The 268816-nt window shown below is 40.1% G+C and overlaps 3 protein-coding genes and 1 pseudogene across 9 annotated transcripts; 1 reads left to right on the top strand and 3 right to left on the bottom strand.

Annotated features, from left to right (window-relative positions):
* Positions 1-25244: 25244 nt before the first annotated feature.
* ABHD17B (abhydrolase domain containing 17B, depalmitoylase) lies at positions 25245-73433 on the bottom strand. Of its 4 annotated transcripts, XM_037998485.2 has the most exons (7): positions 72828-73433; positions 46976-47130; positions 45047-45113; positions 44219-44288; positions 34439-34908; positions 29921-30100; positions 25245-27132 (listed from the first exon to the last, which is right to left on the bottom strand). In XM_037998485.2, exons 5-7 carry the CDS (start codon positions 34903-34905, stop codon positions 26913-26915), a joined length of 867 nt encoding a protein of 288 aa, XP_037854413.1. In that variant the 5' UTR covers positions 34906-34908; positions 44219-44288; positions 45047-45113; positions 46976-47130; positions 72828-73433; the 3' UTR covers positions 25245-26912. The 4 variants fall into 4 exon arrangements, with proteins under 4 accessions (XP_037854413.1, XP_037854414.1, XP_037854410.1 ...); XM_037998486.2 differs by lacking the exon at positions 44219-44288; XM_037998482.2 differs by lacking the exons at positions 44219-44288; positions 45047-45113; positions 46976-47130 and adding an exon at positions 36105-36272.
* A 131-nt stretch (positions 73434-73564) lies between these two features.
* C12H9orf85 (chromosome 12 C9orf85 homolog) lies at positions 73565-146788 on the top strand. Of its 4 annotated transcripts, none has more exons than XM_073021523.1 (4): positions 73565-74013; positions 108196-108302; positions 130182-130295; positions 138450-146788. In XM_073021523.1, the coding sequence occupies exons 1-4, from the start codon at positions 73912-73914 to the stop codon at positions 138742-138744; spliced, it is 618 nt and encodes a 205-aa protein (XP_072877624.1). In that variant the 5' UTR covers positions 73565-73911; the 3' UTR covers positions 138745-146788. The 4 variants fall into 4 exon arrangements, with proteins under 4 accessions (XP_072877624.1, XP_037854417.1, XP_037854416.1 ...); XM_037998488.2 differs by lacking the exon at positions 138450-146788 and adding an exon at positions 135058-135421 and having other exon boundaries at positions 73654-74013; XM_007969486.3 differs by lacking the exon at positions 138450-146788 and adding an exon at positions 131061-131345 and having other exon boundaries at positions 73656-74013.
* A 53864-nt stretch (positions 146789-200652) lies between these two features.
* Positions 200653-204821, bottom strand: C12H9orf57 (chromosome 12 C9orf57 homolog; the record flags this gene model as incomplete). The annotated part of the gene is made up of 2 exons (XM_007969491.3): positions 200653-200777; positions 204587-204821. Coding segments are annotated over 2 exons (360 nt in total), but the record flags the coding sequence as incomplete, so codon positions are not given.
* Positions 204822-242195: 37374 nt separating this feature from the next.
* LOC103219577 (transcription factor BTF3 pseudogene) lies at positions 242196-242681 on the bottom strand (annotated as a pseudogene).
* Positions 242682-268816: the final 26135 nt, after the last annotated feature.

Below are 268816 nucleotides of genomic sequence, written 5' to 3'. Positions count from 1 at the left end.
CTGAGCAAAAATATATCAATCCATTAACTTCCCTTCCCCCAAGAACAAAAAAAATCAGAACAGCATCCTTTCTATGTCTATGTTTATTCTTCTTTTTTCCTTATGTCTCAACACTCTTCCCTTATCCAAATAAGTTTTGCCACTTAGTATTTTCCTGGTGTTTTCCTCCCTGCCCCACTCCCACACCCCATTTGATTACAAGAATTTGAGAATAGTTTATAATTCTCAGGGTATGTGCAAAACACTTTCAGCATGGGTTCAGTTAGTTTTTTATCTTGTTCACAAGAGAAAATCTGGGAAAGCCTTTAGTCCCTTCCAAGACAGTGCGGCTTGAATCTGATATGGTTGTGGCAAACAGTTTGATTTGAATTTGATTTTATTTTTTTGGCATCTTCTTCAGAATCTCTTTGTTCTCTGAAGTTGTGTTTAACAATGCTATGCCTTAGGCATGGTCAGGTGTGTTTGAATTAAAAATATGATGTAATTCAATGTCACACTGACATGATAGTGAAAAGGTAATGCCCTTGCATGCTCTCTTACTTTATTCATCCACCAAATTGAAGTCTGGCAATAGAAAAAAAATGTCTTATCTTGCAATGTACCTAATACATGCTTCTTACAATATGTTTTCTGGGGTACTCCAAATTCCGTCAGTTAATTTAAATAAATAAAATCTGACTAGCCCCACCCTGTCCAACACAGCTGTGTTACAGCAAGTTGGACACTCTTTAACTTCTTGATGAATCCCAGTCAGTTATTTCTTGATAGATTTCACTTCTCAACATGTAATAGTAAGCATGACTTATTTAGCGATTGCTGTTTATTTTTATTTTCCAAGTTAGAATGATATAACAGCTTAGTAAAATTATCTATTGTTGACTTACTAGGGAAAAGTTTGAATGGGATTCACAAGGAGAGGGAAGAAGAGGAAGAATGAGAGAGATGAGGGGTAAAAGTGAGAGGTTAACGATGAAACACATGTTTTTTCATATGTGGAAAGCAGAGAAAACAGCTATAGAGACTAGTATAGAACATAAGCAAAAGCTTCCTAATACAAATTAAGTTCCTTCAGCAGCAAAAGTGTTTCCTTTTTTATTCTTATCAAAAAGCATCAGCCAGGCATGGTGGCTCACACCTGTAATCCCAGCTACTTGGGAGGCTGAGATGGGAGGATCACGTGAAGCTGGGAGTCCAAGACCAACATGGACAACATAGCAAGACCTTGTCTCTAAAAAAAAAAAAAAAAAAAAAAAAAAAAAAGACAAAAAACAATTTATAAAGCACCAATCCTTTCTTAACAGGCAATAGAATAGCTGGCTAATCCAAACACAAAATAGATCATTATGGTTGCACATGACATCAAGGTGAAAATATTTAAGAGCCTAACTGCAGAGGCTGGGTGCAATGGCTCACATCTGTAATCCCAGCACTGTAGGAGGCCAAGGTAGGAGGATCAGTTGAGCTCAGGAGTTCAAGACCAGCCTGAGCAACGTAACAAGACCCTGTCTCTAAAAAAAAGAAAAAAAGAAACAAGGTTTATCTGCAACATTTTTGTATAAATCCCATTCCTCCCCACATCCTGTGATATCATAATGTAAGCAAGGTTCTACAGTCTCTAAAATGGAGTGACTCAGGGCCAAAAAATTTTTTTCAGATCTGCATTTTCTTTTTAATTTTTTAATTTTTTTTTTTTTTTTTGAGACAGAGTCTTGCTCTCTTGCCCAGGCTGGAGTGCAGTGGCGTGATCTCAGCTCACTGCAAGCTCTGCCTCCCGGGTTCAAGTGATTCTTCCTGCCTAAGCCTCCCAAGTAGCTGGTATTACAGGCATGCGCTGCCATGCCCAGATAATTTTGTATTTTTAGTAGAGACAAAGTTTCACCATGTTGGCTAGGCTGGTCTTGAACTCCAGGTGATCCACCCACCTCGACCTCCCAAAGTGCTTGAATTACAGGCATGAGCCACCACGCCCAACCCAGATCTGCATTTTCTTGAATGATTTAGACTAGAGAGTTGACTGTTTTCTTGAGAATGCTTAGATTGAACCTTTTTGGAGAAATTCAATATTTTCTAGGTTACCTCAGTTTCTCTATAGATATTCCACAGCAAATGATGTATCAGACCATTTTTTCCTTCCTTCACGTGCTGTTAGATTGTATGTGCTCATGGTACACAATATCATACTTAAATGAAGTGGTAAGGTATATTGAAGTGGAAAGTAAATTGCTTGCCCAATTTATATCTTTACAGTTTAGATTGTCTTCTCATGTTATTTGTTTTCCCTTAAATTCTTGAACATGTTTATAACTGTTTTCTATCCCTTGCTACCTAATTTAATCATTTCTGTCATTTTTAGTTCTGTTCCTATGATTTTCTCCTGGATATGGGTTGCAATTTGCTGTTTTTTTGTATGTCCACTAATTTTTCACTGGGTGCTGGACATTATGTATGTGACACTGTTTTGTGTTGAGATTTTGTTGTCCTCTTTTAAAAATGTTGAAATTAGTTTTGGCAGGCAGTTGCTACTTTCAGATCACCTTGCTTCTTTTGAAGCCTCGTAAGTTTTATTATATTGAGTTTAGTGTTGCCTTTATCCTAGGACCAATATAGCTGTACCACTAAGGTATAAACTCTCTCAGATCCCCTCTGATGGCCATAAATATTCAGAAAAGTCTTTCTGCCCTGGGTGGACAGAATTCAAATGTCCCCAAGCCCTGTGTGAACTCTTCCTTTACATGCTGGCCTTGTGGAGTTTCACCCTATGCATACAGAGTGGCAGTATGCAGCCAAGAAATCAAGGAGGTCCTTGTGAGATTTTCTGAGTTCTTTCCCTGTGTAGTTTGCTCCCCTACAGTTTTCTGCACTGGAAATGTTACCTGCCTCAGCCTCACCAAACTAGAATTTCTATCTCCTCATCCTAATGAAATGATAGTCCATTTGAGTTTTCTCTCCCTGTGTCACAGTCCAAAAATTGCCTCCAGGTAGCAACGCCGGATTTAACAAAGAAGAATACAACATTGTATTGTGTACATACTCATATTAAAAATTATTCATTATAATCTGAAATGTGTTGTATATGTGAAATTTAACTAGATGTTCCTGTATTATGTCTCACAACCCCACCTCAAGACCGAAAGCCAGCTCAATTGTAGGGCTCATTTTAATTGTAACACTTCTCTCAGGAATCAAAATGTTGAACATACTGTGATTCCAATGTCTGAAAACAGTTGTTTCATGTATGTTTTACAGTCTTCTAGTTGTTTATAGTGGGAGGGTAATTCTGTACCAGTCATTCCTTCTTGCCTATAAATTGAAGTCCGTAGTACATCTTTAAATTTAAAGAAAGCAAGTAAACAAATAGGATAGCTGGAATTGTTCAGGGAATCATTGAAGAAAATAATAAATAAATGCGTCACTTCCACTCATCCTGGGGTATGCTACATAGAATTGCCTGTTTGAGAAAGAGCTAAATTATAATTCAGAGCATCTGCCTTTAATTCAATATTCTTATTTGAAATCACCATTTCTCTTCCGCCTTATGGTCTCATCAGGCTTTAAATGTACCTTAGTTTCAGCTGCTCTGAAGAATGTCAACCTCTCTGGGAAGCCACAATTTATGCCTGGTGAATTATGTGCAGGTCACAGATCCAACATTGTTAGAAAGTGCATCCCTGGCTGGGGCACTGTGGCTCACCCCTGTAATCCCAGCACTTTGGGAGGCCACGGAAGGTGAATCACCTGAGGTCAGGAGTTCAAGACCAGCCTGGTCAACATGGTGAAACCCTGTCTCTACTAAAAATACAAAAGTTATCTGGGCGTGATGGTGCACACCTGTAATCCCAGCTATCTGGGAGACTGAGGCAGGAGAATTGCTTGAACCCGAGAGGCGGAGGTTGCAGTGAGCTGAGATTGTGCTACTGCACTCCAACCTGGGCGACAGAGTAAGACTCGGTCTCGGAAAAAAAAAAAAAGGAAAGTGCATCACAAATATACCTTGAAAATCTGTGAAATGCAGGCATCTTCATATGGGAGACAGAGTTCATTTTATTTATATGAGTAAGTACAATTATGACTCTTATATCTTGAGAAATTCAAATAGTGTTCATCAAACAATAGTTACATAGCATGGCGGAAAGAACTCAGGCCTGATGAGGATGAGAAGGCAACTATTATTTATTGAGTATCTGCTATATGTCAAGTGTTACACAATCAGTGATGTGCTGAAGCTGGCCCGTGCTGGCTCATACAGGATTATGAGAGGCAGTGATCAGGAATTTCACCAGCTGGTTGCTAAACCACTGGTTGCTTGGAACTGGCCACTGGATGAATATTTACACCATAGAAATAACCAAATACTACAAATTAGGGCTTTTCCTTCAATCTCAAGAGTCTATTATTAAATATTTACCAGCCGGGCGCAGTGAATCCCAGCACTTTGGGAGGCCAAGGCATGCAGATCAACTGAGGTCGGGAGTTCGAGACCAGCCTGGCCAAAATAGCGAAACCCCATCTCTACTAAAAATACAAAAATTAGCTGGGCGTGGTGGCACACACCTGTAATCCCAGCTACTTGGGAGGTTGAGGCAGGAGAATCACTTGAACCAGGGAGGCGGAGGTTGCAGTGATCCAAGATCATACCACTGCACTCCAGCCTGCATGACAGAGGGAGACTCTGTCGCAAAAAAAAAAAAAAACTATATATAATATATATATATATTTACCAGCACACCACTGTCACCTTTTTCATTATTGTTTATTTTCCAAACAAGTCTACAAGATGCATAATAGAATGCAAAGTCTAAACATAGAAAAAAAACTCAGATTACATAAATAACAAGTCCACATTTACCCAGAGAACAAGTAATGAAACTAATTCTATGTATATCCTTGTCTTTTCTACTTACGTTCTTATACCTTTGACTTAAGCTAAGTTTTTGCCTTAATATTGTGTGGTCTTGGACCAAAACCTGACCATTCCCACCCTGGATTGTCCTTTCAGCTGTCAAGTTGGGAACATGAATTACTTAATCCCAAGGTCTCTTTTGGATATAATAATCTCTGCTGTCCACTACCTGGTGCTTAAAAGTATGATACCACCAAATTTGCTTTGTTCAAATCTCCACCATCAAGGAAATATAATAAAGAAAATGTGTGTAGTGGATTGACTTATTGGTTTTTTGACAGAGAACAGTAACTTACCGTAAAATTACCTGTTTTGTTTTTCTCAGCTTTAGACTTGCGAGTTACCACCACTCTTGTCCCAGAAGGGTAACCAAGTCTTTGTCTTATTGATGGTTTTATCCCTGAGGACTATGTAGATCTTTATTTTCAAGTGATTCATTATGGAGATTAAAAGTGGAAATAGTGAAGAATTACTTCAAAGGTGGCTTCAAAGGTAGAAGAGGGAAATATTCCCATTTTATTTTATTTTTTAAAATTTATTTAGAGATAGGATCTCACTCTGTTGCCCAGGCTGGAGTACAGTGGTGTGATAATGGCTCACTGCAGCTTTGACCTCCCAGGCTCAAGTGGTCCTCCCAGCTCAGCCTCCTGTAGCTGTAACTACGGGTGTACACCACCATGCCTAGCTAATTTTACATATATATGCTTTTTTTTAGAGATGGGGTTTTACTTTGGGTTTTTGTTGTCATTGTTGTTTGGGGTTTTTTGGTGGTTGTTTTGTTTTTGGGAAGATTCTCCCTATCACTCAGGCTGGAGTGCCATGGTGTGATCTTGGCTCAATGCAATCTTTGCCTCCCTTGTTCAAGCAATTCTCAGGCCTCGGCCTCCCAAGTAGCTGGCCATTTCAGGCGCACACCAGCATACCTGGCTAATTTTTGTATTTTTAGTAGAGACAAGGTTTCACCATGTTCGCCAGGCTGCTCTCAAACTCCTGACCTCAAGTGATCTGCCCGCCTCAGTCTCCCAAAATGCTGGGATTACAGGCAGGAGCCACCACCCCCGGCAATAGGGTCTCATTTGGTAATCCCATTTTAGAGGCTGAAAATATTTCTGAAATCTAGGAGAAAAGCCGTAGGCTTATAAGTTTAAGAGGACTGAATTTATGGGTTGTTTATGGGGAACACTGCAGGGATGTTACTGAGACCAGGTACTAAGTGTCTTGGCCTTCAGGGTTCAGCAAAGTTCCTCACAACGGGGCACCCGCAGAATAGAGCCACTAGTACAACCATGAGCCTTTGAGTGGACTGAGAAGTGATTTTTGAGTAACCACAGACTGAGGACTAAGACTTTCCTATTTTCTTTAAGGAGGAAAGAGGAGTGAGTTCTAAAGACTGTTACATTTGGTCCTACATATTCATGAGTTAGGCATCTATGGATTCATAGATAGACAATTCATAGATAGTCTGTATGGATTCATATGGATAGACAATACTCAGAAAAAATTCCAGAGTCAGAAAAAGTAAAATTTGAATATGTTGCAGACCAAGTACCATGTTGAATCGCATGAATGAAAGACACATGAATGAATATACAGGCATTGTAATAGGTATTATAAGTAATTTAGACATGATTTAAAGTATACAGGAGGATATGCATAGGTCATGTGCAATACTACCCTATTTTATATAAGGGACTTGAGCATCTGGGAATTTTGGTATCTGAAGGGGCTCCTGAAACCAATCCCCAGGGATACCAATGGATGAATGTATTTGACAATTGGGCTTCAGACAAAAATCTCGTTGTCATGGAGAAATGTATACCCATTATATACAAATAATACTTTCCAATATGATAAGTGAAGAGATTCTGTGATATACCTCTGTGGCAGGGTAGGGAAAAATAATTTTAGAAACTGGCATAGTTCTTAGGAAATGTTCTACATCTTGCCCTCTCCCCAGTAAATCTCTCTCCATGAAGCTAGATGAAATTGTATGTACAAGAGATTAACTGGGAGAGGGTAAGGTGTAAAAAGTAAACAGAGAGGGCAGAGTAGGGAAGAAAAGCCTTCAGATTGTGACGAAGGTATGACATCTCTGAAAGGAGAGCAGACCTAAATTTGTAGGACGGGCCTCCGACTGCAACACAGTTCTGAGAAAGTCTGACCGGGTCAATGGGGAGGCCCTGGGCAAATTCCCCCTGGGACTTCTGTAGAGAAGCTCCCTGTCAGGCAAGAATGGCTCCCTCGGCCGGGCGCGGTGGCTCAAGCCTGTAATCCCAGCACTTCGGGAGGCCGAGACGGGCAGATCACGAGGTCAGGAGATTGAGACCATCCTGGCTAACACGGTGAAACCCAGTCTCTACTAAAGATACAAAAAACTAGCCGGGCGAGGTGGCGGCGCCTGTAGTCCCAGCTACTCGGGAGGCTGAGGCAGGAGAATGGCGTGAACCCGGGAGGCGGAGCTTGCAGTGAGCTGAGATCCGGCCACTGCACTCCAGCCTGGGCCACAGAGCGAGACTCCGAGACTCCGTCTCAAAAAAAAAAAAAAAAAAAAAAGAATGGCTCCCTCTAGTAGCCTCACTATGTGTAGTTACTGGCTGGGAGCATCCCAGGGGAAGCACAATCTCAATGTGAGAGTCACAGCAGAAACAGAAGTTTGGCAGCTGGAAGCTGTCAGTCAGCTCTGCTCCTGAAGCAAGTGCCCTTCAAGGGACATCCGAGGGGTCCACCTCCATGTCTGCCATTTTTCAGGAAAGTATGTTTTTAGAAAAATACCATGAGGCATTGCTTTGGGGTACCAGGTGGAACCATGAGGCATGATCCCACAAGGGAAAAGGAAATTTAAAAAAAGTGTTCACATTTTCACCTTCATAGAATCAGAAATTTGAGAGCACAATTCAAGAACAAAGGAGACAGGCAAAAAACATGGCAGGAAATGGCCAACTGACTTTTTACAAACAGGGGTATCTAATATTCAGAGTTACATTTTTTTGTGTCCCAATAAAATCCTTTGTGTCATTGCAAGCCATCAGTAAAATCTTCTATGTGTACAAACACCTCATGGGAACATGTGTGTACATGTGTGTGTCTAAGTCAAGAAAAAAGGCTATGTTCTATTCATAGGTCAATAAGATACAAAGCCAGGTGCAGTGGCTCATGGCTATAATTCCAGCACTTCGGGAGAGGCCAAGGTGGGAAGATCATTTGAGGCAAAGACTTTGAGACCAGCCTGGGCAACACAGCGAGACTCTGTCTCTACAAGAAATTAAAACATTAGCCAGGTGCAGTGGCACATGCATGTAGTCCCAGCTACTTGGGAGGTTGAGGAAGGAGGATTATTTGAGTCTAGGCTGCAGTGAGCTAAGACGGTGCCATTGCACTCTAGCCTGGGCACACAGCAAGATCCTGTTTCAGAAAAAAAGATACTAAACAGGGACATTGTTGCAGGAAAAGAAAGACAATTCATAAATGAATTAATTCTGTAGAAACAGGAGTTCCGAGCCAGAGGTGGTCACTAGAGAGCACAGTTACCCAGAAATTCACAGAAACCTGGGGGAGGGCATTGGAAATTCCAGATTGTGCAATGAGGGCATTGGATCCGTTTTGTCTAGCTTTCCTGGGGTTCATGAAGATTGACTTCAACTACGAGGTCTTCATGCTTAACCACTGTCAACCCATAGAGTCATGTATGGAGATGTGAAACAGTGGTAAGAATAAAGAAGAGACGCCAAGAAATTACATCGCTTTCCAGGGTTTTCCTCTGTCTTCTATGCAATTTTTAGTGCAATTCTGCTAATATATCTTTTCTCCTTCTCTGTACCTCCTTTATAGGATATAATGGTTTCCATGGTCTATCACATAGAACGCCACTCTTCAGACTAGGCTGAGAAAGCATTATACATTATTTTTTCCCATTCTGCAAACAAATCCTTGGTTTTAAATCTAACTGATTAGCATGGCTCTCATAAACAACCACCTGTCTCAGACTTAGAATGCCTTCTCTCTTCACTTATTCCAATTTCAACTGGTGTCTTGCAGCTTTCTTCAATTAATAATAACAATAATAATCTTTGTATGAATATCTACCTAAATTCTTTCACATGTATGATCTTTAAAAAGACCCAGTAATGCAGGCAGGGCAAATATTAATATTGCAACCACTTATAGATGAGGACATTTAAGTTTTGAGTGGATGGTATAAAGTCATGCTGTAAATGGTATAGCCAGAATTTGAATGCAGATATTTAATGTTCAAAAGCCTCCCTTTTCCATTATACTGCTTTTCTAAGGTTCCTTCCATGTAGATCTAAATATTCCATGACTTGGTGACTTTGGGAGTCACAAATAGGTTTTAAGCAATGGCAGAATCTTTCTAGGGACCCTCCCTCAAGAAGTAGACCCTGAGACAAGGATTTGGATACAAATAAAGACATACCTTAGAGTTATTGCAGGTTCAGTCTCAGAGCATTGCAATAAAGCAAGTCACACAATTTTTTTCATTTTCCAGTACATATAAAAGTTATGTTTATACTATACCAAAAGCAATTGCAACAAAAGCCAAAATTGACAAATGGGATCTAATTAAACTAAAGAAGCTTCTGCACAGCAAAAGAAACTATCATTAGAGTGAACAGGCAACCTATGGAATGGAAGAAAATTTTTGCAATCTATCCATCTGATGAAGGTCTAATATGCAGAAACAAGGAACTTAAACAAATTCATAAGAAAAAAACCATCAAAAAATGGGCATAGGATATGACCAGACATTGCTCAAAAGAAGACATTTATACAGCCAACAAACATATGAAAAAAAGCTCATCATCACTGGTCATTAGAGAAATGCAAATAAAAAAAGCAGTGAGATACCATCTCATACCAGTTAGAATGGTAGTTATTAAAAAAGTCAGGAAACAACAGATGCTGTCAAGGCTGTGGAGAAACGGGAACTCTTTTACACTGTTGGTGGGAGTATAAACTAGTTCAATCATTGTGGAAGACAGCGTGGCAATTACTCAAGGATCTAGAACCAGAAATACCATTTGACCCAGCAATCCCATTAGTGGGTATATACCCAAAGGATTATAAATCATTCCACTATAAAGACACATGCATATGTATGTTTACTGCAGCACTACTTATGATAGCAAAGACTTGGAACCAACCCAAATGTCCATCAGTGATAGACTGGATAAAGAAAATGTGGCACATATACACCATGGAATACTATGCAGCCATTAAAAAGGATGAGTTTGTGTCCTTTGCAGGACATGAATGAATCTGCAAGCCACCATTCTCAGCAAACTAACACAGGAACAGAAAACCTAACACCACATGTTCTCACTCACAAGTGGGAGGTGAACAATGAGAACATATGGACACAGGAAGGAGAATATCACACACTGGGGCCTGTCAGGGAGTGGGGCGCAAGGGGAAGGAGAACATTAAGACAAATACCTAACGCACGTGGGGCTTAAAACCTGGATGACAGGTTGATAGTGCAGCAAACCACCATGGCACATGTGTGCCTATGTAACAAACCTGCACGTTCTGCGCATGTATCCCAGAACTTAAAGTAAAATAAAATTTAAAAAATAAATATATTTTTGTCCTCACAGCATGCAGTCTACCCTGAAGTACCTCTAGAATTTTTCTATCAGAAGGGATTAGGACAGCAATCTGGATGGAAATAGGGCTCAGGAAACTTAAGAGATATGTTAGGAGATATGTGTGTATAGAAAGCACATTAAAACAAACGAACAAACAAAAAAAGTTATGTTTATATTACACTGTATTATATTAAGTATGCAATACCACTATGCTTAAAAAAGCAATGTACATACCTTCATTTTAAAATATCTTGTTGCAAAAAAAAAAAAGTCTTGTTGCTAAAAAAGGCTACCAATCATCCAAACCTTCAGCAAGTTGTCATCTTTTTGTGGGTAGAAGGTCTTGCATCGGTGTTGATGGCTGCTAACCAGGATGGTGGCTGCTGAAGGTTGGAATGGCTGTGGCAATTTCTTAAAGTAATAGTGAGGTTTGTTGCATCAATTGACTCTTCCATTCAGGAAAGATTTCTCTGTAGCATAAGATGCTGTCTCACAGCATTTTATCCATAGAACTTCTTTCAAAATTAGAGTAAATGCTCTCAAACCCTGTTGTTGCTTTATTAACTAAGGTTATGTTATATTTAAATCCTTTGTTGTGTCATCTCAATAATGTTCACAGTATCCTCAACAGGAGGAGATTCCATCTCAAGAAATCACTTTCTTTGCTCATCCATAAGAAGCAACACCTGAACTGTTCAAGATTTTTGTTTGTTTGTTTGTTTTTGAGATAAGGTCTTGCTCTGTTGCCCAGGCTGGAGTGCAGTAGCATGATCATGACTCACTGCAGCCTTCATCTCCTGGGCTCAAGCAATCCTCCTGCCTCAGCCTTCCAAGTAGCTGGGACTACAAGCACGTACGATCATACCCAACTAATTTAAAAAAAATTATTTTAGTAGAGACGAGGTCTCACTATGTTGCCTAGGCATGTCTCAAACTCCTGAGCACAAGTGATCCTCCTGCCTCAGCCTCCCAAAGTGCTGAGATTACAGACATGATTACCAGGATTACAGGGCCACTTCACCTGGCCCTGTTCAAGTTTTATCATGAGGTTGCAGCAATTCAGTCACATTCAGGCTCCACTTCTAATTCTCCTGCTATTTCCACTACATCAGTAGTTATTGCCTCCACTGAAGTCTTAAACCCCTCAAAGTCATCCATGAGTGTTGAAATCAACTTCTTCCAAACTCCTGCTAATGTTGTTATTTTGACCTCCTCCCATGAATCACAAATGTTTTTTTTTGAGACAGAGTCTCACTCTGTTGGCCAGCCTGGAGTGCAGTGCGCGATCTCGGCTCACTGCAACCTCTGCCTCCCAGGTTCAAGTGATTCTCCTGCCTCAGCCTCCGGAGTAGCTGGGGTTACAGGTGCCTGCCACCATACCTGACGAATTTTTGTATTTTTAGTAGAGACGGGGTTTTGCCATGTTGGCCAGGCTGGTCTTGAACTCCTGACCTCAGGTGATCCACCCACCTCGGCCTCTCAAATGTTGGGATTACAGGCGTGAGCCACCGTGTCTAACCCACAAATGTTCTTAATGGCATCCAGAATGGTGACTCCTTTCCAGAAGGTTTTCAATTTACTTTGCCCAGATTCATCAGAAGATTTACTATCTATGGTAGCTATAGCCTTATAAAATGTATCTCTTAATAAGACCTGAAAGTCAAAATTATTCCTTGATCCATGGACTGCAGCATGGACGTTGTGTTAGCCACTATAAAAACACTAATCTCCTTGTACATCTCTACCAGAGCTCTTAGGGTGCATTGATAATATGCAGTAATATTTTGAAAGAAATCCTTTTTTCTGAGCAGCAGGTCTCAAAAAATGGACTTAAAATATCCAGTTACCAAGCTGTAAACAGATGATTATCCAGGCTTTGTTGTTCCATTGATAGAACATAGGCAGAGTAGATTTACATAGTTCTTTAAGTGCCCTAAGATTTCCAGAATGGTAAATGAATATTGGCTTCAACTGAAAGTAACAAGCTACATTAGCTTTTTTTTTTTTCCCCGAGACAGCATCATGTTCTGTCACCCAGGCTGGAGTACAGTTATATAACCATAGCTCACTGCAGCCTTGAAATCCTGGACTCACGTCATCCTCTGGCCTCAGCCTCCTGAGTAGCTGGGACTATGGGCACACGCCATCATCTTCAACTAATTTTTTCTTTTTCTTTTTTTTTTTTTTTTTTTGAGACAGAGTTTCACTCTGCTGCCCAGGCTGGAGGCAGTGGCGCGATGTCGGCTCACTGCAACCTCCACCTTTAGGTTCAAATGATTCTCCTGCCTCAGCCTCCCAAGTAGCTGGGATTATAGGCGTGTACCACCATGCCCAGCTAATTTTTATATTTTTGGCAGAGACAGGGTTTCACCACGTTGTCCAGGCTGATCTTGAACTCCTGACCTCAGGTGATCCGACCACCTCGGCCTCCCAAAGTGCTGGGATTACAGGCATGAGCCACCGCGCCTGGCTAATTTTTTCTATCTTTGGTAGAAATAGGGTCTCTAATGTGGATTAGGCTTTGGCCTAAGGGAATGTTGTGGCTGGTTTGATCTTTCCAGATCACTGAAACTTTCTTCCTATGACCAATATGGTTGTTTCACTTTCTTATCCATGTATTTGTTGGAGTATCACTTTCAATTATCTTCAAGAACTTTTGCCTTTCATTCTTAACTTGTTAACTGTTAGGTACAAGCCTAGTTTTTGACCTATCTTAGCCTTACACATACCTTCCTCGCTAAGCTTAATGATATCCAGCTTTTGATTTAACTTGAGAGACTAATGACTCGTCCTTTCACTTGAACAGTTAGAGGCCATTGCAGGAGTTTTTACACATATATATAATATATAATATAAATATATAATTATATATTTTATATATTATATATTTTATATATTATATGATATACTACATATCATATATATTATATAATATATAATAGTATATATAATATATAAAATATGTAATATATTATATAAAATATATATTAAATATATAAATATATGTTAAATATATAATTATATATTATATATGTTTTTATATATGTGTGTGTGCATATATATAGTTTTGGACAGGGTCTTGCTCTGTTGCCCAGGCTGAAGACAAGATCTTGATCTGTCGCCCAGGTTGGTCGTTGCCAACCTCTGCCTCCCAGGCTTAAGTGATCCTCTCACCTCAGCCTCCCAAGGAGCTGGGACTACAGGTGTGTGCCACCACACCTGGCTGATCTTTGGGTTTTGGGTAGAGACAGGGCTTTGCCACATCGCCCAGGCTGGTCTCAAACTCCCAAGCTCATGTGATTTGCCCGCCTCAGCCTCCCAAAGTGATGGGATTACAGGTGTGAGCCACAGCACCTGGTCATCGCAGTTATTAATTGGCCTAATTTCAATATTGTTATGATTCAGGAAATAGGGAGGCCTGAGGAGAGGGAGAGAGATGAGGGAATGGCTGGTTGGTGGAGCAGTCAGGACACACACATTTATCCATGAAGTTTGCCACCTTAGTCATATAAGCGTGGTTCATGGCACCCCCCTACAATTACCATAATAACATGAAAGATCACTGATTATAGATCACCATAACAGATATAGTAATCATAGAAAGTTTGACATATTGTGAGAATTACCAAGATGTGACACAGAGACACAAAGCGAGCACATGCTGTTAGAAAAAATGACACCGATAGACTTGCTTGACGCAGGGTTGCCACAAACCTTCAATTTGTAAAAAGCAAAAGCAGTATCTGCAAAGCAGAATAAAGCAAAGCAAAATAAAATAAGGTGTCTCATTATAGTTTATTTTAGGAGGTCTACAGTTTATTTTAAAAGGTGAAGAAGATCCAGGAGAATGGGGAAATGTCAAGGGGGGGAAATGTCAAGGGGGGGAAAGGCAACCAATAAAGTCTGAAATTAAGATAGCTAAGATTCTAAGGGACTGAAGCATAATCTTTGTAATCTCTCTGGGGAAACTCTGGGAGCCTGTGAAGGACACAAAGCTCAGTTATCCCACCTGGAAGGCGAGGGAGCTGGGGTGTGCCTAAACTCCAGCCAGTCTTTGGTTAAGGGCTGCTCCCAGTGAGTATAATTCTGCCAATACTTCCAGCAGACTGGACAGCAAACTGGCTCAGGTAGTGAGAGAAAGCCCTCAGGGAAGAAATACAAGTGCTGGCAGTTGGCAATTGGGCCCATGTGCACTGAAGTGGTACAGATTAGGGAATATGAGTGAGGCACCAAAGCATTTTCGTGGAAGTTTCAATGGAACAGCTTATACACAGACATCATGCTCATTTTTCTCTAATAATAAATACTTGGAATAGAATATAGCTTTACAATTTTAAGAGCCCTTTCACATATATTATAGGATTATTAAAAATCCTTTGATATAAGCAGCATCATGAATATGGAAAAATCAGGGATAAAAATAAATTGGTCACTTGCATTGAATGCTCTCTAGAAAGTACAAATTGTATCTCCTCCATGAGGATTATCATACATTTAAAAGTTCTTGTTTTCTTACACCAAATTAATTATTCTAAATTACAGTCTTATTTTGAGAATTTTCTGACCTTTTCTTTGGTGGAGCAAGCAACGGAGTAGGGAAACAGGAGCCGTGGGTGATGAAGACCATTTCTTTCTTTTTTTTTTCTGAGACAGAGGCTTGTTCTGTCGCCCAGGCTGGAGTGCAATGGCGCAATCTTGGCTCATTGCAACCTCCGCCTCTCAGGTTCAAGTGATTCTCATGCCTCAGCCTCCTGAGTAGCTGGGACTACAGGTGTGTGCCATCACACCCGGCTGATTTTTGTATTTTTAGTAGAGACGGGGTTTCCCCATGCTGGTCAGGCTGATCTCAAACTCCTGACCTCGTGATCCACCTGCCTCGGCCTCCCAAAGTGCTGGAATTACAGGTATGAGCCACTGCACCTGGCCTGATGAAGAGCATTTTAAAACCCCAATCTAAAACTCTTTTTCAGAACTATACAAGTTAGTATAGCACTTTATAACCTAATTTTTAAAAAAGACTAATTAACTGCTGGAATCATAAAACATAAACAATGTATGGATTAAGTCAAATCAATTCAAATCAGTAAGTCAATAGCTATTCAGTTGTTCACTTATAAATATTTTACATTACATTATACAGTAGAAGAAATATTTTCTTCATAAAGTAGTTTAAATCAAAGTGTTTTTCCTTCCCCTTCTCCAAGGTCTGGTGAGATGAACTTACTTCAACGCAGCCACCACTGAAAAGTAATGGAAAAGCTCCAGGAAAGTCATAAGTAGGAGATTTTCTGTTTATTAGCTTGTTTTTCAGGGCAGCTAAATGAATGGCAACTCCGGACAACCACTTTAAAGGGATTATCCCAAGTGGATTGGATTGTTTTAAAAAACCCTCCTATCTAAATCCATTGATTCCTGGTTAATGCAAAGGAGTGACTCTACTGCCACTACATTTGAATGAGAAAACAAATGACACAGATTATAAGAACTTAGTCAAGGTATAGAGTTTTCTGTACATCATATTTCTGTGTTATCATAAAGATAAATAAAATATTAAGAAGGCCAGGCGTGGTAGCTCACGAGGTCAGGAGTTTGAGATCAGCCTGGCCAGCATGGGGAAACCCCATCTCTACTAAAAATACAAAAATTAGCCAGGCATGGTGGCACAGGCCTGTAGTCCCAGCTACTTGGGAGGCTGAGGCAGGAGAATCACTTGAACCCACGAGGCAGAGGTTGCGGTGAGCCGAGATCGTGCCATTGCACTCCAGCCTGGGCAACAAGAGCGAAAGTCTGTCTTAAAAAAAAAAAAAGAAATTAAAAGTTTTACATTTAAAAATATTCTTTAAAAGACATTAAAACTTAGTAATGTGCTAGTTATTTATTTATTTTTATTTTTATTTTTTTTGAGACGGAGTTTTGCTCTTGTTGCCCAGACTGGAGTGCAATGGCATGATCTCGGCTTACTGCAACCCCTGCCTCCCAGGTTCAAGTGATTCTCCTGCCTCAGCCTCCCAAGTAGCTGGGATTACAGGCATGCACCACTAGGCTCGGCTAATTCTGTATTTTTGGTAGACATGGAGTTTCTCCATGTTGGTCAGGCTGGTCTTGAACTCCCGACCTCAGGTAATCTGCCCATCTCAACCTCCCAAAGAGCTGGGACTACAGGCGTGAGCCACTGTGCCCAGCCATGTGCTAGTAATTTATTGTTTCTTTTTTTTTTTTTTTTTTTTTGAGATGGAGTCACATGCTGATGCCAAGGCTGGAGTGCAGTGGCCCAATCTCGGCTCACTGCAACCTCCGCCTCCCAGGTTCAAGCAATTCTTGTACCTCAGCCTCCTGAGTAGCTGGGACTACAGGTGCGTGCCACCATGCCCAGCTAACTTTCTGTGTTTTTAGTCGAGACAGGGTTTCACCTAAAGTTAAACAGCAAACCTCTAACAAACTAAATTTGAATAATTAATTCTGATGTAAGTGGAGGAGCATTGTGATTAAAAAATGCAATCAGGTTTCTTTTTTTTTTTTTTTTTAAGGAAAACTGAGCACCAAGGATTTGCCACTACAGATGAAATCCTTGCTGAAACCATGGGATTTTCCTTTCAGCTGTTCCATTGTTGTTTGTCTTGCCTTCATCCTTTCTAGTTTAAACATCAAAATGAAAACACAAAGGCAGCATGTTTGGAGACAATAGAATACATTTGGACCCAAAGTGTCATGAGAATGAAGCGATATTGGACAGGACAAAAGGTGCACTTGCTCTCATTTGCTGTGGTTCACCAGCTGTGCCAGCTTCCTGGAGAACCATCACTTTAAGGTACTACAGGCCAAAGAAAGAAATGGGCCAACTTTAATCAGAGTTCCACAGACTCAAGTGTTCACTGCTAATTCACTTGTAAATTGGCACATTATCAAAAATAAAAACTCCTCAAAAATTATCTACAAGTCCCAGCTACTTGGGAGGCTAAGGCAGCAGGAAGATCACTTGAGTTCAATTCCAGGCTGGGCAACATAGCAAGACCGTGTCTCTAAAAAAGAGAGGAAATAAAAAAAAGTAATTCATGGCCTGACACTTCATTGCTAGGTGTAGATCCAGCTATAACATAAACAATTCCTTATTTTTATTTATTTTATTTTTTTTTTTTGGGATGGAGTCTTGCGCTGTCGCCCAGGCTGGAGTGCAGTGGCCGGATCTCAGCTCACTGCAAGCTCCGCCTCCCGGGTTTGCGCCGTTCTCCTGCCTCAGCCTCCCGAGTCGCAGGGACTACAGGCGCCCGCCACTTCGCCCGGCTATTTTTTGTATTTTTTAGTAGAGACGGGGTTTCACTGTGTTAGCCAGGATGGTCTCGATCTCCTGACCTCGTGATCCACCCGTCTCGGCCTCCCAAAGTGCTGGGATTACAGGCTTGAGCCACCGCGCCCGGCCTACAATTCCTTATTTTAAAAAAAAATTTCTTTAGGGCACTAAGTATTCCCACTTAGGATTATTATTTAATCTTCATAGTAAACCTCTAAGGTCAACAGAAAGGATAATTATCTACCTTTAACTGGTGATGAAACTGTGGCTCAGGGATTAATGTCTAACATTTCAAAAGCTACCCTTAATATCCCCCTTGTACTATTAATTTTACTAGTTTCTTCTCTAATGTAATAAAGATATTTGAGAAAAACATAAAGTCACAGCTTTGAATTATGAGGCTATCCTATTGACTTAAAGCTTTCAAATAAGGCAACAAAAAGGAAAAGTCTTATTTTTTTGGAACATGTTCTTTCTTCATATTTATTCAATTGTCGGGAAGCTTTCAGTTACCAAGGAAGGGAAGGGTGCAAAGATAAAAATGAAAGACATATTCTCTGCCCTTCAGAGATGCCCAATCTAACAGATAAGATAGCAGATAGCTTCTTGGAAGGCAGATCTATAATGCAAAGGGCCTTTGTTTCTGGGGATCTTCTTCCTTTACAACACTCTGCATGGCACTTTGTTGAGAGAACTACCTAGAACTGAGAGGATTAAAAGGGACAGTACACAGTAGTATCTCTCATGTCTCACTCCAAGTACTGGAGTGAGGCTTCGAGGGGAAACACTGGGAGAGATCCAAATGACTAGTGCAAACGGCTGTTGTCAGGCTTTCCTTACATTCTTTTATATTCTTTTAATCATTATTATTATGTGCCTTTTTCTCTCGGGCAGACCCTGGCTTCTCTAAGGCACAAGAGTGCTAAGTCCAAATGTGACCAAAATAAGGGCTTAAATAGTGCTAAAGACACCCTAGTCATACTCCCACCAATATAGCCTGTTTCCAGCATTTCAAACAACTGTTCCACACTATATATTCATATTCAAATTCAAATTAACAATTAACCCAGAATCTTTATTTTTATATCTACATTGCCTTTCTTCTAATTATGTATTTGTTTGGAAGGATTTATTAGACCTAAACTATTGCATGTTTCCTCCTATTCTGTTTCTGTTGATTAACCCATTCCTTCATTTTCAAAGTCACTCTAAGTTCTACGCTGTATTTCCCCAATGTTTGCAACTGCTCAACTTTTTGTCTTTGTTTTCAAAGGGAATGCTTCCATATTCATCATCTCAGTCAATGATGGTTATCAAACTACACTAAGCTCAAGGCTGACTGATGCATTCTACCACTTCATATATTACCCCTCAGTTTTTCACATTGCTGATGAGTCATTTAGAAACCATTGACTCAACACTGGCAAAACTTGGGGATGATATATTGCTCTAGTTCTTGAAAATTCATGACTTCTTAAAAAGAAATATAAAAGATAATAGCAGTAACATTCACAAGAAGAGCAGACCCCTAGCAAGCAGCCCTAGTATCCTTACCCACTGGACAGAACCAAATCAACTGGGCAGCTAGTAACTACTACTTATTCATTTATTTATTTATTTTTTTGAGATGGAGTCTCGCTCTGTCACCCTAGCTGGAGTGTAGTGACGCAATCTTGCCTCACTGCAATCTCCACCTCCCAGGTTCAAGCGATTCTCATACCTCAGCCTCCCAAACAGCTGGGATTACAGAGCCATGCCACCACACCTGATTAGTTTTTGTATTTTTAGTAGAGATGGGGTTTCACCATGTTAGCCAGGCTGGTCTCAAACTCCTGACCTCAAGTAATCCGCCTGTCTCAGCCTCCCAAAGTGCTAGGATTACAGGTGTGAGCCACCACACCTGGCATAACTACTTCTTATTCAGGGTAGGGGCGACTTTAGTCTTGACTATCTGGCTATTGCTCACAGCATAGCCTTTCAGAGATTTCAGCGGAGCTATTTTGCTCTTAATTTAGACATAATGTAATAAGTTTAATTATCTAGTTTCCTAGATCATCTGAGTGGAAATACACAAAAAGCAAGTTGGAACAAAAGAAACAAACTCACAGTAGCAAGTAGCAACAGCTGACAGTATGAAAGAACAACAGAGGAAAGCAGAGAATGTGAGAATCTAAAAAAGCAAAGCAGCCCAAGGTCCATTAACATAAGAGCAGCTGTAATCCTGTAGCCCTTGTGCTGAGTACCAGGAGAGAAAAAAAAATATTTGGGGAAATAATGGCAGAAAAGTTTCCAATTTTATTAGAAAGCAATAACTTATACATCCAAGAAGCTTAATGAATGCTCTGGAAAAAAAGCAAAGATGCCCACAAACAGATACTTTATAGTATAAATGCTGAAAGTCAAAGACAAGGAGAAGTTTTAATCAGCAAGAGAAAAACAATGCATCACTTACAAAGGTACTTCAATAAAATTTAAGATTAACACCTTACTTCTCATCAGAAACCACGGAAGCCAGAAGGCAATGGGAAAACATATTCCATATGCTCAAAGAAAAAAGTAGGCAACTAAGAATCTTATATAGACTAAAGCTATATTTCAAAAATGAAGATGAAATAAATCCTTTCCCAGATAAGCAAAACTGAGAGAAATTGTTAGCAGACTCATTTTACAATACTAAATGAAGTTCTTCAGGCTGAAATCAAATGACTCTACAGAAATATGAATCTACAGGAACAAACAACATTGATAATTATGTAATGATAAATGCATATTTTTCCTCCTTGATTTTAAAAAGCAATTTCAAATAATATGTATATAATGGATTGTTGGGCCTATAACATATAGAAATGTAATGTATTTTACTCCCTCTATATTTTTGCCAATAGCACATAGGAAGTAAGTAAAAACAAAGCTGTAATGGGCTAAGGAAATGACTACAGATGGTAAAGTAGTAACTATAACAATGCATTATAGAGTTTTTAATGTTAATATATTATGTAGGCATTGCCTAAAAAGTACTTTAGACCTGGCACTCAGTGAGGATTTCAGATATTATTATCCTATTCATTACACTCCCTGCCAAAACAAAACACAAAATTCAATATCGTTCACCCAAATAAAGGAATCCTCTCCTCCTCCAGCTACTTTTATTTGCTGCTCTGGTAGCCAGGCTGAAAACACATTTGAGAATTACTTCTCCTGTATCTGTTCTGGGGTCTTATGATTTTGGAAGTCCAGAAGCCAGTTTCTGACAGTGAAAACCAGGAGACAGTGAAGAAGTAGGTTTCCCCCCTTCTTATACAATGTTTCATTGTATTTATTTCCTTTGGCTTTTATTCCATAGACACTCACATTTTATTTTACAGAGGTGTAATCATTTATACTCTCTTTTTCATTTAGGATTACACTGAATACTTTAGCAAGTTTAATTATCATTTTTGACAGCACCAGATATATTTAGGGATATATAAACTATTTTCTTTTGTTTCCTTCCCTTCTGCCCATTCTATTTCCCAGGGATGGGCCTTGAAGGCTTGGAGCCCTAGACTTAAAAGAGCTCAAAAAGTAGCAAATTCTCACTTTGGTGAAGTTATATAGATGGCCTCTGACTTTACCAAAGTTATTAGGTGTTCAAATAGAAACACAAGTTTCATCTAAGATTCATGAGAATACTAATTATAAGTTTTGATTTATAGCCTATGAATTCACAATACATAGTGTACCTATATTCGTAAACCTACCTGCTACCCTCTCTACTTCTTTTCTTCTTCAAAAACCAGAAGACTGAATCTACTTTAATTCAATACACTGCCTTAAGTAGTTGTTTTAGAGGAAAAAGAAGTCCAAATTTTGAATTAATCAAGTAGTACAGTGGCTGAAACTTGCATTTTATTAGGAGATAAACAAAAATTATCTAAAAATAGCATTTCCCCATTTTTCTAATATAACAATGTCATTTTTAAAAACATACTATTAAAACTTTTTTCTAAAAGTGTCATAATTATAATATGCAAATTTAGTACATGGCCTACACAAGGAAATAGAGGGAGTAAAATAGTTTCATGTCCATCTGGCTTCATATGAAAAAGCCAGTTTAACAGCTTTCAGTTCACTGACATTTGCAAAGACCTTTGTACTTTCCCTAGAAAAAAGAAAGAAAGAAAAACACACAACTCTAATGTCAAGTGGGTCATTTCCAGCATAGAGGTGTTTGTTTCCTTCCTTAGCATTACTCATTCAACTATTCAGTCAGAGGCATAATCCATTTAGAGATACGATAGACAAATGTTTTTTCCATTCTGCAAGTTAAAACTGAAAGCCTTGTTCCAAGTATCGTAAGCATAAACTGTTTTTTTTGGTTACTGGGCGTTTGGGGTGCACATTATCAGAATGCAACATGCTATCATGTTTGAATAAATAGCCTATTTTAAAACAAAGCAACAAGATAAAAGTTAATTCGTAATAACTATATTGATACTTTTTTCAATGTAATTGCTTATTCTGCGTGTTACAATTTGTAGTAAATCAGCTCCTGAAGTAAATACTTGTTTATTCATGCGTCTGTGGCTACCATCCTCACTAGGTTTCAACATAACTAAATAACTGTAACTGTGCCTAGTAAAATGAATTGGTATTAAATTCCTTAAATAATCATTAACATGAGAATTAATTGGCACAATCTACCAATTTACTATTCAATGAATAACTAGTTGACAAGGAGGACTCTACCCATTAAAAAAAAATTGTGACTAACATTGGAGAGCAAATAAGTTTACGCCACATAATTTGAAAGGCTCATTGGTATATTAATCCAGATAAGTTTGGTAAAGAGAAGATAATGGAATACATAGTACCGTCATTGACAATTGTAGACCTTGAGAAAATCACTTCCCTTCTTTATGTTTCTGCACCTGTAAAATAAAGGGATTAGGCTATATCATCTCTGAAGTTTTTATAATCTATGAGTTTATGTGGCTTTCCATAACTTTATGAAAAATCACTCTTAAAGTTTTGTCATATGTCTAAATGCAAGAATACCACTATTTACATGACAATTGCTGTCAGTCTACAATTTCTAAACTTCATTTTATAATTATTTTTGCAGAGACAGGGTCTCATTCCATTGGTCAGGTTGGAGTGCAGTGGCACTATCAGTTCACTGCAGCCTTCTAGTCTTGGACTCAAGTGGTTCTCCCACCTCAACCTCTTAAGTAGCTGGGATTACAGGCTTGAGCTACCTCGCCCTACTTAAAATTCATTTTCACTTATGAAGCTCTCTTAAAATGAACACTACCTATATATTTATAGAAATCACAAAGAAAAAAAATCTATGATATATATTCATGTAGGATATAGAACTGGTAAATTTGTGTAAAGAAACCTGGAAAAGTGTGAAGATGATAAACTAGTTCATGAAAGTTCTTATCTACCATTATTTTTTGTACCTGGACGATATGGCAGGAGCTATGTACCAAGGATTTGTGTTATTATCCAAATTGCACTATGTTAGTATGCACAAAAGCCAAATATCAAAACAAGCTAACTGGCACCACTCTAGTTAAGGCTAAAAACTGATATGAGCCATTACGTGTGAGTAGGGCTGAAATTTTCATATTACATTAGAAATGTAAGGGATAATTACTATTCAATTAGTTCCATTTCTTTATTTCTAGTGAGAAAACTGAGGTCCAGAAGTAACTTGCCTAATGTTGCAGATCTAATCACTGTTAGCTGACAAGGGGCCCAGATCTGACTGCCAGTTTAATTGTTCTACATCATACTGTCTTCTCAAAACCATAAGGTAAGCTCTGAGAAGTAGGAGAAATCAAAATGGAATACAAAGTCTCAAACAACCTTACACACAGTACATCTAGTACAACTTTTCATTTAAATCTGGAATTTCTTCTGTGACACCTATGACAGACGTCATTCAGCTTCTGCTCTGTCTCTAGTGATAAGACACTCATTAATGCTTAGGAAGCAATCCCTTTCCTTTATGGACAAATAACCATAAAGTTATTTCTCATACTGAGTTCAAATCTGGTATTTTGTAATTTTCACCCAGTTGTGCTCTGAGAGCCAGATAGAATACATTGTACATGCCTCTCAAATATTTGAAGGCAGCTATTATGCCTTAGTCACATCTTTCAGCTGGTTTGGGAGTTTCAGTTTATGGTACCTTTTCCAACTTGGCAAATACCTCAGGATTTGCTCTAATTTGCAAATATCCTTTCACTGCATCCTGGAATAACATTAGTAATGCAAACGTGGTTTGAACAGCACTTTGTGTATCATTTTCCCATGATGTATTTTTCACCACTCTAAAATTAGATCAGTTTCTACAAAACTGACTTATATGTTATTTCCAGCAAGCAAAAATCTCCAGATTTTTTCATCTATACTCTTGACAAGTGCTGTTTCCTTTCTATCAATGGCTTCCTGTTTCTAAGATAAAGACTAGGTAGGGTTCACGACGCCATCTGTAATTGTGTTCCTAATTAGTAGCCTCATTCCTAGGCCAAACTTTTTTTTTTTTTGAGACGGAGTCTTGCTCTGTTGCCCAGGCTGGAGTGCAGTGGTGCGATCTCGGCTCACTGTAACCTCCACCTCCAGGGTTCAAGTGATTCTCTTGCCTCAGCCTCCCGAGTAGCTGGGACTATGGGCGCATGCCACCATGCCCAGCTAATTTTTTGTTTTTAGTAGAGACAGGGTTTCACCGTGTTAGCCAGAATGGTCTCGATTTCCTGACCTCGTGATCCACCTGCCTCAGTCTCCCAAAGTGCTGGGATTACAGGTGTGAGCTACCGAGCCCAGCCCAGTCCTCATATTTAACTGCACCTTCCTTCCTCTAGGCTTCCATATATTATTCATCCCCCTCAGCCAGGAATGCTTCTCCTGGGTCACCCAGGTCTACCCAATTCTTAGTTATCCGTCAAAACTTAGCTGAAATACCACTTCTCTGGGGGGACTCTTCCTTGTCCTGCTTCCCATGTTACCCTCCCAAAAGTACCTTTTACCTGTTACAATACCTTACAAATCTCCTTCAGTCCTTATTAAAATAGTAATATTTGGGCAATGAGGTGCCTATCTCCTTAGCTATACCATGAAATCTATGAGGACACAGTCTGTCTTTACCTAGCACAGGGTTTTGCATGATTTATACATTCAATAACTATCGTTGAATGAACGAACACTGAATAAATAGAATCAATATTTAGATTTCCCTAGGTAATCAAAGAAAACATTTAGCTAAGCCCTGGGTTGTATGCTGTACAAAGAAGAAACTGTATAGGTTACAAGACAATCTCGAGAAAGAAAGACCTCTCCAAAAGAAGTGATGATATAATTTTAAAAGTTTTCAAACTATGTCCTATAAAAACGAAGGGTAATTTTTTTCTTTTCATGCTTTCTAGTGTGGGCGTGGGGAGTATGGAAAAAGGCAAATAAGCACAGGTCAGTGGTATATTTGTTGTTTTACTGTTAATTTGACACATCTGAACCAAAGCATTCACAATACTTGATATACTTTGAAGAGAATCGTATACTATAGTCTTAGACATAACCACGGAACAAGCAGAACAATTAAAACTACATAAGGCCTTAAAATATATCCACAGTGTGTATTATTTCCATATTCATTCATTTACAAATTAGACTACATACCATTAATTTTTTATTTTTATTTTTATTTTTCTTTCATTGTTTTATTCAGGCAGGGTTCATTGAAGGAAAGGCAACTTAGTTTTTGTATGTGTGAGCTTTATTGTTTTACTATATTGGTTAATATAAAAGTTATGAATTAAAGGTATTCTTATCTCCTATACCCAGGAGTGAATCCATGAAATTCTTAGATAGTAATCCAAAACAACAGGTCCTATTTTTAAAAATAGCCAAAGTGGGCCAGGCGCGGTGGCTCATGCCTGTAATTCCAACACTTTGGGAGGCCGAGGAGGGCAGATCATGAGGTCAGGAGTTCGAGACCAGCCTGATCAACATGGCAAAACCCTGACTCTACTAAAAATACAAAAATTAGCCAGGCGTGGTGGCGGGCATCTGTAATCCCAGCTACTCGGGAGGCTGAGGCAGGAGAATCGCTTGAACCTGGGAGGCAGAGGTTGCAGTGAGCCAAGATTGCACCACTGCATTCCAGCCTCAGTGACAGAGCAAGACTCCGTCTCAAAAAATGAAAAAAAAAAAAAAAAAAAAAAAAAAAGCCAGTGAAAAGGGATCAGATAGCCAGTCTGTTTGTGGTCTTTAAGATCAACTCGTGGACTTTCAGGATTTCATACAATGAAGACTACTGCAATTCTATGAGACTATGAGATCAGTCAAAATTTAAAACATTGCATACAAAATCATTCTTGAAATCTCTAAATGCCTTTTAAATAACCAGCATGAAAATTTTAAGTAGTTGCCTCACAGTACCAAACTTAGAAGTCAAAACTAGTTAAAATTCAGTGCTATCATGACTTCTCATTTACAAGGTAACTCATTGGTAAATTAACAGATGGCATAAAAATTAAGATTTACATCTTTTTTAAAGGATAAATGTATGTAATCAGAGTATAGAGAAAATTCAATGTATTTTACAATAAAATATCTTTAAACCTCTATCCCTGTACAACAGGGTTTAGGTTAATTCTAGTGAACTTGCATGGTTTTAAATCTCTTTTACAGTTCATTCTATTATGAGTACTTAAATTGCTTTAGATACATAGCTTTCTTCAAAAGAATATTACAGTTGTATTCCAGGATAAGATTTAGTACATTGAGATGTTTTAAAAATATTTATAAATTTGTTTCTAGTATGCAAAAGCATTTGGCAATACTTTTACAGCATTTGATTTTATAGAATTAAAATCTCATACAGTACTCATCTTGATGTTAAAAAAAAATTCACAGAAAAAATATAAATTACACAGCCTGACTGCATGGTACTGTTATTTCCAGTTCTTAGTTCTGGTAATTAAAACCTTCATTAAGTCTGTTAACAAATCATTACCTGTACATTTATGAAGGCAACTGACATGATTTGCAAACAAAACCTTCAGGTTTTATGTTAGTTACCAAAGAGTGCAGTTCAGCAAGAAAGGAAAACCCAGTAGCAAATTTACAGAATATTTTACAAATTTACCAGTTCCTGTGACACAAACTGTTTCAACCTTTCAAGATACTGTCCATACAGTTCCACATCATTGTGACCTGCTCCTTCAACCCAGAGAGGCTCCACAGGTCTTTGGCAACGCTCAAACAACGCGAGGCCATGTGAAAAGTCAATGACTTCGTCTTCAGTCCCATGAATTATTAATACTGGAGAGGTTATCTTAGAGATTTTGTCAATGCTGCAGGGAAAAAGGAAGGGGGAAAAAATGCAACAAATTAACTATGTAAAGGAACATAAATATTCTTGTGCTGTATCAGACAGGTAATTCAAATATGAGAATTGTACGAATCAGTTCAGAAGCTAAGAACGTCTCTTGAACTTCCAGTAAAATTCAAAAACTGCCTTTTACATACTCCCTACCTTAAGATTATCTGAGGAAGTTATTTTCATGCACTTGTTTTGATGGTTTTGCTGGAATCACTCAATGCTCTCGTCACTCTACTGTACCTTTCTACAATGTTGACTTTTGGCACAGAGAAACTTAGGTGTCCAGAAGAGGAGAAAACTTAAGAACCATTTCAAGTATGCGCTAATTTCACTTTTTGCACTCACTATATTCTTTCTCCTAGTCTCCTACTAAAATGATAGCAAAATGTTTTATGTTTTTGTTCTTGTTTGAGGATAAAGATACAAAAACAAAGAGAATGTACTAAAAACAAAGATACAAAAACAAAGAGAATAAAATATTGGAGCTGGACAGATTAATGTGTGAAATAATTTATCAAAAGGAGAGAAGAAAACACAATTTTAGGCAGATAGACCATAAAGTGATGAACGAAACCAATTTATACCACAGAATACCCCAGAAAGTTAAGGAATTACCATGGTGATGAAGGGGGTGACTGAAATATACAGGATTTTTTCAAAGTCTGTGTAAGAAAGTTAGCCTCCCCTTCCCAGTTCCTTTTGCCTGTTCATATACCCGGAAACTGTCTGCCCCCAAGACTGGAATGTCTGTGGACTAGAAGACTCCCAGAGTTTAGAACAGAGGTATCATAGAGACAACGGACACATATACATTTACATACTGGCTACTATGAACCCATTTTCCCTATGTGGCTCCCAGAATGCTGGTAGTCAGGCCACTGTCCTCCAGGAGGGACTTTTAGAAAGAGCCTTCTTTGGAGATTATATCAGAGCAGCCCTTTAGTTGATCTGCTAAATCTTGATTACCGGCTTATATGTAAGAGTAAAAAGTTGATCAGTTCCTTTACTTACATATAAGCAGGCAACCAAAAGTTATCAGACATGAGAGGAGAACACTTCAAATAACACAGGAATCAAAACAAACACTTTTTTAAAAAAAAAAAACACTTGGCAACTTGGAGGAGACAGAAACTACACAGACAAACAATTCTTTTTAAGAATCCTTAGAGAAAGATATTATAAATAACGTAAAATGAAAATGGAATTTTGACAAGGAAAAAACCATCAATGAAATAATCTAAGGCTGCATTTGGTAAGAATAAATACTTGGGTTTACTATCTGCTGTCAGAAAGAGGTTCAGCGGTAGAGGAATTAAAACTTGAATAAAAAAAAGAAATATATTATCTTTTTCAAACAGTTTATTTTTATTTTTTGAGACAGGGTCTTGCTCTGTCACCCAGGTTGAAGTGCAGTGGCACCATCTTGGTTCACTGCCATCTCTGTCTCCCAGGTTCAAGGGATTCTCATGCCTCAGCCTCCCGAGTAGCTGGGATTACAGGCGTGCATCACCACGCCTGGCTAATTTTTGTAATTTTAGTGGAGACAGGGTTTCACCATGTTGGCCAGGCTGGTCTCGAACTCCTGGCCTCAAGTGATCCACCCACCACGGCCTCTGAAAGTGCTGGGATTACAGGCGTGAGCCACTGTGCCTGGCCAAACAGTTTATTTTTAGTGTTGCTCTCTGTTGGTGCACCAGAAATGAAAGAGGGAGCTAGACAGAGATATAAGTTGGCAACAACACTGATATAGGGATACTCAGATACATCCCTATCATTGTTACCATTCAGCTACACAGAGGCAGTGTAATGCCTATACCTACATTACCTGAAACAAAAACAAACCCAAAACAAAAACCCAAACACGCCCAGTTTGCCCTTGTGATAAGATCATGTGTTCACATACTTTCCCTACTAAAGTGATCCATTACTGGCTAGTGATGAAAATAATGTGTTTTTAAAATAATCTTTGCTATTCTTTATAAAGAACCATGTGATGACTTTGCCTTAGGCCCATCGGCCATTCACAAAAAAATCCTTTGTATTGCTGCCAACTGGAGAAAGGAAAGAAAACTAAAATTTGCCAGCTTATTTCTTGTCTTCTACTTCTTTGAGAAAAATAGTCCATTAATTTTTTCCAACTATGAAGAGTAGGTGGGAACTACCTCCTGTCTTGAAAAGCATGAAGGAAAAGTAGCTACTTTTCTTTCAAATACATCTAAGTATGTTGGCGGGTTTTGTGGCAGCAATACTTACTAATCTAGTTAATTTAAGATTCAACTTTTTTCAATTCACTTTTGTAAATTAGATATCATTAATCAGATATTTACTCATTTTAACCTCTACTTGTTCTTCTCTAACATCAAGTGTTTCACTGGATGGCACCATCCATTAGCACCTCAGGGCAGAAACATGGTAGTCATGTTCAAGATTTTCTCTTTAGCATCCTACGTCCAAGTCTGACACTCAGTTCTGTCAAATTTATCTTTCAAACTCATTCCCTTGTCTCCAATACTAGTGCCACTACCTGAGGTGTAAGGCCCTCAGCAATTTTCATCTGGATTACCACTCCTCAAACATTTCAGCCTTCTGACTGGTCACCAGCTAATACCCTCTTTATAAATTAATTTTTCATAATGTATATGTGCTAATATATGTAAAATAGAAACTTACGGTTGAGTGAACTATGTCATGAATACTTTAAATGATGAAAAAATTCCTAAGTTTCTTGGAATTGAACTATTTTGAATACTGCTACTTACTTTGGGAATGCATCAAAACAGTAGGTCTTCTTGGTGTCAGGAAAGGCAACTCGCATTCCCGAGGTCAGAGGAGAATGAAGAATAACAGCAGCACTCTCATATCGAGCAGCAAGATCCACAGACGGTACTGTCCCTATACTTTGGCCATATATAATCACATTTTCAGGGCGAATGCCATATCTACAAAGTTCAGGCGTTAAAAACAAAAAAGTTGGAGTGGTATGAAATGTTCCATCATTCCAAAGGATTTGATCTTAGAATAAGACAATGTCAACTAATCCATTTTTTAAACTTAAGTTTCTTGGCTATTACTGTTATTTTTAACATTACAATAAAGTTTGTATCATCAGTTTATTTCATGTGTTTCTATTTCATCTTTTGGAAAAATAATTGCTGAGGTATTTTAAGATTTCAATCTTAAGAAATAAATTTATTAAATAATTTATTACACTATAGTATTTCAACCTAGCATACTGTTGGCTGAGCTTGGGGCATATCACTAATATTTTAATGAACTGATGTTGAATGAATAGGTCATATTTATTTTCTGTTCAATGTAAGAAAAATTATTTATTTCTCCACACATCAGGAGCAGCTCATTTTAATTTCCAAAATTGGTCATATTGATGAACTGTTACATATAGTTACGGTATGAAATGAATAAACTATATGTATGGTTTTAGTCAAGGGCAAATTATGATTTTATGATTTTTCTTAAAGTTTGTCTTTCCTTAGTTGTAGAAATGGACTAATAGTTGAAAAGATAAAAAAGAATGCCAAATACCACATGGTCCAGTTATTTATGAACAGACTTTATGCTAAAATCTCAAGGTACTATTTTAATCCCTTTAAAACGGCTGCAGGTTTAAATAGATGAAAACTCATTGACTCAATAAATATTTATTGGGTACCTAGTATGTTCAAGGAACTGCTTGCTACTTGTCTACAGTATAATCATCCCAAAAGTAAACTACTGCAAGTCCAAGTGCAGTGCTACCTGAGCTAATGCATGTGGCGTTCAAGGTTACAGTGACATTAAATACAGCTTTCCACTTAGAAGGCAGACAGCAGTCACTCTGGCAGCTAAGACGACAACAGCTTCTTTTGGAAATCTTTTGCAAACGTAAAATATCTTTCTGAGAATCTGAATATTCACCAGGAAAGAGCGAGGCAAACTGTCCCTGTGTTCTCTTCCAGGGGCATAATACTATTTCAACTATACAGGTAGTAACACAGGTCTCCCCACATAGTTTCTTCAAGTTAGGACTACACAAGCATTTGGATAGGACACAGAAAGTGGGGCTCTGTCTACTCCAAATTGACTCTAAATATTAGCAAACTCAGAAAAGCTTTTTTCTTTACAACAGACCTAGTTGCACATATTTCAAATGAATGAAGAAATTAGGAGAATGAACATTTGCAGCATAACCATAATTCTTGAGGTTGCATTGTTGCTGTCAGCTGAATATCAGCATTGTTGGTGGCAATCATGAAATTTGGGCTACAGCTAGCAATGACAATGCTTGAGGATAGAGTTGCAGAGGGAGCTGACAATTAAGCATTAGGGGACTCACAAGAGTAACAACTGCCTAACAGTATGAGCTAGAAAGGAGTTTAGAGACCATTTAATATAGAGTCCAGCTGCCTAATGAGCAGACCTTCAAAGTCACCAGTAGGCGACAGCTCTATAATTAGAACTCAGGTATACTGACTACCAGGTTCAGTGTTTTTTACTTCTGAAGCCCACAGATGAGGAGCTCAAGGACTTTGTGGGAAAGGTGCACAGTGAATGCCAGGCCCTGAGTTTCTTTTGGTCCATCAGAAGGTCAGAAATTATTATGGATATCCAATTTTCCCAAAAAGGACATCATTAAACAAATTTAAGTTTAAGTTTATTTAAGTTCATTATTTATTTTCTCTCTCCTGGTTACTTAAGTCCTAACTTTTAATCAGGCAAATAAAATAAAAGGCATGTCTTCTAATCACACATATTTCATTAGATGACAGAATTCCAGAACTGGAAAAGATCTTGGGGATCATTTAATTCAATCTCTTCATTAAACAGATGAGGAAATACAGGCTCAGAGAAGTTACATTTCCTAAAGTACCTACACTTATGAAACTCTTACAACTATATTTTGGGTTCAACATGAAAGAAAATAGAAGTCTAAAATTCTAAAATGTAAGTGCTAAAATAGTATGTGGGATTATTGGTGAAATCTGCCCATTCCTCATTAACACTGGCTATCAAATATGTTAAAAAAATTAATCAAGACTGAAAATCATTTTTGAAAGTTTTCTTCAAATTGATAAATGCCAAGATTCAAAAAAAACCCAGTAAGTTGACCACTTAAAAAATGGGATTTTTTTCACAAAGACACAGAACACCGAACCCAATACTAACATGTTTTGTTTGAGTAAAGTGACCCTTTTTTTGTTACTAGGAAGCACTAATAATGAAGGCTATCAGTTTTAACGTAGCACCCTTTAAAACTTCATTTTTCCACTGAAGTTAAACTTTAAAAGTGTGAACTTTATCGTTCAATAAAGTTATTTTGTTTTAATTATAATACTTTCTTACAGTTATTATACGTTATTCAACTGGCTGGCTCTAAAAAGTGGGTACTCAGGTTTTGTTTGTTTGTTTTAAGGCCTGTTGTAACTCATATCAATATACCTAAAAATATTTTTATTTAAAGCAGTTTTTAAATTTATCAATTAAACAATAATTTTACCATCCCCCATCAACTCTACCTACTACTTGCCATCTTTTTTTCCTTATTCCCCATATTTATGTTTTTATATAATTCCAATTGATTTTAAGAATCCCTTTTATGTAGAACTTTGCTATGAGAGCATAACTTTACTACATTTCTTTGGAGGGAAAAATAGTTTTAAAGATTTTTTATATTTCTTTATTATTATTAACTACTTCATTATTATTAAAATTGAGGAAATTCTTCCTGACTAAATCAAATCTTTAATATTTAAACATTAAATTAGAAAGAGTAAGTTTTCTTTATATCCTATAGGTTCAGTCAAAAACATTCTGGAAGTCAGATGTTTTATTTTCATATAATATAAAGAACAGCCTATATTAAGGTTATCTGTTTATTGTACACTAACCTGACTAACAATACACTGAAGTCTACCAAATTGTGATTTTTCAAGAAAAACGTTTAGGTATCTTGGCAACTAGAAAAGATTAATGCAATTTCTAGTTCCCCAAAATATACGCTGCTATATAATCAAAGAATAACTGAACAGTAAGAAAATTTTATTAAACAATTTATCATAACATTAAAATTTTTTTTTTTTTTTTTTTTGAAACAGAGTCTCACTCTGTCACCTGGGCTGGAGTGCAGTGGTGTGATCTTGGCTCACTGCAACCTCCGCCTCCCGGGTTCAAGCGATTCTTCTGCCTCAGCTTCCCAAATAGCTGGGATTACAGGCACCTGTCACTGCGCCCAGCTAATTTTTGTATTTTTAGTAGAGACGGGGTTTCACCATCTTGGCCAGGCTAGTCTCGAACTCCTGACCTTGTGATCCACCTGCCTCGGCCTCCCAAAGTGCTGGGATTACAGGCATGAGCCGCTGAGCCCAGATATTTTTGTATTTTTAGTAGAGATGGGGTTTCACCATGTTGGCCAGGCTGGTCTCAAATTCCTGACCTTGTGATTTGCCTGCCTTGGCTTCCCAAAGTGCTGGGACTACAAGCGTGAGCCACCGCACCCAGCCTAAAAATTTTTTAAAACTTGATACCATCTCTCTCAATTTTAGCAATAAAGAATATAAAGTAAAATCTCATTTTTGTAGAATGAATACTTGAAAGATAGTTCCAATAAGGTATCTTTAAGTTGTACCTCTCAAGAAGTAATCACATAAAATAATGCAAATATTGGCTTAGGATTTTAATAGAAAGCGATCCAGCCTCATACTGTTGATGACAGATCAAGTGAATAATTAGCTAAGTCAGTATTTTCTCTCATTGCCTTGGAAGGCTGCAGCTTTGAATAAACATTTTTTTATATCACACTCCAATAAGAAAGCTTACAAAACAAAACATTTGTCACTGGATTTTTTTTTTTTTAACTTTTTAAGAGATGAGGTCTCACTCTGTCACTGAGGCTGGAGTGCAGTGGCACGATCATAGCTTACTGCAGCCTCAAACTCCTGGCCTCAAGTGATTCCCCTGCCTTAGCCTCTTAAGTAACAACGACTACAGGCATGCACCATGGACATTCAGCTAAGGATTTAAGTGAAAAAAAAAAAAAAAATCATACATACATACATGTATTAATGTAGACAAACCTGAAACTGTCTTTAAAAACTTTGTTTTGCTATTATGTGAAATTTAAAATTGCTGTCTAAAATATTAATTATTACAAGAATATGATAGTAAACATAACCTCTATATAGCAGTTATGTATAATAAAAACAGCTTTTACTCTATTCTTACACATGGTATTTTTAGCTAACCACCACGAGTATGAAAAATAATTTCCAACTACAATTTACCTTGTCCTAAGAGCAAGCCAAGCAGCTTCAATGTCTGCATAGAGGTTCTTCTCTGTGGGTTTCCCAGAACTTGCACCATATCCAGAATAATCATATGAGAATATATTACAATTAATCCGTGATCCTAGTCCTATGTAAAAGCTGCTCATTTGACCAAGATCAACAGCATTTCCATGTGAGAAGAGTAGAGTGTATTTCGCATTGGGTGAGCAACGTACAAACATACAGGCAATTCTGTTGCCTTTACTGGTTCTAGTCATGAAACACTCAATAGCATCTTTTTCTCTAGAAGAATACTGCCAGTCTGCTCGTTCAGATAGATGTAAAGTCCAACGGCTTCCGCTTTCATCACACATCAGTGTGTAAGTTGGATCAGGTGGCAAAAATGCTAATTTTGAAGCAATTTTCCCTGGACAAGGTGGACAGCAGAAGAGGCAACATAGTTCACTAAATGAAAGATTATTCATGCTCTGAAAAAGAAAAGGAGATAGTAAATATTTTAATAACTGAATGTAGATTCTACATTCTCATACAATAAAAAGTTAAAACAAAGACATGGGTAAATTTTATTGGTGGTTAATGACTATCACTATTTTAGGTATGATTCCAAACAGATTTTTGGCTTCTTTCTTTTCTTTTTTTGAGATGGAGTTTCGCTCTTGTTGCCTAGGCTACAGTGCAATGGTACGATCTCAGCTCACCACAACCTCCGCCTCCCGGTTCAACAGAATCTCCTGCCTCAGCCTCTGGAGTAGTTGGGATTACAGGCATGCACCACTACACCCGGTTAATTTTGTATTTTTAGTAGAGATGGGGTTTCTCCATGTTGGTCAGGCTGGTCTTGAACTCCTGACCTCAGGTGATCCACCCATCTCGGCCTCCCAAAGTGCTGGGATTATAGGCATGAGCCACTGCGCCTGGCCTTTGGCTTCTTTCTAGAAGTACTTTAAATCCTGGGGTGAGGCAAATATTCCTGACCAGCAGACAGACTCAAACACTGTATGACAGGTTTCAAATAGCAGTGATTATTATCTCATTTAACAAAAATGTCAAAAATGATAAAGGCAATATTTGCTATTTCTTTACAAATAACAACACTGAAGGTATGACATATCTTTAGTGTAGTCTGTAGTTTCTATGTAACTCAGCAAAACTTCTCAGAACCTCATGGAGAAGCTAGGGATTCAGCATAAAGTGAATACATAATAATAGCATTTATGAAACTATTTGTCAGGCATTGTGCCAAATGCTCTATGTGTATTACTTTGTTTAATTCTCAAAACAACTGTGTAAGTTGGCGTGAGAAAGGAAACTTGCACAAGATGAGGCAGTGTTGGAGCCAGGATTTGACCCCAGGCTGTCACTACACTATGTTACTGGGCTATACTGCCCTCACAGATTCAGAACACGCTCAGAATACTATCACTTTGGTCACAGTGCCAGTGGTCCAAATAACCTATAGAACATTAAAGTGTATGTTAAGTATGCATGCATGCATGCATGTATGTATGTAATTACTGCCCAAACTAAAAAGGCTATAACATAAAGTTTATTGTGGAAAAAAGGTAAAATCTACTAAAGGTAAACTTTTCTAAATGTTTGGAAGAGAAAGAGTACAAAGTTTAAAGTTAGGAAGCTGGGGTAAAATCCTAACTCTACCACTTACCGTTTACCAGCTGTATGTCCTTGGGCAAACTATCTCTTTGACTTTCATTTTCTTCATAAGTAAACAAAGCCAACACCTACACTGAAGGACTTGGTTGTGAATATCAAATGTTGGTGTAGTGAAGGTCATCATACAATGAGTGATGGGCATATCGTTGTCACACTTTAACTGACGGACAAAAAATTAATTAATACTTGTTTGTTCTATCAGTATTTCCTTCCATCTTGTCCTTTTTCAAACTCCTGTCTCTTTTTAGCAGAATTAGGCCATTGCTTAGTTCCAGGGAAAAGGCATTTAAAACCAACCCCTTACAGGTTTGGTGGCATCCAATTTTCTCCAAAAAAAAAAAAACTAAATATAAGAATAGGAAAAAAAAAAAGTACATTATTATACCAAAAATGGGATGAAAACAACTCAAGAGAGTGACTAAATGATTGAGAATATCTGGGGGAAAAAATGCCCTTTTCACTCATTAAAAATCGAATATATCCTATAAAGTTCAACATAAATGTGTTTATAAGCAAGCAGCAGAAAAAAGCACAGGAAGAGAGAAACAAGGGTAGGTATAATAACATAAAAGGCAAGGGAATAATAACCCAAAAGGTGAGGGAAGGGCAGAAAAACATCTTGGATATTAGGAAATGCTTTAATTGCTTTCTACCTTTATTCCTTTTTAGCCTTCAAAATACTGCCTGAATAAGTTAATGGCTTACTCTGGTTGGAATAAGAAATAGGACAGAAATAACAACTAGATGTCATCTGCCACCTTTAATTGAGGGCTTCCTGAAGTGTTGTGCTGAGAATGATTCTAAGGCATATGCAGGGCTTAGCTGCCCAATGATATGTGATAAATTAGTGATGTTTACTATAGACTTTGGCTACAAATTTACTATCCTGGTCAGGAGGATAAAGTGCCTGTTGAAGAAGATGGAAGGGAAGGGACTCAAAGGAAGGTCAGAGGAGGAAATGACCTGCAGAAAGATGATGAGGTACAAGGTATAATATCAATGCTATCTGTTTAATATCAGTCTATGGTTATTTCTCAACCCCAATGACCTTATATACCATTGACTGCTGAGCCACAATAGCCTTTTAAAAAGCTTAGTAAGTAAATGGTACATATCTAGACTATAATCCTATAATTTATCTCTTAGCCAGAAAAACTTTTGTTGTTGTTTTTTGAGACGAAGTCTCACTCTATCGCCTAGGCAGGAGTGCAGTGGCGCGATCTTGGCTCACTGCAACCTCCGCCTCCCACGTTCAAGCGATTCTCCTGCCTCAGCCTCCCCAGTAGCTGGGATTACAAGCACACACCACCATGCCTAGCTAATTTTTGTATTTTTAGTAGAGATGGAGTTTCATGATGCTGGCCAGGCTGGTCTCGAACTCCTGACCTCAAATAATCTGCCTGCCTTGGCCTCCTAAACTATTGGAATTACAGGCGTGAGCCACCGTACCTAGCAGAAAAGCTTTTATAAACTATAATAAACAACTTTTGAAATAAACCTGGCTGGTTGAACACATATAATGCTGTGAAGAAGCTTCTGGGGATGAACACCAAAGGAAAGAAGCAGAAAGGAGAAAAACTGCAGTGCCAGGGTCTAGTTTAATGACAGCTTCACTTCCTTAATGCTGACAGAATGATTCCCTCTTCCACTGCCCAAAAGCCAGATAACTGGGGCTTATTTAATGACAACAGCTTGCAAATGATCACTTTCCTAATAACAGGCCTGGTATAGGGCAGCGACACAGACCTACTCTCAAAAGTTAATTGAAGAATGTAAATCTGAAAATTTTCACAAAAAGTATAAACAAAACAAACAAATCTACATTTTAGTATAGTGTGAGCAAGTTACCGAAGAAAAACATTTTATTCTGTAAAAAAATATATATTTTATATATATTATATATTTTATATATTTACATATAAATTATATATATGTAAAACTGAAATAGCTTGTTAAACGTAGATAATTTCAAGTCCAACTTGTTCTTATAAAACTCTTGTAGGGCCGGGCACAGTGGATTGCCTGAGCAGCAACAGCTGAAAAGCACATCAGTGAGCTAAAAGATCAGGCTGAGTAATTTACAAATATGGAATTTTTTTGTGTGGGAATTAAGAGATAGAAAACAAGAAAATTTAATAGATAATAAGAAGTAGAAATATCACTAACTGTACCATAGAAGTTCCAGGAAAAAAATAAAGGAGAAAATAAAGATAAGACTATCCAAGAATTTCTCAGAATTAAAGGGGGAAAAACAGACTGAAACACCTCAAAGTGTACCAAAAAACAACAAACTACTTACAAATGAACAAGATCAGATGAACATATGACTTTCAAATATCAACACTGGAAGCCAAAAGACAATGGAGAGATAATTTTAAGCTAAAGAAGAAATCAAACTTTTAACCTAGAATTGTACACAGAACAAAAATACAGTTTTAATATGAGGATAAAGGTATCTGGGCTGGGTGTGGTGGCTCACTCCTGTAATCCCAGCACTTTGGGAGGCCAAGGTGGGAGGACCACTTAAGCAACATAGGAAAACATTGTTTCTATCAAAAAAAAAAGAGAGAGAGAGAGAGAGAGATCTGCAGGCCCACAAAAACTTGTAAGACTTAACTAAATCAAGTCTCTCTTTGAAAAACCCCAGCAAGGAGGAAAGGAGATAAATCCAAGGGAAGGCCAGGCACGGTGGCTCACACCTGTAATCCCAACACTTTGAGAGGCCGATGTAGGAGGATTGCTTGAGCCCAGGAGTTCAAAACCAGCCTGAGCAACATGGCAAAACTCCATCTCTATAAAAAATACAAAAATTAGCCAGGCATGGTAGTGTGTGCCTGCAATCTCAGCTACTGGGGTGGCTGGAGTGGGAGGACTGCTTTAAGTCTGGGAGGTCGAGGCTGCAGTGAGCTGTCACTAAGCCACTACACTCCAGCCTGAGCTACAGAGTGAGAGCCTGTCTCAATAATAACAACAAACAAACAAAACACTCCCAAACCCCAAGGGAATTCTATGAGATATCTGAGATATGAGAAATAAAGGAGAATAGTTAATACAATGTTTTTTGTACAAGTGAGCAATGGAAGCAAGGAGGGTGAAGACAACAAAGTATATCCCTAAAAGTCCAGAATAAAAACTTTGGTGAATATGCATATGAAGAGGATTGACAAAAGAGGGACTATTTAAGAGGTAAAAATGTGCTGGGGTACCTGACTTGTTGAGAATGCTACTGATACTGATAAGCTTAAGACACAGAAGAAAAGCATGAATATAAGCATGACTCTTAATAAGTCAGATATAATCATCAGAAAAATGATAGTACAGGGCACATCTAAAGGAGTTATAATTATCCACTACAAAAATCTAGCTTTAAATATTAGTGTTCAACTTAAGGAGAGAGTAAGCACAAAGAAACAATAAAAAGAAAATTAAAAACAGATATCAACAAAACAAAGAACAAAAAGCAATGGAAAACCAACAGCTGATTTTAAGAAAAGGCTTCCACTACTACTAATAGCAGACAGTATTAACTGAACACTTAAAAAGTGTCAGGCACTATTCTAAACACTTGTCACACATTAATCCTTTCAACAATCCTCTGCTGTAGGGACTATTACTACACCCATTTTGCAATAGAGAAAACAGAGGCACAGAAGAGTTATATAAGTTGCCTAATGTCACAAATATGATCAATGGAACTGATATGTGACAGAATGACTATGGAACCCAAACTCGTAACTATTGTTTTGTAGAAAGGGTACTCAGACAAGACTGATCACAAGAAAGAGATAAGCAAAATAAACAAAATAATGTACTAAAAGAAAAAGGACTTTGAGCTACATAGTTTCTAGAAATGAAAGAATATCATGTGTCAATAAATAACCTAGACAAAATTCATGCATTTCTTGAGTAATATAAAAGGACAAAATTGGCACAAAGGCTAGGATATGCAAATAACCATGAGAACTTCAAATGGAAATTAAAGACCACCTTCACTTGAAATACTTTCTTTTTTTTTTTTTTTTTTTTTTTTTTTTTTTTTTTTTTGAGACGGAGTCTCGCTCTGTCGCCCAGGCTGGAGTGCAGTGGCCGGATCTCGGCTCACTACAAGCTCCGCCTCCCGGGTTCACGCCATTCTCCTGCCTCAGCCTCCCGAGTAGCTGGGACTACAGGCACCCACCACCTCGCCCGGCTAGTTTTTTGTATTTTTTAGTAGAGACGGGGTTTCACCGTGTTAGCCAGGATGGTCTCGATCTCCTGACCTCGTGATCCGCCCGTCTCGGCCTCCCAAAGTGCTGGGATTACAGGCTTGAGCCACCGCGCCCGGCCGAAATACTTTCATTAAGTGAAGTTATTCCAGAAAATGAATGCTGCTCAACAATTGCTTTCTGAAGATATTATAACTTTACCCCAAAACTTAGAACTGTAAATAAAACTGTAAGTCCATTTCACTTTGAACATGCATGAAAAAACCTTAAAAACTTTTAAAAAAAGAAACATGTAAAGTGTATATAAATACAAAATACAAAATCAAGCTGAAAGACAAGAATGATAAATCTTCCAATGTTAAACCAAAGTAATTCACATTAATGAACAAAAGAAAAAAAATCACATGGTTTTCTTAACAGATATACAGGGACAAAACAATACGTTTGGTAGATGATGTAATCACCTTGATAGAAAACCAAAAGAATCTGGAAAGTATTAAAACAAATGAGAATTCTCAGCAATTTTGGTAAATGCATAAACTTAGGGAAAGTTGGTACAGTTCAATGTTAGCTAGCATCAAACAACTAAAACTATAGTTAAAAAAATAATAAATAAGATCGCACCCACAACCAAAACAACTATCTAGGAATTAATATAAAATAGAATGTAGAAAACCTTTATGCAGAAAAATTTTTAAATAAGAACATTAAAAAATGGAAAGAATGACTTAATAGCATTGAGAATGTCAACTCTCCAAAAATGAAAATTTCAAGGTAATTCCCATCAAAATTCCAGCAGAAATTTGAGGAACTCAAAAGTGATTATAAAATTTACATAAAAGCATAAAGGTCTACAGAAAATAATAATAATAAAGAAAAAAGACTCCTCCACTTATAATCAAGAAAAACAAAATGCAGAGAATTCATACAGGACCTCAAGGAACCCACAATAGCCAAATCAATTTTGAAAAGAAAAACTAAGTTGGAGGATTCACAATTCCCAATTTCAAAACTTATAATAAAAAGCAACAGTAATCAAGAGAGAATGGTATTGGCATAAGGGCAGACAAATACATCTAAGGAATAGAACTGAGAATCCAGAAATAAACCTGACATTTACAGTCAGTTGATTTTTGACAAGAGGGCAAAAACAATTCAACGGTGAAAGAAGTGTTTTCAACAAATGGTGCTAGGGCAACTTAATATCCATATGCAAAAGAATTACATTTTACTCTTCGCACCAAATACAAAAACCAACTCAAAATGAGTCAAAGACTAAATGTAAGATCTAACTATGAAGTTCTCAGAAGAAAATATAGGCATAAATCTTTGTGACCTTGGGTTATAAAATGTTTCCTTAGAAAAGATACTAAAAGCACAAGTAACAAAGAAAAAAAAATAGATAAATCAGACTCCAAAATTAAAAACTTTCATGTTTCAAAAGACACAAGGATAATGAAAAGACAACCTACTGAATGTAAGAAAATACAAATAACCTTTACAATTCAACAATAAAAGGACAGCTGGGCGCAGTGGCTCAAGCCTGTAATCCCAGCACTTTGGAAAGTCGAGGCGGACAGATCACAAGGTTAGGAGATCCCTGCTAACATGGTGAACCCTGCCTCTACTAAAAATACAAAAAATTAGCCGGGCATGGTGGCATGTGCCTGTATTCCCAGCTACTCGGGAGGCTGAGGCAGAAGAATCACTCGAACACGGGAGGCAGAGGTTGTAGTGAGCTGAGATCACGCCACTGTACTCCACCCTGAGGAACGGAGCAAGACTCCGTCTCAAAAAAAAAAAACCAAAACAAAACAATAAAAGGACAACCCAATTAATAAATAGGCAAAGGGATTTACAGACATTTCTCCAAAAGATATACCAATCGCCAGTGGGCATGTGAAAAGATGCTTAACATCATCAGTTATTAAGGAAATTGAAATCAAAACCACAAAGAGATACAGCTTCATCTCCATTAAGATAGTTATAATCAAAAAGACATAATAATAAAGGTTATCTAGCAGGTGGAGAAACTGGAACCCTCATACACTGCTGATGGGAAGAAAAATGGTACAGTCACATTAGAAAACAGTCTGATACTTCCTCAAAAACTTAAACAGAGTTGCCACTTGACAAAGCAATTCTACTCTCAAGAGAAAGGAAAACCCATGTCGACACAAAAACTTGTACATGCATGTGCAGCACTATTCACAATAGCTGAAAAATGCAAGCAATCCAAATGTTCACCAACTGATGAATGGATAAACAAAATGTAGGCCAGGCACAGAGGCTCACATCTGTAATCCTAGTACTTTGGGAGGCCAACGTGGGCGAATCACCTGAGTTCAGGAGTTCCAGACCAGCCTGGCCAACGTGGTGAAACCCTGTCTCTACTAAAAATACAAAAATTAGCTGGTGTGGTGGTGCATGCCTGTAATCACAGCTACTTGGGAGGCTGAGGCAGGAGAATTGCTTGAACTTAGGAGGTGGAGGTTGCAGTGAGCTGAGATCGAGCCACTGCACTCCAGCCTGGGCAAAAGAGTTGAGACTCTATTTCAAAAAAAAGAAAACAAAAACAAAACAAAATGTAGTATATACACCCATAAAAATGGAATACTATTTGGCAATAAAAACAAAATACTGATGCATGCTACAATATGAACTTTCAAAACACTCTGCTATGTGAAAGGGGCCAGCCATAAAAGACCTTTTTTTCCCCTTTTCTTTTCTTTTCTAAGAAAACAGGCTCTCCTTTTGTCGCCCAGGCTGGTGTGCACTAGTGTGACTAAAGCTCAGTGTAATCTCCCCAACTCCTGCACTTAAGTGATCCTCCCACCTTCGCCTTGCAAGTAGCTAGGACTGCATCACCACACTCGGGTAATTTTTAAAATTTTTGTAGAGATGGTTCTTAGTAGGTTGTCCAGGCTGATCTCTAACTCCTGACCTTGAGCATCCCCCTCCTCAGCCTCCCAACATGTAGGGATTACAGGCAGCCACCATGCCTGGCCCACAAAAGACCATTTATTACATAGTTCCATGTATACGAAATGTCCCGAATAGGCAAACCTATGGAGACAGAGGGTAGATTAGTGGTTGCTTGGGGATAAGGAGAACAGGAGGGATGGAGAATAATAGCTAAAGGGTAACAAGTTTCTTTCTGGGGTAATGAAAATGTTCTAAAATTGATTTGGGTGACTGTTGCACAATTCTGTGAATATATATATTAAAAACATTGCCGGGTGTGGTGGTTTACACCAGTAATCCCGGCACTTTGGGAGGCTGATGTGGGCAGATCATGAGGTCAGGAGTTCGAGATCAGCATGACCAACATGGTGAAACCCCATCTCTATTAAAAATGCAAAAATTGGCCAGGCATGGTGGCGCATGCCTATAATCCAAGCTACTCAGAGGCTGAGGCAAGAGAATCGTTTGAACCTGGGAGGCGGAGGTTGCCATGAGCTGAGACTGTGCCATTGCACTCCAGTCTGGGCGACAGGGCGAGACTCTGTCTCAAAACAAACAAACAAACAAACAAAAAACATTGACTTACACCTTAAATATTTGAGTGTTATGGTATGTCAATTATATATTAATAAAGAAGTTACCAGAAAATGTCTATAAAGAGCAAAGGTGTATATATATATATATATACACACACACACACACATATATATATATTTATTTGTGGGGTAGGTGGGAATTTTCCATCCCAGATATTAAGACACAATACACAAAGTCATAGTAATAAAGACAGAGTGGTGCTGGTACAGAAACAAATAGACCTAGTAACGTACCTTATGAATGAACCCCTATGTGAATGGGATTAGCGACTGATACAGTTGGTTTCTCAAAGCAGTAGGAAAGGATGGATTCTTTAGTAGATTGTGCTGGGAAAACTTACCACATGGGGTAAAGTGGTTGGATCCCTACATCATGGAATACAGAAAGCAAATTCCAGGCAGACTACAGACCTAAAGAGCAAAACTAATTTTTACACAATCCACAAAAGACAAACATTGGTAGATTTAGCTTCATTCAAATAAAGGATTTCTCTTAAATGAAAAATGTCAGGGCAGGCATGGTGGCTCACACCTGTAATCCTAGCCCTTTGGGAGGCCAAGGCAGGTAAATTACATGAGGTCAGGAGTTCAAGACCAGCCTGGTCAACATGGTGAAACCCCATCTCTACTAAAAATACAGAAATTAGCTGGGCGTGGTGGCATGTGCCTATAATCCCAGCTACTTGGGAGGCTGATGCAGGAGAATCACTTGAGCCTGGGAGGCAGAGGTTGTGTGACCCGAGACTGTGCCATTGCACTCCAGCTTGGGCGACAGAGCAAGACTCCGTCTCAAAAAAAAAAAGAAGGAAAAAAGAAAAATGTCCTTTTTTGGATGATTTAATCATCCCAAACTGTCAGAATATTTAAAATGTAGGGAACTTCAGCAAAAACAAGAAAAAACTGGGTAACTCAAGAACAATGGGCAAAAGATAAGAACAGGCAATTCACATGGCTAACAAGTATACGAAAAAAGGCTCAACCTCACCAACTATCAAAGAAATCAAGAAATAATATATCAAAACTAAAAGAAAAAACTAGAAAGCTGAGTATTATCAAGTGCTGGTGAGAATGGGGAAAATGGGAATCTCTGTAAACTGCTTGGTAAGCCATTGTGTTTACCAATGACCCAGAATCTCTCTCTTGGGTAAGTGCTACAAAGAAATACTTACACAGGTCCTTAAGGTGTATCTGAAGTATTATTATGTCAGGGCCTGAGATGCAATATAGGTTCCATACCTGGGGAAATGAGTAAGCATGTGTTGGATGCAGATAATGGAAAATTAACACAGTCAGAAGCAATGACTGGTGACTAGGGATTAAATATAACGGTATTGGGTGAGAAAGGTAAGGTACAAACAGATCTATAATACCATTAACATACATGCAAAACAGACATAAACAGACAAATACATTTCTAAGGGTATGTATGTCAGAGTATATGCTTACGGAAGGGGATGCGGTTGGAGGGAAAAAAAAATAGAAATTAAGTAAAACAAGAGCAGGGCCTATGCTGATAGAGTGATGGTGATAATGTGCCATGAACTAGATTAGAAATTCCAGAGGGCAACAATCACATCTGCTTGCTTACAACTGGACATCTAGTATCAAGCAGAATACTTGACATATAGTAGCGTTTCTAATATTTTTTAAATGAATGAGTTAATAAATTATTAAGACTGATTCAACTCTCTACACCCAAGAAGCTCCTTCAAAAGAAAGAAATTCACTAAATTTACATGTCAAGAAAGAATGCAAAAATGTTTTGTTACTATTACTTAAGTTTATCATGGGGGCAAAAAGGAAGCTTTTTCATATGAGGGTGAAAGAGAAGCAGTCAAATAAAAATCTGTGAACCTAAGTGGGGGCAGGTGGAAAAAGCCTTCCAAGTTACTCAAATCATTCAATGTGTTATGAAACACAGAAAAGGACCCTACTCTAGGGAGGAGGGACTCTTGCCCCTCTTGAAATAAATACACAAAATGAAGGGTCAGGAGGGGAACGGTGGCTCACGCCTGTAATCCCAGCACTTTGGGAGGCCAAGGCAGGAGGATCAATTGAGGTCAGGAGTTCAAGACCAGCCTGGCCAACATGGTGAAACCCCATCTCTACTAAAAAAAATAATAATAATTAATACAAAAATTAGCTGGGCGTGGTGGTGTGCACCTGTCATCCCAGCTACTCGGGAGGCTGAGGCAGGAGAATGGCGTGAACCCAGGAAGCAGAGGTTGCAGTGAGCCGAGATTGCACCAGTGCACTCCAGCCTGGGTGACAAGACTCTGTCTCAAAAAAAAAAAAAAAAAAAAAAAAAAAAAGGGTCACCTCAATGTTAAACAGATGGCCCATTGTGAAAATTAAGGTTTTCCTTTTGGCAGGGTATTCAACAGTTTCTTGACTTACAGCAAAAGCAATTTCCTAAAATTGTATGAAATAATAATTTAAGAATCTGCTTCTCCTGGTAACGTTTTCCTCCTCAATGACAAAGAAAAAGATGAATAACTGATTCTTTCTCAGCAAAACAGGAAGACAAATGTTAAAAAAAAGTCCCTAAATAGAATGACCTACTGTATCTCCTTCCTCTCTTCTAACATAAGAAATTACTAACATGACTCCTGTCAATTTTTGATGTAATAACAATTTACCGGGGAAAAAAATCTCCCTTTGATCTCCTTGTAATAGTTTCTTGGTAATGCAGACCAACTCATATTACTACCATCTACAGATAACTAATTATTATAAGGTTTAAGATTTTTGTTGTACTGAACTAGTACTAAAAGTCTTTAAAAGCAGGTTTAGAGAAAACATCTAAAAGAATGCTTATATCTTTCTTCATTTCGTGTGATATGTTGACAGCTATGCTCAGTACACTGTATATGATCAACCATTTAAATTTTGATGTATTAGATTTCCTGTTAAGAACTATAGTCTAAAATTCAAGATGAATTACTCCATTTATGGGTAAATCTGGGGGTGCAATATCATTCTATGTAATCTGCAGTAGTATTCAAAGTATAGCTACATGTGAATCCCTGAGTGTTATGGTTTTTAGAAAGTCATACACATTACAGAGTTTAGTACATACAGAGAAGCTGAATATTCACCTTGAAAGAAGATGAAGCATCCAAACCACAGTATCAGAGTTTCCTGGGACTGGCACAGTGGCTCATGCCTGTAATCTGAGCACTTTGGGAGGCCGAGGCAGGAGGATCTCTTGAGGCCAGGAGTTCAAGACCAGCCTGGGCAATATAGGGAGACCCTGTCTTAAAAAAAAAAAAAAAAGAAAAAGAAAAGAAAAGAAAAAAATCCACTAACTCACTAACTACAACTTAGAAAGGGGGGTACTTAGTTGTAACAATGTTTTAAAACATTTTCTATCTTATCTGGGCATGCCTTATGCAGGACGATAGCTTGTCACACTGTGTTGCCCTGGCTGGAGTGCAGTGGTGTGATCTTGGCTCACTGCACCCTCTGCCTCCCAGGCTCAAGCGATCCTCCTATCTCAGCCTCCCGAGCAGCTGGGATCACAGGTGTGTGCCACCATGCCTGGCTAATTATTCATACTTTTTGTAGAGACAGGGTTTCACGGATGAAACAGGGATTTCATCTGTGAGATCAAAGGGCTCAAAATTCAGGTGACTTTGCGGGAAAACGTCTACTCCGCTTGAAGACGGATGAACTGTGCTACATGAGAATAGAAGTTTATAAACTCGGAGAAAAAAATTTTTAAATATTAATGTTTTAATATTTTGAATTAAAAGAAGAAATTTTTGCAAAACCTCTTCTTTGAAAAAGAATCATGTCTGGTACTTTTAAGGTAAAGTTGCAATTTTTAAATACCAATAAGATTCTAGATATAGAGTGTAACAGTGCCAATGGGTCACTTGAAAACACCCTTAGAAGTATGGGCTTTTTTGGGGGTAAATTGAACAAATGCCTTAATAATTGTGAGTTTAGAAAAATTTAGAGGAGTTTCTCAAATGGAAAAAAAATGTACTGGGCAATGGGCGAAGGAGAGTCCTTTCTCACTGGTGGAAAGTACTGGAGTTAGACGAAAAAAGAAAGTTGAGGTGAAGATAGGAGGTATCAACCAGAGACATCAAAATAGTGTCAGTTCTAGTGTAAGCTGTGAACTTGCTATTCTAGTAAAAAAAGCTAGTAAGGCTCAGAAATGAAGACGTTAGATCTATGTGACATTACAGTAAAAGATGCAAATTAAGGGTAAAGAGCCTATAAGCTGTGCCAAGCAAACTAATTTGGGTCAGAAGTCCTATTTAGTTTAATGCAGTGCTTTTTATTGCTTTTGTTTTCCCTCAGTTTCTTGATAGTACTAGACACGGCACTATCTAAGCACTCACTCTCTACATATGATTATTTAAATTTAAATTACCTAAAATTAAATACTCACTTCTTCACTCCCATCAGCCACTGTAGCTACAAGTTACACAGCATAGTATGAGTATATCTTTCACTACAGAAAGCCCTATTGGGCAGTGCTGAACTAAAACCTTTGAAACCCAGGCAATCCAGAACAAATAGTTCCATGCTTTAAATTCATACTAGCTTCAAATGCTAAAGAGCACCTTCCTTCCTGGCTTTTCCATCAAAGTACATATAGATAATTCTCATAGATCTTTCTGTTGAACATTGATAAGACACATATAACTAAATAAGATTGCCTACACAAGACTATTCTGGAAAATTTTATCTTTACGACACAGACTTATTTCTAACCCAATTCTAACATAAAAGCCATTTTATTAAAAATGAGCAGTGCAACTCAATTAGGCTATCTATATGTTTTAATCTACGGTTTGATGCATCAAAAGGATTCATGTTCTTGAGAGGTTCCTTGTAAGCTGAAGTTGCAAGTAAACCATGAGAAAGTGTAAAAAACATTTGTGACTATTAGCTAATGAATTTCTGAACATAGTCCAAAACAGTATCCTAAACACTTACAATCTTGATGATCCACCACAGCAATGCCCTAACAAGTGAACTAAGTCTTCCTGATGGAGCAGTAAAACAGGATGTGGGTTTTTGCATATGTTAGTATCACATATTCCTATAAAACTTTTGGTGACTGGAAAGTACAATTAGCTCAGGGCTTTTAAAAGTCACACCTCTACCTGTTGCTGAGTGTAAGCTAGACATGAATAGACACATGTTTTCTCTCCCTAATCATCAGCCTGTCATTTCTATTCTAAGAATCCAAATCATGCTTATCCTTAAAGTTCATAGAAAAGCTGACATACTACACTGTTCCAGAAACATTCCACAAATGCACATTATTCCCTAGTTTATAAGTAAGTCCCTGAGAAACTTTTCAGGTGAGTACCTACTCAGTATTTTTCATACCATAGAACAGCCATATGTACCCCAATATTATCTAGTCAATGTAGTCATAAATCTCACAAAATTTAAGGATTATTGATTATAAATAATGAATACAATCTTTTTAAAAAAGAGGTTCATATTATGGGTACCCCAGTTTGAATTTCTAAGACTTATGAAAAATATTATTTCTAAGAGTTTATAAAAAAAGACTATAAAACCATTTACAGGTCAACACAGCATATGAACATGTACCCAATTGACCCTTATTTACCAAGCAGTAAATAAAATAAGGTGTTTCAACAAAGTTAAAAAAACTTTACCAAACAACAACAAAACTTTTGTTTTTTAGGCAACTGAAACTTCTGTAAAACATATTAGAGCTACAGTGAAAAGACAAAAATGTAAATGGTGATAAGCATATATTCAAATAAATATTAATCAAGTTCCACAACAGGGATTTGATATTTTAAGAAATAAGATTGCTATTATGAAAGTATTACAAGACATGGTTTTAAAAAAGTCAAACCAGCTAAGTGCAGTGTCTCACTCCTGTAATCACAGCACTTTGGGAAGCTGAGGCAGGTAGATCACAAGGTCAGGAGTTCAAGATCAGTCTGGCCAACATAGTGAAATTTTAGTCTCTACTAAAAATACAAAAAAGTAGCCGGGCGTGGTGGCAGGCGCCTGTAATCCCAGCTACTCAGGAGGCTGAGGCAGGTGAATCACTTGAACCTGGGAGGTACAGGATGCAGTGAGCTGAGATCGCACCACTGCACTCCAGCCTGGGCGACAGTGCAAGAATCCATCTAAAGAAAAAAAAAGAAAATCAAACCACATGTTACAACTATTTTTAAAAGTCTCCTTGCCAGGCTAATTGGTTAAAAGTCCACTTCAAAAAATGCAGTTCCCTAGATACTGTCTCCAACTCATAAGAGTAGAGGTTTACATTGGGAAAACCTCCTCTGAGGAATCAGACTAATCTGAAAGACATATCTTAAAAGATACTGATATGGCAAATTACACAGGAAAGTTGGGGGATCTGGAAGCGTATTTGTGCGATATTGGTGGGAGACAGCTATGCTCTCTTCTGTAAGTGGGATGTCAACATGTAAGAAGTAGTAATATAATACTGTTATCTAGAGATATGGAGGTAAACACCAAAAGAATCATTCAAAAATAAGTAAATGCCCCTGGGAATTTGTAGAATTATTTGGCTTCCTGATCTCACGTACAGGTACAAAACTGATAAAAAACAAAAAACGACAAAAAACAAACAAACAAACAAACAAACAAAAAACAAAAAAAAAACACTTAAAACTTCTTTAGTCTCTTCCCTAATTCCAATCCAAACCTCAGACTTCTTCTCAGAAATTACAACGTTGGGTCATTTGTTTTTAATTCTTCTAGTGTTTACTACCATACTCATTTTTTAAAAATCCATTATTTCTTATCATAGTGTATCCTCATTATAAAAGATTGAGCGGGCTGGGCGTGGTAGCTCATACCTATAATCCCAGCGCTTTAAGAGGCAGAGGCGGGTGGATCACTTGAGGTCAGGAGTTTCAAGACCAGCCTGGCCAACATGGTGAGACCCTGTCTCTACTAAAAATCCAAAAAAAGAAAAAAAACATAAGCCGGGAGTGACAGTGCATGCCTGCAATCCCAGCTACTCGGGAGGCTGAGACAGGAGAATGGCTTGAGCCTGGGAGACAGAGGTTGCAGTAAGCCGAGTTCGTGCCACAGCACTCCAGCCTGGGTGACAGAGCTGGACTCTGTCACACACACACACACGAAAGAGTGAGAAGATTTACACTAATTCCCGCCTTCTCTGTTCATTCTGATTTATTTTAGTTTGTATTAGTTACAACTTTACATATTATAGCTGAACCTGTATTTCTTATTCTATCAACTTTAGGAAGTTTCTTCTGGCTCCCCCATGTAATCATATACCATTACTGCCAAGTATACAATTAAGTTTCACATTAAGTTTTACATCATTTGCAGTTTATTAAGTTTTTATCTATTGGTTGATTTTCATTAATTGGATAATAAAAAGTAGTTACAGTGTCATTCACTGCCCATCCAAGGGGCATGGTAAAATTCAGAGAATAAATAGCAATTTTATGTTACTAAATTCCAAATGTCAATGTGTTTATGTTCTTGACACTCAATTACACCTCACGGTTCAAAAATAAGGCACATTTTCGTTTGCTTCACATTTGGACTTTCAGAAGAGGCTTTAATTTTCTGAAGTTTTTGCCTTTTTATTACATTTCACATATTCCAATTTATTATTAGAATTTGCTCAATAAAATCCATATTGTTCTTAAAGACATGTTTAGACCCCAGTGAATTCTGTTTTAATTGGAAATAATTACATTCTGGGTTAGTTCACAGCCCAGTTGTTTGCCTACCTAGTACTTCTTTTCATCACATACTTCTGTTGATTCTTAATCTCAAGTTCCTTTATGTAAGATTTTTTGTTAGATTTTGCTTCTCTCAAGCACTACCCCCTACCCCCTCACCCAAAGGTCTGCGGAAGTAAACTACACTTTTATGTATACTTCCACACTTACAGCAAACTAGGTCTGCTTCGGAATTATAGGTTGTGTCTTAAAATTCCCCTCGAAATTTAAATCATTGGTCCACATTTTCTAGCACTCAATATTAATAAAAGTGTCCACCAATCTGATTTTTAAAAAGTGATTCTCATCTCTCCCTGCAAAAATATTTATGAGATTTCCCTATATCCTTAGCTCTGAAATTTCATGAGACTACTATCTAAATGTGTGTTATTGTTCATTTTGTTTTATAGTTAATGGGTCCATTTGATCTAAAGACCTGAAACTTTATTTAGCTCAGATAATTTTTCTTCTATTTATTTCCTATCTATCTTCTCTGTTCCACGTGGAATTCCTTTTCAGGAATCCTAGGACTACCCACTTCATCTATAAAGTTTTTCTTTTTGTTCTCTTCATTTGTGTTTTTCAGGTAATGCTTGTTCATCTTGGGTTTCATGCTGTTGGAAGGCTTCTTTCTTGACTGTTCGTATTTTTAAGCAAAGAACGAAATTGGGTTTCCTTTATATTTGTGTAAGCCTATTGACCCAGAAGGCTTATAGTCTGAATAGGACTGACTGCAGAATTGGAACTTGGAATTCCTGTGCTAGAATAAAGAGGATTTTGGGGATAGAGTAGTCAGTGTCAGTCTGTCTCTCTCTCTCGCACACACACATTCTCTCTCTCTCTCTCTCTCTCTCTCTCTCTCTCTCACCCACACCCTGTCTATAAGGCAAACAAATATGTTCTGTTTCTCTCTTCAATGGCACCAGAAGATACTTTACAAATATTTGAGAACACAGTACAGCTTTAACTACTTGATCCAATAATGTAACTAAAAATTTTACCCAGTAAATTCTTCTAGTGAGATGCCAAAGAAGCCTTTGGACAGTACAATAGCACAGTGTAGTCCAAAGAGCACTAAGAATCAAAAGAGCCATGGCTTTCAGTTCTAGTTTTACTATTAAAAAGCTAGTGACTTTAGGGAAGTCAATCTCTTTATACCTCATTTTCCTTTTCTACAAAGTGAAAAGCAGAAACCAATAATAAGGTTTTTTCTAGTTCTAAAACTTGGTAACTAAGATTTTCTCATAAGCTTCAGATACAATCTTCCACAGTATATAAAAAGAATGAAGAAATTTGTAATTTGAAAAACTTCAGGTTTTCAAAGCTGTTCCTGTTACTAAAAACAAAGCTCCTGGCCAGGTGTGGTGGCTCACGCCTGTAATTCCAGCACTTTGGGAGGTCAAGGCAGGTAAATCATGAGGTCAGGAGATCGAGACCATCCTGGCCAACACAGTGAAACCCCGTCTCTACTAAAAATACAAAAAAATTAGCCAGGTGTGTGGTGGTGGGCGTCTGTAGTCCCAGCTACTTGGGAGGCTGAGGCAGGAGAATGGCATGAACCCAGGAGGCGGAGCTTGCAGTGAGTGGAGATCGCGCCACTGAACTCCAGCCTAGGCAACAGAGCGAGACTCCATCTCAGGAAAAAAAAAAAAAAAAAAAAAAAAAAAAAAAAAAAAAAAAGCTCCCAAACAAGTACACTATATTTACCAAAATTTAGCAAATCAATTTGGAGGGGGCAAGGCACGTGATAAGGTGGGGGAAGCACAGAGGTGAGAAAGTAAGGGAGGCTGTCATTTCCTACAGCTGTTTTCCAAAATGAGTGGTTTTTGTATCTTGGTTACTATAGGGAAATAATGTTGTGTTTTTTAAATGATGGTAAAATATAGATAAAAGTTACCGTTTTAAGTGTACAGTTCTATGCATTAAATACATTTACATTATTGTGCAATTATCACCAGATACTACGTTTCATCTTCCCCAACTGTAACTCTGTACCTACTAAACAATAATATCATTTTCTTCTCCGGCCAGCCTCTGGCAACCACCATTTTGTCTCTATGAATTTGACTATTCTAAGTACCTTATACAAGTGGAATTATACAATATTTGTCCTTTTGTGACAGGCTTATTTCATTGTAGCATGTCTTAGAATTTCCCTTCCTTTTCAAGGCTGAATAATATTCCATTGTACATAAAACAAACTGTTTTGTCCTTTGCATTCACACCACAACAATCAACACAGAATACTTCTGTGACCAGATGTATGAGAGATTTCCCCCAAAACAAGCAATCACTTCTGCTGCGGACACCAGGTGGGTGTCCTCCCACCCAGTTCAATTCCAACATTATCTACCTGGAGACAGTGCCACATCCCACAGTTTGAGGGCTCCCCACTTCCAATCCCAATCTAAAGCCCCAGGTTGTTTTACCTATGCTTCTGACTAACTGGCTATAAACTGGGGTTCCCACAACCTCTTACTCCAGTTCGATTAATGTGTTAGAGTGACTCACAGAACTCAGGCAGACACATTTACTTACCAGTTTATTATAAAGGATATTACAAAGGATACAGTTGAAGAGATGTACAGGGCAAGGCATGTAGGAAGGGGATGTCACCCTCCACGTGCTCAGTCATCTGGAAGCTTTCTGAACCCAATCCTTCTGGATTGTTAAGTAGGCAATGATTGATTAAATCACTGGCCACTGTATCAACTTAACCTTCACACCCTCTCTTCTCCCCAGAGATTAACAGGCAGGAGTGAAAGTTCCAACCCTCTAATCCTGCCTGGGTGTTTCTGGGTAACTAACACCCATCCAATAGCTACCTAGAGGTGCATGGCTTTCAGTCAACTTATTAGCATACAAAGATACTTCACTGGCCAGGCGCAGTGGCTCACGCCTCTAATGCCAGCACTTTGGGAGGCGGAGGCGGGTGGATCACAAGGTCAAGAGATCAAGACCATCCTGGCTAACACAGTGAAACCCCATCTCTACTGAAAATACAAAAAAAATTAGCCAGGCATGGTGGCAGGTACCTGTAGTCCCAGCTACTCGGGAGGCTAAGGCAGAAAAATGGCGTGAACCCGGGAGGTGGTGCTTGCAGTGAGCCAAGATCGCACCATTGCACTCCAGCCTGGGAGACAGAGCGAGACTCTGTCTTAAAAAAAAAGAAAAAAAAAATTTCATTTTGGAGATTCTAAGGATTGTAGGAGAGTTGTATGACACAACAAAAGAATGAAGATCAAATATATATTTCACAATATAGTGTGTATTTTGCTTGCCCTTTCATCTACTGATGTTTGATTTATTTCTTATTTATCAGTTGGTAACAAAATAGATACTATAACCAATTTGTATATACACATAAAACTGGATTAAGGTAATAAATACATTAAATTTCAAATTTTTTAGATTTTTTAAAGACGGTGTCTCAGTCTGTTGCCCAGGCTGGAGTGCAGTGGCACCATTTGGGTTCACTGCAACCTCTGCCTCCCAGGTTCAAGTAGGCTCTGCCTCAGCCTCCCAAGTAGCTGGAATTACAGGTGCCTGCCACGACGCCTGGCTATCAAACTTTTTAGAAGTTTTATCTTTAGTACTTGGGGCATTATTACTAAAAAATTAAATTGCAGTCTGTACATATTATTAAAAGCTACCTTTTAAAAGCATGGAAATGTATACAAAGGGCCCAGAAAGTCTTATTTCAAAAGGAACTAGACTTCTTGGGCTTAAAAATGTTCATTTTAGCCAGGTGTGGTGGCTCACACCTATTATAATCCCAGCTACTTGGGTGGCTGAGGTAGAATACTTGAGCCCAGAAATCTGAAGCTGCAATAAGCTATGATCACACTATGGCACTACTAGTCTAGGTGACAAACTATAAGGTCATGTTTGTCCTTATTAGTTTTGAACCATATAACACACCCCTCCCCCATTGCACGTACTTAAATTCAAGTATACCTACACCTAGTAATGGCTGTCACACAGAAATCAATCAAAAGCCACTGCTGGCTGAGGTGAATTTTGTCAAAACAAATCAAACAGTATTATTATTGACTGACAAATTCAAACTTTCAGGTTTAAAACTTTGCTAGGTTAGAAAAGCCAGACTAGTGTTAATTTACCAAAACATATTTATGCAGCACTTACTAGGTCTTGCTCCAAGTACTTAAACAATCCTATGAGATAGATATTATTTTTTCCTCCCTCCTCCCACCCCATTTACAGATGAGGAAACAGAAACAGAGATAAGTTTAACTTATGCAAGACCACGGTGTTAGTAAATGGTAATGGTAAAGCCAGGTTTCATATTCAGCAGTTTGAGTGTAGTGTCAATGCTTTATTTTTTAAGATGGGGTCTCAGCTATGTTGACTTGGCTGGTTTTGAACTTCTGGCCTCAAGCAATCCTTACACTTCAGCTTCTCAAAGTGCTGGGATTACAGGCAAGAGCTGCTGTGCCTGGCTTCCATACTTTTAATTACTGAGTTAGATTAATATGCGGGAATGAAATGTTTTGCTACAATGTGAATATGGAAAGAGGGTACAATGAGCCCAGTAGAAAATGAAAAGGATAAATGGCCCTCCCATTTCATATGCAAAAAAATTTATCAATATTAGATTAAAAAATGAAGGTGGGATAGTTGCTCAGAATATGTGAGATGTATTTGGGAAAAGAGGAAGGAAGTGGCCTTGACTATTAGATGATAAAAAAGAAGTAAGCAAAACCTGGACTAACATGATAAATTCACAGCTTTTGTTTAATTCTTAAGATTCTGAGATGTAATTTTAAAGAAAAAACCTGATGTATTACAGTAGTCACAAAATTTGTGAAGATTCCAGGAAGTCTTTGGACATATGCTAATATTAAAGCATCATATATAAAAAATAGTATCTGAAGTGACCACCAAAACTGCTCTCAAAAACGGCATCAGTTTGCGTAACACCTACACAACCAACCCATGGGGATTTATCATTGGATTAACTTTGCTATCTTAATTAATATAGGTGAGACTGTGTTGGGATGCTGATGGCACTGCATCTAGAAACTAATCTGGGAACAACTGAAATCTTGAGTCATCTCTGTCCTGTTGCTTCCTGACTAGATTTTCCCTTCAATTTTGGGGGCTTGGCTACATGGTTCACTTGACTTTCAAATCACCCCCCAACTCCATTCTCTGAGACACATAAATCACAGACCTCACCCCTACATTAAATCCAGGCTTCTACTTGCGTAGGGTTGGGGGAAAACAGAATAATGCACTAGACAGAGAGCCAAGTAAACTGGCTGTCTAGTACACCTTGGTTAGAGCAGAGATGAGTCACTAGCCCGGGAACCACTACAGATGCACGGACTCTGTGTGGTTTGTAACTGAAGAGGATCTGAAGTCAATGTACATGCTTACTGAAATGAAGCATAATTACAATTCTGCTTGTATTTCAGGGTAACAGGCCATAAACAAGGATGGGCCACCTAAAATGCCTCCATTCTAACTAGCTGGGTCCAAGTTCATCCCCCTTTTATGTTTCATTTTAGACTTTTCATCTTCCTGAGAATAGCTTCTCTTGGAATAACTAGGAGCCATGGACATGGTAGACTCCTGAGCACTGGGAAGTTTTACAGACCTTGTGTTCATTCAATGGGCACATTACAGTGAGACCAAAACTCATCATTAATGAGTGGTAGTGAGCGGACAAGTGCATAAATATGTTACATAGGAAATCTGCCCTAGAGGAGGTCTGAGAGAAATCTTGAGAAGCAGCATGTATTTTCTAGTGACTACTGTGGCTGTTTAATTAGAAATCATCAATCCCTGATAATCTACTATGGGAAGTTCTATCCTCTCTCTCCCTATAATGTCACCAATGTATTTATGGATTTCAGAGCTTGTCATCAGGAAGTGTTCTTAGACCTGGAAGCCAAGAAGTTATAACTTCTTAAGGAATTTGACTAGACCAGTACTTACTTGCCTAAAGCCTATGTCCTGGCCAAAGAGAGTATATAATTGTGTTTCAGGCCGAATTGTGTCTCTGCAACTTACTCTCAAGATTCTTCTGCCTTCTGTAGAATACCACTATGGAAAACGGAGGCCATCACCCAGTATAGATTTTTCCAGTTGAGAAGTACTACATTACCTTACTTTGTAAAGTCTGCAATTTGAAGAATGCATCAAGCTCTTCAACCTCTATAACACCAATCTGTCAATGTCCTAATACTTAATGAACTTTCTTATTAATATCTTCTACCAGAAAATGTCAATGTCTCAGGATAACATTATACTGTATATTGCTTTCAGACCTGACTTTGGACAAACCCTTATTTGGATGGTTTGGAGCTAGGTACTATTTAATCCATTCCATGCAAAATCACTTAATGTGCCAACAGCTTGGGGTCAAACCTAAAAATTACCTTAGAATGCAACAGGACTATTAAGAGTCTGTGGTTCATGGAAAACTCCTGAAACTACATGCAAAATTTTGGGACAAAAGGTCCAAAACATTTAATAACAGACTGACTTGAAAACTACTTTCTCAAAATTCTGGAGGTTAAGGTATATTACATTTTCATTTTAAGCTTCTCAAGCTTTACCACTCACCCAATCTAGAACAGCTATAATATCTTAATTTCTATTTAGAAAGCTAAAAGAACCCTTCCTTTCTGCATCTATCTAATCTGTGGTTAAGATGGATATTTCCAGTGCTGTGTAAGACATTTCTGTTACAAAATAAACCAAGTTGAATCTTAATCTACTCATATCTTGATTCAGTGAATGCTCATTCTGTCCCCAACTTCACTTCTATATGATTAACATTCTCAGCTGTAGAGAGGAATTTCTGCATTGTACTCCTGACTTCAATTTCTTTTTTTACCTTTTAGAATTGCATAAAATTGCAGACTACAAATGTAGTAGCACACTTCTTATTCTTGCCCTGAAAATATGTCTACATATGGGCATTAAGAAATATCCCTAGTTCTGTCACCTATCCAGTGGGGGTTCAAGAGAACTTGGTCAAGATATCAAACTTCTAAAAAATATCTTGAGTTCTTGGTAACTAAAAGATTCCGACAAAGGAGAAGGGTTAGAATTTCAGCCTGCGAATAAAAAAGATGCCAAATTTGTGGCATAAGGCTTCAGCTTTTCCTAGTGGAAACGCTGTTTAAAAAGTCCTCTGATGGTTATTACAGAGTCAACCAAATAAACAGGGGTCTATACATACATAGTTCTATCTTCTACCAATGCGCGCGCCCGCCCCCCCCCCCCCCACACATATACCTTCTTAAAGACATAGGAGTGTCCCTCTCCTCACCTTTTCAAAGACAAATGACAGAATTAAAAGGGAAAATGGGATAAATGGACATGGAGAAAATTGATTAAACCCCTGTATAGGTTTTCATGTTGTTATAAAAAAGATCCTTTTTTCTGAGCTGAAGAAGCTGACCTTGGTTAGGAAATGTCATCTCTTTCTTCTAGCAGCCCTGGGGCTGATTATATGCAAAACCCCTTAGAATAAGGGTTAAGATGTTCAGTGGTGGGTGCCCAAAAGGAAATACAGAACAATAAGAAAATGTTTAGGTCTCTCATGGGAGACACATGAATTTATAACTAGAAAGAATTTTAGGTGCCAACTAATGGCTAATAAATCGATCTGTCCCCTTTTTACTTAAAGATTAACCCAAGAAAAGTTATAGAAGTGGCAGCTCCAAGAACAACCTATAAAACTAATTAATAACAGTTGGCTTAGAGGGTTTCAACCACTCCATATCGTTAAATTTCTTGTAACCTTGCTCTACATAAGATATAAAGTCATTCTGCAGGCCACGCTCAGTGGCTCATCCCAGCACTTTGGGAGGCCAAAGTGGGAGGATCACTTGAGCCTCGGAGTTCAAGACCAACTTGGGCAACATCATGTACAAAAAATAAAAATTAGATGGGTGTGGTGGCACACGCCTGTGGTCCCAGCTACTCAGGAGTCTGAGGTGGGAAGATTGCCTGAGCACAGGAGTCGAGACTACGGTGAGCCATGATCATGCCACTGCACTCCAGCCTGGGCAAGAGAGGAAGACCCTGTCTCAAAAAATATAAAAAATGAAAATAAAATGAAGCCATCTTGCAAATAATTTATTTCCCAAAGGAATTTATATTCCTCATTTAACTATCGATCCCTTTTCCATATACTATATATAACACGTTTTTAGTAGTGATATGGGGGAATTATAACATTTACGTAGTCTCAATATAAATGCAATACTCTTTAACTCTCTTTACCTAGATGTTGTAACATGTCAGTCAATCCTTACTAATGTGGCCTTCAATTTGTCCGCCCAGTTTGGCTTGCTGCATAAATTGTCATCTCTACCACTTCCTTTTCCTCTGGCTGCAGCTGTTTCCCTTAATCATATGCATCTGTTAAGTAAAGGTTTGAAGAAATAGCACTACTCTTAGATGTGTAACAAACACTTGTTACTTGTGCTTAAAAGTTTTCCAGCCTCAAAAAGTTTACATTTCACCACTTTCTTCAAATATGGAAATTTTGTCTTTTCATACATTTTTTTCAGTAGTGCGTAAGAAGAAATGGAATAAAGATTTCAAAGAATAGTCTAGATGCCTAATATAAGAAAATAAGAACAATATATATAACAGATTGGGAATTAATGTTCTGTAGGGTCTTTTCATCCAATAAAAAATTAAGGGCTATTTAATGTGGAGTAGATTTTAAGCTTTCAGAAATCAGAAGACAGTAGAGATAAAGAATTAGGAAAGCCTTTGTAAGAGAATTAGAACTTCAGTTAGATATGACTTCCCAAAACAGAGGGAAAACCTTCCAGGCTTGGAGGATAATGTGAAAAGTGAGAAAGAACAAAAGCATAGGGTGTATGGTGGAAAGGAATTAAAAACATGGGAGGCCGGGCATAGTGGCTCATGCCTGTAATCCCAATACTTTGGGAGGCTGAGGTGGGTGGATTACCTAAGGTTGGGAGTTCGAGACGAGTCTGACCAACATGGTGAAACTCCATCTCTACTAAAAACAAAACTAAAAATACAAAAATTAGCTGGCCATAGTGGTGCATGCCCGTAATCCCAACTACTCAGGAGGCTGAGTCAGGAGAATCGCTTGAACTCAGAAGGTAGAGGTTGCGGTGAGCCGAGATCGCACCATTGCACTCCAGCCTGGGCAACAAAAGTGAAACTCCATCTCAAAAAAGCACATATGGGAAAGGGCAGGTTTAGATATGTGAGAAATTTAAAAACAAGTCTCTGGCAGGGAGTGGTGGCTCCCACCTATAATCTCAGCACTTTGGGAGGCCGAGGCAGGTGGATCACTTGAGCTCAGGCATTTGAGACCATCCTGGGCAACATGGCAAAACTCTGTCTCTACCAAAAAAAAAAAACTTAGTGAGGAGTGATGGTGCATGCCTGTAGTCCCAGCACTTTGGGAGTCTGAGGTGGGTGGATCTCAGCAAGCCTGGCCAACATGGTGAAACCATATCTCTACTAAAAATACAAAAATTAGCCAGGTGTGGTGGTGTGTGCCTGTAATCCCAGCTACTCAAGAGGCTGAGACATGAGAAAAGCTTGAACCCGGAAGACAGAGGCTGCAGTGAGCCAAGATTGCGCCACTGCACTCCAACCTGGGCAACAGAGCAAGACTCTCAAAAAAATAAAAAAAAAAAGAGAGAGAGAGAGAGCTGTGTAGCAAGAATACCAGCAAATACTGTTTTCGTTTTTTCTTTTAAAGAAATGTCCTAGGGTAGGTCTGAAAAGTATTTTAGCCAAAGCTGACAGAAAACAACGTTTCCAAAGTTGTATGTCAAGTAATGCAACTGGGGAAGAGTGGGATGGAGGAAAGCAGAAGATGAAGATGTCTGTAAAACATTGAGGCAAATCCTTTATTTGAGATGAATCTCATAGGCTGAGCCTGTAGTTTTTATTTGGTAGTCTATATGCCTAGGGTATCTCTGGTGTAAATATTTCTTTGTAATAAGGAAGAAAGCAGGCATTTAAGACAGGTGGTTTGCTCACCCTTACAAATGTCACACGTTAGGTTACTACATGGTCTTGCATACCATTTTAGGCAGGGATCTCATGGACCCTGTTATTAGATGAGTTAAATATATCTTTGATAACATTACTTGGATCTGTAGGAAATATAGGAATTGTGGAAGGAGCACTAGCCCAAGAGTTGGAAAATGAAGGTTCTGGCTATAATTCTATTTAAATGAGCTCTATGCCTCAATTTTACTGCCTCAATTTTAAAGTGAAAATAATGCACTATGAGACACAGAGCTTCTCTGGCAAAATTATAGTAAATCCTCCCTCTTCTCTGTAAACTGCCTATTTTGGGGATATCATATCCTACATTAACATTATCTTTATGCAACTAAATATGGCTCTCTTCCTGCCTTGTCCTTACAGGAAAAACAAACATAAAAAACACAAAAAACCTTTAATTCTACATTCCATTAAAAATACTGAGAATATTTTTAAAATTCTCTAAATGACATTTCTAAAAGAAAAGTAAATTCTTTAGGAGCCTTACTAAAAACAAGCCAGAATAGTACGAGATAGGCAGGAAATTTTCATTGACTTTAATATCTTAAAAGTCTAGGCTGGGTGCGGTGGCTCAGGCTTGTAATCCCAGCACTTTGGGAGGCCGAGGCGGGTGGATCACGGAGTCAGGAGATCGAGACCATTCTGGCTAACATGGCAAAACCCCTTCTCTACTAAAAAAAACACAAAAAAAATTAGCCGGGCATGGTGGTGGGCGCCTGTAGTCCCAGCTACTTGGGAGGCTGAGGCAGGAGAATGGCATGAATCCGGGAGGCGGAGCTTGCAGTGAGGCGAGATATCGTGACATTGCACTCCAGCCTGGGCGACAGAGCGAGACTCCGTCTCCAAAAAAAAAAAAAGTCTAAATCCCAAAAACGACAGTTCAAATGAAAAGTCAATTTATGTCATCTTTAATTATAATTAAGAACAAATGTAATTCTCTGAATTTATTAAGATTGCCTTTTCTATCCTTTTTGTACTAGTCTCTCGCTATGAGGAAATGAAAGGACAAACCAGGGTTACATAGAATAACACAACAGAAAGAACAACTCAAAATGTGAGAGTAAACACAAAGAAAAATATTTGCGTAAATGTGAATTTCTTCCATTCATACGTTCTCCTAATCTACAATTTCTTTTCTAGATGGCCTACAAGGTGATTTCCTGCTTAAAAACTCCTTGATGTCTTCTCTCTCTACTTGTAAAAAAAATCAAGGTCAGGGATAGTGGCTCATGCCTGTAATTCCAGCACTTTGGGAGGTTGAGGCAGACAGGAGTTCGAGACCAGCCTGACCAAAAGGGTGAAATCCTGTCTCTACTAAAAATATAAAAATTAGCCAGGTGTAATGGGGTGTGCCTATAATCCCAGGATTACTTGGGAGGCTGATGTGGTAGAATCGCTTGAATTCATGAGGCTGAGGTTGCAGTGAGCCAAGATTGTGCCAGTGCACTTCAGTCTGGGCAACAGAGCGAGACTCCATCTCAAAAAAAAAAAAAAAAAAAAAAAAGAAAAAAATCAAACTTTTCCACAGGTCCTTAAACACCTTGTGTTTAAGGTGGCTTTTTCTTACCCCTCCAACCATATCTTGATACTATCCCCCCCTCATCACTATGGTTACAGCCTCTCTCACTCACCATTTTTCAGTATCTTGAAAGCATGAAGCTGTTTCCACATCAGAGTTCACGCACATGCTTCAAATTTTTTTGCATGTATCTGTATCTAGATTCTTCTTACCGTACCTGAGTCTTTTTTTCAGAATCAAACCTCTTTAATTCTCACTTACCAATATTCCCTGTCAGGCCCAAAACGAATTGTAATATAACCTCTCTCATCAACTTGTAGGATCACTGACAACCTCTTAACAATTTCGAAGTATAACAGGTATTTTTCAATCTTCGACTTATACAGGATCACTTTATAGCATTTAACATTGTTGTCCTTTCCCTCCTTCTTGAAATTAACCTTCAATTTTGGTTTCTCTGATGGTTTCTTCAAACTCTTTTTTAACCTATTTATTTATTTTTATAGATTCGTCTTTTGTCTTCCTCTTTTCATCTCACCCAAACCTACCGCTTTAACTACCCTTTATACTACAATGTTACCTAGATCTAAAAATCTAAATCTCTAAGGTTTCAGGTCTCTCCCCTTAAACTCTAGACTCTGAAATATCTCCATCTGCATTTCACTCTTTCCCCATCCCCCTCTTCCTCTCATTCAATTAAGGTCTACTTCCTATGGACCTCTCTGCAAACCTCTTAGCCACATTTTAGCTCAACCACTTTTCAATGAATGTTACAAAATCACTAATATCTATTTCATACCCCTCTAATCCATGCTCTACACTGCCACCAGTTGATGTCACCTTCCTGTTTAAAATGTTCTAATGGGCCTTTCAAGCCCTCTTAAATAAGTCTAAATTCTCTGGCATGCGATACATGATTCCCCCACTCTCCTTGGTCTCTAGCCTTATTTCTGAGTATTTTCCTATTCAATTTTCTATTTAACATGCTGTTCCTCACTAAGAGAGGTTCTTTTTTGCTTCTGTGCCTTATATTGTTCCTTCTTTGTTGATAAAATTTCCCCAACTCATCACTCCTCCTTCAAATAAATGAAACAACTTTTACTAGTTTTTAAGCCTCTGGCAAAAACAGTCTCCCCTGACCCGTGCACATGCTGATTAATTTAGATAATCTCTTTAGTGATACTTATTTTGGTTTCTGGGTGCATATGTATGAATTAGATTGTGAAGCAAAATGTATTTTTTTATAGAATCTAACGAAAAATGGAAAGCCATTACCCTAGTGATTTGTATCAGAACACCCTTTATATATGTAAAGTCCTGCTTCTGGCTATTCTCATTACCCCTACCTTTCACCCCACCCCCACCCTTTCAGTTTTTTTTTTTTTTCAGGCTAGTCAAAAGCAGCAGTAGAACTGGAGAAGGAACAAAGAAGTCTGTAGCAGGTTGTTACCAATTAGTCGTAAAGGGACTGTGATCAGCCCCTAACTCTTTGATTAATAAAAGCAACAATGAGGTCTGTTAAAAAGCTCTGAACAAAATATAACTTGTAGTGTTTCAGATGTAGGCTTGCCAATACAAGTTACTAAATGACATTTTCTTTGCTAATAACTGATGTGCAGAGAATAATCATTACTTTTAGGGATTGGGTCCACAGAGCTAGAGTGAAAAATTACCAGCACACTAGGCAGGATAGTAATCAGAAACAAAATATCTAGGTCACAATCTGCAAATGACATTTTTGGGGAAAGTTTATTATATGAATTATTTCCATGGATTTTCATTTTCAAAACAAACTAAAAAAAAAAAAAAAAAAAATCTAAATTCAGAAGCCAAACAAGTTTGACATGATTGACAATGTCTTTTATTTCTGTTCCTGGAGGTACTTGCTTTACTTCAAGTTTCTTGGGATTGGAATGGAGACTCGGCTGCACCAAGTAAATGAAGTTATTTCAACTCCCTTTCTTCACTCTGATCTACATTAGGCATATGCTATGCATTTTCTAAATCCTACCCTTTTAATGTGACTACATCCTCAACATAAATCTTAAATACTCTGATAAGCCATAATTTTAAAAAGTATTTATCAATATACAGTATTTTTAAGTGTAAAGGCCTCTAATTATTGCCATCCTTTTTTTTCACTGATAGATAATATTTTACCTATTTATGGGGTACATGTGTTTGCTACATGCATAGAATTCGAACATCTCCTCAGACACTATAAGAAGCTTCTCGTGGGGAAAAAAACTGAAAGTAAGGTCATAACTAAAATATTAATTGCTTGTTTGCTAGTGGTTTTCCAATAATCTATGTATTATTGCTTTTATACTTTAGAGAGTCCATTTTAACACTATTGAAAGAAAGAAAGAAAGAGAGAGAGGGAGGGAGGGAGGGAGGGAATATAATCAAATGTAATCAGATTTGATCCAAATTCTCTGATTTTCTAGGTCTCTATGCCATTAGCAACCTCAGTTCCTTCAACTCCAAGATGATACACATCCATTACCTTCATCACAAAGATGACATGTGGTAATTAATGGGCTAATACCTGTAATACAATCTGAAGCTCTAGCATAAAGACATTCTATAAGTACAAAACACTTTCTCAATAAATCTGCATGAGATGATTTTCACATGAAAAAAGGTTTACGGTTTGTCTACAAATGACTGTATGTTAACAAAATAGATTTACTTCAATGACTAGTTCTTTCCATCAATGTTTTAGAATGAGTGAGATAAATATTTATCAAATAATGACACAGATAATTATAGACCGTAATAAATGCTATGAAAATACAGAGTGCTATGAGAACAAGGTGGGGGGCGGGAAGTAGGCACTTTTACTTGTTATATCTTTTAATCTTAATAATACTTTTCTCAGGTTATCATGAAGAAATCAAGAAATCAGGTTAATTAGCGTGTCAAGTTCACACAATTTAAAGGCGGGGAGAGCCAGGAACACAGGTTTCACTTAGAGACCATATTCTGTCCACTCTTCCAGTATTTTGCTAATATCTGCATTGCTAATACTCTCACTGACTGCATTTCTCTGCTCATTCTCCTCTTCTCAATGAGGCCTACCCTAAACACCCTATTTAACAGGTTCAACTAACTCCTTTGGTCCACCTTACCCATCTCTATGTTTTCTTTTATTCCAAAGCAGTTATCACTTTCTAATACTTTATTTTATTTGTTGTGCATATTATCAGTGGCCTTCTGGTAGGTGATAAGCTCCAGGAAGTTAGGGATCTTTGCTTGTTTTGCTCATAGATGTCATTCCCCTACTCCCATCCCCAGAATAGTGACTGGTACCCAGTGGACACTGGCCCAATTTTCCTTTCCCGTTTTTCAGCTTTAGCTGTACGCAAGAACTTGTTTAATCCTTCTCACTTTTAATTACTAGGAAAACAAAGAAGTTTGACCCTATATCTGAGACAAATTTATATTCAAGTAACATTTAAATTTAGCCTGAAATTCTATTCTGTTAAAAAAAAAAAAAAAGGTAGGGTCATTAGTATCATTTTAAAAATCCTAGCCATAATAAAAAGTGATGAAAAGACATGTCAAGCAAACTCTGAAATGTGGAAGATGCAGATGAGGATCAATGATCAGTATTTAAGAGTGTCTACTCGCATTTGATGATGCTGTAGTGGCTAAATGTGAGACACAGATGAAACATAAGAATCAGAGTACACTAAAGTAGTAATTGCTAAACCTTAGGGATTTCAAAAAACAGGTAAAGTAAAAAAGAGAAAAGTTGGAATGAAAGAGATGTCAAATTTTAATTTTGCAACAAAGGGATGTTAAGAACTAAAAACAATTACTATCACTGTAATTTCATCAGAACATCTTATCATAAAAAATTACCTAATTTCAGAATAAAGGGCAGTTATTTTTATTAAGTCAATTTAGATCCATGAGCACCTCATTATATAAAAACAGTTCAACATGAATTTAAGATCTAAATGTGAAAACTCTTAAAAGATGCTCTGAAAGAATTTTTATAACTCCAGGATAGAGAAGGCTTTAAAAAGAATAATACATTTGATAATAAAATTAAAACAACTTCTAGTCATTAAAAGACAACGTATTTAAGTGAAAATGCATGCTAAAGAGTGGAAGATGATTTTTTTTTTTTTTTTTTTTTTTTTTGAGATGGAATCTGGTTCTGTCCCCCAGGATGGAGTGTGGTGGCACGACCTCGGCTCACCGCAACCTCTGCTTCCCGGGTTCAAGCGATTCTCCTGTCTCAGCCTCCTGAGTAGCTGGGATTACAGGAGCCCACCACTACACCCGGTTAATTTTTGGTATTTTTAGTAGGGATGGGGTTTCACCACGTTGACCAGGCTGGAAGATATTTTTAATGCCTACCAAATATTATTACAAAGAATACATTTAAAAAAGATGCAAATAAAAACTACAATGAGGTACCATTTCATACTCTTCAGAATGGCAAAAATTAATCAAATATTACTACTAATATTTTTGTACCTTCTAAAATATCTGGAATGCAAACAAGAAGACCCTCTCTCATGCATTATGGACTGGAAGGTGTACTTTGTAGAGAAAACTGACAGTTATCTAATAAAGTTGAAGACATTTATACCCTGTGGTCTAGCAATCTACTGCCAGATTTATAAACCAGGGCAATCTTTTTCAATGACAGCTTTTGGCTGCTACATTGAATGAGGGGCACTACTAAACACAGGCCAGGAATGCGAGGCACTTTTCTTGCACAAAGAAAGTGCTGCTCAGATTGGGTGCGGTGGCTCACACCTGTAATCCCAGCACTTTTGGGAGGCAGGAAGCGGGGTGCGGTGCCACAGTAGGCAGATCACTTGAGCTCAGTTCAAGACCCGCCTGGCCAACATGGTGAAACCCTCGTCTGTACAAAAAAATTACAAAAATTAGATGGGTGTGGTGGCACATGCCTGTAGTCCCAGCTACTCGAGAAGCCGAGGTGGGAGGATTGTTTGAGTTTGCGGGGGTCGAGGGTTCAGTGGGCAGTGATCATGCCACTACACTCCAGCCTGGGGTGACAGAGTGAGAATCTGTCTCAAAATAAAAATAAATAAATAAATAAATAGTGCTGCTCCGTGCCTCATGACTTGAATATTCTGTTGGACATTCATAGAGGGGAACAGAAAGAGGAAAAAAAAATCCACTAATGCCAGATAATTCTAAAGAGGATTTTAATAAATTAAAAGTTTATTTGTATAGTTTTAATGAAGATGAAGATTTGTTATGAGTGCAACCATTGTGTAAAGAGGTAAGATTGCACTTTTATTTCTGTTTAAACTTTTCTGAGGATAGTTTGTCATTTCAGAAAATCATTTTCCACCAACGACAGTTCCAGGATTGGTACTTGAATGGCTAACTCAACATACCTGTCATAATCTGTAGCTGTTGTATTGATGGAGACACCACCCACTGGTACAAAGCGTCTAATTACTACTATTTCTTTTAGCAGCGCTTCTTATATTTCAGTGGGCACATACATCACCTGGGACTCTTGATAAAATACAGCATCTGGTCAGGCACAGTGGCTGATGTCTATAATCCCAATGTCCTAGTGCTTTGGGATACTGAGGAGGGAGGATCACTTGAGGCCAGGAGTTCAAGATCAGCCTAGGCAATATAGCAAGACCCTGTCTCTGTAAAAAATGTATACCTGTAGTCCCAGATACTCAGGAGGCTGAAGTGGGAGGATCCCTTGAGCCCAGGGGTTTGAGGTTACAGTGAGTTGTATGACTCCAGAGATGCTGTCTCTTACATTATTTAAAAACAAAACAAACAAACAAACAAACAAAAACAGCATTTGCATCAGTAGGTTCAAGTCTGACGCTCTGCATTTCCAACAAGCTCCCAAGTGATTCAGATGTTGCTGGTCCAGTCTTACACCTGGTAGCTAATCTTGAATGTAGTCTTCAGCTCAAGCATTTACAAAGTGAAACACACATTACTTTATTACAAATTTTTCTTATTTTATTAAAGCCATTGCTTTCTTTAAAGTATGAATATAGATTATTATGAAGTTCATTTTAGGATAGTATTGAAGGAACTATAAAATATTTTCTATGAACATGGGATGTAGTTAGGGTCAAGAACCACTGCCCTAGAAGTCTTACACAACAGATACCTAACATACACAGGAATATTCCTTATAGCACTGTTTAATAGCAAACAAGTGGAAACAACAAAAATGACCATCAACAGAAACCTGACATAGTTATATAACACAGCACATACCACCTAACAGTAAAAGTAAATAAACTAGAGCAACCTGAATAAACATAGATAAATCTTGGCCAAGTTGTGTGAAGAAAGCAAGCTAAAGAAAGATATCTGTATTTAAATAGTCTTAAGACAATCAAAATAAAACGATATACATAATGTTCATAGGATAAAGGTACGTAGTTAAGTATAAACATGTGGATATAGGAAGGATGCATGTCAACTTTGGGTTACTGGTTAGATGTGGGGGGAAAGGGGAATAGCATTTAAGACAGATATAGCATACCAAGGACACTTCATTATTTTTGTTTTTTGTTTGTTTGTTTGTTTGTTATCCTCAGAAAGAGTTTTGCTCTTGTTGCCCAGGCTGGAGTGCAATGGTGCGATCTTGGCTCGCCACAACTTCTGCCTCCTGGGTTCTAGCAATTCTCCTGCCTCAGCCTCCCGAGTAGCTGGGATTACAGGCACCCGCCACCACACCCGGCTAATTTTGTATTTTTAGTAGAGACGGGGTTTCTTCATGTTGGTCAGGCTGGTCTCGAACTCCCGACCTCAGGTGATCTGCCCGCCTCGGCCTCCCAAAATACTGGGATTACAAGCACGAGCCACCGAGCCCGGCCGGACACTTCGTTTTAATTGGTAGTTTTGTTTAACTGGGTGATGAGTACATGGATATTCATTATATTGTATGGCACCAACATTTATATTGCTGTTAGTTCTCATTTCACTAGGACAAAACTCTTAGGCATGAAAAGGTGTTTGGAAAACACTGCTCCAAAGCAAAGGATTCAGGACTAGAGAAGACCTAGGTTCAAGCCTCAATTTTATCTCTTACTAATTGCTTAGCTTTAGGCAATCGAAATAATTAACTTATCTGGGCTTTATTTATTTCATCTGTGAAAATTCCACAAACGGTCAGGTGCGGTGGCTCACACCTGTAAACCCAGCACTTTGGGAGGCCAAGGCGGGTGGATCACCTGAGGTCAGGAGTTCAAGACCAGACTGGCCAGCGTGGTAAAACCCCGTCTCTACTAAAAATACCAAAATTAGCCGGGTGTGGTGGCGGGTGCCTGTAATCCCAGCTACTAGGGAGGCTAAGGCAGGAGAATCATTTGAACCCAGGAAGCAGACGTTGCAGAGAGCCGAGATCACGCCATTGCACTCCAGCCTGGGCAACAAGAGCAAAACTCCGTCTCAAAAAAAAAAAAAAGCCACAAACTCACTTTCTCTCTCCAACTCGACAGGCAAATGGGGCAATGTATGTGAGAAATTTTAAACAGTAGGAAGGGTAGGAGTAATTTTCAGAATTAAGAGCAAAACTTTGGATAAATTAGAAGTAAAATCTACCAGTAAATAAACCAACCAATAAAATATACTCTATTTTCTCGTCATCACTGCTTCTAAAGATCTTAACACCAATCTTAATATGGAAGAAATTTTAATTCTTAAATAATGGCATAGGGACAGTCATTCTCCCTATCTTTATGCTGACTGTTCATCAAAGGACTGAAATTCACAATATCAAAACAAAATAAGAGCACTGCATTAAAAAGTATTCTCATTTAACATATATCAACGGTCACATAACCAGAGTAACTGTTGCCTATATGGTTCTCACTGCCCTTTTTTATAAAGTGAGCAGGTGGCACATTTTATTAGCCCTATATTACAGATGGAGAAAACTGACTCAGATGTGGGATAGCATGCCTGGAGTTGTAGACCAATTCAGTGAAACTTGGAACAGACACTAATTGCTTAATTCTTCTGTGTTCATTCAGCTACTAAAAACATTATTTTTTCATGATGTTTTTTGGTGATTTTGTTTGTCCCAGGAAACAGAAAATTCTTTGTCAGCAGTCATTTCATAAGCATTTCAAAATGGGCAAAGATACTTAAGGAAACAAGCTACTCATCAACTAGAGTACTGCACACTAAGGGACAAAATTAAAACTGCCTAGCCTGCTAAAAATCTAATCCTGTCCTTGCCAATTAACCTTATTAATATAGAGTAGGAGAAAAGAGAGGTCAAAATATAGGTGAAGGTGCCATTCATTTCCTTCTGGATTTCAAATGATATGGCAATTACTGCACAACAGAGATTTTTACCTCTGCTCTTCCCTAAGTAACACGACCCCTATTCTCCAAATAAAAACTTTCCAACAAGTTGGGCAGTCTCAAATTAGAATACTAGCAATCATGAGAATTTTCAAAATTCTGGCTATCATTAGATGTCACCCAACTGAAATTCATGCTATAAACATATGTAGGGAAACTATGGAAAAAAGTTCATTTTAATGTAAATTTCCCTGTTAATCTAAACAGATTAACGTTATTACAACATGTATCTGACTTTATACTCCGACTCATGAGGTATTATAGTTTCATATGTTGGCACAGGATCTACAAAGATTTATTAGAGACATAAAAAAATTCCAATGAATCATCTGTGGATCAAGCACCATATATCACAAAAAGTATTAAGCAAGAACACATTTCATAAACAGCGAAATTTAAAGGTCACCCTCTCTGTATTCCGTTATTCATCCTTTTGCTTACCAAATCTACCTCACCCTGACTTAAAGCGTCATTTACAGAAAATTCTCTTCTGGCATTGGCAGAAATCTCACCGAGGATCAAAGATCTGAACTTTTTTTTTTTTTAAACAAAAACCCCAGGTTAAATACACTCTTTCCTTTACGAAAGACCCCACACACTACAACCTAACACAGTACAATATAACTTTGCTTCGGGGTTAAAAAAACATCCCAAACAAAACCTTTAAATTTTCCAATTCAAAAACGATTCCTGATAAGCCTACCTTAGAGTTCGAAAACAGGTAAGATTAAAGTCCAACCATCTAAAGAAAAAGAACCCTACGACAGCCCCACCGGAATACACAAATCGCCAAGCCCCGTGCAGATTCAATCTAAAATCGCGCCTGACAGAGCTATAAGGACATTCAGGAGAAAGCTTTTAGGCACCCGCGAATCTCTCAGTGCGCCAGGGAGGGGAATGGGAACCTGACCCCATCTTTTCATCCACTGAGAGAAAAGCAAAGGAAATGAAATGGAACCCTTCTCTTCTGCGACGAGGACCACAGACCTTCTTAGAGCGTCGGTCGGTCCTCCCTCCCCCGCCCCCTGACTCCGGCCGCTCCACGGACCGCAGGGACTGTCCTACCGCTCCCCTTCACGCAACCACCAGAGAATCTTCTCAAAATCACAGACCCGATCAGGAGTGGCTTCCCCGCCTTTCCCCTGCGCCGAGAGGGATCCCGGTCGCCAACAACAAAGACGCTTCCCGCTCCCCTCCCCCCGCCGGCCCGGGCTCGTCCCTCCCGCGCTGCGGCTCCCGGCCTAGCGCCCCCTCCCCGAGCCGGGCTGCGGCGTCCCCAAGCCCCGAGGCCGCACGCACCTGCACCTGAGCGGCCCGGGCCGAAGCACCGGGCAGAAGTGGTAGGGAGAGAACCGCAGCCGACGCGCTGAGCTCCACAAAGCGAGATCCGCGCTCCGGGCGCCGTCGGACTCTCTCCGCCTGCAGACGGGCCAGGCAGACTAGCGGGGACCAGGGCTGCAGCCCCCGGCGCCGGGACGAAGAAGGACGGTGGCGCCCGAGGGGCCCCGCTCGCGCTCCCGAGTCTCGCCTCGCGCCGGCCCTGTTCCTCCACAAGAGCTCGCGTTCTGCTGACTAACGGCCCCGGTGCGGGGCGCTGGAGCGGCCGCAGCTGCCGTCGGCTGCTCTCGGGCCTCAAGTCCCGCGCGGCCGTGGTCGCAGCCGCCGCCGCCACCGCCTCCCTTTCTGGCACCGCAGACACCACCCAGACCCGGCCAGGTCTTCCTTCTCTTTAATCCTGCTTTCTTTGCTCCTCCTCAGCCTGCCAGGCGCGGGACTCGCTCCGGTAGCGGGAGGGAGACTGGAGGGGAACCGAGGGAACGACCACAATCCTCACTGAGCCAGGAGTTGGCCACTGACTAGAGGAAGGTGCCAAAGCTGACCCCGGCTACAGCCTGCGAGCGGGCGGGGGGAGAGACGGAGCCCAGCCTCGCCTCATTTCCACCAATCACAGGCCGCCCAGCAGGGTCGGAGGCGCTCTGGGCTCCAGGAGAGGCTGAGCTCGCTCGGCAGGAGGCGGGGATTGCGGAAAAGAAGAACCAATAGGAGCAAAGGTTCCCCGCCCCTTTGCCTTGATGGACTACCACATTCGGGCCAATGGGGGAATTCTCATTTCGAAGAAAGCGGGACTTGAGAAAGAAGCTGCGCGTAGCAGGAGGGGTCGGGGCTGCGCCGCGTGGAGTGGCCTGGCCTAACAGCAGGGAGGGCAGAGCTATGCTCTTTGACCTCCCAGAAGAGTCACGTGGGCTGACCCGGAGCCGGGGCGGAAAGGGTGCATTAGTTTCTTCCGGGTCATTGACAGAAGCGTCAATTCCTGGGAGTAGTTCGTTGGCTTTCCCTTCATCCTTTTGCCTGCTCCCGGCGAGGGGTAGCTTTGATTTCGGCGATGAGCTCCCAGAAAGGCAACGTGGCTCGTTCCAGACCTCAGAAGCACCAGAATACGTTTAGCTTCAAAAATGACAAGTTCGATAAGAGTGTGCAGACCAAGGTAGGAACCTGCCTGTTGCACCGTCTCTGACTCCAGGAAGGAATGGTTCACTGGAGAGGGGAGAGAGGAAATGAGAGGAGTCGACTGGGGCGAGTGTGGACCGCAGCCCAGAGTTAGTCTTGGCTGCAGCGCAACTCTTTCTAAAATGTTATTCTCACGCCCTTTCTTTGACCTGGACATGTTGTCTCCTGGTAAATATTTGATGGTCAGCACACTTAACTAATTGCACAGAGTGAACAGGACCCTAATCAAATCTAAGGTGCAAATGGGGCAGTTACGTCGTTCAGCGTTCCCATCTGGATCACATTAGCAGAGGGAAACGAGGATTGTGGCATGGGTGTCTCTCTCAAACTTTACACCAAGTTTATTCAGCTACGATTTTTTTTTCCAAAAACCCCAAGCCCACAGGGGAAATGTGAATGATTAAGTGGTCTCAGGCAGTTCTTACTAGTATAGTGGGAAATTTCTGTTTTGCAACAATTGTTTTGAAGATAAAAATACTTGGTTAATGTAGAAATACTTGTTTTGCTGTTTATCTTTAGCAGGACTTCTGTAAACTGGAAAAAATTCAGACTAGATAGCCAGAGGACTTGGGTTGTATATAAGTACTAATGTGCAGGCTGGGCGCCGTGGCTTAAAGTGCTGTAATCCCAGCACTTTGGGAGTCCGAGACGGGTGGATCACCTGAGGTCAGGAGTTTGACGCCAACATGGCAAAATCCCGTCTCTACTAAAAATACAAAAACTAGCTGGGCGTGGTGGCGGGCGCCTGTAATCTCAGCACTTTGGGAGGCCGAGGTGGTGGGCGGATCACCTGAGATCAGGAGTTCGAGAACAACCTGGCCAACATGGCGAAACCCCGAATCTACTAAAAATACAAAAATTTGCCGGGCGCCGGTAATCCCAGCTACTTGGGAGGCTGAGGCAGGAGAATCGCTTGAACCCTGGAGGCGGTGGTTGCAGTCGCTTGAACCCTGGAGGCGGTGGTTGCAGTGAACTGAGATCACATCACTGTACTCCTGGGCGACAGAGCGAGACTCCGTCTCAAAAACCAAAAACAGCTACTAATTTGCTGTTTTGCTGTGAATCTCTCTCCCTGTCTCCATAGCTGTATGGAGAGAAAATCATTGACGACAGGGGCGTATTAGGGGCCAGCATCACTCAGGTAAACCTAATATTCACATAGGTTATGAAGCTCAAATTTACTAGATGTGTGGCTTGAGTGAGTTATATAATATTTAGTTTATCTGAGCCTTACTTTGGTCTCAAATGACAAAGTTATCAGGATTGTTGGGAGGCTAAACTATGTGATACACACAAATGGCCTAGGTCATAGTAAGTGTTCAATAAGTGATTAATTTCCCAACATTGATTGGGAAAGCAAAGTAATCTGTTTTTGGTAACCTGTGGTCTCCTTTCTTTTCCTTTTCTCTTTATTTCTTTGCTTATTCTACAAATATTTAATAAGCACCTTCCATGTGTAAGACTCTGTGTTCATAGGTATACTATGTTCAAAAGAGCTGACTCTGCCTTCACGGAGCTTATAGTTTCTAGGTGATATGGGCAAAAATTAAGCAGAAAGATAACCAATTATAAATATTGGTGAAGGGCAACACAGGTCAGTAAGGGAGAATAAGGAAGAATATTTTAAATTGAGTGCTTTCCTTTCCCCCACTTGGGTTGAGAGGTTTTTGAGAATGAAAACCTGAAGCAACATTTGGGAAGACTTTCCCAAGTTTGCTCCTGTTATCAATAGGTACACCAGAATACAAATAAAAAGCTGCACTATTCCAAATAGATGTCTGCCTCTTTTGTATTCTTACTGTAAGGTTGTGCACAAACATTTGCTTTTGATTGTTTTTCATGACTGTTTTCATAAAAAGCAGTTTTAACTATAGTGTAAGCTATTCCTAGGCTTCTCCTACTTGTACTTTTCATTGTGCATTTTGTTGGTGTTATCTAATAACTATGTCATTCTCATCCTAAATGTTTTCCTGGGTCTCAGGTTCAGTCACTAAGTTGCAATTGACCATTTTTATCTTTTTATCTTTAATTCCTTTCTCTCTTTTAAGTTATGAAAAAGTGTCATTTGTTAATCAGGAGGACCACCAGGCCACTTTGTTATTGAAGGTTCTGACAAAAACAACACAAAATATTTTACTGAGGAAAAATCATTAGGTTGATTGTTCATCTGTGTAATGAATAGCTAATAATTGTCTGTGATCATAACAGATTCTTGCATCTGCTATGAGTAGCCATCTAAAGCCAAGACTTTGTCAGAAGCATCTGACCCCAACTTCGTGCCTATTCTTTACACTGCAAAGCTATTTGATTTGGTGACATCTAACAAAGGAGTGATAAAAAATGCCCGTTCTCTGTAACTCCCCATAAAGCAAGCTTGTCCAACATATGGCGCAGGGCGGCTTTGAATGCAACCCAACACAAGTTCGTAAACTTTCTTAAAACATTACGAGTTTGTTGTTTTTTTGTTTGTTTGTTTGTTTTTATAGCTCATCAGTCGTCATTAGTGTTAGTGTATTTTATGTGTGACCCAAGACAGTTCTTCCAGTGTGGCCCAGAGAAGCCAAAAGATTGGACAGCCCTACCTTAAAGGATTGTAGTAACAATTGACTGCTTGTATTAAATACTTTGTGATTTGGTAAGGGTCCTACATGATAGTTTTCCTTTTCCTTCTCTGCCAAGCAGTTTGTTAGGACTTCACTGCAATTAGAAGTTGGATAATTACAGATGTTGTATTGGAAGTTTATATAGGTAAAGCACTCATTCTCAAAAGGACACAAATGATAGTTTTCTTCATATACTTGAATATACTCTAGAAAAGGAGAGTATATTCAAGTTTTGTGCCATTCCAAATGGCCAAACTTGGACCAGGGAGTCAAAGTAACAAAAATAGGTTTCAGCTCAATATAAGGAATTGTCTAACAGTGAAGGGGCTTGCGCCAGGATTTGTAACCTCCTCTTCCCTGGGGTTATTTAAAAGGGTCCCTATGGCCATTGGTCAGCAGTACCCTCAAATGACTTACGGAGATTGGGAGGGTCAGCAGTGGGAATAGGTTTAAATCTTTTCTAGTCATTTACTACTAAGATGTTGAGCGGATCAAGGCAGCCTTCTTTCCCATCCTGGAGAGGCAGTGATGTTCAACAAAAACAGCATTGGACTAAGAGAAAAGAGCCATTCCTTAGCCCCAGTTCTGTCATTTGTTTTGCTTGGTGATGTCAGGCAATTTACCTATAGCTTTTAATCTATGATACTGGGTTAATACTATCTCTTGTCTTACCTTTCTCTCAGGATTGCTACAGGGATCATTAGAAAAATAATAATTATTATTATTTTTATTTATTTATTTTGAAACATAGTCTCGCTCTCTCACCCAGGCTGGAGTGCAGTGGCGCGATCTTGGATCACTGCAACCTCCACCTCCCAGGTTCAAGTGATTCTCCTGCCTCAGCCTCCCGAGTAGCTGGGATTTCAGGGGCGCACCACTATGCCTGGCTAATTATTGTATTTTTAGTAGAGACGGGGTTTCACTGTGTTGGCCAGGTTGGTCTCAAACTCCTGACCTCAAGCAATCCGCCAGCCTCGGCCTCCCAAAGTGCTGGGATTACAGGCGTGAGCCACTGTACCTGGCTACAAAAATATTTTAAAGAAATAGGGATAAAAATATGAACTAAGAATAAAGCCTGTAATAATTTATGTGGACCTGCAGTTGATCAAAGCCTTAAAAATTTGATTAGAAAAGAAATGCATACTTGTTGAAGAATACTGAAACAATAGAGAAGTATATAAGGTACTGTATAAAAGTGAAAGTCTGTTCCCAGTTTTAGTCCTGTTCGGATGTAGTCACTGTTAACACTTTGATGTGTACATTTCTAGACATCTGTGTATGATGCAGTGTGTATGTAATAAAATACATGTTTTCCCTTCTCATTCAGTAAAGTGGATGTATCAGAACAGAAAGATTAAGCTCATTTTTAAAATGGCTGTGTAATATTATACAGCACAAATGTGGATTAGCTTATTTAAGCACTTTCCTATTAATAAACATTTGAGTTGTTTTTGGTTTTGCACTATGCCAAAAAGCCTGCAGTGCAATTCTGGTATTCATGTCTTTATTTCACATCTGTTATCTAGTACCAAACATTGTGCTAGATATTGGAGGTATAGGGTTGAGCAAAATAGTAGAGTCACAGTCTTAATTGAAGCTTGTGATTTGGTGGGAGAAGTGACAGGCATTAATCAAAAGTAATCCTAAGATAGATGCAAAATGATCCCATTTTACATATTGGGAAATTAGGGCTTAGAGGTAAATGACATGCCCAGAGTTACATAATTAGCACATGCCTCTTCATTGGTTGGATGGGGTCTGTGGGAGGACAATTCAAAGGGCAAGTAAATCAAAAGCCCTCCATGTGTATGTGTGATTTTAAAATATACATACTGTATTTTTGGGTGTAAAAGAAGCAGTGTGACACCAAATTAGGGTCAGAACAGAAATGAGTGCTGTTTATTGCCACTGATCCTAAACATTGCCTGTTTGAAATGTTCTAGGGAGAGTCTCTCCTCATAAGGTGTGGTCCCTGGAGTATCACATGCCAAAGATGTGGGCTGGTTGGGGTGGATCTCATCTCATCAGCCTGGGCTCTGTAGCAGAGGCTCCTTTTGCTGACTTACTGTGAAAGTAGATAGTAATTTAGTCCATTTTCTTGGCTTCTGATTTAGGCAGAAAGCTGTCAAGTTTAAGATTAGTTATGATTGCATTTATACAGCAGAACAGGATTCTGTGTTTACATACACCTTTATTCACAGTTGTCAAAAATGGGGAAAACCCATATCAACAGAATATATATAAGCAGATTGTGGTAGATGCATACAGTGGAATACTACTCTGCTATTTTAAAAAAAAGAACCACTGATATAAGCAAAGCAGATGAATCTTGGAAACATTAATGTGGAGAGAAAGAAACCAGATACAAAAGAGCATATTATGTGATTCCATCTATAGAGACCAGAAAAGCACAAGAAAACTTTCTGGAGTGGCGAGAGCAGTGAAGATTATAAGAGTAAATATATTAAAACTCATTAAATTGTACGTTTAAGGCCTGTGCATGACATTGATGTAAATTTTACCTCAGCCAAAAATAAGCCAAAACTAACAAACAAGAAGGCTGGGTGCAGTGGCTCATGACTGTAATGCCAGCACTTTGGGAGGCCAAGGCAGGCAGATGACTTGAGGTCAGGAGTTTGCAGTCAGCCTGGCCAACATGGTAAAACCTCATCTCTACTAAAAATACAAAAATTACGCCACCGGGCGTGATGGTGGGCGCCTGTAATCTCAGCTATTTGGGAGGCTGAGGCAGGAGAATCACTTGAACCCAGGAGGCAGAGGTTGCAGTGAGCTGAGATCATGCCACTGCACTCCAGCCTGGGCCACAGTAGGGGGAAAAAATAGGTATTACAGCCAAAGGACTGATGTACCACCTAGATGTTTTAAAGTTCTGTTTTTGTTTGCTTGCCTTTTGTTTTGGGAAAGTTGAAGGAACACTAATTATATTAGTCCTATTTTAAAAGACAACTATTTTATTCTCCAGAAATAAAACAAAAACAAGTTAACATTCTAACAGATATTGAGTATCTTAGCTAACCACAAGTCACAATAATTCTAATTGTCTTTTCATCTTTACCTTTTTGTAAGTCTTTATCTGCAAACTCTAGTCATGACGCTTAAGTTTGTCTCTCTGTGGAGCAGGGGTCGCCAACCCCCACATCAGTCCATGGCCTGTTAGGAACTGGGCCACACAGCAGGTGTTGAAGTGCAGGTGAGTGAGTGAAGCTTCATCTGTATTTACAGCCACTCCCCATCACTCACATTACCACCTGAGTTCTGCCTTCTGTCAGATCAGCTCTGGCATTAGATTCTCATAGGAGTGTGAACCCTATTGTGAACTGCACATGGGAGGGATTTAGGCGGTGTGCTCATTATGAGAATCTAATGCCTGATAATCTGTCACTGTTACCCATCACCCCCAGATGGGACCATCTAGTTGCAGGAAAACAAGCTTAGGGCTCCCGTTGATTCTACATTATGGTTAGTTGCATAATTATTTCGTTATATATTACAATGTAATAATAATAGAAATAAAGTGTACAATAAATGTGATGCACTTGAATCATCCCAAAGCCACCCTGATGCCCCACCCCCACCCTGGTCCATGAAAAAATTGTCTTCCACGAAACCCGTTTCTGGTGCCAAAAAGGTTGGGGACTGCTGCTGTTGAGTAAAGATGATCATTACAAAGTAGATTTTGTATATAAGGTACTGAGCCTGGATACTGATTTTTTTCTGGTTTCAGTTAAAGTTGTAATCCTCATTTAATGGGTTGTGATGCCTGACACTGTAAAATGAGTGAGTAAATTTTGCTGTGGGAAAAACCTTTCCTGTACTATTTGTCCAGGTAGCTTGGTATCAGCTGTTAAGGTCTTTGTCCTGTCTCCCCCTGCTCAGAGATGTTGAGCTTTAAGGAATTCCAGATTGGTTCATGTGATCCCTGGTGTGAGTAATTTTAGTGTGAGTGGTGAAGTGCCAGTCATGGGAATAAATGTTATTTCTCAGCCAATGGCTATCAGCAATTAAGGGTAGCCATGAAGTGGGTAGCCACTGAGCAAAGCAGTTGGCCAGACATCGAATCTACCATAGATCTGATTTGACCATCTCTGACATTCTGTAGATGATTCTGGTGTTATAGAGGTCACCCTCTTTTATCTTTCTCCAAATTGGGAAATATTCGTTGATATGTTTCCCAGTGCTATTCAGTGAGTTTATGTTAAATGTATTCCCTCCTCAGTTGATTTGTTTTAAATTTAACATTTTTTCAAGTGACAAGACATTGTGGTGTGCTAGGCATTATGATATTTATAATATTACACCTAGTAGTGCTAGTGAAGGTCTTTACTTTTCCTTTGTGCCTTTTTCAATGCTTTGAAGAACTGTAATCCATACTATTGTTTACCTTTTATTTTCTCTTCTCTCTTTCACACAACGTAATTTCATCTATGCTTGGGGATATTCCATATGCTTAGATTACCAAGTTGCTTCCACTTGAAGCTAATAAAGCATGTTTCTTTTTTTTTTTTTGAGACGAAGTCTCACTCTGTTGCCAGGCTGGAGTGCAGTGGCACAGTCTCGGCTCACTGCAATCTCCACCTCCCGGGTTCAAGCACTTCTCCTGCCTCAGCCTTCTGAGTAGCTGGGATTACAGGTGTGCATCACCACACCCAGCTAATTTTTGTAGTTTTAGTAGAGACGGGATTTTACCATGTTGGCCAGGATGGTCTCAATCTCTTGACCCCATGACCTGCCTGCCTTGGCCTCCCAAAGTGTTGGGATTACAGGCGTGAGCCACCACGCCTAGCCTAAAGCATGTTTCTTAATGTTGAGGCCTGATACAATATAATTTTTTGTGTGCATTAATTATGTATTTTAGGTACTTAATTTTGTGTCTAATACATGACAGCTGAAATTAATTTGTCTTGATTTGCTCTACTATGGGGAATAGTACTATACTTACTGTTTTTAGGGAATAGTACTATACTTACCGTTGGATTAATTATGAAATTTTATAATTGTATTGCCAATACTTGTTTCTAGATAAATCACGGTTAGAAACAGAGTATTCTCAGAATTCTTCATTCAGGTAAATTCATTCATCTGAAAGTAAGTTGTAATTAATATGAATTCACCCCCAAATGGACCGTTTTCCTTTTAGAGAACTACTATAGGAGGGAGGGGCATAGTTGGACACCAAACCTTGGGGTTGAGAGTGTGGCATTTGTTATTTTAAGCCTCAGGACTCTCCACACCTGCAAAAGTGTCACTGTGAGGTCACAGGCAGGTATACAGTGAATCCTGTGTGTCCTCAGAACACCCCGGCTGCCAGCTCACTTCTACCTCAATGACTGGTGCTGTTTTTCACATCTTGACTTTTGTGAAAGGAAGAAATGAAACGAGGAGGGGATAAAGGAATAGCTGACATGCCTAAGATTCCTTTCTTAGATTTTTCTTATCACTCCAGACCAAATAGCGGTTAAATATATTGAATGGGTAAAACAACAATAAAGTTCTAAGCCCCTCAACCAACTTAATAGACCCCCCTTTCAACTAAGGGGAACTCAAAGAAACTTGGAAAATTAATTCAGGCCATGATGGGAAGAGGGGAAGGGGTCAAGACATGCTGCATTATACCCTTCTCCATGCGAAGTCTAGATACAACTGACCAGCAGTAACATTAAAATAGAGATCTTAAGACTTAACAAAACAGACTCTGTAGTAATAAGATACCAACTTCCAACCTGACTCTAGTATAGTATCACATGACAGATAGCAGGCCCTGAAGGAAATCAAAGTATTTTTCCCCAAAATATATTTCTTTTGACATATTTGAAATAACCCTGCAAAGCTGTGTTTTGTGGGGTGAAATCTGCATTCTGTAGAGAACCTCCTTCCCTTAGGAGAGGCTGACACCTTTTAAGGTCTGTTAAGAGACATTCACTGGCTATTCTCTCTGAAGCCTGCTACTTGGAGGCTTCATCTACATGACAAGAACCTTGACTTCCACAACTCCCTTACCTAAAGGCAAGCATTTATTTATGCTGTATTCAACCGTTGAGGCAGAGCTAAACTCTTTCAACCAACTGCCAGTCAGGAAATCTTTGAATCCACCTATGATCTGGAAGCCTCCCCCACCTCCCTTCCCTACAAGATGTCCTCCCTTTTCAGGCTAAACCAATGTATACATTACATACAGTGATTTATGTGTTAGCCTGTAACTTCTGTCTTTCTAAAATGTACAAAACCAAACTGTATCCCAGCCATCTTGGGTACATGTTCCCAGGACTTCCTGAGACTGTGTCATGGGCCATGTTCTTTAACCTTGGCCAAATAAACCTCTAAATTGGTTGAGACCTGTCTCAAATTCTTTTTGGTTTACAAATGCAGTAAATAAACATTCCTTTTTTGACTTGTCTGATATGTGCAAGGCACTGTCCATGAAGGTAATTAGCATTAGGATTCTTTAGTTGCTAACTTAAACAGAAAGGGAATTTATTGGAAAGATACTGAGCTACTCTCTTGAAACTTACAAAAGGCATTTATTTGTTTTGGTTGGTTTTTTATTTTAATTTATTATTATTATTCTTATTATTATTTTGAAACAGAGTCTTGCTCTGACACCCAGGCTAGAGTGCAGTGGTGCGATCTTGGCTCACTGCAACCTCTGCCTCCCAGGTTCAAGCGATTCTCCTACCTGAGCCTCCCGAGTAGCTGGGATTACAGGTGCCCGCCACCGCTTCTGGCTAATTTTGGTATTTTTAGTAGAGACAGGGTTTCACCATCTTGGCCAGGCTGGTCTCAAACTCCTGACCTTGTGATCCACCTGCTTTGGCCTCCCAAAGTGCCGGGATTACAGGCATGAGCCACCGTGCCTGGCTGGTTGGTGTTTTAATGTCCTAGATTCCCAGATCTTTTATTATTACTTTTCCCTATTTGGTTTTGTACATACCCTAACCTGATGCAATCTTCCAACCTTTCAGTACTCTCTCCCCTAATGCTTCCACTTTACCTTCTACAATTTGTAGTCTGTTGTCATGAAATAGAGACATAGAGTTGAATATAAAATGTCTTTTGCTTTCTTGCCCTACCTGACTGTTCCTGGGAACACTGTTTCCCTGTAATCCTCTTAAGTGATGATGTATTTTCACTCCACACCTTTACCACTCATCTCCCATGTAGAACCCTTTCTCCCATTTGCTCTGTTTGTTTCTCCTTACTCAAAAACTATAGCTCCTCTGAAATAAATGCTGTCAGACTACTATACCCTCCAGATCTGTACTAACCTCCTAGTTACACCTCTTCATTAGTACCTGGGCTTACTACCTTTCCACAGTTCTATCATCATACTTAGTAATTGCTACATACACATGGATAATCTGTCCAATATCTGACATCTCAGCTTTTAGACTCCCCACCTCAGAAGTGTACCCTCATGGTCAAATCACAAACTTGCTCCTCACTGGTAACTGCTGTACTTACAAAATTTTTAAAAGACTGGGCCGGGCGTCGTGGCTCACACCTGTAATCCTAGCACTTTGGGAGGCCGAGGCGGACGGATCACGAGGTCAGGAGTTTGAGACCAGCCTGGCCAACATAGTGAAACTCCCATCTCTACTAAAGATACAAAAAGTTAGCTGGACGTGGTGGTGCGTGCCTGTAATCCTAGCTACTTGGGAGGCTGGGGTAGGAGAATCACTTGAACCCGGGAGGTGGAGGTTGTAGTGAGCTGAGATCATGCCAGTGCACTCCAGCCTGGGCAACAGTGCGAGACTCCATCTCCAAAAAAAAAAAAAAGACTGACCGCCATCTATCTGGTTTCCATATCCCTCAGGTAATATTTATTATCGCCATTGGATAGTCCTGTCCATTAACCCTTCTACTTTTCACTGTTCATTCATGTTTTGGTTTCCCTGCTTTTCTATTTTATTTTTATTTTTTTGAGACAGAGTCTCTCCCTGTTGCCAGGCAACTTCCACCTCCTGGGTTCAAGTGATTCTCCTGCCTCAGCCTCCCAAGTAGCTGGGATTACAGGCATGTGCCACCATCCCTGGCTAATTTTATATTTTTAGTAGAGACAGGGTTTCGCCATGTTGGTCAGGCTGGTCTTGAACTCCCGACCTCATGTGATCCACCCACCTCGGCCTCCCAAAGTGCTGGGATTACAGGCGTGAGCCACAGTGCCCGGCCCTTCCCTGCTTTTCTAGTTTGGGGTCTGTGTTTCATCAGTATAACTGCTTTTTGCATATACCCCTAGTCCATCTTTCCCACTGTGGTACTCACCTGACAAAATCCTAACGCTGCTTAGATTCAGCTTTTTATTAAACCACCACCACATCTATCAAACTACCAACGTCTGTACCCATATATTCTATTTTACTATCACAGTAGATGAAATGCATGTCTGTCCCTGAGGCTAGTCGCTCCACAACACCCTGGAGCCCATCTTCTCTTGCCTACCTAAAGATTTAAGGTGTAAATTTCCTTAGTTGTTCATGCTTTCTTGCATCCTCAATCTTTCCATCTCTAATGGGTTACTACAGTTTCTATTAAAACACTCCCTAGATAGAACAAATGTTAACCTTTAAATCATGACCTTTGGGGACAGATACAGGTACCCAGATGACCAGGTTCTTTTCAGAAATAGTATTAGTGGATGTGAAAAAGCATTCCAAAAGATCCTCTTAGCTGTTTAAATACACAAAGCAACTTCAGATAATCCTTCTTTGGACTGAAAGAAATCAGTGTGATTTGATTTTCTAACAGTGATTTATTTGGTCCCTGTAGGGTTTTTTGGCTTCTAAAAATATCAAGTGAACTTGGACTTTCCCATAGCTTTGGAGTTGATTTTCTCAACCTTAGTTCTAATTCTTTTCCAATTTATCTGCTTATTCATGAGGTAGAATGACATTTTTAGAACTTTATGGCAAACATTTTCTTTGATATTTTCTCAGATATATTTTTAGTTGGAAGAGTTGGAGTTACATTCTAAAAAATTAATAACTCAAATTGTCCTTTTGTAACTAACTTATGTGATGCATTTTCTGTTTTGCTTTTGTTTTTGCAGAGTCATATGTCATAAAGAAGTATTTCTTCTTGTAGTTGATGGAGTTACATATATGTAATAATTTTCAAATGATGGTCCATCAGTGGTAGCATTCAATTACAACTTTACACTAATCAGACCCAGTTTTGGAGGTCAGCTGATATTGTAGGCCATTCTCAGCATCATGGATATGAAATGCCAAGCTAAGCTAGGGATTATGTTAAATGCTTTGTTGTCCTGAGAATATTTATATAGGTAGCTTATACCAGGTGTCTGTCTTGTTTATTTTTAAATGACTCATGCCACTGAAGTCATCAATTTGAGTAATATATTTGACATCATGGTATATACTTATATATGTGAATGTTCAGTATACCATCATTAGTCTTTATCATAAGACACTATAGTAATAGGATGTCGCATTTCCCATAAACTTGAATGACATAATAATGCTGAATCTGGTTCTCAGTAAAACTAGAATAGTCATGTGCGGTAAGTTGTCATCTATTATTGATATAAAATAATATTGTGGTTACTTTTACATATGTAACACTGTTGCTTGAATTTAAACTCACCAATACAGAACAGAGCAGTTCTTTGACCCTCATATGATGATTCAATGTCAGTTAGTCCTTAGTATATTAAAAAAAATTCCTGGCTTACTGTGGTAGTTAATTCTAATTTTAATGTGTCTCTAGGGACACATTTATTAAGGTCTTTTTTTCACTGCCTAGTAAGAAAAGTCAGTCAAATTTAACTAAGGTATTTTTCTAATTCAAAATGGCTGACTGAACAGATACTTAAAATTTTCCTTTACGTGGCTGGGCACGGTGGCTCAAACCTGTAATCCCAGTACTCTGGGAGACCAAAGTGGGTGGATCACTTGAGGTCAGAAGTTCAAGACCACCCTGATCAACATGGTGAAATCCCGTCGCTACTAAAAATACAAAATTAGCCCTGCATGTTGGTACACGCCTATAATCCCAGCTACTTGGGAGGCTAAGGCAGGAGTTTTCTTTTTCCCCAAATCTCAGTGAAAAGAAAAAGAAAGAAAAAAAAACAAAACGATAATACCAAAAAACTGAAAAAGGTTATGTTGGCAGAAAGCAGCATTAAGGAGAGCACAACAGAGACAGGTCCCTTCTCTGAAGCTGGAGGAGACAGTGGACTCCCTCGTCCAATGAGACTGTCTTGGGAAAAAATATAAGGAGGCTAAATTCGAAGAAAAGGAACATATACCTGAAGGAGACTGTTTTAATCAATCAGTGGCTTCTGATAAAGGCCAGATTATAAGAAATGAACAAGCTGTTTTTTTATGTATCTGAATGTAGCGAACCTTGTAACATATACATTGACCAGTTAAACAAAACCAAAAGTAAAATAAGTCCTACCTTTATTTTAAAAATTAAGGAAACTAAAGATATAAAGTAGAGAGGATTAGATTTATACAACTACACAGTATATGAATTTGCAATATAATATGGGTGGAAGTTAAGGTTTTTTCAGTAAAACTCTAGAATAATGCCAAGACAGTCAGAAGAATAACTTTCTAAAGTGGGAAAATGCCATGAAAGAGAAAGGCAGAGCAGTATACCTTATCCCTGTTGGTGTTAGAGCTTAACAAAGAAGCCCTTGTGCTTAGAGGCAAAATGCTCCCTGTGTATACTAAAGCAAAGCCATAGCTGTTAATTTTTCATCTATCAACAGAGCCAGGGATTGTGTAATTAATATCTGAATTCACTTCCAAAGCAATGGTGATTCCCAATTCTGCTTTAGTAATGCATTCTATGGCTACAGCTCTTTAATCACTAGCAGTACTGTCCAACAGACTTTTCTGTGATAGAAATATGCCAGATAATTGCTATCCATTTTGGTAGCCAGTAACCACATGTCCCTATTGAGCACTTGAAATACAACCAGCACAACTGGGGAATTTTAATTTTATTTAATGTTAGTTCGCAAATGTGAATACTCGTTACCATATTGGATAATATAGATTTAGGCCCTCATTTATAAATATGAGCTAAGCAGACTAAACTTTTTAGGAAAAGAGAAGCCATGAAGTGCATGCTAGAAACCCTCTCACGCCCAGTTAAGAGAGGTTATCTAAGTCACAGAAGAATACTTTTAAAAACTGCAATTGCAACCTCAAGTATCCTAAATTATAACCTTAATGATTCAAATAGCTTTCGAAGTCCAAAAACCAGCAAACACTGCTGTTGGGAAAAAAAAAAAAAAAAACAAGAATCCTATAACATTGCTTAGAAACTGCCACTGTGGTTGCAGAAATGTAAACATCTTAATAGGATGGCTGAATAGGACAAGGTTAAAGACTAAATTAGCGATTTGGGACATCAAGCCAATGGGCTTATCTAAAACCTAGTCAAAAAGGTCAAAGTGATAAAAGTTATGAAATAAAATGTGATATTTGGAGGCTCAAGCTAAGAAAGCCACTCTGTCTAAAGGAAATACAGAAGCCAAGGTAGGTAAGAAAGAAATGATAAAAAGAAAAAAAAACCTCCAAAGTTAAGGAAAATCTTAGGCCTTCAAGTAGAAGGGTTCTATCAAGTGCTTTCTAGGATTATTGTGGGAAAAAGATGTTACCTAGACATATCATGGTGAGGTTGGTAAACTCCAGTGGTACAGAGAAATTGCTACCAGCTTTCAGAGGGACAAAAGAGGTTAACTATAAAGCAACTGTAAGTAGGCATCAGACTTCTCATCTATTATCATAAAAAGTAGGGCAAGTTCTACAAAATACTGTAACAGTATTTTGAATTTAGAATTTCTTACAGAGCTAAGCTATGGCTCACTCATATATCAGGACAAAAAATCATCCAGGCTGAAAGTTTGTCCAAAAAAAAAAAAAAAAAAGTATACATTTAGGGATGTACTCCAGAATATAAAAAGATGCGAGAGAAGAAACTAATGAACCAAGAACTTAGTAAAACTGGGTTAACTTTAAAAATGATTGACAATATGGTGGTGAAATTTAATGCTGTTGTTATATAGAATTATACAAATAGAAGGGGTAAGTCTTTTAGAAGAAAAAAAAATGTAAACTCATAGTTCCAGGTTTCACCAAAACTAGGGATTAAAAATAAATGCAAGCTAACGAGCTTGTCTTGTTTGGGTGGTGGAGAAGCCACAAACAAGAAAAATCAATATTGCTATCAAAATTTTAAAGTCTGAGTGCCTATCATTCTGGCCTTCGTAGTGTTAATAGTCTAGCTCGGAGATAAGACTAGTGTACAAGAAGCAATAGTAAGCAATCTAGTAATGTTACTAAGACCTTCTTATAATAAAAAGCTTAAAATTAAAAATAGCTGATAAGTTCTTGAAGGAGATTTTTAGTTCGTTAGTAAAGTGATATTTGAACTGTAGTATTATTTATGTAATGTAGCATTAAAAACATGGGATTTCTCCTCTTTGTAAAAAAACAGTTACCTGGATTACTTTATTGTCTATCCTTTATCAAGTTACATGCATTTCATGGCCAGGCACAGTGGCTCATACCTGTAATCCCAACACTTTGGGCGGCCAAGGCAGGCAGATCACTTGAAGATAGGAGTTCAAGACCAGCCTGGCCAACATGATGAAACTCTGACTCTAACTAAAAATACAAAAATTAGTAGAGCGTGTTGGTTGTGATCCTGTGATCACAGCTACTTGAGAGGCTGAGGCAGGACACTCGCTTGAACCCAGGAGGCAGAGGTTGCGGTGAATTGAGATTCTGCCACTGTACTCCAGCCTGGGCAACAGAGTGAGGCTCTGTCTCAAAAAAAAAAAGCCATGGCTTATGTGACTATCTGCAAGAGCCGTCAATTAGCCCTGGCTCAATGCAGATTTTTCTAAAAGCCCACTTTGAGAAATCAGTTAGTTAATTTCTTAAACACTATTTTAACTCTAAGAATATATTGCTTGCTGTTCAGATTTATAGCATGCACTGTGAGGAAGGGACTATGCATTATGAATCTTCTGAATCTTTGAGATGCTTAGCATAGTGCAGAGTACATACTAGCTCATATTTTTTTGGATTGTTCCTGTAGACAACAAAGAGATGGTCATGATACAGACTATGCTTAATTCTAACCTGTGACACATTTTACAGTTTAATATGTTGGAAGGTGTCCTAAACTTGGAGTCAGGGCCACACCAGGAGTAGACTCTTCACATGGCTACTGAGTCACTCTTTATATAACCTTGGGTGAGTTATAACAACTCTCTTTAAGTTAGAATATCAATAAATAACAGTATCACGTATTTTCCTTCACCCAAGAATGATTTGAGAATAAAATGAAAAGAATTATAGGACAAATTCAAATACAGCAAAACTATAGAAATAAAATGTAGTATTTTATTACAGGTAATTTGCCTTCTTCATTGAGAATGTTTATTAATTTTATCCCTTAGATTTTTATATTCTTGTCATCAAAATCTTCCTGCTGTTTCTTTTTTTAAGAGAGTGAGAAAATGCTCTCAACTGAAGTTAGGCAAGTCACATGTGAATACTGAGCATTAAAACAAATGAATCATGGTACAATCTAATTTCTTCCTGATGTGAGTTGACTCCTGAATTCATTATTATCATAAATAGGTTATTCTTGTGACATATTAATATGACCAGAGCAAGGCAACTATCTTTGAGGAAGTTAGTTAGTTTTAAGATGGTAATTGTCCTCTTACACCTGCCCCAAGTAAATGTCTTATGAAGTAGATTTCTTAAAAGATAAAATCATTTAGTTTGTGGACATTACCAATGATCATAATTGAAAGACTTAACTCCATACATCCCTATTAGGAAATAAATCTCATTCTTCCTTTTTGTTTAATATATGTTAAACAATAGTCCATCAGTGGTTTGTCTCTTTTAAGATCACTAACTTGGGGCATACCATACCGGTTGGACAAGATCTCAAATCGTGACTAACTTTTAATGAGTGCTTATAAAAACATGTGTGTTGCCTCATGACACTACACAATTGCTGCTTTAGTGGTGCTTTTTGCATTCCAGTTGAATTGTACATAGGTTGGCCCATGTTGCTCACCATTTAGTTAGATCTTCATTGTTTAGATCTCAGTATATTGAAAATCTGGGAACAGCATCATAGAAAACTACATCCTCCTCTCTTGAAACATTGCTTAGCAAAAATTACGTGTTGTTCTCTAAATGAACTTTTCCAACTTTGAAGTTTTGTGACTTTTACATAATGTATAAATACTCTAACGTTGCTCTAGGCTAGGAACAAGCCAGCACGTTTGGCCCTATTTACAAAGCAGTTAATATACCAGTGTTAGAATAAGTCACAACACTATACCAATAAAAATGTGTGCTCTGCCAAGTAGTATATGTGTTTTATTTTAATATTTAGAAGATCTGAAAAGCTATAGGAACACATGTTCCACTTGTAACTTAATAGCATGCCTTAAATTTAAAGATCTTTTTATGGATTCTGCCTCTGCTGCTTCTGATTAATTTTGTGACCTCAAGCAAATCTCTTAATTCTTTGAGCCTTGGGTTTCTCATCTGCAAAACGAGGATAATTATACCTACTCCTAGCCACAGGAATGTTGTAAAAATAGCAGGGAGAATTTTTATAAAGAATTAGACATGTGGCTTATAGATTTATGGTAGCAGTCTTTTGAATAAAAATTATTTAGTTTGCTATTATTTTTATAATAAAAACCAAAAGACTTATTTTATAGTAACCTTTGTAGATAAATAATTTTTCCTTAAGAATGCTTTTGTCTAGACACCTGACCAAAGTACAGCCATGTTCCGTGCACATAAAATCACTCAGACTTGAGTAAGCAAAAGAACATTGACCAGAAACATAAACAACCAAGCAGGGAGCTAAATGGTAAGGATACTAGAAGAGCTGAGAAGATAGAAATTCACGCATATAGCTATATTTCCTTTAATTTTCATGTGGATATTCTCTGTTGGAAGATACTGTTCCAGGTTCTCTCTCCCCTGTTTTTCCCCAAAATACTTGTTACTCTCCTGTTATTTATGATATACCACTTTCTGTATATGATGATGAAGGTATGGCCATGTGGACAGTAAAGACAGAAACAGGCCAGGTATGTTGGCTCACACCTGTAATCCCAACACTTTGGGAGGCTGAGGCGAGAGGATTGCTTGAGCCCCAGGGGTTGGAGGCCAGACTGGGCAACATAGTGATATAGTGAGACTCTGTCTGTACCAAAAAAAAAAAAAAAGCCAGGCATGGTGGCACATGCCTGTGGTCCCAGCTACTAGGGAGACTGATGTGAGAGGATCACTTGAGCTTGGGAGGTTGAGGCTACAATAAGCCATGATCCCAACACTACACTCTATCTGGGTGACAGAGCAAGACTCTGTCTCAAAAAAAAAAAAAAAAAAAAAAAAAAAAAGAAGACACAAACAAAGGTTGAGAATCACTGATCTAGAAATTACCTACATTTCTTAGCATGTTCCTAATTTTAGATTCACTGGCAAATTTGGTCTGACCTTTGAACTTATAACTAAGGCAGAAGTAAGACAATGGAAAGAGTGAGAAAGAAGGAATAGTCTCCCAGCCTTCATGGTGTTTAGATTTGGCTTAAATTTCAGGAATAGGAATAAAGGCCAGAAACTATTGATATAAACTTTATTTTTCTGACCATGGAGGAAGTCAATCCAGAAAACAGATGATTTCTATACAGTGCGGTACCCATGTCAACCTCTGTCTGAATTAAGGGACTTTAGTCATACAGAGTGAGAATCTGGGAAAAATTACATCTGGGGGTGATGCCTTTTGATACATGATTTTGGAAAAGCTTCTTAAATGATAACTCTTCTGGATTCCTGACTTATGCCTCTACCATATCTTTTCCTGTCAGTTCAGAGATTGTTCTGGAGACTGTTTCTGCATATGCTAGACTAATGTATCAGATATCTGAAACAATCTCCAGAATGTTTAGTCTGTAAACACTGTATGTTTCAAAGCTTTCTTTAAGTCACTTGTTTGGAGCTCAAAATTAATCACCCCAAAGAATCAATGCTTTGAATGGTGAAACTAAAAATCAGTCTAAGATTTAGTTTCCAAAAGAGAGGCAGTATGGAATAGTGGGGCAAATGACTAAATTTAGAGTCAGAGGCATGGTCTTGAGCCCTGGTTGTAATATTTGGTAGATGTGGGATCTTGGACAGATTATTAAACCTGCCTGGATTTGTTTCTTCCTATATAAGATAGGAATAATACTATTGATCCCTCAAGATAGTTGTAAGGAAATGATTTAATTAATTGTAAAAATTGATTTTTAAGCAGAAGGTACTATACACTTGTCAGTGATTTATTTTTTTCTCAGCTACACTAACCAGTGTTGTTTAAACTATAAGAATCATAACTTTCTCAGGAAAAGTACATCATGTCCTTAATAGTATTCCCAGTAGCAGAGGTGAGGTAGGGAACACATTCCTCTAGAAATGTCAGTTTGCTTTAGCTGCCTAGGGCAGTGGTTCTTAGACTTTGGTGTGCTTAAGGATCATCTGGAAAGCTTGTTTAAAATGCAGAATCCCAGGTGCCAGACATTCTTAATATATCTTAGGGTTGAGTCCAGGAATGATCATTCTTAACAAGCCTCATCTGTGATTCTGATGTATGTGCTCCTCAAATCATACATGAAACTATTCTAGTAATTGCCTTCTCTTGTATTTGTTGCTCAGATCACTCCAGTCTACATGAGTAGCTTTCCAAGGAGCACACACACTCAGTTTGTACACGTAGGTCTACCTTACCTTGAGAAGTGGTCGGGGGAGGAAGAGATTATTTTCACAGAAGCTCATTCTGTCTGAACTCTTTCTTGGCATTAATCATACCTTGCTTGCTCTAGTGCCCTCCCCTTCCCTTAACCGTGGGTTGTCAAATTGTTGTCTACACAACAGAAACTCCTGAGTTATAAAACCACAGTCTCAGAAGGTAGGGCCTAGAAATCTGATTTTTGATACACTCTTCAATAGGGCCTTACAGACACTACAGATTGAGAACTGGCTTAATAGTTGCTCTTCTACAGAGTCATGACTTTGCCTCAGCTCTGTACTAGGCATTTTGTGTGTAACAATTTATTGAATCTAGATCATTCCATCTTTATGAGACAGTCTACAATAATAAAAAACAAAACAAACAAACAAAAAAAGCAAACCCTGGGGAAAGGAGAGAATCTGACGTCCAGAGTTACTATGTTATTTGATTCAAATATTCGGTTTTCAAGAAAAAAAATCATAAGGCATAAAAGAAACGGAAAATACGGCTCATTCAAAGGAAAAAAGTAAATCAACAGAAACTGCCCCTGAAAAAGAACTGATGGTGGATCTATTAAAGACTTTGAAACAGCTGTCCAAAAGATGCTTAAAGAACTAATGAAAGATGTGGAGCCAAGAAAATGATATATGAATAAAATGTAAATATCAATAAAGAAAAATCCTAAAAAGAAACCAAAAAGAAATTCCAGAGCTGAAAGTAGAGTAACTAAAGTGAAACATTTACTAGAGGGATTCAAAGGCACTTTTCAGCAGGCAGAAGAAAGTATTCGTATACTTGAAGATAGGACAATGGAAATTGTCAAGTATGAGAAACATAAAAGAGAAGATTGGAAAAAAGTGAACAGAGTCTAAAGAATCTGTGGGATACCATTAAGTGGACCAGCTTACATATTGTGGGGATTCCAGGAAGAGAAGAGAGAAAGTGGCAGAATATTTGAAGAAATAATGCCTGAAAACTTCCCAAACTTGACGAAAAACGTGAATATAAACATCGAAGAAGCTCAAAGAACTCCAAATTAGGTGAATTTAGAGACCCACATTGAGATACATTATAATCAAACTGTTGAAAACCAAAGACAAAGAATTTTGAAGGCAGCAAGAGAGAAGTGACTCATCATTTACAATAATCCCCCGTTATCTGCAGGAGGAAATGTTCCAGCTTTTTCCTGCTTCACAATTTTACAGATAGATTTGTTCTTACCATGGATCTTAGCAACCTCATACAAAATTTGTTTTTTCTAAGTTGAGAACTTTCACCTTTTCACTTAAAGGAACCACTCTACAGCTTCTCTTCGGCATATCTGAATCGCTAGACTGCTCTTGGGCTTTGGGGCCATGTTACGTGTAATAGTAACTTAACACATAGCCAAGGTAGTTATATTCAGGAGATATTTTGTCCCCCGTAGAAACTAACGATAACATCATAACATATGTCTTTGAGTTGCTTTTCAGAAACTTGGACTCGCACTAGATGGATGTGCTGGCGCACAGACCTCAGATAAGGGGGAACTGAGAACTAAATTCTAACTGCTATTGGTTGTTCTAATTTTCTTTCTGAGGAACCTTCAGAAGGTCATGCCCATAAGCCAGAGCCGACTTTTTTTTTCTGATCCCAAATTTTTACACAAAGTTTCACCTCCTTAACCAATCACCAACCAGGAAATATTTGAATCCACCTATGACCTGTGTGCTCCCACTTCAAGATGTCCCTCCTTTTTAGGTCAAGCCAATGTATAGTCTCCATGTATTGATTTATGACTTTGCTTGTCACCCACCTTTAAAAACCATTACCTGGACTGGGCACAGTGGCTCATGCCTGTAATCCCAGCACTTTGAGGAGCAAAAGTGGGCAGATCACCTGAGGTCAGGAGTTTGAGACCAGCCTGGCCAACATGATGAAAGCCTGTCTCTACTAAAAATACAAAAATTAGACGGGTGTTGTGGCAGGCACCTGTAATCCCAGCTGCTCGGGAGGCTGAGGCATGAGAATCACTTGAACTGCACTTCAGCCTGGGCAACAGAGCATGACACTGTCTCAAAACAAATAAACACTGTCTCAAAACAAACAAACACCCTTACCTGTAAGTCATCTGGGAATTCAGGCACGAGCTGCCCAGTTCTCTTTGATTGGCACCTTGCAATAAATGCCTCACTTTCTCTTTCTGCTGTCAGTATTTGGCTTTGCTGAAAATTTAAACATGTTTTTCCATCAAAAGACACCAAGTAGAAAGGCAACTCATAGAGTGGGAGAAAATGTGTGCAAACCATATATCTGATAAGGGATTAATAGCCAGAATATATGGTTGAGGACGGTGGCTCACATCTGTAATCCCAGCACTTTGGGAGGCCGAGGCAGGTGGATCACTTGAGCCCAGGAGTTTGAGACCAACCTGGGCAACACGGCAAAACCCTGTCTCTACTAAAAAATACAAAAGTTAGCCAGGTGTGTGCCGTGTGCCTGTAGTCCCAGCTACCCAGGAGACTGAGGTAGGAGGATTGCTTGAGCCTGGGAGGCAGAGTATGCAGTGAGCCAAGATGGTGCCATTGCTCTCCAGCCTGGGCAACAGAGCAAGACCCTGTCTCGGGGGAAAAAAAAAAAAGCCAGAATATATAATGCTATAACTATTACTCAACAACAAAAGAAACAGCCCAATTCAAAAGTGGGCAGAGGACCTAAGTAGACGTTTCTCCAAAGATATACAAATGGTCAATAAGCACACAAAAGCATGCTTGTCACTAATCATTGGGGAACTACAGATGAAAACTACAAGATACCACTGCATACTCATTAGGATGACTATTATTTAAAAACAAACAGAAAGTAACATGTTGTGAGGCTGTGGCAAAATTTGAACCTTTGTTCGTCAATCTTCGTGGGAATATGAAATGGTACAGCTGCTCTGGATAACAGCATGGTGGCTCCTCAAAAACTTAAAAACAAAATCATTATATCATCCTACAATTTCGCTTCTCGCTATATGCCCAAAAGAATTGAAAGCAGGGTCTTAGAGATATTTGTATGTCCATGTTCATAGCAGCATTATTTACAATAACTAAAACCTAGAAACAACTGAAGTATCCATCTAGGTAGGGAAGAGTAGATAAGCAAAATATGTTATATACATACAATGTAATATTAGCCTTAAAATGGAAGGAAATTCTGACATATTCTACAGCATCAAGGACATTATACTAAGTGAAATAAGCCAGTCACAAAAAGACAAATGTTAGCCAGGCTCAGTGGCTCACACCTATAATCCTGTAAACTTTGGGATACTGAGACAAGAGCATCACTTAAGGCCAGCAGTTTGAGATCAGCCAGGGCAACACAGCGAGACCCTGCCCCTTCCCCCAAAAAAAGACAAATACTCTATAATTCCACTTACATGAGATACTTAAAGTGTTAAAATTATAGAGACAGAAAATGACATGATCGTTGCCAGGGGCTAGGAAGAAGGGAAAATGAGAGTTATGTCTTTCAGATTTGGAATATGAAAAGAGTTCTGACATGGATGGTGGTGATGGTTGTATAATATGAATGTTTTTAATACCACTGAACTATACATATAAAAATCGTTCAGTTGGTAAATTTTATGCTATGTGTATTTACCAGTGGAAAAACATGGAAACAAAATAACTCTTGGCTGTTTGGTCTCACTCCCTCCGTCTTTACTCTGTAACCCATCTTCTGTGTGAGAGGCCACTTCAGTAATACAGATTATATAAGGAAGTAAAGAGATACAAAGGTGAAAGGAGAGGAAGAAGTAAAAAAAGTGACCTAAGATTTTTTATCTAAAGATTTTTAAAGATGAGGTTTGGTACACAGGAGGAACAGATTGTATTGCTAATTGAGTGATTGCCGTTTAGTCTTTGAATTTGAGGTGTCTCAAGGATTTCTGTGAGGAGAAAAATGGGTATCTTGCCTGCAATCTGAGACATCAGAACTTCCAGAGAGACATGAGCTAGTACTGGGGACATAGTTTTAGATGTAGTCTTCGTTCAGCTCATTGCTGAGGCTGTAGTTACGCATTCAGTTGACCTGGAGAAAATAGTGTGAAAAGAAGGGACTGAACAGGGTTGAGAGAGAAAGTTGATGACTAAAAGAAGGAGATGTATTGGCAAAAGATCTTAGAAGGAGCAAATGGGATTGAAAGTACTACTCTACTTGTAGAGAGAGTCTTTTTTTCAGGAAAGGCATATTATTTCTGGATAAAACCATTGGCATTCAAAATTTTGAGGAAGGAAAGGTGTGCTTCCCATATTACTGCTGCAACAATATAGCTATTTGTTTCCATCTACATGAGTTTTTCTTGGGTTATTATTTACTACGAGCATCTCATAGTTAATAATGAAGATAGGTCAAAGATAATTTAAAAACATTGCACTGTAGGTCCTTTCTTAAAAATATTTTCTAATGTTCATAACACACCTTCCTGAATTGGAATGGAATGGAGGAAATTAAAAATCTTCGTACTAGAGTCTTTGTTCAAGCTTTTTTTTTTTTTTTCTTTTCTTTTTTCTTTTTTTGAGACAGGGTCTTACTCTGTCACCAGTGGTGTGATCACAGTTTACTGCAGCCTTGACCTCCCTGGCTCAAGCAATCCTCCCACCTCAGCTTCCAGAGTAGCTGGGACCACAGGTGTGCACCACCTTGCCTGGCTAATTTTCATTTTTTTGTAGAAATAGGATCTCCCTGTATTGCCCAGCCTGGTCTCAAACTCCTGGACTCAAGTGATCCTCCCATCTCAGCTTCCCAAAGTGTTGGGATTATAGCCCTGAGCCACCTTACCCGGCGTGTTGAAACTTTCAAAGTTGTGATAGATTTATCAGTGCAGTGTTTGTCAGAATGCTTCGCAAATATTTATTTGTTAAAATACAATGCCAACCTATTTTAATTTCCTTAAAAGTAAGTGAGAAAAATATACTTGGGAAAATAAAGTTGCTTAAATAGGTTTTCTCAACTGCCAGAAAAAGGTACTGCCACAGCATGTTTCTGCCTGTAGGTAGGTGTGGCTCCACTTTGTGTATGCATTAGGTTTGTCAGTGAAAATCTAGGTAGTTTGCTTGGTTGCTGAAATAAATCATTGGTTAGTTTGTACACAGACCCTGTCTGCATAATTGCAACTGACAATAGCTTTACCCACTTATTGAAAGAATAGTTCTCTGTTTGGGATGATCAGAACTCATTTTATATTCAGTCTTTGGATAAAAATGTGATTGTTCATTTTTGTAGATGTCATTTGTTAAAGATTCTAGCAGTAACAAGGAAAATGGGACAAGGGAAATAAATATTATTTCTTGACTAGAAAAAGATAATTGTGAGTATATTGAACAAGAGGATCATTTTGAGTATTTCTAGTATATACTTTCACTTCTCAGTTTGTTATTGGTGTTTTAAAAACTTGTGATGATTTTAGAGTGAATGGGAGCAAGATGGATTAAACTTCAGAGAATATTATTTTAGCTCACAGTGCAAATCTATATCACCTATACTTTAGATATCTTTTAATTACATTTTTATAGATAAAAAATCAAATATTAGTTACTGAAATATTGACATGTATGCATGTCAGGATTTTTAGGGTAATAAATTTGCTTAACTTGGACTTAAGTTTTTGTGAAGAATTCTTATAAATGTTGATTACTCTCTAATTAGCTATGTGGAACAAATGTAATTTCCTAAAAAGAAGAAAAAGAAGTAAGCTAGTAATAACTTTGATTTTATATTTTTCCTTAAGTGACAGTAAAACCAATTTTACTACCAGAACTCATTTCAAAAGTATTTCTGGGCTATTTGTATGACTAGCTCATTTTGTGAAATAATAAAATACATAAAAATAGTAATGCTCAGTAACTTGTCCAAATAAGGTATTTTTGAGGATAGTACACATTCAAATTATTACTTCATATCACATTTTGAAAGGGCTTATAGGTTTGAAAGTTTTCATATAGTAGGGGTGTTCTGTCTATTGGAAGTGTAGTAAGTTGATTATAGCAAGAATTTTAATTCCTTTTTCAAAAAGGAAACCGTCAATGTCTTCTATTCTTTGAAAAAATCTTAACTGCCAGGATAAAAAAGCAAAGCAAGTTTTTACAGACAGTAGTAGGAAACATTTGCCTCACTATCCAAATAATTATGTGTACTCATTCTAAGTTTGGTCATTTTTTAAAAACACAAGTCAGCTGAGTTGAGTAATAATGCACAAATTTGAGACTTGTTGTATACTTTATTATAATAGCAACAATGTTTACAAAATAAAATCATTTTGTAATGATTTCTGTATTGGTACATTGGCAATTAAAACAAGAACATGAACTATTTTTTTCTCTTATTCTTATCCGTACATCTAACCTCTTTTTCGAGAAACTTAATAAAGGAGTAGTACGCACTTGACCAAAGAAAGGGACATTTATTTTTTACTATGAGATTTTGCATCTAATAAAATTCCTGTTATTTTCTTACAATGTTGTTGATATGGGACCAGAACTTGTTATGTATAAATACAATGGGATGAGAATTTACATGTTTATTAGAAGTGTTCTGATATTTATAGCCCAATGTATTTAAAATGCATATATTCAGAAATTGGAAACATTTAAACTGTCAAATAATAGATAATAGGTTAAGTAAATGATAGTATTACTCTGAGAGACTATAATACAGCCAATAAAGACATACTTTGAAAGTATATATATTATGGAAAAATGAATAATAAGTCATAAAACAGCACATGTGGACAAAATGTGAACTTATGTAAATGTATACTTGAAGTGCTGCAAAGTATAGAATCTCTGAGTGATAGGACTTGTCTTTATTCTTTATCTGTATTTTTATAAAATTTCTATATTTTGAATATTTATATGTAAAGATTCATATTGTTTTAACTCTATAAAATTGATCTGTAGAGGTATTTTTCATCTATAAAAGTAATAAAGTCTAGTAAAAAATAATATATATACAATACTATATTATTGTATGATTTTCTTATGTGTGATTTTCTTATTATTGTATGACTTTCTTCTCTTGTGTTCTTCTAAGATATATAAATTCTCCAGCACCTGAGAACCAAAACAGACAAAACCAAAACCAAAGACATTGGAAAAAAAACTCCAAATTACTATAGAGTATGATTCCTCATGCATATATATTCCAAAATCATTAACCAGATATTAGCATATGGAACTCATCAATATATAAAAAGAACAATATATTACAAATGACTGGGATTTATCTAAGGAATGGAATGTTCATGGACTGAAAAATTGAGTGTTAAGATGTCAGTTCTTCCCAAGGTTGATTTACAGTTTCAGTGTAATCCTAATCAAAATCATAGCCGAGTTTTTTGTTGTTGTTAAAATCAACAAACAGTTTCTAAAATTTATATAGAAAAGCAGAGGAATTAGAATAGCCAACAATTTTGGAAGCAAAAAAAGTTGGAAGAATTGAAGTACTGATTTCAAGACTTACCATAAAGCTACAGGAATCAACACATTGGTGAAAGACTAGACACATAGATTAATGTGACAGGATCTGAATCCAGAAGGAGACCTACACATACTTAATTTTTGAGAAAGGTACAAAGGCATTTCAATGGTGCTGGAACAATTGTACATCTGTATGTAATTTTAAAAGAACTTCTACTTGGATTCTGCACTATGCACAACCAAAAATTAACTCAAAATAGATTATAGACTGAATGTAAAACATAAAATTATTGAACTTGCAGAAGAAAACAGATTAAGATTTTTTTATTCAAGAGTCAAAAGGTATGATTCATGAAAGAAAAAAATTGATAAATTGTTCTTTTTTGAAATTAAAAAGATCTGTTCTTAGGAAAAACTATTAAGATAATGGAAATGAAAGTGCTGTTAATCCAGAATATATTAATATATAGAACTCTCACATCTCAAAAATAAGAAAATGAGTGATCCAATTTTAGAAAAAAAGAGGCAAAAGATTTGAATAGACACTTAACCAAAGAAAATACAAGGTGGGACCAGGCACAGTGGTTTATGCCTGTAATCCTGACTACATGGGAGGCTTAGACGGGAGGATCACTTGAGCCCGGGAATTTGAGGTTGCAGTGAGCTGTGATCATGCCACTGCACTCAAGCCTGGGCAACAGAGTGAGATTTTGTCTCTTAAAGAAACAACCCACGATGGCAAGTAAACACATCAAAAGATGTTCAACATTATTAGTTATTAGAGAAATGGAAATTGAAATCATAATGAGATAACACTACATACCTATTCGAATGACTAAAGTAAAAAATAAAATTTCAAGTCCAGGAAATAATGTAGAAAAACCGTATTTTCATATATGACTGGTGTAAATGCAAAATGGTATAGCAACATTGAAAAACTAATAGTTTCTCATAAAATTAAGCATTCCATTATACAACCCAACTATATCATTCCAAGTAATTAACCCAAGATAAATAATATGTCCACACAAAACTTGTATGCAAATATTTATTAGCACTCCAAACTAGAAACAACTCCAACTGTCCATTAATTGGTGAATTGAATAAACATTATGGTAATTTATACAATGGAATACTATTCACCAATAAAAAGGAATGAGCTCCTCAAATGGTTATATACTTAACCATTTCATTTACATGACATACTGGAAAAGGCAAAACTGTAGGAGCAGATTTGAAATCATTATTACCTAGGAGGTAGTAGAAAGGATTGACAACCAAGGGGAATTAGATAACTTTTTGGAGTGATGGAAGTATTGGAAGTTTGGTTGTCAGATTCATTAGAACTGTATATGGGTGAAAATGGGTGAATTAAAATGGGTGAATTTTTTGGTATGTATGTACTTCTCAAAACTGATTTAAGATGACAATCTTTTTTAAAAAATTAATATAGAAAGAATAGAATTCGAGTTAGCATTCTTCATCGCTTAGTAAAATGGATGATTCTGGCAAAGATCATGAGTGGATGCTAAAACCATGAGGGAAAGTGTTACTGTGGTACAGTACATTAACATGGCCTCCATAGATTATTGTAGTTGTTATAATTTGAAGAGATCTGGGTCACCACCTTAAGCAAGTTATCAAATTCAGCATTGCTGACAAGGCGAGAACTGTACAGTATGTGCCTCCTGACTTGGAGTAATACGAAGTACACAACAGTAGCATCACCTATGAATTATTCTGATCCAAAAAATATTTAAACTGGATGTAATTAAGTCTGTAAACCTAACTTCTACTTTATAGGAAATAAAACAATGAGTTAAATTACAGCATGAGAAAATGGACAAATTCAGAGTGTAGGATAGTCTCTAAAATGACTTGCTTGTTACTTTCAAAAATATTCATGTAATAGGGGATAAAACATAAATAGCTGAAAAGAGAGATAACAGATAAACAGTACTTGAATACTGATTGATCCTGATTTGGCGAGGAAAAAACAGCTCTGAAAGCTGTTTTGGAGCAGTTGAAATTTCAATATAGACTGACTACATTCAGTGACATTAAGGAGTTATTTTTCATTTTTCTTAGGTGTGGTAACAGTATTGTGGTTAAGTGCAAGAAAGTCTTTACTGCTAGGATATGATGAGTATTAAGAGTGAAGTGTCTTGATGTCCATAAGTTATTTTACCTGTACCCATACACACAAAAAGCAAAAAGGTCGTACGTTAATAGTTGTCTCTGGGAGTGTGTATATGGTATGCATTAGTATTACTGTTTTCACTGTTTTCTGCAAGTTTGATATTTCTCATAATAGAAGGGATTGCTTTTAGAGCTAAGTTGAGAGAAATAGTGTTTATTGAAGATGGCCTTATAATATGCAGTGCATTCCTGTAGATCCTATGACTGTCAGGGATCTGTACCTACATTGTCCACCTAAGAATAACTTTATTGCACTCTGTTTTGGCATTATAACACTGGCCTACATTGAAAACCAGGATAGAAAACAGTTCTGTGAAATGCTTTGTGTTGTAAGGACGTTTTTGAGAGCATCGCTTACTGTATCACATGGTGTAGGAAAGATGAAACTTTGCATTTCAGTAACAAGAATAGTTGTGCTGCTTCTGAGAAACTGGATTTTTGGCATGTTACAGACAATGAGTTATGTTTTACTGGGTGCTAGAAAGCTCAGACTTCATTTGTGGCCCATCTCTAACAAGTGCACTTTCCAGCTGCACTCCTGACTGCTTTGTAATTTCCCTTCTGCCCTTACTTTTCTCTCATTCTGATTCCCTCATCTATTTTTTGGTTGTGTTTTATAAGATATTTTATATCCAACAATGTTCTAGCCATATTTAAAGGAATTTAAATAATGTAGTTTATGATTTGAAACTCACAGCCTAAAGCCAGGTGCTGTGGCTCACACCTATAATCCAAGCACTTTGGGAGGCCAAGGTGGGAAGGTGGGCGGATCACTTGAGGTCAGAAGTTCGAGACCAGCCTGGCCAACATGGGGAAACCCTGTCTCTACTAAAAATACAAAAATTAGCTGGGCGTGGTGACGTGTGCCTGTTATCCTAGCTACTAGGAGGCTCAGGTAGGAGAATCACTTGAACCCGGGAGACGGAGGTTGCAGTGAGCCAAGATCATGCCACTGTACTCCAACCTGGGCAACAGAGTGAGACTCCGACTCAAAAAAAAAGAAAGAAAGAAACTCACAGCCTGAAAGTCAGATTTTTACATTATTGTTATTAGTCACGTGAGTTCTTGCCCCCAAATCCAGGGATCTTTTATCCTCTAGCCAAATTTAGAATAAGGAACTGTTTCTAGCAAATTTCAAAGTACATACTTTTAAATATGATTAAATAAGATATAAAAGTTTCTATTTCTGGAGTAACAGTGTAGCAGTAGTAGCATAAAATACCTTATTTTAGGGGAAGAATACTGCAGGGAAAAGAACAAAGCCAGTTTATGGAAATAGATTTTTAGCATTGGATTTGGCATTGGAATTTTTCTTTGAGAATTTCATTTTTTTAATTATGTTTTTGTTTTTTTGTTTTCAATTAAAAGGAATAAATAAGCCTTTGTTTTACCTTTGGAAATTCTGAAAGAATTATGTACAAAAAAAATCCTAAGGAAAAATTATTTTAGTTGCTTTTGAATGGTATTCAAATTTCTTTTCACCTACCATAGTACCTTCCTTCTGTTAAATGATACTTTATATTTTATAAAATATTTTTCAGCATCAGCATATTGGTACAGATATAATATTTACAATTTGCTCCTGCTACCTTCTTAGGAGTTGAAGTCCTTTCTCGCCCAGCTTCTTTTTTTTTTCTTCTTTATTTTTGAGAGAGAGTTTCGCTCTTATTGCCCAGGCTAAAGTGCAATGGCACGATCGCAGTTCACTGCAACATCCAAATCCCAGGTTCAAAAGATTCTCCTGCCTCAGCCTCCCAAGTAGATGGGATTACAGCCATGCGCCACCACCCCAGCTAATTTTGTATTTTTAGTAGAGACAGGGTTTCTCCGTGTTGGTCAGGCTGCTCTTGAACTCCCGACCTCAAGTGATCTGCCTGCCTTGGCTTCCCAAAGTGCTGGGATTACATGTGTGAGCCAATGCACCCGGCCTTTCTCACCCAATTTCTGTATGGCATTACTGTGTTAAAGACGTATTATTTGACAACAAATAGAATGCTTAAAGCAGCAGTAACAATGCTTACTCTAAAATATATGTTGTATGGGCCAGGTGCAGTGGCTCACGCCTATAATCCCAGCACTTTGGGAGGCCAAGGAAAGCGATCAGTTGAGGCCAGAAGTTTGAGACCAGCCTGGCTAAATGGCAAAACCCCATCTCTACTAAAAATACAAAAATTAGCTGGCATGCTGGTGCACGCCTGTAATCCCAGCTGCTCAGGAGGCTGAGACAAGAGGATTGCTTGAACCCAGGAGGCGGAGGTTGCAGTGAGCTGAGATCACCCCACTGTACACCAGTCTGGGCAACAGAGCAAGACTCTGTCTCAAAAAAAAAAAAAAAAAAAAAAAAAAAAAAAAAAGATGTAGGAATGATGGCTAACACGTTTTTAAGACATTATGTATGTATTAAGTAGGCATGCTTTTTGATGTTCCTTAAGTTTATTCTAACTTTGAAAAGTATTCATTTGATAAGTAAGGGTTTCTTCTTTCACTGTTTCCTAAGTTCAGTGGACTCTTCCACTGAAGATTTTTTTTTTCTTCAAAAATCTGGAAAGTAGCTTGTTGAACGAACTAAATGACCTTTATAAGCTTTTGTATTTATAAAACTTTTGATTTTATATTTGGACAGACTTCAATTTTAACCTTAATTACCTATGATCTTCTACCATGAGGAATATACTAAAAGTAATTGCCAAAATAGGGTTAATTGTAAATATAAAGGTGAATAAGGTAAGATTGTCATTTCCTTTCCCCCAGGCAGAAGGATTCCTAAAACTAGGATTAACTTTCTTTGCTCACATCTCTGGAATTCACTTCTATTTTGGCAAAGTATGGTAAAACAGGTATACACTTATCTTTCTTCTGTGCCTATTTTTAAGTGAAAAATACGATTGTTTCTCATTCTTACTCTCATTAATTTCTTAACACATAAAAATCAAGTTTAATTTGATAGTAGTGCCTATTAGTCATGTGAACCCTGCACAGCATATCTGTTTATACTGCTTCACACATCACTCACAGGACAAGTTCCCACAAAGACTTGTTTTGTTCTACTGTTGATCCACCCTAAAGAAACCAGTTTCCAAACTGCGCACAGCTTTGTAAATCAAGATGAACTGGTCAGAAATTGGATACAGAAACAAACAAGGAACCAAAGAATGCTTCCTAGTTAACAAGCAGCATGTGTTATATGTAATAAAATTGCAGGTAATGAAATGTTCTGTGTTCTAAGGATATTCCAATTAGGAAGTATAATATCACATTCATATTGAAGTCATAGTTCAAAGTCAATCACTTAAGGAAATATAAGTAACGCTTAGTAAGATGTTCTGGACAACAGAGTAGACAAATGATGCATGTGAACTTTGATTCTGCGTTTCTTAACTAGCTTTGTCCATGATAACTATTAGTAAGTACAAAGGTTGAGAGGATGAAGAGTTTGGTGTGTAGGTACAGATTCCCTTCTTTCTGGCAACAGTTAGGGGCCCAGAGTAAGGAAGGAATATAGTAGCATACGGAACTGGGACTCTCCATCTATGTCCAGAAGGAAAGAATGCACCTATACACAATTCGTAAGTAACAGAATGTATTTCTCATGACAAAGTTAAACAATATATTCACACTTCCTGACGGTGAAGATTCCTTGAAGAAAGAGAAAAATTAAATAAAATGAAATATATTCATAGCTTAATTTATGGTTTTTCACAATATTCCTGAAATATTTTCTCGTTGAATAAATGTTTTTTCAAATATTTTATCTTCTTGTTTAGAACTTTCAAGAATATCAAGCGCTATTCAAAAATTGTTTCTTTCAGATGATCTGATCTAAACATTGTGCTTTTAACTTAATATCTAATAGCCTCCCAAAGAATCTGCATACTTGTGATGCATTTCTTTCTCCCCCTGAGAAATTTAAAAAGAAAACAAAAGAAGCAAAGAAAATTTTAAATGTCTTTTGTTCATTATTCCAACAACAGGCAAAGACCAAGCTTCCACAGCCAAAGCACACTAGAGAATTCTCAGAGTACTCAGTGAAAATATATAGTCTGTGTCCTGAATCAAATGAGTATGTTACAAAAATATAAAACTATTAGAGAAAATACATGACACATTTAAATTTTTCCTATCTTCCTTCTTTCCCAACACATTTTGAAAAGAAAATTATAATAAAAAAACTTTAACTTATAAAGCCCTTTCTCTACCACAGATATTCACATATGAATACATATTTTTTAAGTTTGAAGAAACCAAGTTAGTAGGGAGAGCTTTTCTAAAACTTTTTTTAACATGAGATTTCAAAAGGATAAAATTGAAAAATGAAATGCCTTTTTGCTTCCAGCTGCTTCTCCCTGGCACCATCCTCAAATTTCAGTCTCTGTTCTCTTCAACAAACTGTCAATTCAGGATAGCCCAATTTCTCAGTTTAATTCCAACTCACCGGGAAAATTTGAATTGTTGAAATGATAGTCTTCAAATATAAGCAAGCTTTTCTATTTTATTATTTTTTTTATTGAAATATAACTTACATACTATGTAATACACATATCTTAACTGTGCAGTTTGAGTTTTGACATATGTATACATCAGAATCAATGGGAAGGTTAAAAATTTTCTAGATGAGGGCTGGGCCCAGTGACTCACGCCTGTAATACGAGCACTTTGTGAGGCCTAGGCGGGTGTATCATTTGAGCTCAGGAGTTCAAAACCACCCTGGGCAACATAGTGAAAGCCTGTCTCTACCAAAATACAAAAAATTAGCTGGGCATGGTGGCGCGTGCCTGTAATCCTAGCTACTCAGGAGGCTGAGGCAGGAGAATCGCTTGAGCCCCGGGAGGTGGAGGTTGCAGTGAGCCAAAATTGCGCCACTGCATTCCAGCCTGGGCGACAGAGTGAGACTCTCTCAAAAAAAAAAAAAAAAAGAACCATTGCCTTTGTAAAAAAATAACAAATTGAGTAATATACATAAAAATACATAATATATCATAAATTGTTATGCAGATTAAGGTTCAGTTATATTTTAAAACTTAACATCTCATATATTCTTTTGTGGGATTTGCAATGCTGGCTCACACGTGAAATTCTCAATTTGTCTTTCTGTTTGTTTTTAAGAAAATTAATGCAAAACTTCATGATGGAGTATGTCAGCGCTGTAAAGAAGTTCTTGAGTGGCGTGTAAAATACAGCAAATACAAACCATTAACAAAACCTAAAAAATGGTGAGTTAAGATTCTTCATTACCTTACTTCGTTGTATATGTATCATAGTTTATTGTTTCATTTCCTACTTTTCAAAATTGTGTCCAAATGTTAAAGACAGAAAAAATTCCATTCTCCCCTGTAGAATTTCATCTTGTGTGCAGAATCTTGGTTTGTGAAGGCAGACAGATTTTAAAAGTAAATTCATTTCCTGCCCCATTCTTTCATAAATATGCATCATTTTTATAGAACTTTATTCATGAAAGGTGGGTTAGGGCTGAGAAGAGAGTATTTGTTTTCTACAATTCTGTCTCCCACTGATAAGGTAATACTATGCACCGTAGATTATCAGTTCTTAAAAGAGATCAGACCTTTAGACCTTTTAATTCAACTCATGAAGATTATAGAAATGGCTGAGGTTAAATATTATAAGTGAATCACTAGATTGATAACTTTTAATATTATTTCTTTGGGAATAGAAGTCTAAATGAAAAGACAGAGGTCTAAATGAAAAGATAGTAGATTTTGTTTCTGATCCTTCCATCCCTAACTCCTTTTTTTTTTTTCTTTTTCTTTTTTGAGATGGAGTTTTGCTCTTGTCATCCAGGCTGGAGTGCACTGGTGTAATTTCAGCTCACTGCAACCTCCGCCTCCCGGGTTTAAGCGATTCTCCTGCCTCAGCCTCCTGAGTAGCTGGCATTACAGGTGCCCGCCACCACGCCTGGCTAATTTTTTTGTATTTTTAGTAGAGGTGGGGATTTTGCCATGTTGGCCAGGCTGGCCTCAAACTCCTGACCTCAGGTGATCTGCCTGCCTAGGCCTCCCAAAGTGCTGGGATTATAGGCATAAGCCACCACGCCCGGCCTTAACTCTTGTGTAATTCAGCCTTCTGTGCATCCTTTACAGCTCCCTGACATCTTTCAGGTCAGCTGTGTAAGGACAATATTGGAGAGTAATTGCTGCATGAAAGAGCAAAGTGATTATCTTAAATAAAAATTAGTATTGTTCCTTTTACATTATAAGATTTAATTTGGTAATCTGCATAGTAGCTATTTGGACTATGTTTGCTCACTGTTGCCTTATTTTTCTGACTATTCAATAGTTTCATCTTCTTTGAATACATTCCTCCTTCCTTTATGGGAAAAAATTTTGCTTACAATTTAGAAAATCAGTCTAAATAATAGATATAATATGACCTTTGTTTATATCTACTAAAAAATTACGTCAACCTTTTGCAGATCTAAAACTCAAGATATAAAATAATTTATTTCAAAATATTTAAACACTGAAAGGCAAAAGTGTCAAGGAAGGATAAACTAACTTAAGCTTTTTAGATTTTTTTTCTGTGCCCCGTTTTGGAGCAGTCTAGTATTTATTACAGGTATAGTTGACCCCCCTTTTATTTTATTTATTTATTTATTTATTTATTTATTTTGAGATAGGGTCTCACTGTCGCCTAGGCTGTAGTGCCGTGACATAATCTTTGATCACTGCAACCTGCGCCTCCCAGGTTCAAGCAATTCTCCTACCTCAGCCTCCTGAGTAGCTGGGACTACAGGTACATGCCACCATGCCTGGCTAATTTTTGGTTTTTGGTAGAGACAAGAGTTCACCGTGCTGGCCAGGCCGGTCTCGAACTCCTGACCTCAAGTGATCCACCCACCTCAGCCTCCCTCCGAAAGTGCTGGGATTACAGGCGTGAGCCACCCCCCCTTTTAAATAGTTTTACCAGCTTCTTGATCCTTTTAGTCTTTTCTTCCTGTTCTCTAGCATTTCCTCCCAAAAGAAAATACTTTTAAACAAGTCTGATGAGTTTTATGCTTAGTGGCCCAAATTAGCAGTAAGGAAATTTGGCAACTATTTGCATTACCCAATTTTAGACTTCCATGAATGAATTAATTGTGTTCTCTGCTAGAGTAATTAGATGTTGATTGCAAAATAAATCATGTAGTTTTAGTTAATAGGCCTCATACAAGATTTGTAGCTTTCTGAATATTTTCAACAAGTTTTTATTCCTATAAAGGTATTTTAAGATTTCATCATCCATCTCCATTTTCTCTTTATAGTGTTGTTTCCTAAAAGAATTTGAAGTGTAGGCAATAAACAACATTTATGTAGTCATAGCATTTTAATAGATTAGCGCTGTGTAACAAAGGAAATGATTTCAAAACATTCCTGCCTTGTCCATCATCAGTATTTAAATCCCTTACCTTTAATATGTGCTAAATCCTGTATGTTTATCTTCATTTTGAATGTGTCAGTGTGTAAAAGATCACATCAGTTATTGTAAATTTTCCAGATGCTATATTTTGCTGGAGAACTTCCGAACTTATGTATTTTGTGTTTTTCTCATGACATTAAAACAAGATCCTGTAGAGGAGGAAAAAGGTCCTTTCCTTCTACCAGTCTAAGTTCTCACCCTTGGCTTTGTAACAAAAACCAGATTAACAAGAGAAAAATATACAGATTTATTTAATGTAAGCTTTTTGTGACACCAAAGCCTTCATAAGAAAACAAAGACCCAAAGAAATGGGTAAACCTGTGTGTTTTTATGCTGAGTTTGATGAGGAGTGGAAAATCATGGGGAAAATGTGATAGGGAACGAAAACAAAGGGGTATGAGCTAAGCGTAGTAAACTAAAAGCAGGGCTTGTTCATTCAGATTCCTCTTACTGTTCCTCCGTTTTTAGAGATAAGCATGGCCCTTTCCTCTAGGTATAGGAAGCGCACCTCTCATATTAGGGTCTTATGGCCTACTTCAGGGGTGGATCAGAGAGTCCTTCCTACATTTGCTATTTGTCACATTTCTTCAGCTCAAAATACTAAATATGCCAAGGCACCATATTTTGGGGTAGTATGTTCTGAATCCCATCAGTCTGAACATATTACTTAGGGCGTTACTTGCCTGGACTAGAACATCATGTATTTCAGATGGTCCTGAACACATGGCACATTAGACATATTGGAAATTCTAGCTTTCAAACTCCAATCCAGGATTGAGAGTGTTATAGAAAGTAAAACTCACTTATATTCATTCACTTTACTTTCTCTGTGTATTAAGACTTGGCCAACATTGTAAGGGATTTGAATCCATTGCTGATGCTGATGCATTACTTGTCTTAAAATGTTTAATGTTGTGTTCAAGCTAATCACTTATGAATTAAATTTGTCATTTGTTAGGGTTTGTATATGAATTTTGCTGGATATATCTTTTGTCTTTGTTTTTGTTTTTGTTTTTTTGAGACAGAGTCTCACTCTGTTGCCCAGGCTGGAATGCAATGGTGTGGTCTCGGCTTACTGCAGCCTCCGCCTCCTGGGTTCAAGTGATTCTTCTGCCTCAGCCTCCAGAGTAGCTGGAACTACAGGCATGCACGTGCCACTGTGCCCGGCTAATTTTTTATTTTTAGTAGAGACAGTTTCACTATGTTGGCCAGGCTGATCTCAAACTCCTGACCCTGTGATCCTCCCACCTCAGCTTCCCAAAGTGCTGGAGTTACAGGCATGAGCCACCACGTCTGGCCTTGGATATATCTTTTGTATAAAGATTTATTTTTCTGGCATGCTGAGTATTTCCATCAGTTAAAATGTTGAATATTGTTTCATGTGTCTGTCTGTTGCCACGAATTATGTAACTAAATGATGTAGATAAAGAAAAGTTCTGCGCAACATAAAATATAGGGTATGGTGGGGCTTTTTATAAGTGACATTTCTTTTAGAAGTAATAATATCCTGGCTATTGGGAAAATTAAAACTTATTCTCCCATTTGTTTATCTTGTGAATCACCAAAAACCACACGTTAGTTAGCAGATTTCCATTTGTTCATGGGATCCGATGCCAAAAGTTAAATCAAAGAAAAAGAGTTTGACATCTAAACTCTTCAAACTTACCTGTTTCAACCATGTGAAACAAAAATTATACTGCGTTTGTAGCTGACAGAATATTTCACGTTTCTCTTTTTCTTTTTTCAGTAAGGTGACATGCTGCAGTATTTTTATAAACATGTTCTTTATGGAATTTTCTGTCAGTTACTGAATACAATCCTGGACCATCTCCAGAGACTTTTTAGAAAAGAATAGATGTCCTAACTTAAGTTGGAAGAGAGATGAATTGAAAATTATGTATGTACTGGAGGAGGATAAGGATGATGGCTATGAAAGACAGGGGATAAAAAGCATCTCACTTATCAGCAATATATAAACAGTGTGACACTGGTACTGTCCTTTGACGTAATGAGATAAATATCTCTGACTACTCAAAGCTTTAGGTATTTATAGAAATAAAGTGATAAGCTCCTAAAGATAAAAGCACCAAGACCAGCCGCCACCCTTAATTAGAAGTCAGCACAATCTGTACCAGAATCCCCCCACCCATTTCTTAACGCCAGTACCTACTGCTCCCTGGGGGAGGGCTGCAGTGTGCTGTCAGCATCTCCCTTGACACAGAATGGCGTTAGTATTGTTAGACCTGAATAAGAGGATTCAGACTTTAAGATTATTCATAGATGTAAGAACTAGGGTTCAGGAAAAGTCTAAATCTTTTTGTATAAAGTTTTATTTTTCAAGTGCCTTGTTTTTTACTTTTGAAAAAGAACCCCAAAATAAATGAAAACTGTTTATTACCATTCCTGGTCAATCCCAGGTCACTCATGAACACTGTAAATAATCTCGATATGGAGCTGAATTATTGGAGAAACAAGAGATCTTATAAATATAAAACAATCCTAGTCAGTAATACCTATGAAAAAAATAAATGTAAAAATATATTAAATAATTTGTATACCTCTTAAGGAAGGAATCTTGATATTTTTATATTTAAAAGTCATTATAGACATTTATCTATTTTTCCAGGTACTAGAAATATAAATGTTTAAAAGATTTTGTCCCTTTCCTCAAGCAGTGCAGGGCCAAATGAAATTATTTATTTTCTTTATTCTGGGCTCAGAAGGATTATACTTCTTACCCAAGACAAAAGTAAAGCAGATGGAGGTAAGATTCAAATGCAAATTGATTGGATTCCAAAGCCTTGTTTTCCTTTTCTCTCAGTGATTTCTCAGCATTGTATTATTCAATTCAAAAAGTCCTTTTCTCCTCTCACCTGGACCTAATGCTTCATTAATTTTTACAAATGTCACCTATCTTGTTTATGGATATTGTCTGCTGTTGAGTATCACATATCCTGCTGAGGACCACCCTGCTTTTATTTTTTTATTTTTATTTTTTTTATTTTTTGAAACGGAATCTTGCTCTGTCGCCCAGGCTGGAGTGCAGTGGCACAATCTCAGCTCGCTGCAAGCTCTGCTTCCTGGGTTCACACCATTCTCCTGCTTCAGCCTCCCGAGTAGCTGGGACTACAGGCGCTTGCCACCACACCTGGCTAAATTTTTTTGTGTTTTTAGTAGAGACAGAGTTTCACCGTGTTAGCCAGGATGGTCTGGATCTCATGACCTCATGATCCGCCCACCTCAGCCTCCCAAAGTACTGGGATTACAGGCATGAGCCACTGCACCCAGCCCAGCCTGCTTTTATTTTTTAATACATATACCTGTGGAAAGACAAATAGATTTTTGCTTTCAGGCCCTGAAATGCCTATGCTCGTACTTAGAAACCTTTTTTGACTCTTATTTCAGGTAACCAAGCAACCTTTTCTCCTATTAATTTAGAAATGTGGTAGGCAAATACCCCCATTTATGTGAGAATCTCAAGCCTGCTTCTTTTCTTTTCTACCTATTAAAAAAAAAAAATCACCAGCATTATAACATTAGCCCATGTTTAACCTTGCCATAGCAGTAGAAAAGAAAAGAGAAGCTGGTATAAAACAGCACAGTCCTCAAACAGATTGGGGTCTGAGTTTGGAACTGGACCTGTGAATTCTTTACATTCAGTGGTTCTCAAATAAGGAGGTGGCTTGAGGATGGAGTTTGTCCCCCAGGAAGGGTGCTACTAACACACAGTGTAAAGAGACCAAGTATGCTGCTAAACGTCCCACAGTTCACAGGACAGCCCACCACAATAAAGAAATATCCAGCTCAACATGTCAAGAGTGTCTTGGCTGAGAAGCCTTGCTCTGTACCAAATAGATAGATACCCACAAAACCAAGGCACTAAAACATCCTGTATCTTAGTTCAGTGGTTTTCAAACTTTTCAGCTGTCAAATTCTTTAATAAAACTCTTATCCAGGAGTCCCATAAATACAACAGGCTAAAACAGAACTGCCCTAAATGGGGAGAAGGGAGCCCAGACTTTACTTACTGTGTGATAAATGTTCATTGAAAGTAGATTTTATCATAAAAATATTTCAAGTGAAGGAGGAAAGAGCTAATATAACCTGCCTTGGAACCAGCATTATTCTAGAGATGTCTGGCCTGAGAGTTTCATGTCATGAGGATGCTTTATTCCTTAAAAAACTTTCCTTTTCATTAAATATTTTAATTGAACAGAGTCACTCTTCTGGCCCTCACATCCAGGTATTTAACCCCCAGATTTATTGCCTCTCAACTTTTATTCCCACTGATGGCCCAAGTGTACCCCTTACGTATTCATACTTCATTGCATTGAATAAGTAAATTCTCCTCTCTCTTTTGCATCTCATCTCACCTCTACTCAAATACCTCTGTGGGTTCAGAGTTGACTAAACCAGTGGTTTAAAAAAAAGTGGGGGAGGGAGGCAGGCACAGTCACTCACACCTGTAATCCCAGCACTTTGAGAAGCTAAGGCAGGAGGATCACTTGATTCTAGGAGTTTGAGACTGGCCTGGGCAACATAGCGAGACATCATCTCTACAAATAATTTTAAAAATTAGCCAGGCATGCTGTCGGCACCTGTGGTCCTTGCTGCTAGGGAGGCTGAGGCAGGACACTGAGGCTGAAAGATCACTTGAGCCTGGGCATTCAAGTCTGCAGTGAGCTGTGATCACACCACTGCACTCTGGCCTGGGTAACAGAGCCAAGACCCCAGCTCAAAAAAAAAAAGCATATTTTACATAAGTTGAGTCATGAGCTCCCGTGGTGATGGGTGGGACTCCAGCAGCAGGAGGCTGAGAGAGCTTTGTCACCAGAGAAGTTCTGCTTTTACATGTCTACTATAATGTGAGAGTTGGCTGGGGGATTGGTTGGTCAGGGGGAGGGGGTCCTCTAGACCATAGGGAAAAAGGTGTTGCTGTTTGGGAGAAAATGAGATGGAGGACTGAAATGTTGCCAAATAGGTTATGTTACAGGGCAGGGGTCCCAATCCAGACCCCAAGAGAGGGTTCTTGGATTTAGTGAAAGCAAGTTTATTAAGAAAGTAGAAGAATAAAAGAATGGCTATTCCATAGACAGAGCAGCGCCGAGGGCTGCTGGTTGCCCATTTTTATGGTTATTTCTTGATATGCTAAACAAGGGGTGGATTATTCATGTCTCTCCTTTTTAGACCATGTAGGGTAGCTTCTCGACATTGCCATGGCGTTTGTAAACTGTAATGGTGCTGGTGGGACTGTAGCAGTGAGGATAACCATAGGACATTCTAGTGGCCATCTTGGTTTTGGTGGGTTTTAGCCAGCTTCTTTACTGCAACCTGTTTTATCAGCAAGGTCTTTATGACCTCTACTTTGTGCTAATCTCCTATCTTATTTTGTGACTTAGAATGCCTTAATAACCATCTGGGAATGCAGCCCAGTAAGTCTCAGCCTCATTTTACCCAGCTCCTATTCAAGATGGAGTTGCTCTGGTTCACACACCTCTGATAGTTATGCCACAGTAAGGCTGCCTTCCTAACCATGTGCTTGCTCCCTAGCTTTCTTGTAACTAAATTAGCCAAACCAAGACATTAAAGATAGTATTTTATTAACCAACCCCTTTCCTGTTTTTAGCCTCTATTTTTAAAGGGAAGAATTTCTATACCCCTAAAATGTTGCTTAATAGAGTATCACTGTCCTCATTTTTCAGTGAAAATAAATTAGTGAACAGAGAGATATATTGGCCAGTTTATGGTTAAATTCGTGATAGTTTCTTGCACTCAGTTCTTGGCATTGTATTATTGTATGTGTCTATCAATTGGCATTCATTACTTACATTTGTTCTTTGAGCAAGCACTCAAGGAAATCAGAGTCTCCTTAAACTAGTTGTAATCGCAATTTAGATATATGTTTAAAAAAAAAAAAAAAAGCAACTTTAGACAAATTAGATTTAACAGAGTTTAATTGCGCAAAGAATGATTGAAGAATCAGGCAGCCCCCAGAACCAGAGTAGTTTCAGAGCAACTCTTAGGGCTTCCCTGTGCTTCAATAACGTTTTTGGACAGAAAAAGGAAAATGACTTTACAGAAAACTGAAGTACATAAACAGCTGGATTGGTTACAGCTTGGCATTTGCCTTACTTGAACCTACTTTGAAAAGTTGGCTGACTGTGGTTGGCCGAGACTTGGTTACTGTTACAGTAGTAGGTTACAGTTTACACATCAAGTTATCTTACAGTTCAGTATATAGAGAGAAACCTTTAGGCCAAACTTAAAATATGTACCCAGGCAGCTTTAGGACAAATTTAATTTATCAGTAGATTCCATCTGTAGCCATCCAAGCTGTACTTGTTCTCAGTGCTTAGAAGCTGAGCACACCACTCACTAGGAGGTACCTGAGGAATAATGTATGCTATATGCAGTGATCAGTGCAAACTGAGTCCTTGATCTCCATGTAATCTGAATTTGTGGCATCTGAATGGAGAGCCATGATTTAAACGGCTAATTTTTATAGTCCACATGTTTCAAACACTTTGACTTGCCTCCATTTTGACATGTTTGTAGTTGACGAAAAGGAAAAATAAATGGATACAAATCCATTTATTTTACAAATAAATAAATTTGTAGTCAATGAAAAGGAAAAGTAAATGAATTTATTTTAATGCATTACTATGAAAGAATTTTTGCATGTTTTTTCTTCTTTAAAGAATATGTTTATTTCAGGATATCTGAACATTGTATGCCTTATTGTAGAATCTTCTAATAAAACAACTGTTTACATGCTAATAAACATTGGGTATGACAATTGATAATAGGAAGGGGAACACAAAAGCTTTTCTTTCTTTTTTTTTTTTTTGAGACGGAATTTGGCTCTTGTTGCCCAGGCTGGAGTGTAATGGCGTGATCTTGGCTCGCCACAACCTCCACCTCCCAGGTTCTCCTGCCTCAGCCTCTGGACTAGGTGGGATTACAGGCATGCGCCACCACACCCAGCTAATTTTGTATTTTTAGTAGAGACGGAGTTTCTCCATGTTGGTCAGGCTGGTCTCGAACTCCTGACCTCAGGTGATCTGCCCGCCTCGGCCTCCCAAAGTGCTGGAATTACAGGTGTGAGCCACTGCACCGGGCCCACAAAAACTTTATATTTTATAATACAGTTTGAACGTCCCAAATTCCAAATCCAAAATGTCCTAAAATCTGAAACTTTTTGAGTACCAACATAATGCTCGAAGGATATGCTAATAGGAGCATTTCAGACTTCAGATTTTTGGATTTGGGATACTTAACTATTAGTATTAGCAAATATTCCAAAACCTGGGGGAAAAAAAAAGTCTGAACACTTCTCATCCCAAATATTTTAGATAAGGGATTCTTAGTCTATACTAGGGTCAGCCAGAGAAGTCTTTGACTTGGTGATATTTTCTAAAGAGAAATAGCTAAAGAGAAATGAACAAAGTTGAGTGCCTTCATGAGAGAATATATGACAAGGAGAAACAGTATAGAATGTAAAAGGTCTTGGTTAAAATTGAGTGTTTAATTTGTGTGTTTATTCCCTGAAGACTGACATTTTTTTAAGTAGAGACGGGTTTTCACCATGTTGGCCAGGCTGGTCTCGAACTCCTGACCTTTGCCCACCTTGGCCTCCCAAAGTGCTGGGATTATAGTCATGAGCTACAGCACTGGCCAAGACTGACTTTCTATAGTTTTATGTTTACCACTTAAACTAACCTAGCAATGTGATTGTTTATCCAGTTGATAGATTATCAAGCCCCTTCACATCCTGCCCCAAATTTCACCCATTATTTTTGTTATTAATTTAGGGTATCAGACTAAGTGGAAATAGAAGATGAAGTTCATATCAGTTGTATTCATTACATTTTACAGATTTATTGGCTAAGAGAGAAGAATTTGTATTTTTAAGCATTGAGTTAAATTTTGTACCAAACTCCAGGTGAAATCTCAATCAATTTCATTGAAATAAGTAATTATTAAATATCATATTACCCAGTGAAAAACTGATTACTTACTGCTGCAAAGAGCATAATAAAATTAGGAAGGAAAATTAGTTCTGAAATACAACAGGAGAAAGATATATTAAATGATTAAACCTTCATTGTTAGCCTGTTCCTCTCTTTAGATGTGTGTGTACCTATGTGTAGTTTATTTAAAAAATCAAGTAAGTTTGTGATGGCAGAGGTTATTAAGATGAAGATAGTCAAAAAACAAATGCCATTTTCCAGAATCCAAGCACAATTAAAAGGTAGCAAATACTTCAACAGTAGTTCAGGTCTTTTCTCTTTCCTTCCTCCCTATTCCTCATAAACATGGTAAAGATCCACTATAAATAGCTGAGAAAACCCCTGCAGTTGTGTATGTTTTTCCCACTATGAGTCATGATACAGCATCACTTCCACAAATAAGGATTAGGAATGGCACTGCAGAGAATATGTTTTAGATCAATAAAATAGTTATTGGTAAGAATTGGGATGTAGAAGTAGCTTCGGTATTATAGAACCTTTACTGGTATTTTAGAAATGCAGTCTTTGGGCCGGGCGCGGTGGCTCAAGCCTGTAATCCCAGCACTTTGGGAGGCCGAGATGGGTGGATCACGAGGTCAGGAGATCGAGACCATCCTGGCTAACACGGTGAAACCCCGCCTCTACTAAAAAATACAAAAAACTAGCTGGGTGAGGTGGCGGGCGCCTGTAGTCCCAGCTACACGGGAGGCTGAGGCAGGAGAATGGCGTAAACCTGGGAGGCGGAGCTTGCAGTGAGCTGAGACCCGGCCACTGCACTCCAGCCCTGGCGACAGAGCAAGACTCTGTCTCAAAAAAAAAAAAAAAAAAAAAAGAAATGCAGTCTTTGTACTATTTAAGGTCTGAATGATGTATCCTTTCTAGTGGAATTTTAAGTGTAAAAGGTTGAAACCAGAACACTTACGAAATCCCTTAAAACTAGAAATCATATTCTATTGGTGGGAATTTTGAGTATTATTGCTGGAATTCTTCAGAGAATGTTCAGGAAGCTGGTGTGGTTTGGGGAAATAGGGTAAAACGAAAGGAAAAGATCCCAAATACTTCAAGCTGGCCTGTCTAAGGAGGTCATTAAAGGTAATTAAAATGTGTGTGTGTATATATATGTATATATGTGTGTGTGTGTGTGTGTGTGTGTATATATATATATTTTTTTTTTTTTTTTGAGACAGAGTTTCACTCTTCTTGCCCAGTCTGGAGTGCAATGGCACGATCTCTGGTCACCGCATCCTCTGCCTCCTGGGTTCAAGCCATTCTCCCACCGCAGCCTCCCGAGTAGCTGGGATTGCAGGCATGTGCCAACACGCCTGGCTAATTTTTTATTTAGTAGAGAAGAGGTTTCTACATGTTGGTCAGGCTGGTCTCGAACTCTTGACCTCAGGTGATCTGCCCACCTCAGCCTCCCGAAGTGCTGGGATTACAGGCGTGAGCCACCATGCCTAGCCAGCAATTAAAATATTTTACCCTCAAAATATATTTATTTGACGTATTTTGAAATGGCTGCCACTTTACCATCCTGACAGAAGTGGCCTTGCAAATCTGTCTTAAGTGGGGAAAATTTGTATCTGTATAGAATCTCCATTAATACAGTCATGCGCCCTCCCCTTTCTCTTTCTTTCCCCAGATCCAGGAGAGATTGAGAGCAGGACACCTTTAAAAGTCTCTCTGAGGGAGGCTCCTCTACATAACCAGGCCACCTTTGATGGCCAAACCTCTTCCCTGCTCGGTTTTACCAGAATCTAAGCCCCCATTCTTTCTGTAACCTCAAGATGGTATATAAGTTTCTGTAACTATTGAGAAGTTGGATCTTCATTCTGAAGGCTCCTGTGTATGCACATTAAGTAAATTTATAGCCTTTTCTCCTACTAGTCAATCCACCTCTTGTCAATTATTTTTAACAAAAATTTAAGGGGCCAAAAGCCGGTGGCTGCCACATCATATATATTATATATTTTAACCCCGGAATTTGAGTGCAGAGTGGACAAATAAGATATTTATTTTAAATTTAACATTTTCTTCTTTTTTTTTTTTTTTTTTTTTGTTGTTTTCTTTTTTGGGACAGAGTTTCACTCTTGTTGCCCAGGCTGGAGTGCAGTGGCGCAATCTCGGCTCACCGCAACCTCTGCCTCCCAGGTTCAAATGATTCTCCTGCCTCAGCCTCCCGAGTAGCTGGGATTACAGGCATGTACCACCATGCCCGGCTAATTTTGTATTTTTAGTAGAGACAGAGGTTCTCCCTGTTGGTCAAGCTGGTCTCGAACTCCCAACCTCAGATGATCCGCCTGCCTCGGCCTCCCAAAGTGCTGGGATTACAGGCATGAGCCACCTGGCCAAATTTAACATTTTCAAACCTCTCACTTATGTTGGATTCTAATAACAATCCTGTAGAGGTAACAAGAACAGATTAGGAGGTGGCCTTAGAAAACTTAGGTGTCTTACCTTGTACACAGCTAGTAAACAGTATATTCAAAACTAGCATCTAGATTTTTTAAAGTTTCATAATCTTATTTCTGGCTTTTATTTTAATGTCAGTTCCCTAACTAAGTAGAGTTTTCCTTTATAGAATGAAGATAATACCTGTTAGAACACCTTGTCTCGTGTAACCAGGTCTGCTGTAACCTGCAAGAACCAAGAAGCTGGACTGGATGTGAAAGATAATTTACTATAATTCACTAGTTGTATTAAGAACAAAATTGTCTCTAGGAAGAGTCCATGGTTATATTGGGGAATACTATTCCAAACAGAGCTCTTAATTTCTGAGCAAAAACAAAATTGTTAAAGACGACAGATAGGAAACGGTTCAATTTACAATTATTTTAAATGGCATCCTCAATATACAAGACACTGTGTTGCATGTCAAAAGAAGACAGCAAATGAATCTGTGACACCCAGGAATTTACCATCTGTTTGGAGAGAGAGACTCCACAGATAACTCGGCAGGTTGCAAAAAGTGCTAGGTGTGAGTAAAAGGAGAAAGAGATGCAGAGGACACAAGGTAAGACTGCAGAAGAATAAAGTGAAACCAAGAGAAACAGGTCTAGAAAAGACTTAAAGGTAGAAGAGTGGAATGAATAATGTTTATAGGAAACCCTGTGAGGAGGGACAAGGGAATGGAGAGAAAATCAACAAGAATCCCTTTGACTTTCATATACAATACAAATAATCCCGGGCAGTCTTCATATGTCCTGTTTTTTGGTTCCACATAAATGATCATTTCTTCATTCATTTGCTCTTGTTACTTTTTTTTTTCTCATTGCATAACTTTTGGTGATCCATGAACAGTAATCAAAGTTACCTATCAAAAGGAGGTTTTGGTCTATTTTGAATATACATGAAATGAAAAGAAAACTAGGAAAGTTGGCTTAGGGTCTGGATTTCTAGTTTTTAAAAACTGGGTTATTATTTTTGTTCTTTTATCAAACAAAAGTAAACAGTTACATTTTATAGGTCTTTTTTGTTTGTTTTTGTTTTTTGAGACAGAGTCTCTCTCTGTCACCCAGGCTGGAGGGCAGTGGTGTGATCTCGGCTGACTGCAACCTCTGCCTCAGCCTCCCGAGTAGCTGGAATTTCAGGCACCTGCCACCATGCCTGGCTAATTTTTGTGTTTGTAGTAGAGATGGGGTTTCATCATGTTGGCCAGGCTGGTCTCAAACTCCTGACCTCAAGTGATCTGCCACAAAGTGCTGGGATACAGGCGCAAGCCACCACACCCGGCCATATTCTACATATCTATCTGTTCCTTCATGTTTACCAGTGTGGCAATACACATCGGCCGTTTTTCAGTTTCAGCATTTTTTTTTTTTTTTCAGACGGAATTTTTCTCTTGTTGCCCAAGCTGGAGTGTGGTGGCGCAATCTCGCCTCACCACAACTTCTGCCTCCCAGGATCCAGTGATTCTCCTGCCTGAGCCTCCCAAGTAGCTGGGATTACAGGCATGTACCACCACGCCCAGCTATTTGTGTATTTTCAGTAGAGATGGAATTTCTCCATGTTGGTCAGGCTGGTCTCAAACTCCTGACCTCGGGTGATCCGCCCGCCTCGGCCTCCCAAAGTGCTGGGATTACAGGTGTGAGTCACCATGCCTGGCCTCCAGCATTTCTTATAATAGGCTGAGGCTCTGAAGGTTAATTAGTGATTTGAAAATTGTGTCACCACAGCCAGGTGCAGTGGCTCACGCCTGTAATCCCAGCACTTTGGGAGGCCGAGGCAGGCAGATCACGAGGTCAGAAGCTCGAGACCAGTCTGGTCAACATAGTGAAACCCTATCTCTACTAAAAATACAAAAATTAGCCGGGCATGGTGGCATGTGCCTGTAGTCCCAGCTACTCAGGAGGCTGAGGCAGGAGAATCGCTTGAACCTGGGAGGTGGAGGTTATGGTGAGCTGAGATTGTGTCACTGCACTCCAGCCTGGGCAACAAAGCAAGACTCCGCCTCCAGAAAAAAAAAAAAAATGTGTGTCACCACATTCCAAGAGTATTAAAATGTCCTAGAGTGGAGTTTTAGTCATTGATAGTTCTTTGTATCACATTATAGTATAAAATAACCGTAAACTGTGGCTTTACTGTTGCCCACAACCATGGTCTGATTGTCTTTAAAGGTGAAAGCAGTAGAGAGCTTTTATTACTTCCATCAATGCCTCTCCAGTTCACGAAGACTCCAGTTGATGCTTTGATTTAAAATTGGCTGCCCTAAAGTATTGAATAATTTTTATTTTTTATTTTTCTTAAACTACACTTGGTCAGAGGTAAATATTTTGTACCCGTTATGAATTATTGGCTGTAAACCCAGTACTTTGGGAGGCCAAGGCTAGAGGATGCCTTGAGCCCAAAAGTGCTAGACCAACTTGGGAACATAGTGAGACCCTGTCACTACAAAAAATAGAAAAAAATAGCTGGACGTGGTGACTGCTCCTATTCTGGAGGCCAAGGTGTGAGGTTTGCTCAAGCCTGGGAAGTTGAGGCTTCAATGAGTTGTGATTGTACTACTGTACTCCAGCCTGGGCGACAGAGTGAGACCCTGTCTCAAAAAATAAAACTAAGAAGTATTGTAATCTACTTGTCTACTACATTAAGACAAGGTAGTATACTTTGTATACCTCTTCATTTACTTTCAAACTTGTAATCTAGGGACACAAGGAAGTGAATTGTGTAATAACTTCTTATACTCGAGGTACTTAGAATTTGGGGATATTGTTTCCTTAAAAGCATTCTCTAAGCTTTTACATTATCATGTAATCCCATAGTAAAGTTTTATGATCTTGCTATGTTGAGTACAGATTACTTAGAGCCATTGCAGGAAAATAAGACTTTATGTAACTTCAGCAATGTTGTGTTTCTGTTTTGTACACCAAGGGTGGAGTACTGTGGCTCACTGTTTACGAAAGTACCTCGTCATCACGTACATGAGAGTACAGCAGGAACTGAATTATGTTAAAGGTTAAAGTGTAATAACCAGGAGATGAAGGCAGTGCCAGAAGAGTTGTAATCACGTAAAGTCTTTTATTTCTAGCAAGTAATAATCTATTTTATGTCAGTCCGAAAGGGAAACCCTAAGAAGGTAGAGGATAAATTTTACTTCCTTCAAACAGATTTTCCAGATGTTGATATGTTTAATCATACAATATAAAAAGTTGTGTTACTGGCCGGGCGCAGTGGCTCACGCTTGTAATCCTAGCACTTTGGGAGGCCAAGGCAGGCGGATCACTTGAGGTCAGGAGTTCGAGACCAGCCTGGCCAACATAGTGAAACCCTGTCTCTACTACAAATACAAAAATTAGCTGGGTGTAGTGGTGCGTGGCTATAATCCCAGCTGCTCAGGAGGCTGAGGCACGAGAATCGCTTGAACCCGGGAAGTAGAAGTTGCAGTGAGCCGAGATCTCGCCATTGCACTCCAGCATGGGGGACAAAAGTGAAACTCCATCTCAAAAAAAAAAAAGTTGTGTTACTATGACAACAGTGTCTTAAAAAAATCTTAAGGGTTTTTTGTTTTTTAACTGGGGTTGTGGAAGGGATGATACAGTGATTACTAGTATAATTTGATGCTACTGTTTTGTTCATGCTAAGCTGCCAGGACTTTTAGTACCCATTATAAAAAATGAGACTCAGAGAAGTTAAAGTGACTTTCAGAGATTACATTGTTATGGGGGGATCCTTGCTCCCAGAGCTCCCAAGATGGTGGTGGGCCACTTCCAAGATGGTGGCAAGCCTTGTGTTCTCTGACCTGGGGTTCTTGGCCTCACAGATTCCAACGAATGTAATCTTGGGCCATACAGTGAGTGTTATAGCTCTATTAGAAGCTGTGGGTCATGGAAAAGAACCATGGAACCCGGTGACTAGTGTTCAGCTCAATTGGGACGAACCCAGGCACTTAGCCATGCAGGAACAATGGCAAGACTTTAGCCCAATCGGGAGTGGCAGTGGGCGCCTCGCTGGATCAGGAGCACAGCGGATGCTCTGCCGGATCCAGAGGGATGGAAGTCAGTGGCAGGTCTGTGACAGCGGCAAACAGCAGTAGTGGACAACGAGCAAAAGCTCAGCTCAAGCCCTAAGAAACACAGACCAGAAGAGAGTGCAGTTGCAAGATTTAATAGAGTGAAAACAGAGCTCCCATACAAAGGGAGGGGACCCAAAGAGGGTAGCTCTTGCCGGCTGGAATGCCTGGATTTATATCCTGATCATCGTCCCTCCCACTTTGCTCTCAGGTGATAGATGATTGGCTATTTCTTTACCTCCTGCTTTTGCCTAATTAGCATTTTAGTGAGCTCTCTTTACTACCTGATTGGTTGGGTGTGAGCTAAGCTGCAAGCCCCATCCCAGCTAGGCTTAGAGATTCTTAGTTGGCCCAGCTAGGCTTAGAGATTCTTAGTTGGCCTAGGAAATCCAGCTAGTCCTGTCTCTCAGCATGACAAGGACATGTCAAGGGTGGGCTAGAATCAAGGTCTCCAGTTTCCCAAACTGGTGTTCTTTTCCTACCGTTGTATTGCCAGTGCTAAAGTGATCCTCCCACCTCAGCCTCCGAGTAGCTGGAACTCCTACACTCTGGTAGGTGGTGTGCACGCCCACCCTGGCTAATTTTTGTTTTTTGTAGAGATGGGGTCTCTCTGTTGCCAAGGCTGTTCTCTAATTCCTGGGCTCAAGCAATTCTCCTGCCTGGTCCTCCCAAGGTGCTGGGATTACAGGCATGAACCACTGTGCCCACTCAATAGTAATATTTTTAAGAAGTGTATTGTCTCCTTTATCAAGAAACATGTAAACAATGGTGACCTGTGTTTTTATTTGACCATAGTTTCCACTAAAATGATTAGTTGTGGTATATTTATGGCCAGAATTGTTTGAGTGATTTGTTTGTATGATTGTTTCTGGGAATTGTGTTTGTTAAAGTGAACTAAAGATAGCCTGATAAGGACTCCCTATTTCTATATTTGAGTCATTGTGCATGAACTGCAACCTAATTTAATAGGTAGACAAGATTGAAAGCCTAACTTAGGAGTAGACACCTGTAACAATAGCTGAGTCTTGGCCAATCCCAGCAGCCATACTTCAACCATTCATACACTGCTGAATGTTCAAACTCTGTTCAAATAAGGCAAATACTAACCTGTAACCAATCCCAGCTGTTTCTGTACCTCCCTTCCTATTTCTGTACCTCCCTTCCTGTTTCTGTACTGCACTTTACTTTTTTTGTCTATAAATTTGTTCTGACCATGAGGCATGCCTGGAGTCTCTCTGAATCTGCTGTGATTCTGGGGGCTGCCTGATTCGTGAATCATATATTGCTCAATTAAACTCCTTTAAATGTAATTCTGCTGAAGTTTTTCTTTTAACGTGTGTATTGCATAAAGAAATGAAAAGAAGGCAAAACTATCATTATTTTGACCTTTCTGAAGTTTTCTTAGCAATGAACTCATAAAATACAATATAGCCATTTTTGAGGGAAATTTGGAAAAATTTATATTTAGGCGAATTTAAAATTTCTCCTTACCATTGTAGGGAGGTTTGAATTTTTCCCCTGAAGGTTTGGTAATTTAAATCTATAAAACAAACATAATACATAAATTAACAAGGGAAAAGGGCATACAAATTTTATTGTGTGCATACATGTGCACAGGAGTCATGAGTATAAAAAAAAACGCAGAGGCAAGGTGGTTAACACTTTTGTATCACCTTGAGATTACAGAAAGATTAGGGGGCTCAGATTTTGGCAAAGCAGGATATTGTGGAAAGACAGTTATGAGTGGGGGAGAGGAGAAACCTGGGCAAAGGCAGTCTTGTGATGCAGATGAAACTTCAGAGGTAGTAGCCTCACAGGGCCTCTGGTAAATGTTTCTGTCAGACCTGTAAAGTTTTAGAAATGAGTTGATCTTTCCTAGATCCAGACAAGGGCGGGCTTCAGAGGAAGCCTGTTTATATCTGTTGTTTACTTCACTTTGTTTCCTCTGCAGATGCAAATCATCCTCACAAAAGACAGCTTTGCTGGCTGTGTTTGCAGGCCTTCTAAACAGCCATCTCAAAATGTGCCAAAGAAGCATATTTTGGGGTGAAATATTTTGATTTTTTTCACCATGAATCTTATAAGAGAAAATACCCAGTAGTGATTGGAGAATTTATAAATGTTTTTTAAGATGTTTCAAAATACTTAATAAGTTGTGCCAACCTCTGGCTTGTTTTTTTCATTCTTTTAAGAGTGTGTTTTGAAGAGGAGACATTTTTTATTCTGATGAGGGTCCATCTAACAAATCATTCTTTCTAGATCATGGTTTTGTTGTTGTAGATAAGGTATCTTTGCCTAGCTGAGAGTCACAAATAGTTCTTCCTATGTTTTCTTCTAGAAGTTGTATAATTCTTGATTTTATGTTTGAATTTATGTTCTATTTCTTGTTAATTTTAGGGATAGTCAGTTTTTCCAACATTGTTTGTTGACAAGACTGTCTTTTCTCTATTCAGTTACCTTTCTACTATCTTGAAAATCAGTTGGTCATATATGTATGTGGGTCTATTTCTGGTCTTTATTCCATTGATCTGTGTGTCTGTCCTTTCACCAGTACTATACTGCCTTGTGATAAGTTTTGAAATCACGTAGTGAGAATTCTCCAACCTCATTTTTCATTTTCATAACTCTTTTGGCTGTTATAGTTTCTTTGCTTTTTCTTATAAAAAGTAATTAGTGATTGCTAGAAACATAAAAATACAGTTTATGTTTGTTTACTGACCCTATATATTGTGATTTTATTAAACTCACTGTTTATGTCCAGTACCTTTTAAAAAATAGATTCATTGGTATTTTCTATATAGACAATGATTTTTTCTTCTAAATAAAGACACTTATTTCTTCTTTCCAATCTCTATGACCTTTCTTTTTCTTTTTTTTTTTTTTTTTTTTTTGGCTGCTATTGCACTGCCTAGGACCTCCAATATGATGCTGAAAAGGAGTGGTGAGAGCAGATATTCTTGCCCTGTTTCTGATCTTATGGGGAAGGTATTCAGTCTTTCATCATTAAGTATGAAATTAGCTGTAGGTTCTTTGAGTTATCTGTTTTTAGGTTGAGAATGTTTCCTTCAGTTCATAGTTTACTGAGAGTTGTTGTTATAAACGGATGTTACATTTTTGTAGAGCTTTTTTCACATCTATTAACATCATCTTATGGTTTTTCTTAGAACATTGCTTTAGTGAATTATATTTATTGCCTTTGAATATATTGAATCAGCCTTGTATTCCCAGGATAAATCCACTTGGTGCATATATATATATATATATAGAGAGAGAGAGAGAGAGAGAGAGAGAGAGAGAACATGCGAGAGAGTGAGCAAGTGTGTGGCAAGATTTTTATGTATTGCTGGATTTGATTTGCTAACATTTTGTCATGGATTTTTCCATCTTTGTTCATTAGAAATACTCATCTGTCATTTTCTTGTTTGCTTTTTTTTTGTCTTGATGTTAGAGCCTTACCAAATGAGTTGAAAAATATTTATTCCTATTTGTTTTAAGGATTTGTGTATGATCACTATTATTTCTTAAATATTTGATAGAATTTATCAGTAAAGTCATTTGGGCCTGGAGTTTTCCAAAAAATATATAGTTTTTTTAGAGTTATGATTAAATTTTTCTTTAATAAATAGAGGAGTATTTATCTATTTCTTCTTCAGTGAGTTTTGATATTCTTTCTTTGCAAAACTTTGGCCATTTCTACAGAGTTATTGGATTTATATGCATAGAGTTAATACTAAAATTTTCACATTATTCTTTGTTTTTTGAGACAGAGTCTTGCTTTGTCATTTGTTAGAAATAAGTTTTCAGTGCCACAAAAGAAATAGCACTCGGACATAAATTTTCTCAGCAAGGCAATTTTACTTCTACAAAATGGTATGTTTCATGGATGGAGCAATGGCAAGAGCACACCTATATACATCTATTATGTCAGTACTGCACAGTCTGGGTTACTGTAGGTTTGTAGTGTGTTTTGAAATCAATACATGTGAATCTTTCCATTTTATTGTTCCTTTTCAAGATTGTTTTGCCTATTCTGGGTCCCTAGAATTTCTGTATGAACTTTAGGATTAGCTTGTCAATTTCTGCAAAAAAGCCAGCTGGAATTTTAATAGAGAGTTCGTTGAATCTGTAGATCAGTTTGGGGAGTATTGCGGTCTTCTCAATATTCTCAATATTAAGTTTCTCCCTTTTTTTTTTTTTTTTTTTTTTTTTGAGATGGAGTCTCACTCTGTTGCCCAGGCTGAAGTGCAGTGGCCTATCTCCCAGGCACGCCACCACACCCACCTAAGTTTTGTATTTTTAGTAGAGATGGGGTTTCACCATGTTGGCCAGGCTGGTCTCGAACTCCTGATCTCAGGTGATCCGCCCACCTCGGCCTCCCAAACTGGTGGGATTACAGGCCTGAGCACTGCTCCTGGCCTACAATATTAAGTCTTTTCATATAAAATATGGTATGTCTTTCCATATAGTTAGGTCTTTAGTTTCTTTCAGTGATGTTTTGTAATTTTCAGTGTATTGGTCTTGTACTTCTTTTATTGAATTTATTCCTTTATTCTTTTATAGATTGTTTATTGGTAGTGTATAGAAATACAGCTGAGTTTTGTATATTGATCTTGTTTTACCACATTTTTAATGACACTTAAAAAAAAATCCAGCAGTTTTATTCTGCAGCTGTAAACTGTTATCTAGAAATGCGATATAATTAATTTAGAGTGACATAAGATAAACACCTGAAATTGAAATCTAGGAGTTTTGATTGTTAGGCTGTTGTTGTTGTTGTTGTTTTCTGAAACAGTGTCTCACTCTGTCACCCAGATTGGAGTGCAGTGGTGCGAACTCGACTCCTTCAACCTCCACCTCCAGGGTTCAAGCAATTCTCCTGCCTCAGCCTCCTGAGTAGCTGGGATTATAGGCATGAGCCACCACGCCCAGCTAATTTTTTGTATTTTTAGTAGAGACGGGGTTTTGCCATCTTGGCCAGGCTGGTCTCAAACTCCTGACCTCATGATCTGCCTGCCTCGACCTCCCAAAGTGCTGGGATTACAGGCGTGAGCCACCACGCCCAGTCTTGTTAGGCTTTTTAACTATACATTTAGACACATCCTCTTATTTTACCAAATAAGTCTGAAATAAATATAAATAAATTAACATTTTGTTTTTTATTTTAGTGTTAAATGTTTACAAAAGACAGTGAAGGATTCTTATCACATAATGTGTAGACCATGTGCCTGTGAACTTGAAGTTTGCGCAAAATGTGGAAAGAAAGAAGACATTGTTATTTCGTGAGTGTTTCCTTTTATGTTTGACGTTTACTCTTAGTGATTGACACATGAATTTCTTTTAAGAGATGATCCATAACTCTTAGACTTAAGTTGCATGTCAAACTTATATAGACTTTTAAAATTATTTTTCTATCATTACAGTAAAAGTGAAACTTTATATTTTTAAGAAAACAAAATACTTATTTGTGAAATTCATACTCACTACAAAAGAATTACGCATTATGTAACTTTTCTTTTAATAGATATCATGTATTAATTTTTTTTGAGCCCACTTTAGTGACAATAGTGTTATAATTGGTTGGATCTCGAGTTAGTGTTCAAGGATTTTTTTTTTTTTTTTTTTTTTTTTTGAGACAGAGTTTCGCTGTTGTTGTCCAGGCTGGAGTGCAATGGCATGATCTCGCCTCACTGCAACCTCCACCTCCCAAGTTCAAGCGATTCTCCTGCCTCAGCCTCCCAAGTACTTGGGATTACAGGCTTGTACCACCACGCCCAGCTGATTTTGTATTTTTAGTAGAGATGGGGTTTCGCCACGTTGGCCAGGCTGGTTTCGACCCTCTGACCTCAGGTGATCCGCCTGCCTCGGCCTCCCAAAGTGCTGGGATTACAGGCATGAACCACCACTCCTGGTTGGATCTTTTTCTTTATACATACTTCATTAGGTTCTTGTTAATCAAGAAATGTAGTGGTAAAAGTCTTTTCAATCTACATGGTTAAATAGTGAAAGCCTGAGAAATAAATAGAAACTTTTTCTTTCATCTTTAGGTTGAATAAAGAAACAGAAAAAATAGAACATACTGAAAATAATCTAAGTTCCAACCATAGAAGAAGCTGCAGAAGAAATGAAGAAAGTGATGATGATTTAGATTTTGATATTGATTTAGAAGACACAGGAGGAGACCTTCAAATGAATTAATATCACTGTATTAAAAGTCAGCCGGGCACAGTGGCTCACGCCTGTATCCCAGCACTTTGGGAGGCCAAGACAGGCTACACTCCAGCCTGGGTGACAGAGCGAGACTCTGTCTCAAAAAAAAAAAAAAAAGTAAATTTAAGAATGTGAAATTCTGACCACCTTTGGCTTTGAGTATTTTCCAAAAGATACTGTGAAATCCTAATGAGGAAATCAGAAAAAGCTATGGAAAAATAGACGAATTTCATACAGGAACAATGTAAATTGTGTATATTACTTAATACCAAACTAAACAAGATTCAGAATTGATGGTTGTATAAGAACTAGCTCATGTAAAAATAAGATGACATTATATTGCCTCAAAAATTGGTCCTCAGTAAGTGCCTTTTGATAAATGATCTCAAATAAATGACTCATAGCAAAAGCCGTCACTTATGTTTAAGTGTTACAAAGCAAAAGCAGTTTTTTCAAAATAATGTTTAACAAGCATATAGCAACTCTTCTTTGTAATTTTTTTTTTTTTTTTTTTTTGAGACGGAGTCTCACTGTTGCCCAGGCTGATGTGTAGTGGCGCGATCTCAGTTCACTGCAAGCTCTGCCTCCCGGGCTCACGCCATTCTCCTGCCTCAGCCTCCTGAGTAGTTGGGACTACAGGCGCCCGCCACCACGCCCGGCTAATTTTTTATATTTTTAGTAGAGACAGGGTTTCACCATGTTAGCCAGGATGGTCTCGATCTCCTGACCTTGTGATCCGCCCGCCTCGGCCTCCCAAAGTGCTGGGATTACAGGCGTGAGCCACCACGCCCGGCCCTCTTCTTTGTATTTTTATATATCTCATCACATTTGGACCTTTTTTCTTTTGTGAAATGTACATACAGAAAAAGTGCATATAATTTATACACTTTATAATAAACTTATGCATTTTTTATAATAAATAATTATAGAGGAAAGCTCATGCATTTACACACCTAGATGAGGAAACTGCCAGCATCAGGATACCCTAGCAAGCCTCTCCCTCAGCAAAGGTTCATCTTTCTTCCCAAAGTTGGTACTATTCTTCTGAATTTTGATCATTATTGTCTTAATTTTTTTACATCCATGTTTGTACTCCTAAACAATATAAATTAGCTTGGTCTTTTTTTTTTTTTTTTTTAACTCTTTTCTTTTAATTTTTTATATATTTTTTATTTTTTTTAGTTTTATTTATTTAATTACGTTTTTTTTTTGAGACAAGAGTTTTGCTCTTGGCGCACAGGCTGAAGTGCAATGGCATGATCTCGGCTCACTGCAACCTCCGCCTCCTGGGTTCAAGCGATTCTCCTGCCTCAGCCTCCCAAGTAGCTGGAATTATAGGTACCCACCACCATGCCCAGCTGATTTTTATATTCTAGTAGAGACAGAGTTTCACCATGTTGGCCAGGCTGGTCTCGAACTCCTGACCTCAGGTAATCCACCTGCCTTGGCCTCCCAAAGTGCTGGGATTACAGGTGTGAACCACCACACCAGTCCATATATTTTATTTTTTATTCTACTTTTTTTTTCTTTTTTTTGAGATGGAATCTCGCTCTATTGCCCAGGTAAAGTGCAGTGGCATGATCTCGGCTCACTGCAGCCTCCACCTCCCAGGTTCAAGAGATTCTCCTGCCTTAGCCTCCCTAGTAGCAGGGACTGCAGGCCTGCACCACCACGCCTGGCTAATTTTCCACAAGGTTTCACCATGTTGGCCAGGTGGTCTTGAACTCCTGGCCTCAAGTGATCCACCTGCCTTGGCCTCCCAAAGTGCTGGGATTACAGGCATGAGCCTCCGCATCTGGCCCGTAGTTTGTTTTTTCTCATGTTAAGAGACATTTGAGTTATCTCAAAATTTTCCTGTTACAACATACTAGCATGAACGTCGTTATATGTGTCTCTTGGTAGACCTGTGCATTTCTGTTAGATATATATCTAGCAGGGGTAGAGGGAATCGGGTCTATGCATCTTCATTTTTACTATGTAAAACCAAACTTCTCCAGAGAGATTTTATCCCCTTGTTCGTAGCAATGGATTAGAATTTCAGTGCTCTGCATCCTTTCTAACACTTGGTATCAGACTTTTTTGTGTGCAATAGTATTTCTTTGTCTTAATAATTTGTATTTCTAATTACAAATAAGATTGAGCCCCTCTTTGTGTTTATTGGCTATTTCACTTTTGATAATAGATGATATTAGGGAATAATTTAAGTGAAATGTTATTTTAGAAAACCATACTGAAATACTTAAGGATGTAATACTAATTTACTTAAAAATATTTCAGGATGAAAAAAGTGCAGACGTAGATAACGTTTCAGTGACATCAGAAAATATTACCTGGCAATACATCAAAAAATATTCAAGAACTCTGTCAACAAAAATATAAAATCTTATCAAGACATTAAAGAAAGTGGAGCCTGGGTGAGTTGGCTCACACCTGTAATCCCAGCACTTTGGGAGGCCAATGCAGGCAGATCATCTGAGGTCAGGAGTTTGAGACCAACCTGCCCAACATGGTGAAACCCCATGTCTACTAAAAATACAAAAACTAGTCAGGCGTGGCAGCAGGTGCCTGCAATCCCAGCTACTCGGGAGGCTGAGGCAGGAGAATCACTTGAACCCAATAAGCAAAGGTTGCAGTGAGCTGAGATCTCACCATTGCATTCCAGCCTGGGTGACAAGAGCAAGACTCTGTCACAGAAAAAAAAAAGAAAATGGAGACAAAAATGGATAGAAATACTGTCTTCACAATTTGAAAGTCTCAGTAGTCTAAACATATAGCCCAACTGAAAGAAATATTCTGTCCCGCTAGGCGCGTTGGCTCACGCCTGTAATCTCAGCACTTTTGGAGGCCAAGGTGGGTGGATCACTTGAGGTCGGGAGTTCGAGACCAGCCTGACCAACATGGAAAAACCCCGTCTCTACTAAAAATACGAAATTAGCCGGGCGTGGTGGCACATCCCTGTAATCCCAGCTAGTCCAGAGACTGAGGCAGGAGAATCACTTGAACCCAGGAGGCAGAGGTTGTGGTGAGCTGAGATGGTGCCATTGCACTCCAGGCTGGGGAACAAGAGTGAAACTCTGTCTAAAAAAAAAAGAAAGAAAAATTTTCTGCCCATAAATTTGTGTGGCTTTCCTTTTTTGCATATAAACTTATTTTCTGGACTATTTAACTTTTGTGATTAAGGAGTCAATTAAAGTCTTATTGCAGTTACCATAAATTCTTTCCCATGTGAATGAATGCTAATTCCTCAGGTGACTTCACCAGGAAAAGAATTTAACAAAGAGCATCACCTAGTGACATATATTAATGGCTGCATTTCATTCCTTAGTGCTAAGAAAGATTTTGTTTTTTAAGCAGACTTTATTATATTTTGTTCCTTTGCATATATTTTTAGGAATTAACCCTTCTAGTCTGAAAGCTGTTTGTATCATAACTCAACATACAGAAATAAGATGAAGGCTTTGTTTTGTTCTAATGAAATGAATCACTTTAATGTAGTGCATTGATTTGCTGCACCTTGATATCTGGCAGGAGGATATCAAGACTGCGTTCACATATTCTGAAATATTACAGTGCTTTATTATAGAAGTTCCAAAGCTCTGATCATAAAACTTATGTGAGAAGCTTTTAAAGAAAATTCTTATTCCTGGGATATTGTGGTTCATTTAGTCTGGAATATAGCCCAGGATTTTTTTTTTCCCAACTCCTCAGGTGATTCTGATCATCAGCTGTAACAAATACAATTAGCTGCACATGGCAAAAAGCCATTCCCATGCCTATTTACTTCTCTGCGTACTAGAAGATAGTACCCCCGTTGTCACGTTTTCTCTTTCACAGCCTCTCTTGCAACTAGGAGTAGCCAGCATATGAGGGGAATCTGCTGAGGCCTTCTGGGAAAGACTTACCTCACTGACAAGAAGAAAGCACTTATCTAACAGGCTGTTTCTACCTGAATATGATTGTGAGGAAACATGATGTCTAGAGCTTGCAGCCATCATAGGAACACCAAATGAGCTGCCGAGACAGTGATCCAGAGCCCTGACACTGTGAAGCTGCTGAACTAAAAGCCCTGGACTCACCCACCTCTGGAATTCTTGTAAGATAATTACATGTCTAGAGCTTTTTCAAGCACCCATGTCTGTTAAAAAAAAAAAAAAAAAGTTTTTAAATAAAGTTTCTTTTGTTGTTAAAAAAATGTTAATTACATGTCTAATTAGACATTTAATGCATAAGCTGTTGCTACTTAGAAATTCTGTTACTTTCAGCCAAAGGCATTCCCAGCTGATACCTCAGCAAGTTTTATAACCCTATTTTATAGCACTTACATGCTATGGCAAAAAGAGAAAGACCAGTGTATCAAAAAAAATGATTCATTAGTAATGAAGGCTTATCAAGGCTTATGCAGAATATTTGATTACATTCTGCAAAAGAAGAATTGATATACCATGTATACAAGATTATATATGTAAGACCTAAATCTTATATAAGATAGATCTTATACATATTATACTTTTATAATGTAAAATTAAAACTGTTAGATGTCACATTTATGCAAAGTTATAAATATTCCATGATCCTAAACTTTTTTTCTTAAGTGAAATTTATAACCATCTTAACTTTTAACACATCTTTGTCCCTTCCTTTTACCCCTCTTTCTAGGTCTTTTCCTTTCCTCATAACATTAGTCCTGTATTGAATGATTACCCTGTAATTGTGGCACAGAATTCTTTTCTCTCATGTTATTCAGATTTGTCAGCAATACTGAATGTTACAGGACCATTTTCCACAATTTTTACTGGCTACGCTGATGAAATATAGGGGGTATGTTGGAAGTGCTTACTCATCTCTATGCTAGTGAGTCCTACAATTTTGTCAATCATTATACGTACTGAAAAAAATCATACCTTCCCAAATCTCATACATAAGACTACTTAAGGAAGTAGTCTTTTCAAGGAATTAAACCACAATTATATATGCAGTTGCGTCTTTTATTTCTATATAACCTTAAAAATTAAGAAAAGTTTATAATCTAAAAATAGCTTCCTTACAAAGGAAATGCATTCTTTGCATTATCATAGAATGTTGTTTATAGTTGGTAGTTAATTGGTATTAATAAGGAGGGTTTAAAAATATATTGGTTGTGAAAACACAAATAGGACCTAAGTGCTCAGAAGTTAAGTGGTACAATATTTCATCAAAACTTGGTTTAGATAGTTCTGTAACCTCTAGCAATGTTAATTTGAAGTATATGGATTAAATTTTAATATTAAACATTTATATGTAAATCATTTGAATATTTTAAATGAACTTTTTTATTTTTTGAGACGGAGTTTCACTCTGTCACCCAGGCTGGAGTGCAGTGGTGTGATCTCGGCTCACTGAAATCTCTGCCTCCCAGGTTCAAGAGATTCTCCGCCCTCAGCCTCCCGAGTAGCTGGGATTACAGGCGCCCGCCACCATGCCCAGCTAATTTTTGTGTTTTCTAGTAGAGACAGGGTTTTGCAATGTTGGCCAGACTGGCCTCAAACTCCTGACCTTAGGTGATCTGCCTGCCTCAGCCTCCCAAAGTGCTGAGATTACAGGTATGAGCCACCGCGCCCAGTCACTTTTTTTCATTTTTAAAGTAAATCAAATGTCTTTGAATTCAACATAAGTTGTAACTAACATTTTTTAAAATATAGTTTTTTTAAAGATACCTTGAGCAAAAGAATCCAGACACAAGATATTATATACTTTATGGGCCCCTTTATGCAAAGTTCAGAAATCGTTTTAAGTAACTTACGGTGATAGACATCAGAATAGTGGTTGTCTTTGGGGAAGTGATATTGATTGGGAATGCGTATAAGGGGAAACTTCTGGAATGCTGGAATCATCTGTATCTTGATCCAGGTGGTGGCTACACAGGTACAGAAATATAAAATTCAGCACTTAAAATGTGTTTATTTTGGCTGGGCACGGTGACTTAGGCCTGTAATCCCAGCACTTTGGGAGGCCAAGGCGGGCAGATCTCGAGGTCAAGAGATGTAGACCTTCCTGGCCAACATAGTGAAACCCCATCTCTATTAAAAATATAAAAATTAGCTGGGCATGGTGGCACGTGCCTGTAGTCCCAGCTACTCAGGAGGCTGAGGCAAGAGAGTTGCTTGAACCCAGGAGGCGGAGGTTACAGGGAGCCGAGATCGCACTACTGCACTTTAGCCTGGCGACAGAGCGAGACTCCATCTCAAGGGAAAAAAAAATTGTTTATTTAGTTGTATATCAGTTTTACCTCAATTAAAAAGTAATAACACTTTTAAAAATAAATTAGTAGTGTATTGTTGTGAAATCCATGCCTTAAAATGAAACAACATAAATCTTGACTTAAGCAAGAGTAGTAGATAAAACCATTCTGAGGCAGAATGATCTGACTCTCACCGCTGTGACCCTGGGCTCATTTCTTTACCTTCATTAAGTTATGTTGTGTGTGCCTTTCTTTGAAAAATGAGGGCTGTAATTTCTACAGTGTAAAGTTCTTGTGAGTATTAAATATGTAGAAAACAGAGTAGGTACTCTCTTCATGATGTTTATAAACATTTCTTGATACTTTTTGGTTGAGACATTCCTTTCAAATCATCCTAGGTGGTTTTGTGGGTGTAGGAATCAGGTAAACTTGAAACTCTTGGATGGAAGTAAAAGAAAGAAACCTGGAGATAGAATTCCTATTACACTGAAAGAGCAGAAGCAAACCCCTCCAATGAAAACATTTATACAGGAAAGTCAGGCTTGCTATTCACAGTTTTTAATACTTGTTGAGTTATAGACCCTTAAATAATACCACCCATAAATGTGTGAGTGCAGTAGCAAGCGTTAGAAAAAATATTGACAGTAACAACTTTATAAACTGTCCATTGTTTCTTTGTCAAAACTGTAACTATTGCTAACTGTAATTGATATCACACACACACCAAGGAACTTGAGTAAAACAAGTGATCAAAAAATTGATATTTTAAAATTACAAAATTGAACTAAAAATGGAAAGTGAATTAGAAAAACATATTCCATTACACTGAACTTTTATTCAAATTCCAAATTTGCATTTTAAATTACAAATAAACTTTTAGCATAATTCAATATCACCTTACGTATTCCACTCTTTATTTTTACGTAATTGTTTAATATAGTTACAAATTTATTTGTGACAAATTCTTTTTCTTTTTCTTTTTTTTCTTTTTTTTTTTTTTTTTTTTGAGTTGGAATCTCACTCTGTCACCCAGGCTGGAGTGCAGTGACACAATCTCAGCTCACTGTAACCTCCACCTCCCAGGTTCAAGCGATTCTTCTGCCTCAGCCTTCAGAGTAGCTAGGATCACAGGCGTGTGCCACCATGCCCGGCTAATTTTTGTATTTTTAGTAGAGACGGGGTTTCACCATGTTGGCCAGGCTGGTCTCGAACTTCTGACTGCAAGTGATCCACCCAGCTCAGCCTTCCAAAGTTCTGGGATTACAGGTGTGAGCCATTGCACCTGGCCTATATTTTTTCTTTAATCTGTAAGAGTTATTTATTTCTTTTGTCATGATGAAGAAAAATCATAACATGGGAACAATGACCTAAATAACTGAAACAGGAAATGAATTGGCTCTGGGGAAATTGCTGTGACCAGCTGAGGTTAGAAAAGATGGTCCAGAACAGGACAAAACTGACATCCCTTAGCAGAGGATATTACAACATGTCCGCAAAGTCAGGAAACATAAAATAAAATGATTTTTAAAACTATGTTATTTACACTTCCAAACAGTATACGGTACTCAATATGTTTTCTGGCAAAGTACTCTAAATTTAAAGCAATAGGTCCAATTGTGACTCTGGAAAAACATATAACGAGTAATCTGGAAACACAGGGAGAATAGTATATTATATACTTCACCCAAAAACATTCTGAGCTTACTATTTAGAAATGCAACTGAACAGTTACACATTGTTTAAAAATAAGTTTCTCCTATGTTTCTCGTGTCTGCAACACTTGTGTCTGCCAGCTGACACAAGGCAGGTGCAGCATGAGTGGCTGCCAGTGGACAGTGACAAAAACAAGACTTACTGAAACAAACAAGTGTTTCATAAATAATTTGGAAACAATTTTGGAATCCCTTTCTTGGCCATGGAAATAGTACATTTCAGATTCTATTAATTGATTTATGTGTGGGAAATCCTCAACTGGTAATGCTGGAAATGCTTAATGATGCTATACTACTGTCCGTAAATGTGAGAGGACATCCTACAGTAATTGAAAATCCCAGAGGAAGCAAGCCACAGTGAGGAGCCAGGCTGTCTCTGCAGGGTCATTAACATTTGATACAAAGTTTACATTGTAGCTGTGTGGTTCCACAAGCAGGTACAACTGAAATGGGCCCTAAGGGATAGATTAGAAACAAATCAGGAATCCACAAAACAGCTCCATAGTATGTTTGGACCAGCATCTAACCAGTCCACCTTTGTATATTTTTCCAGTCATACAGCATCCTCTTTTTCTATGATCCACTTGTCAAGTAAATTTTGCCCACACATGGGACATGCTTCTAGTCCGAAAAATAAATCATGTTCTTCCCAGCTGTAAACTAATTGCAGAGATGAGTAAAAACATCATGGAATTGAACTTAAAGCAGCAATTTTGCTTTTCTTGGTTCACTGCTGCATTAAGGAGATGGAAACTTTGGAAGGAGTTTCAACTCAGGGATCACTGTCCCTTGAGTGAGACCCCACCTGTATGGAGGAGCTGGTGAATCTATATCTGCACTTAACATTGTTGGTAGACGGATTACTATATCTTGCTATTTATATACTATTTTGTATGTATTAGATGTGATTAGTTAAGTCCAAATTCAATTAAAATTATCACAGTATTCCTGAAATTATGTATTTCCTCAATTTATGCTTAAAGTTCAATTTAACTATCGTGGGGCTGTGATTTTTTTGCTGTTAAAAAGGAATTCTTGGCCTGGAAATGGTTGGGAATTACTGATAAAAATACCAGCCTTCATTGTGCTTTAAAGTCGGTTAAATTGTATGAAAGCTTTTTTCATAGTGATAATTGTCTCTATATTTTTAAAATGCTTTATTGAAGCATAATTTACATGCATGAGACTCACCAACTTTAAGTGTATAATTTAATGGTTTGGTAAATATACAAGCATTGTGCATTTATCATCACAATCCAGTTTTAGAACATTTTTATCATCCCAAAATGATCCCTCATGCTCATTTGTAGCCACTCCCCATTCCCACTCCCCAGCCCCAAGCAACTTAATCTTTGTGTGTCCATAAAATTGCCTCTTATAAACCTTTCATATAAATGACATCATAAAATATGTAGTCTTTGAGTCTAGCTCCATTCACCTCACATGACATTTCTGAAGCATGTCATGTACCCATAGTTCATCATTTTTTTTTTCTGAATAGTATTCCATTGTATGGACATATTAATTTTGTTTACCCCTTCAAATTTGGATTGTTTCCATTTTGGGCTATTATGAATGATACTGTTGTGAATATTTGCATGCAAAGTCTTTGTGTGGACATATGTTTTCATTTTTCTTGGATATATATACCTAACAGGGAGATTAGATTGCTGGATTGTGTGGTAAATTCATATTTAGTTTTTAAGGAATTACCAAATTTGTGGTAATGTCTGCACCCTTTTACAGTCCTAGAGCTTTGTGAGGACTCCACACTGAGGCGGCTCCAGATCCTCACCAACACTTGTAATTGTCAATGCATTTTCACTATTGTCATTCTAGTGTGTGTGAAGTCTCACTATGGTTTTAATTTGTATATTTCTTTCTTTCTTTTTTTTTTTTTTTGAGATGGAGTCTCACTCTGTTGCCCAGGCTGGAGTGCAGTGGCAGGATCTTGGCTCACCACAACCTCTGCCTCCCCGGGTCAAGCAATTCTCCTGCCTTAGCCTCTCGAGTAGCTGGGATTACAGGCACACACCACCATGCCCAGCTAATCTTTGTATTTTTAGTAGAGACGGGAGTTCACTATGTTGGCCAGGCCAGTGTCGAACTCCTCATGATCCGCCCACCTCAACCTCCCAAAGTGCTGGAATTACAGGTGTGAGCCATCACGCCTGGCCTAATTTGTATATTTCTAATGACTCATAATGTTGACTGAGCATCTTTTCTTTTCTTTTTTTTTTTTTTTTTTTTTTTTGAGATGGAATCTTGCTCTGTCACCCAGGCTGGAGTGCAGTGATGCCATTTCAGCTCGATGCAACCTCTGCCTCCCTGGTTCAAGTGATTCTCCTGCCTCAGCCTCCCAAGTAGCTGGGATTACAGGCACACACCACCATGCCCAGCTAATTTTTGTATTTTTCATAGAAACGGGTTTTCACCATATTGGCCAGGATGGTCTCCATCTACTGACCTCATGATCCGTCCACCTCAGCCTCCCAAAGTGCTGGGCTTACAGGCGTGAGCCACCGTGCCCGGCCGACTGAACATCTTTTCATGTGTTTATCAGCCAATCCTATATCTTCATTGGTGAAATGTCTGTTCAGATGTGTTGCCCATTTTAAAAATTGGGTTGTTTTCTTACCATTGAGTTATGAGTCTTTTATATATATTCTAGATACAAATCCTTTATCAGATATAATTTGGAAATATTTTCTTGCAGTCCGTAATGTGTTATACATCAATTTTAAGATATCCTTCACATTAAGAAACTAACAGTGTGGGTAATAATCCTGGTATTGACAGAGGTTTGGACTCCTGAAGCCTGAAAAACTATCTGCTGCCACGCCTGGGCACGTACTGCATCATTTACAAAAACTATAGAGCACCCGTTGTGTGTGCAGTTGTGATTGCTTATAGATTTTTAGAATTGGAAGGCATGTAAAGAGCATGTAGTCTGGTACATTGCCTCAGTAGGTAAGTCAGTATGAACTTATAAGAATTTTTGTCTTCTTCTGTATTGGGTTTATTGTGGGTATGTCCAACGTGACAGGGGAGGTAAGGGAAGTGGCATCCCCTGAGATTGTGATTGCAATGGCTTTCATCATCTTTAAGTGAACGTGAGATGCCAGTAATAGGATATATGTATATCTGTACTTGTGTCTCTCTGTGTATGTGAATAAATAAACATGCTGGAAGGAGGAGGCGATTCAATCAGGGACTTCGTAAAAGAAACAGAATAATAACTGGACCTTCCTTTAATGATGAAAACTGTTTATACAGCAAACCATCAAAGCCGAAATGTGAATTCTGGTATTAGTCTGATTTTTCCTAAGAAAATGTTGATGTAAGGACTGTAGTTGCAGAGGTTGTTTTAGTATATTCTAGACCCTCTTTGTTTTGTTCTGTTTGGCGTTTTCCCTCCTCAAGTTGCTCTTGTCCACCACTAGACTGGCTGCCTTTTATTCCATAGCAGACAGTCCTTAAGTCTTTGCATATGTCCTTATTCAAAAATTAATCTTCATCAGTTTTTTTTTCCTGCAGAAAACAGTTTTTAAATATCTTGCATAACTGTGCCCTGCACCTGCAATGTCTGGTTGATGCAGTTTCCTTTCTCTCTTCTCTGTTCCCATTGGTAGAATAAATCAGTTCCTTCTTGAATCCTGAGCCAGAAGTGTACTTTAGAATCATCTGTAACATGTATTTAAAATACAGATTGCCCAGCTCCCCGGGCAAAGCTCTCCTGCCATGTGACACCCTGATACAGTTCAGGGAGCCACTAAGGCAGGCCAAAATGGCTCAGCAGGCAAAGGTCCAAGCTGCCAGTTTATAGTGTCATTACAGCATGCTTAGCATAGCTAGGAGGACAGGCTCACACCCAGCCCCACAGCTGTTGCGCTACAGACTCAGGCACAGGGCTGTCTGAATGGCAGATGTGAGCCGCAACTGTTGGGGACAAGCCAGCCATATTTGGAAAAATCTTACTGTAAGGGGCAAGTGTGAGTGAGATTTAGGAGTCATGGGAAAATACGGCAACACAGTACATCTTGTGTTATGGGAGGGATGTGGAAGAAAGAGATAAACTACTGGCCAGAGTGTCTCCTGACTGGGTGACTTGCCGCCACATGGGCCAGGCAGGTTGCAGCAGCTCTGCCTTCAGGAGGTGACTGGAGGAGGGGAGGAGAGAGAGGCATGATGAAGACAGATGCACCCTTTCCTAAGCAGGGGTTAACGTTCAGGCTGCCGAAAGGAGCTCCACAGCCTGTTTCCCATCCCTCTTGTCCTTATCAATACTGGTCCTAATGTATGTGCTCTGCTTCCACTTTCTCAGGATGCTTACGTTTTTTGCAAATACATTTATGGAAAAGAGTTACCTCACCCACCTCTCCAAATATCTATTTGTTTTACATTTTTGTTGCGGGTGAGTGATCTCTTTACATAGCTTCAAATGGCATAACATTCAGGAGTATCTAAGCCTGGATATATCTGATGAGAGGAAAGTAATTGTGAGGCCTTTGTTCTAATTACAACTTTGTCACTATCTAACTCCATGACTCTAGCAAATTGCTTCAACGGTCTGGCCTGCAGTTTTTTTCTTGCGTTAAATAACAGACTTAGTCTAGATCGGTGGTTCTTATCATGTGGTTTCTGGACTAACAGCATCAGCATTACCTGGGAAGCTTGTTAGAAATGCAAATTCTTGGGCTCTGCCCTAGATCTACTGAAACATACTCTGTGGGCGGGGCCCAGCAATCTGTGTTTGAAACGCGATTCTGATAATTTGATAAAAGTTTGCAAAGCACTGGTCTAGATAAGTAGTTCTTAGCCTTGGCTGCACATTAAAATCATCTGGGCAACTTTTATAACCTACCAATCCTGGACTCTTCCTCTAAAGATTCTGATTTAAATGGTTTCAGATGGGGTCCATTGTTACGCGGTTATAGCAGACGTCTAGGTGCTATCTGAGCTCTTCAAAACTGAAAGTCAGTGTTTCCCAGTTGTAAATGCATACCCCTAGACCTGGCCTTCTCAAGCCACTAGGTATTGCTATAATAGAGAAGAAAAGGCATTTTCAAAACTGTCTTTGGATATGGATGAGGAAGAGGAAAATGTATTTCTTAACTTCTGATAAGAGATTATTTTGTTATTTTAATCTGAGTGCAATTTGCTAAATATTCATTTGCAACCCGTTACGCTTATTCAAAGAAATTAAATGCCCACAAATGACAGAAGGAATAAAGAATTGTGATATATATTTACAATAAAATACTCTTTAGCAATAAAAAGAAATAAACAAGTGATGCACGTTATAACATGGCTGAATCTCACAACATAATGAACCAGAAAGAAGTTCCTTTAAGTGAAAATCAAACACAGGTAAAACTAGTCTATGGTGATTGAGGTCAGGACAGTGATTAACCCTTGAGGGTAGGGTGGTGATAATTAGAAGAGAGCATAAGGGAACCTTCCAGAGTGCCACAAATGTTCTACTTCTTGATCTGGTGATAGTTATTTACATATACACACACTGCACATATATATACACTGAGCTATACTCTTAAATTTGCACACTTTACTGTATATGTTACTCGTTAGTAATAAAGATTTAGTTACTTGTTAGTAATAAAGATTTACAAAAAATAAAATGTAATCCTCAGGTGGTACCCCAGCCCATTGTCGCTTGGTATATATGCCATGTACCTTGGTATCTGTACCATCTGTGGTCACTAAAAGATGAACATAGCACTTTCATTTCATGTTGATATTAAGTTAAAATGTATGTATCAATGTCTATGATCCCAAATTGAGAAGGAAATGGCATGGTCTGTATTTATTTAAACATTTAGTTTGTTTTGAATATTTGTATGCTGGCAGGACCCACATTCTGCAGCAATACCCGTGGGTGATTGAATCTCTTCAAAACCATCTGCTATCTCTTCCTTACTCCTCAAATCTTGTAGTAGGATCTAAGAAATAAAACTGCCTGCTCTTTACTATCTGCAGAAAAAGACCTCACCCCTTCTCCTGTCAGTGACAGGAGGTCAAATGCATCCTAACAAATCAAGGTGACATTTAAAAAAACATCATTCTGTAGCAGGCAGAAACAAGTCCCTGCAAAATGCAATAAGCCACTGACTGTTTAAACAAGGCATATTAGAAAGGCATTCAGGGAAGAAAAATGTGTTAGGGAAATGAAAACCAGAGCCACTTAGCAGAATGCAGAAAAATCCTTTGGAAAGGGAGTCTTATCATAATAGATGGGAAATTACCATTCATCACTCAGCTATCACTTTAAAGCCACAGGCTGGATGATCTCACTTGAGGGAGCACATCTTAAGCACTGTTCATCAAAAGCACAGGCTGGACTGGCTGATGTCTACCTATGAAATCATTCAAAGAGAGCAGAAATCTTTGTTCAGTTCGGACTGTATTAAATGCTGTCAGTTTTACCTGATACTGTCTTTTGAAATGCTGTGCTCTGTGCCATTATGTTCCAGTTACTTTGATGTCATTCTGTTGGAGTTGGGTAGAATACGTAGGGCAGTTTTTGTTGTTGTTGTTGTTGTTGGGTAGAATACGTAGGGCAGTTTTGTTGTTGTTGTTGTTGTTGTTGTTGTTTTCAGATTTAAAAAAACGTTTTTAAGAGATGGGGTTTTGCTATGTTGCCCAGGCTGGACTCAAACTGCTAATTTGTGGGCTCAAGGGATCCTCCCACCTCAGCCTCCACGAGTAGCTGAGACTACAGGCACATGCCACCTGTTAACTTAAAAAAAAAAACACAAATCTACAAGTTTGGAAAGGTGAGGAGACTTTATTTCTTATAAGGAGTTATAGCTTGCAAGGTGGCATCCTGCAGGCTGGGAAGCACAGCCTCCAGGCAAGACCAGAGACAGGCACTTTGAAGGAGGAGGGATTGGGGTAAGAGCTTTATGATGAATGGGTTGGCTAAACATACATGTTCAACAGGCTACAGGAGGATTATAAATATTCATGAAGGTGGTCCTGACGCATGCATATTGAACAAACACATAGGTTATGTACAACCCATGTTCACTTTAGGGTGGAGACTTAACATTTAAATGTTAGACCCTATATGTACGTAACATTTAAAAATTAGGTCCTGTACATCAGAAGGTCTTTTCAGGACATGAATGCACACAAATGCACAACCTCTGTAAACCAGCCGGAACCGATCCATCAACGGTGTTCTTATCAGGGGAAAGTTGTTGAAACCAGTCTCTTGTCCAATCAAGGCTATAGTTGTGGCTGGTGCAACAGGGGTTCAGTTAGTCAGGGTTGCGTGAGCTGCAACTTTTTTTACTATTGCTTATCTCAAGACTAGCATTTGTTTAGCTGCTGGAGAAAAAGAAACCCCTTGTGGCAGTTAGAGCACAGTTTATCCTTTAAGTGTAGGAGTGCATGACTTAACTCTTGCCTGGCATAGCCTAGGTCCTGTTTGTAATTTGGTGTCTTGTTGCCACAAAGAGTCTGTTCTATCAATCTTATGATCTCTATTTTAACATTAATGCTGGGTGGTAATGGTGCCATGCTGTTACTAGCCCCAGGGTAATTATACCACGCTTAGTGAATTCCCTATGCCCTACTCATATCCCTGTAAATAGTGCCTTTATTAAACTCTCTTTAAGCTATCCAATTGGAGTATGTCATCTATTTATTTCTGGAATTTTTTTTTTCTTTTTCTTTTTTTTTTTTTTTTTTTTTTTTGAGATGGAATCTCGCTGTGTCACCCAGGCTGGAGTGCAGTGGCATGATCTCAGCTCATTGCAACCTCCGACTCCCTGGTTCAAGCAATTCTCCTGCCTCAGCCTCCCAAGTAGCTGGGATTACAGGCACCTGCCACCATGCCTGGCTAATTTTTGTATTTTTAGTAGAGATGGGGTTTCACCATCTTAGCCAGGCTGGTCTTGAACTCCTGACTTCATGATCCACCCATCTTTGCCTCCCAAAGTGCTGGGATTATAGGTGTGAGCCACCGCACCCAGCCTCTTTCTGGGATCTTGACTGACACAGAAATTGCTACTACAGGTGCTCCAGGAGAAAGACTCAGATTGGGAATCTTGGTTTGGACAGCCCGTTTACTCACTTGCCAGTGGTAAATGCAACACAGATAACCCCTGCCATAGGGCAGCATCATGGTTATTCACATTATCACTGTGTGGGCATGAAATGAAGAGCAGGAAGAGGACAAGGCATTAGGAGATCAAGTACTGTGGCGCTGACATTATGGTGATTAGTAATGATTACATAGACCATGGGACCACCTGGCTTCTTTGGACAGTGCGAGAAAGTATGTGAAGAATAAAGGAAAAATGGAACTGCGAGTTTGCAGTCGAGATTGTGAGTGGATAATCAGAAAGCCTGGGTGGCAGCTTTTGAAGGATGAAGTGTCTCCTCTCCTCACAGAGCAGATGACACTGTGGGCCACGTCCAGTTCCTAATGCTGAGCATTGTAACAACATTTATTTGGGTTGCACAACAACTTCACTAGGCCTTTTCTGCCAAGGGGAGGGCACTGGTAGAGGAGTGGAGCTTAAAACAGGGGTTGGATCAATGTGGGTAAAACAGAATTTTGAAACTCCTGACTCCCTTGGACTTCCCTAGCTATGGGAGGGAGCTCTGCCTTCACTGTTTGAGAGAAGCAGTTCTTACCTACACCAGAATTCTTCCAATACCTGCACCTGGGGCAGTTGTCACACAAGCTGAGCCAGTGCCCCTCAGGACCTCCCTCCACCCAACACCTGCCCCTCTTTACTACTAGGCCTTTACTGAAAGGAATTACAAGTCCTGAAGTGAGTAGTGACAGCCTGTACCCAGAAAGAAGTTTAGATCAGGATTGTACCAAACTGTATTGTCAGGAGCCTGGGGAGCCCTTATGGGGTAGTGAATCCTAAGGATGTTAGACACAGGAGATAAAATATATGGCTTTACTGAGCCGCACCCACAGAGATGGGTTGGAATTTAATGTACTGCATGGGCCACCCAGGAGTGAACATTCATGGTCTGCTAGCTTGGCTAATTGAGCTTGAACTCATGGCCTCGAGCCTCGATACTCAGTGTGGTCTGTGGATCGGCAGCAGCGGCATCAGCTGGGAGATGAATAGAATCCTAGAACCTCAGAATCCACCCCAGACCTACTGAAGCAAAACTCTGTACTTTATAAGCCTCCCAGGTGACTTGTGTGCATATTAAAGATTTAGAAAAACTCCTCTAGCCCTCTGATATAATGAGAATGAAATATTGAACAGTGGTTTCCAAACTGTGTTCCCAAACACAGTGTTGGCGTCATCTGGGAACTCAGAAATGCAAATTCTCAGAACCCAGCCAAGATCTCCCAAATCAGAGACTTACGGGGTAGGGCGCGGGAATCTGTGTTTTGACAAGCTGTCCAGTGGATTCTGATGCACACTCTTGTTTGAGTTGGTTTCATGACCTGCTTATGGCCTATAGTTAATTAGGTCAAAATGCTGGAACTTCCCTGGCATACCAAAGAGCCGTGCTTCTCTATTACAAACAACTACTCAGCCACCCTCTCACCTGCTTGTCACCAAAGCCCAGGAAGTGCCTCAGTGGGAAGATACCAACCTGCTTGAAAAGGTGATGACTGTCCTTGAGAGGCCAGAGATAACCTTGGGGAAAATTGCAAAAGGACTGGTTTTTCTGATCTCATGGGAATATGGGATCCCAGAGGCTTGAAGCCAAATGGCAGCGTTTAACTGTCAAAGACAGTTGAGTATACTGGCTACAGGAAGCCACGAAGACAGAGGTAATTAGAGATTTTTGGCCCACAGGCAGCTGTGGCAATAACTAAATGATCATAGGATCTCTTGAAATGAAATATTTGATCACTACTGAAGTTCTTCTTGATATATACAGGTGAAAAAATTGGGGCTATACTGGGAAAACCTCAGATCTATCTAATGAGAAATTCTGGCCTCTTCGGTCCCAGATCTAAGCCAAAGCCCCTCAACAGAGGAAAAGGGTGGATCCTTTGAGGACGGATGCTATAGTAGAGGCATAGTTGTTTATCATGAATGATCCATCTCCTCTTCCCTGGAAGAACCTACTGCCATTTACTTAAGAAACTATACATAGAGCAGAAAGAAATAACACACCCTCTCAGGAGTTACTAGATACTTACTCTGAACTGACATTTATCCTAGGAGACCTGAAAAATGCCAATGGGGTCCACCATTCAGATAACTGGTGGAGTCTGGACCCAGGTTCATCCTACCGTTGGTCCAATAGGGCCTTGGATCCACATTGTGGTTATTTCCCAGCCTTAAAATATACAGTGGGGCTAGATATGCTTAGTAACAGGCAGATGCCCTTATTTGTTACCTGATTTATGGAGTGAGAGTTGCTATGGTAGAAAGGGCCAAGTCAAGACCCTGGAACCGCACCACCACCCTCCTTCACGATAGTAAGCCGAAAGCAATTCCCCATCCTTAGGGGAATTGTAGAGGTTGGTGCCACCATCGAACATTTAAAAGATGCAGTGCTTTGATCCCTATCACATGCTCATTCAACTTACCTGTTCGGTCAGTGTAAGAGTCAGACCAGTTATGGAAAATGATTGTATATCACTGCAAACTTTAACAGATGGTGATGGCAAACATAACAATGATCTGGATGTAGTATCTTTACTGGAACAAATCAATATGGCCCTAGTGTCCACTTACAGTCATTGACCTGGCATATTCCTTTCTCCCCCATTCTCATAATTAACAAAAATTAGAAGATGTTCACATTTTCAAGGCAGGGCAACATTATACCTTTACTTAGTTGCCTCCAGGCCACATGAACTCTCCTGGTCTCTGTTATAAAAGAGTCCAAAGGGCCTGTAATCAACTCGATACTGTACATCGTGTCAGTCTCATCTTTTACAATGATGACATAATGCTAACGAACTGGGGAACAGGAAGTAGCAAGTACCCTAGATGTCAGAGGATAGGAGTCCATGAACATTCAGGAGCCTGCTGTATGTCTAATGTTTTGAGGGGTGCAATAGCCTGGGGTACGTCTCTCACTTTCTAAGAGTGAGAAGTAACTTGCCCTGCTTTGCACTGATCACCACAAAGGGGCACAACATTTGTGGAGCTTCTTTAGGTTTCGGAGGCAACAAGCCACATTTGTGCATACTGCTTGAACCCATCACCTAGGAAGCTGCGAAGCTGACAGTTTGGAGTGGGATACAGAGTACGAAAGGGTTCTGAGGCAGATCCAGGCTGTGGTGTCAGCTGTCCTGTCACTTGATCCTTCTGACCCCACAGACTCAATGATCCTCAAAATACCTTTGACCAACAGAGGTGTCTTATGGAGCCTCTGGCAATCCTCAATAGGAAACTCACGACCTGCTGGTGATTATTACCATTGGAAGGTGGCTCTGGTTTGTTCCTGCACCCTGGTAGAGCCTGAAAGCCTTATCATGGACTGCCCTGTGTTTGTGGGATGCAGACTACCCACCATGCATGGCAATATCCTCTGAACCATAAAGCTGTTTATATGTGCAGCAGCATTCCATTTGTTAAAGCAAACTAAATATGGCCTGAGAAGGACTCCGTACTTCCATATTTGAATCCTTGTGGATGAACTGTAACCTAGCTTAATAGTCAGACAAAACTGAAAACCTAACTTAAGAGTATGTGCCTGTAACAATAACTGAGTCTTGGCCAATCCCAGCAGCCATACTTCAACCACTCATAGACTGCTAAGTGTTCAAACTGTGTTCAAATAAGGCAAACGCCAACCTGTAACCAATCCAGCTATTTCTGTCCCTCACTGCTGATTTCTGTACGTTATTTCCCTTTTTTTTGTCTATAAATCTTCTTCCACCACATGGCTGCGCTGGAGTCTCTGTGAATCTGCTGTGATTCTGGGGGTTGCCCGATTCGCCAGTTGTTCATTGCTCAGTAAAACTTCTTTAAATTGAATTTGGCTGAAGTTTTTCTTTTATCACATGACACATGCAAGTGGGATACATGCAATCAACCTGCTTGTGCAGTGTACTTGGCTCCTGAACCTACATGAGTGAAGCAAACTGCACGAGCAAGTGGCCTGGCCTCCTGCATTGCCTGGTCCTCTGCTTCACTGCCCTCCCTCACCTCATACACATGGCCCCAGGGGAAGATTTCTATGACCACTTGATGGAGGAAAATGGGTCTAGTTTACTGACAGGTCTTCCAGGTATGCTGGCTTCTGTAGCACAGATTCATTCAGGGATGGCCGTGAAAACCTCCCAATGGGCAGAACTTTGGTACTTCTGATTGTCCACTTTGTGTGAAAGAAGAGATGGCTCAGATCTCAAATGATTTATAAACAGTAGGAAGTAGATTTACCAGATTGTTAGGGACTTGGAGAAAACAATGGAGGAAAACTGGTGTCGTGAAGGCTTGGGAGAAAAGCATGAGAAGGGATATTTCAGAACAGATGGTGGACAAGATAACCTGTCCTGTGGATGTTGGGTAATCTCTTTCTCCAGCCACTCCAGGGCTTTCCCAATGAGCCTATGCACAAAGTGGCCACAGTGGCAGGGATAGAGCCAGCCATGAACTCAGCGATACAGACTTCCCCTCATGTTGTTGCCGTCACTGCTGAGTGCCTCACCTGCCCACAGGAAAGGCCAAACCTGAGCCTCGGATATGATACCATTCCCAGGGTCACCAGCCAGCCATCGGGTGATACACCAATTACACTGGGATTCTTTCATTATGGAGGGAACAGTGGTTTGTCTCCCACAAGATCCGACACATACTCTGAATACTGATTTCTCTTCCTTGCTTCCAGCACTTCTGCCAGAATCACTGTCTTTGGACTTAGAGAATTCCTGATTTGTAGCCACCATATCTTACACAACACTGTCTCTAATCAAGGGACTCATGTTGTGGCAAGGAAAGTAAAGAAATCAGTTTGCACTCATGGAATTCATTGATCTAACATGTGCCCCATTACCTAAAATAACCTGGCTTGATAAACGGTAGAATGTCTAGACTACTGCAGATTCAATCAATGGAACCAACTCTGTAAGTTTGGGTTACTGTCTTTTTTTTTTTTTTTTTTTCTTTGAGACAGAGTCTCACTCTGTCACCCAGGTTGGAGTGCAGTGGTGCAATCTCGGCTCACTGCAACCTCTGCCTCTCGGGTTCAAGCGATTCTCCTGTCTCAGCCTCCCGAGTAGCTGGGACTACAGGCGTGTGCCACCACGCCCAGCTAGTTTTTTGTATTTTTAGTAGAGACGGGGTTTTGCCGTGTTAGCCAGGATGAATCTGAATCTGAATCTCCTGACCTCAGGTGATCCACCCGCCTTGGCCTCCCAAAGTGCTGGGATTACAGGCGTGAGCCACCGTGCCCAGCCTGGGTTGCAGTTGCAGTATATGCTTTAAATCATTAGTGAACATAAAAGGCTCTCTTCCCCAGAGCCAGAATGCATAGTAGACAAGAGGTGAATGTGGGAGTACCCTCTCACAGCTGTACCGAACAGTCCTTTTAAGATTTTGCTTCCTTTCCCCACTATCCTGAGTTCAAAGGATTTGAAGGTGCTAGAACTTGTAGAAGTTCCTCCACCAGGAAATACGGTAATGATTCCAGTTACTTGGTAGCCCTGACCATTTTGGGCTTCTCATGCCTCTGAGCAAACAGGCAGAGAAGAGAGCTATCCTATTGGCCACGGTGACTGATCCTGATACCAGAAGAAATTAGGTTGTTACTTCACAATAAGGGAAAAGAGAACCACAGCTGGAAAGCAGAGGATTCACAGGGGCATCTCTTCAGTCCTCGCTTACCTAAGAGTCTTACTCAGTAGAAAACACAGCCATCCAACAAAACAAGACCGCTAAGATCTCAGACTCACCAGGTATCAATGTCAGAGCTACCCCACAAGATAAAGAATCCCAACCAGCTGAGTTCTGACAGAAAACACGAAACAGGTGGTAAAGGAAAGCAGAGACTGGGCACGGTGGCTCATGCGTGTAATCCCAGCATTTTGGGAGGCTGAGGCAGGTGGATCACTTGAGCCCAGGAGTTTAAGACCAGTCTGAGCAACATGGTGAAACTCTGTCTCTATGAAAAAATACCAAAAAATTAGCTGGGTGTGGTGGCGTGCATCTGTGGTCCCAGCTACTCAGGGGGCTGAGATGGGAAGATCATTTGAGTCTGGGAGATCAAGGCTGCAGTGAGCTATGTTTGCACCACTGTACTCTAGCCTGGGCAACAGGAGTGAGAGCCTGTCTTGAAAAAAAAAAAAAAAAGACTGAATTGACATCACCAGAAGATGATACAATTACTGGTGAGCCTTTGCATATCTCTTGTGTTGGGGACATGAATTTTTCACTTGGAGGACAGGAGTGGATGCTTAAGGGAAGAGAGAAGAGATTGCACTGAAAGCTTCCTTTTGGCCTTGCAGATACACACTGTCCCCTTCTCCCCCAGTGCTATTCCCAAAGAAGTTGACATTTAGGGGCCACAGCAAACTGCCTTCTATGATTTCTGATTTCCGATGGGTTTGGTCTTTGGGAAGCATCCACAGGGAACTGGAGGAAGGAGAGGTTGGAGGATTTATTCCCTTGTTTCCCTGCATTAAAGGTTGCTGCAGGCTGGTAGTGCCCCTCAACTGAAGGCCCTCTCCACACAATTGTCTAAGTTTCTGGCTTCTAGTAATCACTAGAAACCACTCTCTCCCTCCCTCCTTCAGGCCTAGGCAGGACTAGTCTTGGGGTGTTGTCCTATCTCTTATGAGTTCCCTGTACCCTATTCTGACCTTCTAAATTGGGTATTTACTTAAATTTTTCAAATTACCCAATTTGAGTGGGCCATCTGCTTGTCAGATTCCTTATAGATACATTATGTGGACATTTGTGTAAAACATGAAAGTCATTAATTTTTTAAAAGCAAATAAGGGCTGGGTGCAGTGGCTCATGCCTGTAATTCCAGCATTTTGGGAGAGTGAGGCAGGTGGATCACCTGAGCCCAGGAGTTCCAGACTGGCCTGGGCAGTATAGCGAGACCCCTCTCTACAAAAAATAAAAAAAATAATAAAAAATTTAAAAAACTAGCCAGGTGTGGTGGTGTACCCAGCTACTCAGGAGGCTGAGATGGGAGAATTGCTTGAGCCTGAGAGGCAGAGTTTGCAGTGAGCACTGATTGAGTCACTGCACTCCAGCCTGGGTGACAGAGTAAGACCCCATCTCAAAAAAAAAAAAAAAAAAGTAGTTAATAAGTCTAGTTTTCTCTCCTTATCTTTTCCTCTATCAACCAGACCAGGGCTTAGAGGGAATCATAGCTCAGGGGCTGTGGTACTTAGATTCAGAAGTCCTAAAGTTGCAGCTTGGGGCTTAGGAGTCTCAGGCTTAGAAATTCTATTTTAAAATCCGTTAAAATATCAATTAATATGAGCACTAATTCAGCTATGGGTAACCACTTGCCTTTGGCTGGTGTGTCAGTTGCAGGGCAATGTTTCTAGGAGAAATGTATTTTGTGTTCCAAGTAACTGACCCATGAACCTTGCAAACCTTGCAATATATTAATGCATATATGTATACATACGTATATTAAATATCCTAGCATGGCTAAAACTAAAAAGACTGACCATGTCAAGTGTTGGCAACAGCGAGTAGTTACTAAATGTTCATACGTTGCTCATAGGGATGTAAAATAGGACAACCACTTTGGAAAACTTAAACATTCATCTACCATATGGCCCAGTCATTCTACTCCTAGTCATTTCCTCAAGAGAAATGAAATAGAAATGAGAAATTTAAAAATGAGAAAACTTTAGTTCAGAGAGGAAAAGTAACTAGTTCCAGACGAAGTGGGGATTTAACCTTATTTAAATCTACTTCATGTGTTCTGCCTGCACCATTCTGTTTCTCTCTGTGTGTGCGTGTGTGTGTGTCTCTCTCTCTTGCCAGAAACTGAACTGGGCCCCATGTGACAGATGTAAGAATTTGGGGAAGGAGATTCCAAAAGGAGAGAAGCAACTCTAATAACAGTAGCAGGAACAACTGTGTTGAAGAAACAGGAGTCAGGCCAGCCCAACAGAGGAAAAGCATCCTTTTGGAAAGGAGAGTCAATAAGACTTATAAGGCAAGTGGCAGTCAGGTTTCAAAGGCAATGAATTTTCTGTTTTTCAGGATAGAAAGTTAGGACTTTGTTCCACAGATTGTAGATCTCAGTGAATCGTGAGACTGGTGGAGGAACAGGGGTGACTTATCCATTAGGCAGAGTAGGTTCAGTGTCTAGGACCCAGGATGCTTTCAGGAGCCCATAAAAATGTTTAAATTTTAATTTATCGCAAAAGAAGAAAAAATGAGTACAGTAGTAATAATGAATATATAAAATGAATACAGTCTGGATCAGATCCATCTTTATAACTATGCAGTTGTAAAATACAACTGTGGGCCAGGCTCGGTGGCTCATGCCTGTAATCCCAGCACTTTGGGAGGCTGAGGCAGACAGATCACTTGAGGTCAGTAGTTCGAGACCAGCCTAGCCAACATGGTGAAACCCCGTCTCTACTAAGAATACAAAAATTATCCAGGTGTGATGGCGGGCACCTGTAATCCCAGCTACTCGGAAGGGGGTAAGGCAGAAGAATCGCTTGAACTTCAATGAGCCGAGAGGATATATAACTGGCAAATAAACACATGAAAAGATGTTCAACATCATTACCCAGTAGGAAACTGCAAATGAAAACCACAATGAGATCTCACTATACATCTATTATAACAGCTAAAATAGAAAATAGTGACAATACCAAATGGTGACAACTTAATTTTTCATACATTTCTGGTGGCAATATCAAATGATACAGCCTCTGCGGAAAATACTTTGACAGTTTCTTAAAGAACGAAACACACCCTTAACATATGACCTATAGTCATACTTCTGGGCATTTACACCAGAGAAATAAAAATTCATGTCCACACAAAAATCTGCACAGGAACGTTCATAGAAGTTTTATTTCTAATAGCCCTAAACTGCAAACAACCCAAATGCTCTTTTTTTTTTTTTTTTTTTTTGAGAGAGAGGATCTCACTGTGTTGCCCAGGCTGCAGTATAGTGGCACAATCACAGCTCACTGCAGCCTCGACCTCTCGGGCTCAAGCAATCCTCTTGCCTCAGCCTTCCAAGTAGCTGGGACTACAGGCATGTGCCAGCATGCCAGGTTTTTGTTGTTGTTGTTGTTGTTGTTGTTGTTGTAGAGACATGGTCTCACTATATTGTCCAGGCTGGTTGGTCTCACACTCTTGAGCTCTAGAGATCCTTCCACCTCAGCCTCCCAAAGTATTGGGATTAGAAGTGTGAGCCACCACTCTCAGCCTTCAAATGCCTCTTGATATGTGAATGGTTAAACCAATTGTTGTACATTGATGCTATGGAATATTATTCAGTAATAAAAAGGAACAGACTGTTGATACTGCAACAATATGGATCTCAAGGGCATTGTGTTATGTGGGAAAAAACCAATCTCAAAAGGCCACATACTATATGATTCCATTGATATAACATTCTTGAAATGACAAAATCATAGATATGGAAAACAAATTAGGGATTGCCAGGAGTTAAGGATGGTGAGGGTGACGGGGTGGGTGTGACTGTAAAGGAATAGCACAAGGGAGGTCTTTGTGGTGATGGGATAGTTTTGTATATTAACTTCAGTGGATTTACATGAATCTATACATATCATAAAATGGCATAGGACTATATGCGCACACATCATACATTTTCTTGCATACATAACATGCACACACATCATACTTTTTCTTTCTTTCTTTCTGATTTGGATCTTGTGCTAGAGTTACATAAGATGTAACCATTGAGGAAGACTGAAGGCTACAGGGGACTTGTCTCTACCATTTTTTGCAATTCCCCATGAATCTATGATTATTTTCAAAGTGAAAAGTTTATAAGGGCTGGGTGCGGTGGCTCACGCCTATAATCCCAGCACTTTGGGAGGCCAAGGTGGGCAGATCACGAAGTCAGGAGTTCGAGACCAGCCTGGCCAACATGGTGAAACACTGTCTCTACTAAAAATACAAAAAATTAGCTGGGTATGGTGGCGTGCGCCTGTAATCCCAGCTACTTGGGAGGCTGAGGCAGGAGAATCACTTGAACCCAGGAGGTGGAGGTTGCAGTGAGCCAAGATTGCACTACTGCACTCCAGCCTGGGTGACAGAGCAAGAGTCTGCCTCAACAAAAAAGGAAAGAAAAGTTAATAAAAACATATATGTTAAAATTTTAGAGTGTGCAATCGATTCACAGGATCAGAAACTAAAAAGTGTAAAGCAGTACTCAATGAAAAAAATCTCCATTTTATTTCTGCATTCCATCACTTCAATAGCTGAATCAGTCAAAGACCCAGCAGGAAATAGATGGCAAACTCAAATGGGGCAGCTGAGAAAAATTTTAATAGAGGACTATTTATAACGTTTTGTGTATAGTTAAGGAAAAGCAACAAAGATGATTAAGCATATAAGGGCTAGCAAAAGCAGGGCTGTGGGGAAAATGTATGGTTGCTAGGGCTCAAGGGGAAGGAGGAGAGAGCAGTTGTTAGAACTAGACAGTTTTAGGAGAGTGTTACCCAGCAGTAGCTATGGCTGTAAGTAGAGAAAAAGCTACTGCAGGCTGTGGCTCACACCTGTAATCCCAGCACTTTGGGAGCCCCAGGAGGGCAGATCACCTGAGGTCAGAAGTTTGAGACCAGCCTGGCCAACATGATGAAACTCTGTCTACTAAAAATACAAAAATTAACCAGGCATGGTGGTGCACACCTGTAGTCCCAGGTACTCACTCACCTCTTGATCGTGGGAGGTGGAGGTTGCAGTGACCGAGATTGTAGCACTGCACTCCAGCCTGGGCGACAGGGTGAGACCCTGTCTCAAACAAAATGAAACAAAACAGAAAAACAGTCACTGCCAACTTGCAGCTGACCTATTCAGGTAAAACCTGCCAAATGAATACCACTGATCACACTTTCCCGTGTTCCGCCTCCTACTTTACCTCCCATCCTCCCAATCCAGCCCAGGCTGAGAGGGCATCCCTGAAGCATAGCACTCAGCCTGCTGGGGAAGAGGAAAACGGAAAGCTGAAGATTTGAGCTAAAGGAAAAATCATTAAGAATATCCAGCACAGGCCGGGCGCGGTGGCTCACGCCTGTAATCCCAGCGCTATGGGAGGCCGAGATGGGCAGATCACGAGGTCAGCGAGACCATCCTGGCTAACACGGCGAAATCCCATCTCTACTAAAAATACAAAAAAATTAGCCGGGCGTGGTGGCAGGCGCCTGTAGTCCCAGCTACTTGGAGGTTGAGGCAGGAGAATGGCGTGAACCCGGGAGGCGGAGCTTGCAGTGAGCCGAGATCGCGCCACTGCACTCCAGCCTGGGGGACAGAGCGAGACTCCGTCTCAAAAAAAAAAAAAAAAGAAAGAAAAAGAAAAAGAAAAAAAAGAATATCCAGCACAACATCCTTCTAAAACATTTTTAAAAATTGCTTACATAGGCAATAGATTCTTATTCTTTTCCTACTGATGTACACAAAGTAGGATATTTCACACGCTTTCCTGCAACATGCTTTTTTACCCCACTCACTATGTCTCAGACTTTCTTTCTCTTTCTTTCTTTCCCTCCCTCCCTCCCTCCCTCTCTCCCTCCCTCCCTTCCTCTCTCCCTCCCTCCCTTCCTTCCTTCCTTTTTTTTTTTTTTTTTTTGAGATGGAGTCTCACTCTGTCACCCAGGCTGGAGTGCAGTGGCACAATCTCGGCTCACTGCAACCTCCGCCTCCTGGGTTCACGCAATTCTTCTGCCTCAGCCTCCCAAGTAGCTGGAACTACAGGCACGTGCCACCACACCTGGCTAATTTTTGTATTTTTAGTAGAGACCAGTTTCACCATGTTGGCCAGGCTGGTCTCGAACTCCCAACCTCGTGATCTGCCCGCCTCAGCCTTCCAAAGTGCTGAGATTACAGGTGTGAGCCACCATGCCCAGCCTGACATTTTCAAATTGCTTCAAGAATAATTCCTCATTTGGCCAGTCACGGTGGCAGACACGTGTAATCCCAGCATTTTGGAAGGCCAAGGTGAGTGGATTCCTTGAGCTCAGGAGTTTCAGACTAGCCTGGGCAACATGGAGAAACCCCATCTATACAAAAAAACACAAAAATTAGCTGGGCATAGTGGTGCATGCCTGTAGTCTCAGTGACTCAGGAGGCTGAGGCAGGAGGATCAATTGAGCCCAAGAGGTCAAGGCTGCAGTAAGCCATAATCATGCCACTGCACTCCAGTCTGGGAAACAGAACAAGACCTTCATCCATTATTGATGTTTGTGTCCAATCTTTTGCTGTCATGTTAATACAATGAATAGTCTTGTATACACATGTCATTTTAAGAGTATACACTTGTGGATGCACAACGAACTCTCAGAAATGGGATTGCTGAGTTAAAGGGATTTGCATTCATAATTTTGATAGGGACAAGTGGCCCTCCACTGGGGTTGTATTTATTTAAACTCCTACCAGCAATGTGTGAAAAGTGCCTGTCTTCCCACAGCTTTGTCAGCAGAGTTTATTATTACTGTTTTGCATTTTTACCCATCTAATACAAGGGAAAATAGTATCTTAGGTTAGTTTTAATTGCAATTATTTTATAATGAGTAAGGCTAAGCAACTCTTCATAAATTTGCAGTTATTTCTACTTCCTTTTCTGTGAACAGTCTTCATATTTGCCTATTTTTCTACAGGTTTGTTGGTATTTCTCTTTTTGATTTTGTAAACAAAAAATAAAATTCTAACGCCCACCAGCCATCTGAAAGGACCCCTTCTCTCAGCCAAGGGCATTCCAAAGTTAATCCAAAAAACTAGTTCAGGCCATGATAAGAAGGGGAAGCCAGACATGCCTGATTAGACCTTTCCTAAAGGAATTACTGATAGAACAAATTCTTTAAGTCTGATAAGAAACATTTATAAGGCTGGGTGCAGTGGCTCACACCTGTAATTCCAGCACTTTGGGAGGTAGAGGTAGGCAGATTGCTCAGGAGTTCCAGATCAGCCTGGGCAACATGGTGAGATCGCGGCTCTACAAAAAACACAAAAATTAGCCAGTCATGGTGGCACATGCCTGTTAGGTCAGCTACTTGGGAGGCTGAAATGGGAGGATCGCTTGAGTCCTAGGGGGTTGAGACTTCAGTGAGCTGTGACCATGCCACTACACTCCAGCCTTGGCAACGGAGAAAGACCCTGTCTCACAAAAAAGAAAAAAGAAATAGAAAAAGAAAGAAATATTTATAATCTATTCCCTGTAAAACCTGCTACCTGAATGCTTCATTTACGTGATAAAACCCTGGTCTTCACAACCCCTTATGACCCAGACATTCCTTTCTGTTGAAAATAAACCCTTAAAAACAATTGCCAATCAGAAAATGTTTGAATGTAGGCCGGGCGCGGTGGCTCAAGCCTGTAATCCCAGCACTTTGGGAGGCCGAGACGGGCAGATCACGAGGTCAGGAGATCGAGACCATCCTGGCTAACACGGTGAAACCCCGTCTCTACTAAAAATACAAAAAACTAGCCGGGCGAGGCGGCGGGCGCCTGTAGTCCCAGCTACTCGGGAGGCTGAGACAGGAGAATGGCGGGAACCCGGGAGGCGGAGCTTGCAGTGAGCTGAGATGGCGCCACTGTACTCCAGCCTGGGCGGCAGACCGAGACTCCGTCTCAAAAAAAAAAAAAAAAAAAGAAAATGTTTGAATGTGCCTATGACTTGGAAGCCCCTGTTCCAGCTGTCCTGCCTTTTTGGGGTGAACCAATGTACACCATCCATGTATTGATTGGTGTCTCATGTCTCCCTAAAATGCCTAAAAGCAAGTTGTACACCAACCACCTGAGGCACATGCACTCAGGAGCTCCTGAAGACTGAGTCACGAGCCATTGGTCACCCATATTTGGCTCTGAATAAATCTCCCTGAATATTTTACAAAGTCTGACTTTTTCCATCCACAATTTCTAGGAGCCCTTTAAATATTGGGAGAGATAAACTGTTCTTTTGTGATATTCATTGCCAAGATTTTTCCAGAGGGCCACTGATTTTTTTTTGACTTCGCTTACAATGTCTCCCACTCCACCTCATGAGGAAGCTTTCCTTTGTTTGTATTTATGTATTGGAATTTAGCAGTTAGCTATTGCTTTGGGTTTTTTTCTTTCTTTTCTTGTTTATTTCAGCAATTAGCCATTTTTAATGGCTATGAAACATAACTAGTAAGGTCTTCACTTTAAAGTTATAAAAGAATTTCTGAATTTCTATAGGTTTTCTTTTTAGAAGTTGTATGCCTTCATATTTTACATTTAAATCATTGATCCACTTGATATTTTCTTGGAGTAAGATGTAAGAAATGGTTCCAACTTAATTTTTCTCCAGACGTTAACTAGTTATTCTGACACTGTTTATTGAATAATCATTACTCTGCTCCCAGATTTGAGATGCATCACTTGCTGCCATAAAAATGTACATGTATTTATATCTATTTATAAACTTTCTAATCTCTTCTGTAGGTCTGTTATACTGTTTTAATTACTGAAGCTTTTTAGTATGCTTCAATATCTCTTACAGTTAGTCCCTGCTTACTGCTCTTCCTTTCTTTTTTTTTTTAAGACAGAGTCTCACTCTGTCACCCAGGCTGGAGTGCAGTGGCGTGATCTTGGCTCTTTGCAACCTCTGCCTCCCAGTTTCAAACAATTCTCCTGCCTCAGCCTCCCGAGTAGCTGGGACTATGGGCACCAGCCACCACGCCCAGCTAATTTTTTGTATTTTTAGTAGAGATAGGATTTTGTCATGTTGACCAGGCTCGTCTCGAGCTCCTGATCTCAGGTGATCTGCCTGCCTCAGCCTCCCAAAGAGCTGGGATTACAGGCATAAGCCATTGCGCCTGGCCAGCTCTTCTTTTTAAAAAGCTTTTCTATTATTTTTTAAGCATACACTTAAGGGTTTATCTAGTCCTCACCCTCCAGCCCCTGCCCGGAAAAAAACAACCCTCTTCATTGGACAAGGAGGACATTAAATTTACAAATTCCCTTAGGAGAAAATTAACACTTTTGATGTTATCTTCCAATTTAAGAACGCTGTATGTCTTTCACTCGCTCAAGTCTTCCTTTATGCCCTTCAGTAATGTTTTAAGATATTATCTTCCTACAGACCTGGTATTATTACTTATTAGGTTTATTCCTAGGTTTTCTTTTTTTCCTATTAAAATTGAGGAGTTTTCTTCCATCGTGTCTGATTGTTGGTTAAGTGAAAGCTATTTATTTTGTATATTACTTCATATTATATCACCTTGCATAATTTAATTTTTATTTATAGTATTTTTCAGTTGATTGCTTTGTATTTTCTACCATAGAACCATATTATTTGCACCTAGCAAATATTATGTCTTTTTCTTTCTTTTTTGTGGTTTTTTTTTTTTTTTTTTTTTACCAAATCTGTTGGATAATATCTCTGATACTATGTTTAATAAAAATAATGATAATGAGCATATTTGTCTTTTTCCTGAGTATAGTGGGAGTGTTTCTAGTGTTTTCTCATTAAACATAACACTGGTTATTTATTGGCTGAGATGGATACATTTTCTTATGTTAAAGATATCAACTAGCTCAAGTTTGTTAATAGTGTTGCTCAAATACTCTTTAGTCTTACTGGTTTTTGGCCTGCTTTTCCTAAAAGTTATTGAGAGAGGTATGTGAATGGGGGCAAAGATTTATTAAGTAGGACACAAAAATCACTAATATTAAGGAAAAGTTTGATAAATTGGACTAAAATAAATTTAAAAATTCTGTTAATCCTAAGCACTGAGAGTAAAAGGCAAGTCACAAGATACTTGCAATGCCTATATCTGAATATAAAAAGGAACACATAAAAAGCTTGATAAAGATAGCTCACCAACATAAAAATGGGCAAAAGATTTGAACAATCAATCCACAAAAGAGAATGTTGAAATACCAATAATATATGAAAAGATGCTCATTAGCCTTTAGGGAAATTTATGATTAAAACTACAATGACAATCCACTGGTACAGCTAAAATTAAACAGACATCAATATAAAGTATTGGTGCAGCTGGGCCTGGTGGCTCATGCCTGTAATCCCAGCACTTTGGGAAGCTGAGGCAGGCAGATCCCTTGAGGTTAGGAGTTTCAGAGCTGCCTGGCCAAGATGGTGAAATCCCATCTCTCCTAAAAATACAAAAATTAGCTACACATGGTGGTAGGCACCTGTAATCTCAGCTACTCGGGAGGGTGAGGCACAAGAATTGCTTGAACCTGGGAGGTAGTGATTGCAGTGAGCTGAGAGTGCACCACCGCACTCCAGTCTGGGCAACAGCAAGACTCTGTCTCAAAAGCAGAAGAAGAAGGAGAAGGAGAAGGAGAAGGAGAAGAATTGATGTGAATGTATAGCAGGTAGAACTCATCCATTGCCGATAGGAGTATAAACTATTTATATCCACTTTGCAGATATGTATGGCAGTGTCTTCTAAAGCTGAACACCACATTCTGCATAGATGTAGAATTCTACTCCTGAGTATGAAATAGACACAGAAATATACGCCAAAAGAAAAGACAGGTACAAGAATGTTTACACCACAACCATTCACAACATCCCCAAACTGGAAACAATCCAAATGTCTGTCAAAATTTGAAACATCATAAATGTGATATATTCTGTAAACCAAAGGATATCTGACACAGGTCACAATCAATTTAGAAAGTTTATTTTGCCAAGGTTAAGGACATAGCCATGACACTGCCTCGAGGTTCTGATGACATGTGTCCAAGGTGGTTGGGGTACAGCTTGCTTTTATACATTTTAGGGAGATATGAGACATCAGTCAATATGTGTAATGTACATTGGTTCAATTTAAGGTGGGACAACCTGAAGCCAGAGCTTCCAGGTCATAAGTAGATAAGAGACAAAATGTTGCATTCTTTTGAGTCCTTGATCAGCTTTCCACTAAACATGAAATGGGAAAATTTCCCTTATCCCCCTTACAGGACACGCGATGGGGGTGTGGCTTGCTTCTTCAGTGCATGACTGTTCAAACCCCTAAGGGGAGCAGGCAGACAGGCAGGTTGTGGTGCTCCAACCCCACAGCAGTGTCTAGGGGTGAATGTTTACAGCTCCTGAGGCCCCAGAGGGCATGTTACAGGGTGTTCTTTTAGTTTACCTGTCTGTAGGTGGGTTGTTTATCAGCTCAATTAGACCCCCTGCCTTATTGCAAAGGCAGAGGGCTTTAGCATCTGAGGGTTTCTTTCCTTGATGTACCAGAAGAATTGGATCACATATGGGCTTGGAGAGTGAGTGCAAGGTTTTATTGAGTGGAAGTAGCTCTCAGCAGATGGGGGAGCCAGAAGGTGATAGAGTGGGAAGGTGGTTTTCCCCTGGAGTCAGGCCACTCAGCAGCCCCGGCTCTGCTCTGACCACTCTGGCCAAACTCCGCATCGTTCCACAGGTCGATGGCCTGCCGGCTTGCCAGCATCTGTCCATGTGCTTTTACACCGGTGTGTTCCTCTCGACATCCAGCTGTTTGTGTGCATGCCTGCTAGGGTCTCGGGGGTTTTTATAGGTGCAGGATGGGGGCGTGGCAGACCAGGGTGGTCTTGGGAAATACAACATTTGGTCGCAGAGGCAGGGGTGCCTGTCCTCGTCTAGGTCCATGGGCACAGGCCTGGGGGTGGAGCCCTCACCAGGGATCTGCCCTTCTCCTCCCAGCACTTCCCTGCTCCCTTCCATGTCAAATACACAATTTGATCTGGCTCAGTGAATCTGCATTTTAACATAAACAATAGGGCAGAGGAAGCAATCAGATATGCGTTTGTCTTAGGTGAACCTCAGAGGGATGACTGAGTTCTGTCTGTCCTTTGTCCACAAGGAATTTCCATGTGGGAAAATTGTGAGGGAAGTATGTAGTTTTTATCTTTGTAGCTATCTTATTTAGTAATAAAATTGGAGTCAGGTTTGCCTCACATAGATCCCAGCTTGACTCTTCCTTTGGCTTAGTAATTTGGGGGTCCTGAGAGTTATTTTCCTTTCACAATTCATACAGTAGAATATTATATAGCAATGAAAATGTGCATACTACTGTTATTTGAAAACATGGATGAATCTGAAGGAACATGTTGAATGAAAGAAACCAGATACAAACTTATCTGCTGAATAATTACATTTACAAAATCTTCACAAACAGGCACAACTAATCTGTTATCAGAAGTGGGGATAAGGCCAGGTGTGGTGGCTCACACCTGTAATCCCAGCACTTTGGGAGGCCGAGGCGGGTGGATCAAGAGTTTGAGACCAGCCTGACCTACGCGGCGAAACCACGTTTCTACTACATATACAAAAATTAGCCAGGCGTAGTGGCGGGCACCTGTAGTCTCAGCTACTCGGGAGATTGAGGCAGGAGAATCGCTTGAACCTGGGAGGCGGAGGTTGCAGTGAGCATAGATCACGCCACCGCACTCTAGCGTGGGTGACAGAGAGAGACTCTGCCTCAAAAAAAAAAAAAAAAAAAAAAAAGAAGAAGAAGAAGAAGAAGAAATGGGGATAGTGATGATCTTTGGAGAAATCGGAAGGACATGGCAGGTGCTTCTGGGATAATGCTTATGTTCTTGATCTCGAGTAGTTGTTATATAGGATGTTTATTTTGTGATAATCCATGAAGATGTACTCTTATGATTTGTGCACTTTTCTATGTTATACTTAAATTAAAATGTATTAAAGAGAAGGTGATTAACTTTCTTTCAAGGGTGTGTGAAAATAATTCAAATTTGTGAGCCTCTGTCTATAGAAGCATGGGGTGCTCCACTGACGTGTTTTATGCTTACCCCCTCCAACAAGACTTACTCCCAAAATCTTCCAGTCAGGATTCATGCACCAGTTCTTGTTGCCCCAAAATTTGAGGCAGGGAGGATTCTGGTTTTCTAAACGCCCATGCTGGAAGGTTGTGGGTTTACCGGAAGGAGGGCAAGGAACACCTGGCCCACCCAGGGTAGAAAACCGCTTAAAGGCATTCTTAAGCCACAAACAATAGCATACAAGATCTGTGCCTTAAGGACATGCTCCTGCTGCAGTTAATTAGCCCAACCTATCCCTTTAATTCGTCTCAACCCTTTGTTTCCCATAAGGGATACTTTTAGTTAATTTAATATCTATAGAAATAATGCTAATTACTGGTTTGCTGTTAGTAAATATGTGGGTAAATCTCTGTTCCGGGCTCTCATCTCTGAAGGCTGTGAGACCCCTGATTTCCCACTTCACACCTCTATATTTCTGTGTGTGTGTCTTTAATTCCTCTAGCGCCGCTGGGTTAGGGTCTCACCGACCGAGCTGGTCTTGACAATCATCCCTGACCACTTTATCTGAAGTGTCCTTTCCCAGAAACTCTACATTTTGGCATCTTGTTTTTTTCTTTTTATAAAATTTGTAAAAACATGTACTTTTCTTAAGGATCTCACTGACCTTCTTATGAACTGGGCTATAGGCTTCACAGGGGCAGGAAGTGAGTTTGTTCAGGCCCCCACTGCACCCTGAGTGCCTGGCATAGTGTCTGGCATATAATGGGCCCTCAGTAAATGTGAAATGGAAAGAATGGATGAACTTTCAAAGACATACCTTGATCCTTTTGGAAACTGAATAGCAGGAACTGTGGCAAATATATAGTAAAGTAATAATGGTGTACATGGCAGAGAACCATTAACCTCAAACCACTGGGAGAAATGCATCCCTAACCCAGGGTGTCTCATTAAACATGTCAAAGAGAACTCATAGGAGCTTAAGCCTATTGTTGTCTCATCTCACCAGAGCTGTTTTCTATGCTATGATGTTGATTTACTTTTCATTATCTTTGAAATAGAGTTAAGTGAATTGATCATGCTTTCCTGCCTTAAAAAAAAGAGAGAGGGCTGGGTGCAGTGGCACATGCCTGTAATCCCAGCACTTTGGGAAGCTGAGGCGGGTAGATCACAAGGTCAGGAGATCAAGATCATCCTGGCTGACACAGTGAAACCCCATCTCTACTAAAAATACAAAATATTAGCTGTCCCAGCTACTCGGGAGGCTGAGGCAGGAGAATTGCTTGAACCCGGGAGGTGGAGGTTGCAGTGAGATGAGACTGCACCATTGCACCCCAGCCTGGCGACAGAGCGAGACTCCATTTAAAAAAAAAAAAAAAAAAAAAAGGAGAGAGAGAGAATCCAATTTATTCACTTATTTTTAGTTAGAAGTAGAAGTTTCTGGGCCAGGCATGGTGGCTTATGCCTGTAATCCCAGCACTTTGGGAGGCTGAAGTGGGCGGATCACCTAAGGTCAGGAGTCTTTCGACCTGGAACCCAGGAATCAGTATTTTTGTAAAGCTCCACAGGTCATTCCTATCAGCGGCCATGTGGGTGTTGGTGTACAAAGTTCCAGACTCAGTGCCAAACTCACTGTATTTTTTTTTTTTTTGAGATGGAGTTTTGCTCTTGTCACCCAGGCTGGAGCGCAATGGTGTGATCTTGGCTCACTGCAACCTCTGCCTCCCAGTTTCAAGCCATTCTCCTGCCTCAGCCTCCCAAGTAGCTGGGATTACAGGCGCACACCACCATGCCCAGCTAATTTTTTGTATTTTCAGTAGAGATGAGGACTCACCATGTTGGCCAGGCTAGTTTTGAACTCCTGACCTCAGGTGATCTGCCTGCCTTGGCCTTCCAAAGTGTTGGGATTACAAGCGTGAGCCACCGCGTCTGGCCTTACTTTGTTACTTTGTAAACATGAAATGTTCATCAACTTTTCACCTATAATGGTTTTAGCATCTTTTGGTAATCCCTGCTGCACTCATTTTTCTTCATTAGGAGGGAACAAACTGGGGACTTTCTAATTCTTTATTTCTTCTGCATGCATTAGCTGGAATTCTTCGATAAGGAATAGCTTTCCTTTTGGCTACGGTTCTTTGGTTACTCTTCAGTACAGTTCTTATTTCAAATACAGCATAAAGGTTCAGTTATTTCCTTTTAACCCTTAAAAGCTTAATATGTGGCTGGGTGCAGTGGCTCACGCCTGTAATACCGGCACTTTGAGGGGCCGAGGCGGGCAGATCACGAGGTCAGGAGATGGAAACCATCCTGGCTAACACAGTGAAACCCCGTCTCTACTAAAAACACAAAAAAATTAGCCGGGTGTGGTGGTGCCTGTAGTCCCAGCAACTTGGGAGGCCGAGGCAGGAGAATGGCATGAACCCAGGAGGCAGAGCTTGCAGTGAGCCGAGATCGCGCCACTGCACTCCAGCCTGGGTGACAGAGCAAGACTCTGTCTCAAAAAAAAAAAGCTTACATGTGTACTTAATACTTATCTAAGTTATTCGATATCTCTACTCTCTTCCACCTACATTCAAGGACCTTGGAATATCTCCATTTGTCTTGCACTTTAATTAATAATTAATTAATTTACTTATTTATTTTGAGACAGAGTTTCACTCTTGTTGCCCAGGCTAGAGTGCAGTGGCACGATCTCGGCTCACTGCAACCTCTGCCTCGCGGGTTCCAGTGACTCTCCTACCTCAGCCTCCCCAGTAGCTGGGATTATAGAAGTGTGCCACCATGCCCAGCTAATTTTTTGTACTTTTAGTAGAGATGGGGTTTCACCATGTTGGTCAGCTAGTCTCGAACTCCAGACCTCAGGTGATCCACCCGCCTTGGCCTCCCAAATTGCTGGGATTACAGGTGTGAGCCACCGCGCCCGGCCGTCTTGCACATTATTATGGTCAGTGTTTTAGCTCTATCTTCTTCTCTTTTTTTCCCCTAAAGTCAGACTTAATTATTACTGATCTATACAGCCAGTCTCTATTTGCTTGCACTTATTTAACACCAGCATGTGAGCTCACTCCCCACCACCCTCACTCAATCTCCCATCTTTTATGATTACTTTCCATCTTCAAGACTGTCTTTTAATGTTTGTTTAGAGAGGTTATTTTGATGATAAAAAATTTTAGTCTTTGTTTCTCTGAAAAAGAGAAGAGTTTTACTGAGTATATCATTCTAGATTAATCATTGTGTTCCATCCTCTTGCTCCATTTGGGGACTGAGTTGGCCTGGAGCGCATTGCTCAATTCTGAGATTTCCCTTTGCTGCTGCCCAAAGGTTCTGTTTTCTGTATCTCCTGCTGCCTTGGGCTTTTTCTGGTTTTTTGTTGTTGTTGTTGTTGTTGTTGTTTTTCGTTATAATTCCTTTATTTTGTTGAAGCATATTCTTCAGTGGTTCTTAAGGGCACATGAGGTAAATTTTTAGAGCCCGTGCATGTCTATAAATGTCCTTATTTAATCTTCACACTTGATTTATAACTTGATAAAGGTTTGGCAGGCATGGTTCCTTCAATATTTTGAAGTAATTGTCCTAACACCTCTCAGTGTTGCTGTTGAGCATTAAATGTCCTTTCGATTCTCCCACCCTTTGTGTGTGACCTGTTTTTCCTTTCTGAAAGTGACTTCAGAATCTTTTATTTACTTTGTTTCTCTAGAATTTATTTTCATTTGTTTAAATTGGACCGTTGGTGACCTCCTTCCAAGTGAAGACTTACATTTTTGTTTTCTGGATTGTTTTTTGTTGGGGGGTATTAGTTCTTTGATAATTTGATTCCTTTTAACTTATCTGTTTACTTTTTCCAGAATTGCTTTGATTTCTCCTCTAAGTCTCTTGTCCTTTTATTTCTATCTCTTTGTCTTTTATAGTTTTACCTTCTGGAAGGCTTACTCAATTTTCATTGTCCAACTCCTCTATTGAATTTTAAATTTTGTTAGTCATACTTTGTGTTTTTAAGAACTTTTCATTTTTCTCAATGTCTTTTTTTTTTTATAGCATCCTGTTTACTTTTTATGGGTGGAATATCTTGTGTCTTGCTAAAAGTAGTGAGAGTTACTTACAAAATAACTGAATAAAAGAGAACAGAATAAAATAAAACAGAATAAAATAAGATGTATATTTTATTCTGTTTCTTGCATTATACTGGTTTTCCTCTGAGGGTGTGTGGCTGCGTGCACACCCACCTCTATTTTTTCTACTCGTAGATTTCCACAAATGTCTAACTCTTCTTGATTCAAAGCCAATGAAACATCCTATAAAGAAAGATTGAGAAGAAGTTATAGTATAAAAAGTATTTTCTTTGGCTAATTGTTTTTGAACTAAACGTCTAGTTATTGAGTGTCATCTTTCTTTCACCTTCACATGTTATCGTCTTTGTAGGGAGAAAATCCAAGCGCTCTTTTTTTTTTTCAATAATAAGACTGTTTTCTATAGGTGAATATAAATTTAGATGTAACCTTCTGGGGGGATTTTGGATAGTATGATTATATGTCTTAAGTTTTATGAAGGTCAACAGTTTGTCCATATGTACTTGTAAGCATACTAGGCTGTAAGTTAGAAGGACTGGGCTCTATCTAGTTACAGGTTCTTGTGTGATTATAGGTGTATCATCTACCTCATCTGAACTTCAGTTTCTTTATGCATAAAATGAAACCCATTTTCTCACTAAAGTATTACAGGGATCCAATGACATTTGTATTTATTTATTTTTATTTTTAATTTTATTCTTTAATTTTAATTTTTTTGAATTTTTGTTTTCTTTTACTTTTTTTTTGAGACAGAGTCTCGCTCTTGCCCAGGCTGGAGTGCAGTGGTGCTCTCTCTTCCTCCTGCTTTGGCCATGTGAAGATGTGCCTGCTTCCCCTTCACCTTCTGCCATGATTGTAAGTTTCCTAAGGCCTCCCCAGCTATGCTTCCTGCACAGCCTGTGGAACCATGAGTCAATTAAACTTCTTCTCTTTATAAATTATCCAGTTTCAGGTATTTCTTTAAAGCCTTGCATTAGTTCTTAAGAAGGAGTACCAAGAAGAACAGAAGTCAAAGCAGGCCTGAGAGAGAGAATGAGTTGTTCTAGAAAGTGTGAGAACAAGAGCAAATGTGTGAGAATGAGATGAAGAGAGCGTGAGAGAAAGACGAGAAAAAGACAAAGAGAGATAGAGACAGAGGCTCTTCCAGAAAGATAAATCACTATTAACTAAGCTACACAAACACACACACACACACACACACACACCCCTCACAAGTTCCTCATCCTAGAAGTCCAAGCCTCTCCAGGCTGACTCACCATCCAAACCCTAAATAAACTGCTTGACCTAGTTCTGAAGAGGATTACTTTTAGCCTCAATCACTCATGGATTATTCCTTTATATATGCAGTGTCTACCTGTCTTATCCACCCCAGGTGACTAATGAACTAAATTTCTCTTTCATGACATCAGATTTGTGACATGAACTTCATGCAACCATGTTTGTGTTTAAAAGACCATTCAGAGGCTGAGTCTAATAGAATGTGGCCTTGGGATTCTCATCCAGGAATAAAACCATTGAAAATATTTCCTTGTTCGTAGGCGAGTAAGAGAAACAAAAACAAAGAAATTAGAAAAAAATAAAAATTTAGTAGCTGTTTGCAAACTTTGGGAGGCCAAGGTGGGTGGATTACTTGGGGTCAGGAGTTCAAGACCAGCCTGGCCAACATGTTGAAACCCCGTCTCTACTAAAAATACAAAAATTAGCCGGGTGTAGTGGCACACGCCTGTAATCCCAGCACTTGGGAGGCGGAGGCAGGAGAATCACTTGAACCTGAGAGGTGGAGGTTGCAGTGAGCCAAGATTGTGCCATTGCACCCCAGCCTGGGGGACAAGAGCGAAACTTCATCTCAAAAAAAAAAAATAAAATAAAATAAATAAGAAAGAATGAATGGGTGTGCTATCTGGGAAGCTGTGGCAATGTTAAAAGTAATAAATGATTCAAAGTTCATCAGATAAATATAAGTAGATGAGAACAAATGAGTAACATCAATAAAGTAGGTCATGTTTCTATGCATGAAGAAATGTTGTGTCTTATAATTCAATTCACTTTAGACATTTATTAGGCACTCATCAGGTACAAACTCTGCTCTAGGAATTGGTGGGTCCTACAAAATAAATGAAACATCGTTGTATTCGGCCCTTCTTGCACTGCTATAAAGAAACTGGGTAATTTATAAGAAAAGAGGTATAATTGACTCATGGTCTGCAGGCTGTACAGGAAGCATAGTGGCATCTGCTTCTGGGGAGGCCTCTAGAAGCTTCCAATCATGGCAGAAGGCAAAGTGGGAGCAGGCACATTGCCTGGTGAGAACAGGAGCGAGCGAGAGAGAGAGAGGTGCCTCACTTTTAAACAGCCAGATCTTGTGAGAAATCACTATGATGAGGATGGCACCAAGAGGATGGTGCTAAATTATTCCTGAGAAATCCACCCCCGTGATCCAGTCACCTCCCACCAGGTTCCGCCTCCAACACCGGAGATTACATTTCAACGTGAGATGGGGGTGGGGCCGGCATTCAAACTATATCAACTGTTAAGGAAATAAAAGCTTTCTGCTATTTTATATGCACGTTCCTCATTCCCATTACACAGTTCTTGTGTTGTATTCTGTGTAAGGCTCTCACTGACTTTGTTCCTGTGAAGGCCAGTGGATAAAACATCTTATGCTATTCACGAGGGGTATTCATCTGCCCTGAAGCAGGGAGCTGGGGAAGAGAGGCCAGTTCTCAATCAGAAAACCAGAGCTCAGGCGATTCTCAGAGCTCACAGGCAAAAAGAATAAGCAATATTATATGATTGGGTCTAGCTCTGTTGTCTGTGTGTTTTTCCAAATGTATATATATTTGTTTTCAGTAAGTTTTTCCTTTCAAAGTTCTGGCCCTGTTTCTGAAGACATAAAGAAGGGCCTTAGATCCTAGGGAGCAGGGTTCTTACAATGTGGTCTCAGGGCCAGCAGCAGCATGTCCCTGGGGACTCGGGAGTAATGCAGGTTCCTATGTGTCACCCACATCTACTGAGCAGGAACTCTGGTGTGGGACCCTATGATGAAAGCCATCCAGGGAATTCCGACGCTGCTCAGGGTTAAAAACCACAGCTTGATCTGAAAAGCTGCAGGGGACAGCGCCCTCTGGAGGCCACATGTTCACAGCAACAATGGAAAAGCAGCCGCATCCAGAGAAAGGAGCAAGAGTCCAGGTTTCCAAGTCCAGTTGTCCCTTCTCATGCAAAGAGACTTCTATGGTGGTCAACTTTGGAGATCCTGACTTGATTTAATTAAAGGATATTGTTGGGGTTCTTTTTTTTTCTTTCTCTCTCTCTCTCTTTTTTTTTTTTTTTTTTTGAGACAGGGCCTCGCTCTGTCACCAGGCTGGAGTGTGGTGGTGTGGTCTTGGCTCACAGCAACCTACACCTCCCGGGTTCAAGTGATTCTCCTGCCTCAGCCTCTCAGCAAATTTTTGTATTTTTAGTAGAGATGGGGTTTCACCATGTTGACCAGGCTGGTCTCGAACTCGTGTTCTCAAATGATCCAGCCAGCTCGGCCTCTCAAATTGCTGGGATTATAGGCGTGAGCCACTGTACCTGGTCTTGTTTCCTTTATTATGGTCCAGGCTCTCAGCATGGGTGAATATGGGTGTGTACTAAAATAAATACTTACTGTTTACTTTTTCCAGTTCAGGTGTTCATCTCATTCTCCTATTCAAAACCATTTTACTGGTTCTTCATTAAACAGTCATCTCAGTCTAGTCTTTAAGGCCTCTGCAATGGGTCCAGCCCTCATTCTCGGCTCTCTCTCTCTTCCTCCCTACATGGAAAAATGCTGCTTGCTTGCTTTTGTGTTCAGGTAGCATAGCTCATGCAACAGCGGCAGCCCACACAGTGTTGACAACTACCTCTCTCCTCTAAACCAAGCTCCTTAAGGGCAGGCACCACATTCTATTCCTGCTTATCCCACCATTTAGCACAATGCCTGTTAAGCATAGCTAGTTGGAAAATGTTTTAAAAATGAGTAAGTGGGCCGGGCATGGTGGCTCACGACTGTAATCCCAGCATTTTGGGAGGCTGAGGTGGATGGATCACGAGGTCAGGAGATCAACACATCCTGGGTAACACCTGAAACCCCGTCTCTACTGAAAATACAAAAAATTAGCCGGGCATGGTGGCGGGCACCTGTGGTCCCAGCTACTCGGGAGGCTGAGGCAGGAGAATGGTGTGAACCCGGGAGGCGGAGCTTGCGGTGAGCCGAGATCGCGCGGCCACTGCACTCCAGCCTGGGTGAGAGCGAGACTCCACCTAAAAAAAAAAAAAAAAAAAAAAAAGAGTAAGTGGGTGAATATTATGCATGGTCTAGCTATGTTGAACTATTTGCTGTTCTTGGAACTTTCTAACTCTGTCTTCCTTTGTGCAGTTCCTTTCAATGTGACATGTCCTTACATGTCCTTCTCTAGCCTCTCAAAATCCCACCCATCCTTTAAGATTTACTCATAGTGGCTGCTTAATAAACACATGGGAGTGAACTGTACAGACGAGCACTTGGTCGAACAGAGTCATCTGCTGGCAAGTTCATTAAGTCACACTGTTTCTAGGGCAAAGTGCACACATGATAAAAAGTGGCACAAATAATAATGACATTTATCTATAACATCAATCAGTTGTATTGGTTGAGATCTTAGTGCCAAACCTTGCGCTAAGCTTTTTACATATTGTATTTTATTTAATTCTTAAATCAGTTTATGGAGAAGGTAGTGTTATTTGTAAAAATTTAGAATGAGGAAATGGAGGCACAGAGGGGTTAAATAATTTGCCCAAAGTTATTTATTTATTTATTTTATTTTATTTTTGAGACAGAGTCTCACTCTGTTACCCACGCTGGAGTGCAGTGGTGCGATCTTGGCTCACTGCAAGCTCCACCTCCCAGGTTCACTCCATTCTCCTGCCTCAGCCTCCCGAGTAGCTGGGACTACAGGCGCCCACCACCACAGCCAGCTAATTTTTTTGTATTTTTTTTTTTACTAGGGACGGAGTTTCACCGTGTTAGCCAGGATGGTCTCAATCTCCTGACCTCATGATCCACTCACCTCGGCCTCCCAAAGTGCTGGGGTTATAGGCATAAGCCACCGCGCCCAGCCTGCCCAAGGTTATGTAGCTAAAAATGTCAAAGACAAGGTTTCACTAGGTTGCCCAGACTGGTCTTGAACTCTTAGGATCAAGCAATCCTCCCTCCTCAGTCTCCCAAATAGCTGGGACTATAGTCATGCCACCATACCTGGATAAAGCCAATATTACAGTGTAGGTCTAGGCGGGGCATGGTGGCTCACGCCTGTAATACCAGCACTTTGGGAGGCCGAGGCTGGCAGATCACAAGGTCAAGAGATTGAGACCATCCCGGCTAATATGGTGAAATCCTGTATCTACTAAAAATACAAAAATTAGCTGGGCATGGTGGTGTGTGACTGTAATCCCAGCTACTCAGGAGGCTGAGGCAGGAGAATCACTTGAACCTGGGAGTGGAGGTTGCAGGGAGCTGAGATCGCACCATTGCACTCCAACCTGGGTGACACAGTGAGACTCTATCTCAAAAATAAATAAATAAAAAATAAAAAATAAAATGTAGGTGTGGTAGACGCCAAAATCAATGCTCTTAACTTGAAGCTAAATAGATTATTGATAAAGTATATGGATATTAGAGATCTTGACAAAACAGAAATGCAAATCTAAACAGACAAGCAAGAAACCTGAACTCATATGCCAGTCAATGAATAAATTAATATTAATTGAGCAGCTACTATAGGTCAGGCATTGTTCTAGGAGCAGGATGATAGAGCGGATGAATAGGCAAAGTCTCTGCTCTCAGGGAATTTACTTTCCAGTGAGATAATCTGTTTAGGAGACAACATTTGAGCCAAGCCCTGGATGATGAGAAGGAGCAGTCATCTAAAGATTTGGGAAGAGCATGTCTCAGACAAAAGGAAGGAAGAGGAAGTGCAAAGGTCCCGAGGCTAGGAAGACCAACAGAGGAACCAATATGCAGAAACCATTGAGTGGAATTGACCCTGGATCAAACTGTGCTTTCTGGACACAGCTTCCATAAAAGAAGGAATCAAACACAAATGTGAGTGGCCCAAAACAGGTGAGTCAATTACCATATCTAGGAAGCAGGATCGAGTTGAAAGCAGATTCTCTTACCCCTTTAAATATTTTCATCTGTGCCACTATTGCGGTATCTGAAAATGAATCAAGTTTGTAGATGACTTTGGGGGAGAAAGCAAGTGTCATCATTAAAAAACACCATCAACACCATTCCCCAAAAAGTCAATAAAGTGAGTCACACATTCTAGGAAGGACTTGCTTCTCAAAGGGTTCTGCATAGCAAACATCTCCCTATATTGTTGCCTTTTCAGAGTAATTTTGTAAGAACCAAGCCACAGTCTCACTAATGGCACTTCTTACAGTGGCAGGATCCAATACCCAGGGGCTTTATGGACATATCAAGAATCAGGAGTGAGGTCCGGGTGAGAGTGAATCTGTTGATAAAAACATGCCAGGGAATATTTTGTTGCCAATTGAGTGGTCTAAGAAAATGGGGAATGGGGAAGAGGGGTGATCCCTAGATACAGACAATAGAAGCTGCCTATCTGTAGAAAATTTAACAATAATAATAAAGCTGATTAAAAGTCAAGTAATAAAAAGCAGACAAACAAACCCTTTTCCTGCAGGGGCAGGGCAGACCCTTCCCACAGCAAATCCCCTGGTAGGTTAACAATGTTAACAATGTCAAATCCAATTTGCAATACTTTTTTGTTGCTTCTTTGAATCTATACTTGATGTCTTCCACATGGTCTCCCCTGGGTCTGGTTTCTCTCTCCAGTAATTGCTGTCTCTTCATGGGTGCTATGAGGAGCTCTCTTCCTTGTTTTGAGGTTCACAGCTCTTCTCTTCATAAGAGAACTTTTCCATACCCAGTCATTCACCTGATTTGTCAGAGGTATTCAAACCAGAGTGACTCCATCTTGAATAGGGGCTGGATAAAATAAGGCTGAGACGGACTGGGCTGAATTCCCAGGAGGTCAGACATTCTTAGTCCAGGATGGGATAGGAAGTGAGCAGGACTGGTGTCATAAGATACAGGTCACAAAGACCCTGCTGATAAAATAGGATGCAGTAAAGAAGCCAACCAAAACCCACTAAAATCAAGATGGCAACGAAAGTGACTTCCAGTCATCCTCACTGCTCATTATACACTAATTATAATGCATTAGCATGCTAAAAGACACTCCCACCGGCACCATGACAGTTTACAAATGCCATGGCAATGTCAAAAAGTGACCCTATATGGTCTAAAAGGTGGAGTAGCCCTTAGTTCTGGGAACTGACTGCCCCTTTCCCGGCAAACTCATGGACAATCCACCCCTTGTTTAGCGTATAATCAAGAAAGAACTACAAGTATACTCAGTTGAGTAGCCCATGTCTCTGCTCTGCCTATGGAGTAGCCATTCTTTTATTCCTTTACTTTCTTAATAAAGTTGCTTACACTTCATTCTATGATCTCACCCCAAGTTCTTTCTTGAGTGACGTCCAAGAACCCTCTTTTGGGGTCTGGATGGGGACTCCTTTCTGGTAACATTTTTATCTAAAGTGATACTTCCTTCCAGGCATCCCTTAAAGGAAGGCCTCTGTAACTTGCAGAGCTGCTCTCCTCTCTTGGCCACAGCCAGTCCCTGTAATACATCCTTCAGGATACCTGCCTCCTTATGTAAGCACATTTATTACCAAAAAAGTACACTGAAGCGCAAATATTTAGTGAGGCCCATAGGCCAGACACTGTCTGGACATTGGGAAAAGAGCAGTAAACCAGCAGACAGACATGGTCCCTGCCCTCAGAATGAATTGTTTTAAAAAAATAAGTAAACAAAATAATTTCAGATGTTGATAAGTACAGTGAGGAAAATAGAAGAGGACTATGTGATGGAAGCAACTGAGGATGACACCACTTAACCATACAGGCAAGGGAAGCTTCTCTGAGGATGGGTATTTGACCAGATACCTGAGTACACAAGGCAAACCAACCACCCACCCACCCAGCCAACCAACCGATCAACCAACCAGCCAAACACCCACCCACCCACCCAACAAGCCAATCAACCACCCACACATTCACCCATCCACCCAACCAACCAACCAGCTACCCATCCATCCACCCACCCATTGAGCCAACCAACCAACCATCCAACCACCCACCAAACCAGCCAACCACCCACCCACTCACTCAACCAACCAACCAATCACTCACCCACCTGCCCAACCAACCAGCCAACCAACAAACCATCTACCCACCCAACCAGCCATCCACCCACCCACCCAACCAACCAACCAGACAGTTTTGAAACTGTCCGGAGGAAGACTATTACAGTTAGAAGAAAATGCAAGAAGAAATTCCTGGGCTGTGAGTAAACTCGGTGCGTTTAAGGAATAGAAAGATGCCAATGTACTTACAGTGGAGGGAGTGAGAGGGAATAGGTGGGTGAGGTCCCTCAGGCCAAGGCCATGATAAGGAGCTGAGATTTTATTCCAAGGATAAAGGAGAGTCATTGAACTGGTGAGTGACCCAATATTTATAAAATTTACATAATTTATAAAAATTATATTACTTATTTGATCCTCTAAACTAATAGTGGGGTAATTAGTACTTAGAGACAAAGAAAAGAAGATCCTGAACATTTATGTGATGGATTCAAGGGTCACCTAGACTGAGCAGAGTCTGAAAGCTGGATCTTCAAAGTACCAAGGTGTTTTTTTTTCCTATGTACCAGCCCATAGCAAAGTAAGATTCATGGTAAGAATGAAAGATGGATCTGTTATTTTATTTGTAAATATTCTAAGTGCATGATAGAGTTGGAGTGTGCATGTGGGTGTGTCCTGGAGAAATAGATTTCTTAGTGGATCTGTATATGCAGCAGGAATTCAGCTAGCTTTGGTGGTTAAGGGATAATAGTAACCACTGCAACAGCTCAAACTTATGGAGAGCTTACTATGTGCCAGGCACTGTTCTAAATGTTTTACAAACCAGCCAACCAACCAACTAACCAACCAAACCAATAAACAAACAAAGCCATCTTTAAGAGAGCATTATAGGTGGAGCAAAGAACAAAGTTCCTGAGATAGAAATAAGCTTGGTACATTTGATGAACAGAAAGAGGTCAATGTACTTACAGCTGGAAGGTATTGTCATTATTCCAGCTTTACAGATAAGGAAACTGAGGTTTAGAGAGGTTAATAATTTGCCGAAGATTATACAACCAGTAAGTAGCAAGAACTCTAGAGCACACAATTTAAACCACATAATAGGCTGCTATTTATTGAGTGGATCATGTACAGGAGTGCTATACAAATTATTTATGACCCAGCTGGACAATGTGCCCATCATTAGCCTCCTCATATGGTAGCTAATAGAATTTATACTCTTCAGAGAGTATAAACAACTTCCCCAAGGAGGTCGGGTGCAGTGGCGCATGCCTGTAATCCCAGCACTTTGGGAGGCTGAGGCAGGCAGATCACGAGGTCAGGAGATCGAGACCATCCTGGCTAACATAGTGAAACACCGTCTCTACTAAAAATACAAAAAATTAGCCAGGCGTGGTGGCGGGTGCTTGTAGTCTCAGCTACTTGGGAGGCTGAGGCAGGAGAATGGTGTGAACCGGAGAGGCAGAGCTTGCAGTGAGGGGAGATTGAGCCACTGCACTCCAGCCTGGGCGACAGAGCGAGACTCCGTCTCAAAACAAAAACAAAAACAAAAACAAAAAACTGCCCCAAGGCTGCTCAGTGAACTGGAAATCCAATCCAGGTGTGCCCAGTTGTCAAATTCATGCTCTTTGCTTTACATTCTGCCACCTCTTAGGACCTTCAAAAAGATACTGTCTGGGCCGGGTGTGGTGGCTCACACCTGTAATCCCAGCAGTTGGGAGGCCGAGGCAGGCAGATCACCTGAGGTCGGGAGTTCGAGACTAGCCTGACCAACATAGAGAAACCATGTTTTTAGTTGGTACAAAAAATACGAAATTAGCTGGGTGTGGTGGCACATTCCTGTAATTTCCAGCTACTAGGGAGGCTGAGGCAGGAGAATCGCTTGAACCCGGGAGGTGGAGGTTGCTGTGAGCCGAGATTGCACCATTGCACTCCAGTCTGGGCAACACGAGTGAAACTCCATCTCAATAAATAAATAAATAAATAAATAAAGACACTGTCTGTTAAATTGGACAAAATAGCAGGCTTTTTACCAACCCGAAGTGAAATGCCCAAACCTAAGGTCAACAGCATCTTAGGTGTTCTTGTTATTAATTCACTAAAATGTTTGAATTGAAAAAAAAAGCAGCCCTGGTGTCTTGCCAAGAGGAGAGTTATAGCATTTAAGGGGCAGAATCCTTCCAGAGGGTCATGGCCAAAGATGGGGTTTCAAAAGTCGAAAGCTACAATTTTCTCCACAAGGAAGAGACGGATATAGTGGCAACCACTAGAGAACTGGGAAGGGGTATGAATTTACCTCAGGGGGAACCTGTCCTGTACCCACAGCGTCAAACCTGTTAGCCAGCTAGTCTTGTGTTTTTCATATTTTCCCAATGATTTGATGCATTTAATACTTCTTATCTTTCATAAAGACCTCAAGGCAGGCATATAGTGACTTTAGTTTCTGACCAAGAGAATTTCATGATCATGTATGTATATAAATGCTTCATCTCTTTCTTCTATGAATACCATCACATTTCTCATTAGTCTTAAATCGTTCTTACGGTTGTTTTCCTTTTATCCTTTTCTTTTTTTAAATTTGAGACACCGTCTTGTTCTTGTCGCCCAGGCTGGAGTGCAGTGGTGTGATCTTGGCTCACTGCAACCTCTGCCTTCCTGCCTCAGCCTCCTGAATAGCTGAGATTACAGGCACCCACCACCATGCCTGGCCAATTTTTGCATTTTTAGGAGAGATGGAGTTTCACCATGTTGGCCAGGCTGGTCTCAAACTCCTGACCTCAACTGCTCCGCTCACTTCTGCCTCCCAAAGTTCTGGGATTACACGTGTGAGCCACCATGCCTGGCCCTTATGACTGTTTTCTGACAGTCAAATCCTTCCAAATATATTATCTGTTGTCATTGTGTGTTGAAGGGAGTGTTTATAATGACTACTGCATGCTCGTGTTGGATTTTTACTGTAGCGTTTAATAACCATGAAATTCATATAGAAACAGCATTCTGAAATCTCAAGTTCAGTGCCAAGATAATTGACATTTTAGACAATAAGGTTAAAGAATAAAAGACCTATTGAAATCTTAGTTAAATTGTTATGTATCTTTAATCTTGTGAAATATTCACTTAACGTTTCTACTGCTGTTTTTCTGGGGCTTTTCAGTCTTATGAAAAGAACTGAAGAGAAACTTTAAAAAGGTCTATTTTATTGAATCCGTGTAGTTAACAGGTCATGTGGCCATGAGTAAATCTTAGACAACAAAACTTAAAACCTTCATGAATATTATCTATAAGCATACGATTACGTAGGTCTTTTGGGTTAAAGAAAGGACTTGTGTTCAAGGGGCTGAAGACTCATGAGTTTTTACTATTTCTGTAGATTATTAATTAATATTGAAAAGTGACTTTGCCAAATGTAGCTGGCAAGTGAGGGGAGTTAATGGCCCTAAGGGAGAGTCCTCAACCAAATGCTCTGGCCACCCACTCCCTAGATGGACAATTCTAGGAGGCATTTTGTACCCTTTTCAAGAGGTGCCAGAGGAATCGAGATAGGAGGTAGGAATGATCTTGCTGATGCACTTTTTTTTTTTCTGGCTTTGAGACAGAGTCTCCTGCTGTCACCCAGGCTGGAGTGCAGTGGTACAATCTCAGTTCACTGCAACTTCTGCCTCCCAGGTTCAAGCAACTCTCAAGCCTCAGCACTTGTAGCTAGGATTACAAGTGCATGACACCAAGCCCAGCTAATTTTTGTAGTTTTAGTAGAGACGAGGTTTCACCATATTGGTCAGGCTGGTCTCAAACTCCTAACCTCAAGTAATCTGCCTACCTCGGCCTCCCAAGGTGCTGGGATTACAGGTGTGAGCCACCGTGACTGGCCTGACTCACTCCTTTTTTTTTTTTTTTTTTTTTTTAATTGAGATGGACTCTTGCTCTGTCACCCAGACTGGAGTGCAGTGGTGTGATCTCGGCTTGCTGCAACCTCGGTTCGCTGCAGCCTCAGCCTCCCGGGTTCAAGCGATTCTCTTGCTTCAACCTCTTGAGTATCTGGGAGTACAGGCACCAGCCACCATGCCTGGCTAATTTTTGCATTTTTAGTAGAGATGGGGTTTCACTATGTTGACCAGGCTGGTCTCCAACTCCTGACCTCGAGTGATCTGTCCATCTCGGCCTCCCAAAGTGCTGGGATTACAGGCGTGAGTCACCGTGCCTGGCCAGGTCAGCCAACTATTAACTTAAGGGAATCTATAGAAGCCAGACAGCATCCCTGGAAGCATATAAAGAGAATCTTGTCTCTTGCAGCTGTGGGACAGCCTGGGTTACGGATCAGGCCTAGGAATTAATAATAAGGTGGCCAGGCTGCAAGAACAAGTGAATGTGTAGCCTCCACTCGTCTTCTGTATTAGGGTGCCAGCTTGAAAAGATTTGCAAGGATGTGTCTGAGAACCTTGAACTTTTTGCTATATTCCTTTGACCCCTCTTGGTTGGCAGAACCAACAATTGTTACTGAAAGGCAATAGCCTCCTTTTGCCTGAAGATCAAGAAAGACCTCACCTGAAGTGGTTGTGTCAAAAGATGATGGTTAAAGGCTGGTGAGGTGGCTCAAGCTTGCAATCGCAGCACTTTGGGAGGCTGAGGCAGGAGGATTGCTTGAGCTCAGGAGTTTGAGACCAGCCTGGGCACCATAGCTAGTTCTCATCTGTACTAAAAAAAAAAAAAATCGCTGGGCATGCTGGTGCATACTTCTAGTCCCAGCTACTTGGGAGGCTGAGGTGGGAGGGTCACTTGCCAGGAGGTTGAGGCTGCAGTAAGCCATGATTGCACCACTGTGCTCCAGTCTGGGCAACACAGGGAGACCCTGTCTCAAAAAAAATTAAAAATAAATAAAATGAAAGATAATGGTTGTTCTTGAGATCTGACACCCTCTAGATCATGCCCACCCTCCAGCTCATTGCCTCCAGACCAATAACTAGGGTCAGGTCTCAGCATAACTCAAAAAGGAAGGTTTAATATCTGCTATGGTAGAAATAGGTATTCACCAAAATAACTGCAGAACTTGGCATGCAAAATATGTACTGCCTGGAACCAGCGGAGCATGTGCAGGAATGGTGTTGAGAGTACTGACCTGGGGGAGGGTGGAAGAGCCAAATATAAAGCCAATTAGGGGAGAATGAAATAATACTGGAATGCTTTTTCATGATTCAGGATTAAATTTCTAGCAAGGAAACATGAAGCTGGTCCAATGCGCTGCTGGGATGGCTCCTTGAAGCTTGAACATGATGATGACCTTCAGCAAAGGAGGTGGAGATGTACAGAGGAGAGGGTTAGTAGGTTCAGAGAGGAGGGTGTGATAGAATGGATTTATTGCATAAGACTATTTATTGTCAACTAGGTTTTCAAAGGAGGGCCCAGGGGTACTCTTTTTATCAAAGAGATAAGGAATGTGCTGGTGAGAGGCACCAGAATCATCGAAAGCTCAGGGGTGTCTGTCCTCTGTAGGTTGGGGCTGATAATCTTACGTGGTTTTGCAAAACTGATCTCTTTTCTGGTGTCAGTGGGAGCAGTAAGATTTCAGAATGACAGAGACCAGTGGCAGTGCTTTAGCATCAGATGCATGGAGACATAATCATCATAATTAACAGTAAGAGTGGAGTGTCAAGTAGAGCACCTTGACCTGAAAGAGTCTATAATGATGGTTCACAGAGCTTGGTGTTCTTAGAGGTGAGGCAGATGGGTAGCCAACTAGGTGATGCTTGAATTATAGCCAGAAAAAAAAAAAGAAAAAAGAAATGATGAGAGAAAGACTGATGTTAGTTACCACTATAAATTCTCTCTATCCCCGTTTTCATATTCGAGTAATTCTCAGACCCAGTCTTAGAACGGACCATGGGTCCTTGGAGGGAGTACTCTGCAGCTCTCCAGCAAGCATATACAATATGTGGTCCTCTAATTCTCCCCCAAATACAACTACATGCTGGGGAAGTTTCTATATGAACCCTGTCCAGGGCTGTTGGATACAGGATTTCGGCTGCAAAGTTGAAAGGAGAGCCGTCATATCCCTGTTCAATTCAGTCGCACGACCCCTGTAAAAACCAAATCAGCTGTAGCAATAAAGGTGGACTATCATAGATTTATACAAATGGCCTCAATTATAGCTGTTCCACTATATGTGGCATCTTTACTGTAACAGGTCTGGTACTCGATATTTAGTTATTAACCTGGAGAATATGTCCCCGCCCCCCCGATTCTGTCAGTAAAGGTGATCAAAAGAGTTCACGTTAATGTGGGAAGTATAGTGACGCACCTTCACTGAATTGGATCAAGGTTGTATTAAGCATCATGATTTCTGAAATAAAATAGTCTTCATGATCTTTGATCATCTTGACATTTTGCAGCACATCATGATGGTCTGTTACCTCATTGATATTACATTAATTGGACCTGGGGAACAGAAAGTAGCAAAGACTGTGGATGCTCTAGTTAGACATATGGGGTCCAAGATAAAATGAAAAAGATTCAGGGGGCTGCCATATTGGTGAAGTTATTAGGGGCCCAATTGTTAGAGATATGCTGGGACACCCACTTTAAGGAGAGAAAGAAATCAAAGCATCGTGTACCCTCCACCACAAAGAGGATTAGTGGTTGTTGAGCATCTTTGGATTTCAGATACAGCCCATTTTGAGTGGAGACCAGTACAAGAGGACTTTATTAGCAGGTTAGAGGTGTGTTGCAGTCTGCCCTGAATCTTGTGCTAGACGACCCAGCAGGCCCAATGGTGCTAGAGGTACCCATGGTGGAAAGGATGCTGCTCAGTCTCCGACAAGCTCCAATAGGAGAGGCAGAGCAGAGATCCACAGTGTTCTGGATATAGTCGTGCCTTCTGAAGCAGAAAACCACGCACTGTAGGAAAAGAAGCTCGATGAGGGCTATTGTGCCATTGTAGAGACTGAGTATCTGACTATAGGATGTCAAGTGGCAATGAGAATGAGATGCTCACCATGGATGGGGCATCGTCATAACCACAGAATCATAAGGAACTTTCGTAATTTGTTGTATGATGAAAAATGGTTCGTAAGGATCAGGCCCAAGCAGGTCCAGAGGGTATGTCACTTTTGTGGCACTAATGCCTCTTGCCTCAGTTCACACAATGGCCTTACAACAGCTTCTGGATGATCCAGTGGTGGAAGAGGAAAACTCTTGCATCTGGTGCACAGATGGTTTGGCTTAGGATATGAAGGGAAGGAGAAAATGGACAGTTGCCACATTATAGTCTCATTCAGTATTGACGTTAAGGACAGAGTGTAGGGGAAATCCTCTCAGTGGACAGAGCTGCAACTGGTACACTTGGTTGTTCACTTTGTATGGAAGAAGTGGCCCGAGATACAGATATGCTAGAATTCCAGCTAGGGGAGGATGGCATGGTTTGTTGACCAGGGGTGTGAAACTAGCAATATTAGAAGATTGGTGACATGTGGACTGCTATAGTCTAGATGTTTGTGTCTCCTCAAAATTCACATGTTAAAATCTAACCTCCAAGGTCATGGTATGAGAAGGTGGCCTTTGGGAAGTGATTAGGTAATGAAGGGGATTGGTGCCTTTATAAAAGAGACCCCAGAGAACCAGCTGGCCCTTTCTATCATGTGAGATGTGAGGACGCAGTAAGAAGCCAACATCTGTGAACCAGACAGCAAGCCCTCACGGGAAACGAGTTCCTGGGTTAGGTGTTTCCCATCAGGTACTTTTTTTTTTTCTTAGAGTCTCATAGAGTCTCACTCTGTTGCCCAGGCTGGAGTACAGTGGCATAATCTTGGCTCACTGCAACCTCCACCTCCCAGGTTCAAGCAATCCTCCCAACTCAGCCTCCCAAGTAGCCAGGATTGCAAGCATGCACCACCACGCCTGGCTAATTTTTTTATTTTTATTTTTTATTTTTTATTTATTTATTTATTTTGAGATGCAGTCTCGCTCTGTTGCCCAGGCTGGAGTGCAGTGGCCGGATCTCGGCTCACTGCAAGCTCCGCCTCCCGGGTTCACGCCATTCTCCTGCCTCAGCCTTCGGAGTAGCTGGGACTACAGGTGCCGCCACCACGCCCGGCTAATATTTTTTGTATTTTAGTAGACACAGGGTTTCACCGTGTTAACCAGGATGGTCTCGATTTCCTGACCTCGTGATCTGCCCATCTCGGCCTCCCAAAGTGCTGGGATTACAGGCGTGAGCCACAGCACCCGGCTATTTATTTTTTTCTTTTGAGACGGAGTCTCGCTCTGTCGCCCAGGCCTCAGTGTGGAGCGCAGTGGCGCCATCTTGGCTCACTGCAAGCCCCGCCTCCCAGGTTCACGCCATTCTCCTGCCTCAGCCTCAAGAGTAGCTGGGACTACAGGCATGTGCCACCACGTCCGGCTATTTTTTTTTTTTTTTTAAATAGAGACAGGGTTTCACCGTGTTAGTCAGGATGGTCTCAATGTCCTGACCTCGTGATCTGCCTGCCTTGGCCTCCCAAAGTGCTGGGATTACAGGCGTGAGCCACCGCGCCCGGCTTATTTTATTTTTAGTAGACACGGGGTTTCACCATGTTGGCCAGGCTAGTCTCCAACTCCTGACCTCAAGTGATCTGCCCGCTTTGGTCTCCCAAAGTGCTGGGATTACAGGCGTGAGCCAACGCGTCTGGCCTTCCATAAGGCATTTTATTTAATTTCAGAACAATTACATGAGTAAATATTATAATCACAACAATGTCGATGAGAGAAGTTAGGTAACTTGCCAAGCTAGTCAGCTGGGTGGCTAGGATAGAATTCAGCTGTGGTCCTCAACAGTGCAAACACAATTCCCACTTGTTTTTTGAACTTAAGAGCTATGTAACCTACTGGGTCAGGTGAATTTACTAGGCCTCAGGAATCATCTTCCCTCATCTTCACTCCTTATTTTTTATCCTACATCTTACACTTTGTCCTCCTCAGTCAGACTGCAAACCTCCTCCACAGGCCCTGTTATTGAGTAGCTAGGACTACAGGTGCTCACCACCATGCCCAGCTAAATTATCTTTTTTTGGTAGAGATGGGATCTCGCTGTGTTGCCCAGGCTGGTCTCAAACTCCTGGGCTCAAGCGATCCTCCCGCCTCAGCCTCCCAAAGTGCTGGGGTTACAGGATTTAAAGAGACAGTAAGTAGAACATCTTGGCCTGATAGGTCCAGGAAAAGAGCTTGGACTCTAGAGTGCCGTTACCATGGTTGACCACCAGATGGCAGAGGCACTCAAGGAATCGCGGCCAGAAGGCAAAGGACGTGCTGAAGGCCTTAGCGGAAGCCTCAGGCCGGAGATATAGAGGTTAGCTGCGTTCTCAGCAGGGAGGGCCAGTTGTTCAGGTAAATGTAATTCAGACAGCTGGAATATGGGATGCGCTGGTGAGATCCAAACAGGCCCACTTTGGTTCTACCAGAAGGAGAAATAGAGAGTGTGAGCTGGAGATGGAGATTGGATCATTGCAGCAGAACGTTTCAAAGGCTCAAGATCAAAACACAATATAAATAAGCTGGGGAACAGCTGGATGTGCCTGCAGGCAGGACGAGAACGAGAATGGGTGACTGGCATTCGAAGGCGAGGATGAGCTGTGAGTGAAATTCAGGGTAGGCTGAGCATCCAGAAGGGAGTTAACCTCGGTTATGCCTGGGACCATCTGACCCATAGATGACCCTGTAGTGGACTGTATTTCATAGAAATGGCCCTAAACACATTTTGGGTCCTATGTTTCCCCAGAAGCTCAGTACTTCCCCGACAAGAGGTAGAGTCTAGGTACTCTCCCTGTGAACCTGGGCAGGACTTCCTGACTGCCTCAGCTAACAGCACAGTGACAGTGACGTGTATGACTTTCAAGACTCAGTCGTAAAGATGGTGCTGTTTCTGTCACAGCTTCCTCTCTCTCAGGACTCTCACTTTAAAACCCGGAGCTACCATGCGAGGAGCCAGGCTACCTTGAAACTGCCCTGTTAGAAACCATGTGGGACGATCACGTGTGTTGGGGCTCAGAAAATAGTACCTCAAAATGGAGACCTCGGAAGCGGAAGTTTTTCTCTGACACTCTCCCGCCCTTCTCTCTCTGAGAGTCACGGTCTCCCCGAGGCCAGCCACGGAAACCAGCATCCCTCCTCCCCAACATGGGTTACAGCAGCGGTCCCCAATCTTTTGGGCACCAGGGACCGGGACTGGTTTCATGGAAGACAATTTTCCCACGGAGTGAGGTGGGGATGGCTTCAGGATGAAACTGTTCCATCTCAGACCATCAGGCATTATGCAGATTCTCACAAGGAACACGCAACCTAGATCCCTCCCATGTGCAGTTCACAGTAGGGTTCAGGCTCCTGTGACAATCTAATGCCACTGCTGATCTGACAAGAGGCAGAGCTCAGGCACTAATGCCTGCTCACCCACGCTCCCCTCCAGCTGTGCGACCCGGTTCCTAACAGGCCACGGACCAGTATCGGTCAGTAGCCCTGGTGTTGGGGACCCCTGGGTTATATGAAACCAGAACTCCTTTTCCCTAAAGCTAGTCATAAAACCTAAAAATATTACTCTAATTTCCTCCTCTGCCTTTCTGTATAAAAACTGGCCATAAAGAAATTATTTGGCTTATCTTGTTTGACTCTTGGTCATAAGACCCCCATTTCAGAGACGATCCTGCCCCATATCCAGAAGGAAAGAATACTGCACAGAGAAGCCAAGAAGAATCTAGACAGACAGGCCTTACTCAGTATATCAGCATTAGATCATTCCATTTTTGTCCAATCATATTTCTACATAGTCCATACTCTATTGGACCTAAGCAATAAAATGGACAATGTCCCCTGTATTTTTGAATCTTAATTCTAAAGGCTCCCACTGTAATAATAGTCCTATACATAAAATAGTATGTATATGATTATAAAGGAATATAAAATATTTTTAAAAGCTATAATACCTGTGCTTCTTTAATAATGTGTTAAATAAGATAAAGTGTTGCCTACAGTAACTACTGTAGCTTTCAAGTGTTGGTGAGCTTAAATGGTATTTGGAGGTATCTGCACAACTGTGATAAAACAAACTTATTGCTATTTTTTTGGTAACAAAGTCACAGGTACTTCTAATGTTTTTATGACTTGCTGCTTTTGTTCATTATGGAAGGAAAGCTAAATTTCCGTTACAGATGAGTGAAAATAAAGGAATAGTATTTTTTTTTTTTTTTTTTCCATCCAAGTTCACGGACAATTTCCCCTAAATTCCCCAACTCTCACTGTTGAGAACCATGGGAAGCGGGTGCTTGCAAGGATCTCAGGGAATATTAACCAAATCTGTCTTTTGCAGATGGTGGAAGGGAAGGGAGTGACATTTGGTCCTTGCCCAAGGTCACATGGCTCTTTGGTGCAAGGCATTTTCCTAGGTGTTCCTCTGCTCCTTTCCATGGTCTTTCATTCTCCTTCCAGTACATCTGTCCGCTTCTCTCTTTCTCCATGGCGTTTTCTTCTGTGACTCTTCCTAGTCATAAAATGAAATGGAGATCTTGAAAACCAAAGCCGTGTGTACACTCATTGCTTTCTCATTCTGACCCACAATTCCAGAGTTTTTTTAATTGGGCCTCATTGTTCTCATTTACATCCTGTGATTTTTCACATGAGCCCTCTACTTAGATCACAAATTCATGTACATTCCTACATCTCACCCCAAGAACACGCTGCACTCTTGGTGGTGCACTCTTTTCTTTTTTTCATGTATCTACATTAGCGCCTCTTCCACGTGAGGTCTGAGCACTACTTTTAGCAGAATCACCTGGCCCTCTGCCCAGACTCATGACTACATGGGGTGGGTGTTGAAGACTTGCATTTTATTAAGCTTCACTGACTGGTCTAATGGCTCTGAATGCTTGCGAGACACAGACCTGAGTCCCGCCCTTCCTGAAGGGCCACACTAGTTCCACCCACACAGTATAGCCTCTTCTTTTTTTTTTTTTTTTTTTTTTGAGACAGTCTCGCTCTGTCACCCAGGCTGGAGTGCAGTGGCGCAATCTCAGCTCACTGCAAGCTCCGCCTCCCAGGTTCACACCATTCTCCTGCCGCAGCCTCCCGAGTAGCTGGGACTACAGGCGCCCGCCACCACGCCCAGCTAATTTTTTGTATTTTTAGTAGAGACAGGGTTTCACCATGTTAGCCAGGATGGTCTCGATCTCCTGACCTCGTGATCTGCCCACCTCGGCCTCCCAAAGTGCTGGGATTACAGGCATGAACCGTCATGCCCAGCCAATATAGCCTCTTCTAACTGCAAGAGCCCCATTTTCCCTGGAGACTCCCACTTTTAGTATTGCTGCTTCTCATATCCTATTCTGTTTGCATGATGCAAACGTTAAAGCCAAGAGGAAGAAGGAAGAGAATGAGGTGATGAATACTGGTCATGTACCGGATACTCTCTGCAAGGCTCAGTGACGTAGACACTGTTGATCATGTTTTACAAGTAAGAAAATTAAAGTTTAAAAAGTTGGGTAATGTGTTCAGGGTCACACAGTTAATAAACGGTGGAATTAAACTGCTAGCCTTGGTCTTTTTTTGTGTTTTTGCTCCAATGCCTCTCTGTTCTCATGACACAGACTTTATTCAACATAGTCTCAGGGTTGATGCATAGTATCTTTGCATTTACTGCATCTCAAAATATGTTCCCTTTTTTTTGCAGTCATCTGGAATTGATCCTTCACAGATTTCTTTCTCATTTTCTACCCACTCCCTTTAATGTATGTCCTTCTAAAAGTTCTGCCATTATCTCTTCTCTTTTTTTTTTTTTTTTTTTTTTTTTTTTTTGAGACGGAGTCTCGCTCTGTCTCCCAGGCTGGAGTGCAGTGGCCGGATCTCAGCTCACTGCAAGCTCCGCCTCCCGGGTTTACGCCATTCTCCTGCCTCAGCCTCCCGAGTAGCTGGGACTACAGGCGCCCGCCACCTTGCCCGGCTAATTTTTTGTATTTTTAGTAGAGACGGGGTTTCACCGTGTTCGCCAGGATGGTCTCGATCTCCTGACCTCGTGATCCGCCCGTCTCGGCCTCCCAAAGTGCTGGGATCTCTTCTCTTTTCTCACTCTTCATACTAACCTCATTTTTTTGCACCTATATTACAGATGCCTGAATCTATCTCAAGCTAGGATTTGCCTGTTGAGCTTCAAACCCATATGCCCAAATGCCTAGTGTCAGTTCCACAGGGACTAAAATCCAACCAGCCGGACTTTGTTCCTTGGCCTCACTTCTAGGCACCTTTTCTTACCAAGCACTTCAGCTGCTATGGCAGGTTCTGTGGGAAGCCTCGTTCAACATGTCCTCCAGCCTGTATTTAGTGGACCTCCCCAGTGCAGAGGCTACCATGATCCTTTTCTATTGTACCCCTTAATTTCTCAGGACCCCAGGGCTTAGTCCTAATCCCTCTTTCCTTCTACACTCATTCCTTAGGTGGTCTCATTGAGTTTAAAGGCATTTTCAAGCATAAATTTGCTGATAGATCTCAAATGTTTCTCTCTCCAGCCGGATCTCTCCCCTGGGCTTCAAACTTGGATATATTGTCACACATTAGCCATCTTCATATGAGTGTCTAATCAGTGCTGCACACTCAGGATGTCCAAAGAGAACACTGAGGTCCCTGCTGCCTGCTGTGCTCACCTTGCATGTGGTGCTTGACTGATCCTCCCACCCCTTTCAGGTTTCTACTCAGAGACACCTTGCTCTGCCCACCTGTCTCAAACAGACACCCACCATCACCCTAACCCACTTAATTTTATTTCCATAACATTCGCTTTCTGAAATTAGGCAATTTATGGTTTCTTGTCTCATTCTTCCACTGTAAGGTCTCTGAGAGCAAGGACATGTTCACTGCTGTCTCGCTGGTACCTAGCAGGGTTCTTGTACATACGAAGTGCAAGCAGTGTTTCTTACTTTCTGATGCTCACTGACACTTTTCTGGCACAGGCCATTATTTCTCACCTGGCTTGCTGCAAAAGTCTAAATGCTCCCTTTGTCTCCAGTTCCAATTATTTTCCAAGCTGAAGCCCATGTGATCTTTTGAAAACACAGAGCTGTTTGTCTGCTGCCCTTTTCAAACCTTTCAGGGAGGTTCTGTCTTAGTTTGGTTGGACCTTCTGTCTCAAGCAACAGAAACGCAGCTTGCTCAGGCAATATGAATTTTCTTTTTCAGCTCAGAATGGCTTTGGTCTCTCCATCTGGTCACCAGACATGCCACGATTCTCTTGTACCTCAAAGGCCCTGGTGTACGTGGACCTCTCTGTTTAGAAGCTGTATTAATCAGGGTTCTCCAGGGAGATAGGACCAATAGATGTATGTGCATATATAGAGAGAGGGAGAGATATTTATTCTAAGGACTTGGCTCATATGATTGTGGAAGATGGGCAGTCCAAAGTCTGCAGGGTAGGCAGGCGGGTTGGAGATGCAGATAAGCACTGCAGTTTGAGTCTGAAGGCAGTCCACTGGCAGAATTTCTTCTTCCTCAGGGAGGTCAGTTATTTTTCTCTTAAGGCTTTCAACTGAATGAGGTCTCCCACGTTATGGTGGGTAATTGGCTTTACTCAAAGTCTACTCATTTAAATGTTAATCTCATCTAAAAAATGTCTTCATAGAGACATCTAGAATAATGTTTGACCAGATACCTGGATATTGTGCCCTAGTCAAGCTGACACATCAGAAAACCTTTTGCCTCCAACCTCCCAACTCTTCTGGTTAATTTCTTTCAGATATTGGCTTAGATGCCTCCTTTGAGAGCCTTTTACGACAACATGGGGGTAGGTACCTCTCTCTCTCTTTTTTTTTTTTTTTTTTGAGATGAAGTTTCACTCTTGTTGCCCAGGCTGGAGTGCAGTGGCACCAGCTCAGCTCACTGCAACCCCCGCCTCCCGGGTTCAAGCGATTCTCCTGCCTCAACCTCTTGAGTAGTTGGGATTACAGGCATGCACCACCATGCCTGGTTAAGTTTTGTATTTTTAGTAGAGATGAAGTTTTACCATTTGGTCAGGCTGGTCTTCAACTCCTGACCTCAAGTGATCCACCTGCCTCGGCCTCCCAAAGTGTTAGGATTACAGGTGTGAGCCAACCCCCTTTTAAATAGTTTTACCAGCTTCTTAGTCCTTTTAGTCTTTTCTTCCTGTTCTCTCTTTTGAGCTCCATGGACTCCCCGTACTTATTCATGGCACAGATTTATTTTACCATATTACAAAATACCACCTTTTGTGGTCTTGTTCCCCACACCAGAAGCTTACTTCGTGAACATCTAAATTGTTCACTATTGTATCCTCCTCATCTCCATAGTACCTGACATGTAAGAACTGCTTAATAAATATTCATTGAATGAATGACTCCTATGTGCTTCAAATTTTTCCCATCATTGCCTACTTCTTTCTCTCTCTTCTCTCTCCATAATCACAGCTGTAACTAGAGCTCTGAAATTTACAGTGTGCCAGGTTTTTTTTTCTTTTTTCTTTTTTTTTTTTTTGAGACAGAGTCTAGCTCTGTTGCCCAGGCTGGAGTGCAGAGGCACAATCTCGGCTCACTGCAAACTTCACCTCCCAGGCTCAAGCAATTCTCCTGCTTCAGCCTCCCCAGTTGCTAGGATTACAGGTGCACGCCACCATACCAGCTAATTTTTGTATTTTAGTAGAGATGGGGTTTCACCATGTTGGCCAGGCTGGTCTCAGTGTGGCCAGTTTTTAAAATGATCGTGCAACTAATTCAATAGCACAAACATGTAGTATCACTAAATTTAACAGCTAGTGAGAATAAATAGTTAAAATAGGAAGCTACCAGATGGAAAGGATTATCAATAGCACCCATATGCAAGCTGAGACACGAATCATAAAGTCAATTTGATGGCCATGTTTTATGCTTGCCCTGGCACTAAAATTGCTAGTTACAGCTGGACACTCCATTGTACACAGTACTTTCTGGTGGCTGATCTATTAACTTCATTCAGTGTGTCGGGAAAAGGAAGGAAGGTGGAAAATATACTCACACCAGGAAGTTACATGTAGGACAGAAGATAGATCTGCCTTTTTTTTTTTTTTTTTTCTGGAGATAGAGTCTCACTCTGTCACCCAGGCGGGAGTACAGTGGTGTGATCTTGGCTTACTGCTACCTCCACCTCCCAGGTTTAAGTGATTCTTCTGCCTCAGCCTCCCAAGTAGCTGGGACTACAGGGGCTCGCCACCATGCTGACTAATTTTTGTATTTTAAATAGAGACGGGGTTTCACCATATTGGCCAGGCTGGTCTCAAACTCGTGACCTCCTGATCTGCCTGCCTCAACCTCCCAAAGTGTTGGGATTACAGGTGTGAGCTGCCTTGCCCAGCCTAGACCTGCCTTTTTGTATTTGTTCTGCTAATTGGAGAATTAGGATTTGAGGTTCAGCCAAAGGAAGACACAGCATGACTTACAGGTGCTGATCTGCATGGGTCAGTGAAATGTGCGAGATAATATGTGTCCATCAACAGGTACAGCCACCGCCAATGCCTCCACTTCTAGGATTTGCAGCCCCATGGAGCAGCCGCTGGCAGAGAGAGAGGGGAGGACTTTAAACAGTCCGTCCTGGGATGGCCCCACATCTCCTCAAAGATGGGACTGTTTTGCTATGTTGCCAACATCATACATCAGCTAGCACTTTTAGCCATAAAGATATTAGCATATGAAGTCCTTCACTGCAGAAAATCAAGAAAAGATGGCTCCCTGTTTACTTAGCTTGCAACCTTCAGCTTTTCAGACTTTTTGCCATGATTATCTAACTGAATATTTCTTTCTGTCCAGAGTCCTCACTTAGACACAGAATCATTTGTGGAGCTCTGGGGTCAATCATCAACCATCCTATTATTACAGTAGGTAGTCAGGCAGACATGAGCAGGGCAGGAGAGGGCCCCCCCACCCCCTACCAGGAATGCCAGGTGACCATCCGGTGATGGTCAGGTGGTTGTTAACGGTTGCGCTAAAGTACTAATTGGTTGCATCTGGCACCAGGGAACGGCATTCCTCCAATAGAGAGAAAAACCTGAAACTGGTAAAACCTGAAACTGGTGATTAGCTTCCTGATGAGATCTCAGGAGCTGGGTGAGTGGGCTCTGGCATGTGCACTAAGAGGCAAAATGGTGATCTTTTTGTATGTGATCTTCCTCTAGAAGCATTTGACTGGTAACGGACGAAGGCCTCAAGTGAGCATGTGCAAACTCCAGTACTGTGCATGTGGCCACTTGCAAGTGTAGCAGACCCCTGACCACTGCGCATGCACACAGCTCACCCCGAGTGAAGAATAATGGGAGAAGTAATGCAAGACCTCGGAAGTATGCCAACATATAAAACCCCAAGTTAAAGGTCAAACCGTGCATTTAATCTCTCAAACTGCCCACTTGGCCCTTTTCCAAGTGTACTTTACTTCTTTTCATTCCTACCCTACAACTTTCTCTCTCTTTTTTTTTTTTTTTTTTTTTGAGACAGAGTCTCACTCTGTTGCCCAGGCTGGAGTGCAGTGGTGTGATCTGAGCTCATTGCAACCTCTGCCTCCCAGGCTCAAGAAATTCTCATGCCTCAACCTCCCAAGTAGCTGGGACTACAGGTGTATGCCACTGAACCCGGCTAACTTTTTAATTTTTAATAGAGGCAGAGTTTTGCCATGTTGGCCAGGCTGGTCTTGAACTCCTGGCCTCAAGTGATCCACCCACCTCTGCCTCTCAGAGTGCTGGGATTACAGGCGTGAGCTGCTGCACCCAGCCTGCCCTAAAACCTTTTCATAAGCTTTCACTCCTGCTCTAAAACTTGTTTCGATCTCTCCTTCTGCCTTATGACCCCCAGTCAAATTCTTTCTTCTGAGGAGGCAAGAACTGAGGTTGCCGCAGACCCATACAGATTTGCTGCTGGGAACATACTTTGGTGCCATGTTACTCGGATACGTTCTGCTGCTAACCCTGTTTTCTTCTATTTCTTAGCTCTTGTGCTTCCTTTATTTTTTAGTTTTGAGATAGAGTTTTGCTCCTGTTGCCCAGGCTGGAGTGCAGTGGCATGATCTCGGCTCACTGCAACCTCCACCTCCTGGATTCAAGCAATTCTCCTGCCTCAGCCTCTCAAGTAGCTGGGATCACAGGCACGTGCCACCACACGTGGCTAATTTTTGTATTTTTAATGGAGATGGGGTTTCACCATGTTGGTCAGGCTGGTCTAGAACTCCTGACCTCAGGTGATCCACCTGCCTTGGCCTCCCAAAGTGCTGGGATTACAGGTGTGAACCACCGTGGCTGGCCTCCTGTGTGTCCTTTAAAAGCCCCTATGTCTCATTTCTCAGAGGCCTGAAACATACACTGAAGAATCAGAGTAGCAGCATCCCAGACACTCAGCTTCTTGGCCCCCCATGTGGTTCTCTCAAAGGCTGGCATTTGTGGAGAAGTGAGGATGACTGCAAGTTCCTCTCGGCCACCTGTCAGCTCTGGAAGCTTCAGATTCCTTATTAGTACAGTGGGATAGCTGGTAATGGCCATCTCAGTTGTCAAAAGTGTGCTTCTTGGAACTTCAGAAGACGTAACTAGTGCTCGCAGGCAAATGTTACATCTCTCCTTTGTTAATAGAATCATTTCGGTCTCTTCCCTGCCACATCCTCCAGATGCCCCTAATGTATTGACTGCAGAGACATTTAAATGAATTAGGAGGCATTAACCACTGACATTTCTATTTCAGTTGCAGGAAAAATGTAATCAACAAGGAAGCCAACCTAGTATTCAGAGGATCAAGGGAGGCTCCTGGATCCACAGGTCCTTCGGGCTGATGTCTTATAAATAGATCACATTCAGGCTAATCTCATATCACGTTGTCTTTGGGTGTGAAGGACTTGAAAAAAATAAACTTGTTAGCTAAATAAATCTTGAATGGATAGGGGCTTGAGTGGGAGGTGTCAGCTGAAAAGATGTGATCGCATGTCTGTAGGCCATCTGTGTGTTTCGAGGGAAATTATGACTGAGAGGTTGTGAGAATGAAAGGAAGACCATATGACACCAAGGTGCCTCTCTTGAAATTAGATCCCACAAAAAGCCGGTATGGCCTGTGTTAACTTTGTGGGAGGAGAAATGCCACACCACCCATTGCATGACCAAGCCATTTCCCGAGGCTGCAGTAACAAATGACCATGTCTAAAGAAAGCAAAGTCATTAGCTTACAGTGCTGGAGGTCAGAAATCTGAAATGTGTCAGCAGGGCTGCATTCCCACTGGAAACTCTCAGGAAACTGCGCTTCCTTAACTTTTCCAGCTTCTAGAGGCCGCCCATATTCCTCGGCTGTGATACCCCCGCCGCCTCTTCAAAGTCAGCAGCATAGCACCTTCAAATCTGTGACCGCTGCCTCCATAAACACATCTCCTCTTTCTTGGGCTGTCTTCCATCCTTGTGATTATGTTGGGCCTACCCAAATAAGCCAGGATAATTACCTAATCTCAAATCTTTAAGTACATCCACAAACTTCCTTTTGTCAGGTTCCAGGGACTAGAATGTGGACACCTTTGGGGGACCATCATTCAGTCTACCACACCAAAGTTGTCAGTTATTTTTGTTTCCATGGTGACTGCTGGGTCAAACTGGCAGGCGGGTAAACTGCTTCTGTGATTGTCACTGCTCTGGTGGCTGGCATTTCTCCTCTGTTTTTCATCGATTATACAGAGCTGGGTGTGAAATTGACTCCATAGTCCCATGGACGGTTCTTTTTGATAAACACAAAAATGGACCCTTCTGTTTGTTTGGTTTTGTTTTTGTTTTTGTTTTTGTTTTTGTTTTGAGATGGAGTCTCACTCTGTCGCCAAGGCTGGAATGCAGTGGCGTGATCTCGGCTCACTGCAAGCTCTGCCTCCTGGGTTCAGGCCATTCTCCTGCCTCAGCCTCCCTAGTAGCTGGGACCACAGGCGTGTGCCACCACGCCTGGCTATTTTTTTGTGTGTTTTTAGTAGAGATGGGGTTTCACCGTGTTAGCCAGGATGGTCTCGATCTCCTGACTTCGTGATCCACCCGCCTTGGCCTCCCAAAGTGCTGGGATTACAGGCATGAGCCCCCACCCGCGAGTGACCCTTCTGGTCTTAAAGTTTGAAACATTTGTTTTATCTGAGTTCCCTCCTCAGGAAAGGACCTTCAGACCTCTGAAAAAAGGTATCAAAGAACTGAAACTCACCAGATCACCAGGGTCCTGTCAATGAGATGCCAGACCCCTCATTCATCATGACTGCTTATTTGCTACTCCCTAGTTCCTGTTTTCTTACACATAGTTACATTTCTTCCCTGCTATGTAAACGTTTCATTTTAGTGGGTCAGGGAGATGGGTTTGAGACTGAGCTCCCATCTCCTCAGCTGCAGCACCCTGGTAAAGCCTTCTTCCTTGGCAATTCTCGTCTCAGTGATTGGCTTTCTGTGCGGCCAGCAGCAGCACCTGGACCAAACATGGTGTTTTGGTAACAGGTACACAATGGTCATTTAATCAGGACCTATCTCAAGGGCTGTGTTCAGCATCAAGTCTTATTTTTAACATAAGAAAACGAGAAAAAGGTCTTACTTGATGTTGAGTCATAAAATGTTAGAATTTGAGGAAATGTAAGAGATGGTGTGATCCAACAATGAGGTGCTGAGAGGCTGGCGGGACATGCCGAAGTTAGCAGCTATAATACTTAGTGACCCAAAAAGGTAGCACCTGCTCCCTAGTTCGCCTCTCATTACATCACCTGGATTGTGAATTAGGCTTGGGAAGCACTCTGGAGTTTGTGATGGAGTATGTGATCTTGTCATTCCCCACCACTGTGATATTGAGTAAATAAGGTAACATTAAAAAAAAACTAAAGCCCAGCACGGTAGCTCATGCCTGTGACCCCAGCACTTTGGGAGGCCAAGGTGGGTGGATTGCTTGAGCCCAGGAGTTTAAGACCAGCCTGAACAACATGATGAAACCCTATCTCTACAAAAAATACAAAAATTAGTGGGGGCATGGTTATGTACACCTGTAGTCCCAGCTACTCAGGAGGCTGAGGTGGGAGGATCACTTGAGCCTTGAGAACTCGAGGCTGCAGTGAGCTGTGATCGCACCACTACACTCCAGCTTGGGTGACAGCGCAAGACGCAATCTTAAAAAATAAAATAAGATTAAATAAAAAACCCAAGAGAAAGAAAAGTTAAATTTTCATGAAATTCACTGATCTAAGGTATCCACTCTTCATCAATGTGGCTATGGCAAAATATGACAGAATAAGGGGAACAGGATTTCAGTCTCAGGATGGAGACTTTTTTCCTCTTAGTTTCAGAAATATGGTCTAAGGAATATAGTTGAAACGGGCCTGAAGGGAAAAAATCTAGCTTTCTTGGACTTAAAACAAAATGCTTGTTTTTGTTCCAAGTTTACAGAGAAGCATTTGTTGAGGGCTCACTATGTGAATGTGGTCCTAAGTCCTGAGAAAAAGACAGACAAGAATTTATTGATATTTATTATTTATTTTTTGAATTTTCAAACTTCTGAAAATACAGAGAAAGACAGTTTTAAATGAAATTGTAAAATGCAGTACTCTTCCTGCTGCCAAAGTAGGGCATTGTAATAGAAGATGTAATGATCACAAAATGTGAAATGCAGTTCAAAGCACGTCCCTACTCCTTTTAAATTCCCTGTGGTTGGGAACTTACTGCTCTGCTGACCTTAAACTGCTTCATCTGCCAAAACTGAACAAGCCAAAGCATTTAGGCATGGTTAAGGTGTGGAAAATTCAAAATTTGGATAAACTCGGAGGCAGACGGAAGAAATAAGGGCCAGCCCTACCGTAACCTGCCTCAGCCCTTTCCTGTTTGGGTTCATACTTTCCCCACAGGCCTGGTTTGCTGATTTATGGCTTTTTTTTTTTTTTTTCCTATAGTATATGTTAAATCAGTTTCATAAACCACCCCAAAGGAGCAAGGCAGTTCGCTTTGGAAACCAAATGAATATTCTCAGGTCACTTGTTGTGTTGGTGAAACATTTGTAACCATATTTTGTAGGATTTTATTTGAGGAAATAAAAGTAGTCAGAGGTGACCTGCAGGTAGTTTGACTTGGAGCATCATTAACATTTTCGCTTCTTTGTAGCCTTGTGATAGGAAGGTAAATTAAGCAGGAGGAGGAGAGGACAGAAATGGTGTTGAAAGGGATATTTCTCGGATGAGTTGGAGGTGGTGGGGGAGACATCGGGAATACTGAAAACCAAAGTCAATTTCAGACCAAAATTCCTTCCACCTACAAGGGTCTGAGGTTTCTGAAGTGGGCTAATTGACAGTAGCCTTCATTTTGTGATAGCCAGGTCAGGCTTCGAGACTGATTGATCTGCCAAGCATTTTAGATATGGGCCACTGACTCAGAAATTACACAAAGGACGATGGCAGCAGTGAGTATATACAAGTTCATGCCGTTTGATAGTTCTCTTGAAGCACTCTGTTATGTTCTTTGTGCAGCCTTTAACTGAATACCATTCAATGCCACCTGACAGAAAGAAAAGAGGTAAGGAAATTTCTTGGGAGGTGCAACCTATGTGACCTCAGATGCTGCAGATAACTATTAGGTTAAAAAGAATACTAAGCAAAACCTTTAGTTTTATCAAGATACGAATCTAGCATGTCCACCATTAAGAATGGTTCATTTCGTTATTTTACTTTAAGAGCTCCCACTTAGACTATTGTAGTTGGGTACATTGCATACACAAGCTTTGAAACCGTAAAACAAAAAAGCTTTCAAACTCAGATTATAAAAGCCATGCAATTGCCATTGACTATGTAGAATTTCTGAAGTGCTAGCTGTTTTGAAGCTTCCTGATAATCATCCCTCAGTTTTACCCAGGTCGTGAATTTTTCAAAGGGCTGAATGTACAGAAGCATCCTTTAGATGTGTTAAGTGCCTCTCAGAAATGGAGGTGTATGTATGACCTCACTTAATTCCTTCCCTGATTAAAGAAGTAATGCATGTTCACTGTAGAAAATACAAAAAAATGCACACAAGTACAAAATAAGTGACAGTAACATCCTGTAAGTCTACCACCCCAGCTTCAGTTGTAGGTAGGAGGACAAAAGGATCAATTCCCCAAAGCAAAACGTGATGATTGCTAACTTGGACAAAACAGTGGTTTCTCAGCTGGGGATGATTTTGCTCTCCCTTTCCCAGGACATCAGGTAATACCCAGAGACATTGTTATTATCAGAACTGGTAGGGGCGGCAGGGTGGGGTCGCAGGTGCTCTTGGCATCTAGTGGGTAGAAGCTACGATGCTGCTGTACATCCTACAGTACCATTGCAAAGAATTCACCTGCCCAAAATGTCAATAGTGCAAAAGTTGAGAAACCCTATTGATAAAACTATCAAAAGCATGAAATTCAGTTGTTTGTTTCGCATCAGTGTAAATGGCAAAATTCCCAAATCAGGAAACTGCTCTTCCCAACATTGTAGTCATTCCAGGCTTTTGACCCATCAAGAACTATTGTTAATATTTTGTTGAATAAGCTTCCAGGCTCTTTCTTGTACGTAGAGTATTTTAATCCTAATTCTGGTGTCCGACTGGCTAGATGACTCTGGCCACATTCAGGAAGAGAAGAGCCAACATCTCATGGGCCCAGGGGTTCTGGATATCTTTCCCATTCCATAAAGAATGGGCTGTGACTAGCAGACGGGAGAACTGACCTTAGGGAGGGGACCTAGACTAGAAAGACTGAACAGAACTCAAGTAACCCTCTTAATACCAAAACACCTTGCAATGTGACCCCATGATTCTTATCCTCTCTCCAAACTAACTTTGATCGCCTCTAATTTTTGTTCTTTCCTTCCAATTCCACAGAAAAATTGTTTTGTGGATTTTTATTCATCGGTGGTATACTGACCGTACTTATCGGCAACTGAATTTTTTCCCACTCAATATGTGTTAAGAGATTCCTCCATGTTAACAAAGGGATCTAGTTCATTCTGAGTGTTGCATAGCACTCAAAGGCCTGCATATAACACAGTTTAATGAATAGTTCCCTATAGATAAACATTTAGGTCATTTCTTTCTTTTTCTTTTTCTTTTTCAGATGGCGTTCTCTTTTGTTGCAGAGGCTGGAGTGCAGTGGCACCATCTTGGCTCACCGCAACCTCCACCTCCCGTGTTCAAGCAATTCTCCTGCCTAAGCTCCCCGGGTAGCTGGGATTACAGCCACCACACCTGGCTAATTTTGTATTTTTAGTAGAGATGGGATTTCTCCATGTTGGTCAGACTGGTCTCGAACTCCCCACTTCAGGTGATGTGCCTGCCTCAGCCTCCCAAAGTACTGGGATTACAGGCATGAGCCACCACGCCTAGACCATTTAGGTCATTTATATTACTTTGCTATTAAACGTAATGCTGCAATGATAACCTTGATACATGTGTTAAATATAAATATTTTTCTGCAGTAGATACCAAGAAATAGAATTGCTTTATCGAAGGCTGTGTTTATTTAAAATTTTAATGGAAATTCACAAATTATCTAAAAAGATGCTGAACCAATCTAAGCTGTCATTGAAAATGCATGAGCATTCCCATTTCCCATACTGTCACTAACTCCTGATATAATAAAACTTTCATATTTTTTACCAATCTGATGGGTTAAAAATATTATATTGTTTTCATAATTTGCATTTCCTTGATTTTTACTAACAAGGTTGAGCAGGCTTTTATATTTGTAGGTTACTTATATTAGTTCTTCTGGGAATTGCCTTCATACTTCCTTTAATAAGGTATTTACTCTTGATTGTTGGGCTTTTTAAAATTGTTTTTGAAGTTTTTTATTCTGGATAAATATTAATTTTTTTCCCTGTTAGCTATATTTCTTATATTTTCACCCAGTTAATTCCTTATCTTTTACATTTTGGAATTATCACACATTTTATAAATGTTAAAATCTTCATATATTCAAATGTATTCATTATTTCCGTTACAACTTTGGGGTTTAGGATTTTTTTTTTCTTTTTTTGACAGTGTCTTACTCTGTCACCCAGGCTGGAGTGCAGTGGTTCAATCTTGGCTCACTGCAACCTCTGCCTCCTGGGCTCAAGCAAGTTTCCTGCCTCAGCCTCCATGCTGAGTAACCGGGAAAACAGGTGCGAGCCACCATGCCCGACTAATTTTTGTATTTTTTTTTTTGTAGAGACAAGGCTTCTCCATGTTGCCCAGGTTGGTCTTGAACTCCTGAGGTCAAGCAGTCCACCCACCTCTGTCTTCTAAAGTGCTAGGATTATAGGCATGAGTCACTGTGCCGGGTCTGGATTTTGGATGTTAAAGAGCCTGCCTGCCTGCCTGCCTGCCTGCCTGCCTGCCTGCCTGCCTTCCTTCCTTCCTTCCTTCCTTCCTTCCTTCCTTCCTTCCTTCCTTCCTTCCTTCCTTCCCTCCCTCCCTCCCTCCCTTCTTCCTTCCTTCCTTCCTTCCTTCCTTCCTTCCTTCCTTCCTTCCTTCCTTCCTTCCTTCCTTCCTTCCTTCCTTCCTTCCTTCCTCTTTCTCTCTTTCTTTCTCTTCCCTTCTTTCTTTCTCTTTCTTTCTTTCTTTCTTTCTTTCGTTCGTTCGTTCGTTCGTTCGTTCGTCCGTCCGTCCGTCCCTCCCTCCCTCCCTCCCTCCCTCCTTTCTTTCTCTCTCTCTCTCTCTCTCTCTCTCTTTTTTTCTCAGGACATAGTCTCACTCCATTGTTCAGGCTGGAGTTCTGTGGCGTGATCACAGCTCACTGTGGCCTCAAAGTCCTGGGCTCAGGTGATCCTCCCACCTAGCCTCCCCGGTAGCTGGGACTGCTACAGGTGTGCGCTACCATACCTAGCTAACCTCCTTTCTTTCAAACTTAAAATCTTTCCCAGTATTTTCTTCTGATGTTTCATTATTTGGATTTTTATGTTTTGGAGAAGACCAGCTTCATGGGCATGCAACTGGTGCACAGGGCCCAAGTTTAGAAGGGCTCTGAAAATTGTGTATTACTTTTTTGTGAGGACGTGAGTGGTGTGAATGAGACAGTATGTAGATTATTAGGAATGTGTGCTCTGGAGTCAAAGTACTCACATTTGAATCTTGTCTATAAGACTCATTAGCTGTGTAACCGTGCAAATTACTTAATCGTTCGTGTCTCAGATTTCTCATCTTTAAAATGGGGATAGTGACAAGATCCATCCAGCTCTTTTCATTGTTTTGTTGGTGTAATGTAGCCCTGGTAAAGCCCTTAGTGTAGCATCTGGCATATGAAAGTCTGTTGTGATAAGCATTTTCCCTGTACTTATTTTAATTAAAATTTTTAAAGTGTCAAAACTTACCTTTAATGTGGACCACTTTTTTACAGTACTGAGCAGGTTTTGCCTGGCAGGTTCCCAAGTCTAAAAGACATCCATGGAAGGGGATTGCAAGATTGCATGCTCTGCAAATCAAACCTCCAACATCTCCAAGTATAGGGGCAGAAAAATAAGGAGAAAGTAGTGATAGATATGAGAGAGAAAAAGAGGAAGGAAGAGAGATCAAAACAATAAAGTAATGATTTTTGACTTTATATATGTGTGTGTGTGTGTGTGTGTGTATATATATAATTTTTTTTTTTTTTTTTTTTGAGACAGGGTTGTACTCCTGTTACCCAAGCTGGAGTGCAGTGGCGCAATCTCGGCTCACTGCAACCTCCGCTTCCCGGGCTCAAGTGAGTGATCCTCCCACTTCAGCCTCTCAGGTAACTGGGACTACAGGCACACACCCACCGTGTCCAGCTTTTTGTATGTTTAGTGGGGAGATGGGGTTTCGCTATGTTGCCCAGGCTGGTCCCTCTGCTTCAGACTTCTAAAGTGCTGGGATTATAGGTGTGGGCCATTGTGCCCAGGAAGTAAGCAATACTTTAAAAATTCTAAAACCTTACGTAAATTATTATTATTATTATTTTTGAGATGGAATTTCACTCTTGTTGCCCAGGCTAGAGAGCAATGGCATGATCTCGGCTTACTGCAACCTCCACCTCCTGGGTTCAAGCGATTCTCCTGCCTCAACCTCCCGAGTAGCTGGGATTACAGGCGCGTGCCACCACACCCGGCTAAATTTTGTATTTTTAGTAGAGACGGGGTTTCACCGTATTGGTCAGGCTGATCTCAAACTCCTACCTCAGGTGATCTACCCGCCTCGGACTCCCAAAGTGCTGGGATTGCAGGTGTGAGCCACCACACCAGGCTAAAATTATTTTTTATTTTGAGAATTTAATGAGGGAAATTTCGAAGCACATGCTATATTTATGAATTGGAAGCACCTTGAACTATGGTAATCAGACAGGAGCCCACGTGGTCTAAACAACTCAGCTGGTTAAAATTCATTCAGTTCCTCAGTGCTTAATTAAATCACACCAAATTTATTTTACCAGAAAATTTAATTTCAGCTACATATTCACTGTTAGGGCTTAATTTCAGTGCCTAAGGTAGCACATTATATGTAGTCGGTTCTTCATGAATATTTATTGCTTCATTAATGTTTACATATTGGTTATCTTCCATACCCAAACTCGAAAATGTTATTCATTTTGTTTATGCAGAAATAGCCTAGAGATTCTTGAACTGGTCAATATTGGTAAGGTTGGAAGACATTATCTAGAAGATTGTTTTCCAAATTCTACTGTGCATCAGATTTATTTAAGCAGATTAAATAAACACATAGATTCCCAGAGCCCCCAAGAACCTGAATTAGAATCTATGAAAAGTGGGGCTTGATAATTTGTATTTTAGATATGGAGAAATAGCTGAGGGGCTATGATTTAGCTCTCAACATCTAGACCAATGCTTGTGAATCTGTGATTCTTCCAATTCAGGGATCTTTCTTTTTTTTAGAGACAGAGTCTCACTCTTTTGCCCAGGCTGGAGTCCAGTGGTGCGATCTCGTTCGTCTCAGTGCAACCTCCACCTCTCCGGTTCAAGCAATTCTCCTGCCTCAGCCTCCCGAGTAGCTGGGACTACAGGCACCTGCCACCACGCCCAGCTAATTTTTTGTATTTTAGTAGAAATGGGGTCTCACCGTGTTGCCCAGGCTGGTCTCGAACTCCTGAGCTTAGGCAATCCACCCACCTCAGTCTCCCAAAGTGTTAGGATTACAGGCGTGAGCCACTGCGCCTGGCCTTAGGGATCTTTCTTTCAGAAGCAGGGAGTTTTGGCCAGTGATAGAGAACTGATCACCATTAAAAACAGCTCAGATTGTTAAAAGACTCTTTTGAAATTGAGCCAGAATTTCTCTGAGTGCTCACAGTTTCCATCTTCCACTATATAATGACCACTGCCATGTCACTCCTGTTCATTGATGGCCCCAAAGAAGGATTTACCAGATGTTTTCTGCAATGTGTTTTATATCTCCCTCTGCCATGTTGGGAGATAGAGGAGAACATTTTTAATAGAAAACAGTCTGGCTGATGAGGCTAATTAACCTTTGTTGATGATTTTCCCCAAGCTCAACCTCATCTAAAGGCACTTGGGAAATTTCACATTGGTTCTGCCACTAAGCATGACAGACTTTCCATTCAAAATCAATGATCAATCAACATTTCTTTTTTTTTTTTTTTTGAGACGGAGTCTTGCTCTGTCGCCCAGGCTGGAGTGCAGTGGCCGGATCTCAGCTCACGGCAAGCTCCGCCTCCCGGGTTCAGGCCATTCTCCTGCCTCAGTCTCCTGAGTAGCTGGGACTACAGGCGCCTGCCACCTCGCCTGGCTAGTTTTTTGTATTTTTTTAGTAGAGACGGGGTTTCACCGTGTTCGCCAGGATGGTCTCGATCTCCTGACCTCGTGATCCACCCGTCTCGGCCTCCCAAAGTGCTGGGATTACAGGCTTGAGCCACCGCGCCCAGCCTTTTTTTTTTTTGAAACAGAGTTTTGCTCTTGTTGCCCAGGCTGGAGTGCAATGGCATGATCTTGGCTCACCGCAACCTCTGCCTCCTGGGTTCAAACAATTCTCCTGCCTCAGCCTCCTGAGTAGCTAGGATTACAGGCATGCACCACCATGCCCAGCTAATTTTGTATTTTTAGTAGAGATGGGGTTTCTCCATGTTGGTCAGGCTGGTCTTGAACTCCCGACCTCAGATCTGATCCACCCGCCTCGGCCTCCCAAAGTGCTGGGATTACAGGTGTGAGCCACTGCGCCTGGCCAATCAACAAATATTTTTAAAGAATAGAGCTTATACATAACAAGGACTCTACTAAGCCATTTACATTCATAAGCCCAGTTATTTCCCAAAGTATACATTTCAGGTAGGTATTATAGATGTCTGCATTTCACATAAAAGAAAACTGAGGCTTTAACAGCTTGGGTAAGTGGGAGAGAGAGTGAAGAATAGTCTGTTGGAATCTAAGTCCCTGTTCTCAGCAAGCACACTACCTCCTTGGAGCTTCCTACCTTTTGCATATCCCAAACTTTCTGGTCACCCTCTTCATACTGGAGGTCTTGGCTCTTCTTGGATCAGGATCAATTGCCTGCCTGGAATACTAGGCTTGCTGTTTCTTCAGGTCATCCTGGAGTAAGTTTTCCTCCTGAATTTATGATCACTCAATCTCACAACTTGCCCTTAGATACTCATCACGTTACTCAGACTTTTGGTGCGAGAGACCCCCTGAGGCGGAGAGCTCATGTGATATCGGATCAGTGTCCTTCTTGCCCAAGGTCCCCGGACTGTTTTCCTTGGTAAGATCTGTTGCAGTTTCTCTCCCCTCCTCTCAGACTGTCTCTCTTTCTGATTCCACACCCAACAACCATAGCCTTCTCCTTCCTGAAACCTTGACCCTGACATGCTTCACTATGGCTGAAGACGATGCCTTAACTTCTAGGCCTTTTTGCTGTCATTGTTCAGTTTTCTGCTTACTTACAAATATGTTCCTGGATCCCATTTTCTTTCTTCCAGTCTCTTTTGGTTTGAACATTTACTGTTGATTTTATTAACATATCTACTACATAATATATTCCAATTTGGCAACTAAGTTTAATGCTTCAGGTTAAATGTAAAATGAATTATTTCCTTAAGTGTTTAATTCTGAAGTGTGCTATTCTCTTTATTACTTTATTAGCTGACAAAGATCTATTATATACATAATTATTTAAATGCATACTATAATTCATATATATGTGTATGTGTGTGTATATATATATATTGGGGGGGGGTGGGGAGGAGATGGAGCCTCACTCTGCTGCCCAGGCTGGACTACAGTGGTGCTATTTCTGCTCTCTGAAACCTCTGCCTCATGGGTTCAAGAGATTCTCCTGTCTCAGCCTCCTGAGTAGCCAGGATTATAGGCGCATGCCATCATTCCTGGCTAATTTTTGTATTTTTTAGTAGAGATGGGGTTTCACCATGTTGGCCAGGCTGGTCTTGAACTCCTGACCTCAGGTGATCCACTCCCCTTGGCTCTCCCAAAGTGTTGAGATTACAGACATGAGCCACTGCACCCGGCCTATAATTCATATATACATATATTTAAACTTATAAATCATGATGATGTGATCCTTTAAAATAACCACCCCTTCCTTCATGGGCAGTCCTGCAAACCAGGTAAGTACCAACAACAAAATTTCTCTTTATGCTGAATTTTCTTCTTTTGCCCATACCTCTTTCTTGTGTCCAGCAAAATTAATGCAACCCCTGAATTATTTTCTTATGACACCCAAGACACAAGATGTTTTCTTATGATTTTTCATCTATTCATATGCTTCCTTCCACATTCTTTGTAGGAGAACAGTATGAGGACTTCAAATGCAGCAGAGACCTAAGCTGTACAATTTGAATTTCTTGCTGCCGTCTCTGCAAGGGGTAATCAGAACTCTATGGTGCACTGTATTTAGTAATGAGGCTAGTGTGGGAAGCAGAGGCCAGAGACTTGTGTTCCAGATGTGGTGTGTTTAACTTGCATAGAGTTTTCAAAAATTGTGTTAGTTGTCAACATTTAAAAATCGGGAGAGTTCTCCTAAGAATCTGAGATTCTGGCTTCTCCTGAAGAATCAGGAGATTTGGCAATCTTGGGCTCTGCTTTCTCTGTGGCAGCAAACATCTGCAGCTGCATACCAGCTGCCCTTCCTTAGAAGAGCCTTTCCTCTTGTGTAGCTAGCTGGCTTCCCTCATTTATATGAGGTGGCCAGAAACTTTATGAATGTGAGCTGGTGACCCCAGTATTTGATATCAAGTCTCCAAGTCTCAATACACATGCTCCTCCCCTTATGATGGAGTTACATCCAGATACACTTGAAAATATCTTTTTTTTTTTTTTGAGACGGAGTCTCGCACTGTCGCTCAGGCTGGAGTGCAGTGATGTGATCTTGGTTCACTGCAAGCTCCGCCTCCCGGGTTCACGCCATTCTGCTGCCTCAGTCTCCCGAGTAGCTGGGACTACAGGCGCCTGCCACAATGCCTGGATTTTTTTTTTTTGTATTTTTAGTAGAGATGGGGTTTCATTGTGTTAGCCAGGATGGTCTCGATCTCCTGACCTCGTGATCCGCCTCCCTTGGCCTCCCAAAGTGCTGGGATTACCGGCGTGAGCCACCGTGCCCGGCCTTGAAAATATCTTGTCAAAAATGCATTTAATACACCTAACCTGCCAAATGTCACAGCCCACCTTAAACATGCCACTTAAATTAGTACACACTTGGGCAAAATCATCGAACAAAAAGCCTGTTTTATCATAAAGTGTTTAGTAGCTCATGTAATTTATTGAATACTGTACTGAAAGTGAAAAGCAGAATGATTGTATAGGCACTCGAAGTATGATTTCTATTGAATGCATATCACTTTTGCACCATCGTAAAGTTGAAAAACTGTAAGTGTGGAACCATCATAAGTCATATTTGAATTGTATTTATTTCTGGGATGCCCTGTAGATTCTTCCTACTGGTGTGGTCTCCAGACAACAGCATCAGCATCACGTGAGAGCTTGTTGGAAATGCAGAATCTCAGGCCTCACCTCGGACCTACTGCATCAGACTCATTTTAACAAGATCCCAGGTGACTTGTATGCACGTTAAATTTGTAAAGCACTGGTGTAGAAGCCACCTTATCTTCCTCCTTCCTCTGCCACCCTCTCACTCTAAGAGACTGCTCTGTTAACTTCTGGGCGCCATGTAGAACATCTGTGTTCATTACCATCTCACCACCTCATTGAGGGAGAATTCCCATGATGGCGCTTGCACATGTCTGTCTGGAGAGGTTACCATTATGAACATCTACCTAGTTTGAAAGGCTTTAAGAATTCTCTAAAAGGAATTTGAAAACTCCCTGTTATCTCCTTATGTGGTTCCTCTCTATATGGAGGACTGTGAGAATTGGTGGAAAAGAGCACTTATAAAAGGGAAGTGCTAGCAGGCCCCTATCTACACTTCTTTTGTTATGATTAATTCACTTACTTTGCCTTGCTTATAAGGGCTTCCGGACCAGTTTGGTTAGTTCTAGCTTAGTGATATTAATAGCAGTATGTGGTCCACCACCTCTCAGCTCCATTTCCTCACCTATAGAATGAGAAATAACAGCACCTAACTTAAAGAGCATGAGAATTAAATGAATTATTAATAATACTAATGAAATGTTTAGAACAGAACCTGAATGCATAAGTGCTCAATAAATGTGAGCTCTTATTATTAATCGAGTGCTTACTCAGGCCATGTTATAAGCGCCCAGAGATTGAACCCAGAGGTTAGCAGGCAGAGTCTGTTAGAGTCAGAAGGTGGTTACCAAGAGTACGTTTAGAGGAAAGAGCAAGAGAAGGTAGCTTCTACAGCAGTACTTTTCAGATTCCCTTATTTAAGGTCACTCTCCACTTAGTCATATGGCAATTCTACAATTTCTTAATCATTTTCTTTTCTTTTAACTTATGCTTTCCTAACGACTTACCACCTAAGAGGCAGAATAAGATAACACCAGCAAAGACCATCCTTCTCATTCTGATTTCCAAGGCAAAAAGGAGATGAAAGGAAAGACACGTCCCACTGTTATATCTTTTCTGGGGAAGCAATAAAGTTACACATTTATGTTAGCTATTTTAAAAAGGGAAAGGACTGGTTAAGTTTTATTAATTTCATTAAAACAATATAAATAAGTTTATTTTGTGAAGGAGGAAAAATAAGGTACCTGTCTTTATAAAAAATTCACCATATGGCTGGGCGCAGTGGCTCACGCTTGTAATCCCAACGCTTTGGGAGGCCAAGGTGGGTGGATCGCCTGAGGTCAGGAGTTCAAGACCAGCCTGCCCAACATGGTGAAGCCCTGTGTCTACTAAAAATACAAAAATTAGCCAGGTGTATTGGTGGGTGCCTGTAATCCCAGCTACTTGAGAGGCTGAGGCACAAGAATCGCTTGAACCCAGGATGCGAAGGTTGCAGTGAGCCGAGATCAGGCCTCTGCACTCCAGCCTGGGGGACAGAGCAAGACTGTAAAAAAAAAAAAAAAAAAAAAAAAAGCCATAAAACTTCTAGTTCCAGAACATTTTAAGTTATCTTATTACCAAATATCACCTTCTCTCTTCACTTTTTCCTCAGAATTATAATGGTTTCATACAAAAATACGCAGTGAAATAGATGGTGTTTCTAGAATAATATCCTGTTAGAAATCCTTCTAACTATTGGCCAAAAGGAAAATACACGTATTCATTCATGCTTCTTTATGAATTATTATTATTATTATTTTTGAGACGGAGTCTCACTCTATTGCCAGACTGGAGTGCAATGGCGTGATTGCAGCTCACTGCAACTTTGGCCTCCCAGGTTCAAATGATTCTCCTGCCTCAGCCTCCCGAGTAGCTGGGATTACAGGAGCGTGCCACAACACACAGCTAATTTTTGTATTTCTAGTAGAGACGGGGTTTCACCATGTTAGCCAGGATGGTCTTGATCTCCTGACCTCGTGATCTGCCCACCGTGGCCTCCCAAAGTGCTGGGATTACAGGTGTGAGCCACCATGCCCGGCCTATGAATTATTAATAATACTTTCACTGCAAAAGACCATATTTATGAGGGAAAAACATGTGATAGTTAATGATAGTTAATACTTATTAAAACGAAGGGAAGAAATTGTAAGATTGGATAAAGTATAATATTTCAGTTATTTATGACCTACCTATCTTTTTCATTAAGGTACTATGGAAATTTTCCCGGGTCTGAACTTCCTTAAAAGGATGAAAACGAGTACGATTTCTGATGTGATGAAGTCTGTTACAACGGAAAGCAACACTCTGATCCACTAGATTCCGAACGGTTTAAACAGTAAAAATTGACCGAGTAAATGTAAATATTTTTTCACTTGAACACTCTGATCTGTTTGGAACTTAATTTCCTTACTGATGAAATTAATATAATAAGGCTAAGTTGGTCAGTAGTTAAACTAACTGTAAATTTGGCTACAGATTTCTATGTTCACTATGCAAAGATTAGGTAATTCAGAAATAGACAGCCTTGTGGGCATACTATCTATTTATTATGTGAAGTACTTGGTCTTGATTTTTAAAAAAATACCATATAGGCTTTAAAGCAGAACTTAGTGCATTCAGAAAGCAATTTGAATTTTTAAAAAAGTTTATTTCCAAATTAATATATAGTTCCAAATTAATATACATTATTTTTGAAAAAAATGAAAGTAGTAAGAATGTTAAAATCCCCTTTGACCATGTTCCCGTCAAACCCAGTGTCTCCTCCAAATGTAACCACATTATCAATATGTTGGGTATCTTATTTTTAAAAAAAAAAAATCATTTCCTAAAGTTTATTCAAGGGCACTTTTTCTTCTGTGCATTTGCATCATAACACTTATAATATAGGATTATGTATAGTAATACTTTCTCTTTTACTTTTGGAAAAATAATATAATACTCTACGTATTATTCCCCCCTTATATTTCATTCAAAAATATGTTTAAAATCTTCCTATGTCAGTCTTTCAAACTTTCATTATTTTTTATTGCTATATAATATTTTCTGGTATGGATACATCATATTATCCACTTCCTGGTTGATGAGCACAGACATTCTTTTTTAAAAAATGACGAACAATGCTGTAATGTGTATATATGGACGTGGGCACATATGCAAATTGTTTCTCTAAGACAGATCCTGAAAACTGGGAATGCTTGTCCCAAGGCCTATCAAATTGCCCCTGAAATTAGCTATAGAACTTTTGCCATTCACTGGCCAGGCGCGGTGGCTCACGCCTGTAATCCCAGCACTTTGGGAGGCCGAGGCAGGCAGATCACGAGCTCAGGAGTTCAAGACCAACCTGGCTAACACAGTGAAACCCCCTCTCTACTAAAAATACAAAAAATGAGCTGGCGTGGTGGCCGGTGCCTGTAATCCCAGCTACTCGGGAGGCTGAGGCAGGAGAATCACCTGAAACCGGAAGGCAGACGTTGCAGTGAGCCGAGATTGCGCCACTGCCCTCCAGCCTGGGCAACAAGAGCAAAACCCCGTCTCAAAAAAAAAGAAATTTTTCCACCCACCAGCAGAGTGTGAATACTTCCCCGCCATGTCCTCATTAATATTGAATCAAAGATTTGCAAAATAATGGTTATTAATAGCGAAAAGTCTAAATTAACATTATCTTTTGCCTAGCAAGTTGCAGCGATGAAAAAATAGATGTATTATTCACAAAGGGTGTTCTCAAATATGCACTTTTAGTCAAAGGGTGGAGAAATGTACATAAGTGTGTGTGTGTATGTGTGTGTGTATTAATACATATGTCAGTACCTATACTCAAATATATGTACATACATACATAATTTATATCACCCCATAGCTATAGCTTTGTAGCCTGTTCTTTTTAAAACTTAACTTCATATTTTGAGTACTTATTTTGTCATTAAATATTTCTTTCTTTTCTTTTTTGAGACAGTTTCACTCTTGTTGCCCAGGCTGGAGTGCAACGGTACGATCTCGGCTCACCACAACCTCTGCCTCCCGGGTTAAAGCGATTCTCCTGCCATCGCGCCCAGCCAAGAATATATTTTTAAAGCTCCTGTAATATTCAACCATATAGAGTTACTAAAATTTATTTAATCATCCCCTCATGTTTGGGGATCTTTCATTATAATTTTGTTTGTGTTTCAAATTTTCTTTAGGGTAAGTTCATAGAAACGAAATTATCAGAACAAAAACATAAACTTTTCCTATAAGTTGGCCAGGTGCGGTGGCTCACGCCTGTAATCCCAGCACTTTGGGAGGCTGAGGCAGGCGGATCACCTGAGGTCGGGAATTCGAGACCAGCCTGACCAACATGGAGAAACCCCATCTTTACTAAAAATAAAAAATTAGCTGGGCGTGGTGGTGCATGCCTGTAATCCCAGCTACTCAGGAGGCTGAGGCAGGAGAACTGCTTGAACCCGGGAGGTAGGGGTTGCGGTGAGCTGAGGTCACGCCATTGCACTGCAGCCTGGGCAATGAGAGTGAAACTCCGTCTCAAAACAAAACAAAACCCTTTTATGTAAGCCTTTTAAAACACATTGGAAAATAGTTTTCCAGAAAGATAATACCAATTTAGAGCTACAGTGTGGCATATTCATCTTCAAATTCATGACTAGACCATAATAACCCCTCAATAAATGCTACTTTTGCTTCCATTCCTTCTTGAGATTTGCCTCTTGTTTAAATGTCTTCATTACAAGTTTTTCTTTGGCTCTAATGTCCCACTATTAAAAATTTATTTTCTTGAATGAAGGTGACATTATCTGATTAGTCGATCAGCAAACATAATTAATGTTCATACAAATATAAAGTCATAGGTATTAATGAGGATATTTTTCTTGATATGTATTATCTGTTTTTCCTTTCCTTTAGTGAAAATTGTTTTTCTGACACCTCCTAATTGATATCTGTAGGAAATAGGTTTTGGTATAAACAAAGAAATCAATATGGAATATGGATCCCTGAAAGTGGCCACTGGTATCTTGGCGTTGGGGGTGGGCATTTTCATCTGAGATGCTCTAGCAAAGCTACCTGGATACAAAATAGTAATACTCAAGTCAATAGCAGTATTTACTGTATGATTCCATTGAATGTATGAAGTTCAAGAAAGGTGACACTTGTGTGTTGTGATTAAAGATGGAGTAGTGGTTATCTCTGAGCAGGAGGACTGACATGAGAAAGGACATGAGAAAGCCTTCTAGGCTGATGAAAATGTCTTATATTTGATCTGGGAGGTGAGCATATGTGTTTTTGCAAATATAAAGTGTTATTGAGCTGCATGCACATCTTAGATTTGGACATTTTACGGAGTAATACCTTCAGGGGTGTATTTGTTTTCATTTCCCTCCTCTTTAGTGATAAATCAGTGGAAACATATTGCAAGCATCTCTGTATGAGTTAGGAATTTACTGAATGGTGTTAAGCACAGGAGTGACATTATTTATTTTAAAAAAATTTATTCTCTGCTACGATCCAGACAGGCTGATTTCTTTCTTTCGTTTCTTTCCTTTCCTTTTCTTTCTCCCTCCCTTCCTTCCTTCCTTCCTTCCTTCCTTCCTTCCTTCCTTCCTTCCTTCCTTCCTTCCTTCCTTCCTTCCTTCTTTCTTTCTTTGATGCAGTTTCACTCTTGTTGCCCAGGCTGTAGTGCAGTGGCATGATCTCAGCCCACTGCAACCTCTGCCTCACGGGTTTAAGCGATTCTTCTGCCTCAGCCTCCCAAGTAGCTGGGATTACAGGCATGCACTACCATGCCTGGATAATTTTGTATTTTTAGTAGAGATGGGGTTTCACTAGGCTGATCTCAAACTCCTGACCTCAAGTGATCTACCCACTTCAGCCTCCTAAAGTGCTGGGATTACAGGCATGAACCGCTGTGCCCAGCCGATTTCTTTCTTTTTTTTTTTTTTTTTAAAGAAAATAGTTCTGCTAGAAGAGTGAATGTTAGGTTGGCAAAGATGAAAAAGGATGCAGGGAAAAAGGTAGGTGATGCATGAAGGGATGGCAAGGAGGAAACAGGTGAGAGGAATGCTGAGGGATCAATGTTCAACATCTTAACTCTACTGGTCTGTGTTTGAGGGAAAAACTTAGTCTTAATCTTCTCTACCTCTAGTACTCCATTTAACACCCTTTAAAGGAATGATCTTTTTATATTCTCTCTCATCAGACCGTTAGTTCCCTGAGTGAAGAGATGCTATCTTGGTATCTCCAGCTTCCAACCGGGTGCTTGGCACAGAATAGGGGTTTGGTAAATGTTTTCCAAATGAATGGGATATGTTTGATGGGAAGAAGATAAGGTGAAGGAATTCCTGGGTAGTATGGAGATGAGAATCTGTGAGAAGGATAAGTGACACTGGGTGACAAGGATGGATGTGAGGTTGGATGGGGTGCCCTTGGGCTGGTGTGGGCTTTGGTTCCAAGTGGTGCTTAAGACCTGAAGGGATGAGCTGGCTTCAGTTTTTTCTAAAGATCGCTGAATTGTTTTGCTGCCTCTTAAGACGCTTCTTTCTTTTGGCAGTAGGAAGAAAGAATTAGCTGGTGTCTAGGATGTAACCTTCCCAATGAAATCCTAGAATCCAAGTCAGCGAGGAGTTCAGAGTCAAATTTAAAGTTGGACAGACTGGGGCAACTTGGGAGAGTCTCTCCAGGCAAAGCAGGACACAGTTGTCTGCTTTCCTGGGTGGTCACCTTTGTGGTAACACAAAGAACCCTTGTGATCTTAACTTACTCCACATCCTGGGCTTCAGTGTACTCATTTCTATAATGAAGGTACTGGAATATAGTATTCTGTGGTTCCACTAACTCAAAAAGAAGGCAGCTCTTTCTGTTTTATTCCACCAGTTTTTAGTGAGCAGAATGAGATAGTCTAAAATCACAGTGTAGGTAAGAACTCCTTCATAGCAAGAAATGTCATTTTTAGTCAACAAACTTTAAGTTCTCATTCACAAGTCAGAGCGTATTTGCAGATACATGTACTGGTGCCTGTCGCAGTGGACACACAGACGCACGCATTGCAGAACACTACCAGTGAGTCACATTTTGGATGCTTGCCCCAGTATTCTGGTAGATACTGTGATGACAAAAAACATGAAGAACATAATTTGAATTTTGTGCTGGGGACGGTAAAAGCAGACTTCAAAAGCACTGTAATACTTATTGCAAGAGGAGCGACTTACCTGTGGAGTCATTGTCATCCTAGTCTCTGTTGATTAATCATGAATTATATTGCTTTAAAGCTGGAAAACATTGCCAGCAACCGGCTTGCATCTAGACCTGGCAAATTCATTTCTTTTCCAGTTTTGGTGTAAAAGTCTACCATGTCTTATGACTTTAATTTGTCTAGCTTAGATAGAAGTCCCCAGTTTATCATTTCTCATTCCTAATCCTTCGAGATGTTTTGAATTAAAAAATGTTGCATTGACAGGTAAGTTTGGAAACAAGCTATATATGATATTCTCTAATGAAAAACTTAAATGTGCTTTGGAATATTAAAAAATTCTGAGAATTACTGAGGTAAAGAAACTTTGTTTAAACCTGATCCTCCTTTCCTGAATTTACTTGAACAGCTGTTTTTTTTTTTTGTCCCTTCAACCTCCCCCTCTCCCTCTTTTTTTTGAGATGGAGTCTTGCTCTGTGACCCAGGCTGGAGTGTAGTGACACAGTCTGGGCTCACTGCAGCCTCTGCCTCCCAGATTCAAGTGATTCATGTGCCTCAGCCTCCTGAGTAGCTGGGATTACAGGAGTGCACCACCACCCCCGGCTAATTTTTGTATATTTAATAGAGACAGGGTTTTGCCATGTTGGCCAAGCTGCTCTTGAACTCCTGATCTCAAGTGATCCACCCGCCTCAGTCTCCCAAAGTGCTGGAATTACACACATGAGCCACTGCACCCAGCCTCCTTTAATGCTTTTTAATATCCTTAAAAACAAGTCCTGGTTCAAATAGTGTCCCACTAATAACTATAGTCACCATAATGATGATGATAGTATGCAACTGTCTCTCACTTTACACTTTACAAAGCATGTTTGGCTTCTTAATTACCTTCACAAAGCCTTCTGATATTAGGGATAGAAAGCGGTTTTAGTCCCATTTGAGGAATTCAGGCTGAGAGAGATTACAAGATTTCCTTGATATGACACAATGAGTCAATTGTAGATCTGGGGAAGAAAAACAACCAAATGTCCTCATTTTTCATGATGTTGTCAGAAATAAGGTGTACATCTTCTAAACCATCAAGGGAAAAATTCTGGAATAAGAAAAAATATCTAGTCAGTTTAAAATGTATAAGAAAGGAGGAAAACATGAATAGATCAACAAGGCGAAATTTGGTTCTTAGAAATAGTAATAAAATCAACAAACCCTTAGTACAATTATTAGGAATAAGGATATGAAGAAAAAAACCCTCAAAATGATGATTCAAATGACTATTGGTTTGTTACCAGAAAACCATAAAAAGTAAGAAGACAGTGAAGCAGCATAATTGAAGGACACAGAGAAAAGAATGGCCAACCCTGAATTCTACAACCAGCAAAGGAAAATATCCTTTATAAATGCAGGCAACATAACGGCATTCTTAGGTGAAGGAAAACTAACAGTTTGCACCATCAGACCTACTCTAAATGTAGAGTCTAAAAGACATGCTGTAGTTCTAAGTTCTGCAAACAGCAGGGAAATGACACCTGGGAGAGCCTGGAAATTTCAAGAACACAAAAATGGCAATATTTGGTAAACAAAATAGACTACTTTTTTTCTTAAGTTCTTTAAAATGCATGTGATAGTGGAAAGCAAAAATTATAACATTGTCTGTTGGGGTATTCAATGCAGTACAAACAACAACTATAACATAAAGAGAGGAGAAAAAAAGGGGCCATTGTGGTTGAAAGGCCTCTATATTTTATGTAAGGTGGCAAAATATTAGCTCTAAGTAGACTGTGAAAGGTATATATATTGTAACCCCCATAGCAACTACTTAAACAACACCACCAAGAAATACAGCCTCTTAGTGATCAGTAGAACAAGCAGGCAGAAAATTGACAAAGATAGAGAAGACTTGGAATTCTTTTAAGTGTTCATAGAATATTCACTAAGACAGACCATATAATGATTCATATAACAAACTTTAAGTTTTTAAATAATACAAATCATGTAAACCTGACCATAATGAAAGCAAATAGACTTTCATATCTATTTCATGTGGGTTACAGATTTTTGGCAAACGTCAAGAAGACACAGTGTGTTCAACAAATAATGCTGAAACAATCACGTGTTCATGCCCTTTCCCTAAAAAATACACCTCAACTCATACCTTACACTTTATACAAAAATTAGTTAGAAATGCATCATAGAGTTAAATATGAAACACAAAACTATAAATTTTCCAGAATAAAACATAGGATAATTTAATTTTTTTTGAGATAGGGACTTGCTCTATCACCCAGGCTGGTGCAATGGTGCAGTCATGGCTCACTGAAGCCTTGGCCTCCCGGCTCAAGTGATCCTCCCACCTGAGCCTCCCAAGTAGGTGGGACCACAGGTGCACACCATCATGCCCAGCTCATTTTTAATGTTTTTTTTTTTTAGAGAGACAAGGTCTCACATGTTGCCCAGGCTGGTCTCAAACCCCTGGGCTCAAATGATCCGCCTCAGCCTCTCAAAGTTCTGGGATTATAGGCATGAGCTTATAGGAGAATTTTTGTGAATATGAGTTAAGCAGAGTTCTTAGACACCAAAAGCATGGTTCACAAAAATAAAAACCAAATAAAAAAAAAAACAAAAAAAACCCCTAATACATTGAACTTCATCAAAACTAAAAATATTTGTTCTCCAAAAGACAAGAATGAAAGGACAAGCCATAAACTGGAAAAAAATATTTGTAAATCATGTGTCTGATAAAGGCCTTGTATTCAGAAAATATTAAAAATTTTCAATAATATGAAAACAAACAGCTCAATTAAAGAAAAATAAACAAAAGATCTAAACAGATATTTCCCCAGAGAAGATATATGGATGTCAGATAATCATATAACAAGATGCTCAATATCATTAATCATTAGCAAAATGCAAATTGAAATTATAATTAGATACCAATATACACCTATATTGAACGGCTTAAATAATGTAAAAAGAAACCTGAAAATACCAAGTAATGGTGAGGATGCAAAGCACTTGGAAATCTCATTTATTGCTGGTGAGAATGGAGCATGGCACAGCCTCTTTGGAAAAAAATTTGGGAGATACCCAATAAAGAGAGACATATACTTACTATATAACTTAGGAATTCCATGCCTATGTAACTACTCTGGAGAAATGAAAGTGTACATTCATGCAGAAACCTGTATGTGAACGTTTACAGCAACTTTATTCATAACTGCCTCACATTGGAAATAGTCCAGATGACCTTCAATTGATGAATGGATAAACAGACTGTGCTTTGTCCATACAATAGAATACGATGCAACAATGAAAAATAATGAAGTATCGGTGCACAAACAACATAAATGGATCTCAATTTCATTATACTGAATGACAGAAGCCATACCAAAAAAGCTACATATTCCTGAATACCAGTTACATGACACTCTTGACAAGGCAAAACTTTTTCCTGGAGAGTGGTTGACAGGGGTTAAAGGTGAAAGGAAGGATTGACTATGAAAAGACAGTATGGCCAGGCGCAGTGGCTCACACCTGTAATCTCAGCACTTTGGGAGGTCAAGGTGGGCGGATCATGAAGTCAAGAGATTGAGACCATCCTGGTCAAGATGGTGAAACTCCATCTCTACTAAAAATACAAAAATTAGCTGGACATGGTGGCACACACCTATAGTCCCAGGTGTGGACTGAAGGCTGGGCAAGAGAATCACTGGAACCCAGGAGGCAGAGGTTGCAGTGAGCTGAGATCTTCCCACTGCACTCCAATCTGACAACAGAGTGAGACTCTGTCAAGAAAACAAACAAACAAAAAAACCCAAAAAAACCCCCTAATGACTCATCCAAAAAGGTCCTAGATCTAATAAATGAATTAAGTTTCAGGATACAAAATCAATGTACTCAAATCAGTAGCACTGCTATATACCAAGAATGACTAAGCTGAGAATCAAATTAAGAACCCAATCACCTTTACAACAGCTGCAAAAAAATAAAATAGGAAGAGACCTAACCAAGGAGGTGAAAGATCTCTGCAAAGAAAACTACAAAACACTGCTGAAAGAAATCATAGATGACACAAACAAATGGAAACACATCCCACGTCCATATATAGTTAGAATCAATATTATAAAAATGACCATACTGCCAAAAGCAATCTAGAGAGTCAATGCAATTTCTATCAAAGTACCATCATCATTCTTCATGGAACTAGAAAAAACAATCCTAAAATTCATATGGAACCAAAAAAGTGCTCACATAGCCAAAGCAACACTAACCAAAAAGAACAAATCTGGAGGCAGCACATTACCCAACTTCAAACTATATTACAAGGCTATAGTTACCAAAACAGTGTGGTACTGGTATACAAATGGACAGGTAGACCAATGGAACAGAATAGAGAACCCAGAAATAAAGTCAAATACTTACAGCCAACTGGTCTTCAACAAAACAGACAAAAACATAAAATGGGGAAAGGACAATAAATGGTGCTGGGATAATTGGCAAGCCACATGTAGAAGAATGAAACGGGACCCCCATCTGTCACCTTATACAAAAATTAACTCAAAATGATCAAAGACTTCAATCTAAGACCTGAAATCATAAAAATTCTGGAAGATAACGTTGGAAAAACTCTTCTAGACATTGGCTTAGGCAAAGAGTTTATGACCAAGAACCCAAAAGCAAGTGCAACAAAAACAAAGATAAATAGCTGGGACCTAATTAAACTAAAAAGTTTCTGCTCAGCAAAATAATAATAATAATAATCAGCAGAGTAAACAGACAACTCACAGAGTGGGAAAAAATCTTTGCAAGTTACGCTTCTGCCAAAGGACTAATATCCAGAATCTACAAGAAACTGAAATCAGCAAGAATAAAGCAATCCTATCAAAAACAGGGCAAAGGACATGAATAGACAATATCTCAGAAGGTGTACAAACAGCCAACAAATGTGAAAAAATGCTCAACATCACTAATTATCAGAGAAATACAAATGAAAACCACAATGAGATAAACACCTCACTCCTGCAAGAATGGCCATAACTAAAAAATAAAAAATAAATAAATATTGGCATGAATGTGGTGAAAAGGGAACACTTTTACACTGCTGGTGGGAATGTACACTCGTACAACCACTACAGAAAACAGTGTGGAGATTCCTTAAAGAACTAAAAGTAGGCCGGGTGTGGTGGCTCATGCCTATAATCCCAGCACTTTGGGAGGCCGAGGAGGGCAGATCACGAGGTCAGGAGATTGAGACCATCCTGGCTAACACGGTGAAACACCATCTCTACTAAAAATATAAAAAATTAGCCAGGTGTGGTGGTGTGCATCTGTAGTCCCAGCTACTCGGGAGGCTGAGGCAGGCAAATGGCGTGAACCCGGGAGGCGGAGCTTGCAGTGAGCCGAGAGTGTGCCGCTGCACTCCAGCCTGGGCGACAGAGCGAGACTTTGTCTCAAAAAAAAAAGAAAAAAAAAAAAAAAAAGAGTGAAAAGTAGGACTGGGTGCAGTGGCTCACTTCTGTAATCTCAGCACTTTGGGAGGCTGAGGCAGGCAGATCACAAGGTCAGGAGATCGAGACCATCCTGGCTAACATGGTGAAACCCCATCTCTACTAAAAATACAAAAACAAAAAATTAGCCGGGCGTGGTGGCAGGTGCCTGTAGTCCCAGCTACTCGGGAGACTGAGGCGGGAGAATGGCGTGAACCCAGGAGGCAGAGCATGAGCTGAGATTGTGCCACAGCACTCCAGTCTGGGCGACAGAGCAAGACTCTGAAAAAAAAAAGAACTAAAAGTAGAACTACTATTTGATCCAGCAATTCCACTACTGGGTATCTACCTAAAGGAAAAGAAATCATTATATGAAAAAGACACATGCACATACATGACTATAGCTGCATGATTCACAACTGCAAAAATATGAAACCAGACTAAATGCCCATCATCCAACAAGTCGATAAAAGAAAATGTGGTATATACACATAATAGAATACTACTCAGCCATAAAACAAAACAAAATCATGGCCTTTGCAGTAACTTGGATGGAGTTGGAGGCCATTATTTTAAGCGAAGTTAGCTCAGGAATGGAAAATCAAATATTGTATGCTCTCATTTATAAGTGAGAACTAAGCTGTGAGGATGAAAAGGCATAAAAATTATATAATTGGGGGGGGGGGTGGGAAGATGACTGAATAGAAGCAACTCTGGTCTGAAGCTCCCAGCAAGACCAATGCAGAAAGGCAGGTGATTTGTGCACTTCCTTCTAACAGTCAGGTACCCGGTTCATCTCACTGGGACTGGTTAGACAGTGGATGCAGCCCATAGAAGGCGAGCAGAAGCTGGGTAGGGCATTGCCTCACCTGGGAAGCGCAAGGGGTTGGGGAACTCCCTCCCCTAGCCAAGGGAAGCCATGAGGGACTGTTTCATGAGGAATGGTGCACTCCAGCCCAGATACTATGCTTTTCCCATGGTCTTCACAACCCACAGACCAGGAGATTCCCTTGGGTGCCTACACCACCAGGGTCCTGAGTTTCAAGCACAAAAGTGGACGGCTATTTGGGCAGACACTGAGCTAGCTGCAGGAGTTCTTTTTATTACCCCAGTGGCACCTGGATTGCCAGCGAGGCAGAACTGTTCATTCACCTGAAAAGAGGGCTGAAGCCAGGGAGCCGAGTAGTCTAGCTCAGTGGATCCCACCCTCATGGAGCCCAACAAGCTAAGATCCACTAGCTTGAAATTCTTGCTGCCAGCACAGCAGCCTGAAGTTGACCTGGGATGCTTGAGCTTGGTGAGGGGAGGGATATCCACCATTAATGAGGCTTGAGTAGGCAGTTTTCCCCTCACCGTATAAACAAAGCTGCCAGGAAGTTCAAACTGGGTGAGGAAGTCACTACAGCGTGGCAAAGTGGCTGTATCCAGACTACCTCTCTAGATTCCTCCTCTCTGGGCAGGGCATCTCTGAAAGAAAGGCAGCAGCCCCAGTCAGGGGCTTATAGATGAAACTCCCATTTCCCTGGGACAGAGCACCTGGGGGAAGGGACGGCTGTGGGCGCAGCTTCAGCAGACTTAAATGTCCCTGCCTGCCAGCTCTGAAGAGAGCAGCGAATCTCCCAGCACAGCGCTTGAGCTCTGCTAAGGGATAGACTGCATCCTCTAGTGGGTCCCTGACCCCTGTGCCTCCTGACAGGGAGAAACCTCCCAGGAGGGGTCAACAGACACCTCATACAGGAGAGCTCCAGCTGGCATCTGGCGGGTGCCCCTCTGGGATGAAACCTCCAAAGGAAGGAGCAGGTAAAGCAATCTTTGCTGTTCTGCAGCCTCCACTGGTGATACCCAGGAAAATAGGGTCTGGAGTGAACCTTCAGCAAACTCCAGCAGGCCTGCAGAAGAGGGGACTGACTGTTAGAAGGAAAACTAACAAAAAGAAGGCAATAGCATCAACATCAACAAAAAGGATGCCCACACAAAAACCCCATTTGAAGGTCACCTCAAAGACCAAAGGTAGATAAATCCACGAAGATGAGGAAAAACTGGCACAGAAAACTGAAAATTCCAAAAACCAGAATGCCTCTTCTCCTCCAAAGGATCACAACTCCTCGCCAGGCAAGGGAACAAAACTGGATGGAGAATGAGTTTGACGAATTGACAGAAGTAGGCTTCAGAAGGTGGGTAATAACAAACTCCTCCGAGCTAAAGGAGCATGTTCTAACCCAATGCAAGGAAGCTAAGAACCTCGATAAAAGGTTATAGGAACTGCTAACTAGAATAGCCAGTTTAGAGAAGTACATAAATGACCTGATGGAGCAGAAAAACACAGCACGAGAACTTTGTAAAGCATACACCAGTATCGATAGCTGAGTCAATCCAGTGGAAGAAAGGATATCAGAGACTGAATATCAACTTAATGACATAAAGCATGAAGGCAAAATTAGAGGAAAAAAGAATGAAAAGGAATGAACAGAGACATCAAGAAATATGGGACTATGTGAAAAAACCAAATCTATGTTTGATTGGTGTACCTGAAAGTGACAGGGAGAATGGAACCAAGTTGGAAAACACTCTTCAGGATATTATCTGGGAGAACTTCCCCAACCTAGTAAGGCAGGTCAATGTTCAAATTCAGGAAATACAGAGAACACCACAAAGATATTCCTCAGGAAGAGTAACCCCAAGACACATAATCGTCAAATTCACCGAGGTTGAAATGAAGGAAAAAATGTTAAGGGCAGTCAGAGAGAAAGGTCGGATTACCTACAAAGGGAAGCCCATCAGACTAACAGTGGATCTCTCAGCAGAACCCCTACATGCCAGAAGAGAATGGAGTCCAATATTCAACATTCTTAAAGAAAAGAATGTTCAACCCAGCATTTCATATCCAACCAAACTAAGTTCCATAAGTGAAGGAGAAATAAAATCCTTTACAGACAAGCAAATACTGAGGGATTTTGTCACCACCAGGCCTGCCTTACAAGAGCTCCTGAAGGAAGCACTAAATATGGAAAGGAAAAACCAGTACCAGCCACTGCAAAAACATACCAAAATGTAAAGATCATTGACACTATGAAGAAACTGCATCAACTAACGGGCAAAAAACCCAGCTAACATCATGTGACAGGATCAAATTCACACATAATAATATTAACCTTAAATGTAAATGAGCAAAATGCCCCAATTAAAAGACACAGACTGGCAAATTGGATAGAGTCAAGACCCATTGGTGTGCTGTGTTCGGGAGACCCATCTCACGTGCAAAGAGACACATAGGCTCAAAATAAAGGGATGGAGGAATATTTACCAAACAAATGGAAAGAAAACAAAGGCAGGGGTTGCAATCCTAGTCTCTGATAAAACAGACTTTAAACCAACAAAGATCAAAAAAGACAAGGGCATTACAAAATGGTAAAGGGATCAATGCAACAAGAAGAACTAACTATCCTAAATATATATCCACCCAATACAGAAGTACCCAGATTCATAAAGCAAGTTCTTAGAGACCTACAAAGAGACTTAGATGTGCACACGATAATGTCTAATAATGTCTAATATTGACAATGGGAGACTTTAACACCCCACTGTCAATATTAGACAGAGCAACAAGACAGAAAATTAACAAGGATATTCAGGAATTGAATTCAGCTCTGGACCAAGTGGATCTCATAGACATCCACAGAACTCTCCACCCCAAGTTAATAGAATGTACATTCTTCTCAGCACCACATAGCACTTATTCTAAAATTGACCACATAATTGGAAGTAAAGCACTCCTCAGAAAATGCAAAAGAACAGAAATAATAACAAACTGTCTCTCAGACCACAGTGCAATCAAAATAGAACTCTGGATTAAGAAACTCACTCAAAACTGCACAAGTACGTGGAAACTGAACAACCTGCTCCTGAATGACTACTGGGTAAATAATAAAGCTAAGGCAGAAATAAGTTCTTTGAAACTAATGAGAACAAAGACACAGCATGCCAGAATTTCTCGGACACAGCTAAAGCAGTGTTTAGAGGGAAACTTACAGCACTAAATGCCCATAGGAGAAAGCAGGAAAGATCTAAAGTCAACACCCTAACATCACAATTAAAAGAACTAGAGAAACAAAAGCAAACAAATTCAAAAGCTAGCAGAAGACAAGAAATAACTAAGATCAGAGCAGAACTGAAGGAGATAGAGACAGAAAAAACCCTTCAAAAAAATCAATGAATCCAGGAACTGTTTTTTGAAAAGATTAACAAAATAGAGAGCCCACTAGCCAGACGAATAAAGAAGAAAAGAGAGAAGAATCAAATAAACACAATAAAAAATGATAAAGGGGATATCACCACCGACCCCACAGAAATACAAAGTCCCATCAGAAAATACTATAAACATCTCTACGCAAACAAACTAGAAAATCTAGAAGAAATGGATAAATTCCTGGACATATACACCCTCCCAAGACTAAACCAGGAAGAAATCGAATCCCTGAATAGACCAATAACATGTCCTGAGATTGAGACAGTAATTAATAGCCTACCAACCAAAAAAAGCCCAGGACTAGACAGATTCACAGCCGAATTCTACCAGAGGTACAAAGAGGAGCTGGTACTATTCCTTCTGAAACTATTCCAAACAATAGAAAAAAAGGGACTCCTCCCTAACTCATTTTATGAGGCCAGCATCATCCAGATACCAAAACCTAGCAGAGACACAACATAAAAAGAAAATTTCAGGCCAATATCCCTGATGAACATCAATGTGAAAATCCTCAATAAAATACTGGCAAACCGAATCCAGTAGCACATCAAAAAGCTTATCCACCTCGATCAAGTCAGCTTAATCTCTGGAATGTAAGGCTGGTTCAACATATGTAAATCAATAAACGTAATCCATCACATAAACAGAACCAATGACAAAAACCACATGATTATCTCAATAGATGCAGAAAAGGCCTTCAATAAAATTCAACACCTGTTTATGCTAAAAACATTCAATACCTAAGTACTGATTAAACATATCTCAAAATGATAGGACCTATTTATGACAAACCCACAGCCAATATGACACTGAATGGGCAAAAGCTGGAAGCATTCCCTTTGAAAACTGGCACAAAAAAAGTATGCTGTGTCTCACCACTCCTATTCAACATAGTATTGGAGGTTCTGGCCAGGACAATCGGGCAAGAGAAAGAAATAAATGGTATTCAAATAGGAAGAGAGGAAGTCAGATTGTCTCTGTCTGCAGATGACATGATTGGATTTTTAGAAAACCCCATCATCAGCCAGGCATGGTGGCTCATGCCTATAATACCAGCACTTTGGGAGGTTGAGGAGGGTGGATCATGAGGTCAGGAGTTCGAGACCAGCCTGGCAATATGGTGAAACCCCGTCTCTACTAAAAATACAAAAATTAGCTGGGCATGGTGATGTGTGCCTGTGGTCCCAGCTACTCGGGAGGCTGAGGCAGAAGAATTGCTTGAACCTGGGAGGCAGAGGCTGCAGTGAGCGGACATCATGCCACTGCACTCGAGCCTAGGCAACAGAGTGAGACTCCGTCCCCCCCGTCCCCCTACACACAAAAACATTGACTCAGCTCCAAAACTCCTTAAGCTGATAAGCAACTTCAGCAAAGAGTCAGGATACAAAATCATTGTGCAATAATCACAAGTATCCTATACATAAATAACAACAAACAGAGAGCTAAATCATGAGTGAACTCCCATTTGCAATTGCTACGAAGAGAATAAAATACCAAGGAATACAACTTACAAGGGATTTGAAGGACCCCTTCAAGGAGAACTACAAACCACTGCTCAAGGAAATAAGAGAGAACACAAACGAATGGAAAAACTTTCCACGCTCATGGATAGGAAGAATCACTATCTTGAAAGTGGCCATGCTGCCCAAAGTAATTTATAGATTTCATGCTATTCCCATCAAACTACCATTGACTTTCTTCACAGAATTAGAAAGAACTACTTTAAATTTCATATGGAACAAAAAAAAGAGCCCATATAGCCAAGACAATCCTAAGCAAAAAGAACAAACTGGAGGCATCATGCTACCTGACTTCAAACTATACTACCAGGCTACAGTAACCAAAAACAGCATGGTACTGCTACCAAAACAGATATATTGACCAACGGAACAGAACAGAGGCCTCAGAAATAACACCACACATCTACAACCATCTTTGACAACTGATCTTCGACAAACCTGACAAAAACAAGAAATGGGGAAAGAATTCCCTGTTTAATAAATGGTGCTGGGAAAACTGGCTAGCCATATGAAGAAAACTGAAACTGCACCCCTTCCTTACCCCTTATACAAAAATTAACTCAAGATGGATTAAAGACTTAAACGTAAGACCTAAAACCATAAAAACCCTAGAAGAAAATCTAGGCAATACCATTCAGGACATAGGCATGGGCAAAGACTTCATAACTAAAACACCAAAAGCAATGGCAACAAAAGCCAAAATTGACAAATGGGATCTAATTAAACTAAAGAGCTTCTGCACAGCAAAAGAAACTGTCATCAGAGTGAACAGGCAACCTACAGAACGGGAGAAAATTTTTGCAATCTATCCATCTGTAAAGGGCTAATATCCAGAATCTACAAGGAACTTAAACAAATTTATAAGGAAAAAACAAACAGCTCCATCAAAAAATGGACAAAAGATATGAACAGACACTTCTCAAAAGAAGATATTTTTGCAGCCAACAAACATATGAAAAAAAGCTCATCATTACTGGTTATCATATAAATGTAAATCAAAGCCACAATGAGATACCATCTCACGCCAGTTAGAATGGCGATCACTAAAAAGTCAGGAAACAACAGGTGCTGGAGAGGATTTGGAGAAATAGGAATGTTTTTACACTGTTGGTGGGAGTGTAAATTAGCTCAACCATTGTGGAAGACAGTGTGGTCATTCCTCAAGGATCTAGAACCAGAAATACCATTTGACCCAGCAATCCCATTACTGGGTATATACCCAAAGGATTATAAGTCATTGTACTATAAAGACACATGCACACGTATGTTTATTGCAGCACTATTCACAATATCAAAGACTTGGAACCAACCCAAATGTCCATCAATGATAGACTGGATAAAGAAAATGTGGCACATATACACTATGGAATACTATGCAGCCATAAAAAGGATGAGTTTATGTCCTTTGCAGGGACATGGATGAAGCTGGAAGCCATCATTCTCAGCAAACTAACACAGGAACAGAAAACCAAACACCACATGTTCTCACTCATTAAGTGGGAGCTGAACAATGAAAACATATGGACACAGGGAGGGGAACAACACACATCAGGGCCTGTCGAGGGGTGGGGGACAAGGGGACGGACAGCATTAGGAGAAATACCTAATGTAGATGACGGGTTGATGGGTGCAGCAAACCAACATGACACATGTATACCTATGTAACAAATCTACATGTTCTGCACATGTATCCCAGAACTTAAAGTATAATTAAAAAAAAAAAAAAAAGAATTATATGATAGACTTTGGGGACTCGGGAAGAAGGGTGGGACGGAGGTGAGGCATAAAAGACTGCACATTGGGTACAGTGTACCCTGCTTAGGTGACAGGTGCATCAAAGTCTCAGAAATCACCACTAAAGAACTTATCTGTGTAACCAAAAACCACCTGTTCCTCAAAAACTATTGAAATTAAATTAAAAAAAAAGAATTGATCGCAAGGAAGACATCTAACCATAGACTGTACTTGATCTGAGGTTTGAAACACAAAAAGAATATAACAGTAAAGTAAGACAAGTCAAAGCACAGCAACTGCTCACATGAATTCAGCAAGCCATGTTGACAACTCAAAATGCTAAAAACAAAACCCAAACCGTTGATTGCTCAAAAATATAGCTTTTCATAATTTTGCATTGTAATTTATGTTTCATATGCACGAATGCACAACGTGTTTTCTTCTTACAGCTAGGCTATTATTAGGTGAGATTTCTGAAGGCACGGTCTAGGTGACTGAAAAGAAGTACACTTAGCAGGGAATTGTCTAGCTATTTACAGCAGCAGCTGCCTTGACCCAAAAGAAAATCACCATTCTTGGAAAATGCCACTGTCTGTTTTTCCTCCATCCTTACTGGCCTCTCCTGCTCAGGCTCCTTTGCTTGCAACATCTCCTCTTCTGGGTTACCAAAATTTAGAGCCCCTCTAGAATTCTTTTCTTAGCTTTCTTTTCTTCTTTACTTTTTAAATTTAATTTTGAAAATTTGTAATACTGAGTAAAATCAAAATAATTCTTATATGAATTTTGCAAGTTATGAAGCATAATTGTAAAACCAGCCCATTCAGGGCCAGGACAAGGGTGAGGCAAGTCAGGTGCTTGTCTCAGGAGCAGAATGTAAGAGGCCACGAAAAACCTCATAATCAAGATAAATCATAGTTTAATACAATATTTTAAAAATCAACATTAATATGAAAAAAATCTGTGATGAACAAAATGTGATAATTTTAAATAAAGATAGAGTCTGACCCTGTAGTTTTATATCCTTGACTTGATTGTCTTACTCTAACTCCAGCCTTGGTTCCTACATAGGAGAGGATATTAATTCTTTTTCTTTTTCTTTTTCTTTTTTCTTTTTCAAGACAGAGTCTCCCTGTGTCACCCAGGCTGGAGAGCAGTAGTGCAGTCTCGGCTCACTGCAACTTCCACTTCCTGGGTTCAAGCGATTCTCCTGCCTCAGCCTCCCAAGTAGCTGGGATTACAGATGTGCGCCACCATGCCTGGCTAGTTTTTTCTATTTTTAGTAGAGACAGGGTTTCACCATGTTGGCCAGGCTGGTCTTGCACTCCTGACCTCAGGTGATCCACCCACCTCAGCCTCCCAGAGTGCTGGGATTACAGGGGTGAGCCACCATGCCCAGCCAAGAAATGAATTCTTAATATATCACATGGCAAGCACAATAATTTGGCAAAGCACGTTAGTTTTCTGCCCTGAATTTATAAGCCCCCCAAGGGTAAGAGGCTATAAAGAAACATGATTTATGGTGGGAGAGGATGGGATTAAAATGTGTCCGTTTAATAGTTGCATTAATGTAATTCCATTTGTATGCATTCTTTTTTTTGGTCTTACTGCTTTAGTAAGAATATTGAGAACACTCAATATTCCAAACTTCAATGGAAATATACCTAGGTTTCACTTAACTATGGTCCTGATGGCTTGTTTGAAAAAGAAAGAAAGAAAGAAAAAATTTCATTGTATTAAGAAAATGTCTTAGTTTAGAGATTTCATCAGAAAATGTTGATTTATATAAAAGGTCTTTCATAGATATATCAAACCTATAGAAATTATAATGCATTTTTCTCCTCTTTTGATATATTGATACAATACTGTAGATTTTCTAAGATTGAATGATCCTTGCATTACTGAAATAACTATTGTCATAGTGTATTATCATTTTGTTACAGTAGGCATTTGATTTTTCCGGTGTTTTATTTTTGTCATTTCTGTCTATATGAAGTAAAATTAGTCTACACGGGATATATGTGTGTGCATGTGCCTGTGTGCATGTGTGTGTGTGTATTTGCTATTTTGGTCAGGTTTACTATTAGCATTATGGAAGGTTTTAAAATAAATTGGACAACAGTCTGTATTTTTTTTTAGATGCTGTAAAATTTCAAACTCATGCTTCCCTTCTTATAAAAGGTATGACTTTGTGAAAGTTGCTTTGTTTTTAAATTTCTTTTATCAAAATTAAATACTTGAGTTTTTCCCACTTTTGAGGTACATTTAAACATTTTAATTAATTTTACACATATATTTATAATTTATATTTTCCTTTAAGAATTTTAAATATATAACCAGGTGCGTGTAAAAGATTTTAAAATAATTATAATATCTGTCAAATCTATGGTTATAGATTGATAATTTTGCATATTTTGCTTTTTAAAAATATTTTCTTATTTAGTCTTTCTAGTAGTTTGTATGATTGGTCTTTTTACAATCTAGCATTTAGGTTAATTTATCTAATATTTTCAGGTTCTCCAATATATTAATATTATGTATTTGTTTATTTTCAACTGATTCTGACAGTTCTATTATACTCATATTGGATTGCCTGGATTTATTCTCCGCAGCTCTTTTCCTTTGTCCTTGTTGTTTCTTTGTTTTCTTCCCCTAAATTCTGGGAGGATTGCCTGGAGCTTGAGTTCTAATTCATTGAATTGTTTGAAACTTGACAATCAAGTTTTCCGTTTCCTCAGTATTTTCTCATCTCAGGTTTCCTTCTTTTTAATGATTACTTACTCTGTCGTCCTACATGCAAAATCCTGTTCAACTAATCAGAAAGTTTCTAAAATTTCATAAAGGAATATTTTATGTCATTACTCGAATCATCACTCAGATTGGTATCTTTTTTTGACTTGCACTGTCTTTCCTTATATTCAGTCATATACTGAATTAAAGATTGAGATTAGAGTTTGTCCCGTATCGGTTTAAGTTCTTTTAGGAATTGTGTGAGTTTGAAGTTCCAGACCACTCAAGATAAGGGGAAGGGGGAAATATTTCAATTTATTGTACTTTTACTTATTCGGTTCAGAAATCCAGCAGCCTAAGGGTAGAAGAAAGATAACAGGAGTCTGTCCCTTTGGCCAAAGAGTTTCTTTTCAAAGTTCATGGTGGCAGCCTGATGTCAGCTGGGGAAGAAGCTCCATTCTTTCTCTGGCAGAACTGACTTCTTTGGGAGAGAGCTGTGGCAGCCCCTTTGCTTATTCCCAGCATGGAAAGACCACAAGATTCCTGCTCCTTATGGCTCTGGCATGCCATGCACTCCCTAGACGGACCCCTTACAAGGCTACCAATAACCTGTCATTACCTCCAGCTCTTACTACTGCACTGAAGGTTAGAGTCAGATTTTGCTAATATCTCTTTTCATTAAATTTCCAGACTACATAGAAACCTGGGGTGATAGGCCTTTCTTCATGCTTTTAGCTGTATGGTCTTTAGCAGAAATTCCTTCAATTCTTAATGATCAGCATTGCTATAAGATGTTCCCTATTTATGACATCCGCAGATTATTTCAATGGAAAACTTGGATGGAATAAAAGGTAGTTAAATGCATCCTCAAGTTGCCATTTTTAACTGAAAGCCATCCCTGCTTTTATGAAATCTGGGACAGTTACCAAATTAACACCCACATGTACTAGCAATGGCTGGCAGAGTAGGGAATCGGGGGCAGAAGATCTATGCTGTGTTCTTATTCCATTTCTCAGTCATCACCTACAAGCAGATGTCTCCTACAAGAACATCAATTTAGTGGCCAAGAGTATCTTGGAAAGAGGAAGCCAAGATATTTTTCATAATGTATGGCTTTCCAATATTTTTGATATCTAGAAGTCACCAGATCAATTAAATACGCAATTATGTTCTGCTGCTTCTTCCATTGTGCAGTGCCATTTGTCAGGGCCATTCAGGAACACAGGCGGATACCTTTATGAAACCTCTGTTATCCCACTGTAAACTGTCTCACATTAATAAGATTTACCTTCAGCTGGAAGGAAACTCACATAATTCCTCCCATACGTGAGTTTCTTCTTCTAAGTTTATATGGGCAACATCTCATTGCACATGCCCATCACACTAGACTAAGGAATATTGACAAACATTCATAGGTTGTAAAAGTTATATCAAGTTTTCTTTTAAAATTCTACAAACACATAAATAGCCTATCATTTTATATTTAGGTTTTATTTCCCAGATAATTTCTTCTTTGGGTTCTGGCTGGATTTCCTCTTACCTCCCACTAACCAGCTAGTGCTCAAATTCAGTAAATTAGGAGCAGAAATTTCAGAGGCTTAGCATTTGGCCAAGGCCTCTGAACTGCAGCAAGAAGAGAACGTATGCCAAGATTTCAGTTATTTCTGAGAAGCACATGGGAGAAAGGGCACTTGATCAGAAAAGCCTGTTGATGACTGAGGTTTGATTCAGCACTGCTAGGAGGACTTAGTGCAGGAATACCTACACGGCATGACGCTGAACGTGGAGTACACAGTCTTACAGGTGAAGACTGTCAGAGGCCATTGTATTGCCAGCACCTGTGAACAGAATCAGAAGCATTTTAATTTCATAGGTGACTGAATACATTTGATCACAAAAATAGTGTTTTATAACTGACGTTAAAAGTGGTTCTCAGCTGGGTGCCATGGCTTGCACCTGTAATCCTAGCATTTGGGGAGGTTAAGGCAGGCAGATGGCTTGAGTCTAGGAGTTTGAGACCAGCCTGGATAACATGGTGAAACCCCATTTCTACAAAAAATACCAAAAAAAGAAAAAAATTAGCCAAGTATGGTAGCATGCATCTGTAGTCCCAACTAGTTGGGAGACTGAGGTGGGAGGATGGTTTGAGCCCAAGAAGTCAAGGCAGCAGAGAGCTATGATGGTGCCACTGCACTCTAGCCTGGGCGACAGAGTGAGATCTTATCTCAAAGAAAATGATTATCATTTAACAAACACTTATTGAGTGACTACTATATGGTAGTCACTGTGCTAAGACTAAAGTATACCAAGATGCATAAGACCTCCTCACCAAATAGGTGATAATTTAGGGAAAAGATTATAGTAAAAAGAGAAGCTTAGGCCAGGCATGGTGACTCACACCTGTAATCCCGACACTTTGGGAGGCCGAGGTGGTGGGTGGATCACCTGAGATCAGGAGTTTGAGAACAGCCTGGCCAACATGATGAAACCCGGTCTCTAATTAAAAAATACAAAAATTTGCTAGGCATGGTGGCGTGCACCTGTAATCCTAGCTACTCGGGAGGCTGAGGCACAAGAATCACTTGAACCTGGGATGTGGAGGTTGCAGTGAGCCAAGATCACGCCACTGCACTCCAGCCTGGGCAACAGAGTGAGATTTTGTCTCAAAAAAAAAAAAAAAAAAAAAAAAAAAAAGAATTGCTTATAGAATTCTGTGATTCTACCGATTGTGTTTTATCTAGCTCCTTAATAAATATCGGTATTTTAAAATACAAACATATATAAAAGTAGAGAAAATAGTGTAATGAAACTAGTGTATTCATTATACAATCATGAGAACTAATAAGTTATTATTTTAAGTAATTATGTTTTGGAGTAATTTGTTAGGTAGTGATAGATAACTGATACAACAATATATCCTGGTGTTCATGTGGTAACAGTGTATAGAGATAGTGGTATTTATTTATTTTAAAGTCTTAATTTTTTAAAAGAGGTTTTAGGTTCATGGCAAAATTGAGAGGAAGGTATTCCAGATACTTCCTCCCCTTCCATATGAATAGCCTCCCCCATTTTCAATGTACCAGATGTACAGAGTGGTACATTTGTTACAACTGATGAACCTACATTGACACATCATAATCACCCAAAGTCCATAGTTTACATTAGGGTTCACTCTTGGTATCGTCCTTTGGGGTTGCACAAATGTATACTGACATGTATCCTCCATTATAGTATCATACAGAATAGTTTCACTGCCCTAAATATTTTTTGTGCTCTACCTCTTCAACCCACACTCCCCTTAATCCCTGGCAACCATTGATATTTGTATTGTCTCCGTAGTTTTTCCTTTTGCAGAATATTATCTAGTTGAAATCACACAGTGTTTTCAGATTAGCTTTAGTAACATGCATTTAAGGTTCCTCCGTGTCTTTCCATGGCTTGACACCTCATTTCTTTTTTAGCACTGAATAATATTCCATTGCTTAGATGTACTACAGTATATTTATCATCCATTCACCTACTAAAGGTGAATTGATTGCTTCCAAGTTTTGGCAATTGTGAATAGAGCTGCTTAAACGTTGTGTGCAGGTTTTTGTGTGGACATAAGTTTTCAACTCCTTTAGCAAATATCAAAGAGTATGATCACTGGATTATATGCTAAACGTACATTTAGTTTTGTAAGAAACCATGATTGTGTAAGACAGGGATTTGGGCAGAGGTTAGCTGGGTAGTTTTCTCCATGTGGATCTTTGACTCAATTGTATCCATCTGGAGCTGGGTTGAGCTCAAAGGTCCAAATAAATATATATTGATGGGTCTGGCATGGTGGCTCATGCTTGTAATCCTAACACTTTGGAAGGCTGAGGGAGGATTGCTTGAAACTAGGAGTTTGAGACCAGCCTGGGCAACATAGCAAGACCCCATCTCTAAAAAAAAATTTTTTTTTTTAATTAAGCAGGCAAGTGGTGACAGTGTCTGGGCAGTTACTCAGGAGGCTAAGATGGGAGAATCAATTGAGGCAGGAGGATTGATTGAGTCCAGGAGGTTGAGGCTGCAGTGAGCTGTGCTCGCACCACTGCACTCCATCCTGGGCAACAGAGTGAGACCCTGTATTAAAAAAAGAAAAGAAAAGTAACTCAGGTTGATTCTAATGCTCACCTACCTATGATGGGGAACAGTAGCACATAATGAAAGTATAAAAAGAACTTATTCTGAACTACTGGGAAAGCAGAAGGGATCCTATTCCCTACCAACCTGGTTAATGTTTCCAAATTCACTTTCTTCCCTTTGACTCTCTTTAAACAATATCCACAAATCGAAATGGAAAGCCAAGAGATTATTGACGTGGTAGCTGTGTATCATGCCTTCTGTTTAAGTATGTTTCCAGGTTCTCGTTGATGTTTGGCAGTCTTGCCAGCACATCCTAAATTAAATAGAATAGCTGTTTCTCCGAGCAGAGCATTGGAATGACTCCAGCTAAGAACTGATCCAGCAACAAACAACTTAATTTATGATGGTATAAAAAAACCTCAGCCACAGAATATCTATAATTAGGAAGAATCCAGCAGAGATTGAGGGGTACTAAGATGAACATTCTCCTCTCCTTTCTTTGCCCATCACACGCATATCTACCTCTTATTTTCATAGATTCTCACAGCTAGAATGCTCAGTAAGAAATCGCCTGGTCTATTGGCTGGGCACGGTGGCTCAGGCCTGTAATTCCAGCACTTTGGGAGGCCAAGGTGGGCAGATCACGAGGTCAGGAGATCAAGACCATCCTGGCTAACACGGTGAAACCCCATCTCTACTAAAAAAATACAAAAAATTAGCCGGGCGTGGTGGCGGGCGCCTGTAGTCCCAGCTACTCAGAGGGAGGCTGAGGCAGGAGAATCACGTGAACCCGGGAGGCGGAGTTTGCAGTGAGCCGAGATCGCACCACTGCACTCCAGCCTGGGCAACAAAGTGAGACCCCGTCTCAAAAAAGAAAAATAAATAAATAAAAAAATAAAAGAAATCACCTGGTCTATCATGTGAGCTTTTAGGGTTTTTGAATGAATAAAATATCCTGAAACTGTACGGAGGGGAGAACATAAATACCTAAATCTCCAGGTGAGTTAGTCCAGAGTCTGCTAGCTTAGTCTAAAGGACAAGAGAATTGATATGGTTTGGATCTGTGTTCCTGCCCAAATCTCATGGTCAATTGTAATCCTCAGCATTGGAGGTGGGGCCTGGTGGGAGGTGACGGGCTCATCGAGGTTGATCCTTTATGAATAGTTTAGCACCATCCCCTTGTGTTCTGTTCTCCGGAAAGTGAGTTCTTGCAAGATCTTGTTGTGCAAAAATGTGTAACACCTCCGTCCTCTCTCTCTTCCTTCTGCATCATGTGAGACACCTTGCTCCCTCTTTGCCTTGCACCATGATTGAAAGTTTCCTGAGGCCTCCCCAGAGCTAAGCGGACGCCAGCTTCATTCTTCCTGTACAGCCTGCAGACCTCTGAGCCAATTAAACTTATTTTCTTTATGAATTACCCAGTTTCAGGTATTTCCTTATAGCAATGTGAGAACAGACTAATACAAGCACCATCTAGGATCAATAATTTAAGAACCTTTAAAAAATTAACCTCTAAAACTCTATGACTTACTGTAGTGGCACAAATTGGTAAGAATGATCAGTCTGTGGTTTGTTTTGGAGTAATCACTTATGTATGTTTCACAAACGAGAATAATGCTGTGACTTTGACTTCTTATGATCATAAAAACTTGAAAAGACTACAATGTGATACAGGTACGAAAGTTTTAAGAGTAAATGTTTCCTTCTCTCTAATCCTAATTATCAGAGGTGATCACCCTTATAGGTGCATGTTGTCCTAGCTTGGGTTCCCCAAAAAGTAGAGCCTGAGACAGGGACTTGAGAACTTAGGTGCAGTTAGACCATGTGAAAGTCACAGGGAGCAAGAGAGAGAGGGAGAGAAGCAGGAGGCGGCAACATAGGGGCATATTATCAAAATTCTGAGGTTCAATTCCACCAGGACTTGTGAAAGTTAAACTTACTAAAAAAATAAAATAACATAGGGCTGGGTGCGGTGGCTCACACCCGTAATCCCAGCACTTCGAGAGGCAGAGGCAGGCGGATCACGAGGTCAGGAGATCGAGACCATCCTGGCTAATGTGGGGAAACCCTGTCTCTACTAAAAAATACAAAAAACTAGCCGGGTGTGGTGGCAGGCGCCTGTAGAGCCAGCTACTCAGGAGGCTGAGGCAGGAGAATGGTGTGAACCCGGAAGGCGGAGCTTGCAGTGAGCTGAGATCAAGCCATTGCCCTCCAGCCTGGGTGACAGAGTGAGACTCTGTCTCAAAAATAATAATAATAATGATAAATAAAATAAAATAGTTTTTCCATGGAGCATGTTAAAAACAAGCAAACACAATAAACTTAGAATTAGCATATGACCCAGCATTTTCACTCCACAGTATATACCCCAAAGAATTTAAAGTTGGGACTCTAACAGATACTTGTACGCCATGTTCACAGCAGCGTTATTCACAATATTCAAAATGTGGAAAAGCCGAATGCCCCCTCAGCAGATGAATGTATGAACAAAAGTTGATATATACATACAATGGAATATTTTTCAGCCTTTAAAAGGAATAACTGGGTGTGGTGGCTCATGCCTATAATCCCAGCACTTTGGGAGGTCTAGGTGGGCAGATCATGAGGTCAGGAGATCAAGACCATCCCGGCCAACATCGTGAAACTCCATCACTACTGAAAATAAAAAAATTAGCCGGCCATGGCAGCATGTGCCTACAGTCCCAGCTACTGGGGAGGCTGAGGCAGGAGAATTGCTTGAACCTGGGAGGTGGAGGCTGCAGTGAGCCGAGATGGCACCACAGCACTCCAACCTAGGTGACAGAGGGAGACTCTGTCTAAAAAAAAAAAAAAAAAAGATTACAATGGTAAATTTATATTGTGTATATTTTACTGCAATTTTAAAAAGTATACAGGATGACTCCCAGACTTGTCCACTTGAAGGCTGTGGTGGGGCTGGGGAATTTATACATTAGCTCTCATTCTACATTGGTTGAGTGTTGCTCACTCACTTTTCCTAGGTGGCTCTTGTTTGCAAGGCTAAGTGGGCTTCCTTGAGAAGCCCCCAAGGCAGAGTATGAAAAATGGGACATCACCACTATAGTCAGAGCATGTGTGGAACCACCTACACAGCTATGGCTGAAACCAGAGATGGACTGAGGGTATGCAATCTGGGGCCTCAAAAGGCCTCTGGTACAAATATGTGTCCTTTTAGACAATTCTCTCATGCATTTACAAATATACAAATAAGGCTGTATCTATATCTACATATATTTTTATACACTGATAATTTTACTTTTGCAAATCATGCTATTCATGTTGTTTGGCAAACTTGCTTTCCTCATAGATATATTTCTAGCTTTGCACTTATAGATGCACCTCAATCTGTTTAGCCACTGCAGAGTAATCCATTGTATGTGGAGGTGCCCGAATTTTTTTTAACCCACTGCAATTGCAACTTTGCATTCATCAATAACACATGCCTCTTGCTAAGGTCACCAGTGATTTTCATATCTTGAAACCCAATCAGTCATTTTTAGGGACTTCTATGGCCTTCACTTGCTTTCATCTTTTTCGATGTGTTTTCTTTGACATTTGCATCGTGATGGTATATTCTTTGCTTCAAGTCACACATTTTCAGATGTAATTTTAAAAGAATTAGTAAATATGGTGACAGATTCAAAGTCAAATCATCATGTAAGATAGAACAGGGATTGTTTTCCTTGTCTTTTTATAAAAAACATTTTTCCAAGCTGTTTGCTCCTGAATTTTCTGTAAGCAGGAAAAAACTCTCAAAAATGTTTGACTTGATGTTTGAAGAAAATATCTGCTAATTATAGTTTTCAGGCATGTGCAACAAAATAACATGCATGTGGATTACAGCATTCTGTATTCTTTGCTGACACTGAGTGAAATAGGCTATTATTAGTTGAGAATTATGTGGGCAGGATATAGATGGGGTGATTTTAACAATTAAGTGAAAAGACACATTTTTTTCCTTTCAATGTCAGTACATTTTAATGTCTCTCAAAAGCCAGTCTTATTTAATTGAAATCATTTCAGGAGATTTAGGAGTATTTATGTTGAGCTTCTATTAACCTTTCAGATTTAGGGTTGACACTTGGGACTTAGATTACAAAGTATAACATTTGTATTAGTTGGCATGCAAAAAACACAGAGGCAAAAAACACAAGTGCATCCATCCTGGGTGCCTCGGTCTGTTTAGGCTGCCATAACAAAATACCATAGACTGGGTGACTTAACCACAGACATGTATTTCTCACAGTTCTGGAGGCTGATGATGATCAAGGTGCCAGGCCGGGCATGGTGGCTCACGCCTGTAATCCCAGCACTTTGGGAGGCCAAGGTGGGCAGATCACGAGGTCAAGAGATCGAGACCATCTTGGCCAACACGGTGAAACCCTGTCTATACTAAAAATACAAAAATCAGCTGGGCGTGGTGGCACATGCCTGTAGTCCCAGCTACTTGGGAGCCTGAGGCAGGAGAATCACTTGAACCCGGGAGGTGGAGGGAGGTGGAGGTTGCAGTGAGGTTGCACTGCACTCTAGCCTGGCTACAGAGTGAAACTCCATCTCAAGTAAATAAATAAATAAATAAATAAATAAATAAATAAATATCAAGGTGCCAGCAGATTCAACATCTGGGGAGGACCCTGTCCCTGCTTGTTGACAGCTGCCTTCTCATTACATATTCACATGGTAGAGAAAGGAAGCTCTTGGGTCTCCTCCTCTTCTTCTTTTACTTTCTTTTTCTTTTTCCTTTTTTTTCTTTTCTTTTTTTTTTTTTTTTACTACACAAAGAACTTTATTAACCCTTGTTTCAAACTTTATTCCCAGGTTTCTTCGGTTTAATTAGCTGCAAAGAATGAACTGTGTATAAGCAAAAACTGAAAAGAGCTGCAGTGTCCAAGGTGCTTGGGCTTAAAGATATTAGAGATCTAGATTCTATCCGGTCCATAAACAAACATTTCTTATAAAATAGCAGCTCCCAGTAACTTCTTCAAGTTTTATCTTAAGAAGTTGACTCAATTCAGTTTGCCTCATTCCTGGAAGCCTCATCCAAATTGTCCACAAGCTCTGGAACTTCATCATCATCATCTTCTCCAGGAGCAAGTGATGCTTTTCCACCCGCAGATTGTTTGGGCAGAGCTTCAGCCAGTCTCCCTAATCCAGTCGGACTGTCTGCACCAAGCTGGTTTAAGACGCTGGATAGCATTTCTGTCAGCTGCTTTGTCTCAGCATGGCCTATAATGGCAAAAGTGTTCGCTGCTAGAGATATCTGAACCTTAGGGTGTTTAAAGTGGATCACTGTTCCTTGGTTTGTAAATATATTCACCTCTTCAATGCCAGAGATATTGTTTACCCCTCACTTCTTTAAGGAGAACTGAAGTTTTTGATCATCTGCTGTGGCTGCTCTATGAACCACCTTCTTTCTGTGAGCAGTTCCTTTCCCACCAATGCGCATTCGTGCCTGCAGTTTGGGGAGTTTTTCCTGGTTCATGATCATTTCCTTCATCATGTCGGAATGGATAAGGGGCCACGCGGGGGACTAGGATTGGTCCTCAGGGGGTCTTGGGTGGACCAGCTAAGATTAAGCGCACACATGCTGGAACGCAAGATGGCAGGTCTTCCTATTCTTAAAAAGGCATTAATCCCATCATGGGGGCTCTACATCCGTCACCTCATCTAAATAGAATGACCTCCCAAAGGCTCACTTTCTAATACCATCACACTATGGGTTTAGGGCTTCAACATATGAGGGAGGGGGAGCACGTGAGCATTCATTCCATACGACGGGGATATGTGTTTTGCCACTTATTATGTATGTGACCATGGTCATGTCACTTAACCTTAGTTTTCTCATCTACAAAATGAGTCATATTTTATAATCTCATACAGCTCATGTGAAGATGAAATGGGATAACTTTTTTTTTTTTTTTGAGATGGAGTTTCGCTCTTGTCGCCCAGGCTGGAGTGCAGTGGCATGATCTCTGCTCACTGCAACCTCCACCTCCGAGGTTCAAGCAATTGTCCTCCTCAGCCTCCAAAGTAGCTGGGATTACAGGGGAGTGCCACCACGCCTAGCTAATTTTTATATTGTTTTAGTAGAGATGGAGTTTCACCATGTCGGCCAGGCTGGTCTCCAATTCCTGACCTCAAGTGATCCGCCCTCCTCGGCCTCCCAAAGTGTTGGGATTACAGGGGTGAGCCACCACACCTAGCTGAAATGGGTAACATTTCTAAAGTGTTTGATGATGCCTTTTGTGTAGACAGCTATCATTAGGATACTTCTCTGAGTACAAAGTGTTAGTCACTCTTTACGGTTCTTCAGTATCATGGTGGTCAAATGGGTGGGAAGAGCATGCTGTCAGTAGCACTCAATGGAACATGAAACTATTAATTGTGTCCACAAGGCACCCTACTTGGAAAGGTGATTTGTCGGCACTGAATCCATCTACACTTGCTAGTTTCTGATGAGGATTAGGGATGTAGTCAGGGATTCACACAATGCTAACTGACCAGCAAGTAGGTAAAAGTCATGGACTTTGTTTCATTTTTATCACATTCTTACCTCCCAAGGATACTAGAGTCCAGAGACCTGATGCAAGAGCTTTAATTCTAGGGTCCTTCTGCTTCCAAGATAGGGGGTAGTGAATGGGCTTCCAATGTACTCTTGCAAATGAACTTTTCCTGTTGAGAAGCTTAGAGTGTCCTCAGAGTCTCAAAGGGGGTCTGTGACCCAGCAGACATTACAAGCCTCTAACCATAAAGAAATGTCTAGTATTTTCCATAGCATCCTCCTCATCTAAATTTCTTTTGACCTGTGCTTTTTAATTAAAATTTTTATTTCTCTTCCCTAGGAAAAGATTAAATGTTTGGGGATACTCACAATCTAAAATTGAACAAATGAATATATGTACTTTTTTTTTTTGGAGGAGTTGTTAATTAAGAAACAGAGAAGAGCTATCTGTAAGTTAGAAAATAATGAAAGAAAGAGAAGCTGCAGTCATTTTCCACAATTTTAATATTGCCATGTAACCTGAACATCCTTGGCCTTCACAGCCAGTGGGTGTAAACAAGGCCACAGGAACATTAGTAAGACCTGAATTTAGCGTCCTCATTATCCCTTCCTGACATATGTAGGACCTCAGCTCATCTCTAATTTCTTTTTTTTTTTTTTTTTTTTTTTTTTTTTTGAGACGGAGTCTCGCTCTGTCACCCAGGCTGGAGTGCAGTGGCGCAATCTCGGCTCACTGCAAGCTCCGCCTCCCGGGTTCACGCCATTCTCCTGCCTCAGCCTCCTGAGTAGCTGGGACTACAGGCGCCCGCCACCTCGCCCGGCTAGTTTTTTCTATTTTTAGTAGAGACGGGGTTTCACCATGGTCTCGATCTCCTGACCTTGTGATCCGCCCGCCTCGGCCTCCCAAAGTGCTGGGATTACAGGCGTGAGCCACCGCGCCCGGCCTTCATCTCTAATTTCATGGATCTTTCACTTGTGCTCAGGAACAAGTCCATACATGTTCTAATTTTGTATCACTACTGAAGTTCATTACTAGGAGCCATTGTATTGTGGTTCTTCGACATAGCCACTGTGGCCAGGATCTCCAGTGGGAACACTACTTCCTGGCACTTCTGGTCCACTGCTGTGCTGAGATTCCTACCAGATGCCATCCTGTGCTGTGCTGAGATTGGGGACATGCTCGTCTCTTCTCTAAGCAGCAATTTGGCACCTAAGCTCCATAGTGCTATTGTGTACACAGTTTGTCTTTATTTATTTATTTATTTTTGAGACAGAGTCTCGTTCTGTCACCCAGGCTGAAATGCAATGGTGCAATCTCGGCTCACTGCAACCTCCATCTCACAGGTTTAAGTGATTCTCCTGCCTCAGCCTCCTGAGTAGCTGGGATTACAGGCACCCACCACCATGCCTGGTTAATTTTTTTTTTTTTTTGTAGATAGAATGTCACCCTGTTGCCCAGACTGGAGTGCAGTGGCTCGATCTCGGATCACTGCAACCTCCATCTTCCGGGTTCAAGCGATTCTCCTGCCTCAGCCTCCTGATTAGCGGGGATTACAGGCACATGCCACCTCTCCTGGCCAATTTTTGTATTTTTAGTAGAGATGGGGTTTCACCATGTTGGTCAGGCTGGTCTCAAACTCCCGACCTCAGGTGATCCACCCGCTTTGGCCTCTCAAAGTGCTGGGATTACAGGCGTGAGCCACCGTTCCTGGCCTATGCAGTTTGTCTTGTAAGCCTCTTGTCATAATGTTTTTGGTTTCATTTATATCCCCTGCTTCTCAACAGGGTGTCCCTGAGGGTTGGATAATGGACACTTTTCTATCCTTGTTTTCCACATCTTTCTTTTCTCTGGTTCAGATTACTATGCAAAACCATCTTGCCTTTCTTTCTTTCTTTTTTTTTTTTTTTTGAGACGGAGTCTCGCTCTGTCGCCCAGGCTGGAGTGCAGTGGCGCGATCTCCGCTCACTGCAAGCTCCGCCCGCCGGGTTCACGCCATTCTCCTGCCTCAGCCTCCTGAGTACCTGGGACTACAGGTGCCCGCCTCCAGGCCCAGCTAATTTTTTTGTGTTTTTAGTAGAGACGGGGTTTCACCGTGTTTGCCAGGATGGTCTCGATCTCCTGACCTCGTGATCTGCCCGCCTCAGCCTCCCAAAGTGCTGGGATTACAGGCGTGAGCCACTGTGCCCGGTGTTTTTTTGTTTGTTTGTTTTGTTTTTTGGTTTTTTTTTTTTTTTTTTTTGAGACTGAGTCTTGTTTTCTCACCCAGGTTGGAGTGCAGTGGCACAATCTCGGCTCACTGCAACCTCCACCTCCGGGGTTCAAGTGATTCTCCTGCCTTAGCCTCCCCAGTAGCTGGGACTACAGTCACCTGCAACTACACCCGGTTAATTTGTGTACTTTTATTAGAGATGGGATTTCACCGTGTTAGCCAGGATGGTCTCGATCTCCTGACCTCAGGTGATCCTCCCGCCTTGGCCTCCCAAAGTGCTGGGATTATAGGCTTGAGCCACTGTGCCTGGCCATCATGCCTTCTTTTGTGCGGGGGTGGGGTAGGTAAATTCTGCATGTAGAGTAATGAATGCAAATAAATCTGTGAGGCTGGAAATCTGTGGAAGTTACCAAAAGGTTAATGAAGGGCCTAAGCTAAGCATAGGCCCTTCATTAAACTTTTAATAATAGTAATAATAAATGTTTTATGTCCATTGGAATTCTTTGGGCTGAAAGTAATAAAATATTTAATTTATAATGTCTTAAGCAATAATGGCATTAATGTCCCTTCTGCTCCAAAATATTAGGGCTCTGGATAAATGTCCAATGTAAGACTTTGTCTGTTTTATTTATTAATGTATTCCCCAAGGTCTAGAAGACCTGGCCATAGTAAATACCTGCGGAATGGACAAATGAATGTCTTTTCCACTCTCCTAACTTTTCACTCACAAGCATGACACGACTGCAGCTGCTCTATTATGTTATCATAAGGCAATGACCAGAGCAAGAATAAAGGGTGCTCAAGATAAAGTACTCTATCCACACGTATCTTTGTTAGCAGGGAGAAAAATCTTTCTGAGAAGACATCAGCAGACTTCTCCTTTTCATTGTCCAGAAATGGAACGTCAGCTCACCCTGAGACCACTCAACATATGAAGAATATGAGATTGTCATAATTGACTTCAGTCAGTCTTGATTCATTTGAGGTGACTGGGTACTACTCTGCAGCCCAAACCAAATCAGGGCCCTGCTAGCAAGAAAGAAGAGAATGGTGGGGACCAACAGGTGCCTGCTATACCCTTTCCAACATTCCTAGCCCCAGTTTTCATATTTGTTGCGTTTCCTCCCTTGCAGCACACTTTGGTCATTGGAACAAAATAATTGGCCATGTCCTCATTTTTTACCTCATTTTTAAAGAGTCTTTCATAGAAAAGTTAGCAGAATATCTGGCCTCCATATTATTTAAATGAAAGGAAAGCTTAGCAGTTCAGAACATCATCATCTCTGAAACTAAAGTATATTTAGGCTTGGTGTGGTAGATCACGCCTGTAATCCCAACACTTTGTGGGGCTGAGGCAGGTGGATCACCTGAGGTCAGGAGTTCGAGACCAGCCTGGCCAACATGGGGAAACCCCGTGTCTACTAAAATTACAAAAATTAGCTGGCATGGTGGCAAGCTCCAGTACTTCCAGCTACTCGGGAGGCTGAGGCATGAGAATCTCTTGAACCCCGGAGGCGGGAGGTTGCAGTGAGTGGAGATGGTGCCACTGCACTCCAGCCTGGGGGATGGAGCAAGACCCTATCTCTAAATAAAGAAATAGATAAGTAAATAAATAAAGTATATTGAAAGACTCCAAGTTGCCAGTTGAACATTACACTACAATTCAAATTTTTCGTTAATTCTGGCTGACCTCCCTCATACCTAGCCCACGTTTTTAAGACACATGGATTGAGAAGTCTGTATTCAAAAGTTCTTCCCCCACCCCCTGTGGGATGCTTGAGTAGATACCATTGAATTGACATTCTATTAATACTCTAGTAATGGGCCAGCTCATTCCCTCTTTAATCCAAGTTCATAAAGCAACCTGTATACCTAGAAATCCTTACATGATTAAATTAAAATTTTAGACTTTTAGACACAGTGGGTGGTTTTAGCTGCGTCATGCAACGTTTTGAAGAAGGAGCTTCTGTAGACATAGACATAGAGACATCAAGGAGGCATTAAAAAAATGCAGGTGCAAAATGAAGAAATAAACTGTACCCTAAGAGCTCTTGTCCGTCAAGAACATGCAGCTTTACATTCTAGGGACACAAGGTACTCTTTCTCAACCTAAGGAATAGTCATGTATAATTTCCTCCAGACAGCATGAACATCCAGATGTCTAGTCCTCTTAGGGGTTCAGAATGAAAAATCACTGGTATTAATAAAAGGCCTCCTGTCAGTAAAAGGTTATTGGAGAGTAACTTGGGAGCACTTAACTCTGGAAGAGTGAATTCAGAGCCATTAGAATCCCCAGAACTAGTTAACTGAGGGCGTTTTAACTGTCGTTGACGAGACAAAATGGCAGTCATGCTGGGCTCCAATCACTGTTGGCCACCATGGAAACCATCTCTGAGAACTGGCTTCCAGCTGCTTACATTTCACATCCTGGTGACCTCAGGACAAACACAGGAGCATTTTTATGTTATTTTAAATCTTCAAATGCAGGCAGTTTCAGACAGAGTCTCAAGATTAATTGGAAATATTTGGACAGTCAGGAAGTGGTAAAGTTGTAGAAATTAGTAGGATCTTGAATTCAGAGGTATATCCTTTTACATCTTAGCTCTCAGTCATCTTGGATAAATTATTATTATTATTATTATTATTATTTGAGACAGAGTTTCACTATTGTTGCCCAGATTGGAGTGCAATGGCGTGATCTTGGCTCACCATAACTTCCGCCTACCGAGTTCAAGCAATTCTCCTGTCTCAGCCTCCTGAGTAGCTGGGATCACAGGCATGTGCCACCATGCCTGGCTAATTTTGTATTTTTAGTAGAGACGGGATTTCTCTGTGTTGGTCAGGCTGGTCTTGAACTCCCGACCTCAGGTGATCTGCTCTCCTCGGCCTCCCAAACTGCTGGGATTACAGGCGTGAGCCATTGCGCCTAGCCTTGGATAAATTATTTAACATTCATTGAATCACTGTTTCCTCCCCTATGAAATGTGGATGAGAATGCTTATGTGGTTATTTTCTAGGGATTAAATGCAGGAACAAGAAGGAGCCAAAACATGGTAGGTACTCAATAATTATTCTTTATCTCCTACCCTTTCCTTTCCTCCAGCCTCTTCTCCACTCCTTCCCTTTTCCTTGCATTCCCACAACTCCTTCTTTCTCAGAACGCTAACATACTTAGGCCAATTAGCTTTCTTTCTCAGAGAGCTAGCATATGTAGGCCAGTAAACCTACTATACGTAGGCCCAATTCATTGATCAATTTTTGGGTACCTACTAAGCACCAGGTACTCTGCTAAATATGTGAGCTACACAGTGAAAAAGGTAAGGTCTCGGCAGGGAGGCTTTTGTGTAAACAAATGTAGCATAATGATTTATTGATATTCTAGTGCTGTGCTATAACTTAACAGGCAAATTTAAATTGTGAAATGTTTTTGTCACAAAATGCTCAAAAAGTCAGACCTGAGCTTACAGGGCTAAACTTCCCCTTCCTTCTTAAGAGGACTTTGCTTTCAAAATCCAGGCTTAGTGGTACAAAAACCTATATTGTCTGGGACAGGAAGTGCTCCAAAGTTTGAAGAAGAGGGCAGCAGCCCAACTCAGAAGAATTGGACTCCCCAACACTATGAGGAGAGAGGGTGGTAGTTCCACCAGAGGTGAGGACCTGCTTTCTGCTCTCATACAGCACCCCAAAGAGGGATGCCTAGAGAATCCATACTGAGTACCACCGCCCTGTCCCAGGGGCTTAATGGAACAGAGAGAGAGTGTGTGCCTTGTACAGAGGCAAGTTTACTTTTGATGGACTTGGGGTATCACAGGAACTACCACTATGGCCTTAACCCACCCTGTGGATTGAGCAAGTAGGAGTTTGTGTATGATCTACTGGGAGGAGCAGGGGAGAAAAGCCCTGAAAATTAAGTGGCATTTTATGTCCTCCCAGTGCTGGTTGGGGCAGGCTGTGGAAAAACCAAGCCATAATTAATTGGATTAAAAAAATTAAGAAGTCTGTTCTTGTGCACTCAAGGGTTATGGAACAGCTCAAGCCATTCTCAAAAAACCGCTGTCCAGTGTTGCTTGACCCAGTTAAAACCACCCACTGTGTCTTCGAGTTTCTGACTAGTTTCAATCCAATGATGCAAGGATTTCTTTTCTGAGGCGCACAGGTTACATTATGAACTTGGACTGAAAGGGAATGAGTTGAGCCACTCTAGAGTATTAACGGAATGTTAATGCAGTGGCACTTACTCAGGCACCCTCCTGAAAAAAAGAACTTTTTGAATGTAGACTTGTCAATCCACATGTCTTAAAAACGTGGGCTAGGTATGAAGGAGATCAGCTAAAATTAAGAAAAAATCTGAATTGTACTGTAATGGACAAGAAAGAATACTTGTTATTTAAAATATGCATCAAAGAAACACAATTCATTTGGTCTAAAGTATTTCCAAGTCAAGATTCATCTAAGTCTGCTTTAATTTGTGGAAACTATGCCTTATTGGTTGTTAAGATCCCTAATTTATACTTAAAAAAAAAAAACACAAAAATTTAAAATAAAGACAATTATTGTAAATTGATCCTAAGTAAATTGATCCTAAGTAAACTACTGATCTTGAGTATTAATTTAACAAAATCAGAAACTTATACAAATATAAATCAAAACTCAACAAGGTTGAGCTGCTGAAAAATCGGGGTGGGGGAATGCAAATGATCAGACCTTCCACAGATAACAGCAATAGCTACTATTTTCATATGCCGAGGTTTTACCTACAACATAATGGTAAGAGACAGTAACTATTGGGCCAGGCACGGTGGCTCATGCCTGTAATCCCCAGCACTTTGGGAGGCCGAGGCGGGCAGGTCACAAGGTCAGGCAATCAAGACCATCCTGGCTAACACAGTGAAACCCTGTCTCTACTAAAAATACAAAAAATTATCCAGGCATCGTGGCACATGCCTGTAGTCCCAGCTACTTGGGAGGCTTAGGCGGGAGAATTGCTTGAACCTGGGAGGCGGAGGTTGCAGTGAACCGAGATTGCACCACTGCACTCCAGCCTGGGTGACAGAGTGAGACCATGTCTCAAAAAAAAAAAAAAAAAAAAAAGAAAAGAAAAAACACAATAACGTTGACCCTAACTTTTCAGTTAAGTAACAGAGTTTGCAGAGGTGAAGCAACTAGCCCCAAGCCACATAGCCAGTTAGTAACAGAACCGAGGGTCAAGCTGAGATTGGCTTGGTTGTAGAAACTTGGCTCCTCATTCCCAGTTTATACTGCTTTCATTTTAGTGCTTAGAGGGATTTTAGAATTGACCTAGTCCAGTGTTTCTCAGACTCAAGCCCTTTTAAGAAAAACAATCCATGTGGATTCTCAGTGTTGACATAAATTGTTTTTATTATAAGAGGCTTAAAGATTTACAAAATATGGGCTGGGCGTGGTGGCTTATGCCTGTAATCCCAGCACTTCGGGAGGCTGAGGCGAGCCGATCACCTGAGGTCGGGATTTTGAGACCAGCCTGATCAACATGGAGAAACCCGTCTCTACTAAAAATACAAAAAAAATTAGCTGGGTATGGTGGTGGGTGCCTGTAATCACAGCTGCTGGGGAGGCTGAGGCAGGAGAATCACTTGAATCTGGGAGGCAGAGGTTGCAGTGAGCTGAGATTGTGCCATTGCACTCCAGGCTGGACAATGAGAATGAAACTCCGTCTCAAAAAAAAAAAAAATTTACAAAATATGTTCCTTATTTTATTCTGTGTTTCCCATATAAGGATCAAGTCAAAGTAAATTACAAGTAAATTACAAAGCACCTTACAATGCCTACTGACCACATGCCACATGGCTAAATGACTCTACCTCTATGAAGGTTCCCCAGCCTTTTTTTTCTTTTCTTTTCTTTTCCTTTTTTTTTGAGATGGAGTCTTGCTCTGTCACCCACTGGAAGGCAGTGGCAAGATCTCGGCTCACTGCAACCTCTGTGTCCCGAGTTCAAGCAATTCTCCTGCCTCAGCCTCCCGAGTAGCTGCACTACAGACGTGCACCACTACGCCCGGTTAATTTTTGTATTTTTAGTAGAGATGGGGTTTCACTACATTGGTTGGCCAGGATGGTTTTGATCTCTCGACCTTATGATCCAAAAACCATCTCGACTTTTGGCCTCCCAAAGTGCTGGGATTACAGGCGTGAGCCACGGCGCCCGGCCTCCCCAGCTTTTCTATCCTCAATGATCTCTGATTTTTCAGAACCCTTATCTTATATAGAACTAAAAATATATTCACATCATTATTTATTTTATGAGTATATGACTTGTTTAATTAAATGGATTCTTATCCAGAGTCTGTAGGAATTTTTCACTTCACAAAGAAATAAAGAAAATAAAGACAGAATATTAAGGTTTTAAAAAAGGTTTAATTAATTCAACCTTTGATTTTTTTTCCTGAGTGTATGTCTTTTCCATTTTTTAATGTTAAAATGACCTTTATAAAATGATAATTTGAGAAATGCAGAACAATCTCTCTCTCCCCATCTCCCAATGAAGAGACTGAACTCAGAGAGGTGAAGTAATGTTGCCAAGGGTAAGTTCAAAGTCAAGTGCATCAGTCAGCCTTATGCAGTAGGGTGGCTTTGATTTCAAGGTGGTAGTCATGGTTCTAGATATCACAAGGAGACATGCCAGTGTTTGACAACATGAGAAGAGATGATCTCTTTCTGTGTTCCGCTTTTGTAAAAGGGAGGAAATCTTTCCCAGAGGACATCCAGTGAACTTCTCCCTCATCTCACTGGTTAAAATGTGTCACATGTTGAGAACCAGCCCAATCACTGTGGCAAAATGAGTGGGGCGTCCGCCTCCCAGTTGGCTAGGAGGTACCACTGAGTCGGGTTGAGAGTTACTTTCTTTGAGGGATAGATAATGGAACAAAAGCAGGTTCTGCAAGCACAAAAGAATGGAGGAAATGGTTGTCAATAAACAGTCACTGAGGTCAGCTACTCCGGGATAATTCTAGGGGTCTTTGTACTGCACAAAATATTGGTTTAATGAATAAATAGAAGTAAAAATAAATATATAGGAGAACGATATTAAGAATGTAAATTCAGGCCGGTCGCGGTGGCTCACGCCTGTAATCTCAACACTTTGGAAGGCGGAGGCGGGCGGATCACGAGGTCAGGAGATCGAGACCATCCTTGCTAACACGGGGAAACCCCGTCTCTACTAAAAATACAAAAAATTACCCGGGCGTCATGTTGGGCGCCTGTGGTCCCAGCTACTCGGGAGGCTGAGGCAGGAGAATGGCGTGAACCCGGGAGGCGGAGCTTGCAGTGAGCCGAGATCGGGCCACCGCCCTCCAGCCTGGGCGAGGGAGCAAGACTCCATCTTAATTTAAAAAAAAAAAAAAAAGAGAGAATGTAAATTCAGGCATTCAAAGAAATAAAATTAATTCCTTACTTCTTTCTTTAGAACCACTAAATACCTTGATAATTTATGATAATGTCCACTCGAATGTACTGTATAAAAATTTCTTCCTCGTTCGTCCTTATAGTGCTATAAAGGCAAGTGAATTCTATCAACTAACACTATAAATATGTTTTTATCATGATATTGATTATTTCAACTCTATCTCTAAAGAGCTGTGGAAATTTAATAGAAAAGAAAAATAAAGGGCTAGGAGATGCATAGAAAAGCCAAACAATTGCACAGATTTTTAACCAGCATTTTTCCCCAAAATATGTCAGAGCAGTATAAATATATGAAAAAAATGTTCCGTTTCATCAGTAATCACAGAAATGCAAATTACCCTGAGAAACATTTTCATCCATCAAACTGGCAATTTTTTTTCTTAAGCTTAGTATTGAAGTTGATGAGCATGTAAAGAAATAGGCAGTCTCATATACTGATGGTGAGAATGCACTTCCTGTAGTCTTTCTGGTTTTCATTTTAACACTGTGTGACGAAGGATTAGTTTACTTTCTGTCTGCTTTCCTACACCTCAGGATCATTTAGTACAGGGATTGTATTTGTCTCACCTGAGTATTCCTAGTGCCAAGACCACTGATAATTCAATAAATGTATAATTAACTTTTACATATTTATTGAATGGTCACTAAATATTTGTGAAATTGATATGCAAATGATTAAAACAGAAAACATAGTCTTTAACCCAGCATTAAGGTTTCTAGGAATATAAATGAAAAATATAAGAGTTGCATGCCAAAAATTATCTATAAAGATATTATCCTATTGTAAGTTGTAATATCAACTAGGAAAAAAATGTCAGTGGAGGAAATAATGTTTAGCAATAAAGGATTAACTTTCTAAATGTTAGCTTATTTGGGCCAGGCGCGGTGGCTCACTTTGGGAGGTGGCACTTTGGGAGGCTGAGACTGGCAGATTCCATGAGCTCAGGAGTTGGACACTAGCCTGGCCAACATGACAAAACCCCATCTCTACTAAAAATACAAAAATTAGCTGGACCTGGTGGCTCATGCCTGTTGTCCTAGCTACTCGGGAGTCTGAGTGGGAGGATCACTTGGAGAGGTCGAGGCTACAGTGAGCTGTGATCAGGCCATTCATTGCACTTAAGCCTGGATGACGGAATGAGACCCTGTCTCAAAAAAAATTTCAAAATTATCCCTTTTGTTAAATATGTGGATATGTGTAAATGTTTGGGAAAAATGCTGAAAGAATATATAACAAAACGTGAACAATCATTATTTCACTATAATGAGAAGGTAGCTGATTTTTAAAATGTTTTTCTATTCTTAACATGTGTTGTTTTGGGGATAAGAAAGAGAATAAATTTTCTTTTAACTGCGATTTGGAAAAAAATTGTTTTCATTTGATTACTCCTAATCAAATTGAGCAAGGTATACACTTTATTAAACAAAGTAAGCACAGAGAACCAATTAGTCATATTTTTTTATGACAGACTGTGGGATGTTTTCCCTCTGTGATTTCTGCAGAAAAGATACACGTTTTGAAATGATATTTTAAAGATTATTAAAAAGAGTCACATTTCTGTGTAAATTGTGGAACCACATCTCTTAGAGCTCACCTTCAAAATATAATCTATTGTATCTAAAGTTAATCTTTAACCTTGTATAGCCCATAAGCAAGAACAGGAACTTAATGTCTTTAAAAGCTGCTTGTCTGCTTCTCTCTCCTTGCCAGTGCTATTTAAAGGTCAGTGTAAGTGCACTTATCAATAGGATGTATGAGTCATATCAGTAATTACAAACTACAGCAATAATTTTCCCACAGAGATGCAGCATTCTTTTTTTTTTTTTTTTTTTTTTTTTTTTTTTTTTTTTTTTGAGATAGAATCTCCCTCTGCCACCTAGGCTGGAGTGCAGTGGCACGATCTTGGCTCACTGCAACCTCTGCCCTCTGGGTTCAGGTGATTCTCCTGCCTCAGCCTCCCCAAGTAGCTGGGACTACATGCTTGCGCCACCACGCCCAGCTAATTTTTTAAAAATATTTTTAGTAGAGACGAGGTTTCACCATGTTGACCAGGCTGGTCTCGAACTCTTGACCTCAGTTGATCCGCCAGCCTCAGCCTCCCAAAGTGCTGGGATTACAGACATGAGCCACTGCGCCTGGCCACAGCATTCTTTTAAAACTCTAAGAAAAATGGTATTTGTCATGTGACAATGAAATTAGGAGTTTAGAAGCAGTGGGGTCTTTTCTTGTTTTCTTTGGTCAATTCGTATCACTGCAGGTGAGAAATAAATCAAGTGATTTAGTAAGCATAAAATGTGACATTGTTAGCATGCTTACTATGTTAACATTTGATGCATATGATCCAACTTCTCTGATATGTTTTATAAGGTCATGTGTTCTCCATGGTAGATACTTAAATTTTTCTACTCATATCAAGCCTATGCTTCCACCACCTACCCTTTAACACATGACTTCAACACTTCAGCATCATCCGGGAAACAGAAGGCAGCAGGCAGAAGATGAATCTACTTTGCACCACCGACCCTGCAAACTTACCAACCTCAGCACTCATCAATTTACTCTTCTTTCTAGGGTTAATTTCTCTACTTGTGCTCTGGATCTCATCTTCCCCTGCCTTCTTTGGGACTTTACTCCATTAACGAGTCCCCTCTCCTTTATCTTCAGCTTCTTACTTCAACCACAGGCATTTCAATATCCTCTTGAGTAGCATATAAATAGCATTAATAAAATGGCAACTCCCAGTTACTAAACATTTAGTTCGTACCAAACATGGTACTAAAGCCTCTTAAATATATTAACTTATTTTTCTCAACCTCTTTTTAAGGTTGATGTTGTTTTCTACATTATGCACATGAGGGAAATGAAACTCCAAAAGGTTAAGCACCAACCAAGATTATGCAACATGCGTGTGGCAAAGCAGGGGTTCAAACCAAACTCTGAGCATAAGGTTCTATCTTGGCTGGGCGCAGTGGCTCATGCCTGTAATCCCAGCACTTTGGGAAGCCAAAGCGGGTGGATCACCTGAGGTCAGGAGTTCAAGAACAGCCTGGCTAACATGGTGAAACCCCGTATCTACTAAAAATATATAAATTAGTTGGGCATGGTGGCAGGCGCCTGTAATCCCAGCTACTCGGGAGGCCGAGGCAGGAGAATCACTCGAACCCAGGAGTCAGAGGTTGCAATGAGCTGAGATCGTGCCATTGCATTCCAGCCTGGGCGACAAGAATAAAACTCAGTCTCAAAAAAAAAAAAAAAAAAAAGATTCTACTTTAATCATTGTGTTATTCTGCCCTTGTTTGTCTCCAAAAAGCTCTTTCTTTAACCCAGTCATTATCTCTCTGCCTCATGATAGACAAGCTTCCTGAAAGACTTGTATACACTTGCTATCTCCACTTTACTTTGTACACCTCAACCCATGGAAGCTTGGCATACACCCAACGGCATCACTGAAACTGCTTTGGGCAACATCACCAATTACCGTCTCATTTCTAACGTGAAAGAATCAGTCCCTTTCATAACTTGACTTAGAGCAGCCACTGACTCTGTTGACAACCCTCTCCTTGAAACATTGCCTTCCATGGACTTTCATGAAATACCACTTTGCTAGTTTTTCTCCTACTTTATGAATCTCTGAGGTTGAAGTTTGTTTCTTTTTCTCTGTCTACCCATGTGTTGAGATAGACCAGATCTGCCTTAGGTCTCCTCTTCTGATTACAGGTACTGTCCTGGGATTTCATCCACTCATACAACTTTACTTCCATTTGCTGATCAAGCCCACAATTCTCTCTGGAGCCCAGGTCTGTATCCTGACTTTCAGACATGAAAATCTTCTGCCTAATTGACATCTGATTTTACATGTTTCACAGGCATGGCGGCAGAGCAGTGAAATGTTGAGGGCATCTTATTTAGACTCAGATTGCTGGGCTCAATTCTTGGCATGACCACATAGAACGATGCATCTCTGGGCTCTGGGCATGCATCTCTTTGAACCTTCCTTTCCTCAACTGTAAAATGGAGAAAATAATCATTATTATTTGATAGGGGCGTTCTAAGCATTAAATGAAAGAATGCATGGAAAGTACTTGGCACAATGTCTTGCACATAGAAAGTTCTCTGTTAAATGCAACCTATTATTAATATTATAACTCTGCAACTTCATGGAATGGAGAGTAACATATGTAATGGAACACACTATGTACACAAGATTACTCTTTGTCTTCTTGCACTTCTTTATTTCTTATTTTCATTGCTTTTGGAAAAAGTGTATACATTTACACACACACACACACACACACACACGCCCTGATAGAAACAAAAGAGTTTATAATGGGATCAAGAGTAATCCTTTCCATCCATCTTTACAGTCTTTCTTTTTCACTGATGACAATGGAATCAGGTGCCTCCCCCATGTCTTCAAGATTATCCAGCCTTTCTATCATTTCCCTTTTTGTAGTGGACACTTTCCAGAACCTTTACTCTCCTGCTCCAAAGATAAGCTCTGCCCAGCAGGTGAGAGTGGGGAGAAGAATCCACTTTGACATTTGGGGAGATGTTCATGACCTTTCAGAAAACTTCTTGAAATGTTTTTAAGTTCTGAGTTTATATTTTGGAATCTTTCTTTTCTTTGACTGTGTATTCATATTTTAAGAAGGCACCTTCTTGATCTCACCAAAGCAGTATTTATAAATTTTTTAGAAGTTCTCTTTTGTTCCCTAATCACTTATCTTTTGTCAAGGCAGTTATTCTTCTTGCTTATCTCCCATGGTCGAGAATACTTCCCACTCTCAGAGCTCTTTTCTTTTCTTTTCTTTTTTTGAGACAGAGTTTCGCTCTTGTTGCCCAGGCTGGAGTGCAGTGGCGTGATCTTGGCTTACTGCAACCTCTGCCTCCCAGGTTCAAGTGATTCTTCTGCCTTAGCCTCCCGAGTAGTTGGGAATACAGGCATGCACCACCACGCCTGGCTAATTTTGTATTTTTAGTAGAGACAGGGTTTCTCCATGTTGCTCAGGCTGGTCTCGAACTTCCGACCTTAGGTCATTCACCCACCTCGGCCTCCCAAAGTGCTGGGATTATAGGCATGAGCCATGGCACCCAACCCAGAGCTGTTTTCTTTACCTGCTTTTCCATGTGCTGTTTTGAAATAGACCTTGTGCAGTCTCTAAATAAACATAATGAAACAAAGCATTCATTTAATTAAAATTCCATCAAGCAACTGTTTTGTGTGAAAAACTCTGATTAAATAGAAGAGGTCCAAAGACAGTGAGAAGCCAGTGAGGATACATTTAAAAATCGAAGGCCATGCTGCCATTAGGTGAGTGGAACACTTGAGAACTATTGTATCATAGTTATGCAGAGAGGAAAACAAGGACCAAGATCTACTAGGACATACCAAAAAGGCCAACCTCTAGCAACAGGATAAAAGAAAAGAACTTTTCCAGGCTATGTAGTAGAAACCACCAATGCCCTTTACCTCTTTATTCTTATCAGCCATGGCACCTTCCTTGTAGCTACAAGAGCTATTAACAGCAGTATCAAAGAAAGCAAAGTGTTAAATATCAGAGAAGTTTCTGTTGCACTCCATTTTATAACACAGAAGACACTTTATAAATTGCAAACGCCTCAGTATTTTATGTGTCACCATGAAAGCAAAAATTGCTGCTACTCAAACTATCATAGCCATTGATCATAATTTACACTCAGATTTCAGTGACATTAAAATGTGAGACATATGTCTTTAGAAGCAATGAGAACCAGTAGAATTTAGTATGTGTTCTGTTTGTCTTGATTGTGGAGAAAATCACCAAAAAAAGGGCCTTAATTTTTAAAAGAGTGTTGAGAAGTCTTGGTGGAAAGCACCTAGATGTTGGCACCTGTCAAACAGGCTGCCTTCCTAGTTACAGTAGTTACAAGGCGTATGACCTCCATTAAATAAGCTCCTTGAGGGAGTTTTTTTTTAATCTCTAAAATGAAGACAGTAATGCTTAGTGTGTTGTTATATGATGGAGGTGGCTAATGGGTTATGGGAATAACAAAGCAGGCACCCACTCCAGCATAAGGCTAGGTGAGAGTCCATGAAGACTTTAGAATGAAATTGATTCTTGTATGAGTTGAGTTGTGAAGGGTAAGTATAGAGTTTAATTAGGTAAAGGATATGGGGGAAATGATCCAGGCAGATAAAAGTCCCTGAACAAACACTTGGGGGTGGGGTTCCAATTTTTTCATCTGCTATCCTCACCTCCTGTCCTTATTCATAACTTTACCTTAACCCATAACCTCTATTCCATGTTATATATACCCTGGGATGTGTACCCATGGAAGAGGACGCACTAGCAGCTGCCATGTGTCAGCCATTTGAGAAATAAGGGAAGAATAGTCATCACAAGGACGGTGCAATTGGTTGGCTGTGGTTAAGCTCCATTGATGCCCTGGGAAAAGGTAGCAAAGAGCTGAGACTGATCAATCAGCAATTAAATAAATGCTAAGTGGGAAGGCCAGAGGGCCTCCCTGGAAACATACCAAGAGACTCTCATCTCTTAAATTTGGAGGGAAAGGGGTTCAAATAGGAAGATCCGGGACAGGATTTAATTGTAAGAGTAGCTGAAGTGGGTCTGTTATGCCAATAGCATTGGGAAAATTGAGCACTGACACAGGGAAGGGTGTGTCTGTGTTGATGCCCCTCCCTGCCATGAATCTTCAGTCTTCAGATTGCCCTTGTGTTGACCCATGCACACACAATGTAGTATATGTTTGTGTGTGTGTGTTTGTGTATTCCTTTTAATGAAAACAGATCTTATGCAAATAAAGTCACTACCATACCATTGCTGGTTATTTTAAATTATTATTATGCAGGTCATCTGCCCCTCCATCATTAAGTGAGAAAATGATGTTATATGCTTTGTTTTAATATTCTGGTACCCTATTTATTATGGATCAAAAACTAAAAAGGAGAGAGGGAAAGAGGGGAAAGGAAAGCGAGGAGTAAGCTAGAGGGAAAGAGAAAGGAGGGAAGGAGAGAGTAGGGAGAATGATTGGATTAAAAATAAAGAAAAGAAGAACTGTATTTTTACAAAATTTTACATAAATTGCTGTTCATTAATCGTATACTTCAAGGTAATTCATATAAGCTGTTCACTAAGAGGGACTTGCATTCTAATATCAGTAAACAATCAAAAGTAGTGTATCTCGAATCTGACTATAATCAAAATCACTGCAGAAATTAAAAAGTATATGTATGTGGATTTCTCCCCATACTTACTGAATCAGAATCTCTGGGAGTGGGAGCCAATAATATATATTTTAATAATGCACTCAGTTGATTCTGATGTTCAATCTTTTTTTTTTTTTTTGAGACAGAGTCTCGCTCTGTCACCCAGGCTGGAGTATAGTGACACGATCTTGGCTCACTGCAACCTCCAACTCCTAGGTTCAAGTGATTCTCCTGCCTCAGCCTCCTGAGTAGCTGAGATTACAGGTGTGAGCCACCACGCCCGGCTAATTTTTGTATTTTTAGTGCAGATGGGGTTTCACCGTGGTGGCCAGGCTGGTCTCGAACTCCTGACATCACGATCCACCTGCCTTGGCCTCCCAAAGTGCTAGGATTACAGGTGTGAGCCATCACGTCCGACTCTGATGATCAGCCTTATTTGGAAACCACTGGTGAGCAGGGTTTTAACCTCCTGTATAATAAAACAGTCATTACCTTCTTTAGAACAAATGAATACTGTTTTTAGGGCTGCCGACGTTTTATGTTTGAATCCTGGATGATTTGGGAGAGAGGATTCAAAGGACTCTTTATTAATGGCATTGATCTAGATAAAGATTATATTTACCAGTCTCCTTTGCAGTGAAGTATGGCCATGTGCTTAAGTTCTGACCAACTGGATGACAGTGGAAATGAAGTATGCAAACTGCAGTCTTGCCTTTGAAGCATTGGTTTCCAATCGCCTCTGTTCCGTGGGCTTCTTCAGCAGCCTGGAGAAGCCAGAGAAGGATCCTTCCTTCCTTCCTTCCTTCCTTCCTTCCTTCCTTCCTTCCTTCCTTCCTTCCTTCCTTCCTTCCTTCCTTCCTTCCTTCCTTCCTTCCTTCCTTCCTTCCTTCCTTCCTTTTCTTCCTTCTTCCCTCCTTCCCTCTCTCTCTCTTTCTTTCTTGTTCTTTGACAGGGTCTCGCTCTGTCACTCAGGTTGGAGTGCAGTGGCACAATCACAACTCACTGCAACCTTGACTTCCCCAGGCTCAAGTGATCCTCCTGCCTCAGCCTCCCAAAGTGCTGGGATTACAGGCATAAGCCACTGTGCTTGGCTGATTCTTTCTTAAAAATAACATTTTATAGGCATAAAATAAAATCATGTACTTAGAATTAAAAATGAGACCAACTATATGTTGTTATCAAAATATTAAAAGAATAAATTAATGATATAGAGCTATCAATATTTACCAGCACATTCAACAGCAAGATTTAGCAGCAGGTCAATGGCAGAATTATAAGTCACTTTGGTTTCTCTAGCTTCTAAAATTGAATGAGTCTTTTCTCCATGTTTTCTAGACCCCGAAAGTTCTAACTTTGTCCCCATTCACTCCAATGTCCTGATCCTCCCAGTTATTTATAAGGAAAATATATTATATAATATTACATAGTAGATATGACTTTTCTATGATTTCGGAAGGTGAACGACAAGTTCAGGAATTTTGTTTGTTTGTTTGAGATGGCGTCTCACTCTGTTGCCCAGGCTGGAGTGCAGTGGCGTGATCTTGGCTCCCTGCAACCTCCGCCTCATGGGTTCAGGTGATTCTCCTGCCTCAGCTTCCTGAGTAGCTAGGACTGCAGGCATGCACCACCACGCCCAGCTAATTTTTTGTATTTTTAGTAGAGATGGGGTTTTACCATGTTGGCCAGGCTGGTCTTGAACTCCTGACCTCAAGCAATCCACCCACCACAGCCTCCCAAAGTGATGGGATTATAGACATGAGCCACCGCGCCTGGCCAGGAATGTTTTTAAATAAAGGCAGAATCCCTTGGAGTATTCTGACCTGGCTAAACGTTATATATATATATATATATATATATATATATATATATATATATATATATTTTTTTTTTTTTTTTTTTTTTTTTTTTTTTTTTTGAGACGGAGTCTCCCTCTGTTGCCCAGGCTGGAGTATAGTGGCATGATCTCGGCTCACGACAACCTCCGCCTCCCAGTTTCACGCCATTCTCCTCCCGAGTAGCTGGGACTACAGGCGGCCGCCACCACACCTGGCTAATTTTTTTCTATTTTTAGTAGAGACGGGGTTTCATCGTGTTAGCCAGGATGGATAGTCTAAATCTCCTGACTTTGTGATCTGCCTGCCTTGGCCTCCCAAAGTGCTAGGATTACAGGCATGAGCCACTGCGACCGGCCGATATTTTCTTTACTATGGTTCCCAGTACTTAGTTTGTCCGTCTATCTGTCCATGTATTCATCCATCCATCCAACAGACATTTTTTGAGCATCTGCTATACACCAGAGACTGTGCTGGTTTAGTTAATAAATGTTAACAACTCACAGACTTGCCAGATGTTGAGTAGTAGCCATGAACTGTAGTGATACACGTGGCATCTCAGCTTTAAATCTGATTCATATGTGCTTGCCAACTGGAACAAGATAGGAGTTATAGGAACTAGGATGACAAGAACTGCAAAGGGAGACTGGCAACCTGGTTAGTTGTGTGTGTGTTTTTTTTTAAGACAGGGTCTCATTCTGTCGCCCAGACTGGAGTGCAGTGGTGTGATCTTGGCTCATTGCAACCTCTGCCTCCCGGGCTCAAGTGATTCTCCTGCCTCAGCCTCCCAAGTAGCTGGGACTACAGGCACCTGCCACCACGCCCAGCTAATTTTTGTATTTTTAGTAGAGATGGGTTTTCATCATGTTGGCCAGGCTGGTCTCGAATGCCTGACCTCAGGTCATCCACCCGCCTCAGACTCCTACAGTGTTGGGATTACAGGCGTGAGCCACTGTGCCTGGCCGAACCTGGTTAGTTTTTTTTATCCCTATTCAGATTTGTCCTTTGATTGCCTGACCTTTTCTGAGAGTACCTGGTGCCATGCTTGAGCAAATTACTAGCCTGTGATAGATCAGCTCAGAGAGAGAAGACATAGCCATTCCTAGGTTACTTCCCAGATTCAAATATTCTCCATGACCCTCTTGCCCCAAACTTACCATCCATCAGGCTCAAAATTATTGGGAAGCCTGTTGCATACTAGATTTGTATTTACTTATGTCAGACTTGGCATGATCTTGTTCACACAGCATGACACTTGCTATATTTAATGGACTACTAAACTTGGAGTAGAGTAGAAATTATATTCTGTTTTTTAAAATAAGTATTTGAACTACGTTGAATCAAAGCCAGTTTTAAAAAAATTTAAATTGCTTGATGGGAAAATAGATTTCTTCTGAAATGAAGAAACAAATAAACAAACCAAAACAGAACCAAAAGGATCTGAGAGAAATTCCTTCCTGGGGCTGGGCGCAGTGGCTCACACCTGTAATCCCAGCACTTTGGGAGGCCGAGGCGGGTGGATCACGAGGTCAAGAGATTGAAACAATCCTGGCCAACATAGTGAAACCTTGTCTCTTCTAAAAATACAAAAATTATCTGGGTGTGGTGGCACATGCCTGTAATCCCAGCTACTCAGGAGGCTGAGGCAGGAGAATTGCTTGAATCCAGGAGGTGGAGGTTGCAGTGAGCAGAAATCGCTCCACTGCACTCCGGCCTGGCGACAGAGCGAGACTCCATCTCAACAAACAAAAAAAAAAAAAAAAGAAAAAAAAAAGAAAGAAAATCTTTCCTGGGATAATCAACAATATGTCTGTACGTTTAGTTGGTCTTTCCTTTCAAGCTAGCCCTTGGATATTCTCTGATGTTTTCTGTCTGTCTTGTTGTGAGGATTGAATGAAATAATGCATGAGACTGGGCATTGACTCTACTCTTCTATGCAAAAATAAGGTGTTGTCACTATGAACTGATGACCTAGGAAGTTGCTTCCTCCAAAAGAGACTAGATTGTTTTCCACATTCAGTTTTTATGTATCTGTTTGTCTTTTACTTTTGGCTCGTTTGTTCTTTTTCTTATCAATTGGAGGCTGTAAACCATTTATTAGAGAGGACTTTGAAGTCTACCTTAATCACCTATTTTGCTTAGTGGTTTCATCTCAACCAGACTTCCAGGTTTTCCTGTTTACTGGATTTTGTTTTCAGTTACCCACCTCCTCACAGAGAAAGGGCTTATGATAAATGGCAAATTATTTCATAACAGGATGAGATGAATACAAGTGGCAAAAAAGTAAACAGATTAAATGAGGGTTGCGTGGCTGCTTGCAGACCTATTACTATCATATTTATAAAGCTATCTCCATATCTTAGTGAAAGTGGCAAATGTGTTTTTTCCTTATTCCGTGTTCTCTTCTATACTCCCCTCATATTTCAAGTAAGTGATTCAAATAATGGCGTGAGAGAATGTGGTGGGATGGGAATGTGTTGGGCAGCTTGCTTGTCATTCTTCTGAAAAATTTGGTTTACATTGGCAATATCTTTGCTAGTTATAATAGTAATAATGATAATGATAATGATTTTAAAATAACTACCATCATTTTTGAGCACTTGCCACATGCTAGGCATTTTATAGCTATTACCTTTGCAACAATAATGGAAGACAGATACTATTATTCACTTTCCAATGTTGATATATATATAATGTATGTAATATCATGTAATAAACATATAACGCCTGTGTAATTAGAGTGGATTATTTGTATTAAGATTTTGACAACTCCTTCAGGGAGTTCTTTGCCAGTCTTCAAGCTAGCACGAAACCCTCACAGGAGTCCTGTGAGACAGGCTGGCAGCCAGCATCTTTATATAAGCAAGGCTTGAGCCTGATTCACTTTTCTGACTAGCACCTAGCTTATTTTTAGAGTGCAATACATGGTAATAAAAATAAAATAGTGAATAGCAATACAATCAAAATAATACAAATATACTTCTCCGATTGGGTGGAGTCTCACTGGAGTTGTTTTTAGGGTGTCTGAAGTTATGTCCTTGCCTGGCAATGAGAGATGGAATAAAATTACTCCAATTTTTTCTTTCTTTCTTTTCTTTCTCTCTTTTTTTTTTTTTTTTGATGGAGTTTCGCTCTTTTGCCCAGGCTGAAGTGAAGTGGCCTGATCTGGGCTCACTGCAACCTCTGCCCCCTGGGTTCAAGTGATTCTCCTGCCTCAGCATCCTGAATAGCTGGGATTACAGGCATGTGCCACCACACCTGGCTAATTTTTGTATTTTTAGTAGAGATGGGATTTTGCCATGTTGACTAGGCTGGTCTTGAACTCCTGACCTCAGGTGATCCACTTGCCTCGGCCTCCCAAAGTGCTAGGATTACAGGCATGAGCCACCGTGCCTGGCATCTTTCTTTTGATTAAAAAAAATATTCAAACTTTCAACAGAATAGACCAGCAGCCTCTCTCCATGAGTAAACCAGAGAATGAGCCAGGCATGGCTGTATTCTCCACAGGTTGTGCTTCACTTCTCTTGGCATGTTGGCCGTGGCATCCTGAGTTTGTTCTTCTCACTCCACCTCCAGACCCGTGGACATCCTCCAACTGTTTCTACAGTCCCAATGAAGACTTGATGGGTGTTGAATCACACATAGGATAAGGCTGAGGAGTCATTCAAGAAAAATTACTTGTTGGGACCCACACAGGGTTCGTAGTGTACTTTTGAACCCTGTAGTAGTACATTGCAGTGTACTTTTCACGTCCCATATTGTACATTGCAGTGTACTTTTCACGTCCCATATTCTGGCCTTCAGTCTTATAGCTCCACAGATGCAGTATTGCCAGGGTCTCAGGGTTTCCCAGGTAAAGGGAGACCGATGATGTTCACTTTGCTCACAACAGATTCCATGGAAAGCCCAAACTGCTAGGGTATTTAGCTGACCATGAGAAATGTAACCACCCCAATGCTTCTCCATTAGTTCCATCTATATGAGAAGCTAAACATTAACCAGAGGGTTGCTTGGTAAGCCTGAAGGAAGGGCAGGGAAGTTAACAGAATGAGTTGTGTATTTCAAGTCCCAGGTTAGGTCAGACCCGGGCCAGGACACTCATCTTGCCAACAAGATGAGATAAGACAAATCTTTGATCCAGAGAATTTCATCCCCTGGAAATTTCCCATCCTGGAGATGACTTGTGCTTGCCAGATGTTGTTGGATGGGCATTGGAAATATTTCCCCTGGCCTCTGGCACCTGCCCCCAGCACAATGCACTGAGCAGGCACTGAGAGAAAGTTAGAAAATAAATACTCGTAGCTTGGAGACACAGAATCCCTTATTCTAACCCTGCATTCACATTAGGAGGTGATCACCTTTCTGAAATAAGATGCCATATGGTTTTCCCTTATTCATCACGAAGGAATACAGGTGAAAGTAAGCCAAAAATAAAAACTGAAAAGTGGGCCTCTGATCCAAATATCTTTCAATATCATTTAGTGGCTTATTTATGTAGTTAAGAGCTGTTTTACAAAACAGATACTACCAGGAGGTGTAAGCCCACCTAATACTTACAACTTAGTGCATGTAAATGAAGAAGTTCTTGGTGAGATCTGAAGATTGGCTTACAAAAAAATGACCATTAAGAACATTGCATAAGAACCAGCTGAGCCCTACTGAGTCTCAACATCTTGCTGAAGTCCACACCACTGGTTAGAGGAAGAGGCAAAGTCTACTCTTGTTCTTCTTAACACTTTTATAATGTATTAGTGGCCAAACTCCACTTCCATATGTACGTCTGAGGTTGAAAACCACTGGTGTATTTAAATAGACATATGTGAGCAGATGCTCAGTGTGTTGTTATATGATTGAGGTGGCTAAAGAGTTATAGGAATAACAAGGCAGGCAACCAATCCAGTCTAAGACTTGGAGATGGTCCATGAAGACTTTAGAGTGAAATCGATTCTTGTGTGAGCTGAGTTGTGAAGGGTAAGTATAGAGTTTAATTAGGTAAAGGATACGGGGGCAATAATCCAGGCAGATAAGAGTCCCTGGACAAACACTCAGGGGTTTCCAAGTTTTTCACCTGCTATCTTCACCTCCTGTCCTTATTCACAACTGTGCCTTAGCCCATAACCTCCTTCCATTGGATGTACACCCTGGGACGTATACCCATGGAAGAGGACGCACTAGCAGCTGCCATGTGTCAGGCATTTGAGAAATAAGGGAGGAATAGTCATCACAAGGACGGTGCAATTGGCTGGCTGTGGTTAAGTTCCACTGATGCCCTGGGAAAAGGTAGCAAAGAGCTGAGATTGATTAATCAGTAACTAGATAAATTCTAAGTGGGAAGGCCAGAGAACCTCCCTGGAAACACACCAAAAGATTCTCATCTCTTAAATTGGAAGGGGAAAGAGGTTCAAATAGGAAGATCCAGGCCAGAATTTAATTGTAAGAGTAGCTGAAGTAGGTCTGCTGTGCCAATAGCATTGGGAAAAATGGGCACTGACACAGGGAAGGGCACATGTGTGTTGATGCCCCTCTCTGCCAAGAATCTTCAGGGTCCAGATTGCCCTTGCATTAGACCATTCTTTTGTGGCTATAGAGAAATACCAAAGGCAGTGAACTAAATGAACAAGAACTTACTTATCACCAAGGGAATTGTGCTGAGCCATTTATGAGGCATCCACCCCCATGATTCAATCACTTCCCACCGTGCCCCATCTTCAACACTGGGAATTACATTTCAGCATGAGATTTGGAGGGGACAGTTACCCAAAGTATATCAGTTCTGAAGCCTCTGAGCCTGCACAAATGGCCCACTTCTCTTTGTGGAGGGCTAGAAACACACCACGCGTGCACACACACACACACACACGCTACCAAGGCCTCTGTCTACAAGACATCATGTACTCTCTTCAGGATGTCACCCATCTGCCTTCCCCACTGCTAGGTCAACAACTAGGGTTAAGTCATAAAATAACTGTGTCAAGAAAATGCTCGACTGCTATGGGAGGAAAAGAACTATATCCCTTTATATTAGTCCGTTTTCACGTTCCTGATAAAGACATACCTGAACCTGGGAAGGAAAAGAGGTTTAATGGAATTACACTTCCACATGACTGAGAAGGCTTCACAATCATGACAGAAGTCAAGAAGGAGCAAATCATATCTTCCATGGATGGTGGCAGGCAAAGAGACAGAGCTTAGGCAGGGGAACTGCTCCTTTTAAAACCATCAGATCTCATAAGACTCATTCACTGTCATGAGAACAGTGCAGGAAATACCTGCCCCTATAATTTAATCACCACCCACTGGGTTCCTCCTATGACACACGGGAATTGTGCAAGTTACAATTCAAGATGAGATTTGGGTGGGAACACAGCCAAACCGTATCACCCTTCTAGGTCCAACTTCAAGATTAACTGGGAGAATACGCCTGAGAGTGGATTTTGAGGT

Source organism: Chlorocebus sabaeus, chromosome 12 (assembly GCF_047675955.1).
Source record: "Chlorocebus sabaeus isolate Y175 chromosome 12, mChlSab1.0.hap1, whole genome shotgun sequence".
NCBI lineage: Eukaryota > Metazoa > Chordata > Mammalia > Primates > Cercopithecidae > Chlorocebus > Chlorocebus sabaeus.
Note: the sequence above shows the minus strand (reverse complement) of the source record. Positions and strands in the feature narration are given on the sequence as shown.

Bases quoted from the DNA above. Each gene is read 5' to 3' on its own strand.
- ABHD17B (XM_037998485.2), bottom strand. From the start codon at position 34,905: ATGAATAATCTTTCATTTAGTGAACTATGTTGCCTCTTCTGCTGTCCA. The intron at 30,101-34,438 runs GTAAATTGTAGT...TGAACTTTGTAG, and splicing joins TGGCTTGCTCTTAGGACAAG to ATATGGCATTCGCCCTGAAA. The intron at 27,133-29,920 runs GTAAGTAGCAGT...TTTTCCCTGCAG, and splicing joins TGTTTTGATGCATTCCCAAA to CATTGACAAAATCTCTAAGA.
- C12H9orf85 (XM_073021523.1), top strand. From the start codon at position 73,912: ATGAGCTCCCAGAAAGGCAACGTGGCTCGTTCCAGACCTCAGAAGCAC. The intron at 74,014-108,195 runs GTAGGAACCTGC...TTTGTTTTTAAG, and splicing joins ATAAGAGTGTGCAGACCAAG to AAAATTAATGCAAAACTTCA. The intron at 108,303-130,181 runs GTGAGTTAAGAT...TTTTTATTTTAG, and splicing joins TTAACAAAACCTAAAAAATG to TGTTAAATGTTTACAAAAGA.